Source organism: Lutra lutra, chromosome 8 (assembly GCF_902655055.1).
Source record: "Lutra lutra chromosome 8, mLutLut1.2, whole genome shotgun sequence".
Lineage (NCBI taxonomy): Eukaryota > Metazoa > Chordata > Mammalia > Carnivora > Mustelidae > Lutra > Lutra lutra.
Window position 1 is genome coordinate 137,278,251 of NC_062285.1, and position 221,923 is coordinate 137,500,173.

At 52.7% G+C, this 221,923-nt stretch overlaps 5 protein-coding genes, 1 long non-coding RNA gene and 1 other non-coding gene across 18 annotated transcripts; 3 read left to right on the forward strand and 4 right to left on the reverse strand.

The window, feature by feature from the left end:
* Window positions 1-26,220: 26,220 nt before the first annotated feature.
* LOC125106190 (uncharacterized) lies at window positions 26,221-39,804 on the reverse strand. The gene is made up of 3 exons (XR_007129262.1): window positions 39,207-39,804; window positions 38,499-38,539; window positions 26,221-26,254 (listed from the first exon to the last, which is right to left on the reverse strand). It is a non-coding gene; the product is annotated as an uncharacterized LOC125106190 (long non-coding RNA).
* LOC125108145 (small nucleolar RNA U13) lies at window positions 29,241-29,347 on the reverse strand. The gene has a single exon (XR_007129821.1). It is a non-coding gene; the product is annotated as a small nucleolar RNA U13 (small nucleolar RNA).
* A 4,333-nt stretch (window positions 39,805-44,137) lies between the features above and the next one.
* Window positions 44,138-64,479, forward strand: L3MBTL2 (L3MBTL histone methyl-lysine binding protein 2). The gene is made up of 17 exons (XM_047741833.1): window positions 44,138-44,274; window positions 46,314-46,557; window positions 48,273-48,406; window positions 51,758-51,881; window positions 52,669-52,748; window positions 54,232-54,349; window positions 54,797-54,931; window positions 55,206-55,294; window positions 58,893-59,124; window positions 59,516-59,592; window positions 59,767-59,871; window positions 60,486-60,633; window positions 60,977-61,059; window positions 61,386-61,620; window positions 62,107-62,172; window positions 63,090-63,206; window positions 63,560-64,479. The coding sequence occupies exons 1-17, from the start codon at window positions 44,251-44,253 to the stop codon at window positions 63,670-63,672; spliced, it is 2,124 nt and encodes a 707-aa protein (XP_047597789.1). The 5' UTR covers window positions 44,138-44,250; the 3' UTR covers window positions 63,673-64,479.
* On the reverse strand, window positions 63,151-73,999 carry CHADL (chondroadherin like). 2 transcript variants are annotated; one of them, XM_047741830.1, is made up of 6 exons: window positions 73,814-73,999; window positions 72,187-72,355; window positions 69,576-71,279; window positions 68,879-69,045; window positions 68,256-68,454; window positions 63,151-63,282 (listed from the first exon to the last, which is right to left on the reverse strand). In XM_047741830.1, exons 1-5 carry the CDS (start codon window positions 73,819-73,821, stop codon window positions 68,274-68,276), a joined length of 2,229 nt encoding a protein of 742 aa, XP_047597786.1. In that variant the 5' UTR covers window positions 73,822-73,999; the 3' UTR covers window positions 63,151-63,282; window positions 68,256-68,273. The 2 variants fall into 2 exon arrangements, with proteins under 2 accessions (XP_047597786.1, XP_047597788.1); XM_047741832.1 differs by lacking the exon at window positions 63,151-63,282 and adding an exon at window positions 66,939-68,147.
* A 6,174-nt stretch (window positions 74,000-80,173) lies between these two features.
* On the reverse strand, window positions 80,174-112,524 carry RANGAP1 (Ran GTPase activating protein 1). Of its 4 annotated transcripts, none has more exons than XM_047741746.1 (16): window positions 112,447-112,524; window positions 107,219-107,368; window positions 102,453-102,580; window positions 99,079-99,138; window positions 96,303-96,482; window positions 93,120-93,254; window positions 90,499-90,657; window positions 89,386-89,499; window positions 88,864-88,963; window positions 88,681-88,765; window positions 87,454-87,643; window positions 86,435-86,554; window positions 84,664-84,766; window positions 83,354-83,442; window positions 83,032-83,153; window positions 80,174-81,225 (listed from the first exon to the last, which is right to left on the reverse strand). In XM_047741746.1, exons 2-16 carry the CDS (start codon window positions 107,328-107,330, stop codon window positions 81,156-81,158), a joined length of 1,767 nt encoding a protein of 588 aa, XP_047597702.1. In that variant the 5' UTR covers window positions 107,331-107,368; window positions 112,447-112,524; the 3' UTR covers window positions 80,174-81,155. The 4 variants fall into 4 exon arrangements, 3 of the variants coding, with proteins under 3 accessions (XP_047597702.1, XP_047597701.1, XP_047597699.1); XM_047741745.1 differs by lacking the exon at window positions 112,447-112,524 and adding an exon at window positions 110,470-110,703; XM_047741743.1 differs by lacking the exon at window positions 112,447-112,524 and adding an exon at window positions 107,977-108,153.
* A 6,112-nt stretch (window positions 112,525-118,636) lies between these two features.
* On the forward strand, window positions 118,637-176,522 carry ZC3H7B (zinc finger CCCH-type containing 7B). Of its 5 annotated transcripts, none has more exons than XM_047741739.1 (23): window positions 118,637-119,054; window positions 142,870-142,945; window positions 145,720-145,753; window positions 145,889-146,086; window positions 147,040-147,198; window positions 150,007-150,087; window positions 150,922-150,978; window positions 155,955-155,997; window positions 156,554-156,747; window positions 157,306-157,627; window positions 158,559-158,647; window positions 159,400-159,562; window positions 160,912-161,073; window positions 163,251-163,456; window positions 164,463-164,563; window positions 165,864-166,045; window positions 168,183-168,268; window positions 171,754-171,887; window positions 172,047-172,152; window positions 172,294-172,402; window positions 172,855-172,988; window positions 173,118-173,281; window positions 173,669-176,522. In XM_047741739.1, the coding sequence occupies exons 2-23, from the start codon at window positions 142,893-142,895 to the stop codon at window positions 173,913-173,915; spliced, it is 3,024 nt and encodes a 1,007-aa protein (XP_047597695.1). In that variant the 5' UTR covers window positions 118,637-119,054; window positions 142,870-142,892; the 3' UTR covers window positions 173,916-176,522. The 5 variants fall into 5 exon arrangements, with proteins under 5 accessions (XP_047597695.1, XP_047597694.1, XP_047597696.1 ...); XM_047741738.1 differs by having other exon boundaries at window positions 118,638-119,054; window positions 142,887-142,945; XM_047741740.1 differs by having other exon boundaries at window positions 118,640-119,054; window positions 142,887-142,945; window positions 158,589-158,647.
* A 4,364-nt stretch (window positions 176,523-180,886) lies between these two features.
* Window positions 180,887-206,489, forward strand: TEF (TEF transcription factor, PAR bZIP family member). 4 transcript variants are annotated; one of them, XM_047741751.1, is made up of 4 exons: window positions 180,887-181,121; window positions 196,236-196,568; window positions 201,501-201,721; window positions 202,882-206,489. In XM_047741751.1, exons 1-4 carry the CDS (start codon window positions 181,019-181,021, stop codon window positions 203,095-203,097), a joined length of 873 nt encoding a protein of 290 aa, XP_047597707.1. In that variant the 5' UTR covers window positions 180,887-181,018; the 3' UTR covers window positions 203,098-206,489. The 4 variants fall into 4 exon arrangements, with proteins under 4 accessions (XP_047597707.1, XP_047597708.1, XP_047597706.1 ...); XM_047741752.1 differs by having other exon boundaries at window positions 180,892-181,121; window positions 196,251-196,568; XM_047741750.1 differs by lacking the exon at window positions 180,887-181,121 and adding an exon at window positions 191,416-191,582 and having other exon boundaries at window positions 196,251-196,568.
* The last annotated feature ends 15,434 nt before the right edge of the window (window positions 206,490-221,923 follow it).

Genomic DNA, 221,923 nt, shown 5'->3' on the forward strand with positions numbered 1-221,923 from the left:
CACGCAGGGCGCCTGGGTGGCTCAGTGGGTTAAAGCCTCTGCCTTCGGCTCAGGTCATGATCCCGGGGTCCTGGAATCGAGCCCCACATCGGGCTCTCTGCTCTGCAGGGAGCCTGCTTCCTCCTCTCTCTCTCTCTGCCTGCCTCTCTGCCTACTTGTGATCTCTGTCTGTCAAATAAATAAATAAAATCTTAAAACAAACAAACAAACAAAGTTGGCCTTATTTGTCTGGGGCTATGTCTGTGTTCCCTGCACTGTTCCATGGGTCTGCATGTCTGTTCCTTTGCCAACACCACCTACAGCGCTGATTGATGTTGCTAGAAGTCTAAAATCAGGCAGAGTGATTCTTCACATATTAACCTTTTTCAGAATTGCCTTAGCTATTTCATTTTTTAAGATTTTGCTTATTTATTTTTTTAAAGATTTTATTTATTTTGACAGACAGAGATCACAAGTAGGCAGAGAGGCAGAGAGAGAGACAGAGGGAAGCAGGCTCCCCACTGAGCAGAGAGCCCAATGTGGGGCTCGATCCCAGGACCCTGGGATCACGACCTGAGCCAAAGGCAGAGGCTTTAACCCACTGAGCCACCCAGGTGCCCCTTGTTTATTTATTTTGATAGAAATTTTGTTTATTTGTTTTGATAGAAAATGAGCTACACCTATATATCAACTGGGGGAGTTGCATCTTCTTGTCCAGGAGCACAGAATGCCTGTTTCCACCCCTTTGATTAATTTCATCATTGTTTTGTAGTTTTCAGCATACAAGTCCTGCACATGTTTTGTTATGTCTACACCTCAGTATTTCTTTTTCTTTCTTTTTTTTTTTTTTTAGTCATTATAAATGCTACCTTACTTTTCAAGATTTTATTTATTTATTTGAGTGAGTGTGTGCATGCACACCAGAGCAGGGAGGGAAAAGCAGATTCCCCACTGAGCAGGGAGCATGATGTGGGACTCGATCTCAAGACCTGGAGATCATGACCTGAGCCAAAGTGCAGATGCTTAACAGAATGAGCCACCCAGGCCCCCAAGTGCTATTTTACTTTTACTTTTGATTTTTTTGAAGATTTTTTTTTTAAAGATTTGATTTGTCAGAGAGAGAGAGAGACAGAGACAGAGCACAAGCAAGCAAAGTGGCAGGCAGAGGCAGAAAGAGAAGCAGGCTCCCTGCTGAGCAATGAGCCTGCTGTGGGACTCGATCCCAGGACCCTGGGATCATGACCCGAGCCAAAGGCAGCAGCTTAACCGACTGAGCCACCCAGGCGTCCCTGAAGATTTTATTTTAAATAATCTCTACCCTAGAACTCACAACCCTGAGATCAAGAGGCGCATGCCCACCCACTGAGCCCGCCAGCGCCCCTTGAGTTTCACTTTTTAAGGTTTTTTCTTATTTGAGTCTCATTGATATATAGAAATACAATTGGTTTTTGTAGGTTTGTCTTAGACCAAACTCATTTATTAGTTCCACTGACTTTTGTTGCTGTTGATTGCATAGGATTTCTACATAGACCATTATGTCATCAGCAAAAAGAAACGTTTTATTTATTCTTCCTTCCTGATCCATATCCCATTTATTTCCTTCTCTTGCCTCATTGCGCTGGCAAAACTGGCCAGGACCATGTTGACTAGCAGCGGTGAGAGTGGACCTCCTTGCCTTGTTTCTGATCTTAGGGGAAAATTCAGTATTTCACCATTAAATACGATGTCGATTGTAAGTTTTTTACAGGCATTCTTTATCAAGTTGAAAACGTCTCCTCTATTTCTAGTCTCCTGAGTTTTTATCATGAATTGGTGTTGAATTCCTGCCAAGTGCTCTTTCTGTACCATTTCCTATGATCAGATGATTTTTCCTCTTTCGCCTATTACTACAGTAGATTACATTGCCTTATTTTTGAATACTGAACTAGCCTTGTATCTCTAGATACAAACTTCCCTTGCTCGCAATATGTAATTCTTCTTATTTTTTTTTTAAGATTTTATTTATTTGACAGAGAGAGAGAGATCACAAGTAGGCAGAGAGGCAGGCAGAGAGAGAGGGGGAAGCAGACACCCTGCTGACCGTTAGCAGACTCCCTGCTAACCATGGCTTGTCAGTTAAGTGTCTGCCTTCGGCTCAGGTCATAATCCTGGGTTTGTGGGATCGAGCCCCTCACTGGGCCTCCTGCTCACAGGGTACCTGCCTCTGCCTTTCCTTCACCTCCTCGCTTGTGCTCTCTCTAGCTAATACTCTCTCCCTCTCTCAAATAAATAAATAAAATCTTTTTTTTTTTTTAAGATTTTATTTATTTATTTGACAGAGAGAGAGAGATCACAAGCAGGCAGAGAGGCAGGCAGAGAGAGAGGAGGAAGCAGGCTCCCCGCAGAGCAGAGAGCCCTATGCGGGGCTCGATCCCAGGACCCTGAGATCATGACCTGAGCCGAAGGCAGCGGCTTAACCACTGAGCCACCCAGGCGCCCCAATAAATAAAATCTTAAAAAAAAAAGAATCAGTCCATTTCACCTAAATTATCAAATCTGTGTGTATAGAGTTGTTTGTGTATTCTGCTATTATCTTTTTAATGTCTGCAGATTCTGTAGTGATTGGCCCTATTTCATTACTGATCTGAGTAATGAAGTTTGTCAATATTGTTGATCTTTTCAAAGAAGCAGGTTTTTGTTTATTTCTATTTTTCTGTTTCTAATCTCATTGATATCTTTTTTCAACATCCATTTTTATTTTTATTTTTTAAAATATTTATTTCAGAGACAGAGAGAGCAACTGGGGGAGGGAGAGGGACAAGCAACTCTACACTGAGCACAGGGCCCAATGTGGGGCTCAATCTCAGAACCTTGAGATCATGACCTGAGCTGAAATCAAGAGTCGGTTGCCTAACCAAATGAGCCACCTAGGTGCCCCACTGACTTTTATTTTCAAGGAGGCTCCACACCCAACATGGGGCTTTGAACTCACAACCCTGAGATTAAGAGTCATGTGTTCTACAGACAGAGCCAGCCAGGGGCCCAAACTCATTGATTTTTTATCTTTATTATTTCCTTCCTTCTATGTTCTTTGGGTTTTTTAAGATTTTTTAATTTATTTCTTTATTTGACAGATGGAGATCACAAGTGGGCAGAGAGGCAGGTGAGGCGGGTGGTGGGGGGAAGCAGGCTCCCCACTGAGCAGAGAGCCCAACATGGGGCTCGATCCCAGGACCCTGGGATCATGACCCGAGCCGAAGGCAGAGGCTTTAACCCACTGAGCCACCCAGGCACCCCTTCTTTGGGGTTCTTTAAAATCTCTTTCTAGTTTCTTGAGATGGGAGCATAGATCATTGATTTGAGACATTTCTTCTTTTCCAATGTAAACAGTAAGTGCTATGAATTTCCCTCTCCATTCTGCTTTAGCTCTATCCTACAAATGTTGATGTTATATTTCATGTACATTCAGTTTAATTTTTTTTTAAGATTTTATTTATTTGAGAGAGAGAGAGAGAGCATGAAAGGGGCGAGGGGAAGAGGGAGAAGCTGGCTCCCTGATGAGCAGAGGGCCTGATGTGGGACTTGATCCTGGGACTCCAGGATCATGACCTGAGCCGAAGGCAGTTGCTTAACCAACTGAGCCACCCAGGTGCCCCAGTTTAATTTTTTTTTAACTTCCCTTGAGACTTCATCTTTGACATGTACTATTTAGAAGTGCATTAATTTCCAAGTGTTTGGAGATTTTCCTATTATCCTTCTATTACTAATCTCTAGTTTGAGTCCATTGATTCCAGGGGTCAGAAAATATGCTTTGTATGACTTCAACCCTTTTAAACTTGTGATATTTGCTTTATGGCCCAAAATATAACCTACCTTAGTTCCAAGGGCACTTGAAAAAGAATGTATATTCTGTTGTTGTGGAAAGACTGTTCTATACTGTTTGTAATGTCCATCAGATCCTGTTGGTTGATGAGTTCTATATCCCTTCTAATTTTATGTCTAGTTGTTTCCCATTTGTTGAGAAAAGGATGTTGAAGTCTCCCAACTCTAACTATGAAGACGTCTACCACTTTATGTTTCACATATTTTGCAACTTGTTTGATGGATGTACATTTAGGATTTTTTTTTTTTTTTTTTTTTTTTTTTTTTTTTTTTTTTTGAGAGAGAAAGGGTGAGACCTTGAGCCAGGGAGGAAGGGGGAGGGAGGTAAGAAAGGGGGAGAGAGTCTTAAGCTGGCGCCACACTCAGTGCAGAGCCCAAAACAGGGCTCAGTCTCACAGCCCTGAGATCATGATCTGAGACAAAATCAAGAGTAGGCCACTTAAACAATTGAGCCACCCAGGTGTCCCTACATTTAGGATTCTGCCTTCTTGATATATTCACCCTGTCATCATTACATAATACCTCTATCTGTCCCTTGTTATTTCCTTTAATCTGAATTCTACTTTATCTAATATTAACACAGTCATTGTTTTCTTTTTATTAGTTTGCATATATTTCTTTTTCTATCATTTTTCTTTCAATCTACAATTATTATATTTAATATCCATTAAGTGATATTTAAAATGTATCTCTTTTTTTTTAAGATTTTATTTATTTATTTCACAGACAGAGATCACAAGTAGGCAGAGAGGCAGGCAGAGAGAGAGGAGGAAGCAGGCTCCCCGCAGAGCAGAGAGCCCGACGCGGGGCTCGATCCCAGGACCCTGGGATCATGACCAGAGCCAAAGGCAGAGGTTTTAACCCACTGAGCCACCCAGGCACCCCTAAAATGTATCTCTTATAATGCATATAGGAGTGCCTGGTGGTTTGGTCAGTTAAGTGTCCAACTCTTGTTTTCGGTTCAGGTCATGATCTCAGGGTTGTGAGATCAAGCCCTCTGTTGGGCTCTGTACTAGGGAAGTCTGCTTAAGATTCTCTCTCTCAGGGCACCTCGGTGGCTCAATGGGTTAAAGCCTCTGCCTTCAACTCAGGTCATGATCCCAGGGTCCTGGGATCGAGCCCCACATCAGGCTCTCTGCTCAGCAGTGAGCCTGCTTCCCCCACTCTCTCTCTGCCTACCTTTCTGCCTACTTGTGATCTCTGTCAAATAAATTTTTAAAAACTTAAAAAAAAAATAAGATTTTCTCTCTCCCTCTCCCTCTGCCCTTCCCCCTGCTTGCATCCTCTCTCTCTCTCTCATCTATCTCAATAAATAAACAAAATCTTAAAAAAAAATAAACAGCATATAATTGGGGCGTGTTTTTATTTTTTTTTAAGGTTTTTAAGTGGGGCTTGAACTTACAACCCTGAGATCAAGAGTCACACACTCCAATGACTGAGTCAGCCAGGCACCCTTAACTGGGTCATGCTTTTTTCTTTTCCTTCTTTTTAGAGAGAGATTGAGTATGAGCCAGGGGTGGGGAAGGCAGGTAGAGGGAATGAATCTCAAGCAGACTCCCTACTGTGTAGGGAAGCCTGATGGGGGCTCCATAACCCTGAGATCATGACCTGAGCTGAGATCAAGAATCATACAGTTAACTGACTGAGCCCCTGGGTCATGCTTTTAAATCCTTTCTGCTGGGGCACCTGAGTGGCTCAGTTGGTTAAGCGTCTGCCTTTGGCTCGGGTCATGATCCCAGGTCCTGGGATCAAATTCCACATCGGACTCCTTGCTCAACAGGGAGCCTGCCTCTCCCCCTGCTTGTGCTCCTCTCTCTCTCTGTCAATAAATACTTTTTAAAAATGAAAAATAATATATAATAAATCCATTCTGCCAATCTCTTCCTATTGGTGTATTCAGAAGATTTCCATTAGTGTAATAGTTAGGATGTTAAGGCCTAAGTTTGCCATTTTTTAAAATTTTCTGTCTTTTCTCTCTGCTTTTCATTTCTTCTTTACTTTTCCAGCTTTACTGTGAGTTACCTGAATAGTTGCAGAATTCCATTTGAATTTACCTATAGTGTTTTTTCATGCATTTCTTTGTGTAGTTTTTCAGTGTTTAGCAATTTCATTATATACACATAACCTGTAAAAATCTCCTAGTGTTGACATTTTACCAGTTTGAATAAAGTACTGAAAGCTTACCTCCACTCACACCCCTTTGTCCTGCCTCATTCCAGTATTTCCCTCTACAAATGTTGAGAATTACATCAGGTAACAGTCAAGTTTTCACTTCAAGTATCAAATATACTCTCGAAAACTCAAAAAGAGAAGTCTATGTATTTGCCCATATTTTCGTTCTTACTGTGTTCTTTTTTTCCTTTCTGATGTTATAAGATTCCATTTCTTTTGTTATTTCCTCTCTGTTTGGACAACCCTTTTTAGTCATTCTTTCAGGGTAGGTCTGCTGGAGACACATTCTCTTAGTCTTCTGCCTCTCAGAATGTCTTGATTTCTTCTTCGTTCCTATCTTGCCCAGCTGCCCCTTTCCTGGGCCTTTGGCTAGAGGATTTCTTTTTGTCTGTGCCTGTTGATGGTTCCAGGTTCCAGGTTCTGGAGTCTAGGCTTCTCCAGATCCAGTCTGGGAAGTGTGAGGCAAAAAGAAACTCGGGAACTCACCACCATGTCATTCCTTGGGTCCAAATCGCCCTATCTGGTCTGAGTCCTTGTCTCCACCTTTCAGAATCTTCTTGTTTGTTCAATATGTGGTTTCCATATATACAGTGTCCAGGGCTTTTCGTGTACTTAGCAGGGGAAATAGGGAAATTATGTCTACCCCATCTTCTCAGAAACAGAAGCCTAGGAAATTATTTTTTAATATTAGTATCTATAACAGCATTAAAATATGAAATACTTCAGAATAAATCTAACAAAACATATAAAATGCCAACACAGTGAAAAGTACTAAACACCAGTAAAAGAAATTTTTTAAAAAGCCTAAGTAGAGACGTATGGGTAGCTCACTCGATTAAACATCAGACTCTTGATTTCAGCTCAGATCGTGATCTCAGGGTCATGGGATCAAGCCCCTGTGTTGGGCTCCCCGATCACCAGGGAGTCTGCTGGAGCTTCTCTCTCCTTCTCACTCTCTCTCTCTCAGATGAATAAATAAAATCTTAATAATCTTATCTTTAATAAAAATTAAAATAAGCAAATATTTTAAAAAATAAAAAATAAAGGAGCACCTGGTGGCTCAGGTTATGATCCCAGGGTCCTGGGACAGAGCCCCCCATTGGGCTCCCTGTTCAGCAGGAAGCCTGCTTCTCCCTCTCCAGCTCCCTGTGCTTGTGTTCCCTCTCTCTCTGTCAAATAAATAAATAAAATCTTTAAAAAATAAATAAATAGGGGGGTGGGAGTTTGGGTGAGCCTGGTGGTGGGTACTATGGAGGGCACGTATTGCATGGAACACTGGGTGTGGTACATAAACAATGAATTCTGGTACACTGAAAAGAAATTTTAAAAATTAATAAAAATTTTTTTAAAAAAATAAATAGAAATAAAAAGCCTAAATGGAGTCACATGCCATGTTCTTGAATTGAAAATTTCATTATATGATGCTATATTCCCCCCAACTGAATTATAGATTCAACACAATCACGGTAAAAATCCCACAGTTATTTTCTAATTGACAAGCTGATTATAACATGTATATGGAAATGCAAAGGATATAATAGTCAAAACAATTTTGAAAAGGAAAAAGTAAGTTCAAGGACTTCTACCTGACTAAGACTTTTGTAAGTACAATAATCAAAACAGTAAGACACTGGGGCGCCTGGGGGGCTCAGCCAGTTAAGCATCTGCTTCAGCCCAGATCATGATCCTGGGGTCCTGGGATCGAGCCCTGTGTTGGGCTCCCTGCTCAGTGGGGAGTCTGCTTCTCCCTCTCCCTCTGCCCCCTTCCCCTGTTCATGCTCTCTTTTTCTGTCTCCCTCTTGGATAAAAGAGCAAAATCTTAAAAAAAAAAAAAAAGATTAAGACATTATTATAAGCAGGAACCGGCAGATGGATGGAACAGAACTCAGGCCAAAAAGAGAACCACACATTCGTGGACAACTGATGGGCAGCAAAGGGCCAATGTAATTCAACAGTGAAAGAATAATCTTCAGAGTGAGTGACAGTGGGACAACCAGTTATAAATAAAACAACAACAAAAACTTTGATCTATACACCACACCATATTATATCAGACTTAAAAGTAAAAGCTACAAGTATTGAAACTTCTAGAAGGAAAACATAGGAGAAACTCCTTCCAAACCTAGAGAGGCAAAGATTTCTTAGATAAGACATAAAAATCATGAATCATAAAAAAATTTTTGACTAATTTGACGAAAACACAATTCAACACTTCTTTTCAAAAAACACCATTAAGAAAATGAAAAGGCGGGGCGCCTGGGTGGCTCAGTGGGTTGGGCCGCTGCCTTCGGCTCAGGTCATGATCTCAGGGTCCTGGGATCGAGTCCGCATCAGGCTCTCTGCTCGGCAGGGAGCCTGCTTCCCTCCCTCTCTCTGCCTGCCTCTCTGTCTACTTGTGATCTCTCTCTGTCAAATAAATAAATAAAATCTTTAAAAATAAATAAATAAAATAAAATAAAAAGAAAATGAAAAGGCAATTAATTTATAGATGGGAAGACAATATTCACAATACATATGATTGATGTGCTTGATAAGACTGTCATGTAGAATAGATAAAGAAGCCCTACAACTTAATAATAATAAGACAACTAACTCAGAGAGTGGGCAAAAAATTTATTTCATCTTAGGTCATGATCCCAGGGTCTTAGACTCGAGTCCTGGAGTCTGCTTCTCCCTCTCTCTCTGCCCCTTCTCCTGCTCATGCTCTCTCTCTTTCAAAATATAAATAAAATCCTTTTTTTAAAAAAAAAAAGTAGGGGGGGGGTGCCTGGGTGGCTCAGTGGGTTAAAGCCTCTGCCTTCGGCTCAGGTCATGATCTCAGGGTCCTGGGATCGAGCCCCGCGTCGGGCTCTCTGCTCTGCGGGGAGCCTGCTTCCTCCTCTCTCTCTGCCTGCCTCTCTGCCTACTTGATCTCTCTCTGTCAAATAAATAAATAAAAATCTTAAAAAAAAAAAAAAAGTTGGGGGACACCTGGGTGGCTTCGTCGGTTAAGCCTCTGCCTTCAGCTCAGGTCATGATCCCAGGGTCCTGGGATTGAGTCCCGCATTGGGGAGCCTGCTTCTCCCTCTGCCTGCCGCTCCCCCTGCCTGTGGTCGCTCAGTCTGTCGCACTCTCTCGCTTTCTGACAAACAAATAAAATCTTTAAAATAATAAAAATTTTTAAAAGGCGTCAGAAGATCTAAACAGAAAATCCACACAATAACATATGTGAATGGTTAATAAACAAATGAAAACTGCTTAATGGCATTAATCTTCCAGGGAACATGCAAATTAAAATGACAGTGAGAGGGGCGCCTGGGTGGCTCAGTGGGTTAAGCCGCTGCCTTCGGCTCAGGTCATGATCTCAGGGTCCTGGGATCGAGTCCCGCATCGGGCTCTCTGCTCAGCAGGGAGCCTGCTTCCTCCTCTCTCTCTGCCTGCCTCTCTGCCTGCTTGTGATCTCTGTCTGTCAAAGAAATAAATAAAATCTTAAAAAAAATAAAAATAAAAAATAAAATGACAGTGAGATAAATTATAAACCCACTAAAATGGCTCAAATTAAATTAAACTAAACCAAGTGCTGGTGAGCAAGCCAAGCATTGGCACAACTACAATTCTCCTCAATTTCTGTTTGGTGCGTGAAACACCAAACTTTGGAAAACAGTTTGATGGCTTTTTATAAAGGTGACCACACACCTGCTGTAAGACCCAGAAATTCTACTCCAAGGTACTTATCCCACACACTTGTCCATTGGATATGCACGTTCCCAGCAGCTTTACTCACAACGGCCCCCAAACTGAAAATAACCTAAATGTCACCAGGGGAAATACGACTCAGCAATGAAAAGAAACAACCTAATACATGCAAAACCATGGCCGAAAATCAAAAACTTCATGCTGGGTTAAAAAAGCCAGATACAAAAGCATATACTGTAGAATTCCATATACGTGGAATTCTAGTAGGAAAAATCAGGATGGGGGTTTCCTCGGGGCAGGATAGCAGGGGTGAAGTGGGAATGATTGCCAAGGATAGGCAGGAACTCTTTGGAATGGTGGAAATGTTCTATGCTTGTCTGTGGCAGGGGTTACTCACTGAACTAGATCCCTAAAATAGACGCATTTTTAAAAAATATTTTATTTATTTATTTGACAGATAGAGATCATAAGCAGGCAGAGAGGAAGGCGGGGGGTGGGGTGGGGGAAGCAGTGTCCCTGCGGAGCAGAGAGCCTGATGCGGGGCTCGATCCCAGGACTCTGAGACCATGACCTGAGCTGAAGACAGAGGCTTAACCCACTGAGCCACCCAGGTGCCCTAAATGGATGTATTTTATTGTTTATGCATCATATCGAAATAAAGTTGACTTAAAAGACATTTAATTAATTTTTCCCTTATTTCCTTACATCTTTCTGCAAGATGTGATGTCAGCCACTCCTTGCTTCTAAAACACTCCGACTTCCTTAATACCATCTCGCCTGATTTTCCTCCTCCTCCTCCAATCACAGGCCTTCAACCTTTCCCAGACAGGTTTCATAATTTTGGCCAACTTCCCAAGTTTTGTTTGTTTGTTTTGTTTTTTGTTTTTTCAGATTTCTGCATGCTCTCTTAACACATTTCCCCGGCTGACCTCTTCCACTTCCAAAGTTTTATATTGATTAAGAACCTCTATTTTGGGCCCAGAACTGCTCCCTAAGCCACAGGCCCACACTTTCCCCAAAGGCAAGAGAAACAGCTCCTCTTGGAATATACTAGACATCCCCAATTCCAAATGCCCTATACTGGACTCATCCTGCTCCCTAAACACACCTTGAATGACCACTGACCCCCAGCTGCTCAAGTAGGAAACCGCAGAGTCTTTCTGGTTCCTCTCTCCAGTATAAGTCTTGGCTATTCTATCCCCTAATCACTCATGAACTTGCACCTTCTGGCCACCTCCCCTGGCCTGGGTCAAGCCCTCAGAGACTCTCTTTCCTAGTCTATCATAGTAGCTTCCAAACTAGTCTCCCAATCTCTAGACTTTCTTCCTCAATATATCCCCCTAACCACAGCCAGACTAGTTTGTCATCCTCTTAATTAAAAACTTTTCTAGGGGCCCCTGGGTGGCTCAGTGGGTTAAAGCCTCTGCCTTTGGCTCAGGTCATGATCCCAGGGTCCTGGGATCAAGCCCCACATGGGGCTCTCTGCTCAGCAGGGAGCCTGCTTTCCCCGCTCTCTCTCTGCCTGCCTCTGCCTACTTGTGATCTCTGTCTGTCAAATAAATAAATAAAATCTTAAAAAAAAACAAAACTTTTCTAGAACATAAATTACCTATTGGTCAGATTCCAAATTCCAAATTAGCATAGCATTCACAATCCAGTCTTGCTCCCCTCTCCAGTATCGCCACCTTCCAACACCATCTTGCCATAACTCCAACATGCAGAGTATCACACTATTTCTCGTTAAAACATGCTTTGGTTGTATTTTCTCTTCCCTGGGCTCATGAAATTTCCTCTGTCTGGAATTCTCACTCATCCTTCAGGACCCAGCTCCATATTCCTGCTCCACGAGCATGCTCCAGCCCTCTCTCTGTGTTCCTAAAGAATTCGACTTCTGCCCAGACTCCAGCATGTGAGCACATATTACATTGTGTTAGAACTTTCTCCATTTGAGTGTGTCTCCCTCTGCACTGAGCTCCTAAAGATTTTATTTATTTATTGACAGAGATCACAAGTAGGCAGAGAGGCAGGCAGAGAGAGAGGAGGAAGCAGGCTCCCCGCCGAGCAGAGAGCCCGATGCGGGGCTCGATCCCAGGACCCTGGGATCTTGACCTGAGCCGAAGGCAGAGGCTTAACCCACTGAGCCACCCAGGCGCCCCTGCACTGAGCTCCTAGAGAGAGTCAGTCATCTTTGTCTCTCTGGGCCTAGAGCACAGAACACAGTGCTTGGCACAGAGTAGCTGCTCAATAAATGATGGATGAATGGATGGATGGATGGATGGATAGATGGGTGGATGGATGGATGGATGGATGGATGGATGGACAGTTGGATGGATGGATGGATGGATGGGCAGTTGGATGGATGGATGGACCGAGGTTGGATGGAAGGATGGATGGATGGGTGGACGATTAAATGAAGGAGAAACAAAGGAAGCTCTTGGCCCCAGTGGTTTCTATTTGGTAACACTATGCATCCATATACACACATTCACCTCACTTTCGATTCATTCTTTCTGAATATTCCTGTGATTTTTTTTTCCTTCCTGTTATAGTTTATGAACAACTGAAAATGCTTGTACGAGCATCATGAAATGTCAGCCTGGTCAACCGGTTGTCATGGAAATAGGAGACTGACTGCACAAATAGCTCTAGAGAACTTGATGCTCTTCAGCTCATCACTGTTTCTTCCTCCTCCCCCAGCTGGTGGGAGCGCAGAGAACATCAACGAGGGCAGCCACAGGTCAAAGTCAGAACTTTGAGCCTTAATTTTCCCCTGCAACTGATGAATTCCAGGAAAAATCCTAAAGTCAGAAGGAGCAACAAAAGAGGAGGAGGAGGTGTGAGGACAAGTCCGGATGGTTTCCTTCTCAAGGGACTGATGCAAGGCCCAACTCAAGGTTCAGTGTCCCTGTGAAGCCCACCCAATCCCACCCCCAGCAGACATTCTCAGTCTCTTCTTGACTCTCCTCAAGCTTCAGTGAGTCTAGAAGGAATCATTCAACTCACTTAGGCCCTTCTAGTCTGCTATGACCTTATCATGAGTGGATTCACAGACATGTCCCATCTTACCTCATCTAGGCAAACCTCTTGGCCAGAGGCCACTTCTCTAGAACTCCCCAGCACCAGGACGCCCATCCCAACAACCTCTTGAACTCGGCACCACGCACTGTGTTTTTACACATCATTTCACCGAACTCTCTGGAGAGGACACTCTGTGACCGTGGAAATGTTGCAGTTCTGCACTGTCCAGAACAGAGCCACCGGCCACCGGTGGGGGGGGGGGGGCACTGAGCACTTGAAAGGGGGCCGATGAGACAGGAAACTGAGTTTTTCATTATAATTAATTAAATAGTCCTACGTGGCCAGTAGCTGCTGCATCACACAGCCCAGCTCTAGGTCTCCCTGAAGGGAGGATCATGATAATCCACATTCTGCCAGTGAGTGAACCGGATTCTTGTGAGGTCTCCGTATCAGCACACAGGGGAAGTGTTAGGGTTCTCCCAACCATCAGGGAGCAAAAAAGAAATGCGAAATGGATTGTCCCCTAATGGATGAGCTCGATGACACAAAGTCAGCACAAGAAACAGCAGGTCCCGAGGCTACACGGACATCCATGACTGAGGTTAACAGGTCAGAAGAAAGGCCAGTCAACAAGAGTGAGAAAGAATAAAGGATGGCTGGGGCACCTGGGTGGCTCAGTGGGTTAAGCCTCTGCTTTTGGCTCGGGTCGTGATCTCAGGGTCCTGGGATCGAGCCCCAGATTGGGCTCTCTGCTCGGCGGGGAGCCTGCTTTCCCCCAGCCCCGCCCCGGCCTGCCACTCGGCCTACTTGCACTCTGTCAAATGAATAAATAAAAATCTTTAAAAAAAAGAAAAAAAAAAGAATAAAGGATGGCCAGATACATCCACCCTGCTCCATCAGAGAAGGCAGCGTCAGGACACCTGGGGGGTTCCATTGGTTAAGCGTCCGACCATTGACTTTGGCTCGGTCATGATCTCAGGGTTGTGAGATCGAGCCCCATGTCGGGCTCCGCACTTAACACGGAGCCTGCTTGACATCTTCCTCTCCCTATGGCCTTCCCTGAGCTCATGCTTTCTCTCTCTCTTTTTCTCCCTCCCTCTCTCTCTCAAATAAATAAAATCTTTAAAAGAGAGAGAGATTGAGAGAGAAGGAAGGCAGTGTCATCTCAAACACACATCTCAGCCCCCGCAAAGGGTCAGCCCAGGCATACCCATGAGTCTTCAGGCTCCCAGAGTTTAAGGACACTCATTGCCAACCAACTCGCGATGCACGAGTCCCACCGCAGCGGCCAGATGACAATCGGGAGTCCCGTCTGGCCTGCCTCCCAGGAGAGCAAGCTCAATCGATTCCCAATTTCTCTGTGTAAGTCCATGAGCGAGTGGCTGTTCCACCAGCCTCTGCACCCGCTCATCACCGGGGGCTGCTGAGGACAGGAAGTGTCCTCCCGGGGCTGAGTCAGGTTTCTGAGCCTGCAGGCAGAGCTCCTGGCTGAAGACTACAGCTGGCTTGCGAGTGTGACTGTGTCCCCTAGTGGTGATCTGTCTCGGGCCGGCTGGTCTTTCCCGGGTCAGCCCCAGCTCTTCCACCAGCCTCATTCCGGTTTGAACCGCAACCGCCCATGACCCGTAGCGCAGCCCAGGGTGTGCTGCGAGCACGCAGCGGTGGCTCGAGGCCCGCCTCTCCCAGAAAGCTGCCCTGATCACGGGCCCAGAGGGACTCCTTTCCACTCAGCTTCCGGAGCCCTCGCTGCCACAGCACATCCAAGATCTGGTCACACACTGTTCCCGCAGCACACGCCACCACATTCCTGCCCGCTCTGTGCCCCGCCGGCCTGCCTTCTGAGCTCACCACGCTCACCCGCGTCAAGGCGTGTGTGCACTTGAGCTGGCCGGGCCTTGCCCATGACCTTCGGCTGCCCGCTAAAATGTCACCTTCTCGACAGGCCTCCTGACTCAGGCTGCAGTAGGCACATGGCTGCCGTCCGGCCCGTTGCCCTGTCCAGGCTCCCCAGAAGCCTCTCACTGTCATTTTTCCTGTTTAGAGTTTGCATCCATCCCAGCAGCTGGCTTAAGTCCTGGTTCTACTACCCACTAGCTCTGTGTTTTTGATCGGGAATAAAAATTATAGCTAAGAGTTCCTGAGGCGCCTGGGTGGTTCAGTGGGTTAAAGCCTCTGCGGTCATAATCTCAGGGTCCTGGGATCCAGCCCCGTATGGGGCTCTCTGCTTAGCAGGGAGCCTGCTTCCCTTCCTCTCTCTCTGCCTGCCTCTCTGCCTACTTGTGATCTCTATCTGTCAAATACATAAATAAATAATCTTTTTTTTTTTTTTTTTTTAAGTTCCTGAGGAGGGGCACCTGGGTGGCTCAGTGGGTTGGGCCGCTGCCTTCGGCTCAGGTCATGATCTCAGGGTCCTGGGATCGAGTCCCGCGTCGGGCTCTCTGCTCGGCGAGAAGCCTGCTTCCCTCTCTCTCTCTCTCTCTCTGCCTTCCTCTCCGTCTACTTGTGATCTCTGTCAAATAAATAAAATCATAAAAAAAAAAAAAAAAGTTCCTGAGGAGCTGTGGCCTGCCAGGCACCACTAAACTCCGTTAATACTCCCCAAATCCCAGTGAGGTAAGAGCTACGGTTACTCCAGCTCTACACCTAAGAACACTGAGCTGCCCGAAGATTAAAGAACTTGCCCGAAGTCAGACTGGGAATTAGTGGACAGAATTACAAGAATTCCTCTGTACCACAGTGCCCTCATCTGGAACAGGAGGCTCACCTCTTAGAGGAGCAGGAACAGCGGAGATGGTGTCTGAGAAAACTCCCGTTAGCATCTCCTCTGGTGCTGGGAACTGGATGTCAGGGCTGTCTGGAAGCCATGAGCTGGTGGCAGCCAGCACACGAGTCCCTCTGTGCAGGGAAGGGTTCTCACGGGCTGAAGCATTGCTCAACTGGACACAGGGACTTTGCACGTGCCAGGACTGCATAAAGCACATCACGGGACAAGGAAGGCCTACAGTCCTCTTGGAGTTAGTGTGGATGGTATTTTGATCTATGCCTCTGTAGGCAAAGTTATTAAATGAACAACTAATGTTCCCCTGGGGAGAAAATCAGCTCGGGGAACGTGAACTCAATGCATCCTACCCCGAGTGCCAGAGTTCTAATGTGACCTGGAACAAGAGAAGACCATAAGGGAGAGGAAGAAGAATGAGAGACAGAGCTCAGGGAGCAGGAGGAAACCAACGGATGGGTCTGACCTGCGGCAGACAGGGTCCGTCCAGGAAGAACAGGAGAGGAGTTAGCCACACACCTCAGATGGCCGTGGCAAGCTGCAGGGCGCGAGGCAGGGCAGACACTGGGCATCTGCATCTCCGCTACTTGCTGCATTGTTGCTTAAGCTGCTCTTGAGTCTCTCCTGGTAGAGAAGGTCTCAGGGAATAAGAAGTAAAGAACAGGAGGGGTGGACAGGGAATGGGGCTCTGGGGACGCCCTGCTAAGAGGAGGCAGAGAGTCCAAGAACCACGAAAGAGGAGCTAAGTGGCTGGAAAGGTAACCAGCGAGGGCTGCACAGACCATGGGCATTTCGAAGCCAACACGAACCTGAACGGTGGCTTGCCCACCACTCTGCAGCTGGCGCGCACAAGGCAGAGAAATCAGACGGCAGTGGGGCAAGGACCCGGCGGCCCACGCTGGGAACCAGGAGTGAGGAAGGGGCTGGAATCAGAGCGGCAGGCAAGACGAGCGCACGGGGAATGCCCCTTCCTTCAGGGGATGCCACAGAATGTCTGGGACATGCTCCGGCAGCAGGGAGCACGTGTCATGGTGTAGGTGTATTTTTAAATTTGTATCCTATCTTGTCCCCAAAAAGATGAGATATTTTATAAAGAGTCACAGAAGAGGGGTGCCTGGGTGGCTCAGGGGGTTAAGCCTCTGCCTTCGGCTCAGGTCATGATCCCAGGGTCCTGGGATCGAGCCCTGCGTTGGGCTCTCTGCTCGGCAGGGAGCCTGCTTCCTCCTCTCTCTCTGCCTGCCTCTCTGCCTACTTGTGATCTCTGTCTGTCAAATAAATAAATAAAATCTTTTAAAAAAAAAAAGTCACAGAAGATTAAAAATAAGTGAAGATTCCAGCTGTTAGTAATGGAAGTGGACCTCGTATTTGACTAACCCTACTCCCAGTAAGAGAAAATTCTTATATGTGTGTATATTTACATATGTATATATGTATATAACAAATCCATTTATACATGTATGTGTGTGTATATATAAAATAATTTATGTATGTGTATATATATAAAATAATTTTTTTAACAATTGGAAGACACTTGGGGCACCTGGGTGGTTCAGTTGGTTAAGCGGCTGCCTTCAGCTCGGGTCATGATCCCAGGATCCTGGGATCAAGTACGGCAATGGGACTCCTGGCTTACTGGGGAGCCTGCTTCTCCCTCTGCCTCTGCTTGCCGCTCCCCCTCCTTTGCTCCGACCCCCACAAATAAATAAACAAAACCTTAAAAACTTTTTTTGAAGATACTGAAGAAGGACAAAAAAAAAAGGCGAAATGGAGAAAATTCTACCCTTTTTAATATACATTTTAAAGTAAACTCTACACCAAATGTGGGGTTCAAACTCACAACCCAGAGATCAAGATTGCACACTCTACTGACTGAGCCAGCCAGACGCCCCAGAAAACTCTACCCTTTTATAAACAGACCACCCCTGGGTGAGATCCAACTTTGCAAGTCTTTCTCCCCAAAAGTGCTTCAGTCCATGGAGCAGGCAGGGGCCGGAGTTCCCGCTGAAATTAACCATCTTAATAGCCTGAGCAGTCAGAGCTCAGAGTTTGGGGCTACCAGAGAAGCTACAAACTGAGTAGGTTGGGGGATCCTAGAAAGGAGGGAACCACAAAAGGAGCCCCAGAGTGCGTGAATGGCTCCTTTCTAGCCACTGGCTGACTCCGGAGCTGCACTCAGCGGGAAGATCCTTTGGTGCCCAAGGGGGAGGCTGGAAGTCGAGGCAGAGGTTTCGGAGGCCACCCGCAACAGGGAACAGCAATTTGGAGTCTGAGTCCTGCCACGTTAGAGGGGCTGTTAAGCAGCTTGGCTTTCTACTAACACCTAAGAAGAGCTGTGCTTGAGGGGTACATCTCAAGACTAAGGGATTGATTCTACCGTTAAAGGTAAAACCAAGAGAGGCTGCCCCAGTGAATCCTAAAACCAAGCCAGAAGATCAGAGTGGTCTGCCAGCAATTTAACCACTAAAACATAACTTGACCCGCCCAGAGTCACTGCGACCTATCATCCATAACGTCCGCAATACAATGAAATGCTGCTAGAGATACAAAAAATAGGAAAATGTGATCTACTCCACAAAGAATTACCAGGCAACAGAAATAGGCACACAGACCACCGCAGATTGGAAGTGGCAAATTATTTTTTTAATTCAAATATAATTAACACACATTATTAGTTTCAGTTGGCAGTTAAATTAAAAAAACAAAACAAAACTGGGGTGCCTGGATGGCTCAGTTGGTTAAGCATCTGCCTTCAGCTCAGGTCATGATCTTGGGGTCCTGGGATCAAGTCCCACATCAGGCTCCCTGTTCAATGGGGAGTCTGCTTCTCTTTCCCTTTGGCCCTACCCCCTACCCACTCATGCTCTCTCCTTCTCAAATAAATGGATAAAATCTTTTTTAAAAAACGATTTTTTTTTAAAGTAGGATCCATGGGGCTTGAACTCATGATCCTGAAATCAAGACCTGAGCTAACCAACTGAGCCACCAAGGTGTCCCAAAACAATAAGATCTTTTCCAATACCCTTTGCAATATTTCAAAAAGAAAGGAGGAGGAGGAGAGGAAATATGTAAGTACAAATCCAACACAATGTACGTAGGATCTTTGTGCTGCAAGGTTCAAAACGCCAATGAAAGAAATTGAAGAAAACCTAAATAAATGGAGAGAAATGCCACATCTACGGACTGGTAGGACTCAACGTAGATATGTCACTTCTTTCCAAATTGATCTCTAGATTTAACGCGCTCCCGATATAGATATAGAGAAGCTGATTCTAAATATATGTGGAAAGACAAAAGAACTAGAGCAGTCAACAATTTTGAAAGAGAAGAACGAAACTTCAGAACCCATGCCACCCCATGCTAAGACTTACTGTAAACCCTAGCAATCAAGACTGGGTGGTTCTGGAGAAGAACAGACACATGGATCCAAGGAATGGAACAGATTCCAGAAATAGACCCACACAAATATGGTCAGTCGATTTTTCACAAAGGCTAATTCCATGGGAAATTAAAGTTTTTTCGACAAATGGTGCGGAAACATTTGGACACCCACATGCAAACCACCTCAACTTATACCCCACATTGGCTACAAGAATTAACTCAAAATGGGCCATAGACTTAAATGTAAAACATAAAACTACAAAACTCATTTAAGAAAACACAGGAGAGGGGCGCCTGGGTGGCTCAGGGGTTAAAGCCTCTGCCTTCGGCTCAGGTCATGATATCAGGGTCCTGAGATAGAGCCCCCGCATAGGGCTCCCTACTCGGTGGGGGGCCTGCTTCCTCTTCTCTCTCTATGCCTGCCTCTCTGCCTACTTGTGATCTCTATCGGTCAAATAAATAAATAAAATCTTTTAAAAAAATAAAAATAAAATAAAATAAAGAAAACACAGGAGAAAATCATGATGTCTTTGGGTTAGGCAAAGAACTCTTAAACAGGACTCTATTCACAGGACTCCAAAAATCATAAATTGGATTTAACCAAGATTTAAAAACTTTTACTTTGCAAAAAGAATGAAAAGACAAGTCATAGACTGGGAGAAAATATCTGGAAATCACATATACAACAAAAACTGGTATCCAAGAAAACAAAGGCAACAAAAAACAAAATAAGTGGGACAACATCAAACTAAAAAGTTTTTTGCACAGCAAAGGAAACTGTCAACAAAATGAGAAAGCAATCTATGCGGTGCCTGACTGGCTCAGTTAGTAGAACATATGAGGCTTGAATCTCAGGGTCATGAGTTTGAGGTTCACACTGGGCATAGAGTTTACTTACACACACACACAAAAAAACAAAAAAACCCTAGTGAATGGGAGAAAATATTTGCAAATCCTATATCTGCGAAGGCATTAATATCCAAAATAGATAAACAACTCATATAACTCAATTCTTAAAAAAAAAAATCCAAATAAAAAAATGGGCAGAGCATCTAAATAGACATTTTTCCAAAGAAGACATACAGATGGTAATTCGAAACCACAGTGAGATATTACTTCCCACCTGCTACAGCAGCTACTATCAAAAAACAAGAGGGGCGCCTGGGTGGCTCAGATGGTTCAGCTGCCTTCAGCTCAGATCACGATCCCAGGGTCTTGGGATCGAGCCCCACATCAGGTTCCTGGTTCAGCTGGGAGCCTGTATCTCCCTCTCCCTCTGCCTCTCCCCCTGCTGATGCTCTCTCTTTCTTGCTCTCTGTACCTCTCTGTCTCAAATGAATAAATTTATTTAAAAAATAAAAATAAAAACAAGAGGGGCACCTAGCTGGCTCAGTCAATAGAGCATGTGAGTCTCAATATCGGGGCCTTGAGTTCAAGCCCCACAATCGGTGTGAAGATAACTTAAAAATAAGTCAGTCAGTAATTAAATGAAAAATAAATTTTTTTAAAAAGATAAGAAATAACAAGTATTGGTGAGGACGTGGAGGGAAAAAAGGTAACCTTTTTGCCTTGTTGGCGGGAATGTAACCTGGTGCAGCCACTCTGGGAAACATTATGGAGGTTCCTCAAATAATTAAAGATAGAACTAAAATATAATCCAGCAATTCTACTTTCGAGTGTTTATCTGAAGGAAATGAAAACACTAACTTGAAAGGGTATCTGTCCTCCATGTTCACTGCATTATTTAAAATATTTTGTGGGGCACCTGGGTGGCTCAGTGGGTTAGAGCCTCTGCCTTCAGCTCAAGTCATGATCTCAGGGTCCTGGGATCAAGCCCTCAAACCTCTCATCAGGCTCCCTGCTAAAACGGGGAGCCTGTTCCCCGCCCCCACCTGCCTCTCTGCCTGCTTGTGATCTCTGTCAAATAAGTAAATAAAATCTTAAAAAATATTTTATGGGCGCCTGGGTGGCTCAGTGGGTTAAGCCGCTGCCTTCGGCTCAGGTCATGATCTCAGGGTTCTGGGATGGAGGCCCGCATCGGGCTCTTCTGCTCAGCAGGGAGCCTGCTTCCCTCCCTCTCTCTCTCTGCCTGCCTCTCCGTCTACTTGTGATCTCTGTCTGTCAAATAAATAAATAAATAAATAAATCTTAAAAAAAATATATTTTGTATTGTCCTTTACAGTATTATTATACACAGTATGTGTATATTCACAGTATTTTGTATTACAATACAACAGCATTATTTTCATTAACCAAGATATGGAGACAACCTTAATGTCCATTCATCAATGGATGAACAGAAAGAAAATGCACACATACATATAAACATATATATACACATGCACACATACATATAGGTATGGAATTTTACTCAGCCATAACAAAGGAAATCCTTCCATCTGTAACAACACCGATGGATGTCAAGGGCATTATGTAAACGAAATAAGTCGGACAGAAAACAGTAAATACCATGTGATCTCACTTATATGTGGAACCAAAACAAAACAAAAACAAAGCAAAAAACCTGAACTCATAGATACTGAGAACAAAGTGGTGGTTAACAGAGCTAGGGGGTGGGGGGCAAAAAATGGGTGGAGGGGGCCAGAAGGTATAATCTTGCAGTTATAAGATAAACAAGTCCTGGGGATGTAGTGTATGGCACGGTGGCTAGGGTTAATAGTATGGTGTGGCAGGGGTGCCTGGCTGGCTCAGTTGGAAGAGTATGACTCTTGGCCTTGGGGTCATGAGTTCAAGGCCCACGCTGAGTATAGAAATTACTTACATAAATAAAAACTTAAAAAAATACAATATTGCATATGTGCTAAAACTATAGATCTTAAAAATTCTCATCACAAGAAAAAATTCATAACTATATGTGTGATGATTGTTAACTAGACTCATGGTGATTATTTTACCAAATATACTTATATCAAATCATTATGTTATGTACCTGTAACTAAGACTGCATACTGTTATATGTCAATTATATCTTGATTTAAAAAAAAAAAAAAAAAAAGCTAGTATCCAGGGGCTCCTGGGTAGCTCAGTCGTTTAGCGTCTGCCTTTGGCTCAGGTCATGATCCCAGAGTTCAGGGATCGAGCCCCACATTGGGCTCCTTGCTCTGCGGGAGGCCCGCTTCTCCCTCTCCCACTCCCCCTGCTTGTGTTCCCTCTCTCACTGTCTCTGTCAAATAAATAAATAAAACCTTTCTAAAAATTAAAAAAAAAAACCCTAGTATCCAAAACAAAGGACTTGTATCTCAAAAGTTAACAAAACAAAGCAAACAACCCAATCAACCCAATTTTTCAAAAACAAGTAAAAGATCTGAGCACTTTGCCAACAAAAGACCTACAAATGGCACATAAACATAGGAAAAGAGACTCCATATCTTTAGATACCAGGGAAATGAAAAACTACAACCACAGTGAGATATCCCAACACACCTATTAGAATGGGGTGAACCTGGCTATAGGGTCATGGTGAGAACATGGAATGAGGGTATGTATGTGGAATGCAAATGCACAACCATTATGAAGAATAGCTGGGCAGTTTTTCATAAAGTTAAACAAACCCAGGGTGCCTGGGTGGCTCAGTGGGTTAAAGCCTGTACATTCAGCTCAGGTCATGATCCCAGGGTCCTGGGATGGAGCCTGCTTCCCCCCCCTCTCTCTGCCTGCATCTCTGCCTACTTGGGATCTCTCGCTGTCGAATAAATAAATAAATCTTAAAAAAAAAAAAAAAAAGGTTAAACATACCCCTACTCACCTTGTAACTGAGCAATCTTACTTCTAGGTATTTACCCCAAAGACAGCACAACTTATGTTCACACAAAAACCTGTACAAAAATGTATGTAGCAGCCTTGTTCATAATTATCAAAAACTGGAAATTGGAATTAGTGTTCTTTTTCCTCTCCCAAAGATTTTTTAAAAATTGTGATAGAATATGGATAACATAAAATTAAACATGTAACTGTTTTTATGTGTATAGTTCAATAGTGTTAGATACATTCATGTTGTCTTAGGACTACTGACCAGGATTTATTTCGTCTTGCAAATCTGAAACTCTGTACCCACTAAACGAGAACTCACCCCCACCCCCACCAGCTCCTGGCAAGCACCTTTCTAATTTCTGAGGCTACGCATTCGACTAGGTACCACATACAAACAGAATAATGCAGTGTTTGCTTTTTTCTGAGCGGCTTATTTCATTTAGTATAAGGTTAATGCATATTGTAGCATGTATCTGATCTTTTTTTTTTCCAAATTTTTATTTAAATTCTAGTTGGTTGGGGCGCCTGGGTGGCTCAGTGTGTTAAAGCCTCTGCCTTCAACTCAGGTCATGATCTCAGGGTTCTGGGATCGAGCCCCACATCCCCACCCCACTCTGCCTGCCTCTCTGTCTACTTGTGATCTCTGTCAAATAAATAAATAAAATCTTTTAAAAGAATAAAATAAATTCTAGTTGATTAACATACAGTGTAAGACTGGTTTCAGGAGAATTTAGTGGTTCATCACTTATCTATAACACAAAATTTCCTTCCTTTTTAAGGCTGAATAACATTCCTCTGTGTATATGTAGACACACACATTCATATATATATGTGTTTTATGTAATATATGTATAATAGACATATAAAATGTGTGTATATACACATTTTGGAATATTGTATACACACGCATTATATATATATATATGAATATACATATGTATGTGTATATTATATATTAAATCTGTCAATGGACAATTGAATGTTTATACTTTGGGCTACTACAAACAATGCTGCTGTAAATATGGGTGTATAAATATCTCTTCAAGGGACACCTGGGTGGCTCAATCAGCTAAGCGTTTGCCTTTGGCTCAAGTCATGATCCCAGGGTCCTGGGATCGAGTCCAGCATTGGGCTTCCTGCTCAGTGGAGAGAGCCTGCTTCTCCCTCTCCCTTTCCCAACCCTCCACTCATGTCTTCTCTCGCTCTCTCTCTCACTCAAATAAATAAATAAAATCCTTAAAAATAAATATAAACAAATACATAATTATCTCTTCAAGACCCTGCTTTCAATTCTTCTGGATATATACGCAAAAGTAAAATGGCTGGCTTTTTTCCATTTTTAGTTTTTTGAGGAACCACCATACTATTTCCCATAGCAGCTGTATGATTTTTCATTCCCAATGGCAATGCAGATGGGCTCTGATTTCTCCACATCTTTGCCAATGCTTGTTATTTCCTGGGGTGGTTCTGATTTGCATTTCCCTGAGTGACGACGGGCGGCGCTGAGCATCTCTTCGTGCGCTTGTCGGCCATCTGTGTATCTTCTTCGGTGAAGTTCTATTCAAATACTTTGCCCATTTTTTAATTGGGTTATTTGGAGTTTTGTTTTATTTAAGTTGTCGGAGTTCTTTATATATTCTGGTTGTTAACCCTTATCAGATATATGACTTGAAGATATTTTCTCCCATTCCACAGGTTGCCTTTTTTTTTTTTTTTTAATAAACTTTAATCCCCGGGGCGCCTGGGTGGCTCAGTGGGTTAAAAGCCTCTGCCTTCGGCTCGGGTCGTGATTCCAGGATCCTGGGTTCGCGCCCCGCATCGGGCTCTCTGCTCAGCAGGGAGCCTGCCTCCCTTCCTCTCTCACTGCCTGCCTCTCTGCCTGCTTGTGATCTCTGTCGCTCAAATAAATAAATAAAATCTTAAAAAAAAAAAAAAAAACTCTATCCCCAACATGGGTTTCAAACTCACGACCCCAAGTCAAGAGTAGAATGCTCTACTGACTGAGCCACCCAGGCTCCCATGTAGTCTGTCTTTTCATTGTTGATCCTACCCCTTGATAAATAGAAATTCTTAGTTTTGATGTAGTCCAGTTGATAAATTTTAACTTTTGTTTTCCTGTGCTTTTAGTGTCCTAGCCAAGAAGTCACTGCCAAAAGCAACATCATGAAGATTTCTTTTAAGACTATCTTAGCTTTGGGGCGCCTGGGTGGCTCAGTGGGTTAAGCCGCTGCCTTCGGCTCAGGTCATGATCTCAGAGTCCTGGGATCGAGCCCCGCATCGGGCTCTCTGCTCAGCAGGGAGCCTGCTTCCTCCTCTCTCTGCCTGCCTCTCTGCCTGCTTGTGATCTCTCTGTCAAATAAATAAATAAAATCTTTAAAAAAAAAAAAAAAAAAGACTATCTTAGCTTTTTTAAAAAAACAAAAAACAAAACCTATTTATTTATTTATTTATTTGAGAGCGAGACTGGGCATGGGTGGGGAGGGGCAGAGTGAGAGGGAGAGACAGTCCTAAGTAGACTCTGTCTGCGCTGAGTGGAGAGCCCAACTTGGGCTTGATCTCATGACCCTGAGATCATGACCTGAGCCAAAACCAAGAGTAGATGCTCAACTGACTGAGCCACCCAGGTGGCCCTAAGTGCTTTGAAGTTTTAGTTCTTAGGTCTTTATAGTTTTATCTCTTGGGTCTCCTAAGTCTTTAATCCATTTTGTGTTAAATTTTGTATAAGGTAATTCTTTCACATGTGGATAATCCAGTTTTCCCAGGACTACTTGTTGAAAAGACTCCTTTCCCCATTAAATGATCTTGTTACCCTTGTTGAAAATTATTTGACCAGGGACACCTGGGTGGCTCAACTCCTTAAGCGTCTTTGGTTCAGGTCATGATCCCAGGGTCCTGGGATTGAGTCCCACATGGGGCTCCTTGCTCAGCAAGGAGCCTGCTTCTCACTCTGCTTGTGCTCTCTCTCTGACGAATAAATAAACAAAATATTTTTTTTTAAAGAAAAGAAAGAAAATCATTTGACCATATATGCAAGGGGTATTTTTCTAAGAGCTCTATTCTATTGGGAGTTCATGTTTAATGAGGACAGAGTTTCCCTTTGGGAAGATGAAAAATTTCTGGAGATGGATGGTGGTGATGGTCGTACAAAAAATGTGAATGTACTTAATGTCACTGTACACTTTAAGACGGTAAATCATGAAAAAATAAAAATAAAAAATAAGAAAATAAAAATAAATAAAATGGTCAATCTTATGGGTATTTTACCACAATTATATAAAAATTCTTAATAAACATTTTCAGATAAGCAAAGTCTAGGATAATTTGTAGCCGGCAGCAGACACTTACTCCAAGAAATGCTAAAAGAGGGGCGCCTGGGTGGCTCAGTGGGTTAGGCCGCTACCTTCAGCTCAGGTCATGATCTCAGGGTCCTGGGATCGAGTCCCGCATCGGGCTCTCTGCCCAGCAAGAAGCCTGCTTCCCTCTCTCTCTCTCTCTGCCTGCCTCTCCGTCTACTTGTGATCTCTGTCAAATAAATAAATAAAATCTTTAAAAAAAAAAAAAAGAAAAAAGAAAGAAATGCTAAAAGAAGTTCTTCAGCCTGGAGGGAGAGATGAAAATTCAAACCTATAGGAAGAAAAAAAGTACACTGAAAATGGCAAGTATGTGGGTAAATATAACATATGATTGTTCTTTTTTTAAACTGTTTTAAAAAGTAAGCTGGCAGATGATATGATACTTTATGTGGAAAACCCAGAAGACTCCACCCCAAAACTGCTAGAACTCATACAGGAATTCAGTAAAGTGTCAGGATATAAAATCAATGCACAGAAATCAGTTGCATTTCTTTTTCTTTTTTAAGATTTTATTTATTTATTTGACAGAGAGAGAGATCACAAGTAGGCAAAGAAGCAGGCAGTGGGTGAGAGGGAAGCAAGCACCCTGCTGAGCAAGGGACCCTGAGCAAAGGATCCCAGGACCCTGAGATCATGACCTGAGCCAAAGGCAGAGGCTTAACCCACTGAGCCACCCAGGTGCCCCAATCAGTTTCATTTCTATACACCAACAAGAAGACAGAAGAAAGAAAAGTTAAGGAGTCAATCCCATTTACAATTGCGCCGAAAACCATAAGACACCTAGGAATAAATGTAGCCAAAGAGGCAAAGAATCTATACTCAGAAAACTATAGAATACTCACAAAAGAAATTAAGGAAGACACAAAGAAATGGAAAAACATTCCATGCTCATGGATTGGAAGAACCAATTGTGAAAATGTCTGTGCTACCTAGAGCAATCTAAACATTTAAAGCAAACCCTATCAAAATACCATCAACTTCTTTCAAAGAAATGGAACAAATAACCCTAAAATTTGTATGGAACCAGAAAAAACCCGAATACCCAGAGGAATGTTGAAAAAGAAAAGCAAAGCTGGTGGCATCACAATGCCAGACTTCAAGCTCTGTTACAAAGCTGTGATCACCAAGACAGCATGGTAGTGGCCAAAAACAGACACATAGATCAATGGAACAGAATAGAGAACCCAGAAACGGACCCTCAACTCTTTTTTTTTTTTTAAGATTTTATTTATTTATTTGACAGCCAGAGATCACAAGTAGGCAGAGAGGCAGGCAGAGAGAGGAAGAGAAGCAGGCTTCCCGCTGAGCAGAGAACCCGACATGGGGCTTGATCCCAGGACCCTGTGATCACACCCCGAGCCAAAGGCAGAGCTTTAACACACTGAGCCACCCAGGTGCCCCTGGACCCTCAATTCTATGGTCAACTAATGTTTGACAAAGCAGGAAAGAATGTCCAAAAGAAAAAAGACAGTCTCTTCAACAAATGGTGTTGGGAAAATCGGACAGCCACATCCAGCCACATGAAACTGGACCATTTCCTTATACCACACACAAAAATACACTCGAAATGGATGAAAGGACTAAATGTGAGAAAGGAATCCATCCAAATCCTTGAGGAGAACACAGGCAGCAACCTCTTTGACCTTAGCCACAGCAACTTCCTCCTAGAAACATCGCCAAAGGCAAAGGAAGCAAGGGCAAAAATGAACTATTGGAAAAAGATGCATCTAAAATAAATGTGATTTTTCTAATTAGTTAACAAAATTTATAATATAACCCATTTGTTTTCATCAATAGTATGCTAATAGTGGTCGAAATAACTTCTTGATCCATAATAATTTTTAAATACAACTTCATGGACCTTGCAAATAAAAAACTATAACTTCAACATTAAAAAAATAAGCTATTGAGATTTCATCAAGATAAAAAGCTTTTGCACAAAAAAGGGAGACAGTCAACAAAACCAAAAAGGCAACTGACAGAATGGGAGAATATATTTGCAAATGACATATCAGATAAAGGGCTAGTATCCAAAATCTATAAAGAACATATCAAACTCAACACCCAAGGAACAAATAATCCAATCAAGAAATAGGCAGAAGACATGAACAGACATTTTGGCAAAGACAACCAAATGGCCAAAAGACAAATGAAAAAGTGCTCAACATCACTAGGCATCAGGGAAGTACAAATCGAAACCACAGTGAGATACCACCTCACACCAGTCAAAATGGCTGAAATTAACAAGTCAGGAAACAAAAGGTGTTAATGAGGATGCAAAGAAAGGGGAACCCTCCTACAGTGTTGATGGGAATGTAAGCTGGTGCAACCATTCTGGAAAGCAGTATGGAGGTTCCTCAAAAAGTTGAAAATAGAGCTACCCTATGACCCAGCAATTGCACTACTGAGTATTTACCCCAAAGATACAAATGTAGTGATCCGAAGGGGCCCCTGTACCCCAATGTCTATAGCAGCAATGTCCACAATAGCCAAACTATGGAAAGAGCCTAGATGTCCATCAACAGATGAATGGATAAAGAATATGTGGTGTGGGGACGCCTGGGTGGCTCAGTGGGTTAAGCCTCTGCCTTCGGCTCAGGTCATGATCCTAGGTCCTGGGATCGAGTCCCACATCAGGCTCCTTGCTTGGCGGGGAGCCTGCTTCTCTCTCTCTGCCTCTGCCTGCCACTCTGCCTGCTTGTGGGTTCTCTCTCTCTCTCTCTCTCTCTCTCTCTGACAAATAAATAAATAAATAATCTTTAAAAAAAAAAAAGAATATGTGGTGTGTGTGTGTGTGTGTGTATACATACATACACACATACATACAATGGAATACTATGCAGCCATCAAAAACCTAAAATCTTGCCATTTGCAACGATGTGGATGGAACTAGAGGGTATTATGCTAAGTGAAATAAGTCAATTAGAGAAAGACAATTGTATGATCTCACTGATTTATTATTAATATTATTTTAAGTAAGCTCTACATCCAACATGGGGCTCGAACTCACGAACCTGAGATCAAGAGCTGCAGGCTCTACCAAATGAGCCAGCCAGGTGCCCCAGGAACATTTTGTATTTCCCTTATATGGTTCCCTGTGTCTTTCAATAGGTCCCTGGTAATGACTCATTAAAATAGCTTCGAGTACTTAGCATTATATAATTCCCACAATCCTCTTTTTGCTTCACTAAATGGACTCTGCTACTAATGGGGACTCATAAACTTGTTTATTGACTTCTAGACAGATTTTTTCCCCACATCAGACAGGTCATGTGCCAGTGTTGTGATAAGCTTTGAGGGTAGTACAGCTCACACAAGAATAGCATGAACTCCCAGTAGTCACATCTATGAGGCACAAAAGTATTTACAATCTTTTTAATAGACTTTTGATTTTTAGAGTGGTTTTAGGTTCAAAGATACATTGAGTGGAAGTACAGAGATTTCCTCTACATCCCTTGCCCCCACACATCCATTGCCTCCCCCCATCAACATCCCCACCAGAGCAGAACACTTGTTACATTGTGAACCTATACTGATCCGTCATTATCATCCAAAGTCCACAGCTGACATGAGGGTTCACCCTGGGTGTTGTCCATTCTAGGGGTTTAGACAAATGTAGGATATATAATCCACCAGGATGGCATCACATAGAATATCTTCTACCCTAAAAATCTTCTGTGTCCTCTTCATCTCTCCCTCCCCCAACTCATGGCAACCACTCATCTTTTTTATTATCTCCATGGTTTTGCCTGTTCCAGATGTCAAACAAGCGGAATCATATAGCATGTAGTCTTTTCAGATCGGCTTCGTTCACGTAGTTATATGCATTTAAGTTTCCTCCGTGTCTTCTCATGGCTTGATAGCTCATTTTTTTTTAGCGGTGAAAAATTCCCCATTATCTGGACGGACCAGTTTATTTATCCATTCACCTCCTGAAGAACTTGGTTGCTTCCAAGTTTTGGCAACTGCTATGGACATCCATATGCGGGTTTTCTTGTGGATATAAGTCTTCAGCTCCTTGGAGTAAACATCAAGAAGCAAAGTTGCTGGATGGTATGGTTAGATTATGGTTAGTTTTGTGAGAAACCACCAATCGGTCTTCCAAAGCAGCTGTGCCATTTTGCATTCCCACCAGCAATGAATGAGAGTTCCTGATGCTCCATATCCTTGAGAGCATTTGATGTTGTCAGTGTTCTAGATTTTGGGGGTTCCAATACGTGTAAAGAGGCATCTTGTTGTTTTAGTTTTCATTTCACTGGGGTTACTTGGTGTAGGGCATTTTTTCATGTGCTTACTTGCCATCTGTTCTGTGTCTTTTAAAAATCTTTGGCCCATTTTTTAATCAGGTTGTTCTTTTCTCATTGCATTTTTCTTTAAAGATTTTATTTATTATAGCAAGAAAAGGAACACAAGCAGAGAGAGTGGGAAAGGGATAAGCAGGCTCCCCACCAAGCAGGAGGGGAGCCCGATACGGGGCTCGATCCAGGACCCCGGGACCATGACCCGAGCCAAAGGCAGATGCTTAATGACTGAAGCACCCAGGTGCCCCTTATCATTGCATTTTGAGAGTTCTTTGTATATTGTGGATAATAATTCTTTACCAGATATGTCTTTTGCAAATATTTTCACCCAGTCTGGCTTCTCATTCTCTTGACAATGTCCTTTGCAGGGCAAAGGTTTTTAATTCAAATGAAGTCTAGTTTATTGGTTATTTCTTACATGGATCATGCCTTTGTTGTACCTAAAAAGTTTGGGGCGCCTGGGTGGTTCAGTGGCTTAAGCCTCTGCCTTCAGATCAGGTCGTGATCCCAGGGTCCTGGGATCGAGCCCTGAGTCGGGCTCTCTGCTCAGCAGGGAGGCTGCTCCCCTTCCTCTCTCTCTGACTGCCTCTCTGCCTAATTGTGATTTCTGTCAAATAAATAAATAAAATCTTAAAAAAAAAAAGTCATCACCATCTCCTCATGGAGATGATCATTCATCCAGATTTTCCCCTATGTTATCTCCTAGGGGTTTCACAGTTTTGCATTTTACTTGTAGATCTATGATCCATTTTAAGTTAAATTTTGTTGAGGGTGATCGGTCTCTGTCTGGATTCATTTTTTTGCATACGGATGTCCAGTTGTTCCAGCACCGTTTGTTAAAAAGACTCCTGGCTCCACCGTATTGCCTCTTCTCCTTGATCAAGGAGTTGGCTGTTTTTATGTGGCTCTATTTCTGGGCTCCCTATTCTGCTCCACTGACCCGTTTCTCTATTCTTCACCGATACCACTGGCTTGATTACTATAGCCTTATAGGAAAAGTCTTGGAAGTTGGGTAATGTCAGTCCTCTTGAGATAGGGAAACTGAAAGACTGCAGAGAAATCAGCTTTTTCCTCCTTTTCCTGCTTCTATTCTTTTTTTTAAATTACTTTCTCCTAATTCTTTTTTTTTATATTTTATTTATTAATTTATTTGACAGACAGAAATCGCATGTAGGCTGAGAGGCAGGCAGTGAGAGAGGAGGAAGCAGGCTCCCTGCCGAGCAGAAAGCCCGGTGCGGGGCTCGATTCCAGGACCCTGAGATCATGACCTGAGCCGAAGGCAGCAGCTTAACCCACTGAGCCACCCAGGCGCCCCTCCTGCTGCTATTCTTGCTAGGACCTATACCCCAACTTTTACACAAACCTCAGAATGCAAATAGTGCATGTCCTCCTTATAAGGGACAAGGAGTTGACAATTTCTCTAGAATAGATGACATCTAAGGAAGAACCGGGTGAGAAGGACCAGACAAGCCATCACATGCACATTCCAGATCGCTGGTGCAAGGCATCGACACCAAGATTCCCCGGCTCCAAGGAATAGCACCCGGGACTCATCTAACCAGTTCCTGGTTGTCTAAGGGGACACATACACCAGACTATAATCCTCAGTAAAAACCCCTTTGCAGAGCAAAAATTTGAGCAAAGATGAGACTCTTTCTCCTTTCTTTTCTGAGTTTCCCAGACATTCTGTCTGTACCTGCACTGTCTCTATGCTTTCAATAAACTCTCCTCTTACCCATGCTGCTGTCCCCATTTGATGTCTCCTCAATGCATCCTGAGACTGTCCTGGCTGGTCCTACAGGACCCCCTCCAGATTCTCAGACCAGGCCTGCCTACATCACTCTGACTTCACTCTTCAATACTGAGTTGACTATTCTTTTTGCCTCTACATACAAACTTTAGAACCTGTCAACATCCACAGAAGAACTTATGGGATTTTGACTGGGATTGAACTGAATCTATAGACCAAGTTGGAAAGAATGGATATCTTGGCAATATTGAGTTTTCCTATCCAAAAACATGAACTATCTCTCCATTTACTTAATTCCTCTTTAAGATCTTTCATCAGAGTTTCATGGTTTTCCTCATATAGATCTTACATGATATGAGTTTTTTAAATGTGACTGACGTGGGGGGCCTGGGGGGCTCACTGAAGCATCCGACTCTTGATTTCTGCTCAGGTCATGATCTCAGGGTCATGGGATGGAGCCCCACATCCCTGCTCAGCCCAGAGTCTGCTTGTCCCTCTCCTCTGCCTCTGCCCCTCCCCATGCTCTCTCTCTCAAATAAATAAATAAATAAATAATCTTTTAAAATATGCAACTGATGTATTTAACATGGAGTCTCTCCATGTAATTTCCATCTGTCATTGAGGTCAGGGTCGTGTGTGTCTTTAAGCAGCAGATGGCCCTGACATTTGCAGGTATGGATATGAGAAATGTTCAAGAAGAGAAAGAAAATCTGATGGCTGCATTAGAATCTCAATTCTAGGTGTAGCTCAGCCGCTAACTTGCTGTGTGACCTCTGGCAAAACATTTCCCTTCCTAGGCCTTCATGAAGGGGTTAGCTTAGAGCAGTGGATCCCAAAACTGACCCAAGTCTCAAGTCCCAAATATTTTTTCAATAGGTCCAGGGTGGGACCTGGAGAAATCTGTTTAATTAAAATCTTCCCTGGTGGGGTGCCTGGGTGGCTTAGTCATTAAGCGTCTGCCTTCAGCTCAGGTCATGATCCTAGGGTCCTGGGATAGAGCCCCGTGTCGGGCTCCCTGCTTGGCGGGGGGCCTGCTTCTCCCTCTCCCACTTCCCCTGGTTGTGTTCCCTCTCTCACTGTGTGTCTCTCTCTGTCAAATAAGTAAATAAAATCTTAAAAAAAAAAATCTTCCCTGGTGTTTCTGATCTCTGGGATCCACTGACCCATTTGGAGTAAAGGAGGTTCCCGAATTTTCACAATCTTGGGGCATCTAGTGTTTCCATAATCGTTTCATGACCTCCTAGGCCTATAGAAATACCTACTGGTTCTGTTCATTGAGTACAAACAAATTCAGTAAGTATTTATGTCCTAAGAACTTAATGGCTGACACCACACACCACACACCTTCTCAAACCTTGGAAGCAGGACCCATTTCCTGTTTCACATTCATCTAGGCACAATACTTTTCTAAAAAAAACATTGTTCAAGATTTTATTTATTTATTTGACAGCGAGACAGAGTGAAAGCACAAATGGAACGGCCGGCAGAGGGAGAGGGAGAAGGAGGCTCTCCGCAGAGCAGGGAGCCCGATGCGGGGCTCGATCGCAGGACCCTGAGATCATGACTCCAGCAAAGGCAGCTGCTTAACTGACTGAACCCCCCAGACGCCCCTGCAAAAAACTTTTTTTATCACAACCACCACCACAACCTCAGCTTTGCACAGGCAGGAGGTTATCTAAAGGAATGTCATGTGAGCTTGCATCGAAACGGCCTCAAGCCAGCAGATTTGTGCAATATCAGACAGATGTCATTTGTGGAACGGGCTGAATTGCGTCCTGCCCCCTTTCAATTCCTATGTTCAGATTCTAACCCCAGTATGTCAGACTCTGACTGTATTTAGGGACAGGGCCGGTAAAGACGTAGTCAAGGTAAAACCAGGTCCCGCAGGTGGGCCCTCACCCAGTCTGACTGGTGTCCTTGTAAGAAGAGATGAGGACACAAATGTGTGCATACATTTGGTGAAATGACCACATGAGGGGCACCTGGGTGGCTCAATGGGTTAAAGCCTCTGCCTTCAGCTCAGGTCATGATCCCAGGGTCCTGGGATCGAGCCCCACATTGGGCTCTCTGCTCCATGGGGAGCCTGCTTCCCTTCCTCTCTCTCTGCCTGCCTCTCTGCCTACTTGTGATCTCTGTCCAATAAAAAAGTAAAATCTTAAAAAAAAAAAAGAAAAGAAAAAGAAATGACCACATGAGGACACCACGAGAAGGCAGCATCTGCAAGCCCACGAGTGAGGCCTCAGAGAAAGGAAAAGCGGCCGTCGCTTGAATCTTAGGCTTCTGACCCCCAGAACTACAAGAAAATAACTCTCAGCTGTTTAAGCTGCACCATCTGTGGGATTCTGTTCTAGCAACCTAGCACACGCACACGCTAGGGCCAGCTAGCACATTTTCCTAGGGCCAGCTAGCACATTTTCTGGCGACATTATAAACATAAATAAACATTTCTGCCCTAATAACACACCTCATTCTTTGCTTCCACAGATACCAGTGTGCAGTCAGGAGAGAAGGCCTGAGGCCGGTGATTTAGGTGACCAGCTTGGAGGCGGTCGTGGTGTCACGGAGAGAGCCAGTCAGTAGCTGGAGAAGGATGGGAGTGGTGGGAATGCAGAAAAGTGGACATATGGGGATATATTTAGTGATGAGAAGTACTTCTGCTTCAGGATTTGCAGATGGAATTGTGAGTGGCAGAGAACAGAACCTAGCTTTTTGTTAATAATATAGTTGTATTTTGGATGCCTGGGTGGCTCAGTGGGTTAAAGCCTCTGCCTTCGGCTTAGGTCATGATCTCAGGGTCCTGGGATCAAGCCCCGCATCGGGCTCTCTGCTCAGTGGGGAGCCTGCTTCCCTTCCTCTCTCTCTGCCTGCCTCTCTGCCTACTTGTGATCTCTCTCTCTCAAATAAATAAATAAATAAATAAATCTTTAAAAAATAATAATAATAATAATATAGTTGTATTTGTATCATGACTAGAGTCTTTCATTCCATGAGTTTTATTAAGAGCCTCAAAATGCCATGCCATGTCCAAGGTGCCGGGAAGCAGAGAGGGGCAAGATAAGGAACCTGCTTTCATAAAATTAAGAGGGTGGCGGTTGGGGGACCTGGGTATTTCAGGTGATTGGGTGTCTGCCTTTGGCTCAGGTCATGATCCTAGATCCTAGGATCGAGCCCCGAAATGGGCTCCCTCTCCTTCTGCCTCTCCCCCTGCTTGTGTTTTCTCTGTCTCTTTCAAATGAATGAATAAAATCTTAAAAAAAAAAAAAAGTGGATGTTGTTTTTCTCAAAATTAGAACAAATAATGCTAAAACATGTATGGAACCACAAAAGACCCTGAGTAGCCCAGAAATCTGGAGGAAGAAGAGCAAACAGGAGGTATCACAGTCCCAGGTTTCAAGATACGATCCGAAGCTGTTGTACTTGTAGTAGCATGGAACTGGCACAAAAACACACACGCAGGGCGCCTGGGTGGCTCAGTGGGTTAAAGCCTCTGCCTTCGGCTCTGGTCATGATCTCGGGGTCCTGGGATCGAGTCCCGCATCGGGCTCTCTGCTCGGCAGGGAGCCTGCTTCCCTCTCTCTCTCTCTCTCTGCCTGCCTCTCTGTCTACTTGTGATCTCTGTCAAATAGATAAATAAAAAATCTTAAAAAAAAAAAAACCACACACACGCAGATCAATGGGAAAAATTAGAGAGCACACGGGGGCCTGGCTAGTTCAGTTAGTGGAGCATGTGACTCTTTGTCTCAAGGTTGTGAGTTCGAGCCCCATGTTGGGTGTAGAGATTACTTAGAAATAAAATCTTAGAGGGGCGCCTGGGTGGCTCAGTGGGTTAAGCCGCTGCCTTCGGCTCGGGTCATGATCTCAGGGTCCTGGGATCAAGTCCCACATCGGGCTCTCTGCTCATCAAGGAGCCTGCTTCCCTCTCTCTCTCTCTCTCTGCCTGCCTCTCCGTCTACTTGTGATCTCTCTCTGTCAAATAAATAAATAAAATCTTAAAAAAAAAAAAAAGAAAGAAAATCTTAGGGATACCTGGGTGGCTCAGATGGTTAAGCATCTGCCTTTGGCTCAGGTCATGATCTCAGGGTCCTGGGATCGAGTCCCGCATCAGGTTCTCTGCTCATCGGGGAGCCTGCTTCCCCCTCTTTCTCTGCCTGCCTCTCTGTGATCTCTCTCTCTAATAAATAAATAAAATCTTTAAAAAAAAAAAAAAAGTTGTGTTTTCTACTGATTGAGCCAGCCAGGTACTCTTGACTAATATATACATATTATAAAAATTTAAATAAGATTAACTAAATTAAAGATTAAAATATATATTCCAATATATATATTTTTGAAAGATTTTATTTATTTGAAAGAGAGTGTACACACAAGTGCAGGGGAGGGGCAGAGAGAGAGAGAGAGGGAGAGAGAATCTTGAGCAGACTCTGCATTGAGCATAGAGCCAGATGTCAGGCTGGATCCCAGGACCAGGGATCATGACCTGAGCCTAAATCAAGAGCCAGACGCTTGAGGCACCTGGTGGCTCAGTGGGTTAAGCGTCTACCTTCAGCTCAGGTCATGGTCTCAGGGTCCTGGGATCGAGCCCCACATTGGGCTCTCTGCTCAGTGGGGAGCCTGCTTCCCCTTCTCTCTGCCTGCTGCTCTGCCTACTTGTGATCTATCAAAAAAAGAGTCAAATGCTTAACTAACTGAGCCACCCAGGTGCCCACCCTAACACAGATTTTAAAGAGATCAGTCAGGCTATTATGTGTAAAATAGGTTTTAGGTTGGCAAGTGAGGCCACTGGGAAAATAGTTAGACATCTACTAGGACCATGGGCAGAATCTGACGCTGACTCATCTGGGGTGGCAGGCCAAGGAGGTAAGAGGGCAGATTTGGGATATGTTTCAGATACAGATCAACTAGGCTGGTACTTTATATGGCAAGTTCTGCTGTACAAAGATCCAGATAGTCCGCCTAGACCTAGTCACAGGTGTTTAAGTTTGCAACGCAGACTAAGATTTGCAGCCCTAAGGCTTTAGATCAGATGGATGTGGATTTGAACTCTGGCTCTACCACTTAGTCACTGTGTGACTTTGTACAAGCCATCTTCATAGCCTCCTACCCTGTAAAATGGGGATAAAAATATTTAGTTCAAAGGGTACATAAGATAATGTGTACAAGCCCCTCGCAGAGAATATGGCCACACAGGAAGAGCTCGGTGGATGACAGCGGTTAGCATTTTTATCAGTTACTGGACACTTCCACAGTCATTCCAATTAACTAACTGCAACAGTTCTTTTCCTGGCCTCCCTGCTTCCATTCCACCTGCTCCAATCCCTCCTCAACTGGGCCGCAGACTTCCACCTACAGCACATACCTATCATGTCACTGCCCTTTCAAACGCTGTCATGGCTCCCACTGCCCACAGATTAACACACAAATGACTTAGAATAACATCCAAGGCCCTTCAAACTCGGAACCCTCCCTGCCCACATATCCAGCCCCTTCCCACAACCTGGCTTATAGCCATGTCAGAATTTCCACCTGATGCTTTTTTGTAAGTTACGCCCACTCGATCCAAGGATCGGATCAATGGTGAGTCCCATATTAATCCCTATGTGTGCATCTATCACAGGAAACCAATGGCATTTTCAGACTTAATTGTCATCAGTAGAAGAAAACGCTCCTCCAGTTCCATTTGCCATGTAAGTCCCACATTTTTGCTTCACACCACTCTTCTGAAGACGTCAGGATCGGACCACGGGAACAGGTGCTATGCCAGCCCCCCAGCACCCGTCATATTTAGAAAGAGGGCCGATAAACATTCCCATGGATTTACAAATGCTTATCTCCTGTCCTACCAGAGGGAGTGGGCTATTTTTTTTAGAAGCCTTGCTAATTGATTTTAAGGTGATCAGCTGAAACGAGCAAAAGGCATGGTCAGTTGTCATGAGGATTCAATAAAATACTCGAAAGCACCTGGGGTAAGTAGACGTTCATTAAGTATCTGTTGACCCTGAACCTGGGTCAATGACATGAAAGGTGTGGTTTAGTGAAAAGTTGTTTTGGCACCAGGAGGACTGGTTTACTTAGCCTTCTTAAGCTTAAGCCTCAGTTCTTAAAAAGATAAGAATGCCTCCTGCCTTTTAAGTTTGTTGTGAGGATAAAGGTGGTTACAGGATAAATGAAAACACTTACACCAGAAAACACCTGCCACACATCACAGACCTTAGGAAATACATGGCCCATCTTCCCTTTCACAGGCCCAGAGGGAGTAAAAAAAAAATAAAAATAGCATCTCTCAGACTTGTCAGCGCTTGTGGTGACAGACCTGTGTAGACCCCTCTTCACGCATTAAAATGGGCGTGTGATAATTAACTCCCAATTAACTGTATACATCCAGAAATGGTATCACCAAATTAACTGCCATCATTTCATAAACAATTTAGGCTCCTTGTAACTGATACTTAAAAATCCCTACTTACATTTCTCACGTTCATTCCAAACAATTTGCTAGGAGGTGGACCTGTCAATAGGAAGGACAAAATTATTACTATTTGTTACCAATGCCCTCAAAATAATCATTACTCAGAAAACCCAAAACAGTTGAAATTTTCTGTATTCAATCAACTCCCCATCCGACTCCCTCTCAGTTTGGGCTTTGCTTCGAGGACTCCCCATAGCCCAGCCCAAACCGGAAAGAAACATAAATAGTCATAGCTCCACTGTGGCCATTTGGGTTTCTGGGATAGAGATGCTGGAAGTTGGGGAGGGCTAGGAGATCCAGCAAAAGTATCATTCTGGACTAGTAGATGATGAGATCACAGGATGTTTGAGTTTCTGAGCTTTATGCCCATCCAAGGCAGTTATCCTGAAAAACCTCTGATTTATTCAATAGTGATGCAGGGGTCACTGCTCCCTAACCTAACAAACCTCTCTAGAACACAATTCCTTCGTCCGTCCAAGGAGGCTAATAAAAAAGCTTACTTGGTGAGTTCATTGTGAGGCATTATCTATGACAACGTAACTGAAAGTGCTTTCCGCGTTGCAAAGCACTACTTACAGATTGGTTATTAGTTTTCCTAAGTCGGACCATATTTACGGAGGAGGAAAGTGTGGCCTATTTTTAAAAAAAAATCAAACGTCTTCCCCAGGGCGATGAGGGCAGAGCTCGCTCAGTTACTGCCACTCACCAAACCCTTCCCGGTTTTCAAAGCCCGGTTCGAGTACACGTTTTCCTCAGCCTGGCGCACTGGGCCAAGAGCCAAAAGTCCCAGGTTCCCATCCCGGCCCTGCCTCTTCCACCGTCCTAGGGCACCTGCTTTGTGTCCCGTGTGCCTCGGCGGCCACCTCGAGAAAAAAGGGTGGTGATCGCGCCCGGCCAGCCTGGGTGCTTAATAATGGCAGTTACGCTTTGTCTCTCCGCTCATCACTCCCTTTCCCACTCCCCCGTGCACCGGGGTTGCAATCAAAGCCGGGGCACTTTAAGGGGTCGCTCAGGGCAGGGCGCTGTGCTCATTGCTCGGGCCCGCGCGCGCAGCCCCGCACCTCCGAGTACCTAAGACAAAGGGGGGAGGGGTCTCGCCGCCCCCCGCCCCCAGGGGCGCAACCCCGGGGCGGTGTCCCAGCTCCGCCAGCCCCCAGCTCGATAGTTCCCGGAAGCCGGCTGGTCGCTCCGTCCCCGCGGCTCGGTCCTACGCGGCCGGCACGAACCGTCCCCCACCACCACCCCAAAGCCGGGGCCCCGCCGTCCAGGCGAGCCCGCGCCGCGCTCCTCCCAGCTCCGGCCGCGCTCGCTCGGGCGGGGGCTGCAGCCTCCCAGCCTGGGAGGGCGGGTCGGCCGCGCGCCGGGAGGCGGACCGCGGGGCGGGCGGGACCGCGGGCGGTTGGCGCTCGGAACCGGGCGCGCGCCCCTGGCCACGTGGCCACGGGCCCCGCCCCGCCCTGCCCCGCGACCACCGCCTCTCCCCACCGCCGGGACCTGCACAGCTGCCCGCGAAGCGCCAGGGGCCGGAGCTACCTTTTGCGTCCGATTTTGCAGGCGAGGCGAACTGAGGCCTGCCCAGAGTCACCGGTCGCGGGCCGGCGTCAAAGCGGTTAGCACCGTGCGGGCCTCAGGCCGGGTCTCGGAAAGCGTTGGGCTCCTTCCCTTTAGATCACATTGGCATAGAAGCTCTATGAGGGCAGGAACTGTGACGTCCTTTCTGCCCCCTCCCCCAAAGGTCTTGCAAAATAATTGGGGGAAGGCCAGGCAGAAGTGGATGATTTGGTATGGAAAAGAGCCCCCAGCCTGCAAATTGGCGATGCAGGGGAGTTAATCCATAAGTTATGGGCTAGGGTACGAGAGGAGACCAGCTGCAGTGGAATCCAGAGGAGGGATGATGGATTTAAGGGGCAGTAGGGCTAGAAAGGAGAAATATTTGAGGTGGGTTTAGGAGAATTAATGGGATTTGCAGACGGATAGAAAGGATGGATGGAGAGGGAGGAATCAAGAAGTTCCCTGAATGGTTTAGTAGTGCTATGTACTGAAATGGGGGAAACTAGAAGAGAAATAGGTATGGGGTAAGGGAGTAAAGTGTTCTATTGTGTGGGTTATGATGCAATGTGCAGTTGTCATCTATAAAGATGGGTCTAGGAGTCTGGAGCTCAGATGACACACACATGGGCTGGAGATGTGAATTGGGGGCATATAAATGCTATTTGCCATACTAGAAATAAACGAACTCACTTATGTGAGAAGTAAAGCAAGAAAAGGCAGGCCCAGGGCAGAGTCCTGGAGAATGCAAATACTTGAGGTTCAGGCCCTGCAATGGGGAGATAACTGGCCAGAGAGGCAGGAGGAAGACCAAAGGGATCCCAAGAAAGGACAGCATTTCGGGAAGGCTGGAATGATCAGTTGTGCCAAATGCTGCAGAGAGAAGAGAGGTGTGGCTATGCATTGGAGAAGTTGTACGTGAACTTGGCAACAGTTTTGGTGGAGGGTGGGGACAGATGGAGAAGCAGGAGGGGAGGTAGTATGTGCAGACAAGACTTTCAAAAAATTGGGGGTGGAATGCAGGGGACAGAGGAGGTGGGTTTGAGGGATTTATTTGTATAGTTGAGGACACAAGAACATATTTGTGTTGCTATTGGGAATGATCCAACAGAGTAAGAGAAATCAACTGACCCCAGAGAGAGAGAGAGAGAGATGGTGACTCACAGAAGGGAGGCCCTGGAAAGAGAGGGGTATATGAGGTCCGTGGTTCAAGGCACAAATCCGACCAACTGAAAAGAGTACCTGTGCATGAGACCCAGGGCCAAGAGCTCTGTGGCAGAAGGAATGACCACATGGTTCCAGGGGCCACTGTTGCTTAGCAACCTGTGTTCAGTAAGATGTTTCAACTGAATTCCTAATTAACGGTCATTTCAACTTACTAACGGTTCCTGTTACTGGGGTGTACACTCTGCTTCTTTCCCTCTCCCAAAGTCTTCAAACTCTTTTGTTGAAATGCTCTAAAACTGATGGAAAGCTTAAATTTCTACTTTCTTGTACTGTTGATACATGTATGCTTCAAGATGTGAAAACTGGGGACTCTCACGCAATCTTGGAGGGTGCCAAAGAATGCGGGATACAGATCTCCAGTTCAGAGCTCTCCAATGAAGTCCAACTGCCTTCCTGCCCTCTTCCCCACAGGCATCTTCGACTAAGTAGAATCCTTAATACCTTCTATTCAACCACAGAACCTCATTCATTCATGCCACAGTTTTTTTTTTTTTTAAGATTTTTATTTATTTATTTGACAGAGAGAGATCACAAGTAGACAGAGAGGCAGGCAGAGAGAGAGAGGGAAGCAGGCTCCCTGCTGAGCAGAGAGCCCGATGCGGGACTCGATCCCAGGACCCTGAGATCATGACCTGAGCTGAAGGCAGCAGCTTAACCCACTGAGCCACCCAGGCGCCCCATGCCAGTTTTTAACTATTAGAGAACATGCTTCCAGCATCTACCCATTTGACATGCCTTCCCAGAGTCATTCTGGATTCCTCACTCTCCCCACTCTGTACAGTTAATTACTGCCTCCAACACATTTCTCAAAAATTCTACTTTTCTGCGTGCCCTCTGAATCTGCTCTGGTCCAAGCCACCATCATCCTTCATTGGGATCGTTATGAGAGGCTTCTAACTGCTGCTTCTCTCAATCCATCTCCAATCCATTCTCCACACTGCAACCAGAGAATGGTCTTTTAAAGCATAATCAAATCAATTTACTACCCTGCTTAAAACCTTCAAAGGTTTCCCATCACATTCTTCTGCCAAGAGCTGTTCGCCACCCTCCCTAACTTCTGTGTCTCTGGAAGGCCTTTTCCCCAATGACCTTCCTATCCTAACTGGCTACTTCTCATCAGGCAAGTTATAACCCCTTCTAGGCACTCCCTTCTCTAGCCTCCATCACAGCACCCTGCCATGTACCTTCTCAGCTCAATCAGACATTACGTTTTCACTGTCTTCCTGCAGGAGGCAGTGAACTCCATGTGGATGGACAGAGATGTTCACCTGTGTCTTCCCAGAGTCCAGCACTGTGCCAGGCACGCAGTAAATAAATATTTGTTGAACAGCATGATTTGTTTTGAGCATATTCCCTGCCCGTAAAGTTTATGGTTGTACTTTTTTTTTTTTAAGTAAGCTCTATGTACAACATGGGGTTTGAACTCATGACCCCAAGATCGAGTTGCATGCTCTACCAACTGAGCCAGCCAGGTGCCCCTCTGGTTGTACTTTGAAAATTAATTAAAGGTTAAGCAACATATAAAGGGGATTCTTCTTGGCTGTTTTATCCTTCTCGTTGCTGTCCTTCTGGTGTCTAACAGGATGATGATAACCACCATCGACTGTGCCCGGTGTATGGCAGGCACTGCCTGTTACTGGAGCAGGTTGAAGAGAAAAGCAAAGGGTCTTTCAGGGGCTGGTGGAATGTTTGAATTTTATTCAAAGTGCAAGGGGAAGCTAGTAGAGGTTTCTAGCAAGAGGATGAACATGATCTGGCTTATGATTTAAAAGATCACCTGTATGGATTGAAGAAGGTGAAAACTCAAACAGGGACCGTTGGGAGGGCTGTTGCAGTGAGCTGGTGGCTTCTATCTGCTGGGTAGTGGTGGAGGAGTACAGGCTATATTTTGGTTGTAGAACCAACAATGCTGGTTGATAGCATGAATATGGGATTGGTAGTAGAAGGGGTTGAAGAAAGAAAAAATCAAAGACTTTCACGTCTACGTGGTGGACCGCAAACTGAGACATATTTTTAATATGTTCAGCCTCCACTTACTACATTTAGATTTTTTTTCTTTTGTCTATTTTTTTAAGGTTTTTGTTTTGTTTTTAGTAATCTCTACACCCAGTGAGGCTGGAAGCCACCACTCTGAGATCGGGTCCCACCCTCCTTTGACGGAGCCAGCCAGGCACCCCTACATTTAGATCTTAATTAATTAGAGCGGAGCATAGCACGGAGAAAGAATCTGAGCTAAACCTTAAATTGCAAACGTGCGCGATCTCGGAAAGAGCTTCTGTTTCATCTTTGATAGGGTGATTGGCTGTCTCCAGATTTGAGCTCTTTGTAAATCTCACCGAAGCACCTAGAACTGAGTGTTTAAGGAGGTTGTGGGACATCCAAAATGAGTGAGGCGGAGTGCCTCATATTCGAGGTTTTAGTCAGGCGATGGTGATGGAGGGGCAGCGTGGCTGGATTTTGAGCATGCGAGACATTCATGGCGCTGGGCATAAGAGCATTCCAGTTTCTGCCTGAATTGGAAATGAGTCTCTCTTCGAGTCATCCTGGACCAAGGGCACCTTAAAACTCTTCTAATCAAGAAGAATGCGATGTCATTCCTGGTGCCTGGAACAGCACCTACGTGCTCAATAATTGTTTGATAAAGAATGCGGTAGGGGAGAGAAGAGGAGGTTAGCGTACAGAAATGAGCTCTGCCCCCGCGGCGGCAGGGCCAGCGCGCAGGGATTTTCACATCGCCATAGCAACGTCCGCTTCCACGCGCACCCACAGGAGAACTACAAGTCCCACAAGCGCCCGCGGCTTCCCCGCCCCTAGGGCCAGGGGCTCGGGCCAGCGCGGAACCGGCTTTTCCTCCTTCCTGCAGTGTGATTGGCTCGCGGCTCTGGGAGGCGGCCAATGACTGCGCTGAGGAAGAGCCGCGAAGCCAATATGGCTTCCTGCACCTGGTGACGGTTGAAGAAACGGTGTTAGGTCTCATGGAGAAGACTCGGGGCGTCGAGGTGAGAGGGAGAGGATTTATCGTGACTGGGAAAGGGAACCCCGAGAACCTCGCACGTGGGGCCGATCTTTAGGTCTTTTAGCGACGGCTGGAGGGTGGAGAGTGGAAAGATGGATAAACTGAGGTAGTTAGGTTGAGCAGGGCCAGAGGCGATTGGCGTTGCCTTTTGCGCTCATACTGCCGGGGCCGAAGTCTGGCGGGTAGTTCAGGGCGGAACAGCCTCCCTGGCCTCCCTGGAAAGGGAACTGGGTTCAGGATCTGAGGGCTCTTGAATCTTCTTTGTCCTCCCTCTCTCGTGGTCGTTTCTTGGGGGATTAGGGGGCCAGTGACATCCTGGTGGGACGTGAGGGAGAGGAAAGTTTCGTAAAACTACGTGTCTGGATCGGTCACGTGCATTATCGCCCAGTATACTCACGACAGTCCTGTGTCACTGTTTCGCTGTAACGGGTAAAGTAGCCGAGGCTCGCAGACAGGTGGTGACTCCCCAGGAAGGCCATACAGCTGTAAAGCGAAGGAGATGGGCACTCAGTCTTGCAGGCTCCAAAACTTTTCCCGCTGTCCTATAACCTGTCACCCACTCATCCTTGAGTCATTTGGCTTCTGGTCACCTTATATTTAAATTCGGTGTCTTTTCTGCTACATTTGGGCGTGTAGTTGTAGACATAAAATGAAATAGCTCAAAAATTCTATAAGGGAAATGGAGGCTAAGAATAATAGTCCACGCTTTTAGAGCTGTCGCTAACTGCTGGAAACAGAACTAGGCTTTACATATCTCAGTCTTCATTCTAGTCATCTAAAGAAGGCTTGCTGTTATCTCCGTTGTACTGATGAAGGCAAGGTTCAGTACATGGCACAAAATCACAGTTACGTGGTAGAGCCAGGATTCAAGCCCAGGCAAATCTGGTTTGAAAGCCCAGGCTTCTAGCCAGTAATAATTGCCAACATGTATCGAACACTTGCTACTGTTTTGAGCGCTATACTTGCATTAATCCTTATTTCTCCCTCAAAGCTTCTGAAAGAGGTGGTATCCTCATTTACAGATGTGGGAACCGAGGCCAGAGAGATTGACTTGCTGTAGGTCATACAGCTTGTTGGCACTATAGATGGTAGTTGAGCCCTGGTTTGGGACCTTTTCTCCTAAGTGCCAGGTAGATTGATATACAATATCTCATTTACATTTCACATCCTGTGAGCTAACTACTTTTCCTATTTCATAGATGAGAAAGTTGAGGCCCAGAGGGATTCAGTGACTTGCCCAAAGACCACACCTAGTTAGGATCAGAGCGGAGTCCAGAGCTATGGTATATACTACTATGCTCTAACTAGTGTGTCATCTGTTTCCCAGATCCTCGTTAGGGCAGTCTGCATTCCAAATTAACTTTTCTGTGGCTGTAATTGTTTCCAAATTGAGATTGTTTTGGTGTACGTATGCTGAAGAGGGAAGAATGATTTTCTAATATACATCTCCCCCAGAAAGTCTTCATGAGATAACTTAGAGTATTTTCACATCATTGTATTCTATGTGAATCATGTTAAAATGTCGTCATCTACAAATCCACAGAAGGAGCTTGGTGAATTCCAGTACCATTTTCTGTCTTGTTAAGCTATTCTGATAAGTTGCAGTTAAGAATTGTGTAAACAGGGGCGCCTGGGTGGCTCAGTGGGTTAAGGCCTCTGCCTTCGGCTCAGGTCATGATCCCAGGGTCCTGGGATCGAGCCCCACATTGGGCTCTCTGCTCTGCAGGGAGCCTGCTTCCTCCTCTCTCTCTCTGCCTGCCTCTCTGCCTACTTGTGATCTCTGTCTGTCGAATAAATAAAAATCTTAAAAAAAAAAAATTAAGAAAAAAAAAAAAGAATTGTGTAAACAAGAGTGATGATCCTGGTGTTTGCCAAAGGAGTATTTGATTCTGCCTGACACTTAGCCCAAAGGTGTTGACCCAAGAATTGGAAAGTGAGCTGACAGCAGACCTGCATCCTTCTTCCTCATACACTAGCCAGACCTGATTTCCTCCTGCCTGGTTTGTGTCATCCTTCCCCTAGGAGACTCCATCTTCAGAACCTATGGAAGAGGAGGAGGAAGAGGAGGACGACTTGGAGCTCTTTGGTGGCTATGACAGTTTCCGGAGCTATAATAGCAGCGCAGGCAGCGAGAGCAGCTCCTACCTCGAAGAGTCAAGTGAAGCAGAAAATGAAGATCGGGAAGCAGGGGAGCTGCCCACCTCCCCCCTGCATTTGCTCAGCCCTGGGACTCCCCGCTCCTTGGATGGCAGTGGTTCTGAGCCAGGTGCTTTTAGAGTGGGAAGTGCTTTTAGAAGACGGGGAGGTTTCAGGAGGCTAGGGAGGAAAAGGAGGATATAGGCCATGTGGGCAGAGCTGTCCAGGTGTAAAAGCTGCTTGATCTCATATCTGAGGGCCTATGAGAGAGATAGAAGTGCCCCAAGGGGCATTTCCTGCTGCAGTCTGATTTGAAATCGCAATTTCCTTTGTTCTTTCATACGACTAATACTTATATGGCACACGTTAGATGCCAGTCATTAATATGGTGCTGCTTTTACATTGGTGTGAATAGCTGGTTGATTTTTAAGCCTAGAATTTGAGAAGAACACCTAAAATGTTCTGATTTACTCTCCGGGAAAGGACAAGAAGTAGCGTGTGGGTTGGATGTGGTTGGTGGTGGGGGGTGGAAAATACAGAATAAAGTGACTTCCTGGGGAGAGAATTACTGATGAGAATCCCCATAGAGCATCTGGAAGCCAGTGAATTTCTGAGCTGTGCCGCTTGGACAGCTGCTGGATCCCTGTGTCAGGCCCGCTGTGTATGGACTGCCTATGAGGAGAGACAGGCTAGATGTCTATGAGGACATACCTGTCCCTTAGTGCTTGCCTTCTTTAGAAGAGTGATCTAATACTCTGCCACTTGACTTTTCCTTTCCATTGACCTATCTTCTCTTCCTCCCCCTACCCCCCCACCCCGCCCACCGTGCCACCGCCTTTTCTCTCTTCTTCCAGCCATTCTCTTAGAATCTTAGAACTCTGGAACTAGAACCATTAGAAACCATTGAGTCCAGATGTCTTTATCATGGCTGTGTGTTAGGATCACCTGGGGAGCTTTTTTTTTTTTAAAGATTTTATTTATTTATTTGAGAGAGAGCGTGAGAGGGTCAGAGGAAGAAGCAGACTCGCTGCTGAGCAGGGACATGTGGGCCTCCCCCACCCCCACCCCCACACAGGACTTGATCCTGGGACTCCAGGATCATGACCTGAGTCGAAGGCAGGCCCTTAACCAACTGAGCCATTCAGGCGCCCCACCTGGGGAACTTTTAAAGATTACAGATGCCTATATCCCATCACAGACCAGTTAATTAGAATCTCAGGCTTGGGTAAATTTTTTTTTTTTAAGATTTTATTTATTTATTTGACAGAGAGAGAGAGAGATCACAAGCAGGCAGAGAGGCAGGCAGAGAGAGAGGGTGAAGCAGGCTCCCCGCCGAGCAGAGAGCCAGATGCGGGCCTCGATCCCAGGACCCTGAGATCACGACCTGAGCCGAAGGCAGAGGCTTTAACCCACTGAGCCACCCAGGCGCCCAGGCTTGGGTAATTTTTAAGCTCCTCAGGTGATTGTAATATGATGTCAGGATGGAAACACTGATCTAGTTCAGTCTCTTTATAGATGAGAAGAAAAGCCACAGAAGCTAGGTGAAGTAGGCACTTTTTTTCTTCTCGTCTTCCTCTTTATAGACTTTCCAACACTCACTGTTGCCCTGTGGATTTTCCTTAACTCCATATGTTGACATATAGCCAGGTGATGCCAGGCAGCTTATCTTAGACAAAACAGATTCAGGCGGACACACACCTCCTGCTCCTGTTCCGGTCCTGTCAGCCTGACTGGGGGGCTGGGACTCACCTGGTTATTGCCCTGTTCCAGGTTTGAAGGGCCCGTTATTTTGTTTGATTTGGGGTGATCGTATTAGGTGGCTCACGTCCTAAGTTCTCTTCCCAGCTGTCTGTGAGATGTGTGGTATCGTGGGTACAAGGGAAGCCTTCTTCTCCAAGACTAAGAGATTCTGCAGCGTTTCCTGTTCCAGGAGTTACTCCTCCAACTCCAAGAAAGCCAGTATCTTGGCCAGATTACAGGTGAGAGACCATCACTTGGAAGACCCTTCCTGGGGTCCTGGGAGCCAAGACAGGAGCAGCCAACTGGCTGATGGCAAGGGGCCAAGAGGGCTTGGGAGGAGCTTGCTTGTGGCTGTCTGAGGTTGTAAGTTTCCTGCTATTTGTTATGCTCTGCAATTTAGAAGGCAGAGGAATCCATTTATGGAGCTTGTTGAATTGCAGATTTCTAGAGCTGCCCTCATTTCCCATCTTCACTCCCGGCATAGTCTGATGTGTTTTAGTATGTTTAAACAAGAGCCTTGGGGGAGGCCGATGCCCTTGGTCTTTGCTTCCTAGCTTTCATAAATGCTCTCAAGGGAAGCTAGGAGACAGGCATATATTTCACCAACCACAGTTGAGTTTAGGAAGTTGATGCCTTGTCTCTGACTCCAAGTCATAGGCAGCTACCTAGAAAGTCTTTTTTTTTTTTTTTTTTTAAGAGAGACCGCAGTAGTGAGTGGTGGGGGGTTGACTGGGGACTGGAGAGGGAGAGAGAGAATCTTAAGCAGGCTCCACACCCAGTGCAGAGCCCAACTCAGGGCTCAGTCTCACGACCCTGAGAGCATAACTTGAGCCAAAATCAAGAGTTGGTCACCCAGTGGACTGAGCCACCTAAGCACCCCTATAAATGGAAGGATTCTTAAAGAGATGTGTTGCGTAACCCACACATTAGCTGAGCAGTGTGCTGAGGTTCAGAGAGGAAGAATGACTTACCTAAGATAGTTCTGTTGGAAGAGCAGCAGAGCTGGAACTGGTGTGTAATTGCAAGTGCCTGACTTTGTGGTTTTCTGGTAACTATGGCCACTGTCCACAACACTGGCTCTCAAACTTTCCTGCACATTTGGATCACCTGGAGGGTGTTTAAAATACTGATGCTTGGGGCGCCTGGGTGGCTCAGTGGGTTAAGCTGCTGCCTTCGGCTCAGGTCATGATCTCAGAGTCCTGGGATCGAGCCCCGCATCGGGCTCTCTGCTCAGCAGGGAGCCTGCTTCCTCCTCTCTCTCTGCCTGCCTCTCTGCCTGCTTGTGATCTCTCTGTCAAATAAATAAAATCTTTAAAAAAAAAAATAAATAAAATAAAATAAAATAAAATACTGATGCTTGGGGCACCTGTGGCTCAGTCAGTTGAGCGTCTGCCTTGAGCTCAGGTCATGATCCTGGGGTTCTGGGACTGAGTCCTGGGCAGGCTTCCTGCTCAGCAGGCAGTCTGCCTCTCCCCTGTCCCCACTCTACTTGTGCTCGCTCTTTCTCAGATAAATAGTCGTAAGAGGCATACACTCCATTGACTGAGCCCTCCAGGTGCCTCCTGGACACAGGGACTTTAAAATATATTTTTTTAAGATTTTATTTATTTATTTGACAGAAAGAGATCACAAGCAGGCAGAGAGGGGGAAGCAGGCTCCCCGATGAGCAGAGAGCCCGATGCGCGCCTCGATCCCAGGACCCTGAGACAATGACCTGAACCGAAGGCAGAGGTTTAACCCACTGAGCCACCCAGGCGCCCCTGGACATAGACTGGTCTCGCCGGGTGACTAATACGTAGCTCAGCTTGAGACCCACTGCTCTGACATTTGAAAGTCACAGTGTGCCAGGTTTTCTGCTTAGTACTTCATAAAGTTTATCTCACGTTTGTGAGATAATTGTTTCCCTCATTGCATGGATTTTAGTCAGGGCATGGAAAAATCTCTCTCCTCAGTGAGCTAATAATAGTATTGTTAATAGCTACAATTGGGAGTACTTGCTGAGCGTTTGGACTCCAACCAATAATCTCTTAAAAATGATTTTTTAAAAATTCCTATTTAAGATTTTTTTTTTTAAAGATTTTATTTATTTATTTGTCAGAGAGAGAGAGGGAGAGAGAGCGAGCACAGGCAGACAGAATGGCAGGCAGAGGCAGAGGGAGAAGCAGGCTCCCTGATGAGCAAGGAGCCCGATGTGGGACTCGATCCCAGGACGCTGGGATCATGACCTGAGCCGAAGGCAGCTGCTTAACCAACTGAGCCACCCAGGCGTCCCCCTATTTAAGATTTTTTTAAGTAATTTCTACACCAAACATGGGGCTTGAACTTACAACCCCAAGATCAAGAGTTGCATGTTCTACTGACTGAGCCAGCCAGGTGTCCCTTAAATTCCTATTTTTAAGGCTGAAACATTTTCAGTAACTTACACAGAGGTATACAAATGAAATTGAAGAGCCAGGATTTGATCCCAGGTCAGTGTGGGATTTATTTTTTTTTTTTTTTTTTTTTTTTTTTTTTTTAAACATTATTCTTTTTTTTTTTTTTTAGATTTTTTATTTATTTATCAGAGAGAGAGGGAGAGAGAGCAAGCACAGGCAGACAGAATGGCAGGCAGAGGCAGAGGGAGAAGCAGGCTCCCCGCCGAGCAAGGAGCCCGATGTGGGACTCGATCCCAGGACGCTGGAATCATGACCTGAGCCGAAGGCAGCTGCTTAACCAACTGAGCCACCCAGGCGTCCCCAGTGTGGGATTTAAACTCACATTTTTACTTCACTGATCTTTTTAAATTATCTGGTGGGGGGCGCCTGGGTGGCTCAGTGAGTTAAGCATCTGACTCTTGATTTCCGCTCAGGTCGTGATCTGATCAGGTCATGGGTTGTGAGATGGAGCCCGTGTCAGGCTTTGTGCTGAGGATAGAGTCTACTTAAGATTTTCTCTCTCTCTCTCAAAAAAAAAAAAAAAAAAAAGATTCTCCCTCTCCCTCTGTCCCCTCCCCCACTTTCACTCTCTGTCCCCTCCCTATAAAATAGATATTAAAATAAAAATTAAAATTCTCTGGGCCTTTCTGAGCAGTGCTTAACTTAAAAATTATAGACCAGACTAGTGGCCTTTCACCTATGGGGATGCCCCCATTGGAGCACCTGATGAAAGCCATGGACCTGTTCCAGAACATTCCTGTATGTGTACAAAAGGTTGCCTCCTGACTGTTCACAGACCTCTCTGAAGCCCACTCTCTGCAATAAGTCTGTAGGAGCCTCAGAGGAAGGAGATGGCTGAGAGTTGAAGGCAGGAGGGAAAATTCCTGGAGAGGAAGCAGAGGCTGAAAAGATAGAAGGAGTGTCCCTCCCTGCCCTGTAGCTCCTCTGACTGGGTCCTCCCTCGTTGAACAATAGCTAAGCACTTACTGAGTGTTGGTGTTAACGCAGTAACTCTCATCCTTGCCACGCCCCTCTGAGTTGAGATTGTTATTGTTATCCACTTGATTTACAAATGAAAAAACTAAAGAGGAGTAAGTGGACGAACACCCGGGTTTGAACCTAGGCAGTAGCCCTGTTCTCTGCTATTGGGCTGCACACATGTTCTCCTCCCTCCAGGGAAAACCGCCGACCAAGAAAGCCAAAGTCCTGCACAAGGCAGCCTGGTCCGCCAAAATCGGAGCCTTCCTCCACTCACAAGGGACAGGACAGCTAGCAGATGGGACACCGACAGGGCAAGACGGTAAGACGGCAGGCCACTGGTGCTCAGGAAGCTGCTGGGGGTCGGAGGGAGTGGGGTGCCCATTGTGGGATGGCTCTGCCTGGGAGCCAGGAATGGGAAAGATGGGGCAGCCAGAGAGTGCCCTAGCCGAAGCCCCGTGTGGATTGCCCCATTGGTATGTGGTATGGAAATTACCCCAGAAAATCCCTTTAGTCACTCCAAGTGCCAGGACCCCTACTCTTGGTAATTCAGAAGCCCAGAATTAGCTTCTTTTCTCTTGTATTGCTTTTGGCCCTTTGACTTCTGTTTCCCTTGGGCAGTGGAGCCCCCTCTCTGGTTTGGAGAGGAGTTGTGGGATAAGGAAAGGAACCTTTCTCTTGGAGTGTGTACAGCATGTTCTAAGCATATGAGCATTAAGCAGCTCTATTCTAGGTGGTCCGAGTTTCTCACTGCAGCTGAGCTCCAAAGGCAGCCTGGAGGGGCCTAGGTGTGCGCCCCTCCCACCCATTCAGATAAGCTGTGGCCAATGAAAGGTTGGGGGAGGTCTAAGGGATTTAAGCCTAAAGGTCTTTGGATTTCCTTTTCTTTTCCGGGGAAGAAAGATCAGACATTTCCCTTGAATGTTTCCTCTACTCCTGAAAGTCTGTCACCCTTTGGATAAGGTCCAGCCCTGTTCTGATGGCCACTGGTGGGGCAGGTATGGGGCTGCCCCGGTGGGGAAGGACCTGTTTCTACAAGCTTATGGGGGCCAGGTTCCTAGCAGGGCTGCTGACTTTGAACTCTTCCAACTCTTCCTCATTCTCTGCAGCGCTTGTCCTGGGTTTCGACTGGGGGAAGTTCCTGAAGGATCACAGTTACAAAGCTGCTCCCGTCAGCTGTTTTAAGCATGTGAGTGCCCTGGAGATTAGGGGAGGGAGAGCTGGGAACTGGGGCACTCGCCGCCCCTCTCAACCCTGCCAGCCTCCTAAGCATTCCAGGCTGGGCATTGGCACCAGGGAGAGAACAGTGGTGAGGTCCGGGTGAGCGCAGTCCAGCTTTGCCACTCACTCGGGTTTAAATTTCTGTCCACCTTTTCCCGGGGGCGTCCCACAAATCCTCATTGAGGATTTCTGGCACCGAGCTTCCCTCTGAGGAACTTTGTGCTAGAAATCCTTTTTCTTTTTTTCTTCCCCATTGTTCCCTGTTTTCCCACTAAAAGCTTGTTCTGAGCTGCCCTGGGCCCCCTGGCCCCAGGAGGCAGGTGGGGATCCTTCTGGACCCCACTTCTGCCCAAAGCAGCATAGAAGAGTGAGGCCCCAGGGGGCTGGGCCTGGACTGGAAGGACGGCAGAGATGCTGCAACCTAGAGCGGCATTCATGTCTGGTCTTTCAGGCCAGGAAGTGGAGGAGGAGGCCTCTTTACTCTTGGAGTCCTCTGACCACAGTCCCATCCAAGTAGCTGCTGAACTCTGGGGAGCGCTGTGGACAGTGGAAGGTTGGGAAGTTTGACTTCTCCAGACTTCTCCGCATTGCTGTTGAAGGCACCCCCCTTTCCCAGTGGGACACTCTTTGCCCTGAGTTTTCACTGCGGGGAGTTACATCATCCTTGCGTTCAGCGTACCCGATTCCATAGGCTCTGCCAAGCGGGGCCTTGTGTGCCTGGTGACATAGCCCTCTCTAGGTTCTGTGTGAGACCCCTTCTGTGGCCAGAGATGTGGGGTGGATAGCCCGATTAGCTCAAGCCAGGGTGAGAAGGGAAAAAGGGTTGAGTTTCTCCAAAGGAGAATCAGGGTCCTGTTGGTGCCAAGTTAGATAACGGGGAAGGCAAGCAGGAAGGGTGTGCTGGTGCATCCCAAGAGGAGAAGACAGGTTGGAGAGGTGGAAAAAGAAGGTACCAGAAGTAGTGCGTGAGTGCCAGCATGGTGATAGCTTAGAGACTACTCCCCAGGCTTGAGTGACTATTGAAAGAGGTTGTATTTGTGCCAAGGACAGTCCCGTGTGTGGCGAGCAGTAGGTGGTGTTGGGCCAGTGTCGTCACTGGCACAAAACTGGCACAGGTGTGAGGTGCCCAGGATGACAGAGTGAGCTGGTCCACTAAGAGCAGCACTCGGGGCGGCTCACTCGGGATGTCTGGCTATTGCCCCCGCCCTCCTGTCCTGTCCCGTGCTACCCACCCCCAGTGTCCTCCCTCAGCTCTCTGGGACTCTCCTCTCTTGTCTTACTCATGTCTCCATCCCTAGCCCCATACCTGGCTTGCCACATGCAGCGAGTGACTTGCACCAAGGTGCAGAGAAGGACGTGATGGCTCATGAGGCCAGTCACTCTCCCCTGTCCGCCTAGGCAGCTCACTGTCGTCCCCCCCCCCCCCCCCGAATGCTCTCGTGCCCACACAGGTCCCACTCTATGACCAGTGGGAGGATGTGATGAAGGGGATGAAAGTGGAGGTGCTCAACAGCGACGCGGTGCTCCCCAGCCGGGTGTACTGGATCGCCTCCGTCATCCAGGCCGCAGGTGGGGACTCCTCCTGCCACGGCAGGGTCTGGGTGTGGAGAGTGACATCTCCACGTGGATGGGGATTGTTGCAGGCAGAAATTGGCTTCATAAAACAAACAGAAACGCCCACCTACTAGAGTTCTGCCAATCCCTTCTTGGGATTCTCCTACTTTTCCTGGCTTCAGAGAGGCCACAAAGCATGGCAAGTTTGTGAATTCCCCTTTTTAAGGTTTTTTCCAGGAACAATCAGGTTGCAGAAGATTCATTCTTCCTGCTATGCCATACTGCTTTCTGAGTATGGGGCATGGGTTTATTTTGATTGTGACTGTTGTGGACAACAGGGACCCCTCCTGCCCGGAAGGAGTTCTTAGAATAGGAGTCGGGTTTAGGCTTGAGAAGAGGGAAGGTGTGAGAATACACCTTTCCTCATTCCTCCCTCCCTCATGGGTGCCCTCCTCCTTTCAGGGTACCGGGTACTGCTCCGGTATGAAGGCTTTGAAAATGACGCCAGCCATGACTTCTGGTGCAACCTTGGGACAGTGGATGTCCACCCCATTGGCTGGTGTGCCATCAACAGCAAGATCCTGGTGCCCCCACGGAGTGAGTTGATGAGAACATTCCCTGTCACGGTTCCTGCAGAGCCCTTGGTGGAAGGGGAACCCTTTGTCTGAGGTTAGACCAGAGCAGAACCTACTTGCCAGCCTGCTTCCTATCCTCCCTGGTCTCAGAAGCCCCAGGACAGATCAAGGTTGTACTGCTGGTTTTAGAAGCTGTGATGGCTGGCCGGACACGGCAGAACTAAGTGGCTCTGGCGCCCCCTGTGGGTGGGAGCGTTGTCAGTCTGTGTAACCAGGATTCTGCTGTGTCTCCACAGCCATCCATGCCAAGTTCACCGACTGGAAGGGGTACCTCATGAAGCGGTTGGTGGGCTCCAGGACACTTCCCGTGGATTTCCATATCAAGGTCTGGCAGCGAGCCCTTTGGGTCTCCTAACTGATCTCCTTCCTGCACCCTTCATTTCCTCTGTCCTGCTACTCACTGGAGTGTTTTCTCAAAGACGCCCTTGTTTGCCAGTCTTTAGCAGCTTCACGTTTCTCCAGGAAGGATGTCGGTCGTTGTCTGCCTCCCCAGCCTAGTGTCAGCCTTGCCCCCGACCCAGACTCTGCTCCAGCCATGTTAATCACGTTGCTTTGTCTCCTGTTTCCTCCTCCAGAGCCTCACCTTTGCTCACAGCATTTTTCAGGAACATTCGTTCCATGGATTTCGTTAAGTACTTGTGTACAAAGAACTGTGGGGATACAGAGCCTGTATTCAGGACTCTGCAGTCTGGCAGAGGAAACGAAGTCAAGCAGAGCAATCATAAAATAGCCTGGGTTCTAAACCAGGGGTGTGCCTCCGAGTCATCTCTGTGGCTTTCCATGTTTTATTGTTTTATTTTTGAAGATTTTATTTATTTATTTGACAGAGACACAGCAAGAGAAGGAATACAAGCAGTGGGAGTGGGAGAGGGAGAAGCAGGCCTCCCGCCTAGCAAGGAATCCAATGTGGGCTTGATCCCGGGACCCTGGGATCATGACCTGAGCCAAAGGCAGACGCTTAACAACTGAGCCACCCAGGCACCCCCCTCTGTGGCTTTCAATTTAAATTTTATAAAACTTACTCCTTAAAGAATCACACACACGGTAAAAATTCAAAGGGAATACAAGGATACATAGTGAAGACTTCGTTTCTCCCTCCTCTAATACCCAGACCCGCTGTGGTGGGACTCACTCACCTAGGGGCCTGGACTGTGTCTGAGGTCTCCTGACCTGGATGTGCACAGCTCTGGTTCCCACGTTGCCTCCAAAAGCAACAGTGAGCAGGGGATGCAGAGCAGGGGCCGCCTTGGTGCAGGCTTGAGCTGGCCCTGTGGCCTGAAGAGGAGCAGCTGTTAAGGAAGGCTTCCTGGAGGAAGTGGCATTTGAGTTCTCCCTTGATGAGTAGGGTGTGGGTGGTCTGGAAGCCACAAGTGGAAAGGAAGGATGGAAGAGGAGCTGGGGCCATCTCATCCAAGGCACGGGTCACCTGGTGAAGACATTGCCACCGTGAGTCCTAGTCTTAGCTGGTGGAGAGTGATTTTATGGCAAGAAATGGTTCCAGCACCTCAAGGAAGCTTTCCCTGGTTTTCCCTAAAGTATAAATGATTTTTGCTCTATTTGAACTTGCTGGGTACTGTCCATTTGTTCTTTTATTTCTCTGTGTTTTGCTAATTTATCTTTTCATACTCTTTTTTATAAGATTTTATTTATTTGAGAGAGGTAGTGATGGTGAGCACAGCAGGGGGGAGAGGAGGAAGCAGGCTCCCCGCTGAGCAGGAGCGCAATGTGGGGTCTGATCCCAGAATCCTGGGATCGAGACTGAGCCGAAAGCAGATGCTAAACTGACTGAACCACCAAGAGGCGTCACGCTCTCTTTCCAACAAAACTATAATGTACAACTAAACTATAATTTCCAACAAAACTGTAACTGTACTCATAATGCCTTGCCCAGTGGGCAGATTCAGCAGGTGGAGCCGAGCACTCACTCTTCTCCAGCTGGCGCTTGTCTGAGGATGAGGCAGGTGACTGTGGCTTGGTACGGCCGCCAGTGTTACCAAACTGGCCTCTCCTCCACTTTAAATAAAATGAGCTTGATTCTGGGGCATTTGGGGGGCTCAGTCAGTTAAGCATCTGGCTCTTGAGCCCAGCTCAGGTCTTGATCTCAGGGTCGTGAGCTCAAGCCCCACATTGGGCTCCATGCCTAGCATGGAGAAAAAAAAGAGGGGTGTCTGGGTGGCTCAGTTGGTTAAGCAGCTGCCTTCAGCTCAGGTCATGATCCCAGAGTCCTGGGATCAAGCCCCACGTCAGACTCCCTGTTTAGCAGAGAGCCTGCTTCTCCCTCTCCCTCTGCCTGCCGCTCTCCCTACTTTTGCTTTCTCTCTGTCAAAGAAATAAAATGTTTTAAAAAAAAAAGCTTGATTCTGGTTCCACGTGAGCCAGTCAGCAAGCACACGGTGACTCACTGTCACTTACCCAGTCCTACAGTGGATACAAAAGCAGGGCCTCTGAGGATGAGGCGGGGGCAGAGGGTAAAAGGTGGGGAGGGTTGTAAAGGAAGCTCTAGTCCAAACCCAGTCTAGTTCCTTTGATGCCTACAATGTGATAAGTGCTGAGTAAAATGTTTAGTACACCCAGTGTAAATGTTTAGTACCACCAAGGCTGGGAGTGTACTGTGTGTTGGTCAGGTGAGAAGGAAATGTTGATTGAGCACTAACTGTGTGCCTGGTTCTGTGCTTGGAGCTGGGCCTGTAGAAGAGGGTCCTCCCAAGCCGGGCCTCCACCCCTGCGGAGCTCAGCTTCCGGGTGTGACTAAACAAAGAAGCCACAAAAGTGGTGTTGGGCTGTGGGCTGCCCTGGGTGGGCAGCAAGGAAAGGAACATGTTGGGAAAGGCTAGGAGGGGAAGGTGGAACCCCAGAGGAACCCCAGCCCAGACTTCACCCTGTGTCTCTCTCTGAAATGGGCCAATCAGGCAGTTGGTTTGGGCTTGTATTCCCGGCCTTGAGCTGATGTCTGACGGGTCTGTGGTTTAGGACTCTTAGCTTTGCCTGTTGGCCGATTTGTGACCTTGGAGATGCTCCCCCTCCTGGTGGACTTTGAAATAGCACAGCTTAGGGACACCTGGGAGGCTCAGTGAGTGGTTTAAGTGTCTACCTTCGGCTCAGGTCATGGTCCCAGGGTCCTAGGATCAAGTCCCACATCAGGCTCCTTGCTGGGCAGGGAGCCTGCTTCTCCCTCTGCCTGCTGCTCCCCCTGCTTGTGCGCACATTCTCTCTGACAAATAAATCTTTATAAAAAAGTTAAAAAAAAAAAAAGCACAGCTTAGTCCTCACCTTGCCTAGGCTGGGGCTGGTTTTCCTGGGGCTGGAAAAGCCCTACAGAGCTTACTGTTCCTATTTTCCTACCCCAGGCAGGAAAGCACTGAGGTCACAGTGACCTGAAAGGCTCTCTACCCTCCTACCCCCTCATCCGTGGCCTGTCATCAGGGCTCTCCAGAACAGCTTGTGGGCATCTTGGTCCCTGTCCCTTGCTGGGTCAGAGTGCAGTAGCCATTCAGAGCTGCAGCCCAGCGGGTTCACAGCTGTAAGGAGACATACAGAGTCCCCAGGGGCCACTGCTCTCTGGACATGAGTGCAGAGCGTTCATAAGGCTGGACACTGGCACCAGTTTCACAGTCCAGCTCTGGCACTGGTGAAGCTGGGTGGGTGTGGGCAAGTCACTTGAGCCCTCTGAGGCACCTGTTTCCTTGGTCTGAAGTGGGTTTTATACCTCCCATCTTACTGACTGGCATTTTGGTGCCCACCTTGGAAGCCTTGTGCTGTCCCTCCGTATCATCCTGGGGAATCGGGGGCCAGGGTCGAACCTGGTAGGACCCGAGGGCTCACCTGCCAGCTTCCTGGCTTAGGGATGGGTGAGTAAGGGCTGGCACAGGGAGGTGGCAGGGGTTGCCCCAGGACCCCAGCAGGCTTGTGCTCTAATGTTGCAGATGGTGGAGAGCATGAAGTACCCCTTCCGGCAAGGCATGCGGCTGGAGGTGGTGGACAAGTCCCAGGTGTCCCGGACCCGCATGGCTGTGGTGGACACAGTAATCGGGGGTCGCCTTCGGCTCCTCTATGAAGACGGCGACAGTGATGACGACTTCTGGTGCCACATGTGGAGCCCCCTGATCCACCCAGTGGGCTGGTCACGGCGAGTTGGCCACGGCATCAAGCTGTCAGGTCCGCTGTTGGCTGGGGCAGGAGCACCTCTGCACCCCGCAGCCCCTGTGTGGTGGGGGTGACCGTCTCCAGCATGTGCATGGTGGTACCGAGGTCCAGAGAGGGTGCATGATTTGACCAAGGTCATTCCGTTTGTGAGGATTTTAAAGCACTTCGAACCTGGAGCCTACATGGCGTGGGAAGCATCTGGATCTTAAGGGTTCAGGAGCCCCTACAGAGAGCCCCTGACAGGTTCTGTCTTCTGGTCTAGGTGGGAGGGCATGGGGTGCCCAGATACAGATTAGAGCCCATGCAGGGCAGCCCCACATTTCTAGGGAGGGGAGGGAGGTGGTCCTGTGCGCAGCCTGCAACTCCCTTCTCTCCCTTGCTCCCCTTACCATCTCCCCAAAAGAGAGACGCAGTGACATGGCCCACCATCCCACCTTCCGGAAGATCTACTGTGACGCTGTTCCTTACCTGTTCAAGAAGGTGAGCCACAGCCCTGGGCACTTCTCATCTCGGTCATAGGTGTGCTCCAGGCCTCACGCCCCCGGGTGTTCCTTTCCCTCCCTGTTTCCTTCCCAGGCCTATGGCAGATGAGGCCAGCTCCCCCCACCCTCCACCTGGGCCGCCCAGATTCCCCAGCTGCCCCATTCCTTTAAGGTTCGAGCTGTCTACACGGAAGGTGGTTGGTTTGAGGAGGGGATGAAACTGGAAGCCATTGACCCCCTGAATCTGGGCAGCATCTGCGTGGCGACCATCTGCAAGGTAAGCCCGGGCCCGGCCCCACAGCCTCTAGCGTGGCTTTTGGGAGCGGGCAGGGCGGCGCAGAGCCCTGCACTCGGCGTCCAGCCCCTCTTCCCTGCTCTGGCTGCTCGCGGAGTGCTGTGCTTATGTGAGTAGGAGTCTTACCTGCTCCTTGCTCAGGATCGGCTTCCCTGTTACCTCCCTGGGGGGTCTTCCCACCGCCACATGCCGTCTTCTTCAAGTGGCAACCCCGCCAGGAGCCGTAGCTGCTGACTTCGCTGTACGCGGCCGCCTCCCTTGCTGCTGTGGCCTAAGCAGCGAATGACTATGCCTGAGCCCCCGGGGACATGCTGGTTTGCGCATCTAGCCAGTCTTCAGGCTGGGGCCATGTGCTCACCACTGAACACACTGGAAAAAAACAGCTGTAGTCCCTGTGGGAACAGCATTTGCTGTCTTATGAGGAAGGTAGAGAACCTCACAAGTATGGGTTCCGGCGGAAGCAGAAGCTCAGGGAAGGCTGACCTCTAACTCTGGTTGGCTCCTTCCACCTCGTATCCACACCATAGCCTCCTTACCCTGGGATGGGTGGTGCCGTTCGTGATACCATGGTGTCTGCCTGCCCCTCCCCTCACTAGGTTCTCCTAGACGGCTACCTGATGATCTGCGTAGATGGGGGGCCCTCCACAGATGGCTCAGACTGGTTCTGTTACCATGCCTCCTCCCACGCCATCTTCCCAGCCACCTTCTGCCAAAAGAATGACATTGAACTCACGCCCCCGAAAGGTAAGACTGTCCTCACAGTTGGAAAGGGCAGTGTGTGCCCACAGGCCCAGATCCCTGTCCAAGCCCACACCACCAGCCGTTAAACTGGGCTGACTTGGCTCCATGGCTGATGGGTATCTGGGTGAGCGGAGCTCCCACTTGTTCCTTTGGGCAGTGAACAACCTGTACTACAGGACCATGGTCTTATATAGCAGGTACCAGGCTGGGGAGGAGGGAAGAAGGCTGCTGGGGAGACTCTAGACTGGGTCCTGAAGCAGCTATCCTGTTTGGCCTGTGCTCCTCTCCTGGACTCCCTTCCGCCTCTCCTGCTTTCCCTCCACATCTACATTTTCTGCCCCATCAGGCTATGAGGCACACACTTTCAGCTGGGACACCTACTTGGAGAAGACCAAGTCGAAAGCAGCTCCATCGAGACTCTTTAACATGGTGAGGAGAGCCAGGAGGCACGGGGCCTGGGGTAGCCCTGCCCGCCCTGCCCGCTGTCAGCGGTGCTAACTCCGCCCCCTTCTTCCTTAAGTCCGGACTGCGGAGATCAGCCACTTCAGGGGAGAAGCCCCAAACTCTGCCATAGGCATTCTGCCAGACAGTCCGGCCTGCTCCCTTCCCTGTAAGGGCTGGTGCTGGGGAGCAGTGGGATCACTGGCAAGGGACCCTTCCCCACAGGCACTCCGGGCCCACTCCCCGCCTGGTTCAGCGCCGCTGGGGCAGGGAGCTGGCCGCCGTGGTCACCGCGTCTTCCCCCTCATCCCCAGGACTGCCCCAACCATGGCTTCAAGGTGGGCATGAAGCTGGAGGCTGTGGACCTGATGGAGCCGCGGCTCATCTGTGTGGCCACGGTGAAGCGGGTGGTGCACAGGCTCCTCAGCATCCACTTCGACGGCTGGGACAGCGAGTACGACCAGTGGGTGGACTGTGAGTCCCCGGACATCTACCCTGTCGGCTGGTGTGAGCTCACCGGCTACCAGCTCCAGCCACCTGTGGCCGCAGGTCTGGGCTCTTGCGGCCCGGGGGACTCTTGACTTTCCTTCTCTTTTTCCTTTCTGCCAACCACTCCCCCTGTGCCATGCCTGCCTCATTCTTTGGCATGAGACCGAGAAGTCTCCTGGACCACTTCTAGTGAAAGACTGGCCCTTGTGTCCCCACCTCCCGCTCCTGACTTGTCTGTCTCCCTCTCCCTCCGGCCTGCAGAGCGCCTTCCTTGATCTTGCCCACTCTGTCATATGCTCGTGCCCTTGTGCACCCAGGTAAACCACCCAGGCCCCTCGGAGCAGCCCGGGTGACAAGGGTGGGAAAAAGGGACAGCTGCTCTCCAGTCCCTCCCCCATTCTCATTGCCCAACTTTGGTTTTCCTTCTTGGGGTGTCCTGTGTGTAAGGGAGGCTAGTGAGGTGTGGGCAAGGGGTCTCAGGGTGTATCTGTACCATGCCCTCTTCAAACTCTCCTCTTACCTCTTCTCCTCATCTTTCAACAACAGAGCCAACCACACCTCTGAAGGCCAAAGAGGCCACAAAGAAGAAAAAGAAACAGTTTGGGAAGAAAAGTAAGTGATTCTCTGAAGCAGCCGGGCTGGTGTGGGACTTGGGATCAGCTGGGCCTTTGTCTCTGGGAGCAGGGGGTGGTCACCACATAGGTAGTGCTCTTCGTGGTCCCTCCGTCTCCTCTCCTTTGCCCTTTGGCTCCAACAGTCCTGTCAGCCTGTGTCTTAAGGGACCCAAGCACAAATAGTCTTCAGTCTCTGGGAATGGTCAGGGTCCCGAGGAAAAAAGGCAAGAGATGGTATTTATAAGAGAGAAAAGGGGGAGGGATCCCCATCCCTGCTGCCCTGTGGTCAGAAGTCAGCACGACCCCGTCCATCCCATAAGCGGACACAACTGCTGTTTGAAAGTCAGATGTCCGGGAGGCTGGCAGTTTCTCCTCAAGCCTGTCGTTCTTCCCTTGGGACCCTCAGGGGTGGGAGCTGCGGTGTCATTTCCCTAGGCAGGGCCCACTCAGATCTGGAGCCCTGTGCAGGCGCAGCTTGAGGGGACGGCAGGTGGGGTGGGTAGGGAGGGGGGAGGTAAATCCGTCCTTCCGAGCTGCCAGCCTGTGCCAGTGAGATGCTTTCCGTGAGGGGGCACCACAGAGAGGAGAGGTTTCTGGAAACAGGACAAGGAGGAAGGCATGCGGTCCCTGGACAGGATCAGGGTGACGTGAGGGTATGGAGCTGGTCACGTCCGCACTGGTGGGGCTGGGAGAGTCACTGCGCAGGGGAAGAAGGGAGGGAAGCTCAGCAGGCACCCCAGGGGGGCAGGGGGGTGTGGCTGGAACTAACCCCCTCCTGGGGAGACACTCTGAGGCTCGGGCACCTGCCCCTCTGCCCCATCACCTCTGCTCCCCGCTGGATGACCCCAGCCTTCGAGCCCCCCACCCCCCCATGGATACAGCCCGTGCTGAGTGTCGTTCTGTTTTTATTCAAAGGGAAAAGAATACCACCGACTAAGACCCGGCCCCTCAGACAGGGGTCCAAGAAGCCCCTGCTGGAGGGTGACCTGCAGGCCGCAGAGAAGATCGCGTCAGATCCTGCTCCAGAAGAGAGTAAGAGCCTCCCGGGTGGGGTCGAGCCAGGGCCGGCCTGCTTGGGCGCTCAGAGGCGGCCCCTCTCCTTCCCCACCTGGGCACAGAAGAGGAGAGTCCAGTGTGAAGGGGTTTCTCCGGGCGCCAAGCAGTCCTTCTTGGACCCCGGGGCCTGGAGAGCGCCCCGAACGCCCACCCCCGCCTCTGAACGCACCCGCACGTCTCCAGCCAGGCCCTCTCCGTCTCCGCCGCCTGCCCCACAGGGGGAAGGTGCCGTTCCCACCTCCCCGCCACGTCCCAAGGGCCCCTGCCTTTCCCAGGAGCTTCACGCCCGCTCACCCTGTCCTCCTGCCTCCCCCACCCCTCCTCTTCAGTCATCGCTGTGCGCGTCAAGGAGGAGCATCTAGACACGGCTGCGCCCGACAGAGCCCCGAGTCCAGCGCTTCCTGTTCCCATCGAGAGCATCAAACAGGAGACGGATGACTGAGCCTTCCCACCACCAGCCCTGGGCTCCTCGGGGGCCGCCGCCCTTCCCCTGCTGCTTTAGTCTGGAGAGGGAGCCTTTCTGCCATTGTTCTGCCAGGAGCTCCGACGGCCGGCCCCAAGGACTCCCGCCCTCCGCCCTGCGGTAACCTCGCACACCCACCTACCCCTCAGCTGCCAGGGGGCAGAGGGCTGCCCCAGTCACACGGGAAGACGAGCCCGTGAAGCGTGTACGCATGTGTCCTACGAGTCCCGTAACGCAGGCCTGGAGCCGTGCTCTGGAGGGGAGGCTGGTGGCGAGCGGTGTGGGTGCCTGAGAGCAGCCTCTCCCCCTGGGCTTGGCGCTCTGCTCCTGCCAGCACCCGGGGGAGGCCAGGGAACCCCGCGCAGGCAACAAAGCAGCAATGACCAGGAGGCAGGTTCTGGTGACTTGTGAGGTGGCCTTAACCTGTTTTCTCTGTTGGCAAGAGGACTGCCCCCTATCTCCTAAACAGAATAGTGGCCTAGAGGTGGGGTCTGCTCCGGGCTCGGGGCCTCGTGCCACGTGGGGAGGCCCGGTGGCAGAGGGGGCAGCTGGAAGGGAGACCAACCCCAGCTTTGCGCTTAACCACTCCGAGCCCGGCTTGGCTTTCACGCCCCCTTCTCGCTGTTACCCGGGGCCAGATGCAGCGCTGCCCGAGTCACAGGGCTGGCTCAGGTGGCCCTAAGGGAGCCCTGGAGGGAGGGAGAAGAGGATAACAGCACCTGCTTCCTGGCCCTCTATCCCTTCCTGTCCATCTTTCTTTCTGAAATTACATTCTAGAAGCTCCCCCGGTGTCCACCCAAATTTCAGTTGCTTTTCCCAGTTAGTCTCCTTGGAAACTGTCTCCTCCTTCCATCTCTTCAGTGACTCTTCCTGGAAGGAAAGGTGGAGGAAGGCTGACCTTTAGTTCTTGTCTTTGAGTAGAGACGCGCTGCCGGGTGGGTTCCCGTGTCGTCCCTCAGGGATGCAGCCGTGCTGCTGGGGATGCGCAGCTACATCCTCTGAGCTGGTCCGTCAGGCTGCCGCTGCCCGTGCTTGCTGGGAGCGGCGCTGGTCATGCGTTTGCTCAGGACCCATGTTCTTTGGTGTCACCCAGAGATGGGGTGACCAGCCCAAGGGAGCTAATTTCCACTCATTTCTTCCAGCCTCACTCCTTTGCTAAAAGCACTAGAAAGCTCCATGTGGTATAGAAACCAGGCCCAGAAAGTGGCCGTTTGGTGCAGCCTGAATTCCCCCTCAAAAGTAACTAGATCTGGGGCGCCTGGGTGGCTCAGTGGGTTAAGCCGCTGCCTTCGGCTCAGGTCATGATCTCAGGGTCCTGGGATCGAGTCCCGCATCGGGTTCTCTGCTCGGCAGAGATCCTGCTTCCCTCTCTCTCTCTCTGCCTGCCTCTCCATCTACTTGTGATCTCTCTCTGTCAAATAAATAAATAAAATCTTTAAAAAAAAAAAAAAAAGTAACTAGATCTGGAACACAGTGAAGATCAAGGACAGGGGCCCTGCTTTTTCCTGCTGTCGCTCCCACACACCCCAGACCCACGGTGGTGACGGGTCAGTAGCCTCAGTCCCCAGGGGAGAGAGACATCCTGGGTGTGCATTTGGGCTCGCAGGGAACCCGTGGAGCTCTCGCAGGCTCCTGCTCCCGGCGGGAGCTAGTGCCTGTCCCAATCCACCTGGAGTTGGCGGGTCCAGTTCTGACTGGAGCTTCTGGGAAAATGGGACTTGTATGGCACGTGACCTTCACTTCCTTCTTCCTGAATGAAGTGACGCCTGTCTGTTCCTGAGAGCTGAGTGTATTCTCATCTGTCCCTTCACGGAGTCGATTACGGAGGGTGGGTTCACCCACAAGCACAAGGAATAAACATCCTCATTTGAGCACCCCGTCTCCATAGCAACCACACGCGGGTTACCCTTTACATTTCTGCTGTTCCTCTCTCGGAAGATCCTGAGCTCCCCAGAGGCGGAGCCCGGGCCTTGTCTGCCACAGCGGCCTAGTACTAAGCCCCAATGAGTGTGGGACCTGAAAATACGTAACCTGTGTTGCGGGAGCCGAAAGAGCTACCTGATTGGCCACAGACGGAATTGTGGGCTTCTGGGAGGTTTTCACTCCAGGCACAGGACCAGCTTTGTACCTCACTTGCCCTTGGAGAGAACTGGAGACCTTGGAGTCCAGTAGCGGGGGAATGGGTAGGGGAGAGATGGGGGGGGGCTAGCTGTGAGACCCCCTGACGAAACATTTCCCCTGCTCCATGACCCGCAGTGGCTCCTGGCGCAGATTAGACCAAGTGCAGATGCGCACACCTACCTTTACTGCTCCCCAGTCTAGATACTGCTCTGCCCGAGGGGTGGGGCAAGCGAGGGGACTGCCATTGGAAACGGCCTCATACACCGGTACAAGGGTACACGTGTACACAATTGATTTTCACAGGAACCCTGACGTACACGTTGACTTCACTTTATGGGGGAGGAAAAGGCTTATCAGAGTTTAGTAACTTGTTCGCTTAAATTCACAACTGTTAAATGACAGCACTGGGATTAAACCCAGGGTGGCCTGCTATGTTTCCACCAGTAAGTCCTCGTCCACACTCGGTGTCCTTGCTGAAGCATCTTTTGTTTGCCAGATAGCACGCCAGAGGTTGGGCCTTGAAAGCATGATGTGTGCGTGGACCAGCCATGGCTGTGCGCGAGGTGAGCACGGCCCGGAGCACGGCTCAGAGCTGTGTGTGATCCTTGAGGTCAGGTCAGGGTCCTTTTTCTTTTTTTCAAAGTAGGCTCCATGCCCAGCGTGGAGTCTAGATCAAGAGTCTCGTGCTCAGAAGTCGCAGGCTGCACCGACTGAACCAGCCAGGCACCCCAAGGCCCCCATCTTTCTGTTCCTTTGCATTCCTGGGAGAAAACTGCCACTTTCCACAAATGAAATAGCTGGGGCGTCTGGGTAGCTCCGTTGGGTAAGCGGTTGCTTTCGGCTCAGGTCATGATCTTGGGGTCCTGGGATGGAGCCCCATGTTGGGCTTCCTGCTCGGCAAGCAATCTGGCCCTCTGGCCCTCCCCCTGCTTGTACTCTCTCCCATAAAAATCTTTTTAAAGAATGAAGAATTGGGCACCTGGGTGGCTCAGTGGGTTAAGCCTCTGCCTTCAGCTCAGGGTCACGGGATCGAGCCCCGAATCAGGCTCTCTACTCAGCAGGTGGCTTGCTTCCCCCTCTCTCTGCCTGCCTCTCTGCCTACTTGTGATCTCTCTGTCAAAATCTTTAAAAAGAAAAAACATAACTCCAGGGCTTTTTGGAGCACCTCACCCGGCAGGAAGTTGGCGCCACAAAAGTGTTCACAAAGATTGATGCCATTGTCATTAGTGCTGCTTCCAGATCTGTGCTCTAAGGCACAACTGCTCACCTTCAGCTTGGGGTCTTTCTAGAGGTTCCTTCCTCCCAGCCTACCTGACTAGAAACACTTATGAGCTGTGTGCCCCTCCCCCAAAGAAGATACACCTGAGAATGAGACCTTATTTGGAAATAGGATCTTCACGGAGGTAATCATGTTAGAACAAGGTCATGAGGTTGGGCCCTAATCCAATAGGACTCCTGTCCTAAAAGGGGGAACTTGGACTCCAATCTCACAGGAAGATGTGAAGGGGCAGGGAGATGCCATGTGAAGTCAGGCAGAGACCGCAGTTGTGTGGCCACGAGCCAAGGACCATTAGGGGCCACCAGAAGCTGGAAGGGGCTCAGAAGGATCTCCCCCACAGCTCTCAGAGGGAGCACAGCCCCGTGGACATCTAGACTGCTGAGAACAGTGAGCCAAAATGTCTGTTGTCCTAAGCCACCGAGTTTGTGGTACTTTGTCACAGCGGCCCCTGGGGGCTACTCCACCACCTCCTGGTCCCCAGGCACCCAGGTCCTGGGGATGCCTCTCCATAGGCAGGCCAGGCTGAACCCTCTCCCTGTCTTACCAGGACCTGCTTTTCTGTTCTCAGTTTCCCTCTCAGGACTGGCCTCTCCCCTAGACACCCTCCCGGTGCCCTCACCACATAGCAGGGGTCCCCACAGGCCAGGGTCCCCGTATCCTCACCCTCCACTGTGTGCTGCACAATTTTCCTAAAACAGAGGGCTCAAATATGTGAACATAACTGTCAGGCAGGTGATGGAACAACACAGAATAGGGGCCAGCAGGAGGCGGTGGCCACAGCGATGGCACCCCTGCTCCTCCTGTCCCAGGGCTGAGCCAGGCTCCAGAGGCCAGGAAGGACTGGAATCAACAATGAGCAGCAAATCTGGCAATAGTGGCATTGCTTCTAGAATGCTGACTCCGGGTATTCTGTGGCTTCTCAGGCCACTGTCCCACAGGATGGGACAGTGTAGTCATTTCCTCACAGACCCACCTGGGCCCAGCCAGAGGTAGAGGAGATGAGGAGCGGGGACAGATATCATGGAATGGAAGCGACACGAGTCACTGTCCAGATCTGGAACCACAGGAATTAGGACCAAGAGAAGTCAGATCCTTGCTACCCCAGGCTCTTCAGAAACTGACCCACCCACCAAGGCCTCCCCCAACCTGCCCCCAGGCCAACCTTGTCTGCTCTGAGCCATCATCCCTTCATGGGGGTTCTCCTGGCACTGGACCTGGGGGCGGGCATCCACTTGGCCTTCCTGGCAGCCCAGCCTGGGCAGGTTTCAAAGACAGCAGTTGCAGCCTTCACCCTCTGGCCATGGGCACTGGGAGGGGTAGCACAGGTGGCTCCCACACGCAGGTTCAGCCCCATGAGCCACCTGAGGAGAGGAGAGAGTTCAGGGAACCCACTGTGCCGAGCCTTCCTGGGGAGGGGGCGGCGAGGAGGTCCTCGGGAACTGGGGGGCAGTGGAGCCTGGTGGGTGAGGGCAGACTCTGGAGGGAATCCTGGCTCAGACCCTCACCAATTAGGGGACTCAGAGGGAGTCCCTTCAATCCTCAGATCCCTTGTCTGTAAAAAGCAATATTAGCAATAATAGTTCCAGAGAGCTTAGGGTGCTCCGGACACTGTTCAAATCCATCATTATATGCGAGCTCACAGGGTCATCCTCATGAAGAACCCCCATGAGGTGGACACAGGTCCTTCCCATCCCCTTTACAGATGAGGTAATGGCACAGAGAAGTCATGGGGCCCAGAGCCAGTCTCCAGCTCTGCCCCGGGGCAGGGGCAGTGGAGGTCCCCACCTGTGCAGTGGGAGCAGCTGGCAGTCACAGTGGAAGGGGTTGCCGCTGAGGTCGATGAGCTCCAGCTGGCTGAGATGGGGCAGGGCGGGCATGGCCTGCAGCCGGTTCTTCTGCAGGTGCAGGCTCCTCAGCCGTGGCCCCAGACCCAAAAAGGCCCTGGGAGAAATCTGCGAGGAGATGCCGAGCCTTGGTGTGAGCTCCTGTCAGGCCCATCTCAACCCAAGGCCTGGGAGGTCGACCCATGCTCACCCAGCAGAAAGGAAGCGGAGAGCCCAAGGTGGCCCAGGGAGACAGGGCAGTGCAGGGATGGAAACCCTGGCTGGTCTGATCCCAAAGCGCCTGCCCTTTGTGCATCACCGAACGTTCATGAATCTATACCTGAACACACCCTCCTAATGGTAGAAACCCTTGGAGTCTCCAGCCCTGCCTTCAAAGTGCTCAAGAACCCCACGGATCCCCTTCCTCCATCCTCCTCGCTCTGGCAGTACCCTCCCTGGCCGGCCTCCCGGTGTGGCCCTGGAATCCAGCTGATCTGTCACCACACCAGAGCGCTCTGGGGGCAGGCACAGCCTTTGGCTCATCCCAGGGGCACTGGGCCAGCCTCAGACCTGACTGCGGGGCGGCAGTGTTTGCCGAGGGACTGCATGCGGCACGGGGCCTCAGGCTGCCTCGCCCTCCCCTCCACTCCCCAGCCCACCTGCTCCAGGCCGCTGCCGTTCAGGAAGAGGTGCTGCAGCGACCCGCCCACGGGCCGGAAGGCCCCATCCGCCAGGCCTCCGAGCGGGTTCCCCGAGAGCTGCAGCTCCAGGAGGGCAGGCAGCCCCTCCAAGGCCCCCGTGGGCACCGCTTGCAGCTGGTTCCTGTCCAGGTGCAGCTTCTCCAGCTCCAGAGCTGGGCCTATCGCCCCAGGGGACACTTGGGTGATGCGGTTGCCGCTCAGGTAGAGCCAGCGCAAGGCGGGCAGGCCCGTCAGGTCCCTGGGTTCCAGGCGGTCCACGACGTTGCTCTGCAGATGCAGGGAAAAGAGGCCGGGCAGGGCGCTCAGGGCGGCCCCGGGCACTTGCCCGAAGCGGTTGCGCTCCAGGTACAGGTAGCCAAGGCGCGGGGCCCCCTCGAGGGCGGCAGCGCTGAGGCCGGAGAGCTGGTTGTCCGACAGGTAGAGGTAGATCAGGCTGTCCAGCCCCGCCAGGGCGCCCGCCGCCAGCTCAGTGAGGCCGCAGTGCTGCAGGTGCAGCGACACCAGCCGGCCCAGGCCCGGGAAGGCCTCGGGAGGCACCGACGAGAAGTGGTTCCGTCTCAGGTCCAGAAGCTGCGTGTCGCTGGGGAAGCCGCGGGGCACCGCCCGCAGACCCCGGCTCTCGCAGCCGCTGTGCCGGGACTCGGCGGCGCACACGCAGGCCCGCGGGCAGGGCCGGGCGGCCCCGTCGGCCTCCTGCGGGACGCCAGGGGGGCCGCGGAGCCGCGCCGCCGCCTGCCACTCCGCCGCCTCCTCCTCCTCCTCCGCCCTGTCCCCGGGGCAGCGCAGGTCCGCGGGCCTCAGGGCGTCCAGGGCCTCCCCTCGCAGGCGCCGCGGCCCCCGGCACGTGCCGTCCGAGCGCACCCGCGCCCGCGCCAGCCACTCGAGCAGCGGCCGGGCCTCACAGCCGCACCACAGAGGGTTGCCCTGCAGCCGCAGCCGGCGCAGCTGCCCCGGACCCCGCAGCGGGGGCAGCGCGGCCAGCTGGTTCCCGCGGAGGTCCAGGCTGCGCAGGCGGGGGCAGCGGGCGAAGGCCCTGGCGTCCAGGGCCTGCAGGGCGCCGTGGTCCAGCATCAGCTCCCGCAGGCCGGGCAGCGCCAGCCCGTCCTCCTCGCCCACGTAGGTGAACGGGTTGTGGCCCAGCTCGAGGCGGGCCAGCGCGCGGGCCTGGGCCAGGGCGGGCCCGGGCAGGGCCTGCAGCTCGTTGTGGTGCAGGCTGAGCCGGCGCAGGGCGGGCAGGCCGGCCAGGGCCTCGGGGGCCAGCACGCTGAGCGCGTTGTGGGCCAGCCGCAGCCAGCGCATGCGCGTCAGCCCCTGGAAGGCCATGGCCGGCAGGTAGACCAGCGCGTTGTGGGCCAGGTTCAGCGTGGCCAGCGCCCCCAGCGCCCCGAACGTCCCGGGCCGCAGCTCCTCCAGCCGGTTGCCCTCGAGCTCCAGGCGCTGCAGCGAGCCCAGCCCATCCAGGGCCTCCTGCGGCAGCGAGCTGAGGCGGTTGGAGGCCAGGTTGAGCAGGAGCAGGCGGCCCAGGCCGCGGAAGGCGCCCTCGGCCACCAGCTCCACCCCGCAGTGGCGCAGGTCCAGATGCGTCAGGTAGGGCAGATCCCGGAAGGCCGCTGGGGGGATCTCCTTCAGCTTGCTGCCTTGGAGGTCCAGCCTCTGAGTCAGCTGCGCGGGGAGAGGCGGGGGTTGGGGGGTGCTGAGGGGCGCGAGCACTGCAGCCCTCGCATGTGCTCTTCCCTCTCCTTTTCCTTGTTCTCTTCACCCGGCTTCCCGGCTCGAGCCGCCGGCGCGCTTCTCACATCGAACCAGCCTTGCCCATTTACTTTCTCTCTTCCCCTCCCGCTCTTGACTCCACGGGGCAGGGACCAGATCTTAGTCCAGCATATCCCCGTTCTCTCTGAGTTTGTAATTAATTCAATATTCTCACAGGGTTTGTAATTAATTCAATATTTATCTTTCTTTTTTTTTTAAGATTATTTGTCAAAGAGGGGCGCCTCGGTGGCTCAGTGGGTTAAAGCCTCTGCCTTCGGCCCAGGTCATGATCCCAGGGTCCTGGGATCAAGCCCCACATCGGGCTGTCTGCTCCGCAGGGAGCCTGCTTCATCTTCTCTCTCTCTCTCTCTCTCTCTGCCTGCCTCTCTGCCTACTTGTGATCTCTGTCTGTCAAATAAATAAATAAAATCTTTAAAAAAAAAAAGATTATTTGTCAAAGAGAGAGCACGAGGTGGGTGGGGAGGGGTAGAGGGAGAAGCCGGCCCCCTGTTGAGCAGTGAGCCCCATGTGGGACTCAATCCCAGGACCCTCCTCCGATCATGACCTGAGCCGAAGGCAGACGCTTAACTAACTGAACCACCCAAGCGCCCCAATTTATGTCACCTACTTGTTCCAGTCATTTAGAATTTTAAATAGGTTGTTTCCCTAGTGGTGATGGTTATTCCCATTTTCAGATGTGAAGACTGAGGCTGGAGAGGAAAAGTGACAAGCTAAGGTCTCCCAGCCAGGCAGTGGTAGATCCACTGGTGCCAACCCAGGCTCCTCCTGTTGTCCTCCCTGCCCCCCTCATCCTGCTAACCTCAGGGATCGTGTTTGGCACCTCAGTGAGGTTCTGGTGCCGACAGGCGACATGCCGTCTGGGATTGTCGCAAATGCACATCTGTGGGCAGCGCTGGGCAGCTATGTGCCAGGCTGGACCCAGTGGCAGCAGCAGAAGAAGCAGCAGCACCAGGGAGATGCTCTGGGGCCTGGGAGAGGGAGGAAGGGTCAGTCGTTCACAGGGGGAAGCCTCCCATGCTGTCCACTTACCAAGCCCAGCTCCTATTTCCAGAGCCACTTGGATGTCTTCCTCCTTTGGCCGCAGGGAAGGCGTCATTACCATTGCTCCATGCAGCAAAGTTTCTATTGTTAGCCTTGTTTAACACTAGGGGAAACTGAGGCTCAGATAGGTGACCTGGCGAGTCTCTTTGGTCACCTGCCCCTCGGCTCAGGGAGGCCTTGCTGAATGTAAGGGTGACCTGAGGGCTCAAAGGGTGTGCTCAGGCTGTGGTGAGGCTCCTGGACCTCCCAATGGCAGAGAGAGAAGCAGCCAGTGCCCCAGGCGCGGTGGCAGGGAGCATAGTGGCACCTACTGTGAGAAGATGGCCTGCGGCCAGAGGGGGACCCAGGCCGGGCCCGAGTGTATAAGGCAAGGCTCGGGGGGCAGGTATTGTGGGGGCCAAGAAGCTCGGGGGGACGTCCTGGCTGGTCTAGCCACACTGGCAGGTGAGCAGGAGGCTTGGGCCTCGGTTTATTCCCCTTTCGTCCGTCCGATGCCACCCACCAGCCCAGAGGGGGATGCAGGGAGCTGAAGGACAGGCTTGGGCTGTGCTTTGGGTAGCTCCATCCCCTTCCCCATCCGTCTTCCCCCAACTTACGCATCCATCAGCCAGTGGGAGCCCTTCCCCTCACAACCACAACCACGGCCTGTTGCCTCAGGGGTGACCGCTGCCACCGGGGCTCTCCTGGCTCCCCAACACTGCCCACCACCATCAACCGAAGGGAACGTTCCACGATACAGAGGGGCTTCTGACACCCCCAGCTTAAAACCTTCCAGCATCTCCCCACTGCCTTTGGTGCCAAATCCTGACTCTTGATGCCACCTGGAATGTGCCCAGACTCTCCAGGGTCGCCCTTGGCTCTCACGACACAGCTTCCTCCTCGCCGCCTGTGACAGCTAAGTCCCCCCGCTCCTCTTGCCACTCTCAGCCCGCATAGCGTCCCCTGGGCAGCCCTCGCCCGTGCCTGCGCTGGGCCCGACCCTCAGCCTCCTCTCTGCTTGTCACCATCTGTGTTCAGTCTCCTTGAGGTCCTAGGCCCCTTGAAGGCTGGGGCTGCTGGCATCCTCCCGAGGCTCAGGGTGGACTGGGAAAGGGGGGCTCTGTGGGGACAGATCCCTCAGGGCAAGTGTCCGGGTTCAGAGGCCTGTTGAGCTCTCAGACAAGCCCCGAAAGACGCACCCACGGCGGCTGGCTGCAGCAGCCCCCCTCCCATTCACCCCCTTCCTCAGAAACCAATTCGGGGACACCCTGGAGAATCTCTCCCCCAGCAGATCCCAGAGCCCCTGTTCCCCGACCTGTCAGAGGCCCAGAGAGGGCCAGGGGCTTGCCTGCAGCCCCTCAGTTTCTCTAGACACCCCCGATGCCCCCCAGGGCCCACAGACTCACTCCTCCATGCCGCCTCGCCTTGCACTGCCAGTCCAGCCTGGATGCCGCGGGAGCCCCCCTGTCGGGCCCGCAGGCCTGGCAGCGGGGACGGGGCTGAATGGGAGGCATTGTGGGCAGCCCAGCCTGAGGCCAAGGTGAAGGAGGGGCGGGCAGTGGTGGGAGAGGCGGCTGGAGTTACAGGGCCTCCTGCCCGGAGCCTGCTCAGGGCTCAGGATCGTGGGCCAGGCCCAGCTCGGACAGCCAGGTCCTGGGCCGGCTGGCAGGGAGGGGTGTCCCCGGGCAGCCTGTGGGTCCCACACCTGGGCTCCATCCCAGCTGTGGGCTGTCGGGTGGGGCTGCCCCTCACTGAGCCTTCATTCCCTACGCTGTGAAAAACCAGTATTAGTAACCAGCTCACGGGGGTGCTGTGGGGGTCCAGTAGGCAGCGGGAACATAACAGGTGCTCAAGAATGGTGGACTCTGGGGCGTCTGTGTGGCTCAGGGTCCTGGGATCAAGCCCCGCATTGGGCTCTTGGCAGGGGGCTGGCTTCCCTCCCTCTCTCTGCCTGCCTGTCAAATAAATTTTTTAAAAATAGAAAAAAATGCAACAGGGGGACCTGGGTGGCTCAGTCAGTTAAACCTCTGACTCTTAGCTCAGATCATGATCTCAGGGTCATGAGTTCAAGCCCCACGTTGGGCTCCACGCTGGGCAAGGACCCTACTTAAACAAACAAAAAAAAAGTGTAAACCATAGCAAACTTTTATACATCTGTGACTGTTCAGATCCTATTTCTGGTGGATTTGCATTCAGTTTGCTTGGATTTTTTTGTTTTGACCAGAAATAGTGCCATGCCACAGACTCGGCCAATTTCGTGTCAGCGGCATCGCGGTGTGTACACTCTTTGGTTTTTTCCCATTCAGCATTCTGTTTGTGAGCTTCATCTGTGATGTGTATGTTAAAAATTTGTTTAATTTCATATAGCATTTCAGCACTCCGTTCCATAAGGATTCCACAAGAGTGGCATGGGGGAGGCAGGGGAGCCATCTGCCCCAGATGCAGGGAACGAGGGGGTGTGCTGTCGACAGGGAATTTAAATGCAATGGGACACAGTTGGTTTGCTTTTCATTGTCATCACATGCTGGTGATTCTAAACAACGCTGGTGCTAAAATATTCCTCCCTGCTCGGGCGGACCACTCTCACCTCCGCCTTCTCAGTACCACATGGTGCAACGAATCCATTCCACTCTTGACGGACGTGTGGGCTGTTTCCAGGCTGGGGCTGTTATGAGGAGGGCTGCTTACAATGTTCGCACGTTTTTGTTTTTGCTTTTTTTAAAAAGATTTTATTTGAGAGTGTGCGCACAGGAGAGTGAGTGAGCGTGCACGAGCAGGGGGAGGGGCAGAGGGAGAGGGAGAAGTGGGCTCTCCGCTGAGAAGGGAGTCTGAAGTGGGGCTCGATCCTGGAACCCCAGGGTCATGGTCTGAGCCGAAGGCAGACGTATAAGAGCCACCCAGGCGTCCCTGTTGCACGTCTTTCGGAGAACACAGCACAGCCCATCGCTGTCGGGACAGACGGATGGGTGGAACTGTTGGCCATAGAATGTGCTTATTTTCGGCTTCAGTGGATATTGCCAGTTTGTCCGAGGGTTTGCACCAATTTACACTTTCGCCAGCCTTGTAGGAGCGCCACGGCTTCACACTCATCAGTGCTTGCTATCCTCTGTTCTGCACTTTTGCAACCCTACTGAGTATGATAGCATCACATGGTAATTTTATTTTTTGTTTTTTTAAAGATTTTATTTATTTATTTGACAGAGAGAGATACCGCAAGAGAGGGGAACACAAGCAGGGGACAGTGGGAGAGGGAGAAGTTGGCTTCCCGCTGATCAGGGAGCCGGATGTGGGGCTCGATCCCAGGACCCTGAGCTCATGACCTGTGCAGACACCAAGAGTTGGACGCTTTACTGGCTATGCCACCCAGACGCCCCCCCATGATGCCTTGTGGTAAACAAAGTCCTGTTCTCACTGCTACACAGAATCCATCGTGTGAATATCCTGCAATGGCAAACCAAGGAGACTAAATGCAGGTTAATGTATTAATTTTTTTTACTCCCAAGGTCTTCAAGATACTCACCTACACAAACTCCTTAAAGATCAGTAGTTTTGTCTTTTACATTTAGGATTTTTAAAATTGTGGTAAAATGTACATTACATAAAATTTACAATTTTAACCCTGTAACTGCACAATTTAGTGGCATTATGTGCATTCACAAAGCTGTGCAGACCGTTACCACTACCCCTTTCCAGACACTTTTCGTCATCCCAAACAGAAAAACTTTACACCCAAGACAGTAACTCTCCTTTGTCTTCAGCCCGTAGTAACCTCTCCAAGCTACCCCTTATCAGTGCAATCACGTGTTACTTGTCCTTTCCTGTTTGGCTTCCTTCACTGAGCACCTTGCTTCCAGGCTCATCTGTGCGGTGGCATGTGTCCAAAGTTCACTCCTTTTTTATGAATGAACAGTACTCCACTGTGTGTATTTTTGAAGATTTATATTTTAGCGAGAGAGAGAAAGCAGGGGGTAGAGGAGAGGAAGAGGGAGAGAGAAACCTAAGCAGACTCCCTACTGAATGTGGAGCCCGACATGGGACTTGATCGCATGACCCCGAGATCAGATCTGAGCTGAAACCAAGAATTGGACGCTCAAGCGACTGCACCCCCCTGTATAATGATCACATTTCATCTGTCCCCGTTAATGGACAGTAGGCTGTGTCCATCTCTTGACTCTTGTAATGCTGTTGTGTTTGTGGGCCTACAGGTTATCAGCTGGGGTCCCTGCTTTCCCTTCTTCTGGGTGCACACACTGGAAGTGGGAGTGCAGGACGTTGGAAGCCCCCTTTTCTCCACCTTATCTCGTTCTCTTCCCTCGCTCTCCCCGCAGAGGCAACCACTTTCCCGAGGCAATAAAACTTCACTGTAACATGTCGTTAAAAATTTTAAACTACATGTATGACAGTACATACTGTTTTGCAAACTTGTTTTTTTCACCCAGCATTTTTAAGGTGTATTCACGTGAATGGAGAAAGCTCCTGCATCTCGTGTATTATACACTTCAACTGCTGCATTAAAAAAAAAAATTGTTTTTTTTAGGGGCATCTGGGTGGCTCAGTCTGTTAAGCTTCTGCCTTTGGTTCAGGTCATGATCTGCAGGTCCTGGGATCAAGTCCCACATCAGGCCCCCCACCCCTTAGCAGGGAGTCTGCTTCTCCCTCTCCCCTGCTCCTGTTCTTTCCCTCCTCTCAAATAAATGAATAAAATCTTTAAAAAATTTTTTTAAAGTTTTTAATCTCTACACCCAATGTGGGGGTCGAAATCACAACCCTGAGATCAAGAGTCACGTGCTCTTCTGACTTAGCCAGCCAGGCGCCCGGTAACTGCATCACGTTATCTCACTGCACACCTCACACGCGGTCATCAACCATTTTTTTCCCTGGTGGACACTGAGGTTACTAATTTTCTGGAATCTTTCATGAAACTGCCCTTTTAACTTGTCACCTTGTGCCCATGTACAAGGGCTTCTCTAAGATCCTTAGAAATGGAATTTGGGGTCACAGGCTACACTAATCTTCACCGATCGCTCTCCACCACCAGATCGCTCTCCGACATGGTTTTATTAGTCTGATATCCGTCCGGCAACATGCGGAATGTCAGCGACTCCGCTCTTTCCTGGGGTCTCCTCTAGTGACATCTTCCAGTCTGGTCCGAAACGGCATCTCTGTGGTTTTATTTGGCATTTCCTTGATTTCCAGTGAAGGGGAACATCTTTTTTGCTTCTCAGGTTGCATACTCGGTGAACTGCCTATCCTTTGCCCAATTTTCAGCTGGATGTAGGATTCTCAACACGAACCCTCGCACGACAGATGGAAGAGTCCTGTGTTCTCTGACCTTGCCAGTTATTTTTGGTCATTGTTTTTCACTTTCTATCTTGACAGAGGCAAATGTCCTTATGCCTTGTGCTTTTGTGGCGTCAAAAAAAAAAAAAAAAAAAAACTGCTCTTTACCTTACCTCCCTCCTTTAAAAAAAATATGGCTCTTAGATGAATATGGATCATTTTGAATGTTTGGTGGATGACCATGGTGTAACGTCCTTCCACCCCGTCCTGTCCCCTGCCTTCCCCAGACAAACTGCTTTTTTTTTTAAAGATTTTATTTATTTGACAGAGAGAGAGATCACAAGTAAGCAGAGCAGCAGGCAGAGAGAGAGGGGGAAGCAGGCTCCCTGCTGAGAAGAGAGCCCGATGCGGGGCTCGATCCCAGGACCCTGAGATCATGACCTGAGCTGAAGGCAGAGGCTTAACCCACTGAGCCACCCAGGCGCCCCAACAAACTGCTATCTTGAGCGCTGGGCTCACCACACACACACGCACATGCCTACACCCAGTAGCTTTTGAACCCACGATAGTACCAGTTTTCTTCACTCAGCGTCCTTCCTGCTTCACCCACGGCACGTGCGTAGCCAGAGTTGATGCGTTTTTGGCCTGAGTCGTTTCTAGGTTCTCGTGATCAGGAAGTGCTGCCTGGGAGCACCTCTGGCCGTGCTTCCTGGGGACTTTCTAGTCGGAGCTTCAGAATGGAATTATTGCTGCTTTAGCCCCAAGCCCAAAGCTGGGCTCCCTTTAGTGAGAACAGCCTCGGGCAGAGCAGGCCTTTCGTACTCGCGGGTTACATGCCGTCTTGGCCGAGGCATCTCTGATCTTGCAGATCCCAAGTCGCAGCACTCAGGGTCCTGAGGCCTGTGTCATCTCAGGGTTGCCTGCAGGTCTTGGAAGCGCCGAGTGAGGGGAACTTCCAAAGGCTACACAGCTCTCAACAGGCGGCCGAGTTAGAGGCTGAGCCTCAGGCCCTCCCCTGCACCTGCGGCTGTCCGGAGTCTTGAACCCTGAGCTGGTCTGAGGGACTGGGTAGGGCCTGGGGCCTGTACCCGAGACCAACAGGACCCTCTGCGGTGTGTTGTGGGTCCGAGCAGCCAGGCAGCGCCAGCCTCCTGCAAGGTCCGGTGAGATCCGTGGTGCACTTCTCAGTCTGAACTGACGTTTGTGCCTTCCTAACCTCGGAGGCCGCAGGGCCGGCACCAGGCACCCTGGAAGGGAGCGCCAGGCTGGAGAACCAGCCGTGAAGCTCAGTTTCTCCATCTGTTAAATGATCACCTGCGATAAGTTCTACTGGAGTCCCCAGACTCAGCTCTCGCATCCCTTCTGTTTTAGATCTGAGAGCGAGCACGTGCGCAGGAGCAGGGGGAAGGGCAGAGGCCGAGGGAGAGGGAACCTCCGGCGACTCCCTGCTGAGCGCAGAGCCAGACGTGGGGCTTGAGCTCACGACCCTGAGATCATGACCTGAGCTGAAATCAAGAGTCAGAGGCTCAACTAAGCCCCCAGGCACCCCATGCACTCCTAACTCTTGAAGACTTCCCTGACCTCACTGCCCACCATCCCTTACACTGGGCCATGACTGTTAGTCTCGCGCACCAGACTGGGAGCCCCCCAAAAGTTGTGCCTGTGGCCCAGAGCTCAAAACAGGGCCTGGGGTTGGTCAGAACTCTACCTGCCTTCTGCTGTATCACTTCACGGAGCAGGGTGTAGGAGGGTAAGGCATGGGTATCTCTGCCACCACCCAGCCAAGACAGACGGTGCCTGTTGCCTGAGTGGTCCACAGCCAATAAGGAAATGCTGCCCCTTAGAAAGCTTGGAGGCACCTCTTGAATTCAGTGGGAGGCACGGGCTCCCCAGGCGTGCCTGCTGTCTCAGGTAGGTGGTAAGGAGGGTCTGCTTAGCTGTCCTCCCACCACATGAGGCAAAGGGAAGGAAGGACCCCAAGGGAGGTGCCCTCCACTGCAGGCCCTATGGCCAGACACCCCATGGTGGCTTCCCAGCCAAGCTCAACCCTGTGACATGACCTTGCTAGCCAGACCCAGGGGTTCCTGACCGTGCAGCCAGTGACAAAATCTTGTGGCAAAATCTGGACAGTGTCTGGCTTAGCCAGGTCCTTCGATGGAGCAGCGCGGCAGCTGGCGACGTTACAGCCCAAAGGCTCGGTGAAGGGTAAGAGGAGGCTGGACAGCTGAAACAAGCCCAGCTCCAGACCCTCAGCGCCCAGAGGAAGAGATCCTTCCACGTTCCCTGACCCCCGGGACTCGTGGCCCACTCCTGGGCATGAACTGCCCGGCTGTCCATGGGGAGCTGGCATGTCCGTGCCCCACGGGACGATACAAGGTGGGCGCAGGGGCGCTTCTGTGGATGGACAAACCCGTACGGACTGAGGTGGGACTCCAAGTACTAAGCCCCAACTACCCACCTTAAGGTGAAAGACTACTCAGTCCCCATGCTTGCCACAGATGACTTTATTTGTGAAGCCCCGGGCACAGCCCAGACACACAAAGAGCGCAAAGGGGAAAACACAGAGTGTGGAGGGGCGGCTCCAGCGCAGTCCCCACCCTGTCCTGGTCCTTTAGGAGCCTCTGAGCCACAGCTCAGGCTCCGTGGGCCCCGCCCCCGGGGGCAGACACCAGGTTTGGGCCTGCCAAAAAGCACCCTCCAGCATGGCCCCCAGGCCAGTCACAGACATCTCAGCAGCAAGGCATGGGCCCCACTGGGTCTGGAGCCCACACCATCCACCCAACAAGTCCTGCTCCTAGACCCCCAGGGTCTGCCACCGGCTTCTCTTCCTGTCCATATGGCCTGGGAACCAGAGTCTTGCCTTCTGCTGACCGTCCCATCGGCCCACGCCCGTGGCAGTCTTTGCAGTCCAGGCCGAGAGAGCAGCCCAGCAGTGATGGACAGTGTGGATGGCAGTGGCCACGGGACCAGGGCTTAGTGACAGGAGGCAAAGTCAGCCACTAAGTGAGCAGCCCCAGGCAGGGCGGGAAACGCAGCCCAGCCGAGACACAGAGGGAAGGGATGGCAGACAGACAGCAGCTCCCCAGGCTTTGGGGCAGCCCAGCAGGGCAGGGAAGGCAAGGTGGGAGAGGACAGCCACCGGGGCCTCGGGCTGGAGGCGCGGATCAGCAGAGCGCCCTCACACGGCAAGGAGTTTAATGGCAGCGCAGCTTGCAGCCCTTTCGGGGGGCCAGCTCCCCTCCAGTGGGACCAGGGCCAGTCCAGCAGGGAGACATTGAAAACCCCAACCCTGACAGGAAGCGCACACCTGCACACGCACCACACCGACACGCACACTCGGGGACCGACACGACACAAGCAACAAAGACCCTCCCTGCCTCTGGCTGGCTAGAGTCCTTCATCCGTGTCCCTTCCCAAGTCACTGGTCCAGGCCGCGGGCTGGGGTGGCGGGGGAGGCTGGCTTCGCATCTAGACCTTGTACAGCGTCTGCAGCAGACTGTGGCGGGCAAAGGAGCAGGACTCCAGGGCACCATTGGGCCTGTGAGGAAGGAAGAGTCAATGTAGGGGGCGGGAGGGAACCCACACAGCTCGGGCCCCCACTGTGGAGGGGGTGGGGGCCGTTTCTGAGGCCAGAAACGTGTCTGTTTCTCTGACCTTCACGATGACTCTGTGGGGATGACAGGAGCCCGCCTTCTGTACGCTGCGGGGTGGGGTGTGTGTGAAGCTCAGAGCGGCGGGAACCCGGGCCCTATCTCCACCCGGCAGCCTGTGCGAGGGCCCTTCCAGCGGCCACAGGCCCCTCACAGATAATGGGCTGGCCACTGTCACCGTCAAGATCATGAATCTCACTACAGAGAAAGAAAGGCAGCTTGGCGAGTGCGGGGCGCAGCCAGGATGTGCGGCCCACGGACGTCTGACCAGACCACTGGGCCAGGAGTCGAGGGAGGGGGAACGTGCCTGTCACTCTGTGGTCACCTCAAAGGGGATCTAAGGGACAACTTTTACCAATTCCCCTCTTTTAAGTGGAATAGACAAGGCCTGTGCTGGGGGTGGGGCACACAGCCTGCCACTGACCAACAGCACCAAGGGCGAGAGTCTCTTCTTGTGGGTCCACACGCAGCCCAAGGGCAACAGAAAGGCAAAAGGAACAATTCTGACTAGAGGCTGAAAGGAACCGGGCTTTGTCAGGTGGTGGCGGGCAGGGCCAGGGCAGGGCCAGGGCCAGGAGATGCTCCACGGAACTAAGCCCACGCAGTGTGAACAGGCACAGGGAGAGTGCGCCTGGGCGGGGGAGGGGGGCAGGGACACGGAGCTGCAGCCACAGTGAGGGCCTGCCCTGGACTCTGGCAGAGGGCCAAACACAGCTCTTCACTCAGCACGGGGCTCGAACTCATGACCCCAAGATGGAGAGTCACAGGCTCCACCGACTGGGCCAGCCAGGCATCCACAGCTCGACTTTTCACAATGGCCAGTCCAGGTGCTGCGGAAAGGGTGGTGTCGGCCACAGCGGCGGCGGGGGGTAGGTGTGGTGTGGCAGGTGGGCAGACATAGGAGAGCACGAGGTTCAAGGAGCACAACGGACCGCGAGATGTCATGGTGGCCAAGAGGCCGTGGCGCCGACAGTCCTGGAAGCTGGCCGGGGATCCTCACCACACGGAGCCAGACGACCCCGCAACACTCACTCACCTCCGCCAGGCAAGGACCGTGCTGTGCTCTCCCCCTGTCCACCTTCCCCCAGGGCACTGGACTCCCAGCAAGTGTGGAGGGTCCGAGCCACCAGAGACAACCTCATTCAACAGCTTGGTGGGCAAATAGGGAGACTAAGGCCTGAGGAAGGCCTGGAGAGGACTGGGGCCATGGAGGACCTCAGTGAGGACAGGGGACGAGCCTTCCGACCCATTCCTCACAGGCGCTGGGGTGTGAAGGCTCCTTGTTACCCAACGTGGCCACTGCCCCACCATGGCCTAGGACCCTCCTGAAGGACAAGGCGAAGGTTTCCAGGCTCTGAGCATCTGGTGTCTGCAGGCGAGAGGCCTGTGGCTGCGGCAGGCAGGTGTGACAGGCCCTCTAGCTTCAGCCCTGTGGCCAAGGGAACAGACACAGAACTGCTCCCAGAGACACCACTGAGGACGGGACACCGAGCAGCACAGCGAAGCTGGGCAACTCTCCAGTGCTGCTTCCTCATGAGGAAATGGGGGGCCATTCCTCTGTCTCTCTCAGGAAAAGGCACCAGGGGAGACACTTAAACACAGATGCTGAGACCCCGCACAAGGGGAAGCCTCCATGGACTAGAGGTTGCATACGCGGGGCGCGGCTGCCCTGGGGGCTTCGAGGGCACACTCACTTGGTCACGAATGCCAGCAGCAGGGGTGCGAGGGCCTTGGGAAAGTAGTCTTGCTGCACCATGTGGTTCAGCGCCATCAGAGGGCCATACAAGTTGGCAATGGCCTTGATCTTGTCTTCACTCTGTGAAGGGAACACACAGCACAAGGCAGAGTGAGCTACAAGGCCCCCTGGGGTGGCTGAGGTCAAGCTGAGTCCCATCATGAAGGGAGGGGGCTTAAACGGCCCCGGGCCCCAGCAGGACTCTGGTGTGGGTCAGGGTGGGTGGGTAGGCGTGACCCGAGCTGCCCGTGGTGTCCCCCCTCCCTCCCCCGCAGCCGCACCTTGAGCAGACCCATGTGAATGAGGAGCCGGGTGAGGAAGGCGTTGGAGTTGAAGGAGGGGGCGCTGAAGGCCTTCTTCATCAAGGCATCTGCAACGCAGAAGCGGCCATGGGGCAGCAAGTTTGTTGTAGCGAACGGCTGCCCACCGGCCAAGGGCACGCAGCCCCGGCACACACGGGCTGGGGCCCACCTCCTGCGCGTCAGCCCAACACAGGGCGGCAGACTGCGGTCACGGGTCCCAGGCTGAGGGGACAGCCAGCACCGAGGGAAAGGCTCAACCCCGCCCGCTGTGACACCTTGCCCTTCTCGTCCTGACCTCACACACTGAAAAGGGGCTTGGGAACCTTGCATGACCGGGGCTGGTGGGGGTGGGCGACAGTGGGGGTGGAGATGAAGGGAGGCAGATCACCCGGGGGGAGGTTCCAGCCATTCTGTGGGGGCAAAAGGGGATGAGCAGAGAAGGGAAGGAAAGGAGGGGTGGGGGTCTACAGACACTGTGTGGCTACGCGCTGCCAGGCAGCTGTTCCGGGGAACAGAATTCAGGTAATCTGTTCCCATCAATGCTCACGGGGCTGGGACCACAAGGAGCAGACTTACGGGTTCCACTGGCCTCGCCAGCCTACCTAGCCTCCCTCCCCACCGGCCCTCCTGCCTCAATGCCGCCCACAGCACGCCAATCCAGGACAAAGCGCCACACGGAGCCCCACTCTCTCTGCCCTGTTCCTGTGCTGAGCTCTTCATCCCCTCCCTGCCTGACCAAGCCTGGCCACCCGGCGGGGCTCACACATGCGTGCTCAAGGTGAGCCCCGGACAGGTGCTATCACGGAAGCAGCAGAGGGAGTGAGGTAGCGAGGGAGGGTCACGACCAGACGAGAGAGATCTCAGGAAGCCCTGGGAACGCTGTGGGGAAAGCAGGCATCCTGCAGGCTTCCAGGTGCGGGGGACTGTGCGGGAGGCTCACAGATGAGGATAAAAGCTCATGACCTCTCCTCTGGGCGGGCCGCCCCTGGAAGGGCCTTGCGGCTGTCACTATCTGGTCTTCCTACGGCAGATGCCACCTGGATGAGATCCAACTAGACATAACTGTACGGCTCTGGAAAGGCCTCTGTTCCCCCATCCGTAAAAAATAAGACAGGACCGCAGCTAGCCTGCTCCATGGCAAGAACCCAACAAAAGAAAAGGCAGAAGAGGGCAGAGAGTGGTGCACACATCAGCGCTGTGACCAGGAGCTCCAGCAACTAGAAACGTCACCTGAGCCCCGGAGGCAGCAAGGAGGCAGAGCCAGCCACACCCAGGCCAAGCCGCCTTACCTACTGCGTCCTGCACAGCTGTCCTCACCGCGGCTTCGTCCTTAAACACAGAGGACACCTTCAGGAAGGCGGAGACCACCTTTTCTGGGTCAGAGGTGTCAGTCTGAAGACACAGGAGACAACAGCTGGTCACCAGGGGCCAGAGCTCCAGGGAAGGTGTGCCTGCACACCGCTGCGGGCTGGAGGAGGCCGGTGTCGCACCAAGGCCTCCGGGGGTAGGGGGGGCAAGGATGGGTCCTGCCTCACCCCACGCTGTCCCCTGGAGCTAGGCACGGGCCTGACCCACAGTGGTATATAGTCCACACAGCCCGTGAGTCCACACAACCACGGTCATTCCCATGACCCAATGGGCCCCTTCGGATAATCCAAGCTGAACAGATACCGCAGAAACGACATTCACGAGCAAGGAAGCTTAACCTCATGCAAGTGGAGACAAGGGGAAAGAACATGAGTGTCGAGACACAGCGCAGGCCTAAGTGTGACCTCCACTCACGGGGCCGGAGGGGACGACAACGGTTTTGCTGACAGTTTTGCTGACGCATGTCAACAGGAGATGACGACTGGTATTAGAGGAAAAAGTGGGCCTTTCATCCCATGTATCACGAGAAGGAAGAAAAGAACACAAATAAACCATAAAAAGGACATCAGCCAAAATGCAAGCCAGCTCGGAGAGCGGGCCCATCGAATTTCTCTGCATTTATCACTTATGCTCATCGAAACTGTTTCCTCATCTGTAACACACGGTAAAAGGGTCCACATGGTGGGCTGCCAAAAGCCTTCAATACAGAACCATGTCGGAAGACTCAGGACAGTGCCTGGCAGACAGGAGGTGCCTGACAGCCGCTGCGGACAATCTGGGCAGTGAGCCAACACGCCAGGCTGCAGCAGGGGCCCGGCAGGCACGTGGCCTCCGAGGGAGCCCCAGGAGGACAAGGGTGGGAGGCGGAGCCTAGGTGTGTGCGCACCAGAGGGTCCTGGGAGAACTCCCTAACTCTCCAGGTGTCACTGGGTGCCGCGTGCCTGCCCGTTGGTGGCTCGCGCGCGTTCCCAGCAGCGCATCATCTGCAGCCCCCGGAGGCAGACAGACACGTGGGTCACACTCACTCGTGTTTCTGTGGGTTTAAAAATCAAACGTCTACGTATCTACCCAGAGGATACAAACACAGTGATTTGAAAGGGTCCCTGCACCCCGGTGCTTACAGTGGCAAGGGCCACTGTAGCCAAACTAGGCAAAGAGCCCAGCTGTGCATCGACAGATGAAGGGATAAGGATGTGCGATACATACAAACGGAGTACTACTCATCGTCCAAAATGGAATCTGTTACAATCCGCGATGACGTGGATAGAACCAGAGCAAAGTAAGTCCGATACAACCAAATATATGATTTCACCCATATGTGGACTTTAAGAAACAAAACAGATGAACACAGGAGAAGGGAAGGAAAAGAAAGAACAGAGAGAAAGGCCAACCGTAAGACTCTCACCTACAGGGAATAAACTGCGGGCTGCCGGAGTCAAGTGGGGGAGGGGATGGGGTGACGGGGGGCGGGCATTAAGGAGGACACTTGATCGCATGAACACGGGGTGTTCAGTGCAACCAATGAGTCACTAAACTCCACCCTCGAAACTAAAACACACACAAACACTGGGCAGCCCCCCATTCCCACTGGCAGCGTCCCCTCCCAAGCCCGGGCTCTGCTGGTCCCCGTCTTCCTGCGGCTCCAGAAACCGTAGCTCGCACGGGCCTGGAGCTGGCGGCGCTGTTACCCACCTGCTGGGCTATCAGCACCGAGCTCTTGGGTCCGAGGCGCAGCAGCTTCTCCGGAGAGGGGAAAGCCAGGAACGTGGAGACGTCTGCGGGCGGTGGGGTGGACAGCACGGGGGCCGGCTCCTGAGGGACGGGGCACAGATGGCTCTGGAGAGGTCCAAACCCAGACTCCTCACCCAGAACATGCACCCCTCACTCTGGGGCCCTAAGGCTCGGAGTCCAGTCTTCTCCCTCCCACTCACAGGCAGGCCCCCAAAGGCTGAGGGGCCCACAGACGCTTCCCTGACTGGCTCCTAGTGCAGGAGCCTCTGGGGTGGGGGCAAGCCCCCTCCTTAGGCCAAGTAGCTCCTTCCTGGGACACACGATGTCCCAGAAGTGATGCAGGAGGCATGTGGGGGCGAAAGGGGACCCCACCAGGAACTCGAGTGGAGCCGGGGGAAGCACCATAGGTGCCCAGCCGTTGGCTCGAATGCTTTCCTAAACTGGGAAAAAAGTGAAATTCAACGTGAGCGCGGGGGTCCTTGTCCAACCCGTAGTTCTCCAGAAGCTGCACTTGGGAGTCTGTGAGGGAACAGACTACAGCCGTCCTGTCGACATCAGCCACTTAGTGAAGCAAGCGGGACACCAAGTGTCCCAGTTGGGCCACAGTCTCCAGAACGGGGGGCTGTCCCTACGGGTCACCTAAATGAATAGGAAAAGAGTTTCTATTTGTGCTGATTTTTACCCTATTCTTTCAGAAATATTTATACATGTCTCGTAAGAAACAGTGCAGCCGCATAACACACGCTGTAACCCCGTCACAGCGCACAAATGAACGCCCCTGTGCCGGGGACAGCGTAAGCGGAGAGCAGTACGGCCACACAGCGAAGATTTTCTTCTTTTACTCACAGGCGTGTGTGTTCAAAAACACTTTGCACCCAGGGTACCTAAGCAGATTCCACACCCACCACCCCGTGAAGACACATCAGGATTTCACATCCGAGGGCCCGGGCTCTGACCCTGGCAAACGACAAGGAACTCACTCCACTGTTCGGGTCCAGAATCTTCCTTGACGGTGTGGATGGCTCCTCTCCTTGCCCCTGCTGTGGCTCTTCCTCCTCCTCCTCCTCTTCCTCCTCCTCCTCTTCTTCTTCTTCCTCTTCCTCCTCCTCTTCCCCTTCCTCTTCCTCCTCCTCTTCCTCCTCCTCCTCATCATCCTCGCCCTCGTCATCGCTGCAGAGGGGAGTTGGCTAAAGCAGACCCTCCCTGCCCAGTGGCCTACGTTGGCGCCGAGGCCTGGCTGCACACACCCACACACCCCAGGCACGTGGGAGGGAGCCCGCAGAGGCCTGGGGGTGCAGCTGCTCCCGGGGTGGGGGGCCACATGGGTCAGCAGGGAGCCCACTGCTCGCCCAAGGAAGCCCATGTTGTGAACACAGAAGAACCAGATCTCATTCCTGTCCCACATGGGCCCCAGTCCCACTGGGGAAACAGAAAAAGAAGAAAAAGGTCTGTCATAGCTGACTTGGCAGGAACACTGCCCAGGCTGAGATCCCAAGACTGTGCTACCCGTGTCTCACTGCCCACAGAAAGCTGTGGCTGCGGGGGACAGGGGAAGGGGGGCTTCTGGGACCACGAGCCTCTTGAGGCCATTGCTGAGCCCCCGGTTCTCAGAGGCAGCACCGGCCTAGCCCTGAGGGGACGCAAGTGAGGGGCTGTAGGTGAATGAAGGAGACCTGGGGGCTAGGAGGACAGAGGGAACTGGATGCTGACGGCCCACACGACTCCTATCCAGACGGAGGAGACACCCCCGCCACCCTGGCCCCTGCTCCCCCTCCACACGGCCCCACAAACCCCGAACTCCCCACTCGCTTGAACCATCTTCCTTTCCAGACCCTGTCTCCAAGTCTGATTGTACGAACAATCCTGAGCGAGCCCAGCCCCCCATCCCAACCCTGACTTCACTGCTCCCCACCTTAGCCATCGGCTCAGATCAAAGCTCATCCCTTCGGAAGCCCCCCCCCCCGTGCCCACTCACCCTCACCAAAGGGTGACCGTTCTCAGGCTCTTCCTGCCTCTTTGCTGAACACACACTAACCCAACATTCCTGGCCCACCTGACCCGCCGGAACGAAGTCTGAGTCAGAAACCTTCATGGTCTCCTCACACCCCTATCGCCTTGCAGGGCACCTGGCCCAGATAGGGGCTCAAACAGCGGTTTCGGAGCGACTAAAAGCAGAACCACAGGCGCTGTGGCTCGCAGCCCCCTACCTGAGGGAGGCCAGCACCTTGGCCATGTTGAAGCCATCCAGCACTTCCTGAAGCTGCTCGCAGCCCTCTTCTCCCAGTATGTTGCCTGTTCATGGGCGGGATGGGAGGGACAGGAAGAAGGAAGGTCAAGAGGGCAGCAGGGCCCACCTGGCAGGCCCGGGCCAAGGCCACTGCCCCTCTTACCATTGAGGTCCAGCTTCTCCAGCTCGGTCTTGTCCGCCACGGCCTCGGCAACAGCCAGAGCAGCATCTCTCTTGATTTCACAGAACGACAAGTTCAGCTCCTAAAAATAAGAGGAAGGAGTAGAGGCAAACAGAACCACAGGCCAGGGGACCGGGTCCTACTGTTAAGCCTCTGTTTTCCCCACGGGAGGGTAAGGCAGGCTCTGTCCTCCAGCCGGGCAGAGTAACACCTGCAATAAAAATAATGCCATTTCCCTCATGGCATGCCAGGCGCTGGGTACCTTCTCTCACGCTATACCCTCATGACCTCATCGCTCCCTCCTCCCATTTCAAAAATGAAGAAACCGGCTCCTATCACACATCTGACAGGACTGCACAGCACGAGAGGGAAGCTGTGGAAGGACTGAGCCACGAACCCAGGCCCACCCGGCCTTCAAGACTACCCCAGCCCTGCCCCGACGGCAGCAACCCGAGTATGCGGGAAGCCCAGCCCCGCGAGGGGAGACACAGGCGGTGCCGGCACCTTCAGCTTGGGCAGGCCCCCGCGCACGGCCTCTGCGATGGCGACGGCGCCCTTGGAGCGCACCAGGCAGTCCCCGAAGTTGATCACCTCCACCTGCCGCAAGGTCTTCAGCGTCTGCGAGGAGGAAGCAAAGGCCAGGGTGAGGGCGAGGGCCTCCGAGAGCTCATGGCTCACCCTGTCGCCAAACCGTCGCCGTCCCTCTCACCTGGCCTTCCCCGAACTTCATCAGCTTGCGTTCTCTCTCGGCTTCTGGTGAACCTCCCTCCACCCTACTTCTGTGCTAAGGCCAGAACCTTCTTGAAGCCCAAATCTGACCAAGTCAAACCCCCAACTTAAAACCCTGCACACCTATTACTCATGGGAGAGCCTCGGCGTTAGCAAGGGCCCCCCCCCACTCCCCGCCCCTCCTCCAGCCTTTAGACACACCCTGAACCCTGGTCATTTCAAACCAGGACCAGTGGAACAAGGCTCCCTCCCACCTCGGCCTCCCCCACGCTGCAGATCCCTCTGCCCAAAACACCCTCCTCTGTCCACAGTCCATGTGCCCTGCATGACTTGGTCAAAATGTGACCTCTTCCAGAAAGTCTTCCCTAAGTCTGACTCGAACTTCCTGTGTGTTCCCCTACCCTTGCTCACATTTCTGCTAACACCCCACAGCGGGGAGACCAGGCTTCCGTGGGGCTTGGGGCCCTGTGAGGTCTCGACAGCCAGCCAGCCAGGTTCTGGCCCTGCGCTCTCGCTGGCCTCTCCCCTCCCTCCTGGAACTAGGAGCTCTTAGAGGCAGAGTCTGATTCAACTCTGCCTGGCCTGCACGAGGTACAGAGTTCAATTAACGACTGATGAAAGAATAAATGAGAAAAACAGAAGCCAGGCAGCCTCTGAAAACAAATCCAGCACCAACAGCTGGGTGTAGAGGCAGCTCAGAGGGAGGCGGTATGGACATGCCCGAAATGGCACAGGCAAGCCTGTGACATGTGCCCCACTCTGGAATGTTCAAAATAGCCGGGCACATACCTGGTGGAGGGGCAGAGGGGCTCACCTGATGAGGGTGTGTTCAAAAGGCAGCAGCCAGACCTGCTTACTCCCACCTTGACCCCGCCACTCCCGCCTTACCTTGGCCATAGCCACGGCGCCCTTCTCGGTGAAGGTGTTGTCGTTCAGGTTGATGACACGCAGCAGGGGGTTGATGGCGAAAGCCTGGGCCAGGGCCGTGACGCCGGGGTGATTGATGCCATTCTGAGGCATGTGGACCTCCTCCAGAGTCCCAATGATCTGTGAGGGGCAGGAGGGACAGAGCAGGGTGGTGGGCTCCCGAGCTATCTAGGGATAGGCCCCGCACCCACAGTATCCAGCAGGCAGGAAGCGGAGGGGCTGCCGTCAGCTCGGGCCCAGGTTTGCTGGTGGCTATGTGGGGGGACGGATCTCAAAGCACAGCTTTGCGCAGGGTTGTATCTGATCCTCTCCACAATCTCGGGAGAGAGACCTACCTAGACAGAGAAGACTAGGGATCAGAAAGGCTAGTAAGTAACTCATGCAGGGTCATACCGCTCAGTACACAGGTTCCTGCATCACACACAGGTGTCCTCTACCCCACAAGGACCCTGGGAGCTGGCCCAGGGGTCAGCCACAGTCCGTCCCTGCAAACTGCACGCAGCTCCCGTGCCCGTCTTGCTCGGGGCTCTCCCGCGCTATTTACACAGCACAACCAGTGCCCCACGTTCCCTCCTGCTCTGCAGAGTGGAATCTTCTCCAACCACCTAGCTCTTGTTCAGCCCAACCTTCCGACACCTCCTTCTCTCTGCATGGAACACTGCATCCTTATCTGTGGACATTTTCTTAATAGAATGACTCCTATGTTGTCTTCCTGTATATACCTCTCATTTTGGACACCTCCTCCCCAAGGAGGGCTTCCAGGATCCCCCTGCCCCTAGGCACGGTCCAGCGCTCTTCTCTGTGCACCCAGAGCACTGTCCTTCCTCTCTCAGTGTTTCTCATCCCGGACTATCGGTGCCACCTTCCTGTCTACACCCCACCAGCCTCTGAGCTCCCAAGGAGAGCCACGTCCCAGCCTCTACTGCTACCAAGGATTGAGGCCAGGCTCGCGAGGACTCTCCACCTAGGGGCCTTCTGTAGTTCCACGGTGCCCAGAACAGCATAGGGGGTTCACAGATAAATGCAGGCAGACAGGCCAGCGAAGGAATATTACCAGTCAGGGCTTCTCGGTATCTTCTGGTACCAGACCCTTTGGGCCATCTGCTAAAGCCCCTGGCTCCCTCCTGAACATACTTTAAAATTTTGAGATAAATCATACAGGACTACAAAGGAAATCCATTCAACTGGAAGAGAATCCTCAAAATATTTACAAAAAACCCCAAATGTGTGCCGCAGCAGTAGATGCCCTCCTCGGTACAGAGGCACCAAGTAACGGTACCCACGGACAAGCCCACCACTACCGCGATTCTTATGAGCAGGAAACAGAGGTTCCTACGTCTCTGTAACAACTGTGACTTGATGTGAAAAATCTGTGATTTCTTTTTTTTTTTTTTTCTTTTTTTCCGTTTCAAAAAATCTGTGATTTCTATACCTGCCACAGTCACGGGCATTCTGAACGCTGCTGAGATTTATTCTATGTTCACGATTCAATGTAACACTACATTTTAGTTACTGTAGTGGTTGTCAACCATGCAATCTTCCCCCATCCACGTTCAAAGACTCCCTGAATTCCACCCACAGACTAGAGACAGCCCAGGGACCCTGTGTGAAGAGCCCTGCTCTAAGGGCACTGGAGGATGTCTGCCGGCGGCTCACACTCACACAGCACACCATCTTCCCAGCCCACTTCCCAGCCCACCAGGGACCGCAACCGGGCGGGGGGCAGGGGATGGTGCAGAGAAGGTGTAACCTTTAATGGCACAGTGTTCACAGGGATGGCAACCAGGCTCCCCAGCTCTGGCGGCAGCAGGAGCTCCCTGCAGCCAGGGGTCCAGTAAGACCCAGGGCACCTTCCGCTGCTACGCTCCCTCTCTACCCGAGGTGAGCTCCGGCAGGGAGACGGTGGGGAATGCCGCTCTGGCCTGAGTGTGGTTAATGCTGCCTAGGACACTGTTTGCCAAAGAAAACGTTTAAATTAAGAGAAAAAAAAGACTCCCAAGTTCCCAGGGCCTTGGGGCAGGCGTGGCCCTCTCACAGAGCTCACAGTCAGGGTCTCAACAGTGTCCTGGGGTGGGGGGGCAGGGCACTGGGGCAGCAGTGAAGGGTGAAGGGAGAGAATGGGAGGGGAGGCAGAGGGGATAGGGCACCTGAGCCACTGCTCCCCGGCCTCCCCCTCTCAAAGGTAAGTTTGATGACTCCATCTCTGTGCCCCACCCAGTCGAAGCCAGAGACATGGACCCTCTAAGAGCCCAGGCGAGGGCCGTGCCAGGCTGTCATCCCACTCACCGCTTGGGCACCCCGCTGCCACTTCTGAGCCCAGCAGACCTCACCCACCGATCAGAGCAACCCCACAGTCTTCTCAAGCACCACTCCAGGGAGCCGCCACCAATGCACTGGCAGTGGAGGACGGTGCACAGGAATTCTGCCCCGCTGCAGAAGGAGCCAGCAGGTGCAGAGGGGGAAGCAATTCACCCTAGGCCTCCCAGCTCAACTCCAGAGCTGAATGTATACCAGCTTTGTCACCCTGCAAAGCTCAGCCTGTCTCGGGGCATGGCAGGGCCAGGCATGCAGGAGCCACTCACCCCGAAAGCTTCTGCCAAGGCAGTGGCTCCATCGTTCTCCAGACGGTTTCTGCCAGCCACGAAGACCTTCAGGCCCAGCGGCTTGCCTTGGGCACTGGATTTCCGGTGACACTCAGTCAGAGCCGCTGCTAGGATCTGGTGGGGGGAAGGCAAGCGGCCCAGCCCTGAGGCAGGAAGCCCTGTTTTTCAACATCCCATGCCACCTACTGGTGGCAGACCCGGGGACAAAGAACGGCTCATAGGCACCATGTCATACCGCGCATGTGCTGAGCACCTTACAGCCGGCTCCGTGTGTGTGTCCCACTACCCTGTGGGGTCTAGCCTCGGGTGAGAGGTGGGGACACACACCCAGAAGGAAGGGAGACACCAACACGGAGAGGCCAACAGCAAGCCAGCTCCTGGGGAAGGGGCTTCCGGTGAGCTCACTGTACAGCCAGAAGCCCTCTGTGGGGAGGACGGTGGTGATTCTCACTTTCCAGCCAAAGAACTGCAGGCTCTGAGAGGGACGGGGACATTCTTGTGGTTGTTAAACAAGTGGGAGACTGTAGACCAGAGCCCAAATCTTCTGGCACGTCTTCCACATCGCCCAATGCCTAAGGGGAGCTGGCCGAGACCATGGCTCTGCCTCGCGCCTCGGACCCATGGCTTGGGAGGTGTCAGGAGATAGCGTGTACCTGGTGATACCCACAGAGCAAACTGCCGGCCAGCTGCTGGGAATCCGGGGACCGTGCTAAATAAGATGGGGCAGTCACGAGAGTACGGGAGAGGCAACGTTCGGAGTGCGCCTCCTGGAGCACCCGTGCTCTCGACAAAGGTACTTTCACACCTCATTTCAACATTTCAACAAACTGAGCCTAGGAAGCAGGTGGTATTGGCTTGACTCTATTAGCAAGGAAGCCAGGGCTCAGAGAGGGAACTGTGCCGGCCAAGGTCCCACGGCAAATGGGCAGGGGAGCCCCAACTGACAGCTGCGTCAGCCTGACTGCACAGCTCTGCGTCTCTGGGGGCCAGTAGGGCCAAAAGGGCGACCGCCAGCCTGACTCCTGGTGGGCTGTGCACAGGCTCAAGACTGTGGACTTCCGCTGTAACCAGCCTCCTAAGAAACTTCTGGGGAGGCGGGAACCAACTGCACCAGGGGATCCCATTCTCCCCGGTTCCTTTTGGGGCCACCATGATAAGGCCACAGCACCTACTAGAGTCCAACCGGGAGACTCTGGGTCTGGAGAGCTCCAAGCACAGGGCTACATCTCACTCCCAGTGAGTCCTTCGGGCCCCTGCAGTTCCGTGTGTGTGGCACACAGGCCACAGTGAATGCATTCCAGCAGGAGGGACTAGATCCCACGGGACCGGGAGACCTTGGCGCTCGCAGCTCCCGGGAGGCACAGGTGAGCGAGGCCAGCACCCACAAGATGCGACAAGAGGGTCTCACTGAATCAGAGTATGGGTGGTAAAGACAAGTACAAGTCAAATACGAGAGTGGAGGGCGCCTGCGTGGCTCAGTCAGTTAAGCATCTGCCTTCGGCTCTGGTCATCCTCCCAGGGTCCCAGGATGGAGCCCCGCATTGGGGCTCCCTGCTCAGCGGAGAGCCTGCTTCTCCCTCTCCCTCTCCCTGCTGCTCTCCCTACTTGTGTTGTCTATCTCTCTGTCAGATAAATAAATAAAATCTTTAAAACAAAAAATAAAAAAAACCCATGGGGCACCTGGGTGGCTCAGTGGAAAGCCTCTGCCTTCGGCTCAGGTCATGATCCCAGGGTCCTGGGATCAAGCCCCACATTGGGCTCTCTGCTCAGCAGGGAGTCTGCTTCCCGCCCCCCTCTCTGCCTGCCTCTCTGCCTACTTGTGATCCCTGTCAAATAAATAAATAAAATCTTTAAAAAAACAAAAAACAAACAAACAAAAACCCAGAGTGGAGCTGAGCTGCCAGGGAGGCTCCCCTGGCCACAGGGTTCAGTCTTTGTCCCTGAGCCATGCCACACTCCTAGGCAGCTCTAGGAGCCTCAGGTCCCCTGGCTGGCCACGTGGCAGAGGAGAGCCGATGGTAAAGCTGGGGCACTTCCCAGGTGTGTCTCCAGCTCCCTCAGCACACCCTGCTCTAGGTTGGGCTGGACCTATTTTCTGTGCTGATGCCAACATGTTAACATCTTCACACACGTGCACAGCTTATTCCCCAATTAGACGGGGGCGGGGGGTGTGCGGCTGGCGGGGCGGGCTGAGCCGGCCTTCCCTCCCATGGGGCAAGAGGCAGCAGGCACCCCTTGCAGGGGAGGCCGCTCTGGCTCCTCAGGCTGGGGCACCAGGAGCACAACACCGGCTCCTCTTGCTGCTCTAATGGGCACGAAAGAAGGTTCAAATCCCTTAGTCCCACCCCAGCGATGCCATCTGGGGACTTGACCCAAGATTTCTAACCCCAAATCCACTTAGGTAGAAAAATGGGAATAGCATCACCCCCTTCTTGGTGGGGACGGGAGAATCGGGGTAATGCATTTAAGACATCTTCAGAGAGAAGACGTTCCCAGTTGCTGTAGGTCCCCGTGTCCTAGCCTTTTTCTTCTTCTGGTCAGAACGTGCAGAACGTTGGGTGGGGATAGGGAGGATGGGAACTGGCCTTTCTAGTGTCTGGGCCTAAAGGAGCCAGAATGGACGAAAAAAGAGAACCAGCTAGGTTGGGCTCCCTCAGTGCAGGCTCTGGGAAGAGAAGAGACGCCTTTCCACACAGACCAGCGGACCAGCTGGCAGGATGGGGGAGGCACCTCGGGCAAGGCCCAGTGCAGGAAAAAGGTGAGCTGTGCCCAGGCCTAAGCGGTTTCTCTTCCTGGGCTCTCTCCCCGACGCACACTCCGGGCCTCACATGGCTCTGCACGCCGTTCCGAGGGCACAGCAGGTCTGGGATGCCCCAGCCCGGCGCTCCGCAGAGCCAGCAGACACTGCCTCTGTGTTGCCAAGACAACGCGAGAACTGGGGATGGTTGCTAGGCAACCCCACCCTCCAGGCCTCCACCTCCTCTCCCCACTGGCCACAGGCTGTTGCCTTTGAGGCCTTTCTCCTCTGGAGAGAAAAGCACCCGGCCAGCCATCCCAGATGGCGGCCACAGGCGCATACTTCCTGCTCCCACGCAGCAGGAGAGCGGGCAGGCAGGCAGGCAGGGAGGGAGGGGGACGTGGCGGAGGGCCCGCCGCACCCACCTTGCCGCCGCCGATGCCCATGCCACAGTTGTTGAGCTTGAGCTCGTGGAGGGTGAAGCAGGCGGAGCTCTTGAGCAGGGCCTCAAAGCCTCGCACACCGTCGGGCCCGAAGGCGTTGTCGCTCAGGTCCAGCTCCACCAGCTGCGCCCCGGCGGTGATGAGTCCCTCTCCTAGTGAGGTCTGGACACAGAGAAGGTTCGGCTCAGTTTCACGGACACCTCCCGGAGGCAGCTTCTATGCCAGGTCCCCCCTGCCCTCAGCGGGCACCCAGGCAGAGACAAAGACCATTTCACTACAGACTGTCCCTATTTTACACCCGGGACCAGAAACCCTGAAGAAGGCTCCCAGTTCAGGTGGGGCGTGGGGTCTGGTATGCAGGGGGTGGTGAGAGAAAGCTTCCTAGCGGAGGTGGCTCTTGAGCTCAGCTGAATGAGAACCAGTCAACCGGACATGAGATTCCAGCCAACGGTACAAACGTGAACAGAGACACATAAGCGTGAGGCAGCATACTGCGTGTCTGGAGACAAGCAGTGGCCTCCGAAAGAGGCTGATACTGGAAGGAAGAGAGGAACCACATCAGGCTAGAGTCCTGGATGTCAGGCCAAGGACCGTGAACCTGAGCCTGAGAGCTCTGAGGGCTCTGATGTGGGGGGAGGGCTACCGAAGACACATCCCCCAAACCTGAGGAGGGCAGACTGGAGGCCGAGAGCCGCCCAGGAGTGGGAGGCAGTGATCCAGGCGGCAGAGGAGGGAGCTGGTTGGCCAGGGTTGTGGGGGACAGAAGAGGAAACAGCCTCAGGTCGGTTCTAGGTCCCACAGAGGGAAGGAGACCTGCACTTCAGGGCACGGGCAGCAAGGAGGCAGGCCCCGCTGATGCCCCCAGGGTTCCTGGTGGTGACTGGGCAGATGGGTGCATATCTCCAAGCTGCAGCCCAAGACCAACATGGCAGGATGCCATGCTCTCCTGGGAACGGGCTGGGCTGGGGATACCTACGGTTTCCCACGAAGAGATGTGAGGACAGGTGGCCCTGCCAGAGACTGAGGGCAGAAACAGGGCTGGGCGTGCGTCCTGCACGGGGTTCCCAGTGGACAGAGTCAGGGAGGGGAAACGCTCTCCCTCCCTCAGCTACAAACAAGAAAGCGGAGGTACTTTCCAGTACCCTCTCCACCACTGCCTCAGCAACGGAGGGCCATTCTCTGGTTGCCCCTGCCCACAGAACGGGGAGGGGCCTGGCCCCACTGGCCTCCCGCCCTCCAGCTGCCAGAGCTTCGGAAACCCTCTGTGTCTGCCCTACCTTCCCTGCATCTCCTGCCTTTCTCTGACCCCAAATTCTCTTTCCCCCTTTCTAAGACTCACTCTGGTCATCATAATACGGAGATAAAAATACCTCCCTCAGAGGTGCCTGGGTGGCTCAGTTGTTAAGCATCTGCCTTCAGTTCAGGTCATGATCCCAGGGTACTGGGATCGAGCCCCGCATTGGGATCCCTGCTCTGCAGAGAGCCTGCTTCTCCCTCTCCCACTCCCCCTGCTTGTGTTCCCTCCCTATCTCTCTGTCAAATAAATAAAATAAATAAATAAAATCTTAAAAAAAAAAAAAAAAACCTCTCTCAAAGATCGAAAAACTTAAATGTTAAAAATCAGGTAAAACAATGCACACGTGGCCCACAGTTCCTATCTCCCAAGTACGTTTTCTTCACCCCCTCTTCTAACTTTAAATCCTTTTACTTATAAACCCCCAAATGAATTTACTTAACCTACACCCTAAATCCTCCCTTCACCTGTTCTTGGTCACCCTTTGAGGCCTGTAACTAACAGAACCAGCTCCCAATGGGCTTCCTCAATCCCTCAACAGAGGAGCCCTCCCTCTGGGGTCCCCATTAGGGCACCTATCACTCCCTGAATGACACTTGTTTACTGGACTGAGGTGAATCATCATCATCATCATTATACTAACTTATTAGCTTATTAATACATTCATTCATTCAAACGGAAGCTCTATGCCCAATGTGGGGCTTGAACTTGACCCGAAGATGGAGCCATTTGCTCTGCCATTGGAATCAGCCAGGTGCCCCCAGGCTAAGGTGATTTAGAAATGAAGGGAGTCCCTGGTCACCTCGGGAACCACAGTGCTGGCCGGAGGCATGGAGGTCTAAGAAGGCAGGCCCAGCACAACCAGGGTGAGAAACCTAGTAACAGACACTCACACCAATAATTGGCCAAGAACCTCACCCTGAAGGCTGGGCCCCATGTTACTGAAAGGCTATCTATTACCTGCCTCTTTCCTTGAGCCCCAGGCCAGCCACAATCTGCTCAGTGACGCCCCTTCCTGACCCACCCAACCCCAGACTGGGAACCAGACCCAAGCCAAGCTGAGTCCCAGGAATGGGGAAATGGAAAGCAGAGTGGATGGAAGCCACCCACCACGAGAAGCAAAGGAACGAACAGTGCAAAGGTAAGAGGGAGAAGAGTGGGGTGAGTGAGAGTCACAGTGGAGTGAAGCCACAAAGTTCGGGAAATGAACCCCAGGACCCCGGGGCTCTGCTGCACTGCCTGTGACTGGGCCTCACATCCCCAGAGGCCCGGCCCCTACCCTCTGGCTCTGTCAGAGCCTGGACATCCACCTGCCGGTCAGGACACAGGCAGACACTGCACTTGCTGGGCTTCCATTCAGCATCTCAGTCCCCCACAGCGTGAACAAGGTGTGAAAACAGACCTGGGAGTTACCAAAGGGGTCACGGTGCCTAGAGGAAGGGAACGGTGGCCCAGTGCACCTACCAGAGCTGGCGGGATCTCGGATCGCAGCCTCCCAGTGAACATGTCGCTCCAGTGGCATCGCTTTGGAAGGAGAAGAGAGGAGTCAGTAGAGGCCCGCAGAGGTGGCCTGAGGGTGATGCCTCACCTGTGCAACCCACGGGCTGCTGAGCATTACTATACTTTTGAAGTTGGGTTTCCTCAGCAAAACGTTTGTCCAGCTCTGGCTGAAGCTGGGGGTACCTGGAGGCCCCAAAGGCCACACACGGCTCAAAAGAAGTGTGGGGAAAACCCTGATCTGCCCAACCCTCTCGTTTTCCAGGAGAGAAACCAGGCTGAGAAGGAAGAGACTGGCCCCAGGCCCCAAGCAGGCCAGTGGCAGGGCCAGGGCCAATACGCCAGACTCCCTGTTTCCAAAACCAGTTTCCCATACACTGGGCCCAAGGGACACATGACAGGATTTATGTGGCAGAGGTGGTAAGCAAGCAATACAGGGAAACCAGCAGCGAGGAAGTTACTCGTTTTTCAAGGCTTTTTTTAAGTAATTTCTCTGCCCAGCATGGGGTTCACACTCATGATCCTGAGATCAAGAGTCTCCTGCTCTATGGCCTGAGCCAGCCGGGAGCCCCCCGAGACTCTTTCCAGCCCTCCTGATCACCAGGAGCCCCCCAAGACTCTTCCCAGCCCTCCTGATCACCTCCAGAGGGCCGTCTTGCTTTGGGGCTGGTGGATCTTGCCCACCTCTCCACTTCTGGCTCGTCTGCCTTTTTTTTGTTTGTTTTGTTTTGTTTTAAAGATTTTATTTATTTAACAGAGAGAGAGAGACAGCCAGAGAGGGAACACAAGCAGGGGGAGTGGCGGGGGTAGAGCAGGTTCCCCAACAAGCAAGAAAACCTAGGCAGGGCTCGACCCCAGGACCCTGGGATCATGACCTGAGCCAAAGGCAGACGCTCAACAACTGAGCCACGCAGGCGCCCCTTGTCTATGTTTTGAACAAAGCGTGAGCAGGCCTCATGCCCAGAAGGTTTAGGTGATAACCTTTAAGTGACGAGAATTTAATAATGCTATTTTGTTACTTTTATGGTAAAGAATACCATCTTCCATTTACAGAAGGGATCATGTTTGCTTTTATATTACATCAAAGTGAGCTGATTTAAAGAAAGTATTGGGTAAGGCCACAAAGGTGGTGGCCCTATGGCTAGACTGTGAGAAGACACAGGCCAGAGGAATTTGGTCTCTAAGCACACAGCCCTACCCTCCAACTGTGACAGCTCCAGCCTCTCCTGGGAATCTGGGAATGATGGAAGCCAGAGAAAGCAACTTTCCCCTGAAAATCCAGTCCTTGGAATGTATAAACTAAATCCAACCTTAAGTACCAGGCAAACTGATTTCTGTAGAATTCTCGAGGCCTCCAGTAGAGCAAATCACCAACACACATGGAGCCTTAGGGGACAGTCTACATGGGTCTGCTCAGTGAGGTACACCTGAATGCAGGCGCTCAGGGCCAGGACAGGCAGCCAGAGCCTGAGCACTGGAACCCCTAACAACTGGCCTCTCACCCAGAAGCTTCCCCAACCCGGCTCTGATGGGCCAACAGTCAGCATGGGGTTTTGGGGCACAAGGATGAGGTTCCAATTCTGATTTAACCTGACTCCAGGCCTGCCACTCCCCACTCCCCATCTTGAACCCCCAGTATCCCATCTCTGCAATACAGCATTTGGCCTCAACAGTCTCTAAGTGAGAGTAGTTACTGCAGAGCTATGAGGCTGGTCTGTCATCTGGGCCCAGTCCCAGCCCCCTCCTGACCCGTGTGGGTCTGGACCTCACCTCTCTCATCTGTCAAGACCTAGCTTGCGCCTGTGTCCAACAGGAGAGGGAGCATCTTCTCACACACCAGCACCCTGGCAAGCATTACTGGGGTCAAGGGTAGCTCCCACCTGCCCCGGCCCTGACCCAGTGGGGGCAGGGTGACTCAAGGCCCTGGGCCTGCACGGGATGACACAAAATGCATGTGGCACTCTTGCGGCCATGCTCTCTCGTGACACAGCCTGCATCTGCTCACCACGGCAACCTCACAGGGAAGAAAAAGGTTTCATAAAGGAGCCCAGACTCAGAGCGGAACTTGGTGCAAGCCCACAGAACACAAGGTGGCAGTACTGGGGCTTGAACCCAGACCCTCAGATGACAAATCTCAGGCCCAGGTCTTGTGTCCTCTGTTCCTGCCCTTCAATGGCCAGTGCAGAGGGTCGAGTTTTTTCCTAGGAAGATGTCCCCGTGTCTGCTCAGGGAAACGACAGGCCATGGGCAGAAGAGAAGATGCACCTAGCAACTAACCTGACCGTGATCCTCCTGAGGAAATAGACGGTAAGGGTCGCCCCACGAGCCAGCTCCAGGGCCGCACTGGGCAGATCCACGCCATCTGCCCTTGCCCTGCGCCCCTTCCCTTCAGCCACCACAGCGGGGTCAGGAAAGAGCAGCAGACTCTGGAGTGTGCCACGCTGACCAGCATTAGGATCTTAGGCTGTTTACTCAGCTCCTCCGAGCCTCCGTTCCCCTGACTTACAAACAGACCCAGTCTTTCTCATCTAGGGTGCTCCAAGGACTGAGGACACGTGCACTGCGTGCACTGAGCACCATCTACAGCCAGAAAAGCGGGTCTCCCCTGCCCACGCCTCTGCACACCGGGATTCCCAGGAACGGAGAGCACACAGGGACTCCCCCATGACATTGGAAACACCTGATACCCCAACTCTTCTCACCGAGCATCTCGAGGGACTGCCATTTAGTGGGACCCCCTTTAGGACACAATGGAATAGAAGGATCCCTGTGCCGGCCCAAAGGGAGCACCGCTTGGATCTAACCTTTAAGAAAGAACCCGCCATTCAGCATGAGGAGCACAGTACCTTCCCAACCACCCCCGCCCCAGCTGCTGAGCGGAGGCCTGGCCACTTCTGCCCAACACGCGGTTCTTCTATGGGCACTGTTTGCTCTGGAGCTCCTGGCTAGGAAAACTCAGTGCTTGCCAGAAAGGCCCCATGGTCCAAGGCACTGGTGGCCCAAATCTGGGCCCTTCCCTCCTCACAGATGCCAAATCTGCAGCGCCAGCTGAAGGCTCACCCTGTCCAGTTCTGCTTCATCCCCCTTCATCCTTCACGCGTGTTACCTGATGAACCTCTGACACTCCTGTCTGTCACCGGGGGATCCGAATGGACGCATCACACAGGGAGAGGTGCCCTGGCCAGGGCTGTGCTCTGGGAAGGCCAGAGCAAGGGGAACTGTTCATGGTGACCACCAACAAGGCAGGACCTAGGAGGGTCTGGACATAGGCAGGGGCTGTGGTGGCGTGAGTGGAAGCTTGGCCCCAACCATTCTGGGCCTGCTCACCATGCGGACCTCACCTTCAACTCTGACTTCTTCTCCAAGGCCTTGGCGATGACCCTGGCTGCCTCCACGCCCACCGTGTTGCCCTCCAGGCGCAGAGCCTCTAAACCATCAAAGTCTTCAATCTCTTTAATCACGTCTTTGGCTGTGAAGGACCAAAGAACAGAAACTTAGATTTTGGGAGTCACGAACAACTGAGGCAGAACAGAGTCCGGCCACGACCTCTTCACTCACAATTCCAACAGCAGTAATAGGCCTGCCGTGTGCCGGGCCCTGGCTTGCAAAGGAGAATCAGGCAGGCTCGCAGTCTAGCAGGGGACATGACTAAAAAGAAAATTCCTCTGTACTGAGTATTAAAACAGGCTGGGATGGAAGGCTTGGGAGCCAAAGGAAGAAAGAAGCTGGCCACATGGGGCGAAGAAGGGGTTTGGGGCACCTTATGGTGGCGTGGGTGGAGCCTTCCTGCACAGGGAATGCACGAGGTCAAGCAGAGAAACGGCATCCAAGTGAGACTCCAGCAGGTGCAATAACAGAAAGGCTCTCAGTGTTACATGATTCATGTGTGGGGCGTTCACTACTGTATCGTTTTTGTTACGATGAAAAGGTTAATTCACCGGAGTACATTACACAGTTATACTGACGTCATTATGAATGGTGCCACAGGTGTTTGCCTGACTTGGAAAATATTCATGTCATAGTGTCAAGTGAAAAATGAGGTTTTCCATGGGTGTTTGGTCTGATCACACTTTCAAAATGTTATACCTATTAAAAAACATAAATAAATAAAAATTAAAAAATAAAATGTTATATATTCTACCTTACAAATGCACATGCACACACACACGCACACACACACATCCTACAAGCTCTAAAAGGATAGAAACCCAATGTTAAAACAGTTTTATCTCTAGGTGCTGCAATTATGGCTGTGTCTGTGCTTTTTCATTAACTGCTCAATTTATTCCTAACATCAAGTTATAAAGCAGCTTTTAAAGTATCTCTAATTGGGGCGCCTGGGTGGCTCAGTCGTTGGGCATCTGTCTTCGGCTCAGGTCATAATCCCGGGGTACTGGGATCGAGCCCCGCATCTGGCTCCCTGCTCAGCGGTGAGCCTGCTTCTCCCTCTCCCACTCCCCCTGCTTGTGTTCCCTCTCGCGCTATGTCAAATACAGGAACAAAACCTTAAAAAAAAAAAAAAGTATCTCTAATTATGATCCAAATTGTGAAAGAAAGAAAGAGAGAGAGAAAGAAAAAAAAAAAAGAAGGAACTCAGCTATGGTTAGAAAAAAGCAAGGAAAAAAACGCACCAAAATTAAAAGTAGTTGTATCCTGGGGGGTGAGATAATGAAGATATGGGCTTTTTGCCTTCTTTCAATGTTTCTGTATTCTATAATGAGCACGTATTAATTTTATAACCTAAACAAGAACACACAAGATGCATGAGACAAAACCCATCTAGCCTGGCCGGCATAAGACAGAGTGGGGTGAGGTGGTGGGGAAGAGATGGAGATGTGCACAGGAGAGAAAAGTTGGACTTGACCTTTTAGGTGACAAAGGCCACAGAGAGGGTTTCAGAAAGGTGGTGATTTGCAACCTATAAGGAGCTGGCAGACAAGCTGTCCCGGTGGGGCCTGCGCACATGCCTCCCTCCCCAGGCTGAGGCCGCCAGCAGCCAGTAGCACCTCCCCAGGAAGCCCTGCTGAACTCCCAGGCAGGTCAGATCCTGCTTGGCAGGTTTCACAGCCCTGGTCTCCCCGCAGACGCTGCCTGCTACAATTTTACACTCTCCGGAGTGATGACTTATCATTACATGGAGACTGGGTTCATACGCCCCTCCTCACTGGGCCATGAGCTCCAGCTCATGAAAGCAGGGACTTTGCCTCTACTCACTACCAAGCCCCGCAGAGAGGAATGCTCGGCCTTCTCCCCCACACCGTCTAGTCACTGCTCCGTCTATTTCACAACGGAGTATGTTGAGACACAGAGAGCACGTACACGCCTACTGAGGTCACACAGCCAGAAGATGGTGACCAGGACTCATTTTCCTTTTCTCATTTCACAACCAGAAGGCTGGACAGGTACGAGCCTCCCATTTTCTAGAAGGGGAAGCTGAGGTTTAAAGGAATGAAGCAACTCTGCCCAGAAATTCAGGAAAAGAGCAGAGCTAGGTTTCAGACTGGTCTTCTGAAACTCTACCCATGTGCTCCTCTCCAAATCCTTGCTTCGGCGCACAACCATGGACTTTATGCAGTGCTCCCCCCATCCCCACCCCCTCAATCCCTCCCCTGACGCTGGGTCCCAGGTGCCGAGGTGTCCTCTGTAGCCGGCACGAGGGCTGAAATAATCTCTCGGCCCCTCGGACCACCTGCTCTCAAACGGAGCCCCCCCAACAGCCAGAGACCGGCCAGCTGAACAAGGAGGGAGGACAGCTGCTCATGGGGACGTCTGGGCAGTCCTGAAGAGCCAGGCAACAGAGACGCCAGGGCCCCAAGGGAAGACTTCTGCTATACGAGTGATGCAAGCACAGAGAGTTCAGCCCTGGGGAGAGTGACAGGCACAATTCAGAGCTGGAAGAAAAAGCATCAACATGGGAGAAGGGACAGGAAGGCAGGGATCACCACTGGGTGGCCTCTCTCACTTGTTTTCGATCCAGATGGAGTTCTTTTTTTTTTTTTTTTCTTATTTATTTGACAGAAAGAGAGAGACAGCGAGAGAGGGAACACAAACAGGGGGAGTGCGAAAGAGAAGCAGGCTCCCCGCCAAGCAGGAAGCCTGATGTGGGGCTCGATCCCAGGACCCCAGGATCATGAACTGAGCCGAAGGCAGACGCTTCATGATGAGCCCCCCAGGTGCCCAGGTGTGGGACTCAAACACCGGCCAGGGCTGAGCTGTCCAGACCTGCTGCCAGGAGGCCAGGCGGCAGAGCCTGCTCTCAGCCTCTACAACCTCACACAGTGACAGGTTCCAGGAGTTCACCACGCAGCCAAGGAGAAGCAGAAAGACCTTTCTTTGGTCCTTAAATGACTTACTGGGGAGAGAAAGAGCCTTGTTCTCATCATCAGTTTCACGGCATCCTCACACAGGCCCGTGCCCTCTCCTGACTGGGCCGGCTCACTTGCAGCCAAGACGGAGGCCCTTTCTGGAACCAGGACTCAGCCGCCGGGCTCCCGCACACAGCATCCAAGGGCCTCTGCACTGGGCTCCCTCTGGCATCCCGATTTCTTCTCTCCCAAGCCCACCTTATGTGTCTCAGCTCCCGTGCCTAACTCACGTGGTTCTCCCTGCCTCTACTGCCCTTTCCCCTCCAAGGACAGTCCACACCCGGCCTCATCCACGGAGACTTCTGGGGCCCTCTGAAACCAGACATGAACCCTTTCCCTCGCCGAGCTTCCCACAGCTTTCTGTTCACGTCACTCAGAATAGCCTTCACCTTCAGCCCCACGCCGGTAGCTCTCCAAGCACCTCCCTTCCTACTCCTGGGCAGAAGCTCCTCAGAGGCTCGGACTGTAGCTGGGCCTCCCTGGTGACCTACAAAATGGGAGGCAGCAGGTCCAGCCTGCACCACTGAAGTGGCGATCTGCCCGGATTTTAAGGCTAGACAAGCTTGAGCTCTAATCCCAGCTCCACCGCTTCTACCTGAGCCCTTAGGCAAACCCTATCTCTCACTTCCCTGGGCTTTCATTTTCCAACCTACAAACTGGGATGAAACTCACCTCAAGGACTTTTAGGAAAATAAAATGAGATTCTATTTGCGTGGCACTTAAGACTGTCGACTCGGCATTCAGCAAATGGCATTTCATAGCAAATTCGTGTTTCCTGAACTGAGCTGAATGTCTACTGAGAAACACCGGAACCGAAATTCAGCTGGACCTCTGTTAAAATCCTGGATCTGCTATGTACCAGCTATATGACCTTGGGCAAGTTAGGTCTTCCTAATTGTTTTTCCTTCTTTATAAAATGGTAACATTTCCACCTCCCTCCCCCCAGGATGGTGCATGATCGAAAGTGACAATAGCACAGGGGAGCTCTATAAATTTTAAGGCCCTCTAGAGATATTAGGAATGTGCATGGCCACGCTCTCACCAACCCAAGGACTCAAGTGGCTTCTGAGCCAGTGCAGGGGAACAAGCCTGCCTACACTCCCTGACAACCAGGCAAGCCCAGACCAGTTTCCCTGGTTGGACCCGAACCTCAAGAGACCTCGCAGGTACTGACATAGGTGTCTTCACTTCCAAACGCCAGGGGATTCCGGGTTGATGAGAGTTAGCCAGGCTCTGGCTAGGGATGAAAAGGCAGGGCCTATGTTCTTGTTCCTAATTCCCTCCAGTCCTCGTTCCTCTACACAGACAAGAACATCCATCCCTCTGCCAGGGGCATTCAGGTACATGGACCAGACCACCAAGAGGGTCCTAGCTCTGGGGAGGGCAACCAGTACTCCCAGCCCAGTCTGGGATCATGGTGGTAAAGGTCTGAAGACGTCAGGGGCTATATCCTGAGACTGCTGTTGTGGTCCCTCCTTGTTTACTATCCCTTCCCACTTGCCAACCTAAGCTGTCACCAGCGAGGACGGCCTCCAAAAACACGACGACCAGCAAGGAAGCCCGTACGTGCTTGCGGACACATCATCTCTGAGCCTCACTGCTAGATGGGCCCCACGATATCTCACAGAGCTACTAGGACAAACAATGTGATAATGTAGCTAAACAAGCCTGAGCACGAGTAGAGTAAGCGGTCGTTTGCACACTCCCTTTCCTCCCCTGGGCCAGCCCACGTGAGGACTCACCATCTTCTGCAGTGTTGAGTTTGAGGCTCTTGCCCTTGAAGCTCAGCTGTCCCCCGGCCACCTGGGTTTTGGCAAGCGTCTCTGCTAGCTTGGCAATGTCTTCAGAGGCCATGCTGGTCACGTTGCTGGGCTCCCCTGGAAATCTGCAAACTGAGCAGGACAAAGTTTCATTAAAAGAGAGGAGTCAAGGCGCCCATGTGGCTCCGTCAAGTGTCTGCCTTCAGCTCTGGTCATGATCCCAGGATCCTGGGATCGAGCCCCACATCGGGTTCCCCGCTTGGCGGGAAGCCTGCTTCTCTCTCGCCCACTCCCCCTGCTTGTATTCCCTCTCTTACTGTGTATGTGTGTGTGTGTCTCTCTCTCTTTAATAAATAAATAAGTAAAATATTAAAAAGAGAGAGAGAGAGAGTGTGTGTCTCCTGGGGACCCCCAGCTGGGGAGGAGAGGGCAGAACATCAGCTATTTCAGGGTTTTGACCCCCCTTCCCCCACTATGAAGACTCCAACAGCTAAACTATTGGGAGAAATGAAAATAGCATTAGGGAAGGAACAATTCTAGAAAGGTGGAGAAAGTGGCAAGAATGTAGCAAAATCACATTTTAGCCTCTGGAAAGTCACTATCTTACTTTAACTCCTCCCCTGCCCAAATGCTCCAGCTGGGACACCAAGCATAGCCATGTGAGTTGCCCGTTTTCTGGGTCCCTTGTGAATGGCAGTTGAGTCCCTGAGCAACAGCAGCAAAGAGCCCCAAGCACACACCTGCCTGATCATCTTGGCTGCTCTCTGTTTGAAGGTCCCATTCCTCAAACAGAACTAAGATGGCTATGGGATCCAGGTCATCCATCCCAGGAAATGCCCCACCACCCACGCTGGCATGTCTCTGGGCGTGGGGCACAGGGGTCAGCCCACTGCACAGCCAGTTTCAACCTTGGCCAGGAGACTGGGCAACCCATGGCGGCCAGACCTCAGGGGTTCCTAGGAAACAAGAGGTTTCTACATCACAACAGCCACCATCACAATAGATCAAGGGCAGAGTTCCTAAAGAAAGGAGCTTCCAGCCTGGCAGAACTCAGCAGACTGGCAGAAAGGACCACTCCATTTTCCTAAAGAGGAAAAGGCAGGTAATCAGGGTACACCAAGGAAGACTGATATGGGGGACAGAACTTGACCCATAGAGACTTCTTCTTATCCAGAACATATTCTTTCCCAATCTATCCATCCTTAAGATACAATTGTGATGGCCCCCAATCCTCTCATTTCCGCCCCCCCCCCCCCCGCGTCCTCTGGGCTTCCGACAGCTGGCTTCCCACCTCCTTCCCTTTAACTTAACCCGGATCACCCTGGTTTGTCTATCTTTACCAGGAAGCATGAATTATTCTTCTGGGTAAGGAGGCGTCTTTTCATACATTCAACAAACATTTATTGTGTACTACTATGTCCTACACTTGTTCCAGATACCGGAAGCACAGCAGTGAATGAAAAAAACCGTGCCTTCTTAAAATAAGTGTTCTTTCTCTCTTTTTTTAAGTTTTATTTATTTACTTATTTTAAAGATTTTATTCATTTATTTGACAGACACAGCGAGAGGGAACACAAGCGGGGGTAGTGAGAGAGGGAGAAGCAGGCTTCCCACTGAGCAGGCCCATCCCAGGACTCTGGGATCATGACCTGAGCCGAAGGCAGACACCCAATGACTGAGCCATGCAGGCACCTCTTAAAATTTTATTTTTTAAGTAATTGCTACGCCCAATGTAAGGTATAAACCCACAACACCAAGATCAAGAGTCCCAAGCTCTAACAACTGAGCCAGCCATGCAACCCTTAGAACATGTGTTCTCCACAAGATACGTAGTATCTTAAAACAATGATAAAAAGAAAAACAAATAGAGAAGATGGTAAGGAGTTTTCTGGGGGTTGCAATTTAAAACAGATTGGTTAGAGGAGTGCCTGGCGGCTCAGTTGGTTAAGCGACCGACTATTGACCTCAGCTCAGGTCTTGATCTCAGGGTCAGGAGTTCAAGCCCCATGTTGGGCTCCACACTGGGCATAGAGCCTACTTAAAAAACAAATCAGAATGGTTAAAGAAGATATTATTAGGAAAGAAACAAAGACTTGAAGGATATCAAGGTCTGGGCCAGGCAGGTATCTGAAGGAAAAGCATTCCTGCAAACCAAACAGCAAAACCAAAGGCTCTTGGTGGGGGGGAAGAGAGGAGATTAGAGGAACTGCAAGGAGGCCGGTGGTGTTGGAAGGCTGAGAGGGAAGGAGAAATAAAGCAAGAAATTAGAAAAGAGAATTAGCAAGAGGCCAGAGTCACAAAGGCCATTTAAAAATTGTAGCTTTTACTCTGAGTGAAAAGGAGAGCCATTGGTGGGTTTTTAACAGAGAAAAGCAGGCTCTGACAGACGTTTTGACAGGATCACTTAAATGCAACCTAAGACCTGGCATCTGGAAGGTAATCCAAAAATGAAGAGATGACACTAAATAAACAAGAGCCGGAAACCCCGCCATCACTTGCAGTTCTGGATAGGCCAATTTGAGGCAAGAGAAATGGTGGTGGGGCTCCCAGGTATGCTCCTACTGGAACACAGAACTTCTCAGCTAGAAAACGGCCTGTTCCTCAGTCCAATACACATACACAACATCCACTTTGAAGACTGCCAAAACGAAGCACAGAGAGGTGCTTGATTCGCCCTAGGTCTGCAAAGGGTCAGTAAATACACAAACGGTACTCTCCTTTTCGGGCACGAAAGTCGCAGATTTTCTCGGGTGCACATCTACCGTTCCTGCGAAGCGTCAGCAGTGACTCATGGCGATCTCAGGGGCTACGGCGCCAGCCCAGGCCCTCCGCGGGCGTGGGGCTATGGGGAGGTGGCGACAGGGGAGCGACGCGCGTGTGCGGGCCTCAAATGACAGGCGGGAGGCGCGGGAGCACCATCCGGGATTCCCGGAGGACGCGCACCACCCCCAGTTGTCACCGACGCCAACAAGAGACGCCACTGGGGGCAACTGCGCCAGACGCCCTCTCCAAGCCTCAGTTTCCCCATCTGGGAAAGGGGCCTGTGCCCCCCCAGCACCCCCTCTCTCAGCCCCTCCGCGCTTGGCCGTGGAAGCGCAGGGGATAAGGCCTTGAAGAAACCCAGAAGGCGCACAGGAGCGCCACACCTTCCTCGCCCAGATGCAAGGACGCGCCGCCCCCACGCCCCCATCCCAGGCAGGTGACGGGGAAAGGAAAGAGACCCCGACCCTTACCGTAAACAGGCGGCGCCGCCGCGTGGGACAACCTGAGCGCGCGCGTCCGCCCGGCGGGGGCGGGAAATGATTTAGGGTCCGGGTCAGGTCAGGTCGGGGTCGCCGCCTCCGAGCCCACAGGTCCCGATACCCGCCCGCTCTTCCGTAAGCTCTCTCGGCAGTTCTCGCCACTCGCGTCTCCGACACCCCCTGCTCCCCGCACGGCGGCGGATGATGGCGGAGGAGGAGGATTTTGAAAGCCGGCAGTTTCTTTCCTTCGATTTGATTTGTTCGAGGCCCAGGCCGGGTTTCCCTCCCCCCGCGCGCGTGGCCTATCGGGTATGGTAGTCGAGTTCTCCTGAGAGGGGGGCGGTGGCCGCGGTAGGAGTGCGCCCACGAACTACCAGTCCCGTGAAGCACCGCGTCCCAGCGCGCCACCGCCCTCTCCCTCTGCGCCCTCCCTTTTCGGCTTCTGGCTCTTTCTCCAGGAGGCCACAGGGCGGCGTGTAACCCCGGGCGCCCAGAGAGACTACAATTCCCGTCAAGTCTTGCGGTCCAGCCGACTCAGCCTTTCCGGAAAGGTTCACGCTCACCTATCTTTATAGACAAAGGCTAGTGCTCCCGAAGGCGTGCTGTTGGATCTGTTCAGCAAGAAATACGTATCCGTTTCCTCAAAGGAAAGCCTCGCCTTTTTAATCCCATGAAATTGAAAGGCCATTCGAAGGCTTTCACATAAATAGCTGCAAGTTGTTTGATAATTAAAAAGGGGAAATGGCTATCCTATGTTAGAGAAGCCGGGAAACCACCTTAACTAAATGGTACACGTTAACATTAGTAACAAGACAGACTGACGTCCATCGCACACCTGCTGAAGTGATGCACTGAGAAGGACGCATGGGACCGTGCAGTCAGCAATGCGTAAGACTAACCTAATCCTGAGGAAACATCTGCCAAACCCAACTGAGTTACAGCTTCTTCCGCTACAGTTAGAATAACCGCTCTGTACTCTTGCAAGAATGTCTGTGTCATGAAAGACTAAGAAAATCTGAGGAACTGTTGCAGATTTAAGGAGACTAAAAAAGACATGACAACTAAATGCAAACAGGGGTCGTGGACTGGATCCTGGACTGGGGAGGAAATTACTTTAAAGGCCAATATGGAGACAGTTTAGCGAAACCTGACTGCATATTAGATAATAGCATTGTATCAGTGTTAAAGTTATTGATTGTTGGGCGCGCGGGTGGCGCAGTTGGTTGCGCCACTGCCTTCGGCTTAGGTCGTGATCCCAGAGTCCTGGGATTGAGCCCCGCACTGGGCTCCCAGCTCTGCGGGGAGTCTGCTTCTCCCTCTGACCTTCTCCCCTCTCATCTCTCTCTCACTCTCTCAAGTAAATAAATGAAATCTTTTTAAAAAATTTATTGATTGGGGGCGCCTGGGTGGCTCAGTGGGTTAAGCCGCTGCCTTCGGCTCAGGTCATGATCCCAGGGTCCTGGGATCGAGTCCCGCATCGGGCTCGCTGCTCAGCAGGAAGCCTGCTTCCCTTCCTCTCTCTCTGCCTGCCTCTCTGCCTACTTGTGATCTCTCTCTCTGTCAAATAAATAAATCTTTAAAAAAAATTATTGATTGTTATTATTGTGCTGGGTTATGTAAGAGACTGCCCCCTGTTCTTGGGAATGTATGCTTAAATAATTAGGGGTGTGATATCAGTAACCGACTTACCAATAGTTCAAAAAATGTATTTATACGTAAAGAGAGAGTGCGCATGTGGCCTGATGTTCAAAATAAGTGAATCTGGGTGGGGGGGGGGGGGTATAGGGGGGGTTCTTTGAACAGTTCTGCTACTTTCCCCTAGGTTTTAATTTTTTAGGTATCAGAACACAAATAGCTTTTCTTTTTTTCTTTTCACAAAGAACATTTTATCCATTATATAAATAACATGTGTTTGCTATAAATACTTCAACCAACATAGAACAGGATAAAGAGAAAAGTAAACATTACCCGAGAAACTCTAGCACCCAGAGATAATCACCATCAACATATGCAGCCTTCTCCAAAGTCACCTCTCACAACTTGGCCCACGCACATGATTTTTGCTTTACCTGCAATTGAAAGTTAGATATATTATATGCCAGATCTTTTCACACACAATTAATTTAATCTTTACAACCACAAAGGAAGCGGGCATCATTGCCACCCCTTCCAGCAGAGAGATGAGAAAACAAGCTCTATACCCTGGTTCACACCACTCCTGAGAGGTGGGTCCTCTTTCCACCCACCCTCTCCTCCTCTGCCTATAAGGCCCATGGCAAATGCCATCTCCTCCGGGAGGCTTTTCTACACCACGCTGTCCAGAATGAGTCACCTACCTCTAGGCCCTACAGGAAGCTTCAAGTCCCCACAGTGGCTGATTTGCAGCTCTGAGGGCTTTTCCACAACATTAATAATATTATTGGCAGCGTCCCTGTCAACCTGGGAGAGCTTTGGGGCAGGTACTGTACCCAACCTGACAGCGTCTTTTCCGGGATTCACTTGTCGTAAGTGCTTCCCGTTTCCTCATTTGAACTGGATTCCAGTCAGGGTCACTGGATGTTTGCTTAAAATGAGTCATCATCTGAGAAGGCTGAGATGCTCCCAATTAGGCCTGATGCTATTCCTGTGCTGATTACAGCTAGCACTGATCAAATCAGTCTGGATTTTCCTTGGGGTGATCCCCAGCCTCCTTTTTCCAGTTTTTCTTTCTGAGGCCCTCCTTGACCTTCTGACAGAGACCTCCCAGAGAGAAGAGGAGGGCAGACAGTAGAACATCTTAGGTGATCTTCCCTGTCCTCACCTAACGGATGGGTCATAAGATTTTCAGGTTTGGAAGGGAATTCTTAGCAGAAACAATGGCCTTCAGGGTGCCTGGCTGGCTCGGTCCGGTCCATAGAGCATGCGACTCTTGATCTCAGGGTAGTGAATCCAAGGCCCACGCGGGGTGTGCATTGTACTTAATTGAAAAGGAGAGAAAAGGAAACAACAGCCTTCAAGGGCTAAAGAGGTATTAGGAGGTAATGAGAGCCTGGGGGAGAGTAAATGTTCTGTCTGAACATGTTCACGTGCTACACTCAAAATCACCAAAACAGCCCAACATCACCCCTTAGCAATCCAGATTCTGTTTGTTACACCTGAATCTAGATTCTGTCTTAAACCACTTTAAAATGGGAAGACTGGGAGAAGGAGGTTACACAATGGTACACAGTGTCAGAGGAGTCCAGAGCCATCAGTGTTTCCAAGCAACACATTTGTCATCTCTCCTCTTTCAGCAACTCACTCACTCTCCCTTTCAAGGTATCACCTGAGAGCTAGTTTTGCTTGCCTAGTAAATGGAATCATAGCCTTTCACAGATGGATAGAGCCATCTCAGGCCATGCCTATCTTCAACACTTCAAAGAATTGAGGACCAGAGAGGTTAAGTGACCTGTCCAAATTACACAGTAATTTAGACAAGAGACAGTAGGTTTTTTTGTTTGTTTTAAGTAAGCTCTATGCCCAGCGTGGGGCTTGAACTCATGATCCCAGTAATCAAGAGTAACTTGCTCTACCAAATGAGTCAGCCAGGCACCCCAAGATAAAAAAGAGCAGAAGCCAGATCTCTGGGGTCCTTTTCAATACACACGGAAAACAATTCATTCTGTGAGTATGAGGTGGGTATAAGGGGAAAGGAGAATGTTTTAGACCTTTCTGTCTCTCTGCAGCTTCTTTTTCTTTTGTTTTTAAAGGATGTTTTGAAGAGAAAAGCAGGCTGTCTCTGATTAGTTTGGTTCACTTTAACTGAGTGTTTTAAATTCCATTGTGATGCCTGAAAACAAACTTAATCACTAATTGTAAATGGAATAAATAACAATATTTATACTGGTACTAAGAGCTACTAAGGCTGCAGACTTGCCATTTAGTGAGATCAAAGACAAATGCCTGAATTATGCCAGACATGTGAGGAATGTGGAGAGAAATTCCCAAGATCCATCAGGGTGCCGGTGCGGTGCTCCCTTAGGGCTCCTAGAGAAAGGTGGTAGGCTTGGCCTCCCAGCATTGCAGAGGAGTTTGCCCCCTCACCCCCAAGGGTTACCTCCCCTGGTGGGAAGTTGCTGCTAACAGATGATTCTGTTAAAGACCACTCAAACCACATTCTCCTCTGGGTTCAAGCCCAGGGCTCCCCATCAGAATTCATGACCTTTTTATTTTTTTTTTTAATTTTTTTTTAAGATTTTATTTTTATTTATTTGACAGACAGAGAGAGACATAAGTAGGCAGAGAGGCAGGCGGCGGGGGCCGGCGGGGGGAACAGGCTCCTGGCTGAGCAGAGAACCTGATGTGGGGCTCAATCGCAGGACCCTGGGATCATGACCTGAGCTGAAGGCAGAGGCTTCAACCCACTGAGCCACCCAGGTGCCCCTACATGACCTTTTTAAACTTTGATAAATAACCATAATTAAAATAATTCATTCCCCCCACAAATAGTAATTGAGTATTTACTATGTACCAGGCACTGTTCTGGCTCTTGGAATCCAAAGGTGAGTGAGACAGAAAAGAATGTTGTCTGTGGAGGAGCTTAAATTGTGGCCTCATGTTTCTGGAGAGTTTCCTGATACCAAATACTTTTGGTAGATTATTTTCTCCTTTAAGAATTCTTTTGTTGAGGCGCCTGGGTGGCTCAGTGGGTTAAAGCCTCTGCCTTCGGCTCAGGTCATGATCCCAGAGTCCTGGGATCCAGCCCCACATTGGGCTCTCTGCTTAGCAGGGAGCCTGCTTCCTCCCCTCTCTCTCTCTCTCTGCCTGTTTCTCTGCCTACTTGTGATCTCTGTCTGTTGAATAAATAAATAAAATCTTAAAAAAAAAAAGAATTATTTTGTTCCAGGGCACCCGGAACAAAAGAATTTATTTATTTATTTATTTAAGATTTTATTTATTTATTTGAGAGAGAGTGAGAGAGAGCATGAGAGGGGAGAAGGTCAGAGGGAGAAGCAGACTTCCCACTAACCTGGGAGCCCGATGTGGGGCCCAATCCTGGGACCCCAGGACCATGACCTGAGCCAAAGGCAGTCGCTTAACCCGTTGAGCCATCCAGGCAACTGGAAATAATTTTTTAATAAATACTTACAGGAATTTTAAAAAAATGCATAAATGCAAAAGAGCATTAAGAATAAAGTTAAGGGGGTACCTGGGTGGTTCAGTTGGTTAAGCAACTGCCTTCAGCTCAGGTCATGATCCCAGGGTCCTGGGATCAAGCCCCCCCCCCACGCCCCTCCCATTGGGCTCTCTGCTCAGCAGGGAGCCTGCCCCCTCCATGTTCTGCCAGCTTGTGATCTCTGTCAAATAAATAAATGAAATCTTTAAAAAAAGAAAAAAAGAAAGTTAAGGGGGTCGCCTGGGTGGCTCAGTGGGTTGAGTGTCTGTCTTGGTCTCAGGTCATGATCCCAGAATCCTGGAATCGAGCCGTGCATCAGGCTCCTTTTTCAGTGGAGAGCCTGCTTTCCCCTCTGCCTGCCGCTCCCCCTGCTTGTGCACGTGCTCTCTCTCTCTGACAAATAAATAAAAGTTAAGGGGCACCCGGCTGGCTTAGTCGGTTAAGGCTCTGCTTTCGGCTCAGGTAATGATCCCAGGGTCCTGGGATTGAGCCCTGCATCAGGCTCCCCGCTCAGTGGGGGAACTGTTTCTAACCTCTCCCTCCGCTGCTCTCCTTGCTTGTGCTCTCTCGCTCTCTCACATAAATACCTAAAAGGGGCGTCTGGGAGGCTCAGTCCTTAAGCCTCTGCCTTCGGCTCAGGTCATGATCCCAGGACCCTGGGATATAGCTCCACATCGGGCTCCCTGCTCAGCAGGAAACTTGCTTCTCCCTCTCCCACTCCCCCTGCTTGTGCTCACTCCCTCTCTCACTGTCTCTCTCTCTCTCTGTCAAATAAATAAATAAAATCTTTTGAAAAAAGAAAAAAGGAAAAGGATATGTGTTCCTTTACGAGCCGCTTGGGATGGTGGGATCACTTCATTTGCCAGCTAGTTTATTTGAGGCAAGATGTGGGGATCCAGCGGGCCTCAGCATCCTCCTCCACAACACGGGGGTGACGGTAACAAGTGGTGGCTGATCTGATTGACTGTCAAGAGCGGTTCACTGTATATTGTGCAGGGGGTATATTTATCAGGTATTCTTTTTTTTTTTAAGATTTTATTTATTTGACAGATCACAAGTAGGCAGAGAGGCAGGCAGAGGGAAAGGAACGGAAGCAGGCTCCCCGCTGAGCAGAGAGCCCGATGCGGGGCTCGATCTCAGGACCCTGGGATCATGACCTAAGCCGAAGGCAGAGGCTTTAACCCACTGAGCCACCCAGGCGCCCCTATTTATCAGATATTCTTATCTTTATTTATAAATGAGGAAGTTGATGATGTGAGATTGCCCACAGTCACCCAGCTAGCAAGAGGTGGGAGCTGGGACTCCCACCCACCTTGGTCTTCCAAATGCCGTCACCCAGCTTCCCCAAATCTCCAGGGAAGCTGCCTTTAACCCACGATCTTGGGTCTATCCCACGTGACCCAGGGGTTGATTTCCCACAAAATATCAGAATCCCCAAGGGGTGCTTGTTAGAAATGCTGAATCAGAATTTTTTTAAAGTATTTTATTCATTTATTTGACAGAGAGAGGTACAGTGAAAGAGGGCACACAAGCCCCGATGTGGGGCTCGATCCCAGGACCCCCGGATAATAACCTGAGCTGAAAGCAGACGCCCAGTGACTGAGACACCCAGGCACCCCGAATTAGAATCTTTTGAGAGCTGGGGATTAGATATCTTCATTTTAAGCAAATCCTGCTCTGCAGTAAGTCCAAGGACCTCTGGACTCTGCTCTTCATTAAAAAAAAAAAAAAAAAAAAAAAGATTTATTTATTTATTTATTTGGCAGACAGAGATCACAAGTAGGCAGGGAGATAGGCAGAGACAGAGGGAGGGGGAAGCAGGCTCCCCACTGAGCAGAGAGCCAGATGTGGGACTTGGTCCCAGGAGCCCGGATCATGACCCGAGCTAAAGGCAGAGGCTTTAACCCAAGAGCCACCCAGGCGCCCCAGCATCTGACTCTTGATTTCCGCTCAGGTCATGATCTCAGGGTCCTAAGAACAAGCCCCACCTAGGGCTCCTTACTCAGCAGAGAATCTTTTCTCTCCCTCTCCCTCTGCCCCAACCCCCACTCATTCTCTCTCAAATAAATAAATATATACACCCCCAAATAAATAAAACCAAGCTTTCAGGATCATTATGAGAATTAAATAAGTAGACACCTCTCCAGGTTCTTGTGCTCCTTGCACTTAAGACAGTATGTTTAAATGTTAAAAATCTATCCTACAGCGGCACCTGTGTGGCTCCCTCAGTTAAATGTCTGCCTTTCACCAGGTCATGATCCCAGGGTCCTTGAATCAAGCCCCACGTCAGGCTCTCTGCTCAGTGGACCACCTGCTTCGCCCTCCCTCTCTGCCTGCTGCTCCCCCTGCATGCGCTCTCTCTGTGTCAAATAAATAATTAAAACCTTAAAAAATTTTTGTCTCACCAATGTATCCCCAGCTTCTAAGATGTGTCTGGTGCAAAGGTTTGGGGAAGAGCTAACATTTATACAGTCTGCTGGGGTCACAGCCGATCCTCAATAATTAAAATGCACACATGTACGCATATGTACATACATATACACATGTAAGTATGTGTGTGTGCGTGCATATGTAAGTGCATGTGTGTGTGTCTGAAATTAAAAGGAGGAAAGAAGGACATTTGAGAGAACTCTCACGGGGTGTGGGAGTCGTCTGGAATCAAGGGCGCAGGTAGTGGCAGCGAGGATGACACGGTATTTGGAATCAGAAGCTCGGGATTCAAATCCAGCCTGGGCCTGCCGGGCTCTCAGGGGCGGCTGCGGGGAAGGCCAGACAGCCCGCCTCTCTGGGTCATCTCCCTTTACCTACTGGGTCTTCTAAGTACCCTCAAACCCTTTCCGGAAAGACCTCAAACATAAAACACCAGCCCACTGGGGGGGTCTGATGCTTCTCTGAGCCTCCGGTCCTCATCCGTGGGTTGGGGCCGGGGGCTTTAGTGAAAGCACCTGGCAACGTGGGAGCCCCTCCACCTACCAGGAAGGGCCGAGGCGCAGAGTTGGACCAGCAACGACTCGCCCAAGGAAAAAGCCCTAAAAGGGAAGTCCACGTTGAAAGAAAATAAAGGTGGCTTCCAGGCCGGAGCTCTGCACGGGGCAGGGGGACTTCCCCGCCCCCAGGTGCGCAGCCCGCGCCGCCCACCCCGGGCGCGAGGCGAGGGCAGCCGCGCTCTAGGACCCGAGGAGGAAGAGCTGCAGGAGACGGTGCCTCCAGCGGGTGCTGCCGCGAGCGGCCGGCCGAGGGGCTGGAAATGAAAGTAAAGCGCTCCGGAGCCACATGGACCGAGCTGCCGGGGCGGCGGCGCCGGGAGCACGATGCGGCCGCCCGTAATTAAATAGCATTTACTCTTATTATTACTAATAATAATAACGTAATCATACCTCTAGTCATAGCATACCATTTATCGGGCTCGGCGCAGGCCCGCGGGGAGCGCAGCCCGGCCGAGGTGAGTGCTGCGCGCGGCCCGAGCCCGGCGGGGCAGAGGCCGGGGCCCGACCGCGTCCCGGCGGCGGGCGCGGGAGGGCTCGGGGGCGCCCCGGGGGCCGCGCCGGGCCGGGAGGAGGCGCGGGGGAAGCCCGGGCCAGGCCGGAGCTGCGCGGGGCCACCCGCAAAGTGCATTTTGCAGAAATAAAGAAAGAGCCGCCAAATCCTCATTTCCTCCTTTTTGGGGCTCCCCCTCCCCGTCCCCGTGCCCTGCCCCAAAGTTTCAAAGTTGTGCGGCCGGGGGCACCTGCCGCTGGGTGATTTGGCCGCCCCTGCAGCTCCCGGTGTGGGGTGGGGGAGTGCCTTGGAATTTTCTTGCGTGGGGGGCTCCCGCCTCGGCGTCCGGAGCTTTGGGGTGCGCGGATGCTTTGCCGGCCCCCGCGAAGGGGGTCGAGGGGGCTGGCAGGGGCGTTTCTGGCAGCGCGCCCCTTCCTTTTGTGTGCGCCTTAGTCCCGCAGCGCCGAGAGTTGAGGGGACCGCAGCAAGGGCCGAGGACCGCGGCCGCCGACGGGTCGCCTCTGTCGGCTGCGGCGGCCACGCGAGCCCGGGGATCCCGGGCCTGCGGCCCGGCCGGGATTGGGGGGGGGAGGGGGCGGCAGGAAAGGGGGGCGCGGTCTGGGCAGCGGGGCATTTCCGGTCGCGAGATCCATCCCTGGGCTGGGAGGCCTGAGCGGCGGGTCGCTGTGCCAGGAGCGCGCGGGGACTGGGGGGGTGGGGGTGCAGCTCCAGGGCTTGGGGGGCGCCCCCCGGAGATGGGCGCCCCAGAGTCACTGACCCAGGCCTCCGACCCCCTGCCGCCCTCAGAGGGCCTCCGGTACCCCCCTCTTTCCCGCCCCGGCCCCGGGCCTGCTCCCTCCTCTCCCCCCTTTCCTTTTTAAAATCTCTCTGGCTCGGATATTTATAAGGTGCCTGGTTTAAGGGTCTTGCACAGAGACAAAGCAGTTTTCCCAGGAGGAAAACAAAACAAAACGAGAACGTAGAAACGTTGCCCCTGCCCCTGATGGCTCTGGTGCCAACATGGCATCAATGGGGAAGAGTAGGGGCTGGGGCCAGGAAAGGAGGGCTGGGGAGTCTGTGGCTGGAGAAGGGGGCTTGTCCTGGACTGGGGGACTGGGGGCCAACAGCAGCTTTGTCGGTTTTCTGGGGTTGTTCACAGAGACTTTGGTGTCTAGGCACCAGACTTTGAACCCCAACTTCTTACCATTTTCCTCAGCATCTGTAATTCATCCAGTCCCATGAAAATAGCAGAATGCAGATCCTTGAATATTCACACAAATGGGATAATTATAGAACATTTAGCAACTGTTGGACACAAAATTCCAGCGAAATCTTTATTTCTACTACTGAGACTACTACTGCCCCTCTCCCCACATACAACCACACCCACCAGAGTCTTCCTTCCCCATTTTGACTTGCCACAGAAATTGGACTGTCAGGTAGAAATGATGCCTGTCCAAAATGTTGTTGGGGCAGATTGGAGGCCCGGGGTACCCAAAGCTGGGAAGGTGAAACCTGTTTTGAGGAGGGATGAGATCTGAGGATGGGGGAGAGATTTTGTGGTCCCTGAGCTGGAACCAGGTTTGTGCTCAACAGAGGCCGTGAATTCTAAGCTGTTGGCTTTTTGTTCGGGACGGACAACGAAGAATGCGGGGTGGGTGGATTATTGGGGGCTAAGAAGCTCTGTGGGATGAGCTAGTGTCTAGGTATAAGAAAGTTAAGGAGTCAGTAGGTTTGGATTTGCGACTCTGAAAATAATAATCCCTTAAATAGAACTTTTTCGTTTATAACAAAAGGGCTTTCACATATGCTCATCTGTGCTCCATAGCAACCATGTCAGGTAGACATTATTCAGTCCTCATTTTCCAGATGAGAAACCTGAGGCTTCTAGAATCGAATGTCCCCCTGGAAAGTCACATAGCAGAGCTAGGATTCCTACTTAAGTGTCCAGACTCCGAATCTTCAGCCTTTCGCAGGGGCCCGGGGCCACCTTCGCAAATTAGTTTTCGAATCCCTTCTGTGAACATGGTAAGATGCTGTGGGGCAGGTTTGGGGTTGAGTTTGTCGCTTAGATTCTGGCTGGAAGGAGAAAGTCAACTCTAGCAGAACCCACGAGAGGACCAGGACCGAGCCCTGCTCAGGACTGGAGTCAATGCAGTGGGAGGGAGCAGAAGAGAGAGCTCTCAGGGTGACCTGGCAAAGTTAGGGAGGGCCTCTGGAAAGTGGATCTTGAGCTTGACAGAATGGGGAGGTCTGGCTAGGGAGAGAGAAGAGGAAGGGAATTTCTGGGATGGCCACAGTTGCTTCTATGCTGGGAGGTTGACGGGTAGTCTGACTCTTACAGTGGTTCCATGAGGGGGGTGGGCATTTATATCTCCATTTCACAGATGGAAAAACTGAGGAACATGGGATTCATGTGGCTGGCCGGATGTCAGCCAGCTGGATCGGAACCCAGGCTTCTGTGACTGTTGAGTATGTATGACGGGATTGGTATCAGAATTGGCTCGCCTCCATTTCAAATGTGTAGACAAAGAACAGAGACCAGGACAGTCTGATTCGGCAAACACAATAGCGGTGGGGGCTTAAGCCCAAAGACCAGCAAGCTCCCCGAGGCGGGGGAGTCTTACTGAACTCCCTTCTATCCTGGGGCCTCATGGGGCTGGCCCAGTGAAAGTACTTAGAAGATTTCTGGAAGCATGCCTGGAGAAGGCAGAATGGTGGAGAAGGACGACTGGGCTCTGAGTGCGGAGTCTAAGTTCACTTCCTCAGTGCCTGCGGGTGCCAAGCTTGTTGTTTGGAAAGGAGAAAGATATGGGTGATTAACTTGAGCTTCCCAAGGGCAGACACTGGGTCTGATTCACCCCCTGTGCCCCCAGGCCCCTGTGGAGGTGGGAGGAGGACACATTCAGCCAACGTGCTGTCATACTGAGTTATACCCCAGTGTAGAGGAGGAAGGGTTTTTTTTTTTTTTTGCCCTAGATGGAAGGTCTTTCTAGAACTGCCATTTCGACACTTGGGAGGTGGTTCAGAAAGGCCAGAGAAGGCATCCTGAGGAAGGCCCTTGGGCTCTCTGGGCCTCAATTTCCCTTTCTGAAAACAAGCCCTGAGGTTGGATGGTGTGTGATGGTTACCTGTGGGGAGAAACCCAGTGCCCAGGGATCGGGGCGGGAGAGTCAGATGAGAGGAACTACACATGGAGGGGTTTTACAGTTTTTAATCATATAGCTGTTGCCCAAGCCAGCATTTCCTCTAGTCTGGCCCTGTTGTGTGTGAGTGCTTTTTCCTAGATGAGCTTCCTTAATCTTTACAGCAGCCCTACAGGGAAGCACTGTGATTGTCCCCATTTTACAGATGAAGAAACTGGCCAGGGTGGTGGAGCGGCAGAGCCGGAGAGCAGACCCAGGCAGCCTGGCACTTGATTTGCTCTGCGTGGGCCCAGGGACTGGGAGGGACGGGGCAGGCGGTGGTAACCTCAGATGGCAGAGGTGGAGTGTCCCCTGAGGAAGTCTGGCTGCTAGCTGAAGCCAGAGCCTCAGCCTAGGCTGATGGAGTGAGGGCTACGTGTCAGCTCCCAGAAGCCTCCACAGGAGCCAGCTCCTTTCATCACATTTAATGGCCCGTAGAAAACGAGCTGGCTTTCCTTTCTCTGTCATCACCAGCTCCGGGGCTCCTTCCTGCCTTATTTATTTCCCCAGGAAGTCTCTTTCTCAGCTAGCGCCCTGATGGCTTCTGCGGGTCCTCCCGTCAGGCCGTGGGGGCCACTGCTGCCTTCAGAACCCAGCTGGGGCCGACTTCAGTTCAGCTGCGGGGCCCTGGCCCCCACTCAATGCTTGATGGCAGCAGTGACACTTAGGGACACCGGCCACAACACGCTTAAGGCTGCTGTGTGCCAGCCCTGTGCTTGGCGCTTCCTGGGCCTTCTCTTACTGAATCCGCTCAACAACGCTTTGAGGCAGGAGCAAATTTTAGCTGCCCCATTTTGCAGATGAGAAGACTGGGTCCAAGATCACCGGGCTGTGGTGGAGCTGGGACACAGAGGGTCAGAGGGAGCCAGGCACTCCCCAGCCCAAGCCCACTCTGCAAGAGAAGTGCCTTCAAGGTATTTTGTTTATTTACTTAGCCATCTCTGTGCCCAATGTGGAGCTCAAAGTTGCTACTCTGAGAGCAAGGGTTGCATGCCCTCCTGACTGAGCCAGCCGGGCGCCCCACAAGTTCTTTTATTTTTTTTATTTTTATTTTTTAATTTATTCTTTTTTTTTTAAATTTATTTATTTGACAGACAGAGATCACAAGCAGGCAGAGAGACAGTTAGGGAGAGGAGGAAGCAGGCTTCCCGCTGAGCAGAGAGCCCGATGCGGGGCTCGATCCCAGGACCCTGGGATCATGACCTGAGCCGAAGGCAGAGGCTTTAACCCACTGAGCCACCCAGGCGCCCCCCCCACAAGTTCTTTTAGTCTCCAAGAAGCTCTTATCTATCCAGAAATCTCGATGATCTATCGTTTGTATTGTGCTTTGGGCCATATTCTCAGGAATCCTCTTGATACTCCTTTAAAAGGTAAGAAGTCCTTGTTTTGCAGAAGAAGAAAATGGAGGGGTCACCCGCCCTCCAGCTCTTCCTACCCTGTCCACACTGTGACTTGGAAAGGGAACAGGGTGTCACATTCCCTGGGCCCGAGAGCCATGTCTTCCGAAGTGCTGGGGTCAGCCAGCAAGCACCCAGTGATCACTTGCTGTGAGGGCTGTGGGGGAGGTTGAGGATGTGACCCTTCTGGGGTTTACAGAGGTTCACCTATGCTCTTGTTCTCTGGAGCATCCGTGTCATGCCATGCAGCACAGAAACTTAGGGCAGGGAGTCCAAAGTCCTGATTTTCATTCCCAGCTCCAGCACATTCTAGCTACACATTCTGGGGCATAATCATATTGTCACTCTTGGCCATCCTCTCTCTCTCTCCCTCTTTTTTTTTTTTTTTTTTTAAAGATTTTACTTACTTATTTGCCAGCGAGAAAGAGATCACAAGTAGGTAGAGAGGCTGGCGGGGGTGGGGTGGATGGGGGAAGTGGGCTCCCTACTGAGCAGAGAACCCAATGTGGGGCTTGATCCCAGGACCCTGAGATCATGACCTGAGCTGAAGGCAGAGGCTTAACCCACTGAGCCACCCAGGCGCCTGGCCTCAGTCTCTTGTTCTGTGAAATGGCCTGACGGATTCAGTCCCATCTTCCCTGGGTGTGCTATGAGACTCAAATGAAGAGAATTTGAAAACTCTAAAGACCAATAGTGTGATAGCATGGTTGTGGTGGCCATAACCTCCAGAATCTTCTCCACTGCCTACCTTGATCCAGGCCCAGACCACTGCAGTAGCCTGCTAACTCATTTTCCAGCTTCCCCTCTTTTCATCTATCCTCAATGCAGCAGCCTGATGGATCTTCTCAAGATTTAAATGGGACCTTGTCAGTCCTCTGCTAAAAAGATTCCAGTGGCTTCCTGACACACACAGAACACAGTGCTGGCTCCCCAGTCTGGCCTGCACATAGCTTTCTAATGAGCCTTACTCGTCGCCTTGAAACTTGCTTCCTACTTGGCTTGCCCTCACTCTAGCGGTGCAGTGACCTGGCCTTCTGTCTTTTTCTCGAACATTCCGAGCTTGTTGCCACCTTAGGGCCATTACCTTTGCTGGACCCTCTGCTGGTACGTGCTCACCTGCCTTCTGTGTTCCCATGTCTGGCTCCTTCTTGTTTCTCTTGAATACTGACTCCCTGAAAGGCCGTCCCTTCCTGCCACATTTCCAATTTCAGTTTGCTCCTCTAACTCTTCTCTGTAGCTTTACTTGTCTTGTGCATTTAATATGGGCCTGTTTATTTGTCTTCCCACGCCTGGACCTCGTGTTCCATGAGGTCAGGGACTTTCTTAACCTCACTCCCCCAGCATCTGGCACATAAAGGTGCTCTGTGGTTATTTGTTGAGTAAATGAGTAATAGTAGCAGGGTGGTCCCGAACAGCCCTTGCCAAAAAAGGAGTGGCCTAGATAGATAGAAACTGCAAAGCAGGGGCGCCTGGGTGGCTCAGTGGGTTAAAGCCTCTGCCTTTAGCTCAGGTCATGATCCCAGGGTCCTGGGATTGAGCCCCACATTGGGCTCTCCCCTCAGCGGGGAGCCTGCTTCCCCACCCCCCTCTCTGCCAGCCACTCTGCCTGCTTGTGATCTCTGTCTGCCAAATAAATAAAAACTTTAAAAAAAGAATCTGCAAAGCACTTGGTGTTGACTGATCAAAAAGCACTTTTTGTAAGTTGCCAGGTGCACTCTAACTGTATGGGTGCAGGAGAGATGCAATCGTCTGATTTCCTCCTTGATATGGGTGTTAGGGGCGTGGTATGTAAATGTGCAAAATTGTCTTGCAAGTTGGGTATCATTAGCTGCACCTCCCAAATGACAAAACCGAGGCTCAGAGAGGTGCCCTCAAAGCTGGGGGAGGGGGGGCCGTGCTGGGATTGGAACCAGGTCTCCCAGACCCTTGGAGACAGAGTTGTGGGTTTGAACCGTTCCTGTGCAGTGTGGCCCCTAAGTTGTGAGCGGAAGGCAAGAAAGTCAAAGCCTTTTGTAACCTGAGTGCTGCAGACAGGAGGGTTCTGCTCTGCCACCTTGGTTGACTCTTGGTTTGGCTGAGAGCGGAGGCCGGAGGGACGTTTCCTGAACTTTGGTTTCTGTTCAAGGTAGCACAAAGAAAGCAAACTGCAAGTTGCTGAGGCCTGTGGGCGGTCCATGTCTTATGTTCATTCCTTGACAGGTGGTTTCTGGCGGAGCCAGCGGTGGCCCTAGTGCCTCTAGCTCACTTCCTCAGCAGCTGGGTGGCCCTGGGCAGGTCAGAGATACCCCCCTCCAAGCCTCATTTCTGTTTAAGACTAGTTTTTTCAAGCCTAGCTTTTCTGTGGAAGGTGGGGATACTAGCACCTGCCTTTGAGATGATGGTAGGTACAGGCAGGATTCCAAGTTGTCTCTGTACCACGGACCTGTTGGGCAGCCTGGGGGGAGCCCAAGAACAGCCTCTCAGAAGACTGTTTTTATTATTACTTATTTAAATATTATTATTTATGATTTTATTATACAGTATTATAGTATAAAAATGCTATTTTATTATGATTATGTTTATATTATTATGTATATATGTATATTAAAATGCTATTTATTATTTTATTATATAAAATTTATTTATTTATTTAAAAGATTTTACTTATTTATTTGAGAGAGAGAGAGAGCACGCGCGAATGAATAGGGGGAGGGGCAGAGCTAGAAACAGACTCCCCGCTGAGTGCAGAGCCTGCCACTACACAGGGCAGGGCTCAATCCCTGGACGCTGAGATCAGGACTTGAGCCGAAATCAAGAGTTGGATACTTCCCCGACTGAGCCACCCAGACACCCCAGAATCCCGTTTTTATTTTATTTATTTTTTATTTTTTTTTAAGATTTTATTTATTTATTTGATAGAGAGAGATCACAAGTAGGCAGGGAGGCAGGCAGAGAGAGAAGGGGAAGCAGACTCCCGGCTGAGCAGAGAGCCCGATGCGGGGCTCGATCCCAGGACCCTGAGATCATGACCTGAGCCGAAGGCAGAGGCTTTAACCCACTGAGCCACCCAGGCGCCCCAGAATCCTGTTTTTAAATGCATAAAGTAAAATACACAGGATTGCAAAGGAAACAATACTGAACTGTGGCTGGGCTCTTTTATCAATGCACTGTACAATGAGATCTGGCAGTGAGTCTGATGGAAGCGCCATAATTTTGAAGTTGGGACGAGCGTGAACAATATTTTGTTGTGTCTGCAGCAGCTGAAATATGACAGGGAAAGAGCTGTGATTTCTATCACGACACTATTGCAGTGTATTACCTATCTTTGGAGTTGAGGGAAATGCTGTATACCAGGTAGGGGTTAGTGAAAAGAACTTGTAAATGTTTTTTTTTTTTTTTCCCCATCCAAGTTCATGGCCCCTGAATACTCACCGTGGGCCCCAGGTTCAAAACCCTTGCCATAAAAGGTGCATGACACCCAACACATAATCTCTAGAAGTGAGCCCAAACCCCTCCTCTACCTCTTTGGAGCGAGGGTCCTCAGGTGGGCAGACAGGGTGCACCATGCCTTGTAGGGATAGATGCTGACCTGGAATTCTGACTAGTGAGGTCGAGGACGGCGAAATGGAAGCTTTGCTGGTCTCTGAGGAAGCTGTCGAGCACCTGGTGAGTCAGGAGGCGCGTCAGGCATCTTTGGAGATGACGTCACCTCAGGTGTGTTCATGCGGGGTGTGGCAAGTCTGTAGTCTGCACTGGCTGCTCCCTTTCCATGAAATCTGGGGTAGGTGAGAGCCAGGCAGGTGGAGTGTGGGATGAAGCTGGAGGCAGCCCATGGGGATGGGGGAGGAAGCACCTTTGAGTTGGGAGGTAAGAGTGTGTGGGCTCCAGAGCCTAGCTGCCACGGTTCAAGTCCCCACTCTGTCACTTACAACCTGTGTGGCCCTTGGAGGTTAGTTCACCTCCTTGTGCCTTGGTCTCCTCATCTGTAAAATGGGGATGATAATAGTACTTTTTTACGGGGTGTAGTGAGTTTTTTTTTTTTTAAAGATTTTTTATTTATTTGTCAGAGAGAGAGGGAGAGAGAGCAAGCACAGACAGACAGAATGGCAGGCAGAGGCAGAGGGAGAAGCAGGCTCCCCGCCAAGCAAGGAGCCCGATGTGGGGACTCGATCCCAGGACGCTGGGATCATGACCTGAGCCGAAGGCAGCCGCTTAACCAACTGAGCCACCCAGGCGTCCCTGTAGTGAGTTTTTTTTAAAAAGATTTATTTATTTGAGAGAGAAAGAGAGCGTGGGGAAGGGCAGAGGGAGAGAGAAATGTTAGCAGACTCCTTGCCGAGCTCAGAGCCTGCTTCAGGGTTCGATCTCACAACCCTGAGATCATGACTTGAGCCGAAACCAAGAGTCAGACGCTTAACTGCACCACCGAGGGGCCCAGAGAATTACGTATTATATTTAAAGCTCTTCAAACAATACCTGGTAGGAGAAAAAGCTTAATCAAGGACTGAAATCAGCATCTTCACTGCTCTTGTGCGCTGCCCAGAGACAAATCGGATGCAGCTCCTGCCTTCACGAAGCTCATAGTTTAGTGAGAGATGAGGACGGAAGCACACACTGTCGGCTAACTAGGGTGAGTGCAATGGTTGTGGTGAGCTTTGGGAGCTGCGTTAGGGTGGGGGTTGGGGAAAGAGTCTTCCTGGTAGAGAAGCCACCTCAGCTGGGCTTTAAAGAAGTACCGGGCCCTAGCCAGGGTGGGAAGGAAGCAGCGGGTGTGAGGGCTGCTCCAGACAGAGCGGGCAGCTTGGGTCTGACATTGTCAGAGTGAAACCTTCCGGGCCGGCCATGGGGCTGGAGAGGAGGCCAGGCACTCCCTACAGTGCTGTGTGCCTGAGATGAGCAGCTTGGCCTTTGTCCTTCTGGTCGTGGGTGACATGAAGGTTTTGTTTGTTTTTCAACTTTTACCCACAGGAAGTAGCAAAAATAGTACAAAGGGTTCTCTTCACCCAACTTCACATGATGATGGTATATACGTTTATGTTATCAAAATGGTTCACGTTTTCAAAACCAGAAAATTGGTATTGGTACATCACGAGCCTGTAGAGCTTATTCATTTTTCACCTTTTATTTTTTTAATTTTTTTAAAGATTTTTTATTTATTTATTTGACAGAGAGAAATCACAAGTAGACGGAGAGGCAGGCAGAGAGAGAGAGAGAGGGAAGCAAGCTTCTTGCCGAGCAGAGAGCCCGATGTGGGACTCGATCCCAGGACCCTGAGATCATGACCTGAGCCGAAGGCAGCGGCTTAACCCACTGAGCCACCCAGGCGCCCCTTATTTTTCACCTTTTAAAAACAAAAACAAAAACAGCTGCATTCATCTGTGTATGCGCATGTGTGCACCCGGAAGGTTTTTTTTTTGTTTTTTTTTTTTTTTTAATTTGACAGAGAGAAATCACAAGTAAGCAGAGAGGCAGGCAGAGAGAGAGGAGGAAGCAGGCTCCCTGCTGAGCAGAAAGCCCGATGTGGGGCTCGAACCCAGGACCTGGGATCATGACCTGAGCTGAAGGCAGCGGCTTAACCCACTGAGCCACCCAGGCGCCCCAACCCGGAAGGGTTTCGAGCAGGGGAGTGACATTGACATATGTGTTGGACAAATACTCCTGACCACCAAATGGCAGCAGATTGGAGGGGGCTTGTTGGAGGCTGTTGGCAGGGGATGCTGAGGGCCTGAGAGCCGTGGTCATGGAGATGATGGGAGGAGCTGCAGAGTGAACTGTTTTAGAGGTAATTGTGGAAGGAACTGGGGATAGGTAACAGGATGGCAGTTGGAGCCATGACTGGAGTTTGGGGGAAATGGAGGAGGAGTAGGAGCAGGGGAGATGCTGCTGAGTTAAGTTTGGAATACAGTAAGTTGGAGGAGCACCAAACTGGGATGGGCACCAGGGAGGACTTTCTGGGCACGGAGGCATCAGAGCTGGGTCTTAACGGATGAATAGGAGTTGGCTAGGTGCATGTGTGTGCGGAGAGGGCAATCCAGTGGGGAGAGGGCATTCCAGGTAGAGGGCCCGGGATTTGGAAAAGCATGGAGGTCCTAAGCAGCCTGGGTGTTGGACATCTAGGTAGCACCGCTCAGAGTGTAAGAGATGTGAATCTGAAATATTGGGGAGGGGGCGAGCCTGGCGGGAGGAACTGATTTGTGAGTCATCGACATTACTCGTGAGGTCATGAAATGTAAGAGCTCATCTGGGGAGAGCATGCAGAGTGAGGAGAGCAGGAGCATTGTCCCTTAAGTGCAAGCTCGGACACATTGGTGTTGAGACCCGGGCAGAGGAAGAGGAGCCCCTAACAGACAGAATAGGACCGATCAGAGAGGTGTGAGAAGGACCTGGCAGTTATTGCCAAGAGTCCCCGAAAAGGTGCGTGACAAACTGTCCCTCTACTGGACTCAGCAACCAGGAAGGAGGTCCCTGGGATGGGGAGGAAACTTGGCAAGCACCTTTGGTAGAGTGAAAGGGGGGTTGCTGGGATATGGGGAGTGGAGTGGGACGTGAGGATGTAAAGACAGTATAAATTACTGTTCCACAAAACATGACCAAGAAAAGGAGGAGAGGTTGTGCATTATTCAGAAGGGGATTGAAAATCAGGGGAGAGAGTTTGAGGGGTGGGGGAGACTTGAGCATGATGACAGGTTGAGGGATCCTAGGGCTGGGTCTGATTGCTTAATGGGCAATAAAGATGGTGATGTGTGTGGCCCCAGGGCCAGGCTGCTGGGATTTAAGTACCAGCTCTACCATGTGCCAGCTGTGTGACCTTGGGGAAATCACAGAACTTCTTTGTGCCTCTTTTCTCTTTCTAAAAATGAGGATGATAGGCTATCTCACAGGGTGTGCTGGAAGGTACTATGTATAAAGAGATCATGACATGCCAAAAAGAGAGAGAGAGATACCATGCTAGCTCCTAGCAGTTGGTAACCCCTCAGCAGATGTTATTACTTGGTTATTTCAATGTCCATTTTTTAATTTATTCAACTCATTCATTCTTATCTATATAATGCCTGGGTTGGATGAATTGATTCATTGATCCATTTCTTTTACCACCATTTATGGAGCACTTGCTCTGCACCAAGGACAGGGCCAAGGCTTTGAGATTTTGAAGAGGCTGGTCTAATGAAGATCTGAATCTCTGAAATTCTGTGATCAGCAAACTGTTCTCAAAAGTGAGGGAAATAAGGGTGCCTGGGTGGCTCAGTTGGTTGAGGGACTGCCTTCAGCTCAGGCCATGATCCTGGAGTCCTGAGATTGAGTCCCACATCAGGCTCCCTGCTGAGCTGGGAGTTTGCTTCTCCCTCCTACCTTCCCCCTTGCATGTTCGCTCACATTCTCTCTCTCAAATAAATAAATAAAGTCTTTAAAGAAAAAAAAAAGTGAGAAAAAGAAAAAGTATGGTTCTCTCATGGTTTTCAGGTCAATGGTTTGGTCTTTCTCCTGCGAAGAACAGCCCATGGACACTTGGGCAGAACTGAAATCACTGGGTTTGAAACCAGACTCCTGGTTTTAAGGCTCCACTTGGCCTCTGAGGCCTACCAGGCTGGCCTCAAGTCAGCCATCTCATTTTGTATTTTAGATTATAAGGTTAACACTTGCTCTGTGCAAAAATCCAAATCGTGCTGAAAGTGTTCTGTGTCCTGCTGCCGCTTGGCAGATCCCAGTCGCCAGAGGGAACCAGTTAAATTGGAGACTGTCTTTCAAACGTCCTCTTGATATAAACACACATTGCACACAGATGTGATCATACAACACAGAATGTTCTGGAATCTGCTGCTTTTTTTTCTTCCTCAAACATGAATGGCGGCATCACCATGACGAGGCATAAAATAGATTCAATAGCTGCATTGTGTTCCATGGTAGGGCATACTATAGCTCAGTGGATTAATTCTCTGCTGGTGGACGTTCAAGCTCCCTCTGGTTTTTCAAAAAAAAAAAAGAAAGAAAAGAAAAAAAAATTCCTGTACAAACATAACTGATTGTACGAGGATTTTAGTAGGATAAATTCTTGGAAGTTTCTGGGTCAGAAGGACAGGGCACTTTATGCTGTAGGAGGCTTTGGGCTGCAAGTAACAGAATTCCTCCCTCGGAACGAGACTGTATTATAATCTTACGTGATAAGTGAGGCAGAGCAGTTCCAAATCAGCTGATGTAGGGGTCGGACAGGTCACTCAACAGCTTCGGTCTCTCTGTTCCGCCCTCCCCAGTGTGTGCGTCGCACTACTCGCTGTCCGGCAGCAGCAGGAAAGGAAACCTCGGTTCCATTTTGAGTGTGAAGAAAACCCTTCCCAGAAAACCCTTGGCTGACTTCCCCTCCTCTCTCATTGGTCAGGATGGCGTCACGTGTCCATGCCTAACCCAGTCACCGGCGAGTAAAAGGGCCATTATGATTGGCTGAGCCCCGTGCAGGTTCACCTGGGAAAGGAACTGTCTGGGGGCTGTGCGGGGAAGGGTGAAGGGCAACTGGGTGCCTTGCTCTTGTTGGTGGGTGTTGCCACACTGCTTCACGGAGGTGCTGCCAGGCCGCGCTCTCGGTGTACTTGCCAGGGTGGAGCTTGCCCGTTCCTCTGACAGCGTCCACTGGGCTCTCCTCCCACGGTAGCCTCAGAGGTGCGAAGCGGCATCGTGTTGTTTATCCCATGTTTTATCAGTGCGTTCGAGTGTCTTTCCTTCACGATTCATTTAGCTCCTGTGCCTGTCCCGTTTATGTTCTTTGCCCCTCTTTTTAAGTAATCGTAATGATCATACAGTAGCCATGGTTGATAGTAAATGCTTATTCCGTGCCTGACATCTCATTGAATCTAGCCCCCCAAAATCTCAAAAGGGTATTAGCATCCTTGGGACGCCTGGATGGCGCAGTCAGTTAGACGCAGGACTCTTGATTGCGGCTGGGGTCATGATCTAGGGGTGGTGGGATCAAGCCCCGAGTTGGGAATCCCGACTCAGTGCCGAGTCTGCTTCTCCCTCTGCTCCTCCGACATTCACGTGCTCGGGCCTACTCTCGCGCTCTATCAAATAAATAAATAAAATCTTCCAAAAAAAAAGAAGAAGAAGAAGAAGAAGAAGAAGGAGGAGGAGGAGGAGGAGGAGGAGGAGGTACTACTGTCCCTGTTTTAGAAATGAGGGAAGTGAAACACAAGAAATCAAGCAACTTGTATAGTTAATAAGGAACAGGGCTTGGATTTGAACTCGCTTGTGAACCTGGGTGTATGGTCACATACTGTGCTGTCATGCTGAGGGAATTGTTTCCTGTTGGTCCCTTAATTCATGGCTGTTTCTGGGAAGAGCCCTTTGAGGTAAGCCCAGCTTGAAATTCCCAAATTGTAAGAACATGGACCTAGAGTAGGGGAGAGGGGACTGCCCCGCCTGGTGATGGGATCCTGGAAACTCAGGCCTGTTTTCTCTTTGGATTTTTTCTCTTCCTTCCTTCCTTCTTTCTCTCCTTCCTTCTTTCCTTTTTTTCCCTTGCACTTTTTGCTTTAAAAAGAGATGAGATTTGTTTGACTTACGTGCTTCTTGCTCTTCCACCATGTGCCCTGACCAAGTATGCCCCACCCCATCCTCATCCTCAAGGAGCTGTCTCCCTCTTCAGCTGAAAACAAATGCTCTTAGAACCACTGTCTCAGTCAGCTGGAGATGCTGTAAGAAATACCATAGACTGGGGTGCCTGGGTGGCTCAGTGGTTTAAAGCCTCTGCCTTCGGCTCAGCTCAGGTCATGATCTCAGGGTCCTGGGATCAAGCCCCACATTGGGATCTCTGCTCAGCAGGGAGCCTGCTTCCCCCTCTCTCTCTGCCTGCCTCTCTGCCTACTTGTGATCTCTGTCTGTCAAATAAATAAATAAAATCTTAAAAAAAAAATACTGTAGACTGAGTGGCTTACACAACAGAAATTTATTTTCTCACAGTTCAGGAAGCCAGGAGGCCGGGATTAAGGTGCTGGGAGATTCAGTTTCTAATGGGAACCCTTCCTGGCTTGCAGATGACTGCCTTCTCTTTGTGGCCTCCTCTGACCTTTCCTCCCCTGGTATGCAGAGAGGGAGAGCTCTCCGGTGTCTCTGGCCCCATCCTATGACCTCATTTAACCTTAATTATCTCCTTAAAAGCCCTATTTCCAAACAGTCATAATGGGGTTAGGGCTTCAACACAAACATTCAGTGTATAAATTCTGCCCCTTGCCCTCCCAAATTCATGTTTTTATCATATGCAAAATGCATTCATTCCATCCCCACAGCCCCCAAGGTCTTAACTCATTCCAGGATCAACTCAAAAATCTAAGGTCCTAAGTCTCATCTAAATATCTAAATCAGGTCTGGGCGAGACTGGAGGCAGATTCATCCAGAGTAAATTCCTCTACTGCTGTGAACCTGTGAAACCAGACAGGTTATGTGCTCCCAAAAAGCAATGGTGGGACAGGCATAGGATAGATACTCATTCCCATTCCAAAAAAGAACAGTCAGAAAGAGGAGAGAGGTGAAATGCAATGGGGCAAATTCCATTTGATTAAAGGCTTGAGAACCATCTTCTTTGACCTGTTCTTCCTTGCTGGCCCACCAGGGTGCAGCACAGCCCCCACATCTGTGCGAATCAGTCACCCCGCCCCCCAGCTCTGAAAAGGAATCGGTGACCCCACCAAGGCAGTTCTGATGATTTGTGACACAGGGTTAAACTTTCCTTTTCTTGAAAGATAAAGCATGTTTGCCTCCAAATAGCTTTATGGTCCAGTCCTGTAGCATTTGAGAAGTCCAGCAGCTTTCCCACATTCCGTCATCCAGTCTTCTTTGTCCCCTTTGGTTCTAACTGGTAGTGTTTCTGCTAGTATAATCCCATCTGATAGCTAATTTGATATGTGCTTCATGCCCACACTCATCTCCTTATCAAATGGTTGCTCAGGCACATCATTAGAGTTCCCTTCAGGACACGCTTCCTCATATTTTTGCAATAGGGATAGGCTGAGAATTTTCCAATTCTTTATCTTCTGGTTCCTTTTGTTTAACAATTTCTTCTTCATCTCTTTTCTCTCAAATTTTACTATAAGTGGTAAGGAAGACGCATGCTACACCTTCCATGCTTTGCTTAGAAATCTCCTCTGCTTAGCGGCACCTGGATAGCTCAGTTGGTTGAGCATCTGACTCTTGGTTTTGGCTCAGGCCACGATCCCGAGGTTATGGGATGGAGTCCTGTATTGAGCCCTGTTGGGCTCTGTGCTCAACGTGGAGTCTGATTGAGATGCTCTCTCTCCCTCTCCCTCTGCCTCTACCCCTATTTGTGCTCACTCTGTGTGTGTGTGTGTGTGTGTGTGTGTGTGTGTCAAATAAATAAAATCTCTTTAAAAAAAAAAAAAAAGAAAGAAAGAAATTGGGTCTCCTGGGTGGCTCTGTCGGTTAAGTGGCTGCTTTTGGCTTAAGTGTGATTCCAGGGTCCTGGGATCGAGCCCCACATCGGGCTCCTTGCTCAGCAGAGAGCCTGCTTCTCCCTCTCCTGCTGCCTACTGCTCTGCCTATTTGTGCTCTCTCTCTGTCTCTCTCAAATGAATAAATAAAATCTGAATGAAAGAAAGAAAGAGGGGCGCCTGGGTGGCTCAGTGGGTTAAGCCGCTGCCTTCGGTTCAGGTCATGATCCCAGGTCCTGGGTTCAAGCCCCGCATCGGGCTTTCTGCTCAGCAGGGAGTCTGCTTCCTCCTCTCTCTCTGCCTGCCTCTCTGCCTACTTGTGATTTCTCTCTGTCAAATAAATAAATAAAATCTTTAAAAAAAAAAAAGAAAGAAAGAAAGCAATCTCCTCTGCTTAATAACCACTTTCATTGTATGCAAATTCTACCTCTCACAAGGAAATGGAACACAATTAATTAATTTTTAAAAGTTTATTTATAATCTAAAAAAAAAAGTTTATTTATAATCTTTATACCCAACATAGGTCTTGAACTCGGGACCCCAAGATCAAGAGTCACACGCTCAAGGCACCTGGGTGGCATAGTCAGTTGGGCGTCCAACTCTTGGTTTCAGCTCAGGTCATAGATCTCAGGGTCAAGGGCTTGAGCCCTGCAACAGGCTTGTGCTCAGCACAGAGTCTGCTTGAGACTCTCACCTTCTGCCCTTCTCCCCTTCTCTCTAAAATAATCTTTTTTTTCTGAAGATTTTATTTATTTATTTGACAGACAGAGATCACAAGTAGGCAGAGAGAGAGAGGAGGAAGCAGGCTCCCCGCCGAGCAGAGCCCGATGTGGGGCTCGATCCCAGGACCCTGAGATCATGACCTGAGCCGAAGGCAGAGGCTTAACCCACTGAGCCACCCAGGTGCCCCTTAAATAAAGAAATCTGAAAAAAAAAAAAAAAATGCCACATGCTCTATTGACTGAACCAGCCAGGCGCCCCACTAGAGCATAATTTACCCAAGTTCTTTGCCTCTTTATGACAAGGATCACCTTTCCTCCAGTTTCCAATAACCTGCTCTTCGTTTCCATCTGAGGCCTCATAGGAACTGCCTTTAACATCCTTATTTCCACCAGCCATCCCTTCATGGCAATCAGGGGTTTTTCTAGCCGCACCTCCAAGCTCTCTCCACCTCTCTCCACCTCCCCACTCTCTCCCCACAACATGCATTTCCAAAGGCGCTCCATATGTTTTGGTGTTTCTTAGAGCAGCACCCCTCCTCTCCGTACCAAAATCCATACTAGTCTACTCAGGCTTCGGGAAAAAAATACAGGATCAGAGCCCTACCTTATGACCTCTTTAACTTGACTTCTTAGAGGCTTCTCTGGTCCTTAGAAGACTTTATCTCCGAGTATAGTCCTGTTGGGGGGTAGGGCTTCAACATATACACTTGGTGGGGGACACAAACACTCGATTCGTAACAACCACCTATTAAAATGTTCTTACCAGAGGAAGGAAACTGAGAAGGAGGAAAGGGTGGGGACGTTAGCGGCTTGCTAGGACTGGGGCTTTTGCTCACTTGGCACATCGTTTTTTGTTGTTGGTGTTGGTGGTGGTGTTTTAAAGATTTTATTTATGTATTTGACAGAGGGAGAGAGAGAGAAAGCCAGAGAGTGCAAGCAGAAGGAGAGGGAGAAGCAGGCAGGGAGCCTGATGCGGGGCTCCATCCCAGGACCCTGGGATCATGACCTGAGCCGGAGGCAGACGCTTAACTGACTGAGCCACCCAGGCGCACCGACATCTCCACCGAACCTTCTTTTTCTTCATGCTGTAACAGTATCCCCGCAGCCTGGTTTCCTGGCTGGATGGTGAGCCCTTCAAGGGCAGAGATTTTGTTTCTGTCATGGCCGAGTCCCCTGCACCCAGAGCAGGACTTGGCACAACGGAAGAGCCACTCACGTTTAATGGCAGAATCGAGGGCACGGTTGTGCTTTGCCCACTTCCCCCAGATCATCCAGGGCCACTGTCCAGCAGCCTGTGTGGTTTTCCTTTCCAGGCGGTGTGCCTTATGCTTTGCCTGCCCTTCCATGCGGGCATCTGGCACTTAGCAGGTGCTCTGTAGCTCGTGTTCTGGGAGGGGCAAAGCCAGATCATGGTACCAGACCATGCAGCTGTTGGGGTGGTTTGTGCCTCTTCTGTCGCTGGCAAGGACCACTGGAGTTACCAGCAGAAGGCCCTTTGATCAGGCGGAGGTAACCCCAGTATCTGGTGTGTGGTAGGCACCCAGGAAATGTGAGTTTTCTTCCCTGCTGCCACCTGTCTCTCTGCCTTCCTCCTAGCTGTGGGACAGGCCTATTGGCTGACCCCTGTGGGCAACCTTGGAGTGGGCTGCGGCCTGGGCTTCCCCATCATCCGAGCTGGGCAGAATGTGGGATGCCACAGGGGATTGGGGAGTTCAGGTCAGGCTCGGTGCACATGTTTCTGGATAGGTGTCCTGTAAGGACTGTCCCTTCTCTCCCAAGCTCCCCAAGAAATCTGTCATTCTCCTTCACATCCAACTCAAGGAACACTTCCTGCAGAGCCTTCCCTGGCTTCCCCCAATGGGCCCATCTCTCCTTCCTCTCAGTGCCCAGGCCCTTTGCACTCACAGCTAGCCTGTACCGTAGCTGGTGACTCACCTGTCTTTTCCCTCCTGCTGGACCAGGAGTTCTTGGAGAGCAGGCCTGGGCCTGAGCCACCAGCTCATTTCGTAGCTCCCCTGCCCCCATGCCTAGCACCGAGTAGGGAGGTCATGGATGTTGATTGGACTGAAGTATACCCTGGCTTTCCGGGGCTATCTCTGCCCTTGGCACAGAGGAGACTATCTCACCAATATGTTGCGGGAGTCAGAAAAATTCCCAAAGGAGGGGGCGTGGTGGTTTCCTCTGCATCCTGGGTCCCTGTAAGATCTGGGCCTCTAGCTTGGTGTTACTTTGTATTACTGTGAATTTTAGCGGTGGTTGTACTCTCGCTGGGGAGGGGGCGTATGAAGGCCTAAGGCGTATGGATCTCTGCTGGGCATCCCTGGTTTATTAGGGCCAATCTTGCACATTGTGGCACTCTCTCTTTAAGCACCACTAGGGCCCAGTCCCTTAGGGCAGCCCTACCAACTTCTACTAGCCTGGGTGTGTTGCTTTTGAGATGAAATCTAGTTGCCAGCCCTGGCCTAGGGCCTTTACACTCAAGAGAATGACCCTAGCATCATTGGTAATAGACCCAGGAGCAAGACGTTGGAAGAAGCATAGTATTTTCACGCTCAAGTCTTCCCCCAAATCACCCCACAGACACATCTGCCTTTTCTGGGCCACGAGTATGCACCAACACCAAGGACAGGCTTAGGTGCCTAGGAAGATGACCAAGCGGTTGTCTTTGACCAAACTGTGTCTTTGAGGAAGGAAAGCAGCAGCATTTTTACTGATGTGAAGTCGGTAGTTCCGGGCCTGGCCCCCACGGGCTGGCAGAGCCTCACTTTCCTCATCTCTCAAAATGTGGCCCCAGAATGGCCCAGCCCTGGGGTCATTGATCAGGGTCAGATAAAATGTGGGAGATAACAGGGATTTCATAAACAATTGAATGGCGCCTGCCAGAAGGCCCTCTCTCCCTGACACCAAGCAGCCAACTCCTATTTACCCTTGAAAGCCCAGTTCAGAAGTGGTCCTCTTGTCACTTTGACCCAGGTCAGAATCCAAGCCCCATCCCTCCCCACCACCTGGGGTGTTTCCTGTGCCCAGACAACCAGACCAGCCTCCTCATTGCCCCCCACCTCGCTGAGGCCATCACTGGGCCGGGAGGAGCGGGGGTGGGGGGTGGACAGGCCCTCCGAGCCTTCACATCAGACCTGGCCCTCACAAATGTAGCCACTTTGTTGTGCCTGATCACAGCCTCTTCTGTTCGCCACAGAAGTCTGGTTTGAGGTGGAGGTGGCGGGATGTCCCTTCCACATCTGTAAGTCGGTTAGAAGAGCTGTGTGGAGGGTGGGCACCCTCACCTTCTCCCCTGTATGTAATGGGCATACAGCAGATACTGAACCGAATGCCCAGCATAGGAATTCTGGTCCAAAAGCTAACCCTTGCTACGTGTCTGCCATCTCCCAGGCCCGGAAATGAGTGCCTTCTCTGTGCTAATCCTGTGGGTAGGTGCTGTCTGTAATCTCTGCCGTACAAAGCGGGAAACTGCAAATCGGGGCGGCGGGCTAGCCCACTCTGGGATTGGTACCCTCTCTGCCGGGCATGCACACAGCATTGCTGCTGCTTGGGGGTTGCGGTGTTCAGAGAGGAGGACTCACGCCAGGCCAGGTGAGGAACCTTCTTTATACCGCCTGGGGCTGGGCATGTTTTTTTTCCTTGGCTTCGGATTCAGATTTGGGAATTACCTCTTGGGATGGATATGGGCTCGTTTCCCTGAAGTGTGCTCAGATTGCCGGGCGGAGAGGGGACTGGGAACACTGTTCTCCGACCGCCATGGTTTTCTGAGGGAGCTGCAGGCTGAGCCAGGCTTCCGGGAGGCAGTAGGCCAACTGCTCCCACATGGTGGGAGATGGTGTGGGGAAAGGTGATCACCAAAATTACAGCGAGTCATCAAGAGGCTCTAGGTGGAGGAGGGGAGGACCTGTCCCCCCACCCCGCTCACCCCCACCCAAACCCAGTGATGGCCTCAGGGAGGTGGGGGGCAGTGAGGAGGCTGGTCCGCTTGTCTGAGTGCAGGAAATACCCCAGGTGGTGGGGAGGGATGGGACTTGGATTCTGACCTGGGTCAGAGTGACAGGGCTTGGTGGTCCTGACCCTGTGGTGCTGGTTGTCTAGGCCTATAGGGGGTCTGCCTCCCTCTCAAGGGCCCCCTGACCTTGTGGCGCCACACTGCATGGTGACAGGTGCACCCTTTTCTCTCCCACCAGGTGAGCCTCCCTTGCAGGGCCTCTGAAGAGCCAGGACTGGGTCTCAGCTGTCAGTGGCTCCCCAGGCTTGCAGGGAATCGGAAGAATGAACATATGATGGTCCCCTCGAAGGGAGGGGGAGAGACTCCATGGAAGAACTAGGTTTCCTAGGAGGGATGGAGTTTCCTTTAGAGGATGGCAGCATAGGTAGAAGGAACCACAAGGCCAAAAGCCAGGAGTCAGGAAGGCCACCCCAGCCCATTCTGGCTGGAGGCCCAGAGGAGTGTGTGGGTGTGAGGGGATGAGCCCTTGTTTCCCAGACGAGGAAGCCGAGGACAGAGAAACCAACCAAAAGGTGTGTTTGGCAAGGCCCAGGCAGCCCAGGGCCATCACCGCCTGCCTCCTGCAGGAGAACAGGCTCACGGTTGTGTCCATCCTGGGAAACACTTGCAGATTTCTGCAAGAGGGAGGAATGGGGTTGAATGACACATGCTCCTGTGGTGGTTGGACTGTCGCTCCGCTCTAGGTGCTCTACCCATGTTGTCTCTTGAATGCTCACGACAGCATTGCGACAGGAGCTGCTATCAGCCCTACTTTCCCCATCAGGAGACCAAGGCCCGAAGTCACACAGTCACACAGTCACGCAGCGAGCCTAAGTGCTGTCATTCACACCCAGGTGGGCCTGAGTCCAGAGCTCTGACCCAAGGCTTCGGCAGGGCAAGCAGGTGTCGGTGGGCATGTGGCGATGACCCAGGCCCTGCCCAGTGTGAGCAGCTGGTGTGAAGAGCACTGTTCTGGGAGCCTGAAGACTCGGTGTGGCTTCACTCCTCCCTGGGAAGAGCACATGGGAAGAATGAAATTTGGGGAACTGAGCTCCCCTGATCCCACACTTCTTATCTCTAGAGCCTCATAGCCACCCTTCCAGGCAGGGCTTGTCATTGGACGAGCAGCACAGAGGAGGAGAGTGAGGCCCAGAGCAGTGCAGTGGCTGGCCCTGGCCACAGGACGTCTCATAGCTCCGAGTGTGGCCAAGAACATGGCATGTGGTCTGACAGGGCTGTTTGTCTCTCACTGGTTGAGTGATCTTGGGAAAGAAACTTCTTGCACTGTGCCTCCCTGTCCTCATCTAAATGGGTTAGTAAAATGGGTTAGTGACCTCTGCTCTTCTCACGAGACAGGATTGTGAGGACATGGTTGAAGAAGATGGAAATAAAGAACAAGGAAGCAGGGCATCTGGGTGGCTCAGTTGGTGAAGCGTTTGCCTTTGTCTTGGGTCATGATGGCGGGGCCGTGGGATCAAGCCCCACGTCAGGGTCCCTGCTCAGCGGGGAGCCTGCTTCTCCTTCTCCTCCCTGCTTGTGCTCTCTCTCTCTATCTCTCAAATAAATAAAATCTTTTTTTTTTTTTAAGATTTTATTTATTTATTTGACAGAGAGGTCACAAGCAGGCAGAGAGGCAGGCAGAGAGAGAGAGGAGGAAGCAGGCTCCCTGCTGAGCAGAGAGCCCGATGCGGGGCTCGATCCCAGGACTCTGAGATCATGACCTGAGCCGAAGGCAGCGGCTTAACCCACTGAGCCACCCAGGCGCCCCTCAAATAAATAAAATCTTAAAAAAAAAAAAAAAAAAAAAAAGGAAGAAAGGAAGTCTGCAAAGGTATTAATTTGATATACTTGCTCCCTCCCCAAAGTAGTTGGGTGCTTTTCACATCTTGGTGCCCCCGCATGTGTCTGCGCTCCAGCCCTCTGCTGAGGGAGCTCCCCCTTCTCGGCAGAGCCCTCGGTCCTCTCTCTGGGACCATTTGGCCGGGGAGAGAGCAAAGGCCACACTGTGGGGCAGAGCATGGAAGGGGCCCGTGAGTGTCCTCGACAGAAAGTGCTGGCTTGAGACCAGGCAGCTTCCAGCCCCCTTCCCGCTTGGCGGTGGGAGCCCCAGGCTCAGGTTCTGACCCAGGGGAGGGTCCACATCCCTTCTGGGCTGCCACCAGGTGGGACAGGCTGATCTTCAGCGGGCCTTCTAGACTGTACACAGTGCCATGGAAGCTGGGTGGGGTGTCTAGATCTGGCCAGGAGCTCCCGGCCCCTGGGGGGGGTTTGCCCTAAAGGAACCTGACCCCTAGCTGCTCTGCCTGAGCCTCCCTTCTCTTTAAGCAGCTCCCTCTGGAGCAGGCTCTGTGTGCCTGTGCAGAACCATCCACTTGTTCTCCTCGCTGAGCCTCTGTCTCCCTCATCCGGGGCATGGGAAATTCCCTCCACCTTGCCAAAATGGGGCACACGCTCTGCTCCCTGGTCTGGTACAGGCCATACCGGCTCCGGGCACGTGTGGGCTGTGCAGAGAGAGGGCTTGTTGGTGGTTAAAAGAAGGTGGCCTGGGTTCAAATCCTGCTTCGGGTGCCTGCTTGCCAGCTCATTAACTGGAGCTCCCTGAGCTTGTTTCCACCTTGGTAGAATGGAGACAAAATGACACCTGCCTCATGGCATTGTTCAAAGATTCCAAGAGATTCTTCTACAAAGTGCCTGGGTTTGTAGCTCTAATCATCTGCATCATTTTGTATCTTGTGTATCTCTTCTCCTTGGACTGGGTTTGCTGGTAAAGCAATGTTTTCTCCTTGACCTTGAGGTAGTTTGATGCAGAATTGCCGCCCAACCCCCGTGTGTGAGGAAAGGCACGTGGCCTCCAGGCAGCCCCTGCCCAGCAAAGGCACCGCACGAAACAGTCCAGCGGGGTGAGGGTGTGGAGGGCAGGAGCTGCGTGGCTGGGTTCACAAGGTGTCTGCAGGCTGTGAGATGGGCCATGGCCCTTGGGGGCACCTGTGAAGTGGGATGAGTGTGGGAATGAGAGAGCCCACAGGGGGGTAGGGACGGTGACCAGCCCCCGGCCACTGCTAACTAACGGATAGATTGCTTTCTCCCCCAGAGACTGATGGAGAGGCAGAGACGGAAGGCGGACATCGAGAAGGGGCTGCAGTTCATTCAGTGAGTGTGGGGCCGCCGGGCAGGCTGGGCGGGCTGGGTCCTCTGACGGTTTCTTCTCCATAAGCCTTTGCTGCTCAGACTCCCATGTGTGCAGGGGATCGAGGAGGTAGGACGTGCTAGGCAGGGGCCAGGGGAGTGTAGATCTGTGAATATCCCATGTACACACACTCCCTGACTCTGGTTACCCTCCAGTCCTGCTCCATCTACCATTTTATTTTATTTTTAAGATTTTATTTATTTCACAGAGAGAGAGATCACAAGTTAGGCAGAGAGGCAGACAGAGAGAGAGGGGGAAGCAGGTTCCCTGCTGAGCAGGGAGCCTGATGTGGGGCTCAATCCCAGGACCCTGAGATCATGACCTGAGCTGAAGACAGAGGCTTTAACCCACTGAGCCACCCAGGCGCCTCTCTGTCTACCATTTTACCCTCGCCCTCCGCGTATCCTGGCACACTTCCTGTTAATTCTCCTGCTAGCTTGTGTACAGCTTATAACCAATCAATCAATAAACCAGTTTCCACTGATTAAGCACACCTCTTAGGCCCTGTGTTGGGCTCTACACATCCATCATCTTCTCAATCCTCCCAACAGCCCAGTGAAGTAAGGGGCCTTATTTCCATTTTGCTGAGGCTCCGAGAGGTTAAGAAACTTGTCTGTGGTCACACAGCTACAAAGTGTTAGAATTCTAACCCAGGTCTAGCTGACCCCAAACCCTCATCTCTTTCCATTATTTGCCCCTCAGTACCCACAGGCCGTGTTTGGGGTTTGTTTATTGGTTTGTTTTTCCTTTTTTTTTTTTCCACACAAAGCATTTTTACTAACTTTTTTCTTTTGTTTTTTGTAAATAGATCCCCAGAGGCCCATTTATCATGCCATTACTGAAGTATTAGCTGAAAGGCCCCTCACTTCCAAAGCCATGGAAGGCTCCCTGAGCAATTCTCTGTTTCTGGTTTTGTGGGATTTTTTTTCTTAAATGGGAATCCCCACAAAACTAGGATTCACCCTTATCTACCCTCATACAAACTCCCCAATTTTGTTCTCTCACAGAGACCCTTAAAACACGACCCGCCTCTTTCCCACAGACTGGGCCCGTTGTCACACACACCGTGTCCACATGGTCCTGGTGGAGCGTGTATCGACATTCACACACTGTCCTTGCTCAGGCCGCCGTGAGAGCTGTGGTCCACCTTTCCCTCCTCTCTGGGCCCGTGTCCTCCCCTTGGGGGTGGGCTTTGATTTGAGGGGACCGCTCAAAATGTATTCAGATGCCAGTCTGATGAACAAAGTGAACCTTACAAATACTGTCTTTAATTTAAGTCACTGGTTTCTGTGGAGCTGGGCCTTTGAGTCCCACATCCTGGTTTCCCCACTGGCTGGGGGCTTCCCAAACCTGTGAAGGGAGACCAGCCCCTGCCCTCCAAGAGTCATCGTGCTTGGGGTAGATGGTAGCTCGGTGTTCTCCTTCCCCTTTCCAGAGGGGAGTTCTAGGAAGGTTTAGCAATAGGGACAGCCTCCTGGGAACCCATATGTCGTCTCCTAAGGGATTGCTTTACAAGATAACACAGTAGGACCTGCTGCTTTTTAATTAATTGCATTTTTACATATAGACTTTGGGCCCTAAGCATTTATTAGGCACCTCAGGGCACAGAGCACTGTAGGACCATAAAGTGGTTTGCACAGGTGGGGAGGCAGTGGCTTGTATGGAGGCTTGAACACCAGAATCAGGTGACCTTTAGGTCAGGGTGTGCCCCGCTGGACAGGGAGCTGGTGCTGGAGAGGGGAGGCCAGGAGGGAGGGTAGTGATGGGGCCTGGCTGGGTAGTATAGGGAACGACGATGGGCCCTGGCCCCTGACCGGTGGAGAGGCAAGTGAGAGAGCAGGATGTGAGCCCCACTGTCACAATCAGGGACATGCCCTTCCTACACACACAGGGGACATCGGCGTCTCACCACTTCTCACTCACTGGCTCAGGCTGCTCTTTCTTGCCCAGATGTTGGCGGCAGCTCTGAACAGCAGAAAGAGCCCAGCCCTGCACTCTGGCCCTGGCTCTGCTGCCATCGTGCGGTGTCACTGTCCCCTCCAAGTGTCTGTTTTCCCCTCTGTGCCGTGAAGGACCAGGAGCCTGCCCTTCTCGCTGAGCTATTCAGCCTGACAGGCGTGCCTCCGCTCTCCTGGACTGGCGTTTCCTTCTGCACTGAGCGGGCATTTCGTTGACCCCAGCAGAGGACAGGGTACCCACACCCCGTCTGCTTTGTTGAGGCCAGCACGGGGGGTCAGACTTAGCGTACCTGGCACCGGCCGGGGTCCTGCGTGTTTTGCAGGAAGGAATGGGAGAAGGGTGGAGGCTGCCTAACCAGGGGGACTGAGGTGGACTCTCGGTGCCGCCTGGGGCCTGCATTTGCAGGTTTGGTGTGTCAAGGCATCGTCGTTCCCAGGGAACTGGTTTGTTGGGAGGAGGACAGCCGGCCAGAGCTGGAGCTGGAGCCGGCCTGCTCTTTCTCAGCATCCGCACCTGGGGAAGCCTGGCTGTGGCCCTGGAGCAAACACAAGGCCTTGCTCCAACCCTTCCATCAGAAGTGGAAGCCCAACCTGGTGTTGGTTTAGGGAAGAAAGACTGCTGTCCCCTTATCCCAGTCTGCCAGGTGACATCTGAGGTCTGAGCTAGAGGACTCCATCCTGGGCGTAGTCTATGGCCTTTGGCTCGGGCTCCTGGGGCCTCCATGAGTCTGAGCCCCTGGGCTCACCCGGACGTCGTACCCCTCTCCTTTTCCTGCTAGGTCGACACTACCCCTAAAGCAAGAAGAGTATGAGGTGAGTGTCAGCTTCCAGGCTGGGGGAAGGCAAAGGTGGGCAAGGGTGTCCCAGGTAGGGGGTGGGTGGGGGGCGAGAGAGGCCAGGGGCCCGGCCTCCACCCCTGAGCCCCGTCTGCACCCTGCCCCCCGGCAGGCCTTTCTGCTCAAGCTGGTACAGAACCTGTTTGCTGAGGGTAATGACCTGTTCCGGGAGAAGGACTATAAGCAGGCCCTGGTGCAGTACATGGAGGGGCTGAACGTGGCAGACTACGCCGCCTCCGACCAGGTGGCCCTACCCCAGGAGCTCCTGTGCAAGCTGCATGTCAACAGGGCCGCCTGCTACTTCACCATGGTGAGCGCACCACCCTCCTTCCCTCTCCTCTGCCCCCCGGGGCCCTGCCCACTGATTCCCCCAGATTCCCAGCCGAGCCAGGCCAGTACCCCAGTGAGCTTCTGCAGGGCCGGCTCCCCCACGTCCTCCCCTGTGAGTCTCCCCAGCTACCCCCAACCCCAGCTGCACCGAACACTCGCCCGCAGAGCCTTCAAAGTGCTCGTACAAGAGACAAAAAACGGTTTGTAATATTACTGAGCCCTACCCTGGAGGAATTAAGTTAGGCTGTCAGGGTGGCCGGGGCCTTGGCAGGAGGAGGCCGGGCAGTCAGGGCTGAGAACCACTCCCCTCATGGTGGGCTGGGCTGCCTCTTTCTGCAAAGGCCTGGCCTCTCCTGCTCCTCCCTCCTGTCTCCCCTGCCCCCTGAAAGCTCTGGCCTCCACCTCTTCCCTGTCCGGCTTGCTCCCTGACTCAGTCTCTCACCGGATCCTTGGGGAGGCTCTGCTAGGAGCCCTGGAGAGGCCCCAGTAACAGCTCCACAGGCCGGAGTGGACCGTCCCAGAGAAGCGGGTCTACCAGATGCCTGTTCACACCCTCTCCTGTACCCTGAGCTGTCTTCATGCTTCCTCTTCCTCTCAGAGGAGCCTTATTACTCTCGGTCTGTGGAGCCCCGAGCCGCAGGCAGGTATGGAAGTAGATATGTCCAGAACACCACGCTCAACACTGAACAATTTGAAGGCCCATCCATTCCCGTGGCCTACCAGTGCCCATTGGCGGCCCCTTCAGCTGGACGTACGGATGCTCTTGACCAGAGTATGAAGGCCAGAGCTGTTTCCTGGAGCCCTGGAGCCCCCCACCCTGACCCCGGTCCTCCAGCAGCCTCCATCTCTGGAGGGAGAGGGGCAGGAGGCCCGGGGGAGGGAGGGAGGGAGGGAACAGGCGCCGAGCACTGAGCTACCCTCCCCTCTCCGCAGGGCCTGTATGAGAAGGCGCTGGAGGACAGCGAGAAAGCGCTGGGCCTGGATGGTGAGAACATCCGGGCACTGTTCCGCAAGGCCCGTGCTCTCAGCGAGCTGGGGCGCCACAAGGAGGCATATGAGTGCAGCAGCCGGTGCTCCCTCGCCCGGCCCCACGTGAGTGCCCTGGCCCGGGCTTCTGAGCCTGCTTCCTCCCTTGGGGCAGGGGATGGACCCGAACACGTGGATATGGACTGTGAGCTCTAGTTGTGTTTTCTCAGGCACTGCCGAAAACACACCGTATGTATTAGCTCACCTAATCCTTGCATCAGCCCTTTGAGGTAGATAGTATTATTGTCCCCATTTTAAAGATGAGGAAAGAGGCATAGAGAGACAGGAACTTACTGAGATCACAGCTGGGGGTGGCAGAGGCCACCCTTGAACTCAGGCAATCTGATTCTAGAAGTTCGCATCATTTTTGTTGTTGTTGTTGTTGTTAAGATTTTATTTATTTATTTGACAGACAGAGATCACAAGTAGGCAGAGAGGCAGGCAGAGAGAGAGGGGGAAGCAGACTCCCCGCTGAGCAGAGAGCCCTATGTGGGGCTCGATCCCAGGACCCTGAGATCATGACCTGAGCCAAAGGCAGAGGCTTAACCCACTGAGCCACCCAGGCGCCCCCTAGAAGTTGGCATCTTAACCTCTGTACTATGATGGTACAGGGTTGCAGTAGGGACTAAAAGGGGCACCACATGTGCTGGGATCCTGATATCAGGCTGTCCCTCCATGGGGGAGAGACCAGGGATGGACTAGTAGTGAGCCTCGCTTGGCCTGGCCCACACACACAGCTGGGCACGGGTCTCTCCCCCTTTATTCATCCACTTAACAAGTATTTACTAAGCACCCATGAAGTGCCCGGATCTGTGCCCTTCAGGGACCCACAGTCCACTGGGAGCCATGGAAACAGCCCTGGGGTCTGGGCCTGACTCCACCACTGAACCCCAGTGTGACCTTGGACAAAACACTTCCATCCTGCCCATTAGCTGCGTGTCTATAAAGGGCCCCTCCTACTTTATCCTGGAAACAACGGGCATGAAAAGGTTCAGTTCTGCCCAGCAGTGATCAGGATCTTGGAGGCCTCCCTCCCTGGAGGAAGGTGGGCTTGAATGGGGCCAGAAGAAGCAAGAAGGGTCTGGGCGGTCAGGACAGAGGGGAGGCCATGTGCGCAGTGGCCCAGGATGTTGGTGTCAGAGAGCTGGGTTTAGGATTCTAATCCTGAGTGTCAGCCATCTACTAGCTGTGTCACCTTGGCCACACACAGCTTAGTCTCTCTGAGCCTTGGTTTGTACCCACTGTCAAACGGGGGTGACAGTATGCCCTGCACGATCGGGCTATGAGAACGGAATCCGAAAATCATACAAGGCAGTTGGTTTAATGGCCAGGCACAGTGAGTCCAGAAAACATTCACTCTTCCGATACTTTTTGTTTATTACTCATGCTTCTTCAGTTCAGGTTAAAGTTTTTATTTATTTCTTTGTGGGGAGAGTTAGTGAGCAAGCACAAGCAGGGGGAGCGGCAGGGAGAGGGACAAGCACGCTCCCCACGGAGCAAGGAGCCGATGCGGGACTTGATCCCAGGACCCTGGGATCATGACCTGAGCTGAAGGCAGATGTTTAACCCACTGAGCCACCCAGGCGCCCCTCTAATTCAGTTAAGTTTACAATTAAGATCCTTTCTAACGACAGTAGTCCCTGAGTCGTACAGCATTTTCTAGCTGGTCCATATCCGAGTCTCATGTCTACTGTGCACGGACAGGCAGGGGGGCATTTACCCTACTGCATGGTGAGGCCGCTGGGGCCCGGCAAGGCCGCTCACTTGCCTGAGGAAAGTTCCCAGATGTGGACTTCTGATTGAATTGGGGGACTCCCCCATTTTCCAGTCTTTGCTGGCAAATGCTGGCTAAGCTGTGCTCTGTGCTGGGTGCTGGGGACCAGAGATGACTACGACTCCGGCTCTGGGCTCCAGGAGCTCATCAGTTAGGGAGATGGACAAAGGCACAGGTTGTTACAACATCCTTGTTGCCCCTTTGGTGCCTGGACCGTAGTTACCGTTCCTTTGTTTGTGATTGGTGTCCCCCACCGGACTGGAGCCTCCATGAGGCCCGGGCTGTCTTTCCTGTGACAGTGGTGTCCCTGACTCCTCGCCCTTGCCTGCCACATAAGGCGCCCGCAGTAATACAGCCTTGGAGGGGGAAGGGATGGTGGGTGCTGTTACTGAGCACTAACCGTGGGCCCGCCATGTTCCAGACTTCCCACATTCTCGCTCCTATGGGCCTGGGCACCACCCACATGTCCTCTCTTGCGAAGAGTTCTAAGACATTGCGTGGTAAAAGAAACCAGTTGTAGAACAATAGGTACAAAATGATCTCACTTATGTAAAAAAAAAAAAAAGGGAGAAAATCCTCACAAAGCAAAACCGAGCATCCTTTCTAGGTCCATAGGGACATATGTAAATTCCCAGTAAAGATCTGTAGGGAAACAGATCAGAGCATGAGGCACGCTCCCTCCTCCTCTGGGGAGGAGCCTGGGGTGGGGGTCGGGATGGGGGTGATCCTGGGGAGCACTTGCTTGCTCTCTCTGCAGCATATCAGCCCTCTACAGTAACACTACTGCTTGCTGAGTTTTAGAAATAAAAAAGATCATCTTGAATTCCAAAATAAAAAATTATTCCTTTCCCCTCCCCACAGTAAAAGGACAAAGGGAAGCCTGAGTTCTGGGTCAGCCCCATCATGTACAAGCTGTGTGACCTGGGCAGCCAGTGACCCCTCCTGGGGCCTCACCCCCTTGTCAGTAACATGGGGTAACAGTGGATATCCCTTCCCGTCCCTCCCCCCCGCCCTACACACATGCCCCGCCATTGCCCGGGAGGGCTGCACAGGGTCTCTGGAGAGACTAACCCGCTGCACCCTGTGTCTTGTCGCTCCAGGATGAAAGTGTAACTCAGCTTGGTCAGGAGCTGGCTCAGAAGCTTGGGCTTCGAGTTCGGAAAGCATATAAGAGGCCCCAGGTAAGGTGGGCTCTGGGCACTGAGGGTGGGCAAGGGTGGAGATGGGGAGATCTGAAGGAGGACCAGGCACCTTTGGGCAGAAGTGGGTGAGGCGGCCAGGGCCGGCCCAGAACAGAGGGGATTGATAACAGGTGATCTTCTCTCTCTCTTGGCTGAAAGCCCTGGACCGACGTCCAGAACCTTTTGGGAAAGGAAAGAACAACCAAAGCGTGCAGTTCGCCTTAGACGCCAGCTGCTAAAACCTGTTCCCTCCCTTGCCCTGGCTGATTTAAACACCCAGAGACGGCCTGAGTTGACACTGATGTCCTTCGGCCTTGTGTTCTCGAATAACCTCTTTAGGATGCGTCCTGGAGACATGGGCATCCGTGTGGCTCTTTGAGATCCACGTTTATTCACTTGGCACCTCCTTTATGTCGGAAAGCCGCATGGGGGAGAGGGAATGGCTCTAGAGTCATTTGTGACCTTGAGCAACTTAGTTCTCTCTCCCCTGGGGTTTCCGCATCTGGAACATCAGGACCCTTATGCCTGCCTCGGGGGGTTCGTGGGAGGATCACAAGGAAAGAATGTTTGAGGTAGTGCCTGCCACACAGTAGGAGCACGTATGTGGAAGTCCTCTGCCCTGGTCCCAGTTATAGGAAGAAAATGCCTGAATCTGACCCCGAGACAGGGCAGGTAACTTCGGGCCGGCCTAGGGGCACGGAGCCTTAGGGTAGGACCCTGTAGGGGCCTATAGAACCCCAGCAGCCCGTGTTGGGGCCCCTCTGCTCCCCCGGCTGATGGGACCCAGAGCATCTTTCCAGTCTTCATATCTCCCCACTTCTCTAATCTCTGCAGGAACTGGAAACATTTTCTCTGCTCAGTAATGGCACTGCGGCTGGCGTGGCAGATCAGGTAGGATGCGGGGCAGGAGCCCCAGCCCCCTCCCTGCCTCCAGTGCCAACCTGTCACGAGAGCTTTGGATTCACTCTCTGGGGCATAATGACCCCAGCAGTGGGTTCAGAGCCATCGCACTGAAGGGCTGGGCTCAATCTGTCCTAGTCTAGGACAGTCTGTGAGCCAGACACCAGCCCTGGGAAGAGGGGGTGACTGACTGCCTTGACCTAGGCCAGACTCACGGATAGCTCTAGGGATTCAGAGCACATCTCTTAAGAGGGGCCTCCTGGGACCACAGGGTCAAAGTGTGGGGACAGGCTGTGACAGCTGTTGGCGGGCAGGTGGCGGTCGTAATGACCTTTTGGCTTCGTCACCCTTCCTGCCGCCGTTGCTTTCCTCCCCAGTGGCCTTTCTGCATCTCAGCCTCTAGGTCTCTAATGTCCTCCCTCTGCCTACTTTCTTTGCCTTTCCGTTTCCAGGACCCAGCTACAGCACACACCCCCACTGAGGCCCTTCTTGGTACCCCCGCCCAGGTGGCTGCTGGGGAGATGCACAGAAATTGGGGGCAGAGCTCAGACCTGGGGTCCCATGGGGACGAGCCCAGCCTGCTGCTGTGAGAGCTGTTCTTTTTTTTTTTTTTTTTAAGATTTTATTTATTTGACAGACAGAGATCACAAGTAGGCAGAGAGGCAGGCAGAGAGAGAGGAGGAAGCAGGCTCCCCATCAAGCAGAGAGCCCGATCCCGGGACTCTGGGATTGTGACCCGAGCCGAAGGCAGAGGTCTTAACCCACTGAGCCACTCAGGTGCCCCATGAGAGCTGTTCTTGAGCAGAACCTTTACCTCTGAGCCTCGGATTTCGAACCTGTGAAATGAGGGTGTTCTATCTCTCAGCTAGAACAAGGGAGCAGACCCTGTGAAGTGTGGCACCCCCGGGAGCCACGAGGAGCAGTCAGCATTATCCTAGCTTTTGGATGTCCCCACTCCCAGGGCCAGGACGCTCATGCAAACCTGGCTCATCCTGGGGGCGGGGCAGGACACAGCGCGCGCACGCGCGCACACACACACACACACACACACACACACACACACACACTGGACACACCCATTGCTCACTGCGCATGCTCTGGTGGACTTTGAGGCTTTCTGGAAGACAAGGGACGGGCCCTTGGAACACTGATGGAGGCTGGGGTCCTGCCTCTTTGTTGTACGTAAGGGGAGACTGAGGTATAGAGCAAGGAGGGGACTTGGCAAACATTGCACAGTGAGGCAGCTGCAGGCCTGTCTGCCTTCCGGGTGTTACGAGGCTTTCATTCCTTCACTCAGCAAACTCCCAGGGAACCCTTTCTTGGCCCTGGGCTGGGTACTGGGGCATAGCTGAGTCAGGCAGGCACATCCTTGAACTTGGGGACTTCTGGGTGCCCGGGGAGGCAGATATGGCTCTGTCTGTGTAGCATTGCTCATGGATTGTAACCAGAAATTTGGGGGCCTGGCACATGGTGGATGCTGAAAAACAAACACAAACAAAAAACACATTTGGGGGGCGCCTGGGTGGCTCAGTGGGTTAAGCCTCTGCCTTCGGCTCAGGTCGTGATCTCAGGGTCCTGGGATCAAGCCCCGCATGGGGCTCTCTGCTCAGCGGGGAGCCTGCTTCCCCCCTCTCTCTCTGCCTGCCTCTCTGCCTACTTGTGGTCTCTCTCTCCCTGTCAAATAAATAAATAAATACATACATACATACATACATACATACATACACATTTGTTCTAACCAACTGCCATGGACGGGGCGACCTATAAACAACAGAAATTCATTTCTCACAGTTCTCGAGACTGGGAAGTCCAAGGTCAAGGTGCTGGCACATTCGGTATCTGGCGCGGACCCACGCATCCTGGTTCACAGATGGCACCTTCTAGCTATAACCTCACATTGCGGAAGCGGTGAGGGAGCTCCCTGAGGTCTCTTTTGTAAGGGCACTAATCCCGTTCAAGGGTGCTTCACCCTCATGACCTAATCACCTCCCAAAGGCCCCACTCTTAATACTATCCCGTTAGGGGGTAGGATTTCAACATATGAATTTGATGTATGTTGAACATCTGGCAAATATTCAGACTACAGCAGTGAATGAGTGACTGAAGAATTGTAAATAATTTCACAGTGCCTTAAAAGGGTACTACTTACCCCTATTACAAAGAAGATACCAAGGTCCAACAAGTTAGATGACTGGTGTGAGTCCACTGAGCCTAGGGCTAGACATAGTAAGCAAAACATTTGTGGTTCCTGCCTTCAAAGCACTCAAGTCCAGGGTAAATGGATACTAGTGTGATAATTTCTGGTTACAAACCATCATGAGAGCTGTAAAGGCAAAGTGTGGGTAGCCACGGGCCACTGGAATAAGGAGGCCTGATTTAGATTGGGCATCAGTGATCTTTCAAATGAGACCTGAAGGTTGAGGAGTAGGCAGGGGCACGGTGTGCTGGTAAAGCTGCATTTCAGACAGGGGAGGGATGTGCAAAGGCCCTGAGGCTAGGAGGAGCCAAGAGAGTGGGAGGGACCAAGTGGAAGGGAGGCAGGGCCCTAGTGGGGCTAGAACAGTAGATCATAGAACTCACAGCGCAACTGGAGGAGACAACAAACAAAAAGTGATCAGTGCCGTGGAAATGGTTGGCTGGGGAATGCTGGGGCGTTGGGAGGGGTTGCAGTTTTAAACAGTGAGCAAGGAAGGCCTCAATGAGAAGGAGACACTGGAGCAAAGACCTGCAGATGAGGGATGTGCCTTGAGGAGGTCTGGGGGAGGAGGCAGGGGGAATGGTGAGTGCAAAGGCCCTGAGGCAGGCATGTGCCCAGTGTGTGGGGACAATAGCCAGGAGGCCATGGTAGCTAGAGGCTGGGATGCAGGGCTCCTCTTTCCTCTCGCCAGAGGTGATAGGGAGGCAGGAAGTCATTTCAGGATGATCTTATGCAGAGTTCCTAGATATCAAGGGCTCCTGCCTTATTCTTGGAGCTAAAGAAATGGGGGCTCCCTTTTGTTGTTTTCTGCTGATAGCGTTATAACAGCGCCTTATAGGACTGTGCTGGGGTGACCCTGGTCGGGTATGTGGTGGGATGTTCCTGCTCCTTTCCCTTCCCACAGTGACTGCCCTGGTTAAAGCCGCATGCCACTAGGGCTAGCCTCCCCTTCCTGTACCCTCAAGATGAACTCTGACAGACAGGCCTCTAGGTCTCTCCCTAGTATAGGGACACTCCGTGGTTATTAATAAAAGTGTCTATTTAAAAGTAATCAACTCCGGATCCTCTTGCCTGGCATTCAGGCTCCCCAGCAGTCGAGTCCCGACATCCCTCTCTGGTCTCACCTCCTACTCACGCACCAGGCCGGGTGTGTGTGTGCATTTCTGCCGGGCTCTGCGACAGCCTCCTCAGAGAGCAGGACGGTGGGTTCCTCCATTCTGTGCCTCCGCTCAGCACCCCTTTGGAGGCAGACAGGTCAGGTCTCTGCAAACTGGTGGCATAACCTAAAGGAAATTATTTGTCTCGGAGCTTTGGGTTCCTCTCTGTGGAACAGGTGATTGTGCTCAATTCCCGGGGTGCTTGTGTGGACGACCTGAAGGCAGGCAGGGGAGCCAGCAGCCAGTTACCTGCTATGTGGGTGTCCCTAGCAGGGAAAGGCAGGGACGGATGAGCCTAGCAAGACGGGCTAGAGCTGGGTGGTGGGTAGGGAGCCCGGGGAGCCCTAAACACCCTGGGCAGGGAGAGGCATGGCTTTCCCTAGCATTATTCATCTGGCCTCTCCTTCCGGCCTCATGTGAGAGCAGCAGCTCTGACCCATCACGGCAGCAAACACACCAGAGACACTGAACTGCCCATCTTTGCCAAGCCAGGGCCAGGCTCCAGGGCGTGAGGAGTGTTCTATGCGGGTGGGGGTTGGGAGTGCACAGGGCTGGGTCTGGGGTCGGGGCCAACACCCGAGTCCCAAATCAGACAAGCCCCTCTCTGGCCCGGGAGTGGCAGCTTCCCCAGGCCCCCGGACTGACATTTCCTTGCACTTGGGGGGTGGGGGTGGACAACACTGCGGGGCACCTGGACCAAGGGTTGAGCTCACTGGCCAGTGAGGTGCTGGCCCAGCCTGGCAGGAGGCAGGACCCCAAATCCGTCTTGCTGCTGTCAGCACTGCTGTGGGTCCATGGGACAGAATGGCGAGCAGGGAGGCTCCGGTCCTCCTTCCGCCCTCAGAGGGCACGCAGAGGACATGGGGTCACCCGGGGGCCTGCCAGGGAAGGAGGACTGCAGTGGGACTGTGCAGGACTCAGAGAAGGGGAGGATGTGCCAGGATTGAGGAATGACTCAGGCTGCAGCCAGAGGGGGGACACAAGGCAGGGGAAATACAGCACGCGAGTCCATCCAGGCCAACATCTTGACAGGCAAAAAGCACTTCCTAAGTTCTATGCAAATGTCAAGTGATTTCAAACTCATAACAGTTCTAGAAGGTGGATGACTGTACCATCCTTAATCTACGGGTAAGGGAGCAGGCCCAGGGAGGGTGAAGAACTTGGCCAGGCCCCAGAGCAAGCTGCAGCCCAGCTTTCTCTCCAACAGCAGGTGCACGGGGGGCAGTGGGATCCTACCTGGACTCCTTCAGCCTGGAGCTATGATTGGGGCAGGGGACACGTGATTCCGGGTTTGGCACTTTTATCTTTGAGCTGCAGGCTATCCATGCAGGGCACAGCTGGGTAAAGACCAACCACCGTCCCCAGGGTATGGACCCTATCCTGTGATGGGCAAGGAAACTGAGGCTCAGAGGTTATAGCTCTTTCCTCTCAGGGTACCCCTCCAGCAAGGGGCACATGTGAGGCTTGTCTAACCCCCCTCCCCCTGCCTCCTGGCTCCTGCCCGTCCGGCCCTGGGTTTCATTCCAGCAATAGCCACAAGGTGGGGGTGGGGCAGGCATCGTGGCCTTCCCAGCCCATGTCTATCTGACCTTCTGTGTCCTTTCTCTCCACAGGGAACTTCCAATGGATTGGGCTCCATAGATGACATCGAAACAGGTAGTGTCCCTGATCTGAGGGCACAGGGCAGGGACGGGTCCCCAGGGAGGGCTCAGCCCTTAGCTGAGGGCTCCCTGCCCTAGCGACCCCCTGAAGCATGAAAGGAAGTAGCGGGTCTAGGAAATCACACTCCCTCTCAGGGAGGAGAGGGCGGGGGGTTGGCCACATAGTAAGGCAGCGTTGATCTCCTGTCCCCCGCCCCAAGCCAGCTCCTCCCCCAACTGGGAGTCCCCTTCTCTTCCTCACTAGCTTCCAGGAAGAGTGACAAGTGTCCCTTAGAGAGGGCGTGACTTCTTCCCAGGTAGGATAGTTAGGCCCTGAGCCAGGTCCATTCGAGAGATAGCACAGGACCGAAGGACCCTGTCCTGGTCTATAGTGGCCTTCCTTCTGGTGACTGAGCCTCCAGCCCCCGAGTCAGGCCAGCGCAGGCAGGGCTCCTGACTGGAGCTCAGAAAGGAGGGAAGGTGCTGTGTGAGGACTCTAGGGCCCCAGAGCACCTCCCCCCACCGCCAAGCAGGAACCCCTATGGCTACTGATCCCACCCTCCCATCAACAGACTGCTACGTGGACCTGCGAGGCTCCCCGGCCCCCCTACCCTCTACCCCCACGATGCCCCTGTTCCCTCATGTTCTGGACCTGCTGGCCCCCCTGGACAGCAGCAGCAGGGCCCTCCCTGGCGCCGAGAGCCTGGACGACTTTTCCGACGGGGATGTCTTTGGGCCGGAGCTGGACACCCTCCTGGACTCACTGGTGAGCCGAGTCACAGCCCTTCTGCTCCCCAGAGCCCCTCCCCCAGCCTGGACCCCAGCATATTCATCCTTCTGTCCCACAAGCCGGCGGGGGGGGGGGTCCCATCTCCATGTCACAGTTGGAGAAACTGAGGCCTGAGGAGGGAAAGGGACCTGCTTGGGATACAAACATGAAGCTCTCTAGAACGCACAACCATGGGGCGCCTGGGGGGCTCAGATGGTTAAGCGTCTGCCCTTAGCTCAGGTCACCATCTCCTGGGATCGAGCCCCGCATCAGGCTCCTGGCTCAATGGGGAGCTTGCTTCTCTCTCTCCCCCTCTGCCTCTCCCTCTGCTTGTGCTCTCTCTCTCTCTCTCAAGTGAATAAATAAAATCTTTAAAAAAAAAAAAGACTGCACAACCAGAGGGACCATGAAGATCCCTGGCTCCACTCGTGGGATGGGTTGGGGCTGAGGCACAGAGGGTTAGCTTGCCTGCCTGGGGCCTGGGGAGCCTGCCTCTGCCCAGGCCAGGGTGGTCAAGTTCTCCTCCAACCCCTCCTTCTGTTCCTCACCTCACAGTCCCTGGTCCAGGGTGGCCTGCCTGGCAGCGGCGTGCCCAGCGAGTTGCCCCAGCTGATACCCGTGTTCCCCGGTGGGACCCCACTGCTGCCACCTGTAGTGGGTGGCTCCATCCCCGTCTCCAGCCCCCTGCCCCCAGCCTCCTTCGGCCTTGTCATGGACCCCTCCAAGAAGCTGGCTGCCTCTGTGCTGGACGCCCTCGACCCCCCAGGCTCGGCACTGGACTCCCTCGACCTGCTGCCGTACTCGGATACACGCTTGGATGCCCTCGACAGCTTTGGCTCGACCCGTGGTGCCCTGGACAAGCCCAACTCCTTTGTGGGTGAGGCCTGGGTGGGCATGGGCACCCCCACCCCCTTGGCAGTTTTCAAAATACCACAGCATCTCCAGTCTCTGGGGGGCGGAGCTGGGATCACCACTCAGTTCAGCCGAGGTCCAGGCCATCTGTCCCCATCATGGTTCAGGGCCACCGCCTCAGAGTTGCCTTGTCTCCTACAGTGTTCAGCCCAGTGTGGGGCTGAGGCCAGAGGGGCTGGGTGTCTTGTTCAAGACCAGACAGTGGAGCTGTGCTAGGCCAGGACTCTGAACTTGCAGTATAGTGCTCTCTGGCCAGCCTTCTGGGGCTCTGGGGTCACCGGGCTGGTAGGATCCCACAGGGATGATCCTGAGGCTGGGGGAAGGGCTGCCAGGCCACAAGCTCCTTCAGCACCACTCTGAGTGGGGCGCCAGGGGCCCAGAGAGGAAGCAGAGCTGTCAAGGCCCTCGCAGGACCAGCTTTCAGACGCTTGGACCTGACCCAGGCCACTCGTGGCTCAGGGGGATTCACGAGGCCACAGGAGCCAAAGGGAGACTTCCTGAAGTCGCTGATGGCTGAGGGAGGTCTTAAAGGAGAAAGTCCTTGCTGTCAGGGGGAGCAGGTGACACAGGCTTGCATGACTGAGGGACTGGCTGATGAGGAGGGTCATCAGCAAGAGGGGAGAGTGGGTTGGGGGCCTTGAAGAGCTGAAGCTGGTGTCAGAGGACCTTTGAGCCACACTGAGCTTGGGCTTCTTCTGGGGGCAGTGGGGGCCACGGCAGGTGTAAGAGGCTGCTCGTGCTCAGGCTGGGACACTGCTCTGTCCTTGGGCAGTGGCCTTGAGGGTAGGGTCAGGAGATCAGCACAAATGGTAGAGGCTGTGTGGCCTGGGTGGTTTCGACAACTTAGAAATGCCTATGAGAAAGTCCTCAGAGAACTTCTCATCCCTTCGGGCCAGGGCGGGTGACCCCTGTGTCTTCTTGCCCAGAGGAAACCAACTCACAGGACCATCGTCCCCCAAGTGGTACGCAGAAACCAGCCCCCTCGGTGAGTGCTTGGCACAGATCTGTGACCAGGTACCCTGTGCCCTCTAGGGTGGAAGGGAAGTGGGTGTGGGCTCCAGAGTGGAGGTGAGCCTTCCGCATGGGATGGGGTCCTGTACCCCGCAAGGAGAGGCACCCTCAGAATGGCCTCTGCCTAGCCCTTCCAAACTGAGCTACATGCTGGGAGGGGGAGCTGAGGGCACGGCCCAACCCTTGTCTGACAGAAGAGGACATTGAGGCTCAGGGCTTAAGTAACTTCTCCAGGGTTAGTAACATCCCTGTGCTCGGGACTCATCTCATTCTGTTTAGGAGAGCCCTTGGCCAGGTAGCAGGCAGCCTGCCCTCTGCACTCTGGCCTCAACCTAGACACTAGCTGTGTGGCCCTGGGGAAGTAACTTGACCTCTCTGGGTCTTGCCTTTTTCCCCATCTGCTGCTACCCTGGGGCTTGGGAAGTAGAGGCTGGGAGTGGGGAGGGGATGTGCATAGGCCCGGCTGAGGCCATTCCTGTTTCTCTGCTTTCATGTTAGGCTTTTGCTCAAGGGAAGGTTCTGGGCCAAGATTAGTGTCACCCATGCACCCCCTCAAGGCAATTTCAATCCCAATGTTACAGATTCTTGGATCACGTTATAAGGAATTTCCTTATATAAAGAATTCCCTGGCCGGTAGGGTAGGAGAAAGGGGTGGGTCCTGGGCTACAGTTCTGCTCTTGGGTAGGATGGGGGTGGTCATAGAGCCCCCCAACCTCTGGTGCCCAGGCTGGCTTCAGTGGCTCCAGCCAGGGTCCGGTGCCCAAGACAGCCAACCTCCTCCTGTCACAGCCCGAGCCCTCCATGCCCAACACCGCCTTGCTCATCAAGAACCCCTTGGCTGCCACCCATGAGTTCAAGCAGGCCTGCCAGCTCTGCTACCCCAAAACAGGTAATGTGATGCCTTCATATTCCTCTACCCCTCCACCCAGAGACACTGGGAATCCGGAATAGCCTCCCGGGGTGACAGAGCCCTAGTGTACCAGTCAGAGGAAAATGTGGGAAAACAGGAGCCCCTCTGTATATTTTGAGCAGGTGGGGAGTTGGGGGAAGGTGTAGAACATGGGGTTCTAGGGCTTTCAAAATTGCCACAAAGGCTAGAGGAGCAGAAGCTGGGAGTCTCCCCAGCCTCTGGGCTGCTCCTTCACAAGCCCAGGACCAGAGCTGAGTTGTGCCGCTCTCACATGGGAGTCAGGGGCCGCTGCATCACAGGCTCCCACAGCCCAGAGGCTGCCGCACGGCCATGGAGTGGCGTCCAGCTGGCTGCGGCAGAAACACGTTAGCCCATACCTCATGCCACCTCCACTTCACCATCCACTTCTCGCATGAGAGCATCTCCCTGGGTGGATACAAACCTGGCCTGGAACCCTGGAGGCAAAGGAGTCTGGGAAATGTAGTTCCTAGATTCCCAGCCCCCAAATCCAAGGGAGGTGACAGAAGCCGTTCACAGTAGATGTCCAATGCTGGGAGACAGTTTTCAGCACACCCGGAATCTTAGAATTCTAGTCTGAATATTATTTTGGGAGGCCAAGTTTAAAAGTCTTAGCAGTCTAGGATTCTCCATCTGAGGGGTATGAGTTGACAGGACCTCAGAGGCTGTCCAGTTGTTGTCCACACGCTGCAGGACCTTCCCCTTCACCCCCGGCCGCATGCATGTCACCCCTGAGAGTCCTCCCAGCAAAGCGCCCATGGACCTGCAGGGGCGGGGAGCAGGGCGCCATCTTGCTGGATGGCTGCGCCCATGATAAAGTCTTTCCTCACACGGACCTCAGGCTGCCTCCCCAGTCCACACACCCGCGGCCTCTCATGCCCTGTGGACTGCACAGCTGGTGTTGGCACAGCCGGGTCGCATGGCGTCCCCACAGGGCTATTTCCCCATTGTCTGTGGGGAGGAGGCCCTGGGTCAGAGACTTGACTGGAGCAGAGCTGGGAGTGTGAATTCGAGCAGTGCCCTTCCAGGCAGGATGAGAAAGGGATGGGCCTCCTCTCTGCCAGGTGCTGTCTTCCTCATTCCTTCTAGAGAAATCCTGGAGAGTCTCAGTGGTGATGGAAGGGGGGTGGGTGCTAGAAAGGGGTCCTTGGAGGGGCCCCCTGTCTCTAGGGAGCACTTGGTGAGGAAAGGAGGCCCAGCTGACGGAGGTAGGTTTTTAGGCAAGGGTCCAAGTCCAACTGCTTGAGACCATCAGCTGTCACCCTTCAGCCCTCCACCTGAAATCTGTCTCTGTCCATGTGTCCCTGCAGGGCCCAAGGCGGGCGACTACACCTACCGCGAGGGCCTTGAACACAAGTGTAAGCGGGACATCCTGCTTGGCCGGCTCCGGAGCTCCGAGGACCAGACCTGGAAGCGGATCCGGCCCCGGCCTACCAAGACCAGCTTTGTGGGCTCCTACTACCTGTGCAAAGGTGGGTGCGCTGCGGTGGGGGCCTAGCTCCTCTCACACCCAGCCTTGGCTCTGCCCTTCCTCACTGGTGGGCAGAGGAAGACATTCATCGAGGAGTCATCCCACAGCAGAATGAGCATCTAGGCCCTGTCTTGACAGCTCCACAGACTGGGGGAGAACATTTGAGATGTTCCATTCCAGCTAAAGCCCCTATCGAGTGTGAGGGCCAGGCAGTCCGTGGAGAGTCGTTGCTGTCACGGCTGCAGGGTCCCAAAGGACTGTGGGAAGGATGTGGGGAGAAGCCACATAAAGCACATAGGACTGGTACATAGTAGAGTAAGCGGATTGATAAATATTAGCTTTCAAATGTTATTGTGTTGCCATTGTCCCCACTTTTGGCTCACGTCGACACGGCCGGTATTTAATGGACGTTTGTCGGGTACCTCGCTTGCCGACTTCGATTTCCCAAGCAAGTGTCTTGGAGCAGCCTTCACGGCTCTCTATAAGTAGTCACAGCATTGCTGGGCACTTTTAGTGTCGCCCTTCTGTACCCACCATCATGCATCCTCACAACTCAGGGCTGGGAAGCTAAGGCTTCAGGAGGCTCCGCCTTTGTCCCTCAACACAGCCGGAGGCAGTAGCCCTAGGCTGTCTGGACCAGCGACCTGTCCTCCCAGCAGGATCTTAAGGACATGTCGCTTCTGGGCTTGAAGGCCTCAGTCAGCCCTCCCCTGGCCAGTGTAGATGAAGTCCATACTCTCTGAGGCTTATAAGTCCCCTGTCTGTAACCACTCCCCAAGCACCCAGAACCCGGACTCCTTTGCACACTTGATCTTGATCTTGAACTTGATCAAGCAGCTCCCGGATCTTGGGAAGCCATTCCGTACAGGGTCCCCCGCCCGGTGCAGAGCTGGTTCGGGCACAGAGCAGCCAGTGGTGACTGTCTGTCCATTGGCTCCCTTGTCCTTGTGTGCCAGCAGCCTGGCAGAAGGGTGGGGCAGGGCAGACTTAGAGTGTGAGCAGGGGAGAGAAAGAAAAACCGTTTCCGCCACCAGGAGATGGCAGGACTTCGGGTCATGAGCCTGCTGCCCTCCCAACTTCCTGGTCCCCAGGGTTTTTTTTTGTTTGTTTTTTGTTCTGTTTTTTTTGTTGTTGTTTGTTTGTTTGTTTATTTTAAGATTTATTCGACAGAGAGATAGCCAGAAAGGGAACACAAGCAGGGGGAGTGGGAGAGGGAGAGGGAGAAGCAGGCTTCCTGCCAAGTAGAGAGCCTGATGTGGGGCTTGAACCCAGGACCCTGGAATCATGACCTGAGCTGAAGGCAGACGCTTAATGCCTGAGACACCCAGGCACCCCATGCTTTTTGTTTTAAATTAGGTTCCAGGGGCGCCTGGGTGGCTCAGTGGTTAAAGCCTCTGCCTTCGGCTCAGGTCATGATCTCAGGGTCCTGGGATCGAGTCCTGCATTGGGCTCTCGGCTCAGCAGGGAGCCTGCCTCCTCCTCCTGTCTCTCTCTGCCTGCCTCTCTGCCTACTTGTGATCTGTCTGTCAAATAAATTTAAAAAAAAAAAAAAAATCTTTAAAGTAGGTTCCATACCCAGCGTGGGGTTTAGACTCCTGGCCCCGAGATCAAGAGTTACATGCTCTACCGATTGAGCCAGCCAGGCACCCTTGGTCCCCAGGGGTTTTATTATTTCACTTAATCTGCACAACAACTCAGTGGTCTCTGTTTATGGGACAGACAGCTGAGGAATAACAGGGAATCCCAGCCCAAGTCTGCCAGATTCCAAGGCCCAGGCCCTTAACCAGTGGTATTGTCCTGGTGCATAATGAGAATAAAACCCCGTGTATTTATTTCAAGGCTTGTGTTCATCTTCAAAGCCCTTCATCCTACCTCTCATCCTGCCCAACCCCCAAAAGGCAGCTTTGTGGGGTGGTAGGGTGGGATGATTGCATCCTTAGTGGATGGAAAAGGCAGGCACTGCCCTCAGCATAGGTGTAGAGCCGAGAAGGGACCTGGCCTGGGAAGGGCTTTCCCTGGCTCTGTGGCTTGGCCCCACCCGAGTCCCAAGCAGCAGGCCCCCCGCCCTCCACCACGGTGGGGATGAGCCTGAGTCCCGCCTGCTGCAGCAGAGGTCCTGGGGGCTCTGCGGGCTACCGTCCCGCCTGGCAGAACGTGTGTCCTGTTGCCTCTTTGCAGACATGATTAACAAGCAGGACTGTAAGTACGGGGATAACTGCACCTTCGCCTACCATCAGGAGGAGATCGACGTGTGGACAGAGGAGCGGAAGGGCACCCTCAACCGGGACCTTCTCTTTGACCCACTGGGGGGCGTCAAGCGTGGCAGCCTCACCATCGCCAAGCTCCTTAAGGAGCACCAGGGCATCTTCACTTTCCTCTGTGAGGTACCCGTGCTCCTGTCCCACTTGCCTGCCACCCCACAGTCGATGGCACAGAGGACACTGGGAGGGGCTCCCTGGAGTGCCCTGTTATCAGATGTCAATTCTGACACCTGGGGTTTGGGAGGCCTGACGAGAAAACAGTAGGTTCTTGGACTGCCAGAAAGGCCCATAAGACCCTGTCTTGCTAAAGAAAAGAAAGAGAGTCCTGCCCGCTCTTTCCAGATGGCCATCAGAGGCCAGGGTGGGCACCAGACCCTGTACGAACTTGCCCTCCCCACATCTCCTTGTCCAGCTGTGCGGGCTCTGATGCCCAGCTTGCCTGCCTGTATCCAGGCTGTCCCCTCTCCCGGGAGCGCACTCCCTGTGTTCCCATATCTTGGACGCTCTGAGACTCAGCTCTGATCCCAGCATCTCTAGCAAGTTGTCATAAATTCCTTCCCCAGAGCTGCCACAGCAGACCCTGCCGGCCCCCGGCTTCCCTGCCTGATCGGAGCATGATGAGGGCAGTGTCAGGGTCAGATCCCTCTCCACGTGGAGCCAGAGGTCTGGATCCGGGTTGCTGGCAGGGTTGGTGTCGCTCAGCCCAACCTTGACCCAGTGCACAGCCAGCCCTTCCCCCCGCTGCAACTCTCAGAGCAGGTGGACTGGCCGCTCCCTTCAGAGCTCCCAGCCAGCAGCTGCATGCACTTTCCAAAGCATTTGCAGTTCTGTTGTGTCCTTTCTGAGCTTCCCAGTGAACCTGTGGGACAGCAGGCAGGGTCACCCCAGCGTCCAGCTGAGGAAACTCAGGCCCAGAGACCTAGAGTTACACCCTGCCCCAGGCATCTGGAGTGGTGGGACCACAGAGCCACAGCCCAGGTTATCCAGGGGCCAGAGTCGGAGAGGTGGGGGCCACCGAGCCTGAGGTGCCCTTTCTCACTCCCCTGACTTAGAGCAGGGCTAGCAGGGACCCAGTCTGCCCCTCCCGGGGTGGCTGTGCTAGGTCCCAGCCCCTCTCCTCCCCGGGCAGATCTGCTTCGACAGTAAGCCCCGGATCATCAGCAAAGGCACCAAGGACTCCCCGTCGGTCTGCTCCAACCTCGCTGCCAAGCACAGCTTCTACAACAACAAGTGAGTGGGACCCACAGCCTGGGCCTGGGAGCAGGGGCCCGCCGAGAGCCGGGGTGGTTCAGATCCCTGGGGAGCAACTGATGGGTGGATCTAGGGTGCCAAGGCGAGGTGCAGAATTTAGGGCTCAGAGCCAGCATCTTACAGTCTCTGTTGTACTGATGGGGCTTGGAAGTGGCTCACTCAGTAGGCACGTGAGAGGCCACTTCTCTGACTCCCGTCCGGTACCCTCCACTCTCATGACATTGGCAGCAGACAATGAGTAGGAGGGCCTGGGTCAGGCCTGGCACCCACCTTTGCTCCCTCTGACTCCCCTCGGCTCCGCCCCCACATGGATGATTAGAGCCCGGGGCCCTGAGTCAGACAAACCTGGGTCCCCTCCCAGCCTGGTCAATGCCTGTTTCATGTCCTGTGGCCCTCGGTTTCCCTGTCTGTGAAGTTGATGATGAAGCCAATCTTCTAGGGTTGCCGCGAGCATCGTTAAATTCCTGTCCCACAAATCTAATATATTTGACTTGTGTTTATCTCAACTACCAGACCATTCCTTCTGTAGCTCAGGAGAGCACCCCTTCCCCCCAGAGGCTCAAAATACCCTATCATCTTTGTGTTCTCGCTGCGGTTCTGTGGGTTCCGTATTTTCCTTACTCCCCTCCGAATCTGGCTGGATTGCAGAATTATGGTTTTGTGTGTGTGTGTGTGTTTTAAGATTGATTTATTTATTTGAGAGAGAGAGCATGAGTGGGAAGGGCAAAGGCAGAGGGAAAGAGTCCATGCTGGGCAGGAGCCCCACGCTGGGTGGGAGCCCCACCTGGGCCTCCGGCCCACGACCCCAAGATCACAACCTACAGAGTTACCTCTATGATTACGAAATAGAAACTAAAGAACAACAACAAATAAAATAAATAAAATTGCTGTACCAGAGGAGGTTCTAGAATACTGCTTCTCTGGTTCTGGGGCATCAGGCTGGGAATCTGCCAATCTTCTACCCCCCATTCCCCCGCTGGCACTCCCTTCTCCCAGCCTTCTAGTAGGTGGGATCTGTGGCCTCCTGCTGGCAGTGCCGCCTTGGAGCTGGCCCTGGATTGAAGCCAGGAAAGGAACACACTGCCAGGACTGCCTGAGTGTAGGACCCTCACCTCTTGTCTACTGTGCTGTCCTATTCTGGAAGCCTTTTAATAGGGCAGGAAGCCCCTCCCCTTAGGCTTGCGCTGTACCTGGGAGAGCCACCCCGCAGGACTGGAGGGAGAGGGGAGGGGGCTGCAGCCTGCATCGTGCCCCTCCCCTCCTGCCCTCTGCCTGCCAGGTGCCTGGTGCACATCGTCCGCTCCACCTCCCTCAAGTACTCCAAGATCCGCCAGTTCCAGGAGCATTTCCAGTTCGACGTGTGCCGCCATGAGGTGCGCTACGGCTGCCTGCGGGAAGACAGCTGCCACTTCGCCCACAGCTTCATCGAGCTCAAAGTCTGGCTGCTGCAGCAGTACTCAGGTGAGGGGGCTGGGCAGGGGCGGCCAGGGGGTAGGGGAGAGGCGCAGAATTGGCCCGAGGGTAGATGGGCCAGCCCTGGGCAGGTGGCAGAGGAGGTCACAAGGGGCAGTTACTTGGGGGGGAGGGGGCTCTGCAGGAGCTGTCCCCCCTACCCCCCAGACATCAAAGGACGCAAAGGACACAAAGGACGCAAAGGCTCTGCTCTCAGGGAGCCTCCCACGCCAGAAAGGTCTTGGGTTTATCCCTGGCCGGGCACTGCCGGGGGAACATACGTAGAAAGGGAGAGGAGGCAGAGCCCCGTTATCTGGTTGGTCACCAGCAGGTCACTTCCTCTCACTGAGTCTCCATTTGTCAACCCCTGTGAACTGGTGATTGTACCCTCCACCTCGTGGCACCTGGGCTGCTCAGTGGTTAAGGGTCTGCCTTCAGCTCAGGTCCTTGCTCTCCAGGAACATCTGCGATCTATAAGTAAGGGCAAGGCAGGCCGTGTAACCAGTAGTATAAATCCCACGTTCCATCTGTTCTAGGACACAGGTTTCCCCCACTGTGTGCTGTAATGTAATTTAGCAGCACTGTTTTGGATGTAACATAAAATAACGGTGCATCTAACAATTGATGTCCTCTTAGAGTTGATGAAACAGGGTTATGTAATTTCAGACGTGATCAGTGCTGAGAGGAAAGTAAAGCAAAGCAAAAGGCTGGGGAGGGGCTCAGGCTGGGGCATTTGGGATAAGATGGTCAGGGAGGACCTCCTGGGGAGGTGTTGTTTGAGCGAGGAAGGGTAGGGTGAGCATGCCGGGCAGAGGGAGGGCAAGGCTGGAGGCCTTGAGGCAGGAGCCAGCTTGGTACAGAAACACTGCCCTCGAGAGCGGAGCGGCTTAGTGCCTGGCGGGAAGAGGTTGGTCGGGACCCAAGTGTGTAAAAGTCTCTAGGTCATGCACAGAGTCGGGATTGTTCTGAATATGCAGGGTCTGGAGGGATTGGGGGGGTGGAGGTATATGATGGATCAATATTTTTTAAAAGTCGCTCTGGCTCCTGGGTGGAGAATAGAGGGGTGAGGGCGAACAGAGGGGGAACAGGGAAGGTGTGGCCCAGGCCAGGGCGACAGTGGTGGTGGTGGAAGTAGTGATCCTGTTCTAGGGATATATTGATGATGGAGCCAGCAGGAGCTGTTGATGGACCAGATATGAAATAGGAGACAAAGGATGGCCTCAAGGTCACTGCAAGGTTTTGAGCAGAGTAACTGGAAGGATAGGGTTGCTATATTCTCAGAAGGGGAGGCTGTGGAAGGACCAGGTTTTGGGTGGGGGGGCCACGTCCCATCAGGCTCAGTGTGGAACGTAGGGAGTTTGAGCTGCCTCTTGGGTTTCAAGCGGAAATGTGGAGCAGGCAGCCGGATGGGGAAATTTGGAAGTCACAGGTGAGGTCTGGGCTGTATTTGGGAATCCTCAGCAAGAAAATGGGTATCAAGTACGGTGCCTGGCCCAGAGTAAGCCTCCAGTGACCAGCGGTCACCATGGAGCAGTATCCATAGGACAATGTCAAAAGGAAATCAGTCTGAGAAAGGGACTGGAGGAGATGGGAGAGGCTCCAAGCTGTGCCTCAGAGGCTGGGTTCCACCGTCAGCAGTCAGACTAGGAAGGTCTGGGCCACCAGGTTCGGGTGTCTGGCCCTTTGCTGACCTTAAACAAAGAGCATTGGCCCCTCATTGAGCTAGTGAGGCTGGGCCAGGCATGGAGCCCTGAGAACAGTGGGCTAGGGGCTGCCAAGCAGCAGTCAGGCCTGAGACCCTGCTGAGGGAGGGGGGCTGAGTAGCTGGGGAGACCCTGGCATGAGGGTAGGGGAGTTACCGTGCCCTGCCGCTGGCCCAACACCTTTCTCCTGCATTTCCCCACTCTTGGCTGCATGGATTCTCCTGCTCCCTGTGAGGGCTTAGAGCAGGTCCTCCATTCCCAACTGAACAAACAGGCCCAGAGAGGATGAGTGTTTTCCCTGCTCCCCATGTCTCTCCATGGCGGGGCCTGGCTGGGGAACGGGGCTCCTTGTGCCTGGGCCCGGGTGGCACCCTGCCAATCCCCTGCCTCTCTCCTCGCTGAGCTCCTTCACGGACACCCGTGTCTGGTCCCGCCCTCCACAGGCATGACCCACGAAGACATCGTCCAGGAATCCAAGAAGTACTGGCAGCAGATGGAAGCCCATGCCGGGAAGGCCAGCAGTGGCTTGGTGAGGCCCTGGGTTGGCGCTGGGGGTGGGATCCAGTCCCCAGGGGCCATTCTCCATCCCTGTAATGGAACCTCATTTCAGACTTACCCAGGAAATTATCAGAATGGTACAAAGAATTCCTGTGTACCCGTTTCTAGGTTCCCCAGATAGTAACCCATTTTACCACATTCTGCACTTGCTTCACCCTACGTGTGTGTGTGTGTGTGTACATCCACACATAAATATTTGTGTACAATTATATACATATCTTCTTCTGAACTGTTTGAGGGTGAGTTATAGACGTGATGCCCCTAAATACTTTGGTGTCTATTTCATAAAAATAAAGCCACGGTCTTACATAATAACCACAGGACAATGGCATCACAGAACTAACATTGGGATAATTTTTCAGATTATGGTGTCCTGTTAGTGAGATTTTGTGAATCATCCCGAAATCCCAAGTGACACTGCATTCATTAGTTGCGTCTGTCTAGTCTCTCTCTCTCTCTCTTTTTTTTTTTGAAGATTTTATTTATTTATTGAGAAAGAGAGAGGGACAGAAAGTGCACAAGCGGGGAGGAGGGGCAGGAGGAGAAGGGAGCCCAACTGGGGACTCGATCCCAGGATCCTGAGATCATGACCCGAGTCGAAGGCACATGCTTAACCGACTGAGCCACCCAGGCGCCCCCATCTCGTTTCCTTTAATCTAGAGCAGTCCCCCGGCCTTTCTTGTCCTGCATGGCATTGATGGTTTTGAAGAGCAGCTGTCTTGTACAAGGCTCACCCGTTTGAGATTGTCTGATGGTTCCTCAAATCCCAGAGCTGGTGTTATGTTCTCAGCTCAGTCCTCAGGAGGCCCGTCACCGCGGTGTGTCCCTTTACTGGTGATAACTTGGTTAGACGCACCTGCCCTGTAGAAGTTTCTCTACTTCGAAGTTACGTTTCCCCCTTCGTAATGCACAAGCGTCTTCTAGGGAGGGTCCCTGACACCCGTGTCAACATCCTGGTATTCCTTCCCACGGGTCGTATCACCTCCCATCCGTCCCTGTCCTCACCCACCTGCTTCTGAAGAAGTGAGCTATGGCACTGTGGCATTTGCAGATGGGGAAACTGAGTCTCAGAGCATGCTAAAGACTAACCTGGGGGCACACTCAGTGGTGTAAATGCCTGGTTCTCTAACATCGCTCTGTTCCCCTACCACCCGACCCCATTCCCGCCACCCTGAGGATGTCTCACCCATAAAATGGGGATCATAATCCTGCCTGGCATGTCCCGGGGTGGGCGTGAGGGTCACAGACGCTGACCAGGCTGCAGCTTTCCGAGTTCCTGCGCTGTGCCCTCCCTAATCCTCCCAAGAGGTGAGGACCACTATAGCCCTGGATTACAGTGGGGACAGGACGGATGGTCTCGGGCCCAAGAGATAGTGTGAGGTGAGACCTCTGTGCCATCCACACATGAGGGACACCCCCTTCCCCAGGCCAGGCCCACCCACTGGTCACTTTGGGAGGATGCTGGCCCCCTGGCCCCCACTGAGGCCAGCATGGGGGTGGGAGTGAACCAGGGAGCAGGGCAGGCTGGCCCCCAGGACTGCCTGGTACCCCGGGAACATCTACCTCTCTCTCTCTCTCTCTCTCCCCCTAGCCTGTCTTTCTGCTCGTTTTTCCTTCTCTTCCTGCTTCCTGCTTGCTCCCCTCCTCTGTCCCTTCCCCCTCCCTGCCATGTGGTTTGGTTTTTGTTCCTGGCCAGGATCCCGGCTGAAAAGCAGTGAGGGGCTTGGCTTGGACCTCCAGTGTTCTCTTAGAGGACTGAGCCCTCACTACCTCTCACCCCTTCCTCCTCCTCACGGCTGCCCCCAGGGTCCCCAGGTGTTCTGACAGGTTTCCACCCCCTCTTGCTGCCAGGGCCCCCCCCCCAGGCCCACCCAAGACGCCCCCCCTTGGGCCTGGCTCTGGAGCAGGGCTTCTGTGCCAGGCTTGGCCACGACTAGGGCATGCGGCATCTTGCTTGCTTGCCGTCAGAGGGCGGGGCTGGCAGCCCTGCGAGGCCTGTGAGCCCGGGTAGAAGCTGCTCGGGTCCCGTGCCCATGGCTCTGCAGCTGTGCCATCCCACAGAGAGGCACAAGCACCTGCCTCTCGCCAGGTTCCTGTCCTCAGGCCACTTACCGGGGAGTGGCTTAGCAACCTCTCCCAGCCTCTGCTTTTATCCACTCACATGGGAATGACCCCACCTATCCTCCAGCCCCACCAGACCTGCCGCAAGGAGCTGCTGAGGCTGTAGGGTTGTGAAAAGGGAAGTTCAGTGAACTGGCAAGGCTGCCCATGAGAGCCGTCCCCACTTACCTCATCTGTGAAATGGGTCCCCTCAGGCTTCTGTGAGAATCCAGTGGAACACCTGGAAATCTGGAGTGATGTGGAGAACCTCCTGCCCACCCCTAGCCCAGTGCATGCCCCAGTTACAAAGGTCTCCTTTTTCCTTGTCACCGAGGTGACATGGGGGTCATCCTTGGGCCTAGCCAGGCTGCAAGTATCTCCAGCACCAGACCAGGGGTCAGTGAACACACGTAGACAGAACCTCTTCCTGCTCAAGGACAGGCTCTGAACTAGGGAGTGCCAGGCACACAGGGGGCTCCCATGGTGGGGGACATGTGTCCTCTTCCAGCCTGCGGGGGAGAGAGCTGCCTGGAGGCATGACCCCCCCCCCCCCATCTGCGGCTCCAGGGAGGAGAGGGGTGCTCTAGGTCACAGGAGAGGCAGTAGGTGAGCCAACATAGCTGTGTGAGGGGCTGAAGGGGGCAGAAGACAAACCTGCTTGGGCATTTTTCCCACCTTTCACCCCCCACCCCATCCCAGGGGTGCAGAAGACTAGGCCATCCTGCCTGCCAAGGAAAGGCTAGAGAAGAAGATGGGCAATGAACATGGTGGGGCCCGAGGGGGTCCAGGGCTGCCTGGAAGTCTGTGCCACCCCCCAAGGCAGGCTCCTGTGTGAGTGGCTTCCTGCCCAGGCTGTCCACCGGGCCTGGGCCTCATGCCAAGCTGAGTTGACCAACATGAGGCAGTTTAGGTAGTGTGGGAGCTGCTAGGATGGGCAGCTGCCACTTAGAAGCGCTCCAGGGAAGGCTTCCTAGAGGAGGTGGGGCTCGAGCTGGGTTTTGAAAGTTTCCAAAATCGGCCTGAAGACGTCCAGAGGAAGGGCATTCCGGGTGGAGGGAACAGCATGTGCAGAAACATGCCAGGCGCAGGGAGATGCCAGCAGCTCCAAAGAGCAGACCCAGGGGACTAGCCAGGCAAGGCAGAGAGTGGTTGCAGGAACCAGGGGTCCTGTCTCAGGCCTGGCTCCCACACTCAGGCCGGCGGGGTTGCCTAGCATGGGGAGGTTACTTCCCTCTGGGAAGTAGTGATGGGCTGGCTCATTCTAAGGCTCCGGGTGGCCCTAGCACTCTGGGAGGCCACCTACGGGACAGACCCCAGGCGTCAGCCTGGATGACTCCCAGCCCTTTTGCCCCACAGGGCGCCCCTCGGACACACGGGCCCAGCACCTTCGACCTGCAGATGAAGTTCGTGTGTGGCCAGTGCTGGAGGAACGGGCAGGTGGTGGAGCCTGACAAAGACCTCAAGTACTGCAGTGCCAAGGCCCGGCACTGGTGAGCTGGGCGGGGGCTGGGGGGGCACCGGTGAGCCGGGCGGGGGCGGGGCCTGAGGGGGCACCAGTGAGCCAGACGGGGGGTGCCCAGCAGAGCTGCATGAGGGAGGAGGCCGGGGCTGTCCCCCAGGCCTCCCCACAAGCCCCCTCTGTCCTGCAGCTGGACCAAGGAGCGGCGGGTCCTTCTGGTGATGTCGAAGGCCAAGAGGAAATGGGTGTCAGTGAGGCCGCTGCCTTCCATTCGCAACTTCCCACAGCAATACGATGTGAGCGCCCGGAGCGGGGAGCAGGGTGGTGGTGGGAGCTCAGGTGTGGGGGCTGAGGCGCCCCAGAAGGGCCTGCCTGCCGCCCGGGGCTGTGCAGACCGCGGCAGGACTCAGCCGGCTCTCCCCACGCCCACCTTGCAGCTCTGCATCCATGCGCAGAACGGCCGCAAGTGCCAGTACGTGGGGAACTGCTCCTTCGCACACAGCCCGGAGGAGAGGGACATGTGGACGTTCATGAAGGAGAACAAGAGTGAGGGCAAGAGGGGCGCCTGGGTGGCTCAGTGGGTTAAAGCCTTTGCCTTCGACTCAGGTCATGATCTCAGGGTCCTGGGATCGAGCCCCGCATCGGGCTCTCTGCTCAGCGGGGAGCCAGCTTCCTTCCTCCCTCTCTGCCTGCCTCTCTGCCTACTTGTGATCTCTGTCAAATAAAAAACCTTTAAAAAAAAAAAAGAAAGAAAGCGTGAGGGCAAGAGCGGGCCCAGTGCCCCTGTGGTGCCAGACCCTCTCTTCAGCAGGCCCAGGAGCACCTGCTCCCTCTCCCTTTGCCACCCCAGACCGTACCCTCTCTGCGTCTTCTCTTGCTGACTGGGCAGCCCAACAGCAAGGCCTGGGGTGCCCCCAGCTCACAGGTCCAAGGGTGGGGGGATTGGGGCAGAATGGAGGGAGGATCCCTTCCCACCGAGCACCTCTCTTCCCCTCCAGTCTTGGACATGCAGCAGACCTATGACATGTGGCTGAAGAAACACAACCCAGGGAAGCCGGGGGAAGGGACCCCAATCAGTTCTCGGGAAGGGGAGAAGCAGATCCAGATGCCCACAGACTACGCCGACATCATGGTAACGGCCTGCTTTGGCCCGGGTCTGAGGCTGATCTGGGAGGGCATGGGGCGGCCCCGGCATCCCCGGGTGGGGGTGGGGGTGGGCCGGGGAGCAAGGAGTGGGCACCCACGGCGGCTGTGCCCCCAGATGGGCTACCACTGCTGGCTCTGCGGCAAGAACAGCAACAGCAAGAAGCAGTGGCAGCAGCACATCCAGTCCGAGAAGCACAAGGAGAAGGTCTTCACCTCCGACAGCGACGCCAGCGGCTGGGCCTACCGCTTCCCCATGGGGGAGTTCCGGCTCTGCGACAGGTGCTCACTGGTTGGCCAGGACCATGGGGCGGGCTCGGCGGGACCTGGTGGGCAGCGGGGTAGACCTGAGATGAGCCTGTGTCCAGCCCTGGCTCTCCCTGGCCTGGAGAGAGCAGCACACAGAGTGGGGTGTCCCTCGAGGGGACAGCCGCTCCTGGGGGTGCGGAGCGTGGGGGCACAGCGGGGCTGGGTGGTGGGGGCTCAGAACTGCCAGACCCCCACCCGGAGCCCTGGGGCAGATCCCAGAGGGCGCTGGGACGGGCCAGCTTTCATCGGGACCCAGGCGCCCAGGGAAAGGCTTGTCTTCGGGGGAGGTTAAGCCGAGGGTCTATAGCTGGTGATGGAAAGGGTGTGGGGCTTGGGCAGTGAGCCTCCTGCTGCCCACAGGCTCCAGAAGGGCAAGGCCTGCCCAGATGGGGACAAGTGCCGCTGCGCTCACGGGCAGGAGGAGCTCACCGAGTGGCTGGACCGGCGTGAGGTGCTGAAGCAGAAGCTGGCCAAGGCCCGCAAGGATATGCTTCTGTGCCCACGGGACGACGACTTTGGCAAATACAACTTCCTGCTGCAAGAGGATGGGAACACCACTGGTGCCGCCCCAGAAGCCCCTGTGGCCGCCGCTGTCACTGGGGAGTAGGGCCAGCTCTGGGCCCTCGGGTGAAGTCCTAGCTAGGGTCAGGGGCAGGGGTGGGGACAGAGGGCCTGATAGGAGGGCCAGGGCAAGCTGGGGCTGGGGGTGGGGGGCCGCCCTCCTCAGGCAGCCCCCGGCCCCCTGGGGCCCTGTCCATCCTCTCTGCCCCCACCACCTGTGTGCATACCCAGGTGCACATGCTGCAGCCCTAAGCGGTCCCAGGGTCCTCATCCTGCTGGAACCCCGGGCAGATACCCTCCAATCCCCGGCTCTTCTGGTTGGGGAGGGAGGGGCCTGGCCGACCCCTCCAGCTTCAGCCTACAGCTTTAACTTCTGTCTGGTCCTAAAGGGGGCCCAAAGCTCAGGGCTGGGGAGCCTGGGGTCCCCACTTGAATCTGCAGCGGGAGGGTCCTTCTCCCTGCCCCACCCTCCCCCCATCCTCACCTCCCCTGGAGGGGAGGGCAGATCAGGACACAACAGAGGGCTGGAGGCCCCAATTAGCTTTAAAATGCAGCCCCAGGATGGAGCTGGGAACACAATACAGGTCGCTTGCCCTCTGGGGCCTCAGTTTCCCCTGTGGTTAGAAGAGTGGGAGGGGCTGGGCTTGATGATCTCTGGAGCTTCTCCAGTCAGGCCACCAGCCCAGCCCTCCTCCTGTGGGCCACGGAATGTGGCTGTAGGTGCTCAGAGTCCTTGGAGATGACTCAGCCCAAAAGCCCTTACTGCAGAGAGGGAGACTAAGACCTGGGAAGGACGGGTGATCTGCCAGGCTCTCCAGCCCAGGGCACGAGGTAGAGCCTGGAGGCAAACTGTAGTTGAAAGGTTAAAGACCAGATGTCTGCTGGACCCTCCACGCTCTGGGCAGGTCCATGACAGTCTCCAAATCAGTGTGGCATTGGGTCCCAGGCAGCGCCCCCCTGTGGGCTGAGGAAGGGAGGCTCAGGGGGTTGGTCATGTCAGCACCCTGCAGAGGGACTGTCCCCTCCTTAGGATGGTGGTGGGGAGTGTGGCAGCAGGTTACTTCCCACGCCCACTTGGGGTACTGGTAACGGGCTGGGCACCCATGGACGCACCTTCTGCAGGATGAACCGGAAGGAGGGGGAAGTGTGGGGGTCAGGGAACACAGAGAGAAGGGAGATGACGCTGGGCACCCAGCATGGCCCTCTCCCTCCTCTCCCCAGACCTAGACGTACAGTTGTGCCTGTCTGTCCTAGCCTTCCCTGATTCCCTGCCCCGCCAGCTACCTGGGACCTCAGCCGACCCCCAGCCCCTGCCCCTAGCCACTAAGCCCTGTCCCATCCGTCTCGTCTGACTTGTCTGCGTGCGCCCCTTCCTCTCCATCCCACTCCCTATGGGCAGACCCAGCCTCTCCTGGTTCCCAAGACATTCCAGATTGTCCCACGCGGTTGGCACAAAGAGTGGGGCCCCCCCGGAAGGAACCGGGGACCACAGCAGGAGTCAGGTGTGGGGGTGAGACAGAATGGAATGCCCCTCATTTCTCCTCAAGCAAGGATTGATAGTGAGCGATGATGTGATTCTGGGCACCCGGGCACAGAGAACCCTGTTTCTCTAGCTGTCACTGCCCAGCCTTCCCCAGTAACCATGGCATGCACCCTTTCCTCTCCCTGTCCCCTTCCCCCAGCGGGCCGGCACCCGGTGCAGCGTAACTGGAGGGGAGGAAAGACCACACCCAAGGTGAGGGCCGTGGCCGTGAATGTCGATGACACTTGTTTTCCCTGATCCGTGGTGTTGCAGTCTGTCGTCACCAGCCTTGTTTTTAGTGTGTATATATGTCGCCCCCGTGATGCATATATACACAGGTATTAAATATATCGCTCTATATAATATTATATATGTGTGTGGTATCCAAGGAATGACTTCTAATGAGGGCTAAAGATAAAGAATTTGGCCAGAAAATGCAGCCATCCTGGTGTAATTAAGAGGGGTTTTTCAGATGCAGGGACTTAGAGCCGTGGGTTGGAGGGGGGTTGGCAGTGGGGGTGGGAGGCGCCCCACCTGGGCCCGGTTTCCAGACCATTCTGGCCTCGCTGGGAGAGAGCACTGGTGCTCCAGGAAAGGAAATGATTGGTGTTTGTCTCCCGTCCAGAAGAATAGAATTAGAGTCCAGATTTTTCTTCTTCAACCTGTTATCCATCCAGGGGCCCTTGGGATCTGGGGCTCCCTGGCCTGGCCAGAGATGGATCCCCCCTGTCCCGGGTTGGGAAGAGAGCAAGAGGCAGGGGGTGGGGGGGACAGGAGTCCACTTTGAATGATGAGGGTGATTATTTCAGTCGTGACCCCGACTGGGAGGCTTGGAGAGTTGAATCAGGGGCCTGTGCCCACTGCCAGCGGGCAGACGAGACTTCAAACATGGTGGGGTGGGGGGCAGGTGCCCCAACATGAGTGTCCCTTTGGGGCAGGGGAAAGAGGGATGCTGCATTTCTCAGCTGGGCAGTAATCAATTTAATGGTCCTTTTAAAATGTCTGTGTATTAAAAATTTAAGAATACCACACTTTAATATTAAATATTCATAAGGTCTAGTATCTTGATAATAATGTAGATGTTTTAATAACAATTTTTGTCCTTCTTAAAATAAAATGAAAGAAACTTGATTCTTTTAGCCTTTGTTCTAGAAAATGTGTGCACTTTGACCTCTCCCCCCCACCCCGAGGTGTTACTCCTGTTCTTCCCTGCCTGTCCCTTGTGCCTGGGGGCCTGGGCTGCTTGGTATCTGTGGGGCAGAGCTGCCTGGCGCACTGGGCAGGCCTAAAGGCGGACATTCCAAGGGGTGAGGGGCAGAAGGTCTGTGTCCCTGTGTAAACAGGGCAGCCCAGCTGACCGCAGCTCAGGCAGCACCTCGGCTGGCGGGGACAAGCTGTACTGTGTACAAGTGGGCCCAGCAGCCACCCTTCGCCCTGCTCCAGCCTGCCCACTCCCAGCCCTTTGCTTAGGGCCGTCAGAGGTACTCACCCCTCCCCGCTCCCATCAAGGGCACCGTCTTGAGTTCAGAGGGCTGGCTCTGTGCCCTTTCTGGGTGTGGCTTTCCAGAAAAGTAAGGGGCCACACCACGCTTCGGAATAAGATTCTGACTGCACCGGGGACTCATCGGGGCCCAGATTTCTCATCCTTAAAAAGGGAGAGTGTATTAGATTGGGGATTCTCGAGTAGGGGAAGCCCATCTCTGCTGGGATGAGAGGTGCTTTTCCAGATCTCTTGCATCGTGCGCGTCGCGGGTGATGAAGGGGAGTCCCAATGGGAGGGGCTGCACGTGTTCAAGAACGAGAGCTCACCCCACGGCTTGCAACTACAGTGTGGAGTGGCACCGGGACAGGGGTCCAAGGCCTGTGACTTCTCCAAGGTGGAGTCCTTTGGGTCAGATATGCAGAGGGGCTCAGGGAGTTGATGAATGTCCAGATGAGCCAGAGGAACCACCAACTTGACCAAGCGCCTTCTGCGCACAGGCACTGCATGCGGCGTGTCCGTTCTCTACTGTGGTCCTGCACGTTTGATGTCCAGCTCTTACAGATGTTCGGCAGAGTTTCCAACGACCCTCAGAAAGGAGACAGTAAAACAAGAACCACTGGGAACTGAGTGATTGGCAAAGGTCCCTTCGGCACTGATGTTCTGGGGTTCTCAGCACCCCTGGAAACACCATAACAACCAAAGTGGCCCAGCAAGGTACCACCCCCGGAGGAAAAATGCAGGCCTGTCCTCGGGCTGGGGAGATCGTGAACCTGCATCCAGACCTCCTCGAACTCAGAAAAATCAAAGAAAGGAAGAAAAGCAGGACCTGGCGGATGAAATTCTTAAATTCTCTACATTCCCCTAAATTCTCTTCTGGTCCTCCTTTAGCTCAAAGGGCTAAACAGTGAGCACCCACTCTATCTCAGGTCCTGGGAACACGGGTCCTGAAGAAACATGGCTTCCCTTGACTCCACAGTCTGCCAGGGGATACAGACCCACAAGGGAGAGTGTAGGAAGGTAGGATAGGCACAGTGGTGGGGGGTACTGCAGGTGTCAGATCCCCGGAGGGCTTCCTGGAGGAGGCAAAAAAACAGAAGAGAGGCCTGAGGAGATTGCCGTATCACTGTCCTCGACGTGCACACACTGTCCTGCATCTGTCTTTTTTTTCTGTTGTATTTCACGTGTGCGTCTCCAAGCCCCGGTGAAAGCTACATATTTACAATCGGTGGCTGACCCTTCCTCCATCAAGGGGCCAGAGCTGGCTTGAGCAGCCTCCGGTTACTGAGCCCTTGTCTGTTTCTGGTCTTCACGCCTGTGGGTAAGGGAGGCAGGGAGCGCCCCCCACCACCAGTATGGGCCCCCAGCAGGCTCCTCCTGCCGGCCTCTGGGGAAGCTGCTGCTAGGGAGGGCCACCTGGGCAGGTGGGGTGGCTGTCAGGGACCTGCAGGTGGGTGGGGGGAAGCTCTGCGCCTCTCTAGAGAAAGCCCTGGAGGACTCTGCCAGAAAGCTCGTCCACATAACCCCCTACGGGGGACCGTCTACAGTGGGTGTCAGACCTCTGAGCCAGGAAACCGAAGTGCAGACCTTCCCAACATTGCCGCCTGGAGGTCCCTTCCAGAGGTCTCCAGATTTCTCTGCAGGCTCCCCCCTCCCTATCTTTCCCCTCTCCAGCTGCCTGACCCAGCAACCCGCTGATGTCGCCCCTGTGTGACCACAGGTGACGCTGCCAACTGGATACCCTGGGTGCAGAGGAGGGGTGCCACGTGGGCTGACTTGCAGTGGCATGAAAATCCCCTAAGGGTAGGGACCTGCCTGGCAGGGTTTGTCACAAGGTCTAGGCTGGTGCCAGGTATGCAGTAAGCACTCACGCACCGTCTTAGATACTTAGAAACATTTGTACATTGAAAGGGTTCTGCAGAGGGGCGTCTGGGTGCCTCAGCCGGTGAAGCATCTGCTTTTGGCTCAGGTTATGATCCTGGGGTCCTGGGATCGAGCCCTCCCGGGTGGGGCTCCCTGCTCCATGGAGAGTCTGCCTCTCCCTCTCCTCTGCCCCTCCCCCCTGCCCTGTGCTCTCTCCCTCTTGCTCTCTCAAATAAATAAATAAAATCTTAAAAGAAGAAGAAGAAAGTGTTCCGCAGAGTTCATGAGGATGAAATGTCATTCGGCAGGTGGCTCATTTCCGAGACAGGTAGGCATTTCCTGTTGCCTCTGGAATCGTGCAGTCTGTGGGCGCCCACCCACTCCACATTCGTGGTGAGCTGGTCTAGCACGTGAGGGGGTTCTTGGGTCAAGAGGTGGTTCAGTCAGGCCCAGCCTGAAAACCCCAGGTCAGCCTGAGGCAGCCAGCACCCCAGGCCCACCTCACCCTCACCGCCCAGTGTCTCAGAAGCAAAGGGCACTGGAAGGATAAATAAGAAACTAAATTTGTGGGGCACCTGGGTTGCTCAGTGGTTTAAGCCTCTGCCTTTGGCTCAGGTCATGATCTCAGGGTCCTGGGATCCAGTTCCACATAAGGCTCTCTGCTCAGCAGGGAGCCTGCTTCCCTTCCTCTCTCTCTGCCTGCCTCTCTGCCTACTTGTGATCTCTGTCTGTCAAATAAGTAAATAAAATCTTTAAACAACAAACAAACAAACAATAAAGAAACTAAGTTTGTTTATGAGGAAGAGGAATGGGGAGGAAGGACAGGAGTAGAAATCAAAAGTGTTGAGCTTTGTGCCGTATAATGATTTTTGTATTCAAAACTTGAAATTAATTTGTAATTAATTGGGGGAAAGAGCATAGTTGGGGGAGGGCTAGTAGGAAAGAAGGGAGGGTGATCAGAAGACAGGCAGAGGGCTGTCGGGGAGGGGAGCGTCCAGAGAGGTTCCTGGAGAATTTTTGCTTCTGTATGAAGTAGAGTTTTGGAAAGCTCTAGAAATCATCTACATGGAGGATGCTTATTGCATCCAGTTTGGCGTGTCAGAGACATGGAACCAGAGCTGAAAGGAGCTTCAGAGGTCACAACACCAAGGAGATTGGGAATTGAGACCTAGAGATCTTGTTCAAGATCCCACATCGGTGTGTGGCAGAACCCAGAGCCTGACACCATCCCCCACCCCCACCCCACCAGCCAAGTCTGATGTCAGTCTTCGGTGGAGGGGGACATGCAGAGCCTTGGCTTTGACCACACGTTCAGGTGGCCTGGGGACCACAGAGACCAAGGTCTTGGTGAGAGGGACAGAAAGCAAACAGTCTATTGCCACTAAGGTCCGCAGGACGGGCTGGGAAGCAGGACATCACCCAAGAGGAGTCTAAGCTGGGTTTGCAGAGCTGCTCCCTCTCGGGGGTGCCTGTTCTGCCTGCCCACCCAGGGCTGGTCTGCCCGGCACCTGCCTCTGTTCCCCTCCCCGGAAGACTAAAGGAATCCCAGACTGCAGCTTTCCTCGATTCTTTTAGGACAGCAAGCTTCAGGCTCTGCTGATGGTGCAAAGTCCCACTTACCCACACCCCGTGCAAACCCCCGTGCCTTGCATACAGGTGTCAGCGCCGAAGCACGCCAACACCCCTCGAGGCTCACAGGCTCGCAGGTACATGCGTGAAGCCCCTTCCTGTGCGGGTGTGTGCTAACACAGAGTATGTCCTTTGTGCTGAGCTGCCTGGGGTGCTGGATGTCAGGTCCCAGCCCACACTGATTCCCAAGGCCGGCCCTGCCCTCTGCAGCGCTGGGCCACCAGCAACCCCCAACCGCCCCCACCCCCCGCCGAGTGTGCCTGAGTGTGCAGTGCATGCTCGCTGTGGGCGTGGAGCCATCTCACTGCTCTCACCTGGGAGCCTGGTTATGGCTCCCAGCCTGGGGGAGAACTTCCCTTTGCAAAGTTAGATAACAGGCCGGGCTCTCCGTCAGAGGATTGGCGCGGGGGCTCCACGTGCTGCGGCTGGCGCAGGGCCAGGGCCGCCCTGCCAGGCAGCGGGAAGGGAAGGCCTGGCTGCAGCCGGAGCTGGCGGGTGGCCGAGCCGGGGGTGGACGGGTGGGCCGGGGCCTCTACTGCCCATTGGCTGCCTCGGGCTCCCGCCCCGCCCGCCTCCAGAGCCTGCGGCTCCCGGGCCAGCTCCTGCCTCTCTAGCTGCTTCTGAACTCCCCCGAGCAAGCACCTCCAGCCGGGCCATGTCGAGCTGCGACCGGATTGGAGTGGCCCCTGCCATGGACATGCCTGAGGTCCTCAAGTCCCTGCTGGAGCACTCTCTCCCTTGGCCAGAGAAGAGGACAGGTAGGAACGGGGGGGGGGGGGGGTGGCCTGCGTTGGTCATCTGCCCAGGTACCCTGGAGCGGGGGTGCGGGGGGGGCAGTCACAGGCACGGTGGCAGGACTGACATCTCCGAGCTGGGGAGGGTCCCCGGCCGGGGTCTGCCCCTGGGCCCTCCCTGGGCAGGAGCAGGGCTGGGTGCAGAGAGGGACACAGTGGGGAGCGTCCCTGCCACTCAGGGGCCGCCTCCTGGGCCTGCTAGCTTTGGGAAGCTGCGGCCAGCGTGTGGCCACTGACAGGTGCCGTGCTCACGTGGGGCGAGGGCAGGACCAGAGCGCTCTGCTGGGACAATGCGCTGAAGGCTGACTGTTGATTAAGTTCCCTCCCTCTGCGCGTTGGGGGTGGCGCGGACTGGTGGAGTCTGTGGATCTGGGCCGTCTCCCGTGTCTGGAGAAGAGCCCTTCCTCCTTCCTCCGTTCTCCTGCTTCAGCTCCCGCTTGCTGGAGGGCTGAACCCCTGGATGGGATGGAAGCTGTTATGTAACAGGACCACAGGCTCGCAGCCCCGGTTCCTAGGAGACACAGGCAAACACGGGGCCCGGGAGCCCGCGGAGGAGGCCGCGGACAGAGGGCCAGAGCCCGCACCAGGTGTCTCCTGAGCTCTGCCCTGAGAAGCCCCTGGCCAGACTTGGGGGCCCGGCCAGCTCAGGGTGCTCCCTCCTGATACATAAATCTCCAAATCTCTTCTGTTCTAAGATGTCAAGGGCTCACACCCGGGTCCTCAGGGCTCAAAATCCACATGCACCTTTAAAGGCGTCCGGAATCTGACTTGGGAGCCCCACGTGTCCCCTCAGGGGAGCTTTCTCGGGCTCTCGCTCATCCTGCTGTGTCTGTCTCATCACCAGAGCCTGGTTGTCCCCGCGGGACTTCCTTCCAAAGGACTCTTAGCCATTCCCAAACTCTGGAGCCAGAGGACAGACACCACAGGCCCTGCCCTCTTTCTTATCCCTTGGGGAGGGAGGAGGTGCTGCCCGAGCGGGGGACAGTGGCCCCCCGAGCTTGCGACACGGTCCCTGCGGGCTCTCTCACAGAGCTCTGGGCCCAGGCCCCTCAGACCACACCCTGTGGTTTGAAGGCTGGGACAGTTGGGCCACCCCCCAGAGGCAGGGATCCTAGAAGCAGTTCCTATGCCTTTGTAGCCTCAGGACCCCAGCTGCTCACCAGGAGGAGAAGCCTATCTTCTCAGGGGACCCCAGCTTAGCCTGGCAGAGAAGCCGCAGCTGACTTCTTAGCATCTCTGAACAGCCGTGTGGGTGGGTGAAGTTAGAAGTCCTTCCAAAGGCAAAAGGTTTCCTTTTTGCTCCAGGCACTCAAGGAAAGTAGGGTGTCTCTGGATGGCCCAATGCATGCACAGAGACCAGCTGGTGGCCAGTAGCTCTGCAGGGACAGCTCTCAGCTGGACAGAAAAGGGTTTTGGGGCGATTCGGGGTGCTGCTCCTTGGACCAGGATAACAAAGCTTTTGAAATGTGGCAGCAGCTTCTGGCCGCGGGCTCCCAGCTGGCCCCTGGGACCAGCTGGAAAGTCCCCACTGCTTACTGTGGGTGGGCAAAATTGGGGTCCAGCAACTGAGGGGACTCGCCCAGGTTCTCAGGCAGAGCCTCTCCAAGAGCTGGCAAGTTCTGACTGAAGATCAGTTTGTCTGGTATGGCTGGGTTGGTCCAAGGGTCATGAACCAGAGCCCCATGCCACCTCTTATCATGTCGCCATGGGGCATCTTACTGAGAGTCAGAAGCATGAGGTCCCATGGGAATGACAGATGCCAATGGGCAGATAAGATAAGGGAATAAAGGTTGAAGAGCTAAAGGGGTTAGTGTACCCCACAAAGACCTCACTCATGCCTGTTGCCAACCCACCATCACCGCTTTTCAAAGCTCCCAGACTTTCCACAGCTGCTGCTTTTTTTTTTTTTTTTTTTAATGATTTTATCTTTAGTAATCTCTACACCCAAGGTGGGGCTCCAGCTCACAGCCCTGAGATCAAGAATTGCATGTTCCACCGACTGAGCCAGCCAGGTGTCCCTCTCCGTATCTTCTATAAAAAAAATGTATCTACCTGAAAACCAACATCCCTTGGTTAAAAAAAAATACATATACTACACAGAACTAGAATTTCCGGCAGTCATGTAGCAAGTACTTTATAAGGTCTCTCCCCCTGGGTCCCCCGACCCTGGCATCTGACCTCAATGGGAAGAAGACAAGAGAAACAGCTAGTTGCCCCTAGAAAGCAGGCCTGTCCTCAGGATTGCTCACCTTTTGCTTTGGGTAAAAGAGGTGATTTCTGCACAGGAGACTGAGACCTGTTTACAAACTCCCCACTTTCTCCAGCCCAGTGACTGCCTCAGCACACGTTTGGGTCACCTGCAGAGGGTATGTTGGGTCCCGTGTGAAGGAATTTTAGAAGCAAGCCATGCAGAGTGTGCGAAATCCCAGGTGCGCTCTCACGAGCCCCTGCTCTCCCTGACACCTCTCCCTCCAGGTTCTACTTCAGAGATGCTCCCTAAGATCCAGCCTTGGGGCCCCTCTCCCTCTTGCAGCCCCTGGGCCTCCCCCCAGCCGCCTGCGCAGACCTCCATTTCTTTCTGGTCCCCCTAATCAAGCCGACTTTCTTTAGCAGAGCTGACCAGACAGGAGCCTCCCTTGGCTTCAGGTCACGATGGCCACCTGGTGGTCCTTCACTCTGGTCACCAGTTTGACTGACTTTCCTGAGGGCAGACAAATCATGTCTGGTGAAAGAGGGTGTCTGGACCCCGAGTCCTGACTCAGTTTCCCCCTCTGTCTCTGGTTCCTGATTCCTAAGGATGATTCGTGTTTCCGCTGCTGCCCCTTCTCCATGGGATCCTCTTCCAAGAGGTGATTCTGTTCTGTCGCACATTTTCTCACCTTCTTCTCCAGCTTCTGGAAAGACCCTGCTTCTCTCAACCACACTGTTAGATCTTTACATCCTATCCTTCCGTCAACATGTGGGGCCTCAGCTGCTCTGAGGCTGGCCCCCAACTTTTCTGCCAGCTTTGATCGCTCAGGCCTCTTTTGCAGGGAGCCGTGCAGCAGGAACCCACACCCACAGGTTGAACAAGGCCCTCACTTGGAGCGGGGCCGGCAGGGTACCCGCCTCAGAGAGCTTCTGGCTAGAATCCCTTGTGAGCTACCCAGCAGGGCATCTTTGACAGGTCCCCACCCCCAACCTATACAAGGTACAAAGCATGCCTGCTTCACGCATGTATTGCCAGGGTTCGATGACTTACCCTACGAGGAAACCCTTTGCAAACTGTAAAGTCTTACACTGTTTTCCCCATGAGAGACAAAGCCTCTGGGCCTGGCATTCTGCGCCTTCCACCAACATCCTATTTGTAATCTGACCCTCCATTCTCCTCTTTCCACCCTCCTTCCCGCTGATATTCTCCTTGAAAGAACTGGGTGTTGCAATCTGTGGGTGTACACACACACACACACACACACACACACACACACACACACACACGGCTGTCTCCTTGGAAACGCGTGCTGAGGCTCCCGGGGCGTGGTGCCATTGTCTGCACACACACACTTCCACCCCGGTGCCTGCCGAGCTGACCAGAGCAGGGGCTGAATAACGCTAGGGCAGAGTCAGGGGTGCGCTAGAAGGGCCTGGGCGTCCTCCCCTTGGAGGACTCAGTTAAGTCGGCCAAAAACCAGACTCAGTGCCGCTCGGGCTGTCCTGAGCTCGGCCTCAGGAAAAGTCCACGTGGCTGCCTCCATTCCCAGCCTGGCGGAACCGGAGAGAAACTGAGAAAGTGTGAAGTTTGCTTTCAGGGAAAAGGAGGGCGCGGGTGGGGGTGGGGCTGTTCTCTGCGTTACCGGGCATGTTAGCTCCTTTAATCCGACTACTCCTAAATGGGGAGGAAATGCACCCAGAGGGATCAGCTGCCCTCCGGGCCAGGGTGCGGACCAGCCTCTCTTCTTGGCTCCCACGTTAGGACTCGGAGCCTTCTTTCCTATTTGTTTCCCCACCATCACCGATCCTGAAACGCGATCAGTTCGATCAGTTCGTTCCTGTGGAGTGCGGGGAAACGGACAGCTGTGTCCGAAACTGACAGGCTGCCCCTCGCCAGGGGTTATGAGCCTGACCCAAGGCTAGGCTGCCCCGGGAATGAATCCTGATTCTAAGAGCCACCGGTTCCTTGAGTGTGAGCGTTTTCATTACCATTTGTGAAGTGGCTTTGCAAGGGCCTTATGATTAGCCATTCCATAATGAGGAGACGGAACGCTCAGGAAAGGGAGGGCCATACACTTATCCAGGCTTCCAACCCAACACTGCCCGCTGCCAGGCTCCTCCTCTCCCACCGGATTCCCCAAGATCTCTTCAGTCATCCAATCGCTTACTGAGTGTTTGCTACACTTGTGGCTGGGGGGGTGAATGACCCAGACACTGCCCCCTCACCTGTGTTTGCCTTCCGGTGGGGAGAGACAGGCAGTCAGCGGTGAGGAGGGTCAGGGCCAGCCTCTCTGAGGGGGTGACATTGGGACAGAGGCCCGGAGAGTGAGGGAGAGTAAGTGACACCGAGAACTTTCAGGCTGAGGGAACAGCACCCACAAAGGCCCTTTCCTGGGTCGGGAAAGACACGTATTTGAGCAATAAAAGGCCACCGTGGCTGTCAAAGGTGAGCAAGGTGGAGAGAAGGAAGAGGTGAGGTTGGAGAGACCCGCAGAAGGGAGAACCTGCAGGGCCTCGAAGATCTGAAAGAAGAGTGAAGCTGTCCTATCCCCGCCTGCAAGTCCCCACCCCACCCCGCGCTCACTATTCTTGGGGAAGCCGCAGGTGGGGAGGAATGTTCCCAGAACAACCCAAAATGCAATTAGGCAGAGTTAACTTCAACCGAGCACTTGCTAGGTGCCAAGTGCAGTTCTCAGCAGTGCGCCTGAATTGTTTGCCTTCGACATGCAGGCACAGAGAAGCTGAGTAACTTGCCCAAGGTCACACAGTTAGGGAAGTAGTCAAAGTCGGAATTAAACCCAGGTGGTCTGACTCCAGAGCCCACACCCTACCACAGCACCATCAATGCAGCGTTCCCCTGAGAAACCATGGTTGTCAGTGGCTGTTGAGACGTGGCAGAGGTTGGAGGTGATGGCTTCTCTGGAAATGGCACTCTTGGGGCAGCTCTCCATCTGTAATTCGAACCCTGGGAGTGGACAAGAGGCGAGCCAAACAGGAAACTGAAGAGATGGGCAGGAGTTAGTGAAGAGCTCCACCCACCACTTCCCCCCCTAGAACACACTGAGACCAAGGTACAAACCACAGCCCAGAACTCCACGGCCACAGGTATGTGAGCTATGGGCCCGGCTCGTGCTGGGGACTTGCCATCCCGGGTGGCTCACATTTGTTATTCCAGGTTCCACTGTGAATCAACACAGTGGCTGTGATCTCGTGTTAATAACGTTCCAAATGTATAGGACTTGGCTCTGAAGGATTTTTGTCAACCTTCCTACCAGCCCTGCCAACAAAGCGCGCCAACAAATATTTACTGAGTTACTACCCTGAACCAAGTTTTGTGCTTTCCTGCAGTGGGCGAGGCCCACAGATAACTGGGCTTTGTTGAGAGCTCGATGGAAGCCTTCTCACTGTCCTGCTCTTACCTACACACACTGCTCCATAAAGTCAGAAGATTGGAAGAGGTGCTGTCCTACTGGATGCCGACTCTGTGGCCAAATGGATCTTTGTGGGACTATCTGGCCAAAGGCTCCTGGGCTGGAGTTGCAGCTCCTCTGAAATTCAAATTTAAATAATAATACTCTGAATGGCATCATGGCTTAATGAAAGGCACTTGTTCTGCATATGCTCAATTAAGTTTTTTTTAGTAAGGTGTTTTTTTGTTGTTGTTGTTGTTGTTTTTTAAGTAGGCTCCATGCCCAGTGTGGAGCTCAACGGAGGACTTGAACTCACGACCCTGAGATCAAGACCTGAGCTGAGATCAAGTCTGACTGGTGCTTAACTGAACCACCCAGGCAACCCTCAATGACATTTTTAATTGGGGTTGGTTAGCAGGTTTCTGAAACACTAAAGAGAATTTAGAGTCAGTCTAGCTCTGGAAAAGGGACATTTCACATCCGAGCTCTGCTGTAGCTTTGACTTTAGAACTCAGCCTTCCAGAATAATTCTACTCCTGCCTGACCTGACACAACCTGAAGGAAGGGGAAGTGCGGAGGCCCACCCACTCCGTGACATTCACCGTTCAGGCAGGCACTTGAGGTTGCTTCTCACACATACCCTCATAACCGCTCTGTGAGGTACATCCACCTCAGTTTCTGAGAGACAAATAGGAGGCTTAGGAGAAATCGCTTGCCCAAGGCCATGTGGCTAGTCACCAGCTGAGAGGCGACCCAACCCAGGCCTGCCTCCAAGTCCACAATTCAACCGCTGCCCCCCGGAACCATGTTTCCCTCAAAAAGCCACTGCAGTGGGGCGCCTGGCTGGCTCAGTCGGTAAAGCCGACCGGCAGGAAGCCTGTTTCTCCCTCTTCCACTCCCCCAGCTTGTCTCTCTCTCTCTCTCTCAAATAAATAAATAAATCTTAAAAAAAAAAAAAAAAAGTCACTGCATTGAAAACCCACCACGAAAGAACACGGAGGTAACACTTCACACCTTTACAGTCTTAACCGTGTAATGACATATTCTTGGTTTTTCTTTTTAAAGAGTTTATTTGACAGTGAGAGACATAGCCAGAGAAGGAACACAAGCGGGGGGAGTGAGAGCGGGAGCAGCAGGATCCCTGCTGAGCAGGGAGCCTGATGCGGGGCTCGATCCCAGGACCCCGGGATCATGACCTGAGCTGAAGGCAGCCGCTCAACAACTGAGCCCCCCAGGCACCCCTGACATGTTCTTTTTATGGAGTTTTTTCTTCGTAGGGCTCACACACACTTTGGAAATCACCTAATTCTCACAACATCTGTTTCTCCTCTCTGAGAAGGGGTGAGTGAGGCTGTTGGTACCACTTTACTGATAGATAGGAAACAGGGTAGACAGATGCTATTATGGTTCTTCTCCTGTGAGTTGGAGAAGGAAGCCCGAAGTGTAAGGGCTCTCACCCCACCTCCAGGGCGGTGCTGCTGCGTGCTGCCAGCCCACAACGTGGCTAAGCTCCTCGCTTGCAAGCGAGCACGAGAAAGGACATGTTTGTAATGTTCCCGCAGTGTTTGTGACACACCATTTACCCTGTGGCTATCCAGGAGAAAAGAAAGAAACAACAAAAAAAAAAACCTTTCTGGGGAGTGTCAGGACATGAAAAGAGAATGGAATCAAAACTAAGTTTTATTTTTTTTTAAGATTTTATTTATTTATTTGAGAGAGAGAGCACAAGCTGGTGGAGGGACAGAGAGATAAGGGAGAAGGAGACGCCCTGCTGAGTAGGGAGCCCCATGCAGGGTTCGATCCCAGGATCCCCGGATCATGACCTGAGCTGAAATCAGACACTTCACTGACTGAGCCACCTACGAGACCCTCAAAACTGAGTTTTAAAGTCCCCACCTGCTTGTTTTGCTTCTCACAAGTGTCACTCACCTGTTACGTTAGTTGCTCCAGGAAGGGTGGTAAATGGAGTTGGCATTATGACTTTTGGATAACTGTAACTTACAAAGAAATCTGAATCTTTATTCCTTCCTACTATACCCACCCCTGTTATAAAGAAATGTTTTAACTTTCCACTGTTAAATGATCACAAATTCTCCTCTAATACCTTGAAAATTGTTTCCCCCTTCAATAATGTCATATTAGCCAAGAAAATAGACATTTAACTCTAATGCAACAAGTCTTACCGTGGCCAAACCAGCCTTTTTTTTTTTTTTTTTTTAGGTTTTTGTTCTTTGTTTTTGAGAGAGAGAGAGGAGATGAGAAGGAGGAGGGTCAGAGGGAGTAGCAGACTCCCTGCCCAGCAAGGAGCCGGAAGCGGGAGCGGGGCTGCTCCAGAGGACTCCGGGATCATGACCTGAGGTGAAGACAGTCCCTCAACCAACTGAGCCACCCAGGTGTCCCTAAACCAGCCATTTTAAAAAAGGGTTCATGTCAATTTCCTCGGGGTACCCTTTGAAATTTTTTTTTTTAACACTTTGAAATTTGTTTCTGAAAACCTCTAGGTCAGTGTCTCCTAAAGATACCTTTTAAAAAAAAAAAGATTTTTTTTTTTAAAGATTTTATTTATTTGACGGGAAGAAAGACAGCAAGAGAGGGAATACAAGCAGGGGGAGTAGGAGAGGGAGAATCAGGCCTCCTGCTGGGTAGGGAGCTCAACTTGGAGCTTGATCCCAGGACCCTGGGATCATGACCTAAGCTAAAGGCAGATGCTTAATGACTGAACCACCCAGGTGCCCCTTAAGATTTTATTTTTAAGTAATCTCTACATCCAATGTGGTACTCGAACTCACAACCCTGAGATCAAGAGTGCCATGCTCCACCAGCTGAACCAGCCAGGTACCCCCGAAAGATGCCTTTGTTTAGCCATGTACATAATTCCCACGAACAAGTCAACAGATTTTCTGCGCACAACTTAGTATTTCTACTAAACAGAATCAGTGTACACCACAAGCAGCGGATTTGTACCCATGAGTTTTAGTAAAATTATGAAAATTACCATCTGCTGCAGATTTACAATTGTGCAGTGCATTGGCTTATGGAAACCCCAAAGGTAGACCCTGTCCTACCTCCATTTGATATACCAGGAAAGGTGGCCTGGAGATTTGAAGCAGTTGGCTGGAGGTATGAGCCAGAAGGCCACCAAAGTGTAATGCACAGAGCAGTAAGAACTTGAATTTGGAGTCAGATGCCATCACCCTGTCCCAGCCATCTCCCAGAATCCCTTCAAACTTCTTGTTTTCCAGGCCTGCTTAGAGGCCCAACTTCTTCTTCTTCCCTTTTTTTTTTTTTAAGATTTTATTGTCAGAGAGAGAGAGAGAGAACACAAGCACAAGCAGAGGGAGAATCAGGCTCACTGCTGAGCAAGGAGCCCAAAGCTGGACTTGATCCTAGGACTCCAGGATCATGACCTGAGCTGAGGGCAGCCACTTAACCATATTGAACCACCCAGGTGTCCAGAGCGGGGTAGGCGGTGGGGGGCAACCTCTTTTTCCTCCTCAACTCCCAGCAAAATTCTTATCCCGTCGGCTGGACAGCTTTGAGGCAGGCTGTTGTCGGTCACGACCTACACCATGCTCCAACGACAGCACTCTGCAGTTCCCCAGCATTACTACTGGATGGCCCAGGCTCCTTGGTGAAAAACCAGATAAACAGGCCAAAGCCCCTCCCCGCCCCCACCCTGGAAGTTTAGACAGGGAGAGTGAGTACAGTTCAGGGGCAAAGCAGAGGGTGATTTGTGCTCTAATAAGCTACAAAGTTCTGGGCGCTCTTTGGGATTAGCTTCCTCTACCGCCTCCGCCATTTGTGTACCCGCTCACATTTTACACTTTTATAGGTTTCCATAGGCATTCCTAGGAGTATTTGTGTTTTAAGAGGACGTTCACCCACAAAGTGTGTAATCGGTACCCTGTGTAAAGGAATTTTGTTGTTTCATTTTTCCCTAGGAAAAGGAAGGGAAAGTCCTAGAGAGGAACAGAATTGCAGAGCTGTTCAGGATTTTACAGATTAGCCCAACCCCTTCATTTTATGGATGAGGAAGCAGGCGCAAGTGAAGCCACTGGACTTTCCCAAGGTCATAAGCTAGTAAGTGGGAGGAAGGAAGCTTGTACCCGGGCCCTGCGCAGGGCCGGCCCTTTCTCTCCACCAGCGGGGCTCAAGAATGCTCCCTCCACGCTAGTATTTATCTGGCTGCCACGCCCGCACCAGAAACCGGGATCCGTAGGGAACCTGACACCCCCTCCTGCCCCCACCCCCGCAGCAGCGGCCAAGCTAGCTCGGGCCAACCCAACGGGCACAGCAGGTCGCCGTCTGACGCCTTGCCCTCAGCCAACCTCTGGGTCGCGGAAGAGGAGGGGTGCCCGCTGGGTTTTGCGTTCCTGTCCCACGACCCTGGGCAGAGTCCCCGGAACAAAAAGGCCGCCCCCCCTCCTCCCCGCCGCAGCTCCGCACGTGCTACGCCTCGTGCGCCGCCCCGGGCCCCGCCCCCGCCCTCCATTGGCTGCACCGCGCCTTCCTCCTCTTCTCCCTCCCCCCTTCCCACTAGACTCGGCTGCGGCTCCACGTGATCCGCGGAGGGACGGCCGCGCGGCTCTAGCGGGCGATTTGATAGGTTCCCCCGACCGGCCTGGCCACGCCCAGCCCTGCTTCCTTTCAGGGGCGCGTCCGGGAGGTGGCGAGATTGCAATGAGAGGGAAGGGGGAACGGCTGCGGTGGTCAGGGAGGAGGGCGGGGGCTATGAAGAGGGAGGCGAAGGTGAAACCGCGGGTTGAGGGAAAGGGGCTGCTGTCGAAGAGGGCCCCTGACGCTGACTCCAGCAGGCGCCAATCAGGTGACACACGGGCGGACGGGGCGGGGTCTCGGGCGTTGCTCCTCACCTGGCCCCGCACGTGCCGCGCTAACCCCAGCGGCCTAACCAATCACGGCCCGGAAGGCTGCGCCTGCCCTCCTTACAGGGTGGGCCAATCCGAAGCGGCGATCCGGGGAAGCTGGCCTGGCCTCATGAATAATTAATATGCCAGAGCCTGTCCGCAGGCGGGGTAGGGATGGAGGGAGGTGGGGGTGCCGCTGGGCGCCTGCGCAGTAGCTGCCCGTGTCGGCAGCTGCTGCGGGTCGCACGGCTCTGGCCCATCTCGGGGGGCGGGCGGGGGAGGCGAGGCGCGCGAGCAGAGCGCGGGGCACGATGTCGGACGCGGGCGGCGGAAAGAAGCCGCCTGTGGAGCCGCAGGCGGGGCCGGGCCCAGGACCAGGGCGCGCAGCTGGGGAGAGGGGCCTGCCGGGTTCCTTCCCCCTGGTCCTGAAGAAGCTGATGGAGAACCCCCCGCGGGAGGCGCGCCTCGGTGAGGGGAGGGGGGTCCGCGCGCGCCTGGGGGCGGGGTTTATGCAGGGGCGGGGCCTTGCGAGGGCGGGGCCGGGGAGGTCGGAGGTCAGGGTGTAGTTGTCCTGCGGAGGGGCCTGGAGGGCGAGGCGAAGGGAGGTGGGAAGAGCAGGTCGGGCCGACTGGAGACAGGCTAGGTCAGATGGGGGGTTGGCGGGGAAGGGGCAGGAGGGAGGAGGTGGGGTGGGGGTCTCACTGAGGAGGTTCATTCGGGCATCCACCTGGCGTGCGCGACGTGTGTAGGGGTTACTGAGGAGGCCGGTGGGGGTCGAGGCTCCCCCTTAAAGGATGCTCCAGGGCGCCTTCTCTGGGGATGCCGGCATCAGAATCACTTGGGATGCTAGTTTAAAATGCTGGTTCCTGGGCCCCACCCTTCGCCCCCGAATCTGCGGCTGCTGGCACAGGTATCTGTATTTGAAGGAGCACCCCACTTCTGTGATTCCAAAGTCCACTAAAGTTTGAGGAGCTCTGATATATGGTGGCGGATTGTCTTTGTATGTGGACTTCCTGCCCCTGGGAAGAGGACCTCTCTTCATCTCTGCGTGTGCGTATCCCCAGCTACTGGGTGCACACAGGAGATGTGCTCTGCCGCTGAGGTGGGGGAGGGGTGTCAGGAGAAGGGATGTGAGGCGCCTTCCCAGGGAGAGGTTGGGGCGAGGCAGGTAGAGGGAGGAGGGTCAGAGGGAGGCCGCTGTGGCACCTTCACCCGCTTGTTTGGGGCTGACCCTAGACTTTGGGGCCACTGTAGCGGAGCTGGGCTGCTGCTTGTTTCCTAGGCCACAGAGGTCCCTGGAGCCTGTGTGGAAAGCAGGTTTGGCTCTGTTTTTTTGGAGTGAGGACGGGAGGTTCGGGGCACAGGAGGAGTGCCACCTATTGTGAGGGTTTAGGTGCACGGAGGTATGCTTTCCGTCTGACATCTTTGAATTTCTAAGAACCATCAGTGTAGTTCGGGATCTGGGAAGGAGTAAGCCTTCTGTGAATTGCCTGTTTTGAGGAATTACTTTTCTTTTTAAAAATGCTGCTTCTCTTCATTTCTGGGATGCATTCTGAGGTTGCCATCTCTGGGGCTGCCACTGTTGAGTTATAAATAGCTTATGCACATCAGGTAAGGCCACACTCTCCCCTCTTGCTTTGGAACCTCATGTCCACAGACCCTTTTCTTTGTTTTGAAGGCAGTGCTTTGTTCCAGATGTGCGGATGAGACAAGCCACCGAGACAGGTGTACACATCTCTCAGGTTCTTATTCAAGATTACCAAGCAGCAACCATCAAAAACAGTAATTCTGCCTTACATGTGCATAATGCTTACAAAGCACTTTGACATAATCTAGTCTTTCGTAGCGATCCTGTAAGATATTATCCCCACTTCCCAGATGAGGAAAGCTGAGGCTCAGAAGGTGAGGATGCTTCCTCAAGGTCACCTAGCTAGTCCTTACAGCTCTCTGCCTGGTCTGGTGCTTTTTACCATGTCACTGGCATCCACTGATATCCATCCCTGTGACCTCTGTGATGGACCTCGTCCTTTACCATCTCCTATAATTAAAACTCCGATTATAATTTATAAAAAATTAGGAAAACACTGATTTAAAATATTCTTGGGTTGTGTGACTGGCTCAGTCAATAGAACACGCAACTCTTGATCTTGGGATCTTGAGTTCAAGCCTGACGTCGGGGGTAGAGCTTACTTAAAAATAAATTTAGGGGTGCCTGGGTGGTGCAGTCGGTTAAGCATGTGACTCTTGGTTTCAGCTGAGGTCATGATCTCAGGGTCCTGCAGTCGAACCTGGTGTCAGGCTCCACACGCAGGGTACTATCTGCTTGAGATTCTCTCTCCCTCCACCTCTGCCCCTCCTGCTGGTGCTCTCTTTCTCTCTCTAAAATAGATAAATCTTGGGGTGCCTGGGTGGCTTAGTTGTTAAGCATCTGTCTTTGGCTCTGGTCATGATCCCAAGGTCCTGGGATCAAGCCCTGCATTGGGCTCCATGCTCGGTGGAAAACATGCTTCTCCCTCTCCCACTCCCCCTGCTTGTGTCCCCTCTCTTGCTGTCTCTCTCTCTGTCAAATAAATAAATAAAATCTGTAAAACAAATCTTTAAAAATAAATACATTTTTAAAAGAAATTAAAATAAGAGAATAAAATTTTTTTTTAAATATATTTGTTTAATTGCTTACGCCAGATAAAACCTGGAACTTATTGTTACTTGTCCTTCAGTATGGCTGTTTTTCTGTTCTTCCCTTTTCCTGCCTCTTCTGATCCCCACGATCCCACCGACGTGGGTCACAGTCGTTTCTGAACAGAATGTAGGGTCAGTATCTCAGAGAACGAGGAGGATATCTGGCCCACCCAGCCCACCAAAGCTTGGCTTTCTTACTTCCCATTTGGTTTTAAACCAAAGCTTGGTACGGAAGGCAGTTGCAACAATTCAGGGTAGAAGCCATGACCAAATTCCGTTTGTCAGAACCTCCACCTTTTTAACACACTGGGTGTGTCCATTTTTATTGGACCAACAGGCTGATTTTTGGCTGACCATGGTCTAGGAGTCCATGCATGACTGGTTTATTTCCAACATAATCATATTTGATTTCTCTTTTTCACTTCAGAATCCAGAGTTCAAAGTTGTCTCCCTCAATTTGAAAGCCCATTATGAACTTGTCATGATTTTATCTCTTGATTCCCTGATTAGCCTCCCTGTCACTTTGATTTCCTTCTAACCATGTCACATTTCTTTCATCTCTTTTTCTTAATTTGCCCTTTCTTACGTACCTCTGTACATAGCTTTTGGGCTGAGACAATTAGGTATGTACCAGTCCCCACTAATTGATTAGTTTTGCCTTGAATGGGAACAAGCTTTTTTTCTTTCTTTCTTTTTTTTTTTTTAATAAGCTTTTCTTCCTCAGTTCCACTCCTTCCTTCTTCCCAGAAAACCTGCCTTCAGTCTTCTCTGCTATTCAGGGATAGCGGTCTCTTGAAATGGTTGCTCTGAAAAAGGTCCTGAAAAGACAGCTCCGAGCCCTCTCTATCCAGGGCTGACAACCTAAAGGGAGTCAGTTTGCAAACCCAGCATTTTTCATTCAGTATGCACGTTTTCCCTCAGCTTGCCCCTGCAGTGGTCCTTGAGATGTAGAAATTAATCAGATATAGTCCCTGCCCTCAACAAGCTCACAGGAATAGCGAATGCCTGCTGTGTGCCAGGTACCATACAAGACACTTCCAAATGTTGTCTCTAGGGGCACACCTGGCTGGCTGAGTCGATGGAACATGCGAATCTTGATCTCAGGGTCGTTAAGTTCGAACCCCCCATTAGGTGTAGAGATGACTTAAAAATAAAAATCTTAAGGGGCGCCTGGGTGGCTCAGTGGGTTAAAGCCTCTGCCTTCGGCTCAGGTCATAATCCCAGGATCCTAGGATTGAGCCTTGAATCAGGCTCTCTGTGTGACAGGGAGCCTGCCTCCACGCCCCCCCACCCCCGCCTGCCTCTCTGTCTACTCATGATCTCTGTCTGTCAAATAAATAAAATCTTAAATAATAATAAATAAATAAAAATCTTTCTAAAAAATGTTATCTCTAGTCTTCACCAAAGAGGCTACTTTATCCTTATCTATGGTGGAGGACACTGAGGCTGGGAAAGGTTAAGTAACATGGCAAAAATCACACACCAAAGCAAGTGGGTGGCAAAGCTGGGCTTCAAGCCCAAGGCTGGGTTACTGTGGAGAAGCTTGGCTGGAGGGAACAGGACAGAACACCAAAGTTCTTGGTCTGAAGAATCCTAAAATATTACTGAGACATCAGAAACTCCATTTCCTCCCTGAAGCCTTTCTCCTGTAGATGCCCATGCCAAAGCCTATTTTGAACTAATCCTGGGACCACATTAGACCCCAGAACTTGTGGAGAACATTCTGGGAAGGCCAGACCTGGGCAAGGCCATGCAGCCATGTCTGAAGGGGACCTGTGGGCCTCGGTCAAACAGCAGGTTATCACTGGAGAGCAGAGCGAGCTCTCGGAATTGATGGTCTGGATTGGGGCTCAGATGGAGAGGAGTCAGCCCTGAGAGGCCCACAGCTCACCTCCTGAGATTGAATGATCCTCTTGTGTGATGTCTCATCACAGATTTTGTGTCTGCAGATAAAGAAAAGGGGAAGGAAAAGCTGGAGGAAGACGAGGCTGCGGCAGCCAGCACCATGGCCGTCTCAGCCTCCCTCATGCCACCCATTTGGGACAAGACCATCCCTTACGATGGCGAGTCTTTCCACCTGGAGTACATGGACCTGGATGAGTTCCTGCTGGAGAACGGCATCCCCGCCAGCCCCACCCATCTGGCCCAGAACCTGCTGCTGCCTGTGGCCGAGCTGGAAGGGAAGGAGTCGGCCAGCTCTTCCACGGCATCCCCGCCATCCTCCTCCACGGCCGTCTTCCAGCCCTCGGAAACCGCGTCCAGCACAGGTGGGTGCCTGGCCGCCATGCCCGTGCGGAGAAGCCCGTTTCCCACGGGCCACTGAGTGCGCACACCCAGTGAGGACTTCCTCTCAGAGGAGGTCCTGGTGGCCCTGCAGCGTGGAGAAAGCCTCTGCACCCCACCCTGGAGCACAGTCCCTGAGGCTGGAGACGAAAAGAGCAGCCACAGCACAGTCGGGGCCTTGCTGTGGGCCGGGGTGCTGCAGGTGAACTGGGCCGGTGGAGTGAGCCCTTGAAGTCTGAGGCTTTACAGGATGGAGATCCCGTGCTGCTTTTCCTCAGCTCTGCTCTTTCCCTCCACATGCGCTCTGCCAAAGCTTACTGGCAAGCTCAGGCAGTAGTAATAGTAATAATAATAATAGTAATAGTAGTTGTAGTACCATTTATTTAGTTAAATAAATAATAAATAAACCATTTATTTAGTTAGTTAACATTAAATAAATGTTAGTAGCTAACATTTATTTAGCACTTACTCCGTGGCAGGCATTAACACATAATCCTCACAAGAACCTTACGAGGTGATACTCTAATACCTGTTTTGCAGGTGAGGAAACTAGAAGTAACTTGCCCAGGGTCACACAGCTGGTAGGTAGTGAAAGCAGCCAGGGTGCCTGATCCCATAGCCAGGTACTGCTTAGGCACTGTCCTGCTACCAGGACAAACCTTATCTCCGGGACTCTTTATTCTCTCGTCTCTCTTCTTTTGTACTTCTTGTGAAGGGGTGGGTGGTGGGTTGCTTTTCATGCCCCCTAGGCGTGAACCCTTCAGAGGAGGCCCAGCCACGGTCTCTGGGGGCCCTACAAAGTTTTTTGCAGGCTCAGTTACAGGCACACACAGGCTGATGGCTCCCAAGAAGGATCCCAGGAGCTGGTGTTGGAACCCAAGGGACCCACCCCCAAGGAATTCTCATGCTCTAGTTTTATTTCTTATTTAACTTTTTATTATGGAAGCACTTTCAAATACAAAAGTAAGAGACTACTGTATGAGCCCTCATGTAACCATCACTCAACCTTTCCTAATCCTTAACTCATAATCAATCTTGTATTCCATAACCTCTCCCAGCCTCTCACCTCATTATTTAATATCAAATCCTAGGGGCTTCTGGTGGGCTCAGCCAGTTAAGCGACTGCCTTTGACTCGGGTCATGATCTCAATGTCCTGGGATAGAGCCCTGAATTGGGCTCCCTGCTCAGTGGGAAGCCTGCTTCTCCCTCCCCCTCTGCCCCTCCCTGCCCCCTGCTCGTGTGCACTTTTTTTTTCTCTCTTTCTTAAATAAATAAATAAAAGTTTTGGGGCGTCTGGGTAGCACAGATGGTTAAATGTCTGCCTTCGGCTCGGGTCATGATCCCAGAGTTCTGGGATTGAGTCCCACATTGGGCTCCCTGTTCTATAGAGAGCCTGCTTCTCCCTCTCCCTCTGCTACGCCCCCTGCCTGTGCTTTCTCTGTCTCTTGTCAAATAAATAAGTAAAATCTTAAAAAAAAAAAATAGTAAATAAAATCTTTAAGAAATAAAATAAAATCCTAGATACTATGTAATTTCATCTGTACATATTTCAATATGTATGTAAAATGTAAGGGTTCTTTTAAAAAGCGTAACAAAACTACCAGTTTTACATAAGAAATTGACAATATATCCATAAGTTTTCAAATTTCCAAAAAGTTGTCTCAGAAATGTTACTGTTTAGAGGGGCACCTGGGTGGCTCAGTCAGTGAGGTGTCTGACTCTTGATTCTAGCACAGGGCATGATCTCAGAGTTATGAGATCAAGCCCCACATTGGGCTCTGTGCTCACTGGGGAGTCTGCTTGAGATTCTCTCTCTGCCCACCCCATGTGCACACACCCACCCACTCTCTCTCAAATAAATATATCTGTAAAAAAAAAAAAAAAGTTACTGTTTTACAGTTTGTTTGAATCAGGATCCAAACAAGACGCACAGATCTCATTTAGTCATGTCTCTTAAATCTTTTGTAATCTTTGGGATCCCCTCTCCTTTTTTGCTTTGCAATTCATTTGTTGAGGACACTGCGTCATTGGTCCTGTTGAGTTTTGCACATGCTGGGTTCTTCTGTCTGTATCCCCAAAGTGCCATTTCACATGTTCCTCTGCCCCTTGTTTCTTGTTGTTTTTTTGTTTTTGTTTTTGTTTTTTTTTTTTCCTGTAAACTGATTAGATCTAAAGACTTAGCTGATTCCAGCTGAATTCTTGTTTGAGGGCCACTCATTTCTGTGCTCATCAGCGTGTCCCAGAAGGCCGGTCCGTGTGTGGCTAGGGGGCAGAGCTGGAAATGAGTCCTCTTTTTATGCCTTAGGCAATTTGCCTAAGGTGGTGTTTGCCTCTGATACATTGTTGTTGTTGTTTTAAGATTTATGTATTTATTTTAGAGAGAGAGTTGGGAGGGGGCCAGACAGAGGGAGAGGGAAGGAGAGAATCTCAAGCAGACTCTGAGCTGAACATGGAGCCCAACGTGGGGCTCGGTTCCACAACCCTGAGATCATGACCTGAGCCAAAATCAAGAGTCAGAAGTTCAACCAACTGAGTCACCCAGGTGACCTGATTTTGTTTCTAAGTAAGCCTTCTTAATGAAACTTTTGGCATACAAAAGTTCCCATTTCACAGCCCAGCGAATCTTCACAGAGTGAGCCCACCGTGTAACTACCACACAAATCAGGATATAGAACACTGTTGGTGTCCCAGAAATGCCCTGTGACCCCCAATTCAGTCATGACTACCCAGAGGTAATCACTCCTTATCTCCATCAGCAAAGGTGCATGGAATTGTATATTAATTGTGTATGTGTATAATATATTATGTTTGTTTTGCCTATTATAATTATGTTCATAGTCTGATATTTATAGGTGCCTATAGCTAGCATTATAACACACATATAAATTATATATTTATAAAAAATACTTATGGAGTACTCTATGGCAGAAGAAAACGACAATACAGGTAAAGTAAGTTTTATATTGAAGAACTGTACACATGGTAGAAACGAAAGGAGAGTTCCCGCTCTGTCTAGCTGCTTTTCCTCAAATTTGTGAGGAAATTTATTTCATACCTATAGCAGTTTGTTCATTTCATTCACTTGAATGACTCTATCGTCTGATCATACCACGTTTCTCCATTCTGTGGCTCATGGGCGTTTGAGGCATTTCCAGTTTTAGGTTATGCACAGCCCTGCCGTGGTCATTTACATGCGTGTCCTTTGGTAAATACATCTGTGCACTTCCGTGGGGCTGGGTCCTCAGATACATAGATGTTCAGTCTTTGTAGGTTCCGCCGCACAACTTACAAAGTGGCTGTGGCGGTGGCTGCTCGTCTCAGCAGGGTGTGGGAGTCCCGCTTGTCGGGCTCTGGCCCCCTGGCTGTTCGGCTTGTGGGTGTAAGATTTGGCAGCTGGCGGCCTTCCCATCCTTACCATGTGGGTCCCTGGTCATTCACTCTCCTTATGTCAAGCCCTTTTTGTAATTAACCCTGTCTAAGAGGAGCCACTGAGTTTATGCACACAAGCCAGTGAAAATCCATCAGGTCACCTGTCTGCTCAGAACCCTCCAGTGGCTTCTCCCATCTCAGGCTAAAAGTCAGAGTCACTGGCACTGTTGACATTTGGACCAGATAATTTTTTTTTTTTTGCTGGGGTGGGGGGAGGGGCGGGGCTGTGCATTAGAGGATATTAGCAGCATTCCTGGCTTCTACCCACGAGGTGCCAGCGGACTCCCCCCACCCCCGCCACCGTGTGGTCACACATCTCTGGCAGGACAGAATCATCCCCTATTGAAAACCACTGCTTTCTGGGGATTAAAAGGTCTGCATTTTGTGTTCTGGACCTGTCCTGTTACTCTTTCCTCCCATCCTTCCTCTTCAGCTACAGTGGCTGCCTCTTGGTTTCTTGTATACCGCCGCCTGCCTGTGCACATCCCAGTGCATTTGACGTTCACTCCTGCTGAAATGTTCTCCCCAACAGCCACATGGCGTCCAGCACTCTTACAGATATTTTTAATTTATCTTGTGTAATGTCAGCCTTCCCCCGCTAGAATAACATTCCACGAAGGCAAGGATTTTTACTTGTTTTGTGCGCTCACTTGTCTTTGCAAGGACAGTTCCTGGCGTATGGTAGATAGTTAACAAATATCTGTTGACCGGATACTTTGTGTACTTCTACCAGTAGCATTGGGTGAGCAGGCCAAAGGTATGTTTTGTTGTTCTTTTATGACTTATCTCTAGTAACGCACAACCTTTGAATTCTGAAAGTGCCTTTCATCCAATGTCCACAATAAAGTGGCAGCCAGAAAGGGTGGGAAAGAACAAGGATTCAGAGTCAGCCAGACCCAGACTCAAGCTGTCGTTCGGTCACTTACCGTCTGTGACGCTGGGACAACCAGGTTGTGTCTCTGAGCCTCAGTTTTGTTATGTATAACATAGGGTTAACACCTGTCTGCTTTTCAGAGTTGTTCTAAGGCTGAATGAGCACTTTGACTGATACGTCTCAGGGGATTCAAAAATGGAAGCTATTTCATTGTTCAGCCTGTGTCCCTAGCCCATAATAGTTCACAGAGAAATTCAGCTGTTTCTCATTATTTGAGAACTTGAAACCACAGGAAGTTAAAGGGGTATAATGACTTAATGTTTTGCTTAACATTTCTTGGGGGAAGAAAACAATCTGAAAATCCTGTCTTTTTCGAGGGCCTCTGTTTCCTTTTGAGCATTTTGTTCCTACAGGAAAGAATTCTTTCCGTATTTGTGTTTTTGGGTTGAATCACTTATGCCAGCTTGGGGGCTGATGCTGTGGTGGTTTTTCTTGCCTGCATGTGACAGTGGCTGGGGCAACCTTGAGATTCAAGCAGGTATCTAGGTGTGGGGCGTGAGCCTTTGCTGTCCAATGGACTATTTTGGGACCACCTGCCTCTGTGTCTTTCAGAATCCTCCCTGGAAAAGGAGAGGGAGACACCCAGTCCCATTGACCCCAACTGTGTGGAGGTGGATGTGAACTTCAATCCTGACCCTGCTGACTTGGTCCTCTCCAGTGTCCCTGGCGGGGAGCTCTTCAACCCTCGGAAGCACAAGTTTGCAGAGGAGGATCTGAAGCCCCAGCCCATGATCAAAAAGGCCAAGAAGGTCTTTGTCCCCGATGAGCAGAAGGTAAGCTGATGTCTGAGCTGAGCGGCTGTGCTGCCTCCCATTTGATTTTGTGCAGAAGACCCTCTCTCCTTGTGGACACCGTTTAGAAAGGCAAGAGTTCAGAGCACAGAGCCATATCCTGCAGCAGTTGGTAGAAAGAAAGGGAGTCAGGTAACATTTGGCCCCAGTACAACTCCCTGTAGCTTCTGTCTTTTCTTACTGGCCGCCACCATGGTGATGTTCCCACTTCCCTGGCTTTGGCCCAGCCTTCGGGCAGGAGCTCACTAGGCCACAGGAACCGGGGTTGAACAAGCCTTTACTTTGAAGGACAAAAGATGGTTGTATGTTGCCATCCCCAGGGAGGAGCAAGCAGCTTTTAAGCTGATGCTTTTGTAGGAACTCGGAGAGTGGGAGGGAGAGGAGGATTTTGTAGTCTTTCCATCTTTTCTTATGGAAAACTCCAAGGAACCTATTTCCTCCAAGCTTTGGAATCAGGCAGACCTGGGTTCGAACTCCACTTTGCCACCTAGACCTCGCCAGGCCTCAGATGCCTCATCTCTGGGGCGGAAATAACCATACCCGCCTCTCGGGAGGTTTCTGAGGCTTCAGTGACAGTGAAGACAGTGGACATTTGTGTGGTCCCTATTGTACGCCGGGCACTGTCATAGGCCCCTTGTACACGGGAACTCGTCTACTCCCCAGACAGCTCTGTGTCACGGTCGCTGTTACTGTCCTGCATCATAAGGATGTGGGACAGGCGACAGTGAGAGGCTAAGGGGCTCACACGGTTCCCCTGCGAGGAAGTGGCAGGAGCCAAGATTTAAACTCCGGGAACTGGACACAGAGCCTAGGCCCTTAGTCATGACCAGAATGCTGAGGTGAGGTGAGGGTGTGGACGGTGCTTTATGCTGAAGCAGCCCAGAGCCGGTGAGCAGCGAGTCCCCTCTCCTCCCCTGCATATCCCACTCGGCAACCTTGCTGCTTGTTCTACCTTCCCGGGTAAGGGGGGGCCCCTCGGTGTCCTTGGCACTTACAGCTCCTTCCCTGGGGTCCGAGCCTTTGGCTGGCGGCACCAGGTGAGTTTCAAGAGGAATCTGGGGCGCAGGGTGCTGGCAGGAGGGGAAAGGTTGGGTTTCCTCGTGGGGCGAGAGGAGACACCCATGGGGGACACTTGCCCACAGGACGAGAAGTACTGGACGAGACGCAAGAAGAACAACGTGGCGGCCAAACGGTCCCGGGATGCCCGGCGCCTGAAGGAGAACCAGATCACCATCCGGGCCGCCTTCCTGGAGAAGGAGAACACGGCGCTGCGGACGGAGGTGGCTGAGCTGCGCAAGGAGGTGGGCAAGTGCAAGACCATCGTGTCCAAGTATGAGACCAAGTACGGGCCCTTGTAACCCGTGCCCCCGCCGGGCAGCGCCGCCTGCACCTCAGACCTCTGCCTGGGGGCTCCCTGACACCCCGCACACACGTGGAGACTTATGACTCGTCATGGTCGAATGGTGGCACACCTGCTCCAGGAGCGTTCACGTTCAAGCTTCATTATCACATGGCCAGCGCACGTGGCGACTTCTCTGGGGGGCCAGCCTCCTCCCCCGTGGGGGTGCGAGAGAATCTGCGTAGACGGGTGAATCAGCCTTAGTTTCTGTTCTCGGATGTCCCAGTTGAATCGGAAGGGGACCTCTGGGGTACAGATCTCCTTTCACAGGGGGCTTAGGCTTCCTTGACTCTCCCTCAGTCTCCGGCCTGGGCCATTGAGCCTGTCTCCACGGAATGAGTCGTGATCCTTGTCGCCCGACGTCTTCTCAGGTAGCGGGGCGCATTTCAGGTGGGGCTTGTCTGTCACCCACCTCCCCCTCCCCAGAAAGTCTTTGAGAGGCACATCCGTTCCCATCTTCAGAGGTAGAAAGACAAAGCAGCTCCTCCATGGTGGCCCCCTGGGGGTCAGGCCACAGGAGCAGGGTCTCTGCACGCCTGGGGTGGGGTGTGGGTCTGGGGCCTGCCACAGAAGCGCACCCAGCCGTTCTTAGCTCCCACACCCCTTTTCTTCTGAGACCTGCAAGCCAGGGAGGAAGCCCTGGCGAGGGGCCCTCCCTGTTAGATCTGCTTTGGAGGAGGGACTCCCAGGGTGGCTGGTCTCCCAAGTCTCGCCCACAGTGCAGAGGGAGGCCTTTCCATCTCCTCTTATCCAGGCCACTCGTGGAGGCCACCTGAAACTTTTTTGTCCCACCACACTGGGCCTTGGAACCTGCTGTTTCTTTTCACCTAGTGACCAATGCTCAGATCTTGGATTTAAAAGGAACCCCCCCACCCCTTGCCTAGGAAGCTTAACTTCCTGGAGCCAGGATGCCTCTTCGCATGGTGTTTAGAAAACCGGCCTCCATGGCCCCGTACACTGTGGCCGGAGAGCTGGGGCATGTTTCCCAAGAAGTTCCCTTTTTTTCTTGCTCTGCTCTCCAGTGTGGGCCAGGCCAGAGTCGTCCACTTTCCCTAAAAACAGAAGGAGGGCTTCCCAGTTCTTGTTTTGGGATCTCTTCCCCCATGCGAGCTGCCTGGAGTGTCCGCCCACAGGACCCAGTGAGGGATCACAGGAGTCACAGCTCAGCTCGGGCCATTTGGTGGGGCTAGGGGCCCCTGAGTCTGTGTCCCAGGAGACACCGGCCGCCCACATGAGCCTGGCTGCCGTGTGGAGGGGAGAGGTCCTCGCAGCTGTGGCCCCACTACCTCACAGCTGCTCCTTTCTCTTGTGTCGGCGGGACTCAGTCGTCCTTCGGCTGTACCTGGAAGATTCGCTGAGGAAAGCCGTGGAACCCGCTGCTCACTGTGGTCGGCTGGGGCACCTGGAGATGGCTGTATTTATTTGCTCAGGGCAGGTAGCCTGTGGTAAAGAGGGGTCAGAGGCGACGGGCGCACTTTGTCATGCTTACCACTGGCTTTATTTAAAGTGGTAGCTCTGTGTCCTGGGCCCTGACCCTGAAAGACTTTTCCTAACAGATGTTAAGACCGGGGGAAACCATGCACTGGTCATGGGCCACACCCCAGGGGAATGCCACGGCCCTCCAGGGACCTGCACACCTGCCCTTCTGGGTACTTGACAAGGGTCCCTGAGGCCAAGGGAGGCCACTCCCCTCCCTTTCAATTTTGACTTTGTGGTTCTATAAAAACCGTGTTCACTCTCACTCTATTGTAACCACAACAGGGCCATCGCATCCGGCATGTCCGTGTCCTGCCCCGGGCAGCTTGCCCGCCTGGGCACTCTCTGTCTGGTCTGGCTACCCACCAGTAGGGCAGTTCTCATTTTGTAATTGGTAGAAGAGCCTCCAGCTTAAATGCTCTTCATTTTCTTTGGCCAGAAAGTATACGGTCTGTGTTGTGTTGTGTTTTGTTTTAAGGGTGGACATTTAATCTCTGGTTGGTGTCCATGTCCCCCCAACCCCCGCCAGTGGGTGGAATGATGGCCTGATGTCTCTCCTCTCCGTTTCACCTTCTGCCTGCTCAGTGCCCCCCTTTTCCTCCCCGCCAGGCAGTGGGTGTCTGGATCCTTCCCAAAGTGCTCACTTGGAAAGAGTGGGGCTTCTGGCCTCATTCAGAAGAGCTCCTTGGAGTCAGGAGCCTGACAGGGACAGGAAGGGGGGGTCCACGGAAGGTTGACATTTGGGGGAAGAGGAGCGCTCAGGTAAAGCGTGTCTCCTTCCCAGGCCTAAGAAACGGGTGCTTGGAGCAGGAGAGGGCTGCTGCCTGCTCAGTATCCGTCCGGAGTTGGGAGTCTCCTTGACTCTCTCCTTGGGGCTGACAGCCAAGGAGTGTGGCTCTGTGCTCAGATCTGTGACATCTCTAAGGAGCAGGGAGGCCAGGGGAGCCGGTGTGAACGGCTTCGGCTTCCCTTCGGTTCATGGTCGCTTGGGAAGCTCTCACCTCCCTGAGCTCCCTGTCTTCAGCTTCGTGGCAGCCTCGTTGCAACCTCAGAACAGACAAATCATGAATGAGCTAGAATGTTGAAAGAATATACATATAATAAATGTATATCTAAATATAGAAATATATATATTTAGAGAGAGCTTTCATGATGGCTAGCACCTTGTGGAGGACCTGGGTAACTCTTACCCTTGGCCAAAGGAAGGGGTTTGCCTGTCCGGGTCCTGAGGTTGGGGAGGGCACTGGGCAGTGACCCTTGACTCTGGGTAAGCACCGCCCTGCTAAGGGCGGCTGCTGGGGCCCTGGGCAGGCAGCTCATACAGTCCTCCAGCCTGAGGCAGGGTGGCAGGCCTGGGAACCAGCAGAGGAGGGCCCTGTTGTGCCGGGCAGCTCTCCGTCCATGGCCCTGGGAGCTCAGCTCCCTGTAACACAATGGGCCAGGAACCCCTGGTTTTCGTGGGAAAGCCCCACCCCAGAGCTCCTTTAACATCTGTTAATTAAGTGCAATAAATTTTTCTAGAAAATGGCAAAGATGACTTCCAGGTGGATATTGCTATCTTACGGTGTTGGGCATGCCAGAACACCACTTGGTTTTATTTTTCTAAGTGCACGTGGTAGAATGTGTGGGGCTCTGCGTCCTCCCCTGGGAGCTGGCATTCCAGCGGGCCCCTCTCCCCTGTACCCTTGCTGGGGGAAGGAGGCAAGGAGAAACCCCTTCTTCCCAGCCAGAGAGGGCAGAAGCAGACTGTAGCCCATTGGCCTTATGTGCGTGTGTGCGTGCGAATGTGTCGCTGCTGGTGGGCTGGAGTGATGTGGCAGGGAGGGAAGCCGGGAATGTGTCCTTTTCAAAACAAAATTAAATATTTTGAGATGAGAACTGTGGGACTGTCTTTTCTGTCCTCCTCCCCTCTTCCCACCATATTTTCTCTGCACGTGTCCCAGGCACCCCTGCATCACCAGCTGGCTCATCTCGGCCACTCTGTGCCTCAGTTTCCTCATCCAACCAATGGGAGTAATTCTGCCTGCTTACCTCATCGTGTATTGAGGAAGGACAAATGTCACATTCAAAGCAGTCGGAACAAGGAAAAGTGCAGTACAAATGCTAAAAAGACCAGGAACTGCTCAGGAAAAGAGTTCCCAAACAGGAGACCCCAGAGAGCAACTATGTAAAAAGGAGAAAGTACAAAGACGAAGAGTGGGGTCCTGGGGGTGGGATTCCGGGGGTTTTCCTTTTCTCCTTTGGCCGAGTTTTCTGTCTGTGGTCCAGAGAGCCCAGCAATTAGAAGATCCGTTTACACACAAGTGTGTGGCCCCTCTCCCCACGCCCATGTGGAAACTACTGATTCACTCAGCATTGGCGTCCCCAGGTCCCCTGCTCAGGGCTGGCCCGGGGTCCCTGGTGGCTCTCATCAGGGGTGGGGACAGAATAGGGTGCACCACCCTCGGCAGAGCCGGCTGCACATCCCGCCACCCCCTCCCCTACCTGCACCCCGCCTTCGCCCTCCTACCTCTGCTCCCTGTTGTCACTGAGGTTGGAACTAGGACACCAAGAAGCCAGGGAAAGCAGAGATAATGAACAGAGCCTTTGGCCCTCTGGTGGAATCTTTAGGCAAAGGCTGTGTGTCCAGCCTCCCCTACCCCCTACACCCACTACACCCCCTACACCCCCTCAGGGTCTCCAGCCCGCTGCTACGTGGTTACTAGCCCTGCACACAGCTGATTGGTCAAGGAATGAACATGTGACTCAACTGGGCCTATCACATCCTTCCCTGAAATTTGTCAACTCGAGGTCTGTTTCTCTGTGGTGGTGACCTGCTCTAACCCACGGCATTTTCTACTCTGCGTACAGATGTTCCCACCCAAAGCAGGATTTTGTGCAGCCATGGGAACCTAGGGGATTTGAGCTCAAAATATGTCAAAGCTACAAGATCTTTGCCGAGGCCGTGGCAGGTAAGAACACAGGCTTTGGAGTTCATCCTGGGTTCAAACCTGGCCTCCATCACCAGTTTAGGGTGTGATCTTGGGCAAGTCTGGGCTTGGTTTTTTGTTTTAAATCTTAGAATGGGACACCAGCTTCACAGGCTCCTGGACGGGGCAGGTGCTCAGCATTTGGCTGAGGCACTGAGGTCATGGAGTAGAAGGTGCTACCCAGAGATGAGCCCCTCCAGGCCGGCATGCAGCGGGCTCAGACCAGCTGCGTGGCCTGGGGTGAGTTACTCCACCCCCAGGGGTGATTTCTGTCTCCGTACAAGGTGAACGGGCTACACCGATCATGTGTGAGTGCCTAGCCCAATGCAGCTCTCCCTCCCACGTCTCTGGAGGACAAGCTTCCGAAGCTGGACATGTGTCTCCTTCCTTGACTGTACCCAGCCACCAGACAGCCCTCATGCACCTCCCCGAGGCTGTGCCAGGCCGGCCCAGCTGGCAGCTCCTGACGTCAGCTGCTAATCCAGGAAAGCTGCCAGCCAGAGATAGGGATGAGCGGCAAAGGAAATCGGAAACAGGTTTGAAGGTGGGGGCCCTGGCCCCCAGCCCCCAGCCAGCCCTTCCTGTGCTCCCATCAGCTTCTTCAGCAAACCCTCCCAACCCCAGAGGCTGATGTCCGGACATGGTGGAGCTGGGGCCTCCGGTCGTGAGCCACTGCTTCTCTGTAGCAAGAGCTGGGGCCATGCAGTGCGCAGTGCTCAGCCGCCTCCAGCTCTGAGGCTGCAGGTGTCTCCAAGCTGGGTGTGGGGGGGTGGCACCACTCCGGCTTGGATTCTGGGCCGACTCTAGCTGGTCCCATGTGGGCTGCAGAGAAAGCAGAGGAAGGCAGAATCTCAGCCAGTCTTCGAGCCCAAGCCAGGAGCATCATTCCCCACTGCTCTCCTGTCATCTCAGCCTCACGGCACCTAGGATGTGTGTCCCATTTTATAGAGGAGGACACTGAGGTCATAGCTACTGAGTAGCTGAGCTGAGAGTCCAGCCCAGACCTGGTCGCTCCTAAGCCCAGCTGTTCTGCCGTGTCGGTCATCTCCCGGCAGAGGTGCTGGCGCTGCCCTCGCCCATCCACCTGGGAAGTACACCCCTGCCTTCCACCTCCCCTGGGCCAGCGGGGGTCGGCCAGCCAAAGCAGCCAGACCAAGGCCTGGTCTGACATCTTCCCGTGGACTGTCTAAGCCACCCCGAGCAGCAGCAAGGAGGCCAGGCACAGCTGCCGGCGTGGGGGAGGAAAAGACTGATCTTTGTCCCACACAAGGGCCAGAACCTTCGCAGGGACTCCCACTGGGCTAATGTGTTAACTGACGTTTGGAGAGGGCACATAACTTCCCTGAGGCCATACTGCTTCTCCTCCCCACCCCGCTCCCAACCTCTTCCTTGGTCAGCATCCAACCCCGGAGCAATGTCTCTCTTTCTCCCTCCCTCATAGCATGTCCTCTCCTCCTGGGTGCCAGGGTCGGAGGCTTTGGACAACAAGGACCTTACAAATTATTACCTCTAGGCCCTCCTGGAATGGATAGGAGAGGGGCCCAGAGAGGGAAAGGAGCTATCCAAGGTCACAGGACAAAATGAGATTGGGACTAAGGGAGTCTGCAGCTCCACATTTCCTAGCTGCCTGGTCACGTGGAAGCTGGGTGTGGCCCCTCACTCAGGGAGGGCGCTGGCTGTTCCTACGCCTACCTGAACCCCGAGCCGTTCACAAAAACCTGGGCTCACGTGGAACTGGCCTCATCCCTGGTCCATCTCCAACCTGCTATGTGCCCTCCTGCAAAGCACATCCCTCTCTGAGCCCCTTCCTCTTCATCAGCGCCATCACCTTCCTCGCAGACTTGTCGCTGCCTGCAGTTCTACCATTAGAGAAGCTGGCCGGAGGCCAGAGAGAGAGAGAGAGAGGAAGGTAGAGGCAGGAGATGGGGCTCGAAGTCAGCAGGGTCAGGCCACTCAGCGCTAAAGAGCCTGGCTGTCCTGCTGGGGGCTGAGTCCAGAACTGCTCTGACCCATGTCTGTGGCAGAGCTGGGCCGCACCCCCACTCCCGTTACTCTGTCTGAGAAGCTGCTGGACTGAGCTCAAAACACCTTGAAATCCTACCTCGAGAGCCTTGCTGAGGCCCCAGGTGCGAGCCTCAGGGGTGTGACCAGAGCCAGGGGGAGGCACCCAAAGCTGGGCCAGGAGCCAGTGCCCAACCTACCGATGATTCACCGTGGCCCTCCTTGTTCTGGGAGTCAGTTTCCCCATCTGCCCGAGAATGCTCCGTACTTGGGTCTCAGTACTGATGTTCAGACTCCATAACACCACCAGGCCTTTGTGCTTGGGCAAGCCCAGCCTTCCCTTCCCTCTCTTCTCTGCCTCACAAACTCCTAGTCATCCCTCCAGGCCCCAGTCAGCTGTCACCTCTGCCAGGAAGGCCTCACCAACACTCTTGGGGACAAGTTGCCCCTCTTGCATGATTCCACATCTCCTTCTGCAGGCATCCCGCCAGGCCCAGGCCCGACTCCACACTCAAGGTAAGGGGCCCGGGAGTTACAACACATGAAATCCTTAGAACGGCACCAGGCATTGAGCAAGCAGCCATATGTGCCACCCACACCCCGGCAACCCACCCCCTGTGTCTCCAGCCCCATCCTCTCCCTGAACTCCTGACACTTACCCAGCACCGCCACTGGGAGGTCTCACAGGCATTGCCCCCTAACCTGCCCAGAGGCTCTTGGTCTCCCCCAAAGCTGGTCTTCCTCAGTGTTCCCCACACAGTAAAGGGCCCCACCATTCCTCAGGAGCTCAAACCAAAGCCTGATTCCCTGCTGTATCTCCCAGCCCCATCGGATCTGTCCACAAATCTTACCCATTCTAGAATCCAGTGTCTCCTTACTACCCTCATGGCCACCCCCGGCACCTGAGCTGCTTCTGTGTCCTGCCTGGATGGTGGCAGCATCCGCCCCCCATCCTCTCCGATTTCCTCTATTTCCACCGCACTCTGTCCTCACGACATCCTTTCAGGTACCTACCATGTGCCACGGCTCGATCAACCTGACGGGACCGGGTGACAGGAGCAGGGCCGGGTGTTGGCGGGAGTGCCGTGTCACCACTAGGTGGCGCTGCAGACACATCCCTGGGCTGTGACCTCCGGTCCAGCCTTCAGATTTGTTGTCCCCGAAGCCTCCCCGCCTCCCTCCCGTGCCAGGCGGTGCTATGAGCCACCAGCCGACTCGGCCCCCGCCCTCCCTGTCCTCCAGTGGCCACTGGCGGGTGGATATGGTCAAGGGGTATCCACAGAGGGAGGGAGGGAGGGAGGCCTGGCTGCCTCCCATAGCCTGCACTTCTGGCTCTTTCTGGGGAGGGAGTGGGTGTGTTGGCATGAGGGGGCGGGGTGGGGAACCGGGGGCTCAGCCAGAGCAAGGGATCTGGAATGAGGAGTTCTGGATTTGTATCCTCCCTCCTCTAGTGCTCTGGCCGCTTCTGACAAGCCTGGTCCTGTCTCTGAGCCTCAATTTCCTCATCTGTCAGCAGGGGATAAAATGTGAGCAGGGAATGAAACCCTGTGTCAGGGAGCCGAGGTGCGCTGCTCTATCAAAAGGAGGCAGAGGGGCGCCTGGGTGGCTCAGTGGGTTAAGCCGCTGCCTTCGGCTCAGGTCATGATCCCAGGTCCTGGGTTCGAGCTCCACATCGGGCTTTCTGCTCAGCAGGGAGCCTGCTTCCTCCTCTCTCTCTGCCTGCCTCTCTGCCTACTTGTGATTTCTCTCTGTCAGATAAATAAATAAAATCTTAAAAAAAAAAAAAAAAAAGGAGGCAGAGGGGCTTTTGGGGGGCCTCCCCAGTGATGCGTGAGTGGGTGGTGTCTGCATCTGGGGAAGAGGCAGGTGGACAGGAAACTGGCCAACCAGGCGAAGTCTCTAGGGCCTCCCTTGCCTTGAACCCTGTGACCTGAAGCGTGTGTGGTGCGTGTGTGTGTCAGAGTCCCTGGATGTCTGAGTGGGTGTGAGTATGTCTGTGTCTAGGAGCCCAGGCTACCACTCACCTTGGCCAAGGAGGATCAGGAATTCCAGGGAACCAGGGGCTTTCATCTCCCTGCCATGAGGGGCCCTCAGGGCCTGGAGCATCTACTCAGTCAGTACCAGGGATGGGGCCCTAAGAGGGCACCAGGGCACCCCACTTCTTTCCCAGCCCCCCACGCACCTGGTAGCTGGATCTTCTCTCTCCATCTCTCCCCAGGAGCACCTGCGCTGCCTGATTTGCATACATTTGCATTCAGACCGCCCAGGCCCTCCTTCCCTCAGATCCCACAGATCACAGCCATCGCAGAGGCTGCAGACTTCCTGTGGGTGAGGGGCCAAGGGTTATGTTGGAAGGGCCCTGTCGCCTGGCCCGCCCCCTTCTTCATGCAGTCAGCCTGGCTCTTTCCCTCCTTAAGAGGTAGAATTATTAAGCACTCACTGTGTACAGATGTTTTATATACCCGTTCATTCTATCTTCACTTTAAGGTATCTTTATGCCCATTTTATTTTTTTTTTGTTTTTTTTGTTTTGTTTTTTTTTTTTAGATTTTATTTATTTGTCAGAGAGAGAGGAGAGCAAGCGAGCACAGGCAGACAGAATGGCAGGCAGAGGCAGAGGGAGAAGCAGGCTCCCCGCCAAGCAAGGAGCCCGATGCGGGACTCGATCCCAGGACGCTGGGATCATGACCTGAGCCGAAGGCAGCTGCTTAACCAACTGAGCCACCCAGGCGTCCCATCTTTATGCCCATTTTACAGAGAAAAGAGGCTCAGAGAAAGGAAGTGACTCGGCCCAGTTCCTGCAGTAAGTGGGACTGGAAGTCAGTCAGCTCTGGTGGACTTTTGCACACCCACTGGGGTGTGGGTGTGGGAATGGGGGACACAGCCTCTCTTTGTTGGCTCCATGCCCTCTGGGTGACAAGCCATCTGCCTTGCCACCTGGTTCTTGGCCTTTTCACTCAAGTGACCCCCTCAGGAGATGGGGGGGTAGTAGTAATGGCAGAAGACACAGGGGCTGCTGAGGATTTGGGGGTTCCTGAGCTGGCTCTGCCCTCTCTCCACACACCCACCCCAGTCTGGTCAGAGGTTTTCTCTACAATTCCTTCTCCCAGACCAGCTGAGCTAGCTATCCCCCATCTCCTGATGGCCCTGTCCAGACACTGTCTGAAGAGGCCGACCTTCCAGGTCCAGGCTTCAAGGTGAAGATTCAGTGACTATTTGCTTTAATAGTAATAATAATAATAATAATAACAATAATAATATCATCTGCCATCAGTTGAATGCTCACTAAGTATCCAGCCCATGCTGAGTGCTTTTCAGGCAGTCTCTCAAAGCAATATTTCCTGCAACTAGAATTGCAGCCTATTATTTATTTTTTTATTTTTATTTTTTATTTTTTTTTAAAGATTTTATTTATTTATTTGACAGAGAGAGATCACAAGCAGGCAGAGAGGCAGGCAGAGAGACAGGAGGAAGCAGGCTCCCTGCTGAGCAGAGAGCCCGATGCGGGACTCGATCCCAGGACTCCGAGATCATGACCTGAGCCGAAGGCAGCGGCTTAACCCACTGAGCCACCCAGGCGCCCTTATTTATTTTTTTAAAGATTTATTTATTTGACGGAGAGACACACGGCGAGAGAGGGAACACAAGCAAGGGGAGTGGGAGAGGGAGAAGCAGGCTTCCTGCTGAGCAGGGAGCCTGATGTGGGGCTCCATCCCAGAACCCTGGGACCATGACCCAAGCCAAAGGCAGACGCTTAACAACCGAGCCACCCAGGAACCCCAAATTGCATCCTATTATTATCCCCTTTTTTCAGGGGGAGAAAACTGAGGCACAGAGAGGTGAAGTAACTTACCCAAGATCACACAGCTAAGAAATGCCACAGACCGGTTTCAAACTGAGTCTATCTGGGTCTAGAGTCTATTGTGCTGAAGTGAACAGTCAAGAAATGGATATTCTAAGGGCTTGTCCCCGCTAGTCGCTGTGGACTGCAGAGGGGTCTTAGACCACCGACCCCAGGCTGGGCTGGGCTGGCCAAGGCAGGTCCATCTCATGTCATGTGGACTAGAGGACAGAAGCAACCTGGATTCCAGCCACTGTACAAGTCACTCTTCCCCTTTGAGCCTCAGTTTCCCCATTTGCTAAAGGAGGTTCTGGGCTTGCCCAGCCTCCCAGGGCAGCTGTGAGGATGGGGTCCAGGCTGCCATCGTCAAATGGATTTTTCCACTAGAACCTCATTTTCAACCACCATCGTACCCACAAGGCCAACATATGAAGCTGATAAAAGGGCTGTTTCAGGGGCGCCTGGGTGGCTCAGTGGGTTAAGCCTCTGCCTTCGGCTCAGGTCATGATCTCAGGGTCCTGGGATCGAGCCCCGTATCAGGCTCTCTGCTTGGCGGGGAGCCTGCTTCCCCCCTTCTCTCTCTCTGCCCACCTCTCTGCCTACTTGTGATCTCTGTCAAGTAAATAAATAAAATCTTAAAAAAAAAAAAAGGGGCTGTTTTATCAGCATACATTTCTAAACTCAGGGTGCTGACAGGTCCTTTGTCTAAAGTCAGTTGAGAGGGTAAGTGTGTGACACTTGTGAAGGGGATACACATCCTGCTTGGGCTGTTGGTGAGGGCCATGGTGCCAGGAGCTACCGCAGCACCCAGTCTCTTCCTGCAGCTTGTCTGAGCTACACGGCATCAAGGATGCCTTTCATGCAGGCAGAAAACCAGTTTTTAAAAAATGATTTTAAATTAAGCTCTGGTGACAGCCATCCAGCCCAGCCAGGGGTTCCAGGTGTCTCCAGAGCCCATTTGATGGTGGGGGACCCTGGACAAACCCTTTGCCCTCTTTGGGCTTTAGAAGGCACAGGAGGCTGGGGTCCACCTACGGGGGCCCTTCTATTTACCTCAGCAAGTCTGGAGTTGGTGATCAGAGACACGTGGCCGATGACCAGGCTCCCCACAGCCCCTCAGAAGCCTGGCAGGTGCAGCAACACAGTGTGTGTGGAGAAAACCTTCAAGGCCTGGCCTAGGGGCTCAGCTGGGATGTGGGAGACAGCTGGGGGGGGGGGTGAGGTGGGATGGGGAGGGAGCAGGGAGCTGACCATGCCTTGAGAGTTTAAAAATAAATCCTGAGTGCTATTCCCTCCAGACAGCCCCAGCTTCCAGGCCCTGGTGACATCACCAGGGCACAGGATGTCCTTGGCAGGCCTGAGGGTGGCAAGGGGAGGGCGGAGGGGGTCCTGATTTGCCCTTTCTGTTATCTGTGTTTGGGGAGAGCCAGCCTAGTTTGTCCCCAGGGCTACCAGGGATCCCTCCTCACCCCACACTTGAGAACATTCCATTTCACATCTGAGAAAACTGAGGCCCCAACTTGGAGAGATTTGGCAGGTCCAGACCTCAAGGCCAGCAGTGCTAGCTCTCAGGTAGTGGTTCTGAAGTCCGGTGAACATGGGATGGGGGACCATTTGGGGAGAGGTCTCACTTGGAAGGAGGGCAGGGGGAGGCACCGAATGAGCAAATGCCTAGCACTGTACTTGACATTGTTCGGGAACAAACAAGTTCCTCCTGACCATCCTCCACCTCTGCATCTCCCTTGCACCCTGAGGAGGAACTGGCAGGGATTCGTGCCTTTCCCATTTTACAGATGAGGAAACTGAGATCCAGGGAGACAGAACCACCCACTCTAGTCCTCACAGCCAGCATGTCATGCCCATCTGGGATGGAGTCCAGCAGCCCCAGCCGGAGCTGCTAATGGAGAGGGAGCTAAGGTGGAGCTAGGGTGGGTGTAGGGCTGGAGGAAGAGGGGCGGCCAGGATACAGGGGAGGGGTGGAAAGGAGACCCTGCTGCCTCTGCTGTTGGGTGCCCCATTCGTTGGTCCTCCCTCCCATTACTCTCCCTCCTCACCCCTCCTCTATGGGCTTCCTGCCTCCTCGCACTCAGGACAAAGTCAGGCCTTGCCTAGTCAAGGCTTTCCCTGCAAATTCAGCCTCATCTCTCATCACGTACTTGACACACTCCAAGCCTGGGCCTCCAACTGCTTCTAGATCCCTACAGGGACTGCTATTTCAGGCCTCTGAGCATTTGAACAAGCTGTTCCTCCTGCCTGGAATGCCCCCTCCTGTGTCTTCTTGGGGAACTCCTATTCATCCTTCAGAGTTCAGCTCTGAGCCATCCTGCTCATCAGATCACAACCCTGATCCTGACGATTGCAACATTTACTGCCCACCTCTCCTCTGGACCCATAACTCTTTAAGGGCAGGAACCGAACTGTATTCCCCTTTCAGTGCCAGTGTTTGGCTGGTGCTTGGATGAAGGAATCCAACTGGGTCCTGAGCCTGCTCGTTTCTCACCAGGGACTTTGTCCAAGTCACATCCCTTCTCCGAGTCTTGTAAGGCAGGGAATAAGACCACTTTGCAAGCTTGTTGGAGAATGGTGGGATCTCCTGGGTCCCTTAGTAGGCATTAAAGGGCTTTACCGGTGTTGGGGGTGTTGTTCGACACAATTCAGTCTCTGGCCACAAACCGAAGTCTAACCGCTCCCCCCCCGCAAAGGTAGGCCCCTCACTTGCTTTGCCCTTTCCCCAGATGACCATCAACTTCAAGCAGGGACAGTCCCAACCTGACACCCTCCTGCTGCTTGCTTGCTACCCTCCGCAAGGCAACCCCAAGACAGCCCCTCGAACCTCAGAAAGCCCAAGATTCCCCTAGGAAGCCTGTTTCAAATGCTGAGTTCCAGGCCTCATGACCAGAAGGACCACTCTGAGGGGCCTGGTGTAGAATCCCAGAATCCTCATTGTTAAGCAGCCGCCCGGTGATCCTGACCCGGCTTTTGGAGCCTCCTGAGGGCAGCATGGAAGCCCAACACGATGCCCTGACCTGAGGCAGGCAGGGAGAGCCAAGGCCATCATGAATGGGCTGGGCGGAGGGGGGCGGCGATCTCAGGTCGTAGCTGCCTGTAGCCTTTTCTCCCGTTCCCGAGGGCGGGGGGGTGGGGGAGTGGGGACGCGAGCAGGCCCTAAGCTGGGGGCTTCGGCAAAGGACTTCCTCGGCCTACAGGCCAAAGGCAGACCCCCAGGCGGTGCGCGTGCGGGCCCCGGGCCGGCCCCGCCGCCGCCTCCCATCAGAGCCGTCTGCTGGCGAGCCAGACGCGGATATAAATAACAGCGAGTCCAGGCCGGATGAAGTAAGTGCGAGCGGAGGGAGGCAGGAACCGCCGCCGGGGAGCGGGGGAGGCAGACGCGCGCGGCGGGGAAGGGGCGGCGCGGGCCCGGGTGACCTTGGAGGAGGAGGGCGGGGTCTCCGGGCCCGGAGGTGTGACGTCGCCCGTCCCGCGGGAGCTCAGAGGCGCTGCGGGGCCGCCGGGCCTGGCCGGGAGGCTTGGGGCGCCGAATGCCGGCGCTGGGGAGCCAACCAGGGGCTCCGGGCCCAGAGGGCTCGCCTGCCGGAGAATGGCCTCGGCCCCCGCGCACGCCCCGCGCGGTCTCAGCCTCTCTCCTCCGGTATCCGCTCGCACCCCAGCCCCCCGCCCCTCTACGTCCCCGCCCGGCACCCGAGGCTCGGCGCGCGCGGAGGGGGCAGTTCTAGTGTCGCAGGACGGAACAGCCGGGCTATTCCTAGGAGGGGCCGCCCCCATTGGCTGCTCTGGCCCGCGCCGCCCCCCCGCGCCGCCCCCCGCCCCGCCCCCCGCGCCGCCCGTTACGTAACCCTTCCCCCTCTCCCCCCTCCCGCCCCCGCTGCGGTTGGGGGCCAGGAAGGGAGGGGCCTCGGCCTCTCCCTGGGCGCGGTCCTGCGGGGCTCAGCGACGTCCCCTGCCGCTTCACGCCCAAGGGGAAACTGAGGCAGTTGTCTGGTGGGGCCCAGCGAGGTGGGTCCCTGCGGGGCTGGGGTGACCATGCCAGCTAGGATCCTTGGGCTTACAGAGCAGCCCAGACTGATGGGAGCCTCAGCGCCGCCTTGGGTAACGACTTCCTCCTCTGTGCTAAGGTTCCCTCCGTGGCGGGGACCTTAGGGCACCCCCCCCACCGAGGTCCCCCGCTCCGGGAACCTTCCACAGCTGCTCCCCACCCGCATCCACTGTGCCAGGGCCACAGTGTAACTTGAATTCTAGTCAGACAGTGATATCCAGTGGTGACTGATTCCTCCCCATACCCCCATACGGGTGACCTAGGGTGGACTTTGCCTCTCAGAGCTTCAGTATCCCCACTTTTATTTATTTATTTATTTATTTACTTACTTACTTACTTATTAAAGATTTTATTTATTTATTTGACAGACAGAGATCGCAAGTAGGCAGAGGGGCAGGCAGAGAGAGAGGAGGAAGCAGGCTCCCCACTGAGCAGAGAGCCCGAGGGGCTCGATCCTAGGACCCTGGGATCATGACCTGAGCTGAAAGCAGAGGCTTTAACCCACTGAGCCAGCCAGGCGCCCCAGTATCCCCACTTTTAAACTCGGACTGCTTATGGGCCCTCCTTCTAGTGTTTTAGTGAAGAACTGAGGCATGTCACCACCTGCTGAGTACTCAGCATGGGAACCGAGAACTGCCCTAATTTCTCCCCTAATCTCCTCCCAGGATCTGGCCAGTGCAGGACCTGAGCCCAGCCTTGGGCTCCTAGGCAGTGGGCTGGCTGTGGACCTTGGCCTTTGCCTAGGGAGCACATGGTCCAGGCCTGCCATGTGGTCTGGCCCACTGCTAGAGGCAGGGCTGGTCCTGGAGGGCGATGAAGCAGGGAGGGCCTTGCCTGGTACCTTCTAAGAGCAGATTTTGGGATGAGAGAAGCATCTGCCCGGCCCTTCTGTGTGCTGCTCAGACGCAGTGGGAGCCTCGGTCCCTTCATCTGCAAAATGGGGACGGTCACACGTTCCTCCTTCCCTTCCTGCTCACCCTCTGCCAGGATAAGAGGAAAAGCCTCTATCCCTGTTCCCAGTTACTGGGCAGGGACTGTGGGCTTCATGCTCATTTTACCTTCCAACAGGTGAGAATTGGTGTCCTTTTACAGTTGGGGAAACCAAGAGTAACTCCTCCAGGTAGGGTGACCTTAGTGGTTTGCCTTAGATGCATGGGTTTCCTGGGACACAGCTCTTTTACTGGGAAAACTAGGAGTCACCCTGCCTCCAGGACACACACCCCACAAGGTACAGTGTCTGAGTCCAAAGTCTGGCAGTCCAGCTCCCGACTGTGTTTCCCTCTACCAGTGTTTGCTAAATGAATGAGCGCATACCTCCCGCCACGGTCCCTCAGCCTTTGCCGGGCACCTTGGCTCATGTATCAGGACAGAGTTTGGATTCTACCAGAAGTGTCCTGTGGGAAGTGAGTATGGTCTCTGGGTTCAGCTGCCGGATTCCTAGGATCCCTCTCAGGGCCTCCGTGGTTCACCTTGACCTGAGGGTCTGCCCATCAGGCTCTTACCCTTGTTCCTACAGGGGTGAGGAGCCACTTGCTAATAATACCAGCTGTGTTTTGCTTGCCAGAGCTCAGTTTCCTCACCTATAAAATCGGGGAGATAAAACCTGCCTGCGGGTTGCTGCAGGGATTCAGGGAAATGTGGGTAAAGCTCCTGGCACACAGGCAGCCCTCGGTACATCGGCGTTACGGCTGGTTCTTCATGTGGTTAATTACAGCCCAGGACTCCCCCGGCGAGCCCTTCCTGGGTCAGAGAAATGTCTTAAATGCCCTCTGTGCATCCGAGCCCGAAGAACTGGGTGCCATCTTTCAGCTGAAGGTCTGAGTTTCAGAGAGTCTGCGACCTGCCGAAGGTCACAGCCACAGGGGGCAGGGCCAGCATTTGCCGGGCACCGTACCCTTGCAGAACTTAGCTCAAGTGATCGCAGCCGGGAGTGGCCTGGGGAGACTCAGGCAGACGTTAGGGAGGGATTGCGGAGGCCTTCGCAGGGAGCCAGGCCCCCTCCTCTCCCTCCCAGACAAGCTGGTCCCCTCCTCGCCCAAGGGAGCGGGTCAGGGTGTACGGGACAAGCCCTTTGCTCAGGCCAGGCCGGTCCCCGCCCCAGTCGGCCGGCTGCCCGCGCCCTCTGCCAGCTACTGTTCCCTGTCGGCCAGCCAAGCCGTGAAGCAGTCCAGGACATTGTGTCCAGAGAGAGGGCCAAGCAGGCCCTCCTACCGGTGGCCGATGACCTCCCGCCCTGCCCCTCCGGGCCTCAGGCCAGCCTGGCCTGTCCCACTCTGTGCCCATGTGAGCTGGGCCCGACCCTGTAGCCACCCTGTACGGCTAAGGAAGCTGAGCTGCAGAGGGAGGCCCGATTCTGGCAAAGCCACAGGAGCCCGCTGAGGCTGCCCCGCTTGGAGCAGGAAGGGGCTGACGGGCAGCAGCAACTGGGTGGGGGGAGGGCAGTCCCCGAGGGGCAGGACGCACAGGGGACCCCTCTGGTTTTAGCCGAAACGCCACCCCCCAACCCCTCCCCTGGCTCAGAGCCCCTTTCCCTCACTTTCCCCCACCTAGTGTTCCTACCTTGTTCCGCGTTTTGTTTCCCTGAGGAAATTTCTCTACAAGCCTCTCGTTTGTGTATCAGATATTGTTGATCTTTTTTTTTTTTTTTTAAGATTTTAAAAATTTATTTGACAGGGGTGCCTGGGTGGCTCAGTGGGTTAAAGCCTCTGCTTTCGGCTCGGGTCATGATTCCAGGGTCCTGGGATGGAGCCCCGCATCGGGCTCTCTGCTCAGCGGGGAGCCTGCTTCCTCCTCTCTCTCTGCCTGCCTCTCTGTCAACTTGTGATCTCTGTCTGTCAAATAAATAAATAAAATCTTAAAAAAAATAAAAAAAATTTATTTGACAGAGGGAGAGAGATCACAAGTAGGCAGAGAGGCAGGCAGAGAGAGAGGAGGAAGCAGGCTCCCCACTGAGCAGAGAGCCGGATGTGGGGCTCGATCCCAGGACCCTGAGGTCATGACCTGAGCCTAAGGAGGAGGCTTAACCCACTGAGCCACCCGGGTGCCCCATGGGTATTGTTGATCTTGCCCTCGAGACTCAGAGCCTGGTGAGGGCAGGGACTTTGTTGTCCCCGCTGCCTCTCCAGGGCCAAGAACACAGGGTTTTGCACATAGTAGGTCAACCTATATTTGTGGAATGGACAATCAAGTATTGGCTGTGCCCTTTAGTCACCAGAATAAAAAAGAATATATCCATTACCCCCCAAAGTTTCCTTGTTCCCACTTTTAATTCCTTTCTCTGGTATCTTGCCCTCCTCCTCTCCTGTCCCAGGCAACTACTAATCTGCTTTCTTTCTTTTTTTTTTTTTTTAAAGATTTTATTTTTTTTTAAATTTATTTATTTGACAGAGAGAGATCACAAGTAGAGAGGCAGGCAGAGAGAGAGAGAGAGGAGGAAGCAGGCTTTCTGCTGAGCAGAGAGCCCGATGCGGGACTCGATCCCAGGACCCTGAGATCATGACCCGAGCCGAAGGCAGCGGCTTAACCCACTGAGCCACCCAGGCGCCCCCAATCTGCTTTCTGTTACTACATGATTAGTTTGCATTTTCTAGAATTTTCTATAAATGCATTCAAATAATATGTTGGTTTCGTTTGTTTGTTTTGGTCTGACTTCACTCATTTTAATATTTTGAGATTCATTCCTATTGTGTGTATCAGAAGCTCATTTCTTTTTGTTGTCGTGGAGTGTTCCACAGCGCGATGTCCTATGTTTGTTTGACCCTAACCCCTTGAAGGACATGTGGGTCGTTTCCCGTCTGGGACTAATGTGTAAAGCTGCTGTGAGCATTCGTGTGCAAGCCTTTGTATGGACATTCATGTTTCTTACAGGCAAATAATTAGGAATAGAATGGCTAGATCCCATTGTGTGTTAAACTTCTAAAGACTCTTCCGAATTATTCTGAATTATTCTACAAACTCTTTGTAACATTTTGCATTCCCACCAGCAGTGCATGAAAGTAACTAATTCCTCCACATCTTCGTTAACACTTGGTATTGTCAGTCTTTTAAATTTTAGCTGCTTTAATAGGTATGTTTATTGTGGTGTTAGTTTGCATTTTTCAAAGGACTGATGAACAATTTTTCATGTGCCTATTTACCATTCATATAACCTTTTAAAAGATTTTACTTATTTATTTAGAAAAAGAGAGACTGCGGGAGGGGCGAGGGGGGGGAGAGGGAGAGATCTTTTCTATTTTTTTTTTTAAGATTTTTTTATTTTAGGAACACCAGGGTGGCTCAGTTGGTTAAGCGTCTGCCTTAGGTTTGTGTCATGATCCCAGGGTCCTGGGATCAAGTCCCACATCATGCTCCTTGCTCAGCGGGGAGCCTGCTTCTCCCTCTGCCTGCTGCTCCCCCTGCTTGTGCTCTGTCTCTCCCTCCCGCATTCTTTCTTGGACAAATTAAAA

Coding starts and splice junctions, on each gene's coding strand:
- TEF (XM_047741749.1), top strand. CDS start 191,934: ATGTCGGACGCGGGCGGCGGAAAGAAGCCGCCTGTGGAGCCGCAGGCG. Junction 192,091..196,250: donor CCCGCGGGAGGCGCGCCTCG/GTGAGGGGAGGG, acceptor TTGTGTCTGCAG/ATAAAGAAAAGGGGAAGGAA. Junction 196,569..201,500: donor GGAAACCGCGTCCAGCACAG/GTGGGTGCCTGG, acceptor TGTGTCTTTCAG/AATCCTCCCTGGAAAAGGAG.
- ZC3H7B (XM_047741739.1), top strand. CDS start 142,893: ATGGAGAGGCAGAGACGGAAGGCGGACATCGAGAAGGGGCTGCAGTTC. Junction 150,088..150,921: donor AAGCATATAAGAGGCCCCAG/GTAAGGTGGGCT, acceptor TAATCTCTGCAG/GAACTGGAAACATTTTCTCT. Junction 163,457..164,462: donor TCTTCACTTTCCTCTGTGAG/GTACCCGTGCTC, acceptor CTCCCCGGGCAG/ATCTGCTTCGACAGTAAGCC.
- L3MBTL2 (XM_047741833.1), top strand. CDS start 44,251: ATGGAGAAGACTCGGGGCGTCGAG. Junction 48,407..51,757: donor GTATCTTGGCCAGATTACAG/GTGAGAGACCAT, acceptor TCCTCCCTCCAG/GGAAAACCGCCGACCAAGAA. Junction 61,060..61,385: donor CATCGAGACTCTTTAACATG/GTGAGGAGAGCC, acceptor CCTCATCCCCAG/GACTGCCCCAACCATGGCTT.
- CHADL (XM_047741830.1), bottom strand. Junction 71,280..72,186: donor TGCCAAACACGATCCCTGAG/GTTAGCAGGATG, acceptor CTCCCCGCGCAG/CTGACTCAGAGGCTGGACCT. Junction 68,455..68,878: donor CAGCTGCTCCCACTGCACAG/GTGGGGACCTCC, acceptor TCCTCTCCTCAG/GTGGCTCATGGGGCTGAACC.
- RANGAP1 (XM_047741743.1), bottom strand. CDS start 108,061: ATGGATGACCTGGATCCCATAGCCATCTTAGTTCTGTTTGAGGAATGG. Junction 90,658..93,119: donor CCTTGGCAGAAGCTTTCGGG/GTGAGTGGCTCC, acceptor TGCCCCTCACAG/ATCATTGGGACTCTGGAGGA. Junction 83,443..84,663: donor AGCTGTGCAGGACGCAGTAG/GTAAGGCGGCTT, acceptor TCTGCGTTGCAG/ATGCCTTGATGAAGAAGGCC.